This window comes from Nyctereutes procyonoides, unplaced genomic scaffold (genome assembly GCF_905146905.1).
Source record: "Nyctereutes procyonoides isolate TBG_1078 unplaced genomic scaffold, NYPRO_anot_genome, whole genome shotgun sequence".
Lineage (NCBI taxonomy): Eukaryota > Metazoa > Chordata > Mammalia > Carnivora > Canidae > Nyctereutes > Nyctereutes procyonoides.
In genome coordinates this window covers 46,999,824-47,288,181 of record NW_026575051.1, presented here as the reverse complement: position 1 = coordinate 47,288,181, position 288,358 = coordinate 46,999,824, and the positions used below count along the sequence as shown (strand labels likewise).

Genomic DNA, 288,358 nt, shown 5'->3' with positions numbered 1-288,358 from the left:
CCCCCAGAAGACCAGCTGGACGGACCAGTGATACTCCCCCGTGTTCCAATACAACTTGTTTTTGGCCACTCTGCACTGAGCAAAATGACTAGAAGGAAAACCTCACCTCAAAAGAAAGAATCAGAAACAGCCCTCTCTCCCACAGAGTTACAAAATCTGGATTACACTTCAATGTCAGAAAGCCAATTCAGAAGCACCATTATACAGCTACTGGTGGCTCTAGAAAAAAGCATTAAGGACTCACGAGACTTCATGACTGCAGAATTTAGATCCAATCAGGCAGAAATTAAAAATCAACTGAATGAGATGCAATCCAAACTAGAAGTCCTAACGACGAGGGTTAACGAGGTGGAAGAACGAGTGAGTGACATAGAAGACAAGTTAATGGCAAAGAGGGAAACTGAGGAAAAAAGAGACAATCAATTAAGGGACCATGAAGACAGATTAAGGCAAATAAATGACAGTCTAAGGAAGAAAAACCTACGTTTAATTGGGGTTCCCGAAGGCGCCGAAAGGGACAGAGGGCCAGAATATGTATTTGAACAAATCCTAGCTGAAAACTTTCCCAATCTGGGAAGGGAAACTGGCATTCAGATCCAGGAAATAGAGAGATCCCCCCCTAAAATCAATAAAAACCGTTCAACACCTCGACATTTAATAGTGAAGCTTGCAAATTCCAAAGATAAAGAGAAGATCCTTAAAGCAGCAAGAGACAAGAAGTCCCTGACTTTCATGGGGAGGAATATTAGGGTAACAGCAGACCTCTCCACAGAGACCTGGCAGGCCAGAAAGGGCTGGCAGGATATATTCAGGGTCCTAAATGAGAAGAACCTGCAACCAAGAATACTTTATCCAGCAAGGCTCTCATTCAAAATGGAAGGAGAGATAAAGAGCTTCCAAGACAGGCAGGAACTGAAAGAATATGTGACCTCCAAACCAGCTCTGCAAGAAATTTTAAGGGGGACTCTTAAAACTCCCCTTTAAGAAGAAGTTCAGTGGAACAATCCACAAAAACAAGGACTAAATAGATATCATGATGACACTAAACTCATATCTGTCAATAGTAACTCTGAACGTGAATGGCTTAATGACCCCATCAAAAGGCGCAGGGTTTCAGACTGGATAAAAAAGCAGGACCCATCTATTTGCTGTCTACAAGAGACTCATTTTAGACAGAAGGACACCTACAACCTGAAAATAAAAGGTTAGAGAACCATTTACCATTCAAATGGTTCTCAAAATATACTCTAAAAACTATAGAACACTTCTGAAAGAAATTGAGGAAGACACAAAGAGATGGAAAAATATTCCATGCTCATGGATTGGCAGAATTAATATTGTGAAAATGTCAATGTTACCCAGGGCAATTTACACGTATAATGCAATCCCTATCAAAATACCATGGACTTTCTTCAGAGACTTAGAACAAATTATTTTAAGATTTGTGTGGAATCAGAAAAAACCCCAAACAGCCAGGGGAATTTTAAAAAAGAAAACCGTATCTGGGGGCATCACAATGCCAGATTTCAGGTTGTACTACAAAGCTGTGTTCATCAAGACAGTGTGGTACTGGCACAAAAACAGACATATAGATCAATGGAACAGAACAGAGAACCCAGAAGTGGACCCTGAACTTTATGGTCAACTAATATACGATAAAGGAGGAAAGACGATCCACTGGAAGAAAGACAGTCTCTTCAATAAATGGTGCTGGGAAAATTGGACATCCACATGCAGAAGAATGAAACTGGACCACTCTCTTGCACCATACACAAAGATAAACTCAAAATAGATGAAAGATCTAAATGTGAGACAAGATTCCATCAAAATCCCAGAGGAGAACTCAGGCAACACCCTTTTTGAACTTGGCCACAGTAACCGGAGAAGGACAAACAGTGTATGTTCTCATTCATTTGGGGAATATGAATAATAGTGAAAGGGAATATAAGGGAAGGGAGAAGAAATGTGTGAGAAATATCAGAAAGGGAGACAGAACATAAAGACTTCTAACTCTGGGAAATGAACTAGGGGTGGTGGAGGGTGAGGAGGGCGGGGGGTGGGGGTGAATGGGTGACGGGCACTGAGGGGGACACTTGACGGGATGAGCACTGGGTGTTATTCTGTATGTTGGTAAATTGAACACCAATAAAAATTAATTTATAAAAAAAAAAACAAAAAAAAACAAAAAAAAATAAAAAATAAAAATAAAAATAAAAATTGGAGGCATCAGGGTGGCTCAGTGAGTTAAGCATCTGACTCTTGGTTTTGTCTTAGATCATATGATTGAGCACCGTGTTGGGCTCCATGCTCAATGGGGAGTCTGCTTGAGATGCTCTCCCTCTGCCTCTCCTCCCCTGTTTCTCAAATAAATAAATAAATTTATAAAATAAAAATTCAATTTTAAACAAAGTCTTCCTAAATTGCCAAAAATTACCAAAAAAAAAAAAAAAAGTCAATACTGAATTCCCTCTCTTGAGTTTTTGACCAGTAGAAAAAGAAAAATGCTCAGATACACTCTGGAGTCTGTTGAGACTTAGGAACAGAGCCTCACTTGCAATGGCCCCCGTGTCAGGCTCATTGCCAAGGACTTGGCAACTGTGCTTAGCTAGCTGAATGCTTTAACTCAGTGTTGAATTCCAGTTGGCTCCAAATGTTTGTTCATCTTTGAGAGACCCCAGTACATATGAAACTAAATCCACAAGGCAATCTTTTTCCTCAAACATTAGTACTTTGTTACAAGAAGATATTGAACTACCACAGTTGAACTTAATTTAGGGCGATCATCCCAACATTTTAAGAAAGGTAAACATTAATTTAACTTGATCTAGGGAGTTATTAAAGAAAAACGAACCTACAAACATAAAGCCACTGTAAGCTCTTTAAAGGCAATGTGTCTACAGATGGTCTCTGGATATTCAGCCAAAAATTTGGATCTACAACAAAGTCTTACCTTACTTTAAGGTTGGGTTGAACTGTTAGCATGCACAGAGAAAATCACATGTAAGCAAATTCCCCCTGATAATCCCTTAGGAAGGTTCCATGTTGGAGGCTACTATATTCTCTCAGTAAATTCCACAGAGACAGTTTTTTGCTCCACTGCTAGAACAGATTGTTGTCTCTTGAGTTGAACACCAGATGAAATTACTGACATGCACTGAGGTTATAAAAGTATCTTCAACAGAATCATACTTGGTTTGGTGAGATTTTCACTCCATGAGAAGCCCTGCGGTGTTGATCAGAACTAGGAAATGACTTATTCACATGTCTCAGTTCACATTCAGTCAGGGACATACAGTAACTGATTAGAATGGTGCATGGACTCTCCCACACAAATCAAAGAATATTTCTCTCTCTCTCTCTCTCTCTCTCTTACTTAATTTACACAATTAAATGCACATATGCAAAATATGTGTAATTTGAAATTAAATAAGGAGTAATCTAAATAGGTACAGTGGAAATACATTTTTACAATATAAGTCCAGAGGTGCAAGGATACATTTTTCTTTGTCTAAGTTTGAAATTAAATTTCGCTCTCCAGATCCCATCTCCTCAGCTAGCAGAACACTAAGTTGTGCCATTTCTAGAGACTTAAGTATCCTAAATCTTAAAATGTAGTCTCTTAGGTTTCTCTTCCTTTCTCTTTTCTTTCTCTTCTTTTTCCCAGAATAATCTAAGTTCCAGGGGGAATTACATATGATTCTAGCATCAGAGGAAGGACATTGGTCCCTATATCATCTCTGTTCTCACTAGCCTTCCTGATGTATAGCTTGTTTCACCAAGTCTTGGGCAGCCTGTTTCTGCTGTGATCATGGTCACAGTCAAGCTGGAGTGATCTGTCCTCTTTGCCACTTTGGTGTTTCAGGCAAGCCTGGGGGTGTGGTGGCCTCTCCCACAGTGGCTCTCAGTGACACTGCAGATCCTCCACCACTGAGCCACTTTCTTATTTCATCTCTTGCTGGATTGTTTTCTCATGACCTCTATTCTGGGTCCCCTTGTTTCACACCATGGTGACCCTCTGACAGACACACTCACTTTCAGTTATGAAACTCATTCTGGGTCCTACTAAGACATGCAAAATAATTTTCTGATCTGTTACATCCCTGTAAAGGAGACAATAAACAAGTCAACTCTTACACACCTTTCCCACCTAAACATACTGTGCTTCCTTTACTTCTCCACTGTGACCCATACATTCACTTAGGGCATACTTCCCAGAACTCCAGAAGGACTAAGGCATCCCTACATCTATCTGAGATTTCTATCCACATCCAATCAGAGTTTTTACCTTGAGAGAGAGGGTACAAAGTGCAAAGCCCCACACTAATATCTCTACTCTAATCTTCTTCTTCAAATGCTTTAGGCTCCTCCAGTTAGCCCAGAAAGAAGTCTATCTCCTCTCTGTTCAGATGGAAACATTTGACATTGATATGCATATTTCCTTATACCATGTGTAAATGGTATGCCTTAAGTTTAATGGGGCAGGAGAACTTTCCTGGCTTTTGCAAACCAAAAACTCTTTCATTCTCAGGCTATCACCTCTGTTACAGACTTTTCACTAAATTTGAAGAGTTTCCAGAGATTTCAAGTATTCTTTCTGCCTCATTCTCTCTTTCCTCCCCTTTTGAGACTCCCATTATATGTATGTATGCTTGTGGTGTTCCAAGAGCTGAGTCTCTCTTCATGTTTCCTCATTATTTTTTCTTTCTTTCCTCAAACAGGACCATTTCAATTGATAAATCTTCAAGTTCCCTGATTCTTCTTTCCATTTGCTCAAATCTGTTATTGAATCCCAGTAGTGAATTTTTCATTTCCATTATTAGACTTTTAAAGTATTTCATGTTTATACTTTCTATCTCTTGATTGATATTCTTTACTTGGTGAGAAATCATTCTCCTACTTTCTTTTAGTTCTTTTTTTTTTAAGATTTTTAAATTTATTTATTCATGGGAGACACAGAGAAAGAAGTAAGAGACATAGGCAGAGGGAGAAGCAGGATCCCACAGGGAGCCTGATGTGGGGCTCGATTCAGGACTGTGGGCTCACTACCTGGGCCAAAGACAGGCACTTAACAACTGAGCCACCCAGGTGCTCCTTTTAGTTCTCTAGACATAATTCCCAATAGATCTCTGAAGATATTTTAAATAGCTGCTTTAGTCTTTATCTAGTAAGTCCAATATCTGAGCTTACTCAGAGACAGTTTCTTTTGATATTTTGGTTCTCATATACAGGCCATACTTTCTTTTTCCTTTCAAAGTCTAGAATTTTTGGGCAACCCTGGTGGCGCAGTGGTTTAGCGCCGCCTGCAGCCTAGGGCCTGATCCTGGAGACCCTGCATCGAGTCCCACATCGGGCTCCCTGCATGGAGCCTGCTTCTCCCTCTGCCTGTGTCTCTTCCTCTCTCTCACTCTCTCTGTGTCTCTATGAATAAATAAATAAAAAATCTTTAAAAAAAAAAGTCTAGAATTGTTGTTGCAAACTAGATATTTAAAATAATATAATGTGGCAACTCTGGAAATAAAATTCTGCCTCCTGCTCAGGGTTTGTTGCTATTTGCTTTCCTGAGTTTTGAAAAGTCTGCATTATTTTCATGCTGCTAAAGTCTCTGCTCCATTTACTTAATGGTCACCTAGTAATTAAAAATCTGGAACCTTAAATATCTGGAAATTATAAGTTTGCCAGTCTTTGCTGAAGGGCTGGGTGTGTGTGTTGGGATATGCTTTCAGTATCTAGCCAGGCAGTTGACAACTTTGCTCTAGCTTTCACTTTCTGTAGAGGCCAAGGTCAGTTAGAGGTGAGAACTCAGGACTTTCTCAGATCTTTCCCAAAGATATACACAGGTCTTTTTTTTTTTTTTTTTAAGATTTATTTATTTATTTATTCATGAGAGACACAGAAAGAGAGAGAGAGGGATCCCTGGGTGGCGCAGCGGTTTAGCGCCTTCCTTTGGCCCAGGGCGCGATCCTGGAGACCCGCGACCGAATCCCACATCGGGCTCCCGGTGCATGGAGCCTGCTTCTCCCTCTGCCTGTGTCGCTGCCTCTTTCAGTCTGTGTCTCTCATGAATAAATAAATAAAATATTAAAAATAAATAAATAAATAAATAAATAAATAGATAGATAAATAAATAAATAAAAAGAGAGAGAGAGGCAGTGACACAGGCAGAGGGATAAGCAGGCTCTATGCAGGGACCACGACGTGGGACTAGATCCCAGGTCTCCAGAATCATGCCTGGGCCAAAGGCAGGCGCTAAACCGCTGAGCCACCGGGGCTGCCCTACACAGGTCTTGATATACACAGAGTCCTACATATGCACAGGGCCTTCTAAATTCAGTACCCCTGTAGACTTCCTGCCCCTTACTTTTAAGCTTTTTGGTTAGCCTGTTTGCTCCAACTGTTACGTACTACCTCAACCAGCCACAAAATTTAATAATTGTTCCTAAGTGTTTTCAACAAACACACTATCCCAGGGGAAAAGGCTCTTTGCAGTGGCATTGGGGGTGGGGGGGAGCTCCAAGTTAAATAAAAATAGTCTTGAAATGACTCTTCCAGAGAACTATCACACAAGTCAAATAATGACAATTCTCTGAGTCATTGAAGGAGCTCCAACCCCATTCTGTCCTTTCCAATGGCTACCACACTACTGGTTTTCATCATGATTGTGGACCATTGGTTTTCAAGGTAGCATAGAGCTAGAGAGTGGGGCATAGGAATAGAACAAGTTAAAATGCCACAAAGTTCACTGTTCTTATTGAGATTCAGCTATTTTCTTGAATAAATGCTTCCTGAAGCGCTGCAACCCTTTAACCAATTTCCAGAATTCAGAAAAAAGTTCATTCTGTCTTTTGCCAGTTTTCTTGCTGCGTTCATGAAATTTTCAGAGTTCCTTGCTTTGCCATTTTTGCTGATGTCCTTCTATTACAGAGTTTCAAAGCATTTTAAAATGCAAAGCTAAGCAATGATTATTTTGTTCTCAGCTGTGTATATTCTCTCTGGGTAATGATGATGATGATAATGGTGATCTAGTATTAATACTAATGTTAATACTAATATAACACTGAGAATAGTGTGCCAAGTGCCGTTCTAATAGTTTAAATGTATTATATCAATTAATCTTCAAAATAATCCTATTAGGCAGGTACTATTACTATCCCATTTCAGAGACAAAGAAAATGTGACAGAGAGTTTAAGTAACTTGCCTTAAAATCAATAAGCACTAAGTGGTAGGAACTGGATTTGAGCCCAAGCTGTCTGGCTCTAGAATCAAGGGCCGTGAGGCAACATAGAATAATAGGGATTACCAAAATGAAAAAAAATTCACTATTTAAAAAACTTTAACACACTACATAGGCTTTTGTTTTATTAAACTTTATTACTTTAGGTATAAGAAGCATTCATATCAGATTATTTTTTGATCATCACGATGTCAAGTAATTTTAATATTTTTATAAAAGCAAGTTATTAAATATACAACTAAAGATTCTTTAATTTTCAGTTTTATTAGAATTTTCATATAAATAATCTAACAGAGCAAACTCCTTTATCAAACATAATTGTTGCATTTTGTTTGAAAAAAATAGGATCACTATACCTTTCAGATCCCTGCCAGTGCTGAAATCTCTTTGAGGCACTGGTTCGATTTGTTCGTTTTCAATTCAACAAAAATCTCAAGAGTATTTACTTTCTGCCAGTTATAGACGATGTGATGGTGAACAAAACAGATTCTGCTATCATGAGGCTCATGGTGTGGTGGAAAGAGCCATGAAGCAATGACAGATGTGATTACTACTATGGAAGAAGAGACACAGATATCATGGGATCAATGCTGAGAGATTCTGAGCTACTCTAGAATATTAGAAAGGTATATTTGAGGATGTGACATTTAAAATGACACCTAAGGGACTGGATGGCATGATGGGAAGTCTAGGTAGAGGAAGCAGACAAGTGAAGTCTACAGGTCCAGAAGGAATGTGGCTTATTCAAGCACTAAGAGCAATTTAAGGTGGCCAGAAAACAGAAACTAGAAGGAGAAACAGACATGGGGTAAAAGGACTTGGCTAAAGGATCTTGTTTGTTCAAAAGCATTTGTTTAGATAGGCTAAAAGTCCCCAAAGAACAACACATTCTAATTATATGTAAATACTCTTAGCTTAACATTAAGAAGTTGCCCAATGGCAGTATCTATGGCAAGATCCTGCTTTCTGGTTGATAGTTTTAGATGAAAAATTGCCTGCATTCTCTGATAAAGCTAAAATCTATCTGGAGGTGGTAGTAAGATTGAGGAATAAAAGGTTCATGAGCAAACTGGTAAAAACAACCAGAATATAAAACTTGAAAGAGAGAAAGAACAAATCATGCCTAGAGGCAACAATACTACTGAACTCATTCCAAGGTTCTCTTTAACCAGACTATCTTCTCCTGTCAGGTTGTTGTTTTGTTTTGTTTTGTTTTGTTTTTTTAAGAATTAAATTTATTTATTTGAGAGAGAGTGCATGAGAGGGGGGTTGTCAGAGGAGGAGGGAGAGGGAAAGAATCCCACACAGACTGTGCACTGAGCACAGAGCCCTATGCAGGGCTTGATCCCACAACCTCAAGATCATGGCCTGAGCTGAAATGAAGATTTCGATCCTCAACCAAGTGAGCCACTGAGGTGCCCCAGTCAGGTATTTTATAATACATCATCCATTATCTTCATGACAATTCTCTGAGGTATTACATTTAATAAGAGGAAGTCAAGGTTCAGAAACACAACTGATGTCATTCAGTTAATAAGTACTAACTGAGTGCCTTCTACATGTTAGGTTGTCAGTGAACTCAAGCTAATGGAACTTACATTCTGGCAGGAACTTGTTTCAGTTCACACAGCTGCTAAACCCAAACCAAGATTTTTCTAACTAGAAAGACTAGAATGTCTTTCTATTGTACCACACTGAACAAGAAAGAGCTTTATCTTTTTCTTTAGCATGACATAGAAGGCCCCCGAGTGATTCACTAACAATAAATTGTATTTTAATGTCAGTTTAACTAAGCTCTCTATTATTTGATGGTAATCACAAGTACCTTGACTTGTTGAGGCTGTTTAACCCATTTGATTGGGTAGAAACATCCAGACCCATGAAGACTGAGGAAAATGAATATATCCACCCAGTGAATTGATGTTGCTTGCTTCCTCTTGGCCACACCACCCATTCTCCTCCTTCAGACTCTGATCTCCTTTACTCAGAGCTCTGAAGACAAAGATCTCAAAACCCAGGACCCTTCTGTCTTCTAGGGATATTAAAGATTCACCAGGGCCCTGTTCATCATTCTGATGTGTTCGCATTGGTGTCTAGTTCCAGATTCTTGACTCCAGTCTCAAAAGAACAAGGCAGAGATATTTGCCTTTTCTAGTTTTTTAGAATTCCTCTCACTTTCCCTCTGCTGCCAATCCAGCACTATGAATTAAGGAAGTGTGAAATGTTATCACAGATCCCATATCCAGGGAGGCTCCCACAGAACTGCTCCTCTAGCAGTTCTTTCTTTTGAGGGCACTGCTTCTCTGAGACAGTAAAATGGGGAGGCATCAGGGAGAGAAAGAGAAGGTTGGGGTTGCCCACTGCTCTTCTTTTTGAAATGTTTTCCTGGATTGTAGATGGGTGAAGGAGAGGTGACTGAAAAGGAAAAAAAGAAATGTTTTTGTTGTTGTTTCTTTGTACTTTCTCTACTAACATGTAGCCTCAAGATAACACATCTATAGCAGATGACTTCACCCAGGAGACTTCTTTGTCCATATTTATCAACTTGAAATCTTTATAGATCTCTTTCATATCCTTACTTTTAGAGCCTTTGAAATCTAAAATCATTTATATATTTGTATTATTATGCTATTAATAGCTAAATTTTCAAATAAATACCAGCAAGCTACTTTGTTAGAAAGAAAGAGATGTCTAAGGAGATGTTCTTCTCAAATACAAATGGATACCTGTAGCATCAGGTAATCCTGGAGGAGTATGGCTTCTGTCTGCCCTGTATTGTATGTATTATCTCTTTTTTTAAGTTTTTATTTTAATTCCAGTTCTTTAACATACAGTGTTATATCAGTTTCAGGTGTATAATGTGGTGATTCAACAATTCCACACATTCCCTAGTGCTCATCACAATAGGTGCACTCCTCAATCCCCATCACCTATTTCATCCATTCCTCCACCCACCTCCCTCTGGTCACCATCTGTTCCTTCTCTGTAGTTAAGAGTCTATTTCTTGACTTGTCTCTTTCCATCTCCTTTCTTTCCCTTTGGCTCATTTGTTTTGTTTCTTAAATTCCACATATGAGTGAAATCATGTGGTATTTGTCTTTCTCTGGCTTATTTTGCTTAGCATTATACTCTAGTTCCATCCATGTCATTGCAAATGGTAAGATTTCATTCTTTATGGCGGAAGTGCATATTGTCTTGATAGCAGCTTACCTAACATCCTCACTGTCCCTTGGTGACCTTTCACCAAGGAGATAGATCTAGTGCAATTCACCTACCTGTAGTCTTATATAAACAAGTATAACTAGAGCAGACAAGAGATTAATGACCACAAGTAAGAGAACATTAGTAAAGCACACAACTCCAGAGTTGACTGTTCATAATCAAATGTGCCAACTTGCTGGGACCATGGAGAGAAGACACATAATTTGCTTTCTTTTTTGGTCAGCATTGGAAAGAATATAAGCATCTTCAGCATCTTCATTGAACTTTGGCATCAAAACAAAGTTTACAGTTATAGATTCTCCATATTCCATTAATTTTGAAGAGTTGTTTCACTTTCAGAGATTATAGCATATAATGAAGTCCTTCCAAGAATTCAGATTGTTGTTCACTTTCAGAGATTATAGCATATAATGAAATCCTTCCAAGGATTCTACCTTGAAAATACTGTATATCCCACATCCACTGCCATCTCTTCATTGTCACTTTGCTACTTCTCTCTTGGATGTGATTATATCTTCTACAGTAGCTTCTGAATTGATCTTCTTACTTTCCCCATCTGATCTATTCTCCACACAGCAGTCCAAGCTAAAACACCCATTCATGAGGTCATTCCCTTTCTTAACTCTCTCTAATGGCTTCCTTTTGGATAGAAGATAAATTCTGAAATCTTTAACCTGAGCTGTGAAGCCCTGCAGAGCCAGACCCCTGCCTGCCTTCTTCTTCAGCCTCTACCTCTTTGCTCACTGAATTCCAACACCATACTGACCTTGATTTCTCTTGAAACTATAAATTCTTTCCTATCTTAAAGATTTTGCATACATTATTTTCTTGGCCAAGAATGCTTTGTCTGATTAACTTTTCCTCATGCATCAGATCTCATCTTAAATACCAGTTCCTCAGAAAGGCCTCTCCATCATCCTAATCTAAATCAGACCCTTCTATCATCTCTCTCTCATAGTGCTCACTTTTCAAATTCACACCTAAACTTGTGTGTGTATTTATTCCACATCTATCTCTTCCCCTATAGTAAGTCTCCATGCATAGAGGGACATTGATGCCTTGGGCCCCACTATTCTCAGGGTCCAGAGAAGTACCCAGCACAACATTTTGCGCTCATTAGATAACTAGTGAATGAATGAACAGATGAATTTTTGTGGAAGGAAGACAATTACAAACCCCCCAAATATCCCTCAGCCTCCATGCAGAAGCCCTCTCACAGACAATATGAGACTTTCAGAGAACCCAATATAGTTCCTTCATGATATCATGATACATTTCACTCCATAGTAACTGCAACATTTTGGGGATAGGGCATTGCACCCATATCTCTGCTGCTTCCAGGGGACCAACTCACTGATTCTGCCACCAACAGTCCTGATGTCTACCTCTACCCTCTACCCCTGACAACTTATTCTGAAGTCAGAGGGATAAGAGATCTTTTTAAAGACTCTACCCCTTAATATGACCATCTAAGGCTCTTTACTGTCTTCTCTTTCCATATCTTGTGCCTGTAAGCCACACAGGTCTTCCTTTGCCCCTTGAAGCTATTTCAAATAAGCCCCAACACACCAGCTCTACCCATCAAATGTGACTTGAACCCCAGCTCTGTTCCTATACTTACTCCTGACTCTCTGCTCCATTCAATTGTCCAGCTAGCTTCTGAAATTAGCTTTGACTCCAAGAAGCAGTCCAATTTGGCCTTCTCCACAACAAAGGGCAAAGTTTGCATTCATTCTTTAGATCTCTCACTTTGCTGTTTGGAAAAACTCTCACCCAGGCACTAAGCCTCGGACCAGCACTCAGGTCAAGTTTAGACAAATCTCTCCCACAAGACAGGAGGTCAGAGAGATGTGGCCCTTGCCACCTCAGAGGCCCCACTTCCCTGACCCTTCTATGAGCATCCCATTTGGCCTCTCATTCCTTTTGTGCCTCCAGTCTTGAACCCCCTGCCCACCCCAACCCCACCCAGCCGCCCACTGACTCTGCTAACCAATTCTAATTGGTTAGCTCATCTCCATATCTTCTAAGAAGTCCTTTCCATTCCTCCTACCTACTCATTATGACTTTTTCACATTCAGCACATGAGATTTTCTACAGAAAAATAGAAAAATGATAGACTTAAATTTAAACTTCATCTTTGTCACTTACTAGCTGTGGGGCCTTGAGCAAATAACTTAATATCATAGAGTGTCATTTTTTAAAAATCTATGAAAAGGTAGTAACATCCCCTTATAACATTTGACTGCTAGCACGGATGTGCCACATCATGGGCATGGAATAAACGTGCAATGAAGGACATAAAGGAAGAATATATTAATCACTCCCAGGGACATGGTGTTGTGGCTATAGTAAAGCAATGGAACTCTTGTTTTTGACTATATTATTCTTTTGAATGCTGAGAGAAAGCATCCTGAGTGCAGGATAGAAAGGGAAAAAAAATGTATGGAGAGGAAAGCTTGTGCTTTAGGCCTTAAGGGATGAGTAAAATATGGATAAGAGGATGAGAAAGCGAAGCTTTCCTAGAAGACCAGCATTAATATAAGCCTGAGTGCCTCGCAGCCACAGGGCCATCAAAGGCAGAGCTGAAAAAAGTGAAAAGGATATGTTAAAGAAAAGCAGAAAATTAGCTTGCATGAATAAGCAGAGAACAAGACAGAGAAGGGGCCAGCTCAGGAAAGATGAGACCAAAAGGAGAGCCAGGTTTCCCCTGACTTCTTGTCTCATCTCCGTAGCTTTGGGTTTTCCCTTCTCTGCAAGTGAACATTTTGGATGCATCATCTCTAAGCATTTGCTTATTTGTAACTCAATTCACAGCCCAGGGAGTGACATAGTGCACACCTCACCCAAGTAAATAATTGATGTTTGTAAAATCCAAATGCTACCTAAAATGATTGGTATGAGGATGTTGCTGGAGATCCTGCAAATGCCTTGGTCTAGCCCCTGACAAGGACACAGAGACAGGGGGCTCCCTCTTTGCTCCTTGTCTACGCATCATTCTGCTTGTTCCTTAAATGTTTGCTGACATCACTGGAGATAGTTGTGACATTTCTCCAGTGAATTCAAATTTGTAAAAGCTCTTGAAATCTTGGCTCTGATGTAAAGTGAATGGGTTAAAAAAAATTAAATAGACTCAAGCTAAACATCTATTTTGCTTATTACTGTATTACTTTGAACTTTAGTGTTTGGCTAAGTTATAATGATGATGATGATGATGATGATGATGATGATACAATACTAGCTCCAGATAAGTAAAATAAGGAAAATGTTAATGATGACAGATGTGCCAAGGATTTCACCTATATCATGATGTACTCCTTATAACATCCCTAAAAAGTAGGTACTATTATTATCCTCCTTTTATAGATGAAGAAACTGAGGCACAGAAGTGTGTCAAGTAACTTGCCCAAAGTCCTAAGTTTGGAAGTGGTAGAATTAAAATTCAGATAAGGCAATATGCCTCCAGAGCCCACGCTGTCAACCCTCTTGCCATACTGCCTGTGTAATGAAGGCAGCGTCCTGATTTTTACAGAGAGAGAAATTCAGTTGTAAAACAATGAAGAGGATCCCCTCAGGCCAATGAACAAGTGAATCAGTGGCAAAGTCAGAACACTCTAGAATCCTCACTTTCTCAGCCCAATTTTTCTATTATCCAATCTGTATAAAGACATTCCTTCTCTTATCATCATCCTTCCACTCTTAATGGTTCCCAAGGCAATGGGTCTTGAGCAAGAAGAAACAAAAATCCATTTCAAAAGCAAAACTGCCCTTAGGCTAAAATTCCATTTTTGAAAGCTCAGAATTCCTAATAAAAAGAGAAATCAGGCAACTTCAGCCTTCTGACACATCATAGAATGAACTTCATATGGTCCAAAGTCCAGAGCAATGGACAAGTCTCTCCTCTTGCTTAAGAGACCAGGGAAGGTGAACACCAGCGGGACACCATAGGCCTCTGGGGATTTTCCAGTGCTCGAGTTAACAACCTACGATATAAAAATACTACTTTCACATACAAGAATTACTTCTTTCTTTCTTTCTTTCTTTCTTTCTTTTCTTTCTTTCTTTCTTTTTTAAGATTTTATTTATTTATTCATGAGAGACACACAGAAAGAGAGAGGCAGAGACATAGGTAGAGGGAGAAGTAGGCTCCATGCAGGAAGCCCGATGAGGAACTTGATCCTAGGGCTCTGGGATCACGCCCTGGGCCACAGGCAAACATTCAACCCCTGAGCCACCCCAGTGTCCCAAGAATTACTACTTTCAAACACTTGATGCTTCATGGATTTTATTTAAAACCCAAGAAGGCCTTTTAAACAACCCCATCCTTCCTCCTTAACTGAAGAGGAGAAAATAGGGTTTGGGGATCAAAACCAAGCTTTCCACACGGAGGTTGCCTAGAGAACTGATAACATTCTCCCCAGTTTTCAAATGCATATTAGAAACGAGTGTAGGGGCACATGGGTGGCTCAGTGGTTGAACATCTGCCTTTGGCTCAGGTAGTGATCCCAGAGTCCTGGGATTGAGTCCTGCATCGGGGTCCCCTAGGGGAGCCTGCTTCTTACCCCTGCCTATGTCTCTGCCTCTTTCTCTGTGTCTCTCATAAATAAATTAATTAAATCTTTTAAAAAGAAAAAGAAAGAAAGAAAGAAAAGAAAAGAAAGAAAGAAAGAAAGAAAGAAAGAAAGAAAGGGATGTAAATCTTAAATGCTGCAATCCTATAAAAATGTATCCAGTTTCTGATTTAAGGGCTTGTTGGTACCTTAGATTTTGACACAGTTAGTTGTAATCCAGTTTTAGAAAAGCAATACCAGGCTGGGCTTGATTCTGACCCCCCCACCCCACCCGACCCCCTGCAACATAGCTACAGCTACAGATATCTACAATAGTGAGAAGCCCTTGCTGGGGATGGTCTCACCCCGATGGGGGTAATAACCCTGATCCAGTCCCTGGGGGAGGTTTCTGTGTATCAGAGCTACACTCAGTAACGAGACACTGCAGGACAAGGGACAGAAGGCAGCTGGTTCTGTGCGCTAGAGCCAGCCAAGATTGAAGTAATAATAGAAATTTCATGTGGCCTGTTCTGTCTGTCGAAAATAGTCCAAAAGTTTTCCTACAGCGGCCAACCAGAAGCCCAACTCAGAGCCAAAGCCAACAACTGGAAACAAAGTTGCCAAACCCTTATTTCCCACTCTGTGTTGTATTATGTGGTGTTTTTTTTTTTTTCTCTTGGCATTTTGAACTCAGATGTGAACTCTGGTTGATATAAAAGCACAGACCTCTTATATCCTGTTTCCAGGTAATGTCACTGAAGGCAAAGACCATCTGCATGGGTTGGGAGATATAATGTGGAAAGCAATTCTTTCTGGGTGGACACAAACGAGGACTTTCCAGGAGTATGAAATAATAATTTTTAGTTTAGTTTTAAGTTCATGTACAACCTGGCTTAACTTCTCTATGTTGAGGATATGCTGACAGTATCCATTTTTACTACATTCTTGCCACTGCAAAGGGGCAGGCCTAATTTGAATTACTGTTCTCTCTAGCAGGGAACAGCTACGTGGAAATTAATTGAGTGGAACAGCATGTCTTTAGGAAAACTATCCTTCTATGAGAAATTGGCTAATGGCTAACTCTTCCTTTCAAACACTAAGCTGTGCCTCTCACAAATATTCAGGAAACTGAAGCTCACCCTCAGGTAAGTTTTACGATATAAAGAGAAATCTCTGTTCACACATATCATCAGGGTAAACAGTAAAAACAGAATTATGAGTTTGCTCATAAATCGTTCTCATTTTCTGACCTTCCCATAATTCAGTTTTTACTTGGGTTTTTAATTCTCATACAGAGAGTGCCAGGCACACAGGAAGTACACAAAAAATATTGAAGAGGATGACTTCATGTGTGTCAAGCATATTATTATGTATATAATTAATAAGAGCATGAGTTGAATTAATAAGACAAACAGAGAGATGGCCAAAAAAATACCAGACCATAAGCATAACTCATTCCTGAAAGGAAAGATCACCTCTAATTTGCAGAAGTCTCTGGGCTCACGGGCTCACTTTTCTTAGCTCATTGCACATACGCAATGTTTCACCACCCTGTACGTTAATCAGCCCTTACAACATCCCTATGAGATAAGTAGATGAGGGGTATCATTAGCTCTCTATGGCAGATGGGCAGACCAAACATGTAGAAATTAAATGACTCGCCATAAGTCACTCAGAAGCCAGTGGAGGAACTGAGATGGGAACCACAAGCTTCTGCTTTCTGAGCAACCATCCCACAGAGCCACACTGTGAAGCCAAGCACAACCCCAGAATGCCACTGAGAAACTCTTCCACCCTTGTCACTGCCAGACGCTGTCCTTGCTCTGGGTGCCGGTGCAAAGGGAAAAGGCACCCAAGCCAAGAAGGGAAAAATGCAAACATCTCTAAACTTCAGAGTTTATTTTTGAAGTGCCCTTCTCAGGAGGAAGATAAACAATAAGCAATTTGAGAAAGAACTTTATTTGAAAGAAAAGTCAGGGATTAAAAGGGCAATTGCAATGGGTTTTTTCCAGATTAAAAGGATCTAAAACATTTCTGTTCAATGAGCTTGGAATGAAGTTCAAATTCAGTTCATGAGCTTATCTCCAAACTTCATTTTTTAAAGTACCTCAAACATAAACTCCCACTCAACTTGATCAAAAGCCTCTTCTGCTTCAAGAGGCAGAGCCACAATCAGCCCTCTTGTGCGTTGAGCCAAGTCAGTGTTCTTAATCAGCATAAAAAACATCAGGAGCCAAAGGGTGGTTTTTTAATAAAAAGTGATTTGATGAGGCTCCAGGCTGGTGGCAGCAATCTCAGCCCAGAAAAATATGAGTCGATTCCTCAAATATGCAAACAGACCTAAGAACGGGGGACCAAGTCCAGTAACCAGTATTTCTTCAAGTCCTCCCCTCTCCCCTCCCCCCATTCCACATTTCCCACCCTTGTTTGCACCAAAGTTTCAGTGCCCTTTCTCCTTTCTAAAAACATGTCATTTGGGCTTTTCTTTCTCTTCTTTTCCCTCTCCCAACAATTGTCTCCTAAAACCAGTAAGTGGGACAGAGCAATCGTGAGGAGGCACCATAGTGGTCAGAGCCATTTGTTAGGGCCCCCGCAGGGTAAGAAGGGTGTCCCCATCCGAGGGCTGCTTAGAGTGAGGACAGTGTTCCTGCAGGGGGCAGCCTAGCTTGTGGACGCTGAGTGTGAGTAGGGTGAGGAGGGTGTCCCTGTGAAGGGCAGCCAGGTGTAAGAGATCAGAGTCCAGGCAGAGTGGAGAACCTTCTTCAATGGGTAAGAGGATGGAAGTGGAATAGGAGACTAGGTACATAGAGCTGATAAATCAGATAAGTAACTTAATAAGGATAATGGAAGCCAGATTTGTCACTGTTGGGAAAGGAAGTTACAAATATTGAAACAGAAAGCTGGAATGAACCTTATAGTAGATGGACTGGAATAGGAGGTATCCAAGTGAACTCATGGTTTCCAATATATTTATATAGTTATAGAAATAAATGTTAATGTGCCTACATACATATCGAGGAAAGTAGAATACTGGATTCCCAGAGATGCCCACATCCTAATGCCCTATACCATGAATGTGCTACCTTTACATGGTAAAAGGGGCTCTGCAGGTGTGATTAAGTTAAGAATGGGAAGATTATCCAGAAGTATCTGGGTAGGTTCTTGTGATTATATCGGAAGGCAAGAGACAGAGTCAGAGACAGAGATGTGACAACAGAAGTAGAAATCAGAGAGAAAGAGAGAGAGAGATTTGAAGATGCTATGCTACTGACTCTAAAAATGGAAAAAGGAGCCACAAGCTAAGGCATGCAGGCAACTTCTAGAAACTGGAAAAAGGCAAAAAAAAAAAAAGGATACACCCCTATAGGAACAGCCATGCTGATACCTTAATTTTAGGACTTTTGACTTCCAGAACTGTAAGGTAATAAATTTATGTTGTTTAAAACCACTATGTTTGCGGTAATTTGGTACAGCAGCAATCAGAAAATAATACAGATATACATGAGTTAGTTCTGTCTGGTGAGAGTTTCTGGGATCTCAATAATTCCTAAGTAATACCTCAACAGCAAAGAGCATATATCTACCTTGTAAATACCATTGTTCACTGAAAGGGACCAAAGCTCCCTGGAGAAATAGCTGATTCAGGGTTGGAGCCAGGGAAGTTTAAAATAAGTCTGGAAAAATAAATAAATAAAATAAAATAAGTCTGGAATCTATTTTGTATCAGAAAGCAAGGAAGTGCTCAAAGAATAGTGGGGCCATGTTGAAAGGACACAGGAGTCAGCTTGAAGGCTTGGTCATTGGACAAATCTGGGATAATCTGAGCAACACATTATAAATCACTAAGTAAAATAGAAGCACAGCCCCCAAAGATATAAATAAACAAATAAATTAGAAGTTTGACTAGGAATAGGACATTGACATCATTTCAAAATACCTCCTCACAAAATACTAATCAATCACAAAATGGAAAAGAATAGCTTTCCATCAAAGCAGGTTGGCAGATAAGACCTTAATCAAATGATTAGAGTGAATATTATCAGTAATAGGACAAATCAAAACAGCAGGCCACCTAATAGGGTACAATGAAAACACAGCATTGATTCCATGATATTCCCACCAAAGATGCACAATCTGAATTTAATCATAAGAAAACATCCAACAAAACCAAATTCAGGGGCATTCTACAAAACAACTGGCCCAGATTCTTCAAAAATTTTAACATCTTAAAAGTCAAGTAAAGACTAAGGGATTCTTTCAGGTTGAGAAGATTAAAGAAACATGACAACTAAAGCAGCATGTGATTCCAGGCTGAGTCTTTTTTGCTATGAAGGAATTTGGCAAAATTTGAATAGGATCTGAGTGTAAGATGATAGTAATGTACCAGGGTTAATTTCCTAATTTTGATACTTGTATTGTGGTTACATAGGAGAATAAAGTATTAAGGGATTATGGGACATCATTTGGCAAATTACTCTACTGTTGTTCTGGAATAAAATTCTTTGCAATGCACCTAAAGCATTTCTATCCTTTGGTCCCCATTTTTTTTTCTTATACCATATAATTAAGTTGAAGTCTTCTCCCACTAACCCTTGCCAGAAGGGATATTTCACATGTCCTTGGGAGGCAGAGCATCTTCAGGCCACATACCTTAATGAGGATGTCTTGCGTCTGGGACATGGAGCCCAGCAGGATCCTGGGGAGTGTGAGATGCAAAAAGAAGTGTAAAGAGATGATTTAGAAAAGCAGTCAGAATGTTCTTGCTTCACTTTTCCTTATTTCCTAACATCTGATTAAGATTCCCAAGTTCACTGTGAAGTATCGGGAAGAAAAGTTGAGTGTCATCAATTAGCATTTCTGTTTTGCCATCATTTGAATCTCTCCAGGGCTTTCTGTTAGAAAAAGAGCATATCAACTATTCTGGGAGACTTGGCCTGAAGGGAGGAGGTTCTTAGAAGGTCACTGTTTCCTAAATCCCAGCTCTTTTTTTCTTTAGCTTTCCTTAACACATTTATCCCAATTCACTTGCACATCCATGTGTCCTTACACAAGCCTTCAGTGATATTTTAGGCTTCAAAGAAATCTGGCAGGGTGCAAAATACAGTTTAAAGTAGAAATTGGACTTGTCCATGTCCAAGAAGACCAAAAATCTCATGCCACCCATTAAAAATATATATGTCCTGCTTTTAAAAAGAGCTTGAGGGACACCTGAGTGGCTCAGTTGGTAAAGCATGTGACTCTTGATTTTGGGGTTATGAGTTTGAGCCCCATGTTGGGTACAGAGATTACTTAAAAATAAAATATTTTTTTTTAAAAAAGGGAGCTTTAAAAGAGAATTTGGGACAACCAGAGAAAAGCAAGCAGGGATTCAGTATCACAAATTAGAGAATTACTGTTTATTCTGTTAGATATAATACTGGTGTTTGGTTACATAGAAAAATGTCCTTTATTTAGAGTATGTGGGCGTGTGAGTATGTGCAAAGGTATTTTGGTATAAAATATGATGTTGGTAATTTGTTTATAGTAGTTTCAGAATATATATATATATATATGTATATATACACACATATGCATAGATGCATACCTGTATATGAATCAAATATGTGACATGGAAAAATGTTAACAATTGTTCAATCTAGGTGGTAGGTATTTGAATGTTCATTGTACTGATTCTGTAGGCTTATAAAACCCTTCAATTAGTTTATCTTCTGTATCATAACATCCTCTTTTCCTTAGAAGCCTGCCTCAAAAAAGACTTTTTAGAAATTGTAGATGACATCCTCTACTACATATACTTTGAGATGAATTTAGCTGCTCTGTTGGCTATACCAGGTACTTTTGGGAGACTCAAAATCCTTATACACCTGCTTTTAAGTCCAAGACTTAACATTTAATATAGAGATATTCTCTTTACTATCGGGATTATCTGACATAAATTCTCTCATCCCAGAAGGAAGATGGGATGTTGGATAACATCTGTCTCCCATCACTTAAATATATATATCTCATTTCTAAGGGGCAGAGATTGTACCTCCCAAAAGACCTCAGCCCCTTTCACAATAACTTTCCTTCTCTCTTTCCCTGCAACAACACCCAGACAAATAAACACATGCACAATCACAGAGGCTTACTTGATATTCAAGGCTCAGTTCAGTTGTCACTTCCTGGCTCCTCCAGGCAGTTAGTCAGTTCCTCAGTTCCTTGGGCTACCACAACATTTTATTCATGTCACTGCAATAGCACTTGCCATTTGGGTAATTTATACATTTGTTCACCTGTCTTCCTCATAGGCTCCAAGCTCTTCAAAATGAGGAACTGTGTATCATTCACCTTGTACATTGACTGACACATAGTAAGTGCTCAATAAAAGCTCATGAGTGAATAAATGCCTTCAAGTCAGGGTCTAGGCAAAGTCTAATGACTTGTAAAACCATGGGAGCAGCATTTCTAATACCACTCTTCAGATCCTGATATTTAATCTTCAGATCCTGGCACTTAATGCTATGTAGAGACATTAAAGAGCAGTCATTGCACACGGGATTAAAACCAAAGAACATTAGAGGTATTTAAAGCTTAAGGCTTTTTTCCCTGACAAGTTTCACTTCTTTTTCACAGCTTGAAAATTAGAGCTCTAATAGCCATGTAGAACATCCATCAAACACTTCCACAGGAGAATAAAAGGCACAAAACATTCACAGAGGACATATGGACACTCCAGACAGTTGGGGGTGGTGACCAGGCAAAAGCACTGAATTCAGGAAAATCCATCTGGAAGGGGAAACATTTTTAAAATCAGATGTCATTTAACATTTACACCAGACTCTACTGCAAGGGCTTTAGGTGTATCATCACATGTAGACCTCACAACAGCCCTATAACACAGGGCCTATTATCATCTCTATTTTACAGTTGAAGAATGAGGTAGTGAGTCACTCACCTAAGAGTCATTCTGAACCCAGATGGTCCTGCCCTGGAGCCTGTGCTCTACATCACATCGGATATCAAGGTACCTTGCCATGTACAGTACAGATGTGCGAGACTCATTAAACATTAACTACACATTATGAGTCATGTAGTCAACCCACTTAAGGTCTAGAGAAGGAAACTGAGACCATAGGGGTAAATGGCTTGTCTGGTTTTATACAGATTGTTCCCAGCAGAGCTGGGCTAGAACCAAGGGTTGCCAGCCCAGAGTACCTTCTCCCAGACAGTGCCTCTCCCCTGCCCTTGTCACAGTGCAGCATCTGGAAAGCCAAATGGCGCCAATCATAAGAATTCCTCTGGTTGGCTTAGGAATCGCTGATGAAATTAGTCAATGTTTCACAGTAAATGAATCTCACAGTGCTCATTCCACCCAGACAATTATGTTTAATATGCTCGGGCTAGGTTAATACACCAGTTATAATCACTGTAAATGAGATTTTAAAAAAACAAGGAGGAAAAAGGAAGTGTTTAGGCTGCTTCCCTCCTCAGCAAGGTTCAAGTTCACAATGTGAAACAAAATGGGAGTCTCTGCTAGAAAGGGTATTAAATATCAATTTTTTAGCAACTGAATCATTGGACACTTGTCTAAGTGAAACAATCTCCACTTTATGCTACTTTGGAGGTGCAGAGTTTTGATTAAGGCATGTGATCAAACATTTTTTCAGTTGACTTAGAAGAGAGAACCACAAGGGGAGAGAGTGTATTAACTGAAATGATTTTCTTTTTAAACACTTGATCTTTCTGTGTTTACTTTTAAATTCACTTATGATTTCATTTGTTTTCACTGAGATTCTAGATTTTCCAGATCTAACATTAAATTTGAAATGAAAGATGTTAGCATGAATTCCAGATTTGTCAAAACCTGAATATTGGATAACTAACCAACAATTTGCAGTTTTATTCTCTGCCCTCCACCCTGTTAGGCAACAGTCAGACAAGGTACTGACATGTTTCAGAAATCCCTTTAACAGAGAAAACAATAATTTGTGCTGTCAATTCCTAAGCGAAACAAACACTCTTCTGTCTTCTATTCCCTCCTAAAAGGGTGAGGTGTCTTTCTTCTTTAAGAGGCCTCCTGCTAGGCTCCCCTAGGGAGGACAGGCTTCTCAGGTTGCACCACTTTTCAAACCTTTTTCAAGCCTAGTTCCTTTTTTCAGGTTGACTGTGCTCTTTAATTGAGACATGTAAAGAGTGAATGTGTGTAGGTCAAATAAATACCACCTAATGAAATCCAGATCCTCTGATTCCTCCTGCAGAACTTACTTGCTCTCCTGCTGGAGAAGTCATCCAGGATTTGATAGCAGCTGAACAGTCACAATATCAGAGAACCCAACCAGCTTTAGCATTACAATCATCAGAGCAACCACCATTGTTTGAGAGCCTACCATGTGCCAGATACCACGCTCTGGGCTTACCATGTTGTCTGGTTTTGCATGGGTGGATCATCTTCTTGGATATAGAAGATTCAAGTAAAAGCAGGCATTTTTGTCCTCTCAAGGCACAAGAGTGGCCAATGGTTCAGTTGCTAGAAAATTGACATTTAATAACACATATTTCTCTTCCTTTTGAGAAGAGAGTGACCCTTTGATATGCTGCATTGGTTATTTGGCAGGAGGCCTTTCCATTATTTTTCTTTAATTTTAATGCATAGTACTCTTGACTCTTTAATGAAGAACCGTGAGAAAGAATTTCCTCGTCAAAATGAAGGCGAGCAGAGGTTCAGGGCATGTTCCAGCCTCTGCTCACTTTTTCCTCAACCCCCATTTTGGCCCTGTCACAGGCTCCGGGCTAGTCAAACCACTTGTCTCAAACCCAAAGAAATCTGCCCCAAACCCAAAGAAAACTTCTTGGGATGTAACAATATTTCTAGGCATCAGAACCAAGGCCATCCAGGCCTCCTACTCAATATAGCTAATACTACCTGGATTGATAATATTCCATGAACTAAGACCAAGGACAGGATGACACTTTGTAACTAATTGGACAGAAAATGGATTCTCATTTTTAGAGAGGAAATAAAAACAGGATTTCAAGTTATTTCCACTGAATACTAAGGGGAGCCTTACAGGGTTAGATCTTGACTCTCTCAAACAATAAAAAGCAAACAAAACAGAATAGAAGACCCCTTGTGTTTCAGAGGTCTTTCGCAATGCTGAATGTTTTATGCATTATGAACTGAGGTCATTTGTCTTTATTAGAGTTTATACACAGCTGAGGTAGCTAGTGATATTCCAATTGCCAAAGAAGCTGAAAAGATTTTTGAACTTTGCACAGCCTTCCCTGGTTTAATTCTTTTTATAATATATTTATTATTATAATACAGAGCAATGCCTTTGGTGCTATAAGGAATTTAAAAAAAGAGATGACTAAGATAGTCTTATTTTTGGAGTTTGTCATCTAGTTGAGAAGACATGTCTATATATAAAACAAAAAGTAAATCAAGAAAAAGAAGAGGCAAGAAAAGCACTAAGAGTGAAGGGGTCTTTTAAAAATCCTCTCTTAGGAGTAGTAGATGGTAGTGTCCTATGGTGCTCTGAGAATTTCATTAATGAGCAGACTGAGAAGGCAAATGACTAATAAAACACATCCCCCTGGCCTGAAGGAGCTTCCAGTCTAGTGAGAAAGCTGGAAGTGTAAATAAATTGACCACAACAAACAAGACAAGAGCTGTCAGAGATAGAAAAGCTGTGAAAACTGAGACAAGAGTAACCAGCTCTGTTCAGGAAAAGCAAGGAAGGTTTTACATAGAAGAGGACATTTGAGTTGAGTCATGGAATGTGGTGGTTTTTAAGAATCCACAAATTTTTGGAAACTTTTCTAAGAGGTGAAATGTAATTGCCCTCCTCTTAAGTGTGGGCTGGACTTAGTGACTTATTTTGTACTGACACTAATAGAATATGGAAGAAGTGACAGTGTGTGTTACTTCCAAGACTAGGCTATCAACTATGCTACCACTGTGGTTTCCTCCTTACTCACTCAGATCACTCACTTGAGGGAAGTCAGCTGCCATGTCATGAGGACACTCAAGTAGGTCTATGAGAGGACCACATGGTAAGAAAGTAAGCTCTCCTGCCAACAGCCATGTAAGTGAGCCATCTTGGAAGTGGCTCCTCCACTTCTCACCAAGCCTTCTGGTAACCACAGCCTCAGCAAACATCTTGATTGCAACTGCAGGAGATACCCCTGAACCAGACCACAAAGCTAAGCAGCTCCTGAATTCCTGACCCTCAGAAACTGTGAGATAGTAAGTGTTCGTGATTGGTTAAAGTCACTACATTTGGGAATAATTTGTTATCCAGCAATAGATTCCTAATGCACCAAATGAGTCTCAGTTTGCCATGTTGGGCAGGTGGAGATTTCAGGAGAACTCAACAGACTATGCTGAGTGATTGAGTGTGGCTAGTGTGGAAGACATGTAGTTAGAGTTTCTAAATTTTTGCTGTGTTAGCAATTCCCCCAAAGCTTCTTAAAACTGGAATATTTTTAAATGAGTGAGCACTGTTGCATATGGCTTTCCATGGCACTTTAGAAAAAAAGTCCGAATTCCCTGCCATAACATCAAAGTTCTTTCTCTGTCTCTTGTGCCACAGTGCCCCTTGCTCACTATGCGTACTTGATACTGATTTTCTTCAGTTCCGTTTCTCACACCAGGGCTTTTGCACAGTTTCCTCTGCATACAACACTCTTCTCTTTACCTTTCCTCTCCCTGACTCCCCCTCCTCTTAGAGGACTCAGCATGAGTGTGTCTTCAAGGAGACCCCCTTCCTGACCATCATGTCTGTTGTTCTTTTTCATAGCCCTTATCTATTTCCCCCATAAGAGGAATTGCTCCTGTTATTTATCTGCCTTCCCTTGCAGAGAATACATTCCACTGTGGCAGGGACCACATTGCACTTTGTTGTAGTATCTTCAGCACTTGGCATGATGCCTGGCATGTGGCGGGTGCTCAGTAAATATGTACTGTGATTGTCTTCTCTTTCCCCTTGTGTGGTTAAAAGCTTTGTATTGGGTATTCCCGTTGTAAGACTGATTGCCTGTGTTATTCCCATCTTGGAGAGAAGCAAATTAAATTGAATTCCACAACAAACTTTGAAAATGTACTCTATTTAATCTTGTGCAACTTTATATTATTTGATGATCTCATCTCTCATGTCTTGAATAGTAACTCATTATTATGATAATAAAAAGTAATAGAAACATTTCTTCCTGCTCCTAGTGAGAGTATCCCCCTCCCCTGCCTCCACTCCATTAATAGGAGCTATTTTTAATGATGAGATATTTGAGATATATGGAAAAGTAGAAAGGAGTACAATGAATATTTATCTGCAATAAATAAAAGCATTCTCCTGGTAACCTAACAAAATTTCAATAATTTCTACTACCATCTAATACCCACTTTTCTCCAAAATTTCTTTTATAACTGGTTTGTTTGTTTATTTATTTTTTATGATAGTCATACAGAGAGAGGCAGAGGGAGAAACAGGCTCCATGCCCCGGGAGCCCGACATGGGATTCAATCCCGAGTCTCCAGGATCGCACCCTGGGCCAAAGGCAGGCGCCAAACCGCTGCACCACCCAGGGACCCCTATAACTAGTTTGTTTAAACCAGGACGCAAACAAGAAACACACACTGCATCTTGCTGTTATGGTTCTCAGCTCTCTTTTAATCTAAAACTTTCTGTGTTTCCCATCACGGAGAATTGAGAAATGTGGGCCATTTTCCTTGTATAATGTCTCAATTTCTTGATTGTGTGATTGTTTCCTTCTGGTATCACTTAACGTATTTTCTTTTTTTAAAGATTTTATTTATATATTCATGAGAGACACACACACAGAGAGGCAGAGACATAGGGAGAGGGAAAAGCAGGCTCCATGCAGGGAGCCTGACATGGGACTCGATCCCAGGTCTCCAGAATCAGGCCCTGGGCCGAAGGCAGCGCTAAACCACTGAGCCACCCGGGCTGCCCCGCTTAACATGTTTCTTAATCCCCTACATCTCCTACAAACTGAAATGTAGGTAGAGAAGACTTGATTAGATGTAAATTAAACATTTTGGCAGCAATATTTCACAAAGACCTTATACTTCATATTGCATCATGTTAAAAGATATATAATGTCTCTCTAGTGTCTCTCTATTGGTGATGCTGAAATTAGTCACTGGGTTTGAGGGGTGACCCCCAGATTTCACCATTATAAAGTTCTATTTTCCCCCTTGTAATCAGCAAGTCATCATTAATCCTTTGGCACTATGCACATATGCAATAGACATTTTTTTCCCCATTTTGCAAAAAGGAGACCTTAAGGCTGCATGTATACTGCATGCAGGGTGGAAGGGAGATCCCAGGCTTCAGTGTACTATGGTTTACTTCTTTGTTCATTTCAGCAGTACTACACTGACCATGAGACAACCCACATGTGTTCAGCAAATGATCACCCGGGCCTCACCTAAGAGGTAGATAGTAGGCACAGGCATGGGGTAGAGGGAAGTTAAAAAATAGCTTGCCCTTCAGTAGCCCTAAAAAGATACATGCTAGGGAAATTAAGGAAGTGCAAGACTCAAGATACAATGCTAAGGAAAAACACAGGAGACCATATTGTACATATACTCTGATTAAAGTAAAATAAATAAATATAAATATAAATATATAAATATAAATATACGCCCAAACAATATAATTCAGGAAAACCAGCTAAAAGAAAATACTTCTCCTAATAATGTTTAGGGGTAGGAAAATGGGATTATGAATTTTTCAGCTTTTTAATGTTTTTATTATAGAAGTAAACTTCACTCTTTCTTTAAAAAAGTGTCCTGGTCCTTAGAAAAATGTATTCAGCAGATGTCCAGACAAATGGTCCAGGTGCCATACAATCCAGATTAAATATTTCTCAATAAGAATGAAGGTAGTTCATGTTTATTAAATATTCCAGGCAATTAGCTGGAATATTTAAGAAATATTAGAAAGAGCTAGAAAATGGGATTATGAATTTTTCAGCTTTTTTCTTTAAAGAAAGAGTGAAGTTTACTTCTATAATAAAAACATTAAATATACAAATAAATAAGAAGGCAAGATGCTTTGAGAAAAAAAATCATGAAAAAAATATCGACAGAGAGCAACAGAATTAAACAAATTTTAATTTTCTAACTCACTTTACCTTTTATCTTTAAGTTTTTAAGGCAAAATAGAGACATAGTGACATCCTATCTATAAACACTTCAGTAAATATCACTAAAAAGTAAGAACATTTTCCTCCATAGCTAGAACCAGATTGTCTCAGTGAACAAAATTGATATTAACTCCTTAATGTCACCTAAAATGCAGCCCATATTCAAATTTTCCTGCCATTATCCCCAAAATGCCTTTTATAGCTGGTTTCCAAACTGGAATCTAAACCAGAGAAACAAGTTTTTAAATGATCGTATAAAAAATTTTTAAATCATATATTACTTACAGACTTTTCTTTTTAATATCATATCTCACTCACTAATTAATAAAAAGAAGTATTTTATTGTTGTCATTGCGGTAAATGGATGTCATGTGCATCTGGGTCGGATATTTGTAAGTTCTCTTGGTTCTAAAATTTACCATCACTGGTAACATTTATGCCTTTGTGATTCTCAAGTCCTAAAATGAGCATGAGATTTTTTTTTAGGATTTTATTTACTTATTCATGAGAGACACACAGATAGAGAGGCAGAGACACAGGCAGAGGGTTCTCCATGTAGTCCGATGTGAAACTCCATCCCAGGTCTCCAGGATCACGCCCTGGGCCCAAGGGGGTGCTAAACCACTGAGCTACCTGGGCTGCCCCAGCATGAGATTTAAATATGTTTATAAGTTGGGTCCCCAAAGTAAATCTTGCCCAGTGACTCAGAAGCAGAAGGAGCTCCTCAGCAGTTAAGTACCATATCAGCGGAAGAAAGCAAAGCTGATGACCATATTCAAGCTAAAACATCAGGATGAGGGAAACAATACACTCCTATTTGTCAGTCAAAAGGATGTGGATTTAAAGGCTTACAGAATCTCCTTTCTCTCTATAATGACACTTTAAACTTTCCACGCCTTCTCTCAGGATCTGTTCATTTTCCAAAAGAACAAAGAGTACTCATTTTTCAACCACTCTCTGCCCAAGTGTGGAAATTAGCAAGTCAAAGATGATATATCCAAGACATGAAAACATGAATCTTTCATCTCTCTCTGCCCTAGAGTATTTGAGCTATTTCAAAATAATAAACCATGTCTTTGTTTTTCTGTTGAATACTTCTGATGGATAGGAGGAAAATTCATCTTAAATTAAGCTTTTTGTTAAATACTAACACCTGTGTTATTTGAAAGAAACAAGAAAACTTGTTTACTATTTTATGTTTTTGTGTTTTGGTTAGAATGTTGGTCACTTTCTTGATCAGTAACACTGAAATATGTCATAATCATAATTTCCTTTTGCATAGAATCTTTAATCCAGAGACCTTAAAGTTCTTTAAGCATTACCTATTTGCAAATAATATTGGTAACTTTGAGAATATGAATGTTGAGAGAAAAATCACCTGAGCATTCAAAATGACATGAGTCAAGAATCAAGTCAAGACTAAACCTTGGCCTGACAGTATCAGTTTGACCTAATCAAAATCTCAAGGATTGATTTAAAATCTTACAGATCCTCTGCTCTTCTTAGACCCATAGTACTGGCCTAAAACATTTTGGGTGCTCTGGCACAATCTCAATGAGTCCTCACTCAATATGTAGACATTTTTCTGTAACTATGTGAAATATCTGTTTATGAATTGGTGACATGGCTTATATGTGTGGTTTCTCCCATCTGTTTCTTTTTAGTGACTATACACACACAAGAGACAGAAGACTCTATATAACTAGGAACACAGGAAAAATAGACACTGATGGTTTATTGTTCCTTTTTTCAGATTAGAGATAATACATATTTGTTGTACAAATCTTGAAAACCCAGAAAAAGCCCAAAAAAGAAGATATAAATTACTCATTTTCCTACTTCCCTCTCCTAAATAGCTGCTTTTATCACTTTGATTTAGCTTAATAAATTTCTTGTCATGCCTTTGCGTCTCAGCTGTCATCTGGACTCTCCCTATCCCTAAAAATATAAACAAATTAGACTCAAATCTCTTTCCAAGCCTGTGGAAAGTCCAATAGCCTCCTGAATATTTCTGCAAATTCCTCCAGGCCTGGTGGCAGGGGTAGGTGAGGGGAATTTGGAGAGTGCTGTCGCAAGGCCCCACTAGCTTTGATTCCTTCCTCTGCTAATTCCTGTAATTCCTGTTCTCTACTTGGGAAGCCCCTTTGTGGTTTATACACATATTAAATATAAGGCCCTTCTATGCCAGACTTTACTGAAGGTTCAGGAAGGCTTGACAAAATTAAGAGACTGATAACGGTTTACTTCACTGCAAAATAAACAACTTACAATATTTAACATCCCTGTTCTTTAGCTTTTTGACAACTTGCACTGTAGCTTCCAACCATTTTGCTGGGCTTTTTTTTTTTTTCTTTTCTTTTAAATATAGCATCTTCAGTAACCTACCTTAAATCCACTCTACAACTCCACTACCCCCCAAAATTATTTCCATTTTATAATGCCAAACTATTCAGGTGTATCTAAACTTCTAACTTAGGTGCAAAGCACCCTGGTAAAAACCTAGGGCGGTAAACTCTAAGCCTTAGCTTTGAGTGCTTAGCTAATTGCCTGGAATATTTAATAAACATGAACCACCTTCATTCTTATTGAGAAATATTTAATCTGGATTGTATGGCACCTGGACCATTTGTCTGGACATCTGCTGAATACATTTTTCTAAGGACCAGGACACTTTTTTAAAGAAAGAGTGAAGTTTAGAGATTAAGAACACATGACTGATGCTGGAATGCCCATCCTCTGTGAGGTGCTTGGGGCCCTGGCACACATAAGGTTTTCAGAGAGCAGACACTGAGATGGAGCTTGAGGTACAAATAATTATTAGGGATCAACACAGAAGGAAAGAGAAGGAAGCAGGGTTGGGCTAGAGCAACCAACTATTCTGGTTTACCTGGGATGAAGGTTTCTTGTGACACAGAACTTTTGGTTCAAAACCAGGACAGTCCTGGAAAAAAAATGAGATGGTTGGTCAACCTAGCTAAGGCAGAAGGTGTAATGTGATACAGGCTCATCAAAGCTTCTGCCAACCACTCAGGGAGCTCTGTTGTGACAATTACTCATCAGAATTGTCCCATGTTGGGCCAAGATTGCTAGGCCTTTAACCTTGTCTGTCTGTCCCCCAATGCAGGTTTTCCTGGGAAGTCCATGACCTGGGGCCAAATAGCTGGGGCAGATTCTGAAGGCACTGACAGGTGGAGGCAGCTGGGCAGAAAGCACTTTGAAAGACAGTGCATCTTATATCTACCACAGGCAACATTTTGTGCCTCAGTTTCCTTTATTTGCAAAATGGGCATGATAGTGGTGAATACTTGGTAGTTTTGTTGTGAAAACTGAATGCGTTAATATGTGTAAAGTGATTGAAACAGTGCCTAGCACACAGTAGGCTCCTTGGTATTAGCTATTTAATCAGATCAAGTGTCTTCCTAGTGTTTATTATTAGATCCTAAAGTTTGTTTTTTTTTTAAGAGAGAGAGAGAGAGAAAGAGTGAGAGAGTATGGTGGGGGGAGGAGCAGAGGCAGAGAGAGAGAGAGAGAGAGAGAATCTTAAGCAGACTCCACATCCAGCACAGAGCCCAGTATTGGACTCCATCTCATGACCCTGAGATCATGACCTGAACTAAAATCAAGTGTCAAGTAATTTAACCAACTGAGCCACTAAGATGCCCCCAGATCCTAAAATTCTTGATCTTTCGGTATTTTATGTCAAACCACCATACTAGCTAGTATTCATCATTACCTGAGTCTGGTTGTAATGCACATGACCAGTCTACAGCTTTCTTCATTTAATCTGTTTGGATTTGGCCATATTTTGGTTTCTTGATTACAGCCAAGAAACTGGGTCTAAGGGTCTTCCACTTCTTACTCTCCTCTTTTGCATTAAGAAACCTCCTCAACTCCTTATGCTATCCTATTTCTATTATTGGATAATGGAAAGGATTAAACGAGGAGAAAAGTGACAGAAAAGTAAAGACAGAAGGAAGAATTCTTAAGTTAAAAGTGGCTTTCACAAAAAGAGAATTTAAGCATGAGAATCTGGAAGCTAGGGGAAAAGTATAAATGGCAGAATGACTAAAGACCATTTTTAGCCTGGGTAACTTTTGTGATCATGAGGCTGATGAAATAAATGATCCTCATCCTGACTTCCCTTTCCTCCAAAATAAGCTATGTTGTGTAATTCCATTGGGCAGCCACTGGCTTTCTGGTTCCTCCATTCAGAAGAAGCTAAAGCTACTAAAAGTCATGTGGATCACATTATGAGTAAGAGCAGGAAACAGCACTAGGTTAAAATTTGGAGTGTGACATGCTCAGTGTGAAAATACTTCCTTCCCCCAAGAGCTAAACACAAATTACTTTTTATAGTAGCCCTTGGCTTTTCATTTATCCAGGAAAGAGGTATGAGGTAGTAAGGTTCCACACCTCTTTTACCTGAATGACGTCCTTCTGTGTCATCTAAACAGATGCTATTTACAAGAAGGTAGATTATTTACTCTCTCATCTCATCACCTGAGCTAAAGCAAGCAAGCAAACAAATCAAGCAAAAGAGCAATCTTAGAGGCCAGTAAAAAAAAAAAAAAAAAGAAAGAAAAGAAAGAAAGAAAGAAAGAAGAAAGAAAAGAGAAAAAAGAAAAGCCCTACAAGACCTCTTTTGACTTGTTCTTCAATTGAATTCCAAGCATTATTTGAGTAGGTTCCCTTGCCTAAATTGTTGGCATGAAAGGTGCAATTTTATCCTCAAAGCAGGGTGTTCCTCAGGCACTGAGCCAATGCAGTTGGCTCTTCACTTCCTTCTGTTACACTTCTTCAGGGCTTTCTGCATGTCAGAAGCCCATTTATTATACAATGATTCAGGAGGAGATAACAGGAAGTATTGTTCCTACTCTGACATTAGCAACTCACCTCTTTCTGACCAAAACTGTCTTACTTCACCAAGGAAGCCACAGAGTCTCCTTCATTTGAGCTCTTTTCCAATTGTGTAATTATCACAGTGCAAAGTAGAAAGAAATTTGCAGCAGAAAGGACTTCCCTGCCGCCTGCAAGGGAAAGCGACTGGGACTTGTACTTCTGGTTGAGGAGCCTGGGCTGTCATGAACTGAGGTTGGCCTGTTTTCTAAAACACATGCTACTGGGTTTCTTGTGTGTAGGTGACCCAGCTGTGCTAGGTGACCCAGCTCAGGACACACAACTTCGTATCTCCCAAGTGGAAGTGTTCACCATCCCTGCAATCTTCCTCAGTTGCTCACAAGGACCAGGAACCACAGCACGTATTTCTTCTTCCAAAATGTTATGACTTGAGGTACCTGGCCAGGACTAGGGATGCCCACTTGGCATCTATTTCCAGGAATCAAACAGATGACCATGATCTTGGGGCCCAGCCAACCACATAAACCATTCCCAGAGAACCTAAAGGTCACATTTCCTTTGTGTCATAAAGTGAGGTTGAGCCAGATGTGCCTGCTTTTACATCTTCACAGAAGCTTAGGGTTCTTTTATTTATTATTTATTTATTTATTTATTTTAAATTCATGAGAGACACAGAGAGAGAAAGTCAGAGACATAGGCAGAGGGAGAAGCAGGCTCCCTTTGGGGAGCCTGATGTAGTACTGGATCCCAGGACCCCAGGAACACGACCTGAGCCAAAGGCAGACACTCAACCACTGAGCCACCCAGGTGCCCCTGGGAGCTTAGTGTTCTGATATGAATTGTAATGGGACGAGGGGAAATAGCACTGGAAATTTGCACTTAGGATCACAGTCAAGGATGATCTGTGTGCAGAAAGGCCGCCAAAAACCAATGAGAGGAGAAAGGGAAGGCTGGAGGTTCGACTCTCCCCTTTACATCACGTATCTTGGAGATCCTCTTACCAACTGGAGGGGTGCCCGGCTATGGCTTCTTATTCAACAATGCATGAGATAAAATTTCTGGGCCAGTATTTGAGCAAATGACTCCTTCACCTTTTTGTCATCATGAAGATGCAAGAAAGTTGTAATTTTTCCATACATTTTGTACTTTAGTCTTATACTTTTCTGAGAAATGTGAGAAAAATGAAAAAGAAAGCACATCTGGGAAAATTCTTCATGTGCCCTAATCTCAAATCTTATTTTGTAAACATAGACCAAAATCATACCTCAGAACTACTTGACCTTTATAATTAATACATTTTAAGGTTTCAGGCTGACCATACATGTATCATGACTCTTTTTATATTCTACAAAAATAATTACATATATTCAATATCTTTTTCTCTCATTCTATTTTTCACCCTACATTTTCAATATAACCACTGCTAAAATGATCTGAGAATTTATTGATATATATAAAAACATGCTTAGTTCACACGTAATTAGATACTTTGAAATACTTTTTGTGTACATCCCTGTGGATGTTTTGAAAAATTGGTTGTCAAAAAAAATGTAAGAGAGGGTAGGTACAGCACTACAGTGGTGAAATCAGGCACTGATGAAAAAATCCTTTCTCCCTGAAAGTCAGACTATCCTCAAATACATCCTGAGTTACATTTTTTCCTCTACATCTCCTGTTGTCCCTTCCCATGTAGCTTGCCTTCCTTCCTACCACATTCCTCAAAATATGTCTCCTTTCCCCTTTAGGATCTAACTAGACCCCTCCAACTAGGAGGAGTAAAATGAGACCCTGAGATATTTTTTCCATAGTCATATCTCCCCAGAGTTCATCTTTAGCTTGAAATCAGCCAAAGGGCTTGCGTCTTCCTTGGAATGTCTCTTCCCTTTAAATCCTTTTGGGCCACTTTGGCAGCTTGTGAACTCTGTCCCTCAAATGTGGCTGACTGTCCCTCCTCACACTCACCAGTCAGTCTTTCTTTTCTTTGCCCTCTGATAAATCTGAAAAGGGTTGTTTGGATCTCACTATATAGGAGCAAACCGTGTTTCCCAAAGGAGTCATAACATTGATCAGAAAGCCAACGGAAATCTTGTACCTACAGGATTCTGAGACATTTTTTATAACATTTTCTAGGGGAGAGATTTCTGAATGCTATTTGCAGGACTTGATCTATGGGCATAATATTGCTTTATGATCTTTTATGAACCATAAGCTGGAATTGTTCAAATAGCTATGGGTGGACAAATGCCAAATAGCAAAGCTGGGGTGGAAAGTAGTGGTAAGAAGGGACTTTTACTGCTCCATTTACTCACAGAAAAACCCCACCCAATAATTTCTGCAAAGCAAGTCTATAATACATTGAATCCTCTGTTGATCTCTAAAATCTTGAGCCTCTCCGTTAGGGTGAGTAAAATATCCTGATTGAAGTCATTAAAATAAACAGTGATACAAATGCCCAGGGAAAACTGGCAGTGGTACTGCTGAGAAATCCCCTAATTGTTTCATTTTCCTGAGACTCATTGCCTGTGCTGACATTCTGAATCTACTTGCCAAAGAAGTTGCCTGCATTCTGTTAATAGACAAATACCCGAGGGTGCAGAGGAAGAAGACATCTGTAAGAAAGTATCCTGGCAAAGGCAGGCTCTGTCAGCATAAATTTCACAGGATAAATGGACTGTTTCAGGTCATATCTCTCTACTTGTTGAAAAATAGCACTATACCAACCACTGTGAAATGTTGAAAAGTAAAAATAATGCCTCAAAAGTCTACCAGTTTGGCCCTAAACTATTCCCACTTTGAGGGCACAGATAGAATAAGGCTTGAGTGATGAACTATAACGTTACAAGCAGTGATGTTTATTTGCAGATGTCTATTTGCATAAGTTGATTTGCATGGGCAAGTAGGGAGGAGAGCATGTGTGTTGGAGAAAAAAAATAAGGAAATAGTACCCTATTTGGTCCCTGGGGTCAGTCCCAGGTACTCACATTTGAGCCCTAGAGAGAAGGGTTGTATGTAGTCACTAAAGGAAGTTTTTCTATAAGGGACACCTGTAAAACAAGTGGACATGGGGCTGTGGCACTTCTGGTCCAGGGATGACACAGAATGAAAACATCAGATGCAGCACACATTTGACATGATATCGGTCTTGCCATGCTTGGCACTGACATAGGTACTGAGCCAACACCGGCAAATGGCTTCTTAGTACATAGCCAAAAACACAGGAGGCAGTGGAGAAGAAAATGAGAGAAGTGTTTGTGAGCACATAGGAGACAACCCTGGGGACTCTGGAAAAGACTTTGGGTGAGGCCTGAAAACGACATTATGCAAGTGGAATCAAGGGCAAGTAAAGTTTAAGATTTGCCATTCATGGGATCTGATCAATTCACATCAAGTGGCTGGTGAAGCATGATGAATAAGAAAAACAAATCACTTCTAAGTCCTTCAGCCTAATATAAAGTGAAAATCGGTATATTAGTTAAGATTTTTAGTTGCAGGTGACCGAATTCACTCTTCGCTAAAACAAAAAAGAATATATCAAAGGACATTAAACAGCACATAGACTTCTGGAAGGGTCATAGAATAATGCTCTGAAGCTACTTTGCAAGAGGTCATATCCAAGTTACACAGCTGGATAGTGCAGCAGGGACTGCCACAAGCACAGGAACAGGTACCGCGGCTACTCATGCCAGTGGTGCCAATACTAGGATAGCTGCCATTTCTGCCTCTGATGCCTCCACGCCCTCTCCAGAAAACTGATTCTGCAAGACACCTTCCTTCTCATGGTTTTCTTTCTGCACTGCAGCCTTGTATGGCTGCATCTGACTGCAGACACTAGGTCATATGCAGAGAAGGCTGATGTAATGAATTCTAATGTTACCTTGAGAAGGCAGGATTCATAATGTGTAAGTTTCCTTGATCTGGGAAAGGCTTTTAGGAAACAGTACATGGCCATAAATATCTGGAGTAAGCATGATATAGGCAACCAAACTCTTGGAAAGCAGCGAGAGGCCAGAATTTATCTCTTTGTGCTTGTCAAGGACTTTTGACATGATTGGCTCAGAAAATAGCAATAGAACTTTTCTGTAACAAAAGGAAATATTTCAGGCAGTATTGGGTCTATAAATTTCTTTTTTTCCTACTAAACTCAAGAAGAGATAAAATGTCTTTCCCTCTCACCTTAGCTTTAGAGGGCATTCCCAAAACCTGTGCAGATGGTATTAGCACATGGGAGGGATGTCACATCTCCACCTTGTCCCAGATTTGAGAAATGGTAGGTAGAAAAAAACTAATGAAACCATCTAAATAAGGATGTTGAAATCAGTGTGGTGCAAAGCAAACAGTTACCACACACAACTTTAAGTAATTGTAGACAGAGAGTTTGAGAATTCTCTATAATCAGCGGGTCATGTATGTCAGTTAGGAGTGCCATGGACAGGCACAAAAGTAAATCAGCACAGGACACAGAATCAGGCTAATACAAGAAAAAAATCAGGACCTGAACCATGTCAGCAACTTTTCTCTAGCCAAAATCGTCTAAGACAGAAATGCCCAGTGGATTTTATTAGGATCAAGATCTATGGATTGGCTGTGGTTACCCCAAACACCTTGTTGAAGACTATCAAGAAAAATGTCCTTATGTGAACCTGTTTTCCCATGGTCAATACTTACAACTTTGCATTTGGAATTTTCCTTTATTCATTGAGTCATAAATATCTTTTTATGTTGTTTAATATTGGTGGTTATTCTTTTAAAAAATCTGTATTCTATGAGCCAATGAACCCTAATTTACTCAACCATTTCTCCATCATTTTATACTCATTTTAGTCCTAAGAGTTTTAGAAAGGTAAGTGTCATTTCTCAAAAGACTATCATTCCAAAAAGATCAACACAGGAATAGTATCTGAACTACTCTTCAGGAATATGACCTCACAGTTGGGTCAGTGTGGGGCCTATGGAGATTCCATAAGTACATCTAAAGAAACAGAGACTTTAAAAGAAAACAGACCCAACCTTGGAAACTTCAAATGTAAAGACTCTAGAAGTCCTGACATACACATCCCAGTAAGATCTCTATTTCTGGATAGAGTATCTCTAGCATACTTTGGGGGAAAGTCCAAAGTGGGACTAACTCCCATCTGAAGTTCTAGAAACTACTCACCTGGATAGTATGTTCTCCAGGGTCTGGATACTTACTGAGGAAAATGCAGGAAACCACTCAACTTGTCATAGGTTTTGAGATGACTTCAATTCCAATAATCTTCATAAAAAAAAGAGCAGTCTTTTCACCCAAAAATATATTCACTATAAATCTTGGAGCATCTTAGACAGGGAGAATTTAAATGCAAATAACAGAATTCCACCTAGTTCAAATAAAAAGAGGGTTGTTTGAAAGGGAGAGTTTATTATTGGCTTACAATAAGCCAGTGCAGGAGATAAAGCTGGACATTGTGGGACCAAAAAGAGGATTATGCAGGGTTTTTTCTTCTCTCTCTCTGTCTCTCTTCTATCTTTTGAAATCCATGTCTCTTAATGTGTCTCTGGGTACCTGCTCCATCCTCTGTTCCTGTTTGCAGACCTGGCTTTTCTGCTGACTCACGGTTTCTCAGGTTCCCCTCACATGTTAGCATGAGGCTTTGGCCTGCTGTGGCAAGCGAGGGGGCCATGACCTTGCAGCTTGGCTCAGCACAGCTAAATGACTCAGCCTCTTTGTCCCTATTCCAAATTCTTGGGAGAGTATCCGTTCAGCCCAGCTTAGGTCAGATGTCTATCCTTGGGTCAGTCACTGAGACTGGTAGAGTGCTGTCACATGGTATGTAGTGCTGTCCCTCCCAGCGTGATGAGTGGGGCAGAGTCTCTGAGGTGGAATGTGGGTAGAGAGGAGGGAATGTTTGGCATCTCTGAGACAGATGTGGATCCGAGAGAGACATGCTGAGGTGTAATAAAAAGAGCAGCAAATTTGGAGTAAAAAACAAAACAAAACAAAACAAAACAAACTTCTGCAACCTCTTAGTCATGACAGTAGATATTGCTCCTAATCTCTTGGAGGCTCATTTCCTTATATGTAACCTGAGGGAGCTGAACAAGATGACCTTCCAGCTCTTGCTATCTATGATTATTATTTTCATCCTCAGAATCTCATAATGTAAGGAATGATCAACTCTAATATCAACAATTTGGCAGGTTTTATATAAACAATCATTCAAAAAGCTGTCTTTGCAATAAGTCCAGTGGTGTATTATCCCCAACATTATCATTACTGTAAACATTTTTGGAAGGTCATTATATGCTGAAGTCCCTCAGTAGGCAATTCAGCAAATGTTTCTTGCTTAGAGTAGAATTCTAAAAGAAGAGGAGAAACAGACATTGTTCTGAAAGAGTTTGCCTGTCAAGGTTTTAGAGGCTTGAAAAGTCATACGGCAAAATTCATTCAATTCTGATGTTGTCGGTGAACAATGTTCTAGAATGAGCTATTGGTGAACTACCTCCTGAAAATGAAGACAAAAGACTATGTTAATGGAAACTGCTAAGATCTGTGCCAAATTAATATAGCTATCTCACAATATGTGAAATTGAGGCTTTCTTATAAAGTTGCCTACACAGTAAGATTAATTTTCCCCCATTGAAATCCACTGCAATACGGAAAGAAATTACAACTAGCTTTTTAAATATTTTCCACATTCCTAACAAGATAGGAGGATCCAAATAGAAACACTTTAAAAATAATAATAATAATAATCCCAGTGAGAATGTCAATTTCCCAAACTATTAAAAAAGCCCCAAGCACCCACATGAACCCATGATTGGTAGTAGGTAAAAGTGTCTCTGGAATTGACCCAGACCACCTCCACTTTTCCCAGCTTGGTCCCTAGTTTTTCCTCTATATCCAACCTAGGCTGCACACCTCAGCTGTCATCATTTAACTGCCTCCTCTCTTTGTGTGTAAATATATAAATATGTTCTCTTTAGATTTGAACTGAAGAGTTCAACCCAACTTAATAAAGTTCATTAGTTTGTCTCTAGCAGAAGGTGAAGACCCTTTGGGCTTTGGGTAAGTTGAACTTACTTTGGCTCCCAGCAGGATAGCCCTAATGCATTCTGTGGTACTGAGACAAGCAGACATTTCTCCTTTTGCATGCCGGAAAGGTCTCGTCCAATAATCCCAAGCCCTGGACAGGGGCAGCCTTTGTTGTCTACCTACTATGCCTGTTTGCCACCAGGAAAACATAGTTTTGTTGTCTTTCTTTAATTTTAAAATATGCAATGTTGCTCTCTCATATATAAACTCTGTACTTTCTCTTCCTCCCCAAATTAGAGTATCTCTTTTTTTATATGATTTTTTTAAAAGATTTTATTTATTCATGAGAGACACAGAGAGAGAGAGAGATAGGCAGAGACACAGGCAGAGGGAGAAGCAGGCTCCATTCCACTCAGGGAGCCCGAGGTGGGATTTGATCTCTGGCCTCCAGGATCACACCCTGGGCTGAAGGCGACGCTGAACTGCTGAGCCACCCAGGCTGCCCTTTATCTAATTATAGAAGTAATCCATGCTTGTTTTTAAAAAGTTCAACACTGTAGAAATGGATAAAGAAAGAAGTGAGAACTTTCCATACTTCTATTTATTCCCAGAGATGGCCACAATTATTAGTTTTATATCTGGCCTTACAGATGTGTATGTGCATGTCATATATGTATGACATATGCACACACACAGGCACATACATATAGATGTGTATGTATATATACTCCAAATACTCCAAAATTTGTATCATATACTATATGTGTTTAACAAAAATGAGGTCATATTATTTACTCTTTTCTGTGCTTTGGAATTTTTCCTTTTTACTCTAAATAGCTTGCTGTGTACATCTTACCTATGGATCTATCTCATCCTCTATAATGGCCTTTCAGTATTCCTTTGTACCATAATCTCTACCCTCCACTGGAGGGCATTTACAATGTTCTAAGTTTTTATTTTTTTATTAAAGATTTTATTTATTTATCTGAGAGAGAGAGAGAGCACGAGCAGGGAGAGGGGTAGAGGGAGAAGTAGGCTCCCCGCTGAGCAGAGTGCCCAATCAGTGCAGGGCTCAATCCCAGGACCCTTGGATCATGACCTGAGCAGAAGACAGACACTTAACTCACTGCACCACTCAGCTCCCCCCTAAGATTTTCTTAAATATTAAAAATACTGCTATAAACAGTATATGTATATGTAATATAAATGTAATATATGTAAAGTATATGTAAAAAACATCTATATATGTATATACTTTTTGGTTATAGAAATTTATCCTATGGAAATAATTAGAATAATTAGAAATAATTAGAATAAGCACAGGCATATATATACACACATATATGGGATGGTGGGAGTCAAGAGAGAACAGCTCTAGCCTGTGAAATTGGGAGGTCTGACTAGAGTCGGCTGCCATATATATACATGTATTCTCTCTCTCTCTCTCTCTCTCTCTCTCTATATATATATATATATATATATATATATATATATATATATATATCTGTGCCTATTCTAATTATTTCCTAAGGATAGATTACTACAACTAAAATTGCAGGGTTAAAGCCTAAGCACATTTAAAATATTACAACATAATGCCCAGTAGCACACCAGAAAAATCCTATCACCTTATCCTCTTAACAAGTTTCCTGTAGTTACCTTTATTTTTCATTCTTGCCAAAAAGGTAAAAATGAGCACATCACATTCCTGTGCTAATCTGTGTTTCTCTAAATATTAGTGAGGTTAAATATCTTTTCAGGGGTTCCTTAGCCATTTGGTTTTCTTCTCTTATCAATTGCTTGAACCTGTGTATCTATACCACTCCCATTTCCTTCCTCTCCCACCCCATATATACCCACTTTTGGTTGACAGTAGCATGTCCAGGTATGTGACAGGAGATGTCTGATAAATTTCCTCTCCTAGGAATTTGGATTTGAGGACAGGGCACCTCTAGTCTGTTGTATTTAAATGAGAAAATGATGCCAAGCTGAACTAGGCCAGCAATTTGGGGTTATGTGTGTCATAAAGAAGAGAAAGTAGATCTGTAGAGGGAAAAGAAGTAGGAAAGAAGTAGACACACCTTGGAAGAAAATATGAATCTTTGGCCTTGAATACTTCCTGCCTTCCAAGCCTGTAGGAAAACTCTGTCTCCTTAAGCTAGTTTGAATGAATTTCTGGTAAGATAAGCAATATCACAAATTCTCCACCATGGGAATATTGTGGGGGAAGAAATGATTTTCAGAAAATATTCTGATAATAATTTTCCCCTTTCATGTTTCCTAAGAAGCCCAAAGGAACCCAAAGAAATCTGATTTCCAAAGTTTGAAGGGAAGCCAAAGCAGAAATTGTGCAATGGCCCAAATGTATCTTCACTGTAGTGATCTTTTGATTTGTTTTTCCAGGATTCCCTAACCAATCAGATACCTGGACCCCTGCTGCCACTCAGTTCCCTATGAGCCCTATCTTAGTACTGCACACCTTACCATAACAATGGCCCTGCTTATTGAGCACTCACTACATGCATGTTATATCATATCTGCCCATGTTATATTACTTAACTGATAAAGTAGGTATATTTTTACTCAGTTTTACAACAGAGGAAACTATGGCTTAAGGAGTTTATTTAGTAAGTTGCTCAAAAACAAGACAGCTAGAAAGTGGTGGAGCTGAATTCCAGTTTCTGCTATACCTTCTGCTCTCTCGTACGTGTCTAGAGACCAGAACTAAGGCAGTGTTGGTCTGTAGGGCATAATTGTGGTCTCCAAGTTCATGGCTCCAGGCCCTATCTGACTGCCACATTCAGATGCTTATCTTTCTCAGAACAAGAGGCATATATATTCCAGCAGCTGGCAACCTTCCTGGCCACATACAGAGAAGCCTTGCTATTCATTTCCAACATGCTGGGGCCCTTTGCTGAACTAGTCTGCTCTGGGGACTGCGCGGGCTACAACCTGAAGATGGGCTGGGGTTACCAAATGTGCCTGCACACACCTATCTAGCCCAGGCTAGCCCCTCTGACACAGGCTTTCCATCCCTCCCAAACCTCCATGGTCTAACTCCTCTACAATGACAGCAACCAATCCTTACAAAGACTTTGCCATTCATTTACTCCTTACATCAGCTCTTAGAGTAAAATACTAACACCCACATTCACGGTTTAGGAAATGGGGACACAGACAGGTTAAGTGACATGTTCAAGGTCATGTCCTTGGACTGTGCCAATCCTGGCAGCCAGGGAGGAGCTGCCAGTGATTCCAACCCAGATGTCAGAAACACCTTTGTATAGTTTGCATATGATGAAAGCTAGGACTCTCTCCTTAGAAAAATGCACAAACTCATAATTCTGTCTAGGTTCAGGGTTTTATTTGGAGGAGTCCTCCTACTATAGGTCAAGTGCTTTTAATTACAGGGCTCAGAAATCTCAGGTGTCCTCAGGGGTAAGACAGGGAGTGTTGATGAATGAAGAAACTAAAGGGGAGAAAGGACAGTGGGCCCTGAACTCCTCCCCAAAGCATTCTAGTGAAAACAAACAAAGCTAATCCCCTCTACTGGACCAAGAACACTTAAATGTGGGCTGAACTGAACTCAGTGACAGTGCAAATCAGTTCACAAATTCTCCTAGGAGGGAACACAGTTCTTATTACCCAACAGTTATGCTGGGTACTCCTAATATTCAAGAAAAAGTGTGTTGAACTGCTCTTCCAGCTCAGAGTGGATCTGCAGCTGATTCCAGTCAGACCTTCCAATTCCAGGGTATAGAGCTATTATCTCATGACCCCCGCCTCTCCTCCAGTGGTCTAGGGCCCCAGGACCCTCTCTTGGTTTCTGATGGGACAGGGATGTTTTGAGAGCACAGCGGTCCAGATTGGGTGAATCAGATGGTGTTACTGCTGCAAAGGGTCATGGGGATGGAGAAGGGAAGCTGGCTCTCAGAAACACCAGATTTAGGTAGTGGCAGTTCCCAGCTCCCACAAGGGAAGGTGCTTCACTGTGGCGGAGTCGTGTCTAGGCTTTCTGCCCTTCAGGCCAGTCCTCTCTTTTCTCCATTTCCTTAAAGATCTTTTTAAAGTAGTCTCTATACCCAACGTGGGGCTCAAACTTGCAGTCCCCAAGATCAAGAGCCTTTTGTCCTAACAACTGAGCTGGCCAGGTGCCCCACTTTTTTGTACTCTTAATCTCTCTTCTGTCTTTGTTCTTCCCCACACCCACCCTCAAGAGGTGAGAAATAATTTTCTAGTCCTGGGAAAGCTAACCTCTCTCAATACTGCTAGTGTTTTTTCTCAGTGGCACTCGCTTTATTTTGATATTACTGCTTTAAAGCACCTAGCATAACTTCCTTAATGGGTTTCAGCTCTTTGGAAATACAAAAGCTAGACACTATGTCTACTTTCCACTTGGTAATGCTCCTCCCCTAAAGCAATGAATCACAGTGATTACTGCTTAAATAGAGGGGAGAAGCTCTTGGGGGATAAAGGGGGGCTGGTATAAGTAAAGGAAGGGCAGACATATTGGGAGAAAGTTTTCATTAATATTAAAATATATGATCCCACCACATATTCCCTTTATACTCTTGACAGACCCCCCAAAATTGTTTGTGTGGGTTTTGTTTATTGATATTTAATGTATTAGAAATTAAGATGGATAAATATGTAAAATATTTGTTCATTTAAAAATGGCAACAATAAGCCTGTTAACACAAATCACATATTTTTATCTTAAAATAACTATAGTTTCCAAAACAAGCAAAAACATTCTTCAACAAGAAAAATGGCATTGTTTACATTTTAGTAAATCTTTTTAATGTCTGGCTTAATAGAAGGCAGCTGAGTCCTTGGAACCGTTTCTGCATTCAGCATGTTGTGCTTTCCCATCACACGGCCTCTGGAAAACCTTCCCATACACACATGAGCAAACAAGAGTGAAAGAGATAAACATCTCAGTATTACGATGAAAACACCTAGGGGAGGACCATACATACTTTGAGAACGACTGCCCTAGATCCTGTAGTACAGACAGAGAGTGCTGGAGTGCCAGTCCTGGGAGGAGATACGCATGGGTGTCGCCGAAGGAGACAGTGTGGATAATGGGCAGGGTACTTATTTTGGAGGCAGGCACTTCTAGAATTGGATCCCAGCTCCTCAACTTTCTACAGAGTGGCCTCAGGAAGGTTACTAAATTTTTCTTTTTTTGTTTCTCCTTTCTTTCTTTCTTTCTTTCTTTCTTTCTTTCTTTCTTTCTTTCTTTCTTTCTTTTTTCTTTCTTTCTTTCTTTCTTTCTTTCTTTCTTTCTTTCTTTCTCTCTCTCTCTCTCTCTCTCTCTCTCTCTCTCTCTTCCTTTTTCTTTTTCTTTTTCTTTTTCTTTTTTAAAGATTTCATTTAGGGGGATTCCTGGGTGGCTCAGTGGTTAAGCATCTGCCTTCAGCCCAGGGCATGATCCTGGAGTCCTGGGATTGAGTCTCACATTGGGCTCCCTGCATGGAGCCTGCTTCTCCCTCTGCCAGTGTCTCTGCCTCTCTCTCTCTCTCTCTCTCTCTCTCTCTCTCTGTGTGTGTGTGTGTGTGTGTGTGTCTCATGAATAAATAAACATTTTCTTTATTTATTCATGAGAGACACAGAGAGAGGCAGAGACACCGGCAGAGGGAGAAGCAGGTTCCCTGCAGGGAGCCTGATTCAGGACTCAATCCCAGGACCCCAGGATCATGACCTGAGCCAAAGGCAGATGCTCAATCACTGAGCCACACAGGCACCACAGTTATGAAATTTTCTAAACCTTAACTCTCCTACCTATAAAGAGAGAACAAGAGTACTTACCTTCCCAGGTTGTTAAAAGTTAATTAAGTATTTTCCAAACTTCATTGGTCCCAATTTTTGTCAACTCCTTGTAAGACCTATATTATTATATTTAATTTTTTTCCATAGCCCACTTTTCAAACATACATTTTTTAAAAAATTGTATATACTTATTATAAATGTAAAACAATGCACCCTAAATCGAAGGTGCAGTGAAAATAAAAAAGACCTTGTTGACAGAAATGGTGTTTTTTTTTTTTTTATTGGAGTTCAATTTGCCAACATATAGCACAACACCCAGTGCTCATCCCATCAAGTGCTAGAGACAGTGTTAAGCCCAAGGCCTGCTCTCCTTTTGTAACAAAAGGAAGTAAGTCTGTGTCATTCAAGACCTGCACCGAAGAGACTCTAGAAGTGTGATTAGGCACGGAAACTTAAAGAAGAAATAGCTTTCTCATTATGTGATGCAATGTGACTTCTGTCTGGCCCATGCATCTAAGTCACCTCCTCTACTCCTGAAATCATTTCCTATGGTGCATCACGCTTAGGAAACACTGAGCTTATGCATCAAAAGCACTTTGCTCAATGCCTGGCCTGTGGCAAGGACTCTGTCTTGTAGCTTTTGATATCTTTTCTAATTCGTCTTTTTCTTTTCCCACAAGTTTATTGAGCCACATGAGCCCCTAGATATGTGGTGGAGAACTATGATGACAATGCCTGTCTTATGTCCCCAGATAAGAGTATGGACTCTGGAACTGAGTTCTGCCACTTTAGAGCTGTGTGACCTTGAGCAAGGGACTAAACCTCTCTGTGGTTCAGTTTTCTCATCAGTAATATGGTGGTACAATTGCACGTAATTCATAAAATAAAAGCCCATGAGCTAATACACATAAGTCACACAGAACATGCCTGGCAAGTAGTCAACATTACACATACAGTAGCGAGTAGTATTCTTTTTCACCAACTGATTCTGACAGTAGTACTTTGGACCAATATTTTGTAAACAGAACAAAATGTATTGCTAGAAAAAAGAATTAAAAAGTAAATATAAAATATAAGCCCACAGTTTTATTTGTATTTTTTATTATTTTTTAAAGATTTTATTTATTTATTCATGAGAGACAGAGGCAGAGACATAGGCAGAGGGAGAGGGAGAAGCAGGCTCCCCAGGGAGCCTGATGTGGGATTTGATCCCAGGACCTCTGGATCAGGACCTAAGCTGAAGGCAGACGGTCAACCACTGTGCCACCCAGGTGTCCCAAGGCCACATTTTTAATTAGGTTCCATAGACATATTTCAATAAAGACAATCAGAAAAACAAGAAAAAAGTGTGTAATGTGTACATTGTTCACTGAAAGCCTGAGGGCAGGGGGTTAATAGTTGTATTTCAGTGCTTTTTTTGTCATTCCATGTTCGTGGCACAATGAAAAGTTATTTAAAAATAGCAATTCTACATATTAAAGCTGATTTGCATACTTGAAACAAACCTTTTGTTTATTAGTAAAGTATTTCATGTTATGAGTGAGCTTGCTTTTTGCTCATTAATTTGTGAAATTTAGGTTGGATAGATGATAGTGCTATGAAGAAGGGATTATATATACCTAAACAGTTTCCATGTTTGTTTTAATAACATTCCTGGAGATAGGTGGATAAGAGAGGGGAAAAAAGAATTTAAGGCAATTTTTGCAAGTCTGATGCTCATTTTTTACTTTTATCAAGAATGAAGCATGTGATGTTGTATATTCAACATTCATCCTCAATCCGTCATCAGTTGTCAGCTCCAAAATTGATCCTTCCAAGTTAAATTATATTTGATAAACAAATGAACAAGATGAACCCTGGATTTTATACATTTGGGGGATATAGTTGACGAATTAACCTTTAAATATCACATGTGGTTCTACTGGGGATGGCTAGCATGAATCTTTTATCATATGTGACTCACTCATTCAGCTCAGCACCTGAATTGTATACCCTGTGTGTTGGCTTATTCAGGCTGCTGTAACATATTCTGGGTGGTGTAAAAACAATGAATATTTATTTTTCACAGTTCCAGAGGCTGGGAAGTCCAAGAGGACTCATTTGTGTTTCATGAAGAACACCTTCTCTCTGTGTCCTCACATAGTGGAAGGGGCAAGGGTATTCCTGGGATCTCTTTTATAAAAAGCACTAATGCCATTCATGAGGGGTCCAGCCTCATGACCTAATCACCTCCAAAGGCCCACTTCCAAATACCACTACATTGTGATACACAAAATTCATTACATATGAATTTAGGGGGACACATATATTCAATCTATAGCACTTTGTCAACAGCACTGGTCTTCTGGGGATGCCCTTGCATGTTGTGATGATGTCAAATTGCCAGAAAAGTTTCTAAACCCTCATTGCTGATTTCTACACTTAGCGTTTTGTGGCTTGGAGCAAACCCGCAGACCACACTTTGAGTAGCACAGTGCTGGAATGACGAGTTGCATAATTTTAGAAGAAATACTGTTGGGTAACAGATAATGCTTCAGGTTTTTATCAAGACCATTTCCATTTTTGAAGAAGATAGCTGTCTCCTGTTCATATACCTCATATCTCAGGGGCTGGAGAAACCCTTGAGAAGAACACCCAGGCAGGGAAAGTAATGTTACAAAGCGTGCAGAGGAAAGAAACCCCTTTCTTTCCTAATTTCCAGAATTAATCTTTTTCTCTCAAACTGCAAGCCACAGCCTTCTGTTCATACTCACAGACTTCAGTAGTAATTGTTCACATGCTCCATGAGGGCTGAGACTGAGTGGTTCTCATCTGTAAGCAGAGCACTTACCACAGAGACGGGTATAGAGCCCAATAAACATTTGTTAAGTGAGTGGGTCCCAAGAAGCTTTGCTGTCTTACATTTCTTTTGGAGTTCTGGGCGGGGGGATAATTACTAGGGAAAGAAGAAACAGTTTAGCAGTATGGAAGATGTATGCATCTTTCTTTTTCTTCTTACTACTTTCCAAGTACAACACTCAGGTGTATTATCTCCATTGAAAGCCGCTCTGAATACCACTCTTTCATGGAGCAGAAAGACATTTGGACATAGGAATTCTCATTGATCCAGGCGGGCATTTTTAGATTGCCTACACCTCTTTCTTTATTCCACTTTCTATCTCAGAGGCCATGTCTTAGTTATTTTAGTATCACTGTTAGAGTGCATGGCCCATACCTGAGGACCGTGATTTATTATTATTAGCACATCTGCCTGGAAGATGCTATGGGGGAGCAGAGCTTCTCAAATTATATCTACATATGGATCACCTGGGGGATCCTGTTAAAATGCAGATTTTGATGCAAGAGCTCCAGGTGTGCTTCCACATGCGCCCAGGTGTGCTCCTAGGTGATGCCAGGGCTTCTAGTCTGTGGGCCACATACCGAGTGGCAAGTGACCAAGAGGAATAAAAGGAACCTGAACTTCCACTTAACTGCTTGTTAGCAAATAAAGTAAAATATGTAGTTTATAGGATTTAGGAATGATTTTTAGTGATCTGTAGCTAGCTGTTTTGAAGCCATGATAAAAAACCGGTTTTTTTTGGAAAGGGAAATAAGCCATGTGGGCCACATGTGATTCCATAATACTCCCTGGGAATTCACAATTGCCTTAGAACAGAAATGTGATACTTCAACAATCATCTTTTAAAGCTTGGTACTCAAGTATCAAGTTCCATGGGGAAACAAAACACTGCGAAGTAGTCATAGGATACATTTTTTGATGTCTTCTGGAACATATGCTGACACTGTCCATAAAAAAACTTTTTTTTAAAAATCAACCACTTGTTGCTTATTTCCATTATGATACTTTGGAAATTTTTAATTAATCCATCTCTTTCTTTCCAGGTTTTTTTTGCCACCCTAGTCAACTGTGTGGAAGAACACACTTTTGGGATCTTGCAGAGTCAGGTAACAGTCCCAACCCTGACCCATTTAAGACTGTGTGACTACAGGCATGAGCCATAGGTGTAACAGTAAAATGAGATTAACACTATTAGGTTTTTATTAGGATAAGCTGAGAAAGCACCTGGGCTATGGCAGATCCCTGTAAATAATATTTCTCCTCCCTCCAAATATTGCCCACTTAGGCTCTAAGTCACCTACATAATTGTGATTAAAGTAAGGCACACCGTATAACCCAACTACACTGATTTGGAACCTAGATATGGTCTGAGTTCCCTCCTAGCAGGGGAGTACGGAAGGGAGAAGAGAGATTGGCTCAGAAACTGGACCCCAGGAGCTGTGATTGGTTCAAGAAGGTTCTGGAAACTCTTCCACTACTTCAGGTTTGAAGAGACTTTAGAATTTGCCTTAGAATGATAATGGTAGCCATGTACTCGCTTCAGCACCACATATACTAAGATAATGGTAGCCATCACTTACTAAGGGTTACTATACACTATATACATCACTTTCTATATGCTAGGTCCTATTTTGAGATGTTCTGGTTTTTAGTTTTCAGACCAATGGTAATTAAGATGACTTATTTTTTCCACAAAATTATATTTTATTTTTCAAATAATTGCAATAAATGGGATTTTTGTAAAAGAATCTTCAGTCAATCATATAAGGTAGAAAGTTAAGTTTCTTTGAGGGTTGGAACATGTCCTGTTCATCTTGTTCCCACAGACACACTCCATGTTCCACTGCTCAGAGGTAAACCCTGTCAAGAGTGCAGACTGTCTCCTTTAAGATGAGAACAATTTCTTGGACTAATCAGACCACAAAGGCAAACTGTGGGACACAAGGTCCAGATGAAATCTAGCAGTTTCTTGGTCACCCAGTGAAGCCCCAGCCATAATACAGGCCCTGGGGCTGCAAATGACCAAATGACCGATTTTTGCTCCTAGGTTGATGCTTGTTATCAGTAGATGGGGTTGGAAAAGCTGCTCCCAGGGGAAGAGTTGGGCCTGTTTCTTCATTTCCTTCACACAACACACCTGATTGACTCTTATAACAATGGGTTTGCAGAGGGAGCCCTCAGCGTTGGGGAAATGTAGGTACAATCTCATTTGCTTGAAAAGCTTCGTCAGGGAGGGTTCACAGTGGCATCATGGAAGCCCAGAACAACAGGCACAAGAGGGAACGGAAGTCGGACACCGATAGCGATACCAACTCTGAATCAGGTGTGGACTCAGGCAGGACAACAGAACAGACAACTGCTAGGGACAAACTTTAGAGGCTTGAGGTGTCTTACTGTTGGGAAGATAGTGTGTGAAGCTTTTCACTGTTCATCCCATGTTTTATTGTTTTGTTTTGTTTTTAAAGATTTTATTTGAGAGAGAGAGCAAGCAAGGGGACAGAGAGGGACAAGCAGGCTCTGCATTGAGCGTGGAGCCTGATGTGGAGCTGGATCTCAGAATCCTGAGGTCATGACCTGAGCTGCAATCAAGAGTCAGATGCTTAACCGACTGAGCCACCCAGGTCTTTCAATCAATGTTTGTTTGTTGGTTTGTTGGTTTGTTTTTAAGATTTTATTTATTCACTCATGAGAGACCTAGGCAGAGACATAGGCAGAGGGAGAAGCAGGCTCCCTGCAGGGAGCCTGATATGGTACTCAATCCCAGGACCCCAGGATCATTTCCTGGGCCAAAGGTGGATGCTGAACCACTGAGCCACCTGGGCATCCCTCATCCCAATGTTTATTAAAGGTTTATTTTATGGCTGGTACTCTATAGTGAATAGAATATATTTATTCAAAATATTTAACATAAATCAACTTTCCAGACAACTGAAAGTTTTGATTTTCTTTTTTTTTTTTAAGATTTTATTTATTTATTCATGAGAGATACAGAGAGAGTGAGAGATACAGAGAGAGAGAGAGACAGAGACACAGGCAGAGGGAGAAGCAGGCTCCTCACAGGGAGCCTGATGTGGGATTTGATCCCAGGCCCCTGGGATCATGCCCTGAGCCAAAGGCAGACTCTCAACCGCTGAGCCACACAGGCATTCTGAGTTTTGATTTTCTTAATCTTAAATGCTATCAACGGAACATTTTCCAATATCATACTAGTTACACCATTTTCTTTTTTTTTTAATTTTTTTTTAATTTATTCATGATAGTCACAGAGAGAGAGAGAGAGAGGCAGAGACACAGGCAGAGGGAGAAGCAGGCTCCATACACCGGGAGCCTGACGTGGGATTCGATCCTGGGTCTCCAGGATCGCGCCCTGGGCCAAAGGCAGGCGCTAAACCGCTGCGCCACCCAGGGATCCCAGTTACACCATTTTCAAACTGCATAGTAAACAGTTTGTGCTTTACTGATGACTTGGGGTCAACATCTTATTTAGGGTTGCCAGATAAAATACAGAATACCCAGTAAAACGTGGATTTCAGATAAAAATAAGTGGTATTTGGGACATACTTGCACTAACAAGTCATTCCTTGTTATCTTAAATTCAAATTTAACTGGGTGTCATTTTTTATATGTTAACTATGGCAACCCTCCCATAATTATATGGTCCTGTAGTAATTCAGTGATGCCTCAGGTGCAATTGGACTGATTGTCCTGACATTTCAGTGGTTCAAGGCTGTTGTGCTTGAAGTTTGTAGTCATTTTGTATAGTACCTTTCTTTGCTATACAACGTTTGGGCTGCTTATTGTAGTCGCTGTATAGCATCTTCAATTCCCTTTTCCCTCTTCTACCTGATTCTTCTAATTGGTCTGGGCTGGGAAATAAGATCCCCAAACGTGATTGAGTTTTCTCTAAAGTAAGCGCCAGTGGTTTCTGTGTAAGGATATAGGTACTTGACTGTACACACTTGAGAAAAGCATGCAAATTTTAAAATGAGGACCTCATAAAAACTTATTTTGACTACTCAGAGAATATGCTGTGGTTTCTTTGAAAGTCCCTTAGGATAAGTGAATCATGGCTTATTTCCTGGAGTGTGTTGTTCTTCATAGAGCACTATACAATTAGAAATCAGCTTCTGATGGAGAAGTGGTTAAAGCTAGATATAAGAAAATTTGCAGTTGCATTTTAACTGCAAGATTTTGAATGTTGATCCTAAAAATCTCTAGGAAGAATGAAATAGATACTGATTTAGCTTGAGTATTTTACAGTTAATCATGCCTTGGAGCAGGAGACTAGTCTAGGTGTCCTCTTGAAATCACTCACAGATATACAGTTTTGATTACTCTAGGACTATCCAATCAATTCAAAATAATGACCACATCCAAAATAATGAAACCAAAGTAATATTAGCCATATCATATCTACAATGGAAAATATGTATTCTAATATGTATTCCAAATATGGTTCTTAGAAGAGGTCCCGGCCAGCCTGAAAAACTTTATGTGGAAGAAATTATAATGTCTCTTCTTCCCTACTGCACTCATTTACACAATGATTAAACAACTTTTTTTTTTTTGCTGTAAGCAATGCTTGTTCTGAATATAGATTTGAAGTGACTCCTGAATTAGAACTGCTAGTCCTAAAGCTGAGCCTACAATTACTCAAACTCAGCAGGCAAAGTCAGCAAACACCTCTCCACACCTTACATAAATGCAAATGCATTTATCTTTGACAACAGAAAAAGTGTTTGAAAATGATTTATGGTATAAAAAAGATCTTCAGGCACAGGATGACATAAAATGATATCTCATATTATCCAGCTATGTCTACTTCCAGATCCTGGGGAATATTTTGGGAGGTGCTAGAAAAGTCTAATACCAAGCAGAGACCAGCATCTGGGTAAAAGAGTTTTTCTTCAGAGGCTTCTGAGATTGTACAAATCAAGAAATACTTTCTAGACTGTTGCAAAACCATTCTAATTATTTCAAGCCTTTGACATTTATTATAGGCCATTTAGTCACAACAAAAACAATTTTGGTCTGTGTAGGTCAGGGGAGCCATTAGCTGTACTATATATTTAGATTCATGTGACCTGATTCAGCTTATTGTGTTAAATATGGTTTTCTTTCCTCTTGATCAACAAAATACACCTTTACTTCTAAACCAAGTTAAGACTTTTTTTTTTTTAAGATTTTATTTATTTGTGCATGAGAGACACGGAGAGAGAGGCAGAGACATAGGCAGAGGAAGCCTGATGTGGGATTCAATCCCGGATCTGGGGATCACACCCTGAACCAAAGGCAGCCGCTCAACCACTGAGCCACCCAGGCATCCCTAAACCAAGTTAAGACTTATGTGCTTTCAAGTATTGTTTTTATTTTCAATTTTAGCCTAAGAATTTTTTTTAGGGTTTTTTTTTTTTTTACTTCAACAGTTTTTCTCTACCCTGAAGGGGTTGCTATATTTTAGTGGACATCTTAAGAGACAAGAATAATGTACGCTACTGGGAGAATAGGGTAATTAAAAAATGTCTGTAAGAAACATTCAATAGGTATCTGTTGAAGTATGCAAGTAACTCTACTATTGGCAAGGAACTAATACGGTGGTAGGAGAGGCAGATTCATAAGCAGAGAATTATATTGCAATGTGGTGAGAGTAATGAGGAAGATATGAAGACAGGTATCTGTCTCTATGTGAAGCTATAAAACTAATGCAGCCTTTTTTTTTTTTTTTTTTTTTTTTTTTTTTACTAATGCAGCCTTGAAGTGTCTGGGGAAGACTTACTATAGGAGTTAATGCCCAGGGTGAATCTTAAAGAATAAGTAGTCAGGCAAAAAGTATGGGGCAGAGAGCCTGAGCAAAAACACAGAAGTGAATAGGGAAGAGTTCAGCTTGTTCCTCTTAGCTTCTGAATCCTTAGTCATTGGTAGTAGAGGAGGCTGCCCTAACCCTGCCACTGTTTAATAATAACAGAGAGCCCTTTGCAGATATGCTGCGAAGCACAGATTGCATGTGCAGCCATTAGGCCTGCATTGTCAAGTTTGCCAGATATCCTCTAACCACCTTTACATAAAACTCATTTACCAGGCAGCACAGGGTAACACAAATGATAACCACACCCATACCCATCGCCTGATGAATTAGTTTTCCTAGGGCTGTCATAACAAAGTACCATAGACGGACAGCTTAAACAGCAGAAATGTATTTATCTCAGTTCAGGAGGCTAGAACTCTGAGAGCAAGGGATCTGCAGCGTTGGTTCCTTCTGTGGACTCTGGGAATCTGCTCCATGCTTCTCTCCTAACGTCTGGTAATTTGCTGGCCATCTTTGCCTTTTCTTGGTTTATAGATGCATCTTCATGTTTTCATGCTTGTCTGTTTCCAAATTTCCCCTTTCTATTAAGGTACCAGTTATAATAGATTAGGGGCCCACCCTGCTCCAGTATGGCCTCATCTTAACTAGTTATATTTGAAATAACCTTCTTCTCAAATATGGACATCTCACACTGGGAAATACTGAGGTTAGAACATAGGAATTAAAAAAAAAAAGAACATAGGAATTTTGAAATAACACAATTTAATTCCTAACAGTCCCTTCTCCAAGTAAGTTGTATAGCTTAAAGTAGAGTCTTAATTTCAGAAAATATTTATCAGGAATATAAATGCTTTGTTATTTGCTTCCCACGGCTTAATCTATCTTTTCCTACTCATTTACATAAAATATGTGTATTCTGTTAATTTCATATCATAGGTTTTATGTTTCATGGTGTTTAGAATTTAGCAAAAATTTACCTATTGGGTGTCAGAGTTAAGCCATTGTTTCATTAAATGCTGATGATTTTCAAAAAAATATTTCCCAAACAACATATTTTAAAATAAAATTAGTGCAGTTTATTCATTGACACAATGTGATCAGAACTGCTGATGTTTAAGGTGTTGAACAATTCAATAAAACAGGAATATATTAAACTAGTCACAAATGAGGAATTATCGGCAAAATGGTTAAAATGTCTTTCAGTTACTAAATTGACAATGGGAATACATAAGTACTATACTGAAACTAGTATAGTGATATCCAAGATCATTTGAGAAAATGGCATTCACATGATCATTTGAGAATATGGCAATAACTAGTTTTTGTATTGGACTGGGGATAGCTTCCATAGGCAAAAGACTGGTGACAATTTTTTACATTATTACTAACGTATTTGATTGTTATTTTAGGTACCTGAGTAGCAGTACAAAATTTCCTCTTTGCTTATAAAATGGGTTCATTATCTACTCCTTTAGACATTTCATTATGATTTTTTAATTTTTAAGAGTTCAAAAGATATACTATACTACAATATTCAACAGATAATACAATTTCTGGTATCACTCGCTTTTAATCCAAAGCAAAATAATTTGGCTTTGTACTCTTTCAAATTTATTCGTTTACAGGGTAAACCTGGTTTTGCAGAATTTAATAAATGGATGCAAGCAGCTACCTGGGAAGGGCAAAGCATCCAGTTCACTCAAGGATCATGTAATCTGATACTAATAATGTTGCTCTCCCTTTCAGTCCTAAGTATGTTCCATAATCTCAGTATTTCCTAGCCTCTCATTAGGACAGGTTTTGTTTTTGGCACTCTTATTACCGAAATTAATCGGTCTTGAACTGTTGGGTTGGCTAAGTTTTCTATTTCCCATTTGTTAAATCACTGTGGGAATGGTATCAGGGCAACTATGTCCTGAATTTTAAAGGTCTTTTAAGCCTATTTTCTGCATCAGTTGGCTTTCCTCTCTTCCAGTCTCTCCCAGCTTTTTCTTTTTTTCCCCTTTTGCTTAGCTCCTTTTACACTCAAGCCGTGTAGGGGATTTAAATTCCAACCCGGAACTCAGAATGCCGCGCCTTGAATGACGGGAATCGTAGTTTTCGTGACTCCTCCCTAATCGCTTTTCACGCCGATTCCCTTCCACAGTGAAAAACTACAACTCCCAGAATGCGCCCGCGGGGTAGCCACCCCTATGCGCACGCGCCCTGAGGCCGCAGAATTTGAATCGGCGGCGTTGTTATTGACGCCATATTGGGGCCGGCGGCGGGTGGAATAGTCGTACAGAGGAGGGGGAAGCGGCTGGACGTGTTCGGTTGAGCTCCTGCCGCTGCCTCCACCTCGCAATCCCTCCACATCGACCGCCGCTCTCAAGCTCCTGACCTTACTCGGGCTTATTCGTGGCCGCGTTCCAGCCTCATACCTGACGGGGCTGGTTTCGACTTCCGAAGGGAGCCGGTCTCAGCGCAGGAGCGCCTCAGGCGCGGCGCAAAGCTCGAACGGACGGCGGGGGCGGCCGGAGCCTCTCCCGGGGGAGCTGTGCCTGAGGAGGCGGAAGAGCCCCCCTGACGCGGCTGTCGTGAGCGGCCGCCACCGCCCCTCCCGCTCTCGCCTGGGCCGGCCCGGCCACTGCCCCTGCCGCGGAGGCAGCGGAGGCGGCGGCGGCGGCGGCGGCGGCGGCTCCTCTCGTCTCCTCGCCGGCGCTGCACCACCCCGCCTTCCTGCTCTTGAGCCCGTCGGTTAGGCTCTCCTCGGGTCCCCGCTCCCCCCCCCCCACTTCCCTCACCCTCCCCTCCCGTCACCTCTCCCCGACCCCACCCGAGTCCGGCCTCGGCTGCCCCGGCCATGGCGTGCGGCGCCACTCTGAAAAGGACTCTGGATTTCGACCCGCTGCTGAGCCCAGCGTCCCCGAAGCGGAGGCGATGTGCGCCATTGTCGGCGCCCACCTCGGCTGCTGCCTCTCCGTCGGCGGCGGCCGCCGCCACCGCCGCCTCCTTCTCGGCCGCCGCCGCCTCGCCGCAGAAGTATCTCCGAATGGAGCCGTCCCCCTTTGGCGACGTCTCCTCCCGCCTCACCACAGGTGGGACTCGGCCCCGCGGCCGCCGGGGTGGGCTGGAGAACGGGGGTCCCGGGACGCGGAACCCGGCCCCAGGGATGGGGTTGCCGGGCTGGTCGTCCTCCTTCGCAGAAGTAGCAGTGGAGCGGCCGCTTTTCTTCCAGTTGGGTCCTCTGGCCCCGGCGACACAATAGAAGTGGCCTGATGTCAAAGGGGTGGGGGAGTCGGGAGGTGGGGAGGGCAGGGGCTGTGCCTTGCCGGGTATTGTGGGGAAGAGGAAGATCCTTTTCTTTGGGCTGAATGACTGGAATTGAGTGTTTCCGTAGTCTGGAGAGCCCCAGCGGAAATGATCAGAGAGGGTGATATTATTCATAAATTTAGGCGAGAGAAGAGTATAACGTTTCGCCCGAATCTCGATATCTGTCTCCTCGAATCGATTGGTTGCAGCCCTTAACTGTGGGACTGGGTGGTTTGAGGCGAGGCAGCAGCCCCTCCTCCAGTTCAGACATGGCTGATTTTAGTACAGAGGGGGTGGGGGGTGGGGATGGATGTCACTGGGGCGAGATCTAGGCCTGTCATTAATCACCCACGAGAACGCCACTTTGGCTGAGTCAAGACCTGTTTCCCTAGCAGGGTCAACAACAAAGAAAATGCTCTTCCCGAGTACTGTAATATGATCGTACTATGCGTCTAGACCCTGAGAAACTTGAACTTTTAATGAAAAGCGAATTGTACTGAAAATTGGGCCTGAGTAGTTGCTTCTGGTTGGAGGTGCTTTATTTCTCAACAGGGTACGGTGGGGGTGGGGGATGGGGTGGAGAACAGCCTAGGCCTTGAGAGTAATAAAGAAATCAACCCAAGACTCTAAGGCACTTAAGACTGTCTTTGCTTTTCATCTTGAAACATTTCCTGAAAGTGTCTATGGGGAAATGCCTTTTGGCTGCTTTGTACTGCATGTGTGTGTGCCCAGTTTTTTCTGTACTTTGAAAATCCTTGTGTGCCCCTGGCACAGTCCTAGGATAGGCTTTTGTGGACTGATAGTGTAAATCTCTTTGTGAGTATAGTATGCAAAGGTTTCATATTTGAGCCTTTAGTGATATCATTTGCAGACAAAGCCTTTTCATAGTTTAAGTGTTTTATTATCAGCTTTTAAAAAACCCGTGGGCAGTATATACCTCTATATTTGGCAACTTCCATTTGGAATTGTTTTGTTCAAGTCAGGTTTTTAAATATCCTTCCCCAGATTTTTAGGGACACCCTCAATGCCTAGGCTACCATTTCTGCTATTAAATATTTGACTAACTTAAGGATACACTATTTTAGAGTTGTAAAGAGTTTTCAGAAGAATTCTCAGTTTTATTTAGTAACTCTACCTAAACTGCCTTGTATGTAAAGGCATTGGTTGATTTACTGTTAGGCTTTGCATTAAAAGACAATCAGTGTTATGAGCTGGTGATTAAATTATTTTTAGATTTTTGTCTTTTTAGTCAAATGATATTGAAAATTGAAATGATACCTAGGAATCTGTACTTAACAAATAAGGCCACTTAAAAATAGCCCTGGCTAACTAGCTATGAATTTCCGGGGAGCCGGTGAATTAATACAGTGTTAGGTTTGGGAGTTTATCTTTAGTGTTAGGTTTGGGATATACTTTAGTATATCTCAATGCTGCAGTAGTCTTGAGCATATATGATTAACCAGCCAGGAGCTATATTTGTCTTCACTTTAAAGGGAATTTATTCAGGATTGCGATCTTTTACAAATTTCTCATTTCATTGATGCATTTGTAGCATTGGTTAATGCAGTTGGCTCCACATTGTCTCAAATTTCAATTGAGTGGATGATAATTTAGTAAATGACTGGAGTAATTGAAATTGTTTAAATAAGCCTGATGTTTCAAATTCATGTTTTCCAAAATATTGCTGTCATCTTCGGGGTGTTTTTAACATCTATTCTGGAAGTTTGATCATATCCTGAACTCTTAAAAATCACAGCCTAATTGATCATTTTGAGCCTGCTAAAAGATTTAATTTTTTCAACCGACTTGAGTATTAACAGAAAAAGTTGACTTGAGGAAAGCGGTTGAAATTGTAAAGTTTTGAATTTGCTAAAATTAACTTTTTTTTTTTTACTGTAATTTTGAATGATATTCTACATGAAGTTTAATTTGGCTTTGTTTTTAGATGGCCAGCTTGGGTAGGCTCCTGTGTGGTTTTTGTAATGATGTCATAATGGGAGCTGCAGTGTTGTGCAGGTATCAAAGACCTTTTCAGTTTTCATGTCCCCAGTCTTGGAAATAATTTTTCCAAGCACTTAATTTTTAGATTTTTGTTTTAACAGTGGTGATTCTCAAACTTTGCAAGAGTAAATGTCTGTATATCTGTGGCTGAAATAAATAGCTAGGGTTGGAAATGGAAAGTGATTTACCAAGTTGAGATTGACTAGGACTCTGCAGAAACTTTGTTTTCCTTTCATTTCTGTCAGTTCAAGTGTAATTTAAAAATTTAGAGCTAGAGTACTGAAATTATTTTTTTTTCAGAACATGCATATAATTTATTGTTTTATCATTGTTCTTTTCTGGAAACTTACATAGTGTGTTTTGACGTGTAGTTGAAATGATGTTCTGGCTTTACTAGTTTGAGGAACTTGGGATTTCAACCCTAGTTTATTTTAGTCATCCCAGGAAGATGATTCGAAAGTTTGACTTGATGACTGTTATTTAAATTATTTAAATCTGTATTTTTCAAACTGTTGCAACTTAATGCCAGGGAAAAGGAAAGGGCTGGTAAAAAAAAAAAAAAAAAAGTTTTATTGGAACCAGCCAGGGTCATTCTCTCCCCACCGCCCTTAAAGTATGGCTCATTGCCCGCTACAACTGCAGAGCTAGTATTTGTTATAGAGACTGTATTTCCCTAAAGCTCAAGTATTTACTGTCTGATCCTTTACAGAAAAAGTGTGTCCACTCCTGCCTTTCTAGGATGTCAGCAGTAAGGTTTATAATGCCTGGGATGTGAAAAGGGAAAAGTGAATGAGGATGGGGTGGGGGTAGACTGGGAAAAATGAATACCTCTAGTAGCTGCATCAGTACTCACCCTGGTAAGTTAGTTGAAAAGATTCTGTGCATTCTGTATACTTCTCTGTTGGCTTTTGAAACATCTCACAATATTATCTCTTAGCCAAAGATTGTTATAACATTCCCAAGAACCATCTAACATTACAAGAGACTGTCGATCAAATCAAACATATTGTTTTTCATAATTGTACTGAATAAGTGGTTTGGTAAGGAGATCCTTCTGTGGATGTCAACTACTTGGGAATTTGCTAGGCACTTATACACATTGTTTAGGTCTTGTTACCACTGCTCTGGTCTGCTTTAGGAATTGAGTTGGATAAAGAGTTAAATTCCTTTGTAAGAACTTATTGTATTTGCTGGAAACTTGCCATTAAAAATGGAAATTGCAGCTTGTGAATGGGGAAGGGTTTACAGGAACTTAGATTGTTCAGTAGACATTGATGCATGCCTGCAAACGGAGACACCAGCTGGCTTAAATGAAGTATAAACGGTTCTAGGCAAACAAATGAGATGTCTGTTGGAGGAGGCAGCATTTCACTTCAGATGTCATTTATATTGAGCCAGAAGTGTTTTTAATATTTTGTGGTTATTTAGACAGCTGTTAAATTGCTTCTAGTTTCTCAGTGGATTTGGCAAATAGACTGTTTTTAATGGTCTTTGTACTTCAAATTTTAAACCTGATATTTTACTTAAGCCTGTGTATGTAACTGCAGTTATTTCATATTCCTATGGATTATGGATTTAAGAATTGTGTGAGTTTGTGGCTTTTAAAAGCAGACGCACAGTTGTATTCATTACTGAGCTATTTTGTTTTGAAGAAAAATAAAGCCTAACTTGAGCACAGAAACACATAAGGTAAACATGGCTAGGTCAGAGCAGTTAGCCCTTTAGTTATAGATGCTACTAGTTACCATGGTTGCCACAGAAATAATCTGAGTTGTAACGGAGAATAATAAATTTCTTTAGTTCTTGAATGGCTTTATAGGAAAAAAAAATACACGGTGTTAAGTACCCAGGAGATCTTTTACTAAGTATTTGATGAACCCAGGAAGACACTATGGTAGAAAAACACTTCTGTCTTGAAAGGCTGTGAATAAGAGATTCAGTGGAATTAATTGCCCAGTTTTGCGTATTTTTTCTATTTGAAAACAAACTCTTGATTTCTCCCTCCACTTGAAGGATGCAGAATGATAACATGGCTTAAGTTTGGACCTCTTGGATAGGTGGTTCATCAAACTAGGTAATAGTGCTGGAGTGTTGGTTTTTTTGAGTACCTATAACCAGCGAGTTATGGTCCCTGCAGTCTTTGCGTTAACACTGTACTAATATTGTTGACTCACAGTTGTTCTCTGTACATATGTGAAACCACAGTGAATTTCTTGCCTTTGAAAAGACTACTTTGAAATAGTGTGAATACTTGTTCAAGCCTATGTGAACCAATCTGGCTGGCATCTGCAGATGGTAAAGAGGTCTTCAACAAGTGAATATAGTTCAAGAGATTCATCTTTTATCTTATTGCTCAGTTTACCAATGTTTGTCAGCTTTCTAAACATATAGGAAATGTGATCTAAAAAAAAAAAGGGGGGAAATGTGATCTATCACTAATAACTCAGTCTTGGAGGAAAGATTCTTTACAGGAATTGCCCCTTGGATTTTGAAAGGTTACAGTGGGTTATATGGGACTTGTATAGTTTGAAAGTAACCCAAAGGTATTCTTATCTGCCATAACTTCCCTCTTAATGTCTTATTACAAGGTTTTAAGATACTTCTCAAATTTATTGAAATAATAAATATAGCAATTAGTTTTAAGACTGATCAATACTTTTTCTGAGGCACTTGAAGCACACTCCATATACTGCCCCTCATTTTTCTAGACAATGATGATAAACATAGATTACGTGCATTATAATGTTTGAGATAGTCCCAGTAATAAGAATTTTACCATTTTAGGAGATCTGCACATTTGAAGAAATAAATTTTTTAAGTTTTTAGATGATTTTTAGGAGAAAATATTTTGTAATATGAAGTTCTAGTCTCTTATTTCTAAAAGAATTGAATGATTTAAGTTATAGCAAGTTTCTAATGTGATGAGAAGATATTGAAGCTCTACTGAGCAGGGAGGGAATCCTTGCAGGTAAATTAAAATTGTATGTTACATTGTCAGCTTTGGTGTTTATTTTGGGCCTTTTGATTAGACTTTTGAAGTATGCCAGATTGTTTAATCTTCTTTGTGGTGATAGGCTTTTATTTTGGTTGGTAGTGGTTTTTTAACCTTCCAGTAAAAGAAAAACAGAATATGCTTGTAGTTTGTCTTGGGGGGGGGTGGTGGAGGAGGTTATAACTTAATTTCCTCCTCCCTTTAAGAAATTGTAAGTCATTAGTTTATGTTAAATGTCATAGGCAGATCATCCTGAAATGAACTAGTGCTTTGCAACATTTTGATTATAGTATAATAATTACTATAATCAAAATGTGATATACGTTTCTGGGATTTGACTTAATTTTTATTTCTGGGTCTATTCATGTACCTGGTTTTTCCCAACATTATTAAAAATTTAAATATTTACTTTAGTTCAAGCTTTTATGAACCTCATTTGAGTTCAGATACTGTGCTGGTTAAGCAAAGAGATAGTCTGTCAAGGGACTGATAGAGCCACCACTGTGGATACTTCATTAGCTAGGTTGAATAAAAATAACTATAATCTTTATGCTATCTCAGTATTACTTGTTTTAATTCCTTGTAGACATTTATCTATGTAAGCATTCTATCCACTTTTGGTAGCATAGGTTTTGAAATTGTTTTACTAATTAAATCACACTGTTACTACTTTTGAAACATTAAAGTGATTTTTTTTTTCCTTAAGGTGATAGTTGAAGCTTGTTCATTGTTTCTGAAATTGTCTTTATTTTATGATGTATATTCTGACTTTGGTTTAGTATCCATTTTCATTTCCATTACTGTTAATTCTTAGAAAACTACCTCCAAAAATCAAACTAAAGTTTGGAGGGGGGACCTGGAAGAGTGGATTTTGTTTCTAAAAAAAAAAAAAAAAAAAAAAGGTATTGGACTGATCTAGCAATTGAAAAATAGAATGTAGAGTGGAGGAGTACCTACCTGGGTGGCACAGTTGATTAACAGTTTGACTTGGTTTTGGCTCAGGTTGTGATCTCAGGGTCATGAGATTGAGCCCCAGAGTCTCTGTTCAGCAAGCAGTCTGCTTGAGAGATCTTCCTCTCCCCGCCCTTATCCCCCAAAAATAAATAAGTCTTTTTTAAAAAAAGAATGTAGAGTGGAATTTGAAAAATCGCAGAAAGCCAATTTTTCGACCATTACTGTTCCTAAACTTTTCCATTTGTCACAGAGAATTGCCTTGTTCCTGTTACTAAAGTATAATTCTCTGATAGAAAAACTTTTCTAAGTGGTATAATTGGTTAAAAGTACAAGAAGTTTTAGGTTGATGAGACCGAACAGGAGAACTTGATGCTCACTGCAATCAGCCTTGGTCTAAGGTGAAAAAGGGTATGTTATCAGAGGCTGGCACTATTGTAATTAGTCCCATATGTGTGGCAGTGCTGACTTAGCAATTTAGAATAATTCTTCCTTTTAAAACATCAGTAAAACATTTCTGGTTAGATATAGATGCATGTTCTAAGAAGAGGCAGTTTAGAGATGGGGAAGTATCCCTTATATAAATATCTGAGTGTAACATGAAGATTTTGAAAATAATTATTCTTGCCAGTGATCACAGTTTTAGGACTGGGTAGATGAGACTCTTGCACTGCTTTGGTTAGTTACTATTTTCTTAACAGTTTGAAGTTTCAGAGAATTGAAATATCAGTAATTAGTAGTCATCTCTCTCTCTCTGACATCCTGGTTTTTTAAAAATAAGCTTTCCTCCTTGTTATTTATTGTAACTTTAAGTACTTGTGGAATGAATACTGGCTAGGTATTGTAGTATTATAATACTGGGGAGGGCAGTAGATGTTGAGCCTAAGCCCTGACGTCATGACGACTCTACCTTGTTCCAGCTGTGTGACCTTTCAGAAGACATTGAACCAAAGTCACATTCTCTTCATCTGTAAAATAATGCACATGATGTAATATCTGCCTTTAAGGATGGTTGTGAGGATTAAGAGCATTTCTCGTCCCAAAGTGTTGGAGATAATCACAATGGGGCAACCTCAAGTGGAACATTTTATACTGTCCAGCAATCCTGACATTCCAGTGAATAACCTTGCTTCTACTTCACAAATAGGAGCCATCAAATGGCAGCTTCGTTTTTCCCAGTATCTACACTACCAATTTTTGTGCTAATCCTGTTCTCCTTTTAATATTACTGAAGAAGTTTAAACGAAATAATTAAAGCACTTTACACAGTGAGATAAGGATTCTCTTTCTCTGAAAGAATCTTCTCTTGATTATTTTCCTCTTGCAACTGAATCTTTGCTTTTGGTTTTAAGTATTGTTAAGATTATACTTAATCCATTATAATATAAGAAATAAAACATCCTCATTTTCCTTCAGCAGTCATCCAGATTCTTCAACTTCAAAAACAAATTGAGAGCGCTTTCAAATAGCTCTTGTCATGTCACCAATGATTTCCATGGTTTATAATCAATCCTCATCTTGTTTGACCTTTCTTAGAGCATTTTATGCTATTCTTCCACTCCTTTTTGAAATAACTTTTTGAACTCTTCCACTTTTGTTGCTTTCTGTTTTCATTTGGTCATTAAAGTTAGGAGTTCTTGGTTCTAATTCATCTGCACTTTTGTTTAGCTTAATAGCTCCGTAAGCAATCACATGCATGCTCCTGACTAGTTTTCACTTACAGATGAAGCTCTAATTTATATATTTAGTTCAGATCATTCCTTTCAGATCTGGTCATGGGGAATTTGGACCTTTTATTTTTATTGTTAGATCTTCCCAGAAGCCATTCCTTCCCCCAGAAGTCAGGATTTTTGTGAACTGTGTTGACTTTTAAATATTCACAGCTAATTTACAAATATATGGGATAAACAGATGTCTGTGGACTTCCTCATTGCCTTCTGGTATGAAAGGTAGTCTTAGGGATCCCTGGGTGGCGCAGCGGTTTGGCGCCTGCCTTTGGCCCAGGGCGCGATCCTGGAGACCCGGGATCGAATCCCACATCGGGCTCCCGGTGCATGGAGCCTGCTTCTCCCTCTGCCTGTGTCTCTGCCTCTCTGTCTCTCTCTGTGTGACTATCATGAATAAATAAATAAAATCTTTAAAAAAAAAAAAAAAAAAAAAAAAAAAAAAAAAAAGAAAGGTAGTCTTAATTGCTTTTTTAAAGCAGATGTAATAGAAAAGTAAATGCATTTGTTCACTGTCAATCACATAACATGAATTTCATATTTTAAGGAAGATGTTTTAGGAAAAATGAATCAATATATGTAAATGTCATGTAATGAGTCTAAGTTTAATTTGGTTTACTGATTTACAGAATATTTTACTGCTAGAGAGGAGCATGTCTAATTTTGAACTACAAAAGACATGTAGGTTAGGGTAACAGATATTTTTGTACTTGAAGTAGTCTGCTTTTACTGCTTTCCTTCTCCCCTCCATTTCCCAGAATGTCCAATAATAAATAAACCAACCACTTTTCTTTTTAATTGCCACAGTAGATGAGTTATTATTTTAAGGAGGAGACAAAAACATAAATGCCCACAATTCAGGCAAGTAATATAAATGAGTGAAGTAAACTACATGGAATTAGTGAATTTTATTTTTTTTTTTTGGCATTTTTTATTTTATTTTTAATTTTTATTTATTTTTTATAATAAATTTATTTTTTATTGGTGTTCAATTTACCAACATACAGAATAACACCCAGTGCTCATCCCGTCCAGTGCCCCCCTCAGTGCCCGTCACCCATTCACCCCCACCCCCCGCCCTCCTCCCCTTCCTTCCACCACCCCTAGTTCGTTTCCCAGAGTTAGGAGTCTTTATGTTCTGTCTCCCTTTCTGATATTTCCCACACATTTCTTCTCCCTTCCCTTATATTCCCTTTCACTATTATTTATATTCCCCAAATGAATGAGAACACGTAATGTTTGTCCTTCTCCGATTGACTTACTTCACTCAACATAATACCCTCCAGTTCCATCCACGTTGAAGCAAATGGTGGGTATTTGTCGTTTCTAATGGCTGAGTAATATTCCATTGTATACATAAACCACATGGCACTTCTTGCCATGGCATTAAATGTTTCCTGTGGCATGTATATTTTGGGTTTTGGATTTGGGATGGTTCAGTTTACTCTTTCCCTTCCCCGTTTACAGCTTTTTTGGTTTTCATAGATTGTAAGCTATTTGAGATGTTTAACAGATAATAAAGAAATAAAAAACAAAAGCAACAAAGTGAACATTCCTTTAGAAACTGATGTCATAAAATAGAGATATGAAACTTACTGGATATTAGGGAGGAATCTCCGGCTGATTGAGCATTTTTGGACTCCTTGAAGTAGTGACTCCGATTGTGCAGTTAATTTGTAAAATTTATACTTAGACCTGCAGGTTTTAGCAAATTGAGTCCTTTATTTCAAATAAGTAATCATTGGCTATTATAGTACCAGTGAAATAATAGAAGTTGACCTGTAGTGATTATGATTTTTCTTTCTGTTGTTGGAGATAATTGATAAATGAATGTGTCTTTATAGCAAAATATTATATGTTGTAAACTTAGAATCTAAGCCAGTTGTTTTTGAAGCATTGTAGGTAATACCTTAATGTTTATATAATTTTGTGCAGCAATATTATGATTAGGATTTACCTTAATCCAGATAGATGTTAAAATTCTACATGTAGGAGGTGTTCAGGTGGTTCAGTCAGTTAAGCGTCTACCTTTGGCTCAGGTCATGATCCCAGGATCCTGGGATCGAGCTGTGCATCTTGGCTCCCTGCTCAGCCAGGAGCCTACTTCTCCCTTTTCCTCTACCATCTCCCTGCTGTGTATGTGCTCTCACTCAAATAAGTAAATTAAATAATAAATAAAATCTTTAAGAAAAAAAAAACACTTCTAGATATGATTTGATAATCTTGTGTTAAAATTTGGTTCCAGGTCCCTTTGACGTAGTAATTTTAAAGTGAATTAAAAATGGCATCAACTCATTCTTTTTAGTTAGATAGCTCTTGGCTGAGTAAGAACATTGTCCTTAAGATTCCTTCAAAGAGAACATAAGAGCTGTTTTAGTTTCTAGACATATCCTGGGAAAATACTTTATTTACAAAGATGGGCTTCCATAGTGTGACTCAGTTGTGTATGTTGACAATGTCTAGTATGTAGTTCAGAGATCTAGATTTGGTTTGTTACTTTATTTGGTACAGTTCGGCAGTTCCTTATTTTTAGGTCTTATTGCCAATTGCAGGTTTTCTTTACTTGTGTACAAGTTTTTTCATTTGTGTTCTACCTAGAACTTTGAAAATTTATTTATTTTTAATCCCATTGCTTGAGTTGGTTAGATGAACTTTCACTTTATTTTTTCAAAGATACTTCATAGAGAAATGAAGGTGATACAAAAATGTCTTATATACCTAAACTTAAAACTTTTTTAATTTAAACTGTTAATGAGACTTGTTATGTTTGATTTACTAATTATGTCAATGGGAAAACAGCAAGTTTACGCAGGTCTAAAGCAAAGGTTTAGTTTCACGTCACATTTTTAGACATCTTATGGACTGTATCTAGAAGGACATTTGTAGTTGCATCTAATTCCATATTCCTCTCTGCTCTCAATTTCATCTTGCTATTTCTCTTACACATGTCGACTTATTTCTTAATCCCATCAACTGCTTTCTTCTTCTGTATTGACCTTATTGGCACAGGCTTTCTTAAGTAATCAGTGGCAACTAAAATGAATAAAACAGTTTGGGAGTAGGCTTAATACTGCCACAAGCCAGACTTTTTCTTTTCACATTTACCTGGATTTTTTACTCAGTTTATGGGTTTTAAAAAATACTCTTGAGGAATAAATGCTGGCTCATTGATAATCTCTCATTTGTTAAGGAGAAGAATTTTATTGGCAATCTTAATGGCATTTACTAGATTTGGGAATGAAAATGCCATTAGTCACAGAATTTGCTGACTTTCATGTAGACCTAGTGAGGTGGAAGAAATCTTAGTATTTTATGGTAAAAGGAGGATATAGTTTTTAGGATTCTGACAAGGGATATAACCACCATTTGTGGTGTAGTTTGATATGAAGATAACTGTATATTTTGCTCTAAGTGATTTGCTACAAATTCGTCCTGTGCACATAAGCCAAATATGAAGGCAGCATTATTAAAACTGGCATGTGCAACTGATATGTAAGTAAAGCTTCATTTGATTTGACTTTTTCTTTAATGGACCATAGATTGTGTTGGCAACACACTATTACGTATTATATGTACTTGGAATAAAATGTCACTTGGCAGTTTGATGAAAGATGGCTAGATTTAAGTAGTTTAAGACTAGGTAGACATAAGAATTTTATTGATGAATGGAAGACCTCTATCCAGCTGATACAAGAAGCAACTTCAGTCAGCCAGGTATCTAGGTTGAATTTACAATGTGAGTTGTGGAAAATTGAATCTGGGGAAATTTCTTGAGTTAATACCTTTAAAACTGTATACCTCTCCAAATTGAGATAAATGAGTTTGAGACCTGAAGTTAGCTGAGATCTTGGTCAAGTTAAGTTGGATTATTCACTGAATAACACTGTTGTTTACATGTTACCAGTATTAGAGCATTTATGCACATGAGGAGGCTTGGATGACATAGTTGCATCATATTAGATGAAAAAGCATTGAGGCAAAGCATTCAAAACTATTCAGCTCTTTGGGTGGTTCAGTCGGTTGAGGACCCTACTCTTGATCTTGGCTCAGGTCATGACCTCAGGGTCCTGGGATAGAGCCCCACTGCATGGGGCTCCTCAGCAGGGAGTCTGCTTGAGGATTCTCTCCCTCTTCCTACCCTCACACGCATGTCCACATGAGTTGTCTCTAAAATAAATACATCTTTTAAAAATTCTTCAGCTCTTTAGTTGATAGTATCAAGTTGGCAAAGGTGTAGTGCAGCTGGAACTCTCACATATATATTGCTGGTGGGGATGTAAAATGGTACAATTACTGTGGAAATGGTTTGTCAGTTTCTTACCATGCTCTTAACCACATAATCAGGCCATCCAATTCCTCTTCTAGGTATTTATTCAAGAGAAATGAAATTCATCCACCTGTAGACTTGTACTTGAATGTTCATGGTAGCCTTATTTATAATAGCCCCAAGTTGGAAGCAATTCAAATGTCCATTAAAAGGAGATTGGGGGGGGGGGAAGAAAGAAAGAAAGAAAGAAAGAAAGAAAGAAAGAAAGAAAGAAAGAAAGAAAGAAAGAAAGAGAAAGAAAGAAAAGAAAGAAAGAGGAGATTGGATAAGGGGTGTGTGCATGTGTGTGTATATATAGACACGATGGAGTACTAAATAAAAAGAAAGGACTTACTGATACATGAAACATCATGTATGAATCTCAAAAGCATTTTACTGAATCATACACAAATCTATACTTTTTATGATTCCATTTATATGATAAATTTTCAAAAAGGCAAAAATGTTTCAGATAGTGAAAGCAGATGAATATTATGGTAATGAAGGTGAGGGGTGAATAGGAGCAGGAGCATAGGAGAACTTTTTGAGGTGATAAAGTTCTTTATTATGATAGTGGTGGTTTCAAGACCTGTATGCATGCATTTGTGAGAACCTTTCAAGTTGTACAATTAAATTGGTGAATTTATTTTGTAAATTATATTTAAAGATTCCTTAGCTTGTTATAGCATCTCTTAAGTATTAGACTACCATCTAATACAAAGCTAAATTTTAAAAGGTTTTACTACATTAATCTTAGGCTAGATCTTGTTTGACCCCTCTGTGAATCTTAGGAAACCCATTTTCTTTCTTTCTTTCCTTTCCCTTTCTTTCCCTTTCCCTTTCCCTTTCCCTTTCCCTTTCCCTTTCCCTTTCTTTCTCTTTTTCTTTCTTTCTTTCTTTCTTTCTTTCTTTCTTTCTTTCTTTCTTTCTTTCTTTCTTTCTTTCTTTCTTTCTTTCTTTCTTTCTTTGAAACCCATTTCTATCAAGGTACTTAACTGTTCAGGAGACAGCCATTTTATTTCACACTTGGTATCTTCATTTTTATTTTAATTTTTTATTGAAGTTTGATTTGCCAACATATAGTATAACATCTAGTGCTCATCCCATGGTACCTTCATTTTTATTTTATTTTTTTAAGATTTTATTTATTTATTCATGAGATACAGAGAGGGGCAGAGACATAGGCAGAGGGAGAAGCAGGCTCCATGCAGGGAGCCCGATGGGGGAATCAATCCTGGGACTCCAGGATCAAGCCCTGGGCCAAAGGCAGGCACTAAACCGCCAAGCCACCCAGGGATCCCGGTACCTTCATTTTTAAATCACAGACTATTTCAAATAAATGGAAAAGACTGAAAATGACCATTTTTAATATAAACAAATGTTAAGATTCTGAAAAATGTTACAGATAAAGTACTTCTTATTCAGTCTTCCAGTGTGTAATTCTGTAGTGCTTATTAAGCCGCAGATTCTTGTATATGTAACAGGTTTGTTCACCCACAAAATTTACACAAATAGAGCTTCTTCACAGAATGTATCTTTTTGCAACTTTTTCTCAGTTAAAATAATGAAATTGGCAGGATCTAAAATGTGTAAGGGGACTGACTGTCCCCTCAGATTCTTCTTCAAAAGCCCTAAAAGTTCTTACTGGGGAAATAATACAGTTTGAGAAAAGAAATGGGAGAATTAAGTATATACCTAAAAAAAAACAAAACAAAACAAAACAAAAAAACCCACCAGTATTAAATTTTTTTAATTTAATTTTAAATTAAATTAAAAAAATTTTCATCTTCCACAAATCTTTAGCCTTCAAGTAAGCTTTCAGTTCATTTTAAAATTTTTAAAATTAACACACCATTGTAGAATTAAAGCCACCTTAATTTTTGTTTAAATTTGTTTTGGGTTGGGATTAATAAATTTAGGATGTAGTTTCACATGGATAATCTAGGAGCTATGGTGGTTGTAGGAAAGTCTGTTTCGAGGGTAGTGGAAACCTCAAGGGAGGGATTTTCTAAAGAGGCTAAATAGTAACTCTATATTGAGTTACTAATCTTTCCAGAATGAACCATACTGGCCAAAGGTACACGCTTGATAGGATTTTACCTGTTTAGATGGTTGTGGTTGAAGGTAATGGCACTGTGGTACGATGGTTCTTACTGAGTACCTGTTACATACCACTTTATGTGGGTTTTTACACCCAAGATTCAGAACAACACTTTTTGTTGTTAATGCTGTAATATTTCTGTTGGACTGATGGCCATGACCATTTAATGTATAGTAATTTTTAGTTCCCCATCAACTTTGTCATTTTGTTTGACCTGCTGTCAATACTCACTGGTTTGTGCTTATATATATACTTATAGTGCTCCCCACTTCTAATTATTGTCTTTTCAAAGACTGTTTAATAGTTCTGTGTGTGATGAATAAGTAGCCTTTGAATTTGGGATTTTTAAGACTCTGAGTTAAACTAAATTGAATTAGAAGTTCACAAGACTCCCTTTACTTTGAATGAAAAACTTAAATTTGTCTTTTGCTAATCAATGCTCAGAAAGAATGGTGTTGTAGGATATAGCTCAAATCCTGGTGGTGTGTATATGCTATTTCTGAATGAGTGCCCCCATTAATGCTGAAACAAATTCCTCAAGAATATCAGTTGTCTGGATATTATTTGAAGAAAATATTTTCAGTAGATTGATTGTACTAATTGTTGGAAACAGCCTTCTTTTTTTTAAACTTCATAGTTTTTATCTTCCCAATTTTTTCCTTCTAGAACAAATTCTGTACAACATAAAACAAGAGTATAAACGCATGCAGAAGAGAAGACATTTAGAAACTAGTTTCCAACAGACAGATCCATGTTGTACTTCTGAGGCACAACCACATGCATTTCTCCTCAGTGGACCAGCTTCACCAGGTAATAATAAACTTAGTAATAAGTGAAAGGAAATGTTACTTAGTATGGGAAAAGGTAATCTTAAATTGCCTTTAATCATTCAAGTTTCTGTTTCTCCCCCTTGGTTTAAAAATGTTTATACAAATAATTCATGATCTTGTAGAATATGGTACAAAGTAAGTATTTGCTGCCTGGATTCCCACTACTCAGAGACAACCACCTGGATATAATACCCCTAAGTGGACTTCCCCATAAGGGTTACGATTTGTAGCCTTCATTAAAACAAAAATATTAACTTTCTCTGTTAAGTGTAGATGCACCTTACCATGGTTGACTATTATGCCCTTTTATGAACTTCTCATAATTATTTAACCACTAATGAAGATAATCAGACTGAATTTCCGGTAATAAAAGTATTTACAAAAGTGTCCTCGTTCATGCACCTTCATACATTTGTCCTGTTAGGATAGATTCTTAAAGGTTTGCAAACTGGCTCTTAGTTTAGTAAAATTCTCAGCAAAATAGTTTTTCTTGTGACCAAAGTTGCCTGCCCCCTTTCATTTCCTCCTCCCAGGAAGGATAAGAAAACCTATCAGAATAAAAAACCATTCAGGGGCTGTTGGCTGGCTCTGTAGGTAGAGCATTCACCTCTTGATCTCAGGGTTTTGAGTTCGAGCCCTGCATTGGGTGGTAGAGTTTATTTAAAAAAAAAAAAAATTCAAAGGCTATAAAATAGTCATGAAATTAGATTAGGACACATAAAATTGTTCAAAACTAAATTCTGCCGTATTCCTGCCAGTTTGCGGGGGTGGGGAGATAGGTGTGTATACATGGGTGAAACATTGTTAGGGGGAGGTGAGGGTAGAGATTAGATTTATATCAGCAGGAAACTAAGTCATCATCATTCAGTCAATTTATTTAGATCAACTAACTGGCAGCCTCAACTAACAAAGCTAGGAAGATAGCCTTCATAGTTACAAAGTTGTTATACTTTATTTTGTGATAGACACAGCTCTAACAAGCATATTAATTAAGTGGTCCCAGCCATGCATGTTACAAAAAAGTGAAAAGAGGATTGGGGGTCCAGGAACAGGTACACAGAGCAGGACAATTGATAGCAAATCTATGTATTTGAGTGTGTATAAAATACTTGGAGCAGTGTTAAAATAGAACATCATGTCATAATCCTGAGTTTTCAAAAGATTAATTTCAGATGTTCTTTTCAATAAATAATGATGTAAGTTCATTAAGTAGTACTTTAAGAGGAATGCATTCTGAAGAAATCTTTTATATCAAGTATCACTATCTGATGATGCTAAGTGGCTGTTCCATTAATAATCTTAAGCACTCTGAACCATAAAATTTAATGTTGAATATTAGGATTATATTCACAGTATTTTTTACCTAGCTGTTACTCCTTAACTAAAAAAACATAAACTTTATTAAGTTTTGTTTGTATCTTGTACTTTTCTCCAATTACCTTCAGACTTTTTACTTTATAATTTGATTATATACATCTTGCTGTGTTTTTCTAGAGTTGTAAATAGCTGATAGTATTAAACCTGTTTTAAGACTCCTTGGGAAATACTGTGCTAAAAACTTACAGAAAATGCTTTCATATGAAAACTGAAAAGATCCAAATGAAACCTCTGCATTTAGAAGATCCTTTTTATGATGGCTCTAAATCGTGCTTTTTTTTTTTGGGTTCATGTTATACATAGGGACTTCATCTGCAACATCCTCACCATTAAAAAAAGAACAGCCCTTATTTACTCTACGACAGGTTGGGATGATCTGTGAACGTTTGTTGAAAGAACGTGAAGAGAAAGTTCGAGAAGAGTATGAAGAAATATTGAACACAAAACTTGCAGGTATGAAATTATTTTAGAATCTCCTAGAAGCTTACTGTTAAGAAATGCATTATTTCCCACATGTCCTTAATGTTGGTTAAATTATCCTATCTATCCACTGGTTACAGTATGTTTTCTAAGAACTGGAGAATTTCAGTTCGAGAAAGGAAGTTAACTTTCCTGTTGCTCATGGCCCTCCTTAGTGACCTCAAGAAATAGTATTACTTAACCTTATAGATCAGGAACAGTATTAATGTGAACTAGATTTTTCTTTTGATATTCCTGTGCTGAACATTTGACTTGGCTATTCACCTCAGTTTGCTTTTGGATTTTTAGACTACATCTTTCATGAGAACTTTCCCATCAGTCTAGATACATTTATTGTGTATGGTCAGTTAATGAGGACGTTTTTCTCCCCGATTTTTAAGCCAGATTCTACTCGGTATTGATAGTGTAAGCTTTTTTATTCTAAAGTCTTAAATGAAGGGGCTAATATAGGCAAGAGAATTTGCTTAGTTATGTAATGTCTTTTTCTTTTCTATTTATTTTTTTTGTAACATCTTTTTCTGTGACAGTTGATTAGGCTACATGTGGATGCTTTTGGACATATTTGTTAAACTTTTGTTTTTCTGTTTCTTTTCATTTAAGTACTTCCTGCCACTCGGGGATCCCTGGGTGGCTCAGTGGTTTAGCGCCTGCTTTCGGCCCAGGGTGTGATCCTAGAGTCCTGGGATGGAGTCCCACGTCGGGCTCCCTGCAATGGAGCCTATTTCTCCTTCTCCCTGTGTCTCTGCCTCTCTCTCTCTCCATGTGTCTTTCATGAATAAAATCTTAAAAAAAAAAAAAAAATACTGCCACTCATAGATCACTTACAGTAAACTTTCAGAGTAGAAAGATAGCCTTTTATTTTTAATAAGTTAAGAAATAAGCTCCTACCCTATACATGAGGTTGATTTGGACATTTGTAGGTTTCCTGACCAAGCTCTGTTCTTTGATTTGATAAAACTAATTACTATTACAGAGGTTATGGGTCTGATTCAAAGGGCCAATTTAGAATTGTTTCACTATACATATTAGATTTTTTTCAGAGTTTATCTGGCTCTAAAATATTAGTACATTTTGCAAATTTTATAATTGATATGTACCTTTATTTATAGAACAATATGATGCATTTGTGAAGTTTACGCATGATCAAATAATGCGACGATACGGAGAACAGCCTGCTAGTTGTAAGTATCTCCATCCTTTATGGAGAAGACAATTACTGTAATTATCTACATGCTCAAGAGAATTTAACAAAATCATGGAGAAAAAGGTTCGAGGAGGTAGGCAGCAAAACTTTACTAAAGTTTTACTTTCATTTACTTAAATATGTAGGGCAGCATTGGGGTTGAAGTTCTGGTATGTCTTTGAATTTTGACCTGGACTTTGCACTAATTTTCCTTTTCCTCCCCCTTTAGATGTTTCATGAATCACGTTTTCTGCATTTGTGGGCTGCCTTGTTCCTTGTTGAGTTGTTGCAAGAGGTCCTAATTATGACATGCAGCAATGCCAATACCCCCCTGTGAATACAGGTTATTTCAAGCTTTCGTCAGTGGCAACCACTCTTAGGCAGCAACTGGTTTTGGAAATTACCCTGATGTCAGTACCATCTGGATGTGGACCTTTGCTACCTGTATTAATGCCAGTGGCCTCATTTGCTGTATCATTACAATTTGGCTTCTTATATTAATATGTTTGAAAAGGATTAAAGCTGGTATTCTAAGAACATGCCCTTCACTGGTTGTGTAAATAAAACTGTAGAATGACATTTCAGATGAAGTTAGTGTGATTTTAATTGTGCACTCCAACCAAGCTGTAACCAGGTATTAATAATTTAGAATGTAATCCCAGGACATTATTAAGCAAATAGCCTACAGCGCTTCCTGTGAAATCGTGAAAGAGGGAGGGCATTTCTGTATTCCAGGACTTCTTGGGGTTTCAGAAAGGATTTACAGGATTTTTTTCCCTTAAATTTTTTTCTTTTTTTGGGTAGTTTTTATTTATTTTATCAGTCTTTTTAACAAATGTTTATTGCTGCATTTTTCCCCCAGTGTGTTGTCGTTTTATTGGCCTTATATATAGTACTGGTATATAGCTGGAAGAATAAAACATTTACTTCTAATTTGCTTTAATGTACAGATGGGTAATATCTGAATAAAGCCAGTGTTTTAAATGTAAGCATTTTCCAGGAATCAATGAAGTTGATTTTCCAGTAAGATTTAAAAATCTTTTCATATACCAAGTAATGTAAGATGTGAGTGCTATTTTCAAAACTGAGTTCTGATTCCAAATTGTTTATAACTGACCACATGATAGAATGTTACATAATAGATGTTTTAACAGCTGTAAATTTTTTACCTCCATGGTATCAGTAGAATCCAAGTTTTTTTTTTAAAGATGATAGATGAAAGCATGATTCAGCACCTTTAATTCCCTTTCCAAACACAGCTTTGTTACAATGAAGTGAGCAAAAAAATGCTTCAGTGATTTCTTTTGTTGAATTATTTTAGCATATTTCCACTAATTAAATCAATCATAAATGTACTGGGGCATTTATATTTATAATTGACCTAATTAGTAGAAGAAAGTATTTTTTTGCCTTTTTAATTTTGGTGATTATACCTCATCAATTCCTTGTTTAAACAAGGCCAGGGCTTGAGGGCTTTCACAAGATCCTCAGATAATTCATATGCCCATTAAGTGCTTGAGAAAGGTTGGTATAGTGCAGGGTAGCCATAAATAAGGTGGGTAATTCTACCTAGTTTTAATGGACTGATAGAGATTCTCAACCTTAGCACTACTGACAGTTTGGGCCGATCAGTCTTCATTGTGGGAGCCTACTGTGCATAGGATGTTTAGCAGCATTTCTGGCCTCTACCACTAGATGCCAATAGCACACCACACCCACCCATCCCACCCCCCACTTGTGACCACCAAAATACTGGGATTTCTAGGAAAATGCAGGCAGTAAGTTGAAACATGGAGGGGTGGGAGGTGAGTGAATATAAATACATTTTATCCCTTAACCCCAGTAAGGACAAAAATGATCAACACGTTTAAGTAAACATGTGTGAATTTTCATATATTTAAATTGATAAAAGAACTGGTTTTCAAACTTGGAGGGCAAGATACTAAAAGGAAAATCTGTACTGGCAATCTCCACGGAGCTATAAGTAATACAGTTTTAATTCTAGATTCAAGTGGATCAAGAATATTTCCTCTGCAGTCAAATTTCTGCCTATTACTTTACCAAAAGGTAAATATTGGCTACCTTAATGATTTCCAGTAATTGTGTGAAGTAATGCCAGAAAATAAGAAATGTAGGCAACCTCTTGGATTTAATTGTAATTAGATGGACCCCAGTAGTTGATTACTCTAGTCCAAATACCAACCATAGTTAATCTCAGAAAGATATTAACTACCTAGGGATTCTGAATTTCCAGAGATCCCTGAAATTACTTTTCAAAGATAAATAGCTACAGAATTACATGCGCTGTCATTCTTTTAGTAAAAGGCAATACTGGTATGGTATTATACTTAGGTTGCTATATAACGTGTTCAGTAAATCCCGGATTAACAAGGCCATATCACCAGGTATAATTCTATTTTTGAGGAAAAATAGGCATAGGCAATCTGAGAAAAATAGATATTGGAGATTTAGAATATCAAAGTTATCTTTGGCTTACAGCAAGAACTTCTCTAAAGAAAATAGTAAATAAATGAAACATTAACAAATGAGGCAAATTTTTTTTTTTTTTTTTTTTTTTTGTATCAGCAGTATTAACTGGAGAGCTTTTAGGAAAGAGTCCCAGGTTCCAACTCCTTAGACTGCTCTGGAAGGTTATGGGGAGAGAAGCACTGTTGGAATCTATTTAGGTAATCCAAGCAGCCAGGGTTGGAAATAATGGTCTTGGTCTTATTTGGGTTCTCTGTATTCCTTTAGTTAAAGTTCTACGGTAACTGGTGTTTAATAAGCAAATATTCTGGGATCCCTGGGTGGCGCAGTGGTTTGGCGCCTGCCTTTGGCCCGGGGCGCGATCCTGGAGACCCGGGATCGAATCCCACGTCGGGCTCCCGGTGCATGGAGCCTGCTTCTCCCCCTGCCTGTGTCTCTGCCTCTCTCTCTCTCTCTCTCTCTCTCTCTCTCTCTCTCTCTCTCTGTGACTATCATAAATAAATAAATAAAAATTAAAAAAAAACATTTAAAAAAAAAATAAGCAAATATTCTGGTAAAGCACTGCCACCCTTGTCTATTCCTAGAATGGTTCTAGCAATTCTGTTCCTATACTTGCCCTAGGTAAGGAGCATTAGATCTAAGTCCCTGTCTCATTCAAAGAGTCTTCTCTACACTGCATCCATTTTCTATTGGATCATTCCCAGAAGCACAGTAAGTAAATAATGCCATTAAAAAAATGTCTTGAGGGGCTCCTGGGTGGTGCAGTTGTTTAAGTGTCTGACTCTGGTTTCAGCTTAGGTCACAATCTTGGGATCTTGAGATCAAGCCCCACGTTGGGCTCTGAGCTCAGTGAGGAGTCTGCTGAAGTTTGTTTCTTCCTCTGCCCCTCCTTCATGCTTAGTCACTCATTAAGCCTTAAAACAACTTTTGATCCTGTAGTCTTCATTTCACATCACACAATGTATGGCCTTCCCAAGACTAGTGGTAAGTTTGGACATTTGTTAGGTCATCTGATATGTGTTGCCTATCAGACCTTTCTCTACTACTATGATTTCCACGTTGCTAAATCTAATCAATATTTGATCTTGAAACACTCTTAAGTTGGCTTGTAAGATACCACACTTGCCTGATTTTCCTCCTACTTTATTGGCTCCCCTTCTTGGTCTGTCTGGTTCTTCTATATAACTTGTCTTTTTTCATTTTCCCTGCTGCCCATTTTTCCAAATGTTAAAAACCAACATCTATCCCAGAGTTTGACCTTAGCCTCCTTGCCACCTCTGTTCATACTCCGTTTGGTGATCACATCTCATCCTAGAGACATAAGATTATATATTCACCTCTCTATGGAGACATTTCCACTTGGATATCTAATAGAAGTCTCAAAACTTAGGTCTAAAACCAAACTTTGCCTCTTGACTTTACCATCCTGATCATCATCCCCAGTTAATGGCATCTCTATTCTAGTTCTGCAGACAAAAAGTCCATCAAATCTTGGTTCCATTCTAAAGTCTCACCATTCTACTATATTATGTCTTGCTTAGACCATTCAGTGATTGCCTAATTGGTCATTAGTTTTGCTTCATTCATCTTTGTCTCCTCACCAACCATTCCAGTCTACTCTTCTAGCAGAGTGATCACTTAAAGCTCTAAGTCTTTTACTTAGATGGCTTCCTACCTGATTAAAAATCAAGACTTTACAGTGGTCTACAGGGCCTTAAATTACATGTACTCTATCTCCCCCTCCCTTATTTAATTCTTGTCTCCCATCTGCTCACCCTGCCTATCCCACATTGGCCAGCCCCGCTGGTCCTCCCATGTAGTTTGCATACTCCTGCCTAAAGACCTTTTGTTACTGCTATTCTCTTACTCACAGTGCACTTCCATAGAACTTCACAAGTAAATCTTTTACCAACTTTTGAGTTGTTCACAAACTCATCTCAATGAGACCTGCTGTGACCACTGTTTTAAAACCGCAGCATGATATTCTGGTTTTGTTTTCCCGTAACCTACAATATAATTCTCTGTTCTGCTCCCTCTGCAAGGAGGGCAAAGATCTTTGTTCACATAAGTATCACAGTGGCTAGAGTATGGTATGCACTCCATAAAGTTTTTCAACAAATTTCAAACTGCTCTAGCGTTTGCAGATTAGTATTTTACTGAACAAAGATTTAGTCAATCAGAATATCCCATTTGTAAGGTGTTTTGGATGAAGTTTTACTGTATTAAGTAATGGACACAGAATTGAGGTGATGCTTAAAATAGGGCTGGCTTTGAGTGGTTTGTGCTCCATAATCGCAATAAATGAGCTTTGTGAGTTTAATTTTATAGTTTTTTTGGGTATTCACTCTAAAAACAAATTTCCATCCTAATCGTAGGTAGTAAGAAAAAGTAGTTCACTCTATAATATGCATTTAGGTAGTAGCATGAATTCAATTAAATGCCCAGCAAAAGAAAAAGCAGGGCTACTCCTACTCAGAGATAAATCTGGTCTGTATGAGGCCAGTTCCTCTGTACCTTACCGTGTAAGCATATTACTATGAGTTTTGAAATTCATAGTTTCTAGTCATAATTTTCTCTGGTGCTCATTGGCACCATTTGAAAGCTGAAGAAATCACATTGTAGATATTGATGGTGTCTTCACATTAATTAGCACAGAATACTGGAAAATCTCTCCCATTTCTGACAGCCTCACTTAAATAGGTAGTAAGTGGAAAATGCTCAAAATCATCCATACATTCTTTCCTTAGATTTTACCAACTGTTATAAAAAATGAAACATGGTGAGAGCACATGTGACTGGAAGGGGGAATGACTATTTAAAATTTTAGAATATTAAAAAAAAATTTTTAGAATATTAAAAAAAAAAAAAACTAGTTGCTGTCAAGTCATGGAGACTTCACAGAATAAAGTCTGCTTTATTCATACCTACCTCTGCTCCAATCATACCCATTTGGCAGAGGCTCTCTGCCTTTCACACATGGATTCCCAAGTGTCAAAAGCCTCTATGTCTATGGCTCAGTAAGAAATCCTGGCATCTTTTAGATGAGAAGACATTTATCTCAGTAATGCAATTCTAGTAATTGTCTAAAAGTTCTATAGGGCTAGATGCTTTTTGTTCTGGCATGTAGTTCTTTATTTCCCTTTTTGAGCCTAGCAACATTTTATAATTTGGGAGGGATACAGTGCACATCTAACACTTTTTTTTGTGTGTTTTTGGGACAGGAAGAGGGAGAAGGAGGCAGTTACCCATTAATGTCATCTCAGCCCTCATGTTGTCAGAGGATAAAAATACTCCACCCTGTATGACATATCCTTTACACTCTAGAATTATTTAAGCTATCAAATTTCTTTGCAATAAATTAATTAAAACCTGCATTAAATTTGTCCTCAAAGCACACACAAGAAAGGCCTACAATTACATAACTAATATTTGTGAACCAAGATTTTACTGAATTTGGATTTTTTTCCCTTGTCATATTTGCATTGGTAATTTTGATAAGTTAGTGAATACTCTTAAAGCTATGTCCCGGAATTCTCATGGGATTTAAAACATTAAATAATGAATTTGGTGTATCTTTGTTTCATTGTCTTGATGAGTTCTTGTCATGGAAGAAATCCAGATGTCATTCCATTTGGGATTTACTTTTTCCTCATTTGGACTTTACAAGATTGAAATGTGATTGGTAAAGGTCTTAAAGGATCCATGATGGGTCATCCTAAAGTAGAATATTTACTCCCTTTACACATAAAGCCAAAGAGCTTGGGATTTTTTTTTTTTTTAAGTTTTCAGACTAAAAGAAATGGGGCAGCAGAGGCAGTTTTAGAACCTATATAGTCACTAGGAGAAATCCTGTAGGATAGTTGTCTTTCTTACTATGCAATTTACTAAAGTGAGGAATGCCAGTCCAAAAAACTAGGGGAGCAGAAATGAGTGATATGAAATCAACCGTAACAAATTTAATACTCGTGGATAAAGGCATTTATTACCTCTGTAAACTGCTCAAGAACAATTTATTATTTAGAAATGACTGAAAATTACAGTGATAATGTGGAGGAGGTTGTAGTTACAATGTAATAAGCATGTCATTTGTTGGGTTCTAAAGTACTCCAGAGGTGTTTTTGATATATTCCTGTTTGGGTTAACAGTACTTTCTGATCAAACACACACAAGGATTACACATTTCTCACCAAGAGTCTTCCGGTGGTATGTAAATATGCCTGGTCTCATTTTTCTCTTAAGCTTAATGTGATACTTCTGGCTTCATTCCATGGCTTTCTAGCAGCCTCCCCATGTTAGCCTTGCCACATGGTCAGTCTTCTGTTTGGTAGGTTTTATAAATCCTAAAAGTTCTAGTTCAGAAACAGCTCTAATAAACCGAGCACTGAAGGCTGTGGCTAAGGAAATTCACTGTTAAATTTTTTGACAAATTTTAAAATCTCAGTGTTAAACATCACCTGTTAAGTACAGTTCAAATACATATGCTAAATTAAGTTTTAATCCTTACTGGAAAAGAACAAATGTAATTAGAATCCACTTCAATAAGACATGAATGGTAAAGTACTTAATGCTTACATAATTCTAATTTTTCATACAGTATGAAAATTGCTCCCCCAGAAGTATCTACTCACCATAGAAAAACAGAATAATAGTTTTTTGACATTGTTGCTGAATTCTGGAGTATAACCTTGATAGAAGTTTTAGACCAAATATTTTACATTAGGTCTCATTTTAGGTTAAAATCAGAATAGATATGTAGAAACAAGTTATTCTGGGATGGTGTGGTTAATATTAAATAATAAAGTAGTTTGGAGCACATCTTTATAAATATTGTAGGTCTAGGGAAACTGTAAACTTCTACTCCATGTATACTTGAATGTTATAAAACTGATTTGTTAAAAGGATACTGGATAATTTCATTCCTTTCTTCTGAGGTTGCAGAATCTGCATCCGTTTTTTCAGCAGCTGTCACAACTGTTGCAAAAGCCTTTTGAGAGACAAGACAGAAGAAAATAAAAATCTCTACCACCGCCAAATATCTTTTATTGCACTTGATGACTCTGTATGAAGCAGGTCAAGCACTGCTGCTGATGATAGCTGGTACATTTTTTAAAATATTACACCAAATTCCAGATTCTCAAAACTTCTTATCTTAGAAGGTGCCAATTATGCATATTTTTAAATGGTGACATCTGTTAAATAAGACCTTCAAAAGAGTTAACTTTGTAATGCTCTTCTGAGGATGGAAAGAAATTGTTTATCTTAATTGTTGTCTTCCACTGCCTTGCCAAGTATTCCTTGTACTTCCTGATTGCTAAATCTGTTGTATAGTATAGTTATTCTAATATTTTTTCTTTTTTTGTGATAAAGGAAATGCTAGTTAATAATGCACCTTTATTTTGTGAAAAACAGAACCAACCTAAACTGTTTAGCTTTTGCTTACTGTTAACTGTGGCTTTAGATCACGTACTTATTTTGACCTAGCATGAATGTAGAATTGGCTTGGTTGAGGTGTGTCGAATCAGAGTGCAGGGGACTTGGGATGAGACTGTTAAGCAGTTAACTGCTCTTCTGGAGGAGATTTTGCAGTATGAAGTGATTTATGCTTTCCAAACAAAAGAACAGGGCGTTAAAAAAAGAAAAGAAAAGAGGAGTTTCAAAGCCCTAAAAGTTAAAAAACCCCAGGAGAACTCTTATGGATGGTTAGACAAATAGCTTACTCTGTTCCCCCTGACCTACCTCTGACCAGTCTACAAGGTTGATTAGCCTGCTACACTCTAGGTGCAGTTTATATGCTATGCAGATGTCTGGGGCGACATTTGGAATGCAGCCTTCTTCACTTTTCAGTGCTTCATTCTAAAAAAAAACCAAAAAACAAAACAGTAAACTAAGATGACTATGTTTTAGAAATGATTAGGAACAAAAGCAGACATTAATGAACCCCTAAACTAAATTTAGTAAGCCAGTAAGTGGAGTCTTTGAGTTCCTTTATTTATTGAGTTGCATTTTACTCTCCAATAGTTACCTAGTTTCTTGCTTAGGATTAAGTTGTCAGTCATAATCCCCTTAGCTCCTAGTCACTAGAATACTCAGGATCAGAAGAAAAGCATGTTTTCTTTTAATCAAATTATTTCTTTTTTTCATTTTAATCATACATTATTAATTTCTGAGATCCTAATGCATTTCTGGTTTCCATAAAAAGTTTATGGATTTCCCTGGGGATTTTCAGCCACTTCCAACACTTGTAATTATAGGAATAATTATACTTATTAATACCAACACATCACTACCAGGGCTGTAAGTTCTCTCTCAAAGACTGTTGTTAAATGCTGCAGATCCTAACTAACCCTTAGGTAAACAATTGGTTTTTTTTAAATTAAAGATTTATTAATTCATTGGGAGGCAGGCAGAGGAGAGGGGCTTGATCTTACAACCCTGAGATCACAGCCTGAGCGGAAACTAAGAGTTGGCACTTCACCAACTGAGCTACCCAGGCACCCCAAAAATCAGTGTTTTTTTTAACTTATTTGAAATCCATGGTTCTTACTGAGAAACTGTCTCACACAAACATACACAGAGATTGTGATATATCCTCCCAAAGACTCCTAAAATCATACCAGATCTCTTAAGTGACCTACCACTAAAGAAGAATCTTAATTTGTGGTTTATATAATAAAAATATTTTGTGTTTTATATATGAAATTATTCAAGCTCTTCACTACCACCATTATTGAAAACCATTGATTTATATCTTCCTACTCCATATTCTCTTGTAATGCTTATTAGCATGCTAGCTTGAGTGCAATTTTGTTTTTTTGGTTTTTTTTTAGTGCAATTTTGGAATAAGAAACCGATAGATTTGGAACATTCTTCATAGATTTTATGGAGTCATTAAGTATTTTTTGTGGCAAGATTTCTAGGTGCTTAGCTGAGTTTTTAACAAGTTAACTTATTAGCAAATTGTCTAATTACTTCCATGTATACATAAGCTTGAAATGTAGCTTACAGAAATGTTTAAATGATGACCTGGTCACGTAAGAGAGTTTTTAAAATTCTGAACTCTCTTGAACTCTGTTTAAAGAATAGCTTCTTAGAACTAGCAAATTCTGGATTTTAGGAGTTTTGTCCCTGGCAGGTTGCTGGCTATCCTTTATACTCAGCTCTTGAGATACTCAGAGTGATCTTTGGGTTTAAAAATCCATGACAAAATCCCAAAGTACTTATTTCTTTCATCAGAAACAACCATTTGGATCCTTGTAATTTCATTAGACCATATTTTTTGACCCATGATCTGTTGTTAGGTCTGTAGGAAAACATTTATTTTCACAAGAATAGGATACTCTGGAATCTTAGTGCCCGCTGTGACCTGGTTTGATCACATGGAAGACATGTACAGACCATCAAAAGTTGGCAGCATTAGTGGCCTACTGATTGGAATCTTCACTGGCTTAGAAAATGCCCTCTAAAGTCTAAAGATTTTTTTTTAAAACCTGAAAAAGATAATCCTGTGCTACCAACTCCCCACTAGTTAGGACTGCAAATTTTTGTGGTAAAGACTGTGAACTAAACTGTCAAGAGTAATGAATTTGCTTTTTACCTTGAGATAATAATAAGGATTGTTGAGTGCAGTGTGGAGAGCGATTCTTGGAGCAGCATTCAGGTGTTCACGCAGGGTGTGAGCAGCAGTAAAGTACACCACCTCATGCAGAGGCTGTGTCTCTGGAGGCAGAAGATATTCTCTGAAACAGCCAAAGTGAGGTATCAGCTTTTAGATAAGATAATGTTCATTATAACATTTTGGTCAATCTTCTGTGGAAGACTGAGCTATTAAAAGGCAAAATCAACAACGAAAAACAAATGAAACAAAAGCCAAATAGCAGAGTTCGTACAGGTTCACTCAGAATTATACCTCTTACATAAAGTATTTTTTAAAGCTTTCATATTCACCAGAATTTAAGAAACTGTATTTCAGTTCTGACTTAAGCCTTTAGGTACAAATGTACATAAGTTATATTTCTGCTCAAAACCATAAAGGTTGAACTTCTTACAGCATTAATGAATACTTTCTTAAAATAATTATTTGGAAAGCTGAGATAGCCACATTACTTACCATAGCTGACATTTAACTCTTGACAGTGTTTAAACACAGGCCTCAGGCCTAGGATTGAGTTTAGGAAATTCTTTTTGGATCACAGAAAATGTTTTAATTGGTATGTTTCATAGAAATGATACCTGAAAGGTTCTTTATATGTTAGAATTAAATTTTACTTTAGAAGGCAGAAAAGACTAAATTTTAGCTTCAAAATATTGGAAAACAAGCAAATTGTTCATCTTCAAAATTTCAATTAGAAAAACCACTGTAACTTGGGTTTTTTCTCTTACGGGTTAGAGGACAACCTGATTTTAATGAAATCTGAACGAGGGAAATAAAGCATTATAAAGTTCACTTTCAGGAGAACCTGGGTGACTCAGGTCATGATCCCAGGGTCCTGGGATGGAGCTCCGTATCGGGCTCCCCGCTCAGCAGAGAGCTTGCTTCTCCCTCTCTCTGCTTCTCCCCCTGCTTGTGCTCTGTCTCAAATAAATAATTAAAATCTTAAAAAAAAGTAAATAAATACAAAGAACAGTTCACTTTCAGTGTCTAATGAGCCTATCAGCTTGCCTGTGCCACGACAGTGACATCACTTTTGGTGTGTAGGTTAGTAGCGAATTGGAAGAGAGAAATTCTGGCAAACACAACCCAAAGGTAAGAGTAATAAGTCACTAACTTGATTAAAGTTGTTAGCTCACATGCCTTCATAAAAATTGGGGGGCTTGGGGATCCCTGGGTGGCTCAGTGGTTTAGCGCCTGCCTTTGGCCTAGGGTGCGATCCTGGGATCAAGTCCCGTGTTGGGCTCCCGGTGGAGTCTGGTTGTCTCTCTCTCTCTATCATGAATAAGTGAATAAAATCTTTAAAAAAAAAAATTGGGGGGCTTAGTGTAGTCCTGGGCTTTAAATATTTTGGCCACATGCCAGATATGTGTCCATGCAGTTTCCCACCAAGCCCAGGCAGAACAAAGCAGCGGCCTCAGGCCCAGCCACCAGGGAAATTACCCTTTTCTTCCTGTTGTCTCTTCTCTTGTCCTGGGAGAAAAATCCCACTACACTTGCTCCACCCATTGTGGTCAGCGGCTTTGAGGAAGAGAGGAAGTGAAGAGGGTATTAACCATGTACATCACTCCTCCCCATCTCAGGAGAACTCCTGCCTCCTGCTCCTTCCGTAGAGTTACTCAGAATAAAACCCGTTTTGCAAAGTGTATGATTCTGACTTGGGCCTAAGGCTCATCATTCTATACCTTACAAGATAAATTTAGCTGTAGCCTCTGGCATGGGTTTTGTAACATCAACTGCCTCCCTAGCTGGCTAGCTACCCATTTGTAATTTCTGGCCATAAACTCTTCCTACACCAACCGCAGGCTGTTTCCCCAATTGTTACAATGACTGTCATTAAAAGACCCTGTTGAGGGGGCGCCTGGGTGGCTCAGTGGTTGAGTATCTGCCTTTGGCTCAGGTCCTAGGATCGATTCCAGCATCGGGTGCCCTGCAGGGAGCCTGCTTTTCCCTCTGCCTATATCTCTGCCTTTCTCTCTGTATCTCTCATGGATAAATAAAATCTTTAAAAAAAAAAAAAAAGACCCTGTTGAAGTCCTGCTATGTAATAAGGACTGGAAATCAAGACAAGCAGAGTCAATGTCAAAAATTATCTCACATTTGTACTCCTCCCTTTTTAACATCTAACGTTTAGAAATTCAGTTAATTTCCAAGGCAAAAGGCCTTTTTGGATATCCTCAAAGAACCTCCATCAGAGGCAAAATAAAATTTTTGCCTATATTTGGTTTACACTGGCCTGCTACATTAGTTGAAGCCTAAATGATGAACAAGACGTCCAAAAAATCGGAGGACTATTTAAAACACTTCTCTTTGCCATCACCCCCACCAGTGACAAAATATCATACATTAGACTTTTTGTCTAACTGCAAATGTGGAGAGTAGCAAAGGAATCTACTTTGCAGCTTACTTGCTGTAAGAAATAAGCAGTGCGCCTAGCACTAGACTAGAGCACTGCATGGTGCTCCTTTTGGATTCAGATCAGAGTTCATTAACAGGAGAGGGGGCAGCCCCGGTGGCGCAGCGCTTTAGCCTGCAGCTCAGGGTGTGATCCTGGAGACCCGGGATCGAGTCCCACATCGGGCTCCCTGCATGGAGCCTGCTTCTCCCTTTACCTGTGATTCTGCCTCTCTCTCTCTCTCTCTCTCTCTGAATAAATAAATAAAATAAAATCTAAAAAAACAAACAGGAAAGGAGGTTTTGAGGGAATCTGGAGGGACTACTTAATATCAACAAGGGCTACAAAGTTGAAGCTTGTATTTTGATGTATAACGTAGGAAATAGCATGTACTTTTATTTGCCCTTCTCAGTTTTCTCAGGAGCTCCTCATGGTAAACCAGGAACCCTGTCTCTTGAGAGTCTATTGCTTATATCTATCTTTAACAAACATCTTTTCTCCAAGGACTCCAAGCTTGTTCAAACATCTGTGATTGAGGCCTCCTTGGAGAGAGTAGAATGGAGAGGGACTTCTGATGGACATCAGCAGACCAGGACTGTGTGACTTTGCATAAGTTTTAGCTTCTCTCTGGGTTTTAGCTTCCACATGACTCCTTAAGTCTTTTTTAGCTCTGACATGCTACAATCCTAATCTCTCCCTGCCTGGGATAGTCAATCTTGATAAAGACTGTAAATCCTGGTATGGAAAATTTTGTGATTTCACAATGCAGCACAATTCAGTCATACTCACCTTTCCTTCAGTAACTTCTCAGAAAGGAAAAAAAATCACAATTAGGTCAAAGATCAAAGAAGAATGATTGTTTGATTTCAGAGCCTACAGCATGGAATTTGTGGGAATTCAGATGAACCTGACATTTGGCCTACTAAATGTGTACTAAATTATGGTAAGATACACTTTAACCATTTTTTTTTAACCGTAACAGTCACAAGTTGGTAAAAGAAAGGAGTCAGAAACTTGGGGCAAGAAAATACCAAAACAGCAAAGCCCAGTAGGGCAAGGTTAACTGTATGCATTCTAAAAGGTCAATTCTGGTCAGTAGGTCAGTTCAGTATTATATTGCCTCACTTGTACATGACACATTTCTCACTTTAATCTTCCTTTTGTCACACTTGGTTGCTCATCTGGACCTTTTTTATGACATTAATGATTTCTCCCCAGGGATTAGGAACAATGACCCTGTTCCCACATTGTCCTGGAAAACAGAACTTTTCATGTTTAAGGACAAGTAATTTATCAGAAAACTACTCTCCGTCTTCAGGGACTGAGCTGTTCCTTTTAGTACTTGATTATATTCAGTGCCTAGCCTGCCGTTTGAACTGCTATTAAAAAAAACAGAATAAGCAATGATAAGTTTTTTCCTATTTTTAAGCTCTTAAATCATTTTATTTTTCACACTTTTTTTTTTTTCTATAGCATGTCCCAACTGCTGAAAGGCAGCTTTTAGGTGGGTAATTTCACACACCTACATAAAACTGGCTTTTGGGAAATCCTTGAATCAGAACAATCTGGGTTTCCCAAAAAGGAGTCATCTTAAAATATAGGCAGGACTAATGGACTTCTAAATTACTATGAGTACATTTCTCAACTGACAATAAGTTGCACTGGTATTCTTTAGAATTAGAAGTCCTTTACTTTGGATAAAAGAGGGCATTACGTCTGGCCTGCTCTGTCTTCTGGGCTTGGCCCAGATCCAGCGACTCCCAGCAAAGACAGAGCAAAGATAAAGTGCAATGCAAACACTGTTATTATAAAGGGGAAAAACATTCACTTTCTGTTTTCATCCCCCCACCCCAGCTTAATGAACTAGATCAAATTTGTGTTCTTGAACTCTCAGTAAAGACTGAACCCGTCATTTGATCAGACATCTATTAAGAATGGAAAATGAATCAAAATTACAATTCTAAGCTGGAAGCCTAATCTAGGAGAAAGTGCCCAGGGCTGGCTGTGGACAACTATTACCCCAGTGTTAGTAATACAGCCTGATTTTTAGCTTTTCAGAGCCATAGACTCACCTTACCAGACTGTCAATGAAGTTGACAACTTTTTCTCTGAGTACTTCAAATCTGGTCTGCTTCTTATTTGTTCTTCTTAGTTCCTTCATTTCCAGTAAGGACTATGGATGAAAGAACATATTTTTCCTGGTGATTCTGCAATAGAAAATTCCTAACAGGGGAGCGCTGGGTCCATATACAGAATGTGCACAGAAAGAACCAGATCAAAATGGGTTATTTTTTAATTTTTAAGGTCTAGAAAGAATCTCTCCTTCCAAGTATTTTGCTTCAAATGTATATCAAATGAGGGATGCCTGGGTGGCTCGGAGGTTGAGTGTCTGCCTTTGGCTCAGGGTGTGATCCTGGCATGCTGGGATCGAATCCCTCATCGGGCTCCCTGCATGGAACCCACTTGTCCCTCTGCTTCTGTCTCTCTCTGTGTCTCTCATGAATAAATAAATAAATATTAAAAAAAATATATATATATATATAATGGATTTTCAGGGAAAGAGAAAAAGGACAGTCACTTTATTGCCATCATATGGCAGAGTGCCCACAATCCACAACCCATTACTTCATTAAGAAAAGGACTTAAAAATATAAGAAAAAAAAACAAAAAACCCTTAGCCTTTGGCCATCAAAATAGAATAAATTCAATGTAGTTCTGTCTTGCTTTGATTGAACGTTTATTCCATATTTATCATAGCTTGGTATCAGGATACAAAGAAGGTTCTTTACATTTAAGAACAACCAAGATCCTAAAGTTAGAATGATCTGAAAAAGATTATGTTGCACATCTTGTGGCTCAGTTTCTGCTCTCTACTGAATATGCATTAAAAAAGTTAGGCTCTCTCTTTTGGATTTCTCTGATCAAACAAAAAAAACAAAGATCAGATAAGTAATCAGATTGCTTGTTGCAACAATGTTCAGTTTTTCCTTATTAGTAGTTGATTCTCTTTTTCTCTGAGGCTAAAGGAACAGTTTCCACCTACGTTGGCTAGTAAATTCTAGACTTTGTAAATACAGAATGAGAATGGCAATGGATCAGATAAACAGGATGTTCAATTTGTAAGTGAGTTACAAAATCTCCTTTGTTTCTGGTTGTGGATTAAAAATAAAAACAGGGGCGCCTGGGTGGTTCAGTCAGTTAAGCGTCTGCCTTCGGCTCAGGTCATGATCCCAGGGTCCTGGGATCAAGCCCTGGTTCAGGCTCCCTACTCAATGGGGACCCTGCTTCTCCCCCTCCTCTCAGCTTGTGCTCTCTCTTGCTATCTCTGTGTCTCTCTCTTTCTCTCAAATAAAAACAAAAACATTTAGGCAGAACTAATCTAGAGCACATGCTGAAAAAAACAAGTGCCAGGATGCAGTTGGAAGGAAAAGTTACCTTCTGAAGATGATAGAGGTCTGTCTTCTGAAGCCCCTTTGACAGTGACCCAGAAGTATCTTCTTCTTCTTTGGCTTCTAATTTTTAATACAAAACCAATACACAGCAACTAGGGTAAATCCATTCAAATCAAAGAGAACAAATATTTCTACTATTCCAAAAGAAAGTTTGATCTATTTTTTTTTCCAACGTGGCAAAGGATCAAGTTTCCATTAAATAAATGGTTTCTCCCAGAAGCTGAAGGTCAATAAACATTACATAAATTATGCTGCAAAGATGGCTTCCAAAAACTAACTACTGGATTTTAAAAACATAACCACAATAAAAGCAAAACAAAGTACAAACATACAAAACCCCACAACCCAAGAGCAAAAAGCTCCAAATCTTTTGTGCTTTTAAATAGCTTTTAAAAAACAAATTTAAACTTACACCCTGCCAAACTTGGCCTCAACCTTCCAATCCACTATTTTTGATGCAAGGCTATGTGATTATGAAAAAGGTAGTGTGTAAAGAGTTTGAAATAAACACAAAGTACACCTTGGTTCTTTAGCAAAGGGAACAGAAAACCGTATCTGGTAAAAGGTGTAGTTGTGCCTGTAGAGAACACGAGGCTCTAAAAAACCCTTCCCCAGTAAAGGCAGGTTTTAGGCACCTCACATTCACATGGCTTACTTGGACTAAATCTAAGACAAGAGGATGCAGCTGTAGAATCTGCACTTTCTCAAAGAATAAACTTCTTCATAGCTATGGATAATTCTTGTTCCAAGAAAAACATAATTTAAGGTTAAAATATCCAATAAATTCTTTGTCCCATATCATTAATACATAGCAGAGCCTTAAAAATAGATCTGATATGACACTCTGATCTACTTCTGTAATTTTAAACCCAGACTGTAAAATAGAAGTGTTAAAAGGAACCAGTGATAGCATATAGTCAAATATTTCTACTTGTCCATTGTGGGAGATTTAATTTTACTTTTATTGTTAACTATGTCATTTTGAGAATAGAGAAATACAGATATTTCTTCAAGACACTAGTTTTGTCCCAACTTGTAAAATTCTTTACCTTTCGAACATTAATCATCTTAATCTCCAACCTTTCCATTTCTAAAAGCTGCATTCCTCTATTATTTAACATACCAGAGAATTTGTTTCACCAGCTTGTCAATTAAAATTACAATATCTAAAGTTTTCTTTTACAAAAATCCAAGTCCAATTTTGTAAAAGACTGACATTTACTTTATATGAAGTCTTTTACCTTTTTTATGTCCTTAAGGGTGTCCCCTCACTGTCCCAGTTATCACAGTTAAGGGGTATTTAAATTGTGAATGACAGGAAGTAAAACAATGAGCTGGTTTAAGAGAGGTGGGTGCTAGCACTAGCTAGCTGTGGGATCTAGAGCAAGTTACACTCTTTCTGGGCTTTAGTTTCTGTTTATAACTGAACTCAATGATTTCTGTGATACTAATTTCTAGTCTTTTAATATTTTATGGTTTGAAAAATGGTTCAACCTCTTCTGTACTACAAAAGAGCAATGCCTACAAATACCTGAAGCAGACCCTCTTACTACTTTATTTTCTCATTTCTGGCTGCTCATGTCACTCCAGGCAAGCAAACGTTCTCTTCATCTTCCATTGACTAGGCACTCATCAGTTCCCTAGCATTCCAGCTATGGAGAGATATGGAGAGATTTCGGCAAAAGCAGTTTCCTTTAATTCAAAGGATTTTTAAGACAAAGGAACACTTGTCAAACACGGAAAGGATTGATATAGACATTCCAAATAAACTATATTCACCATGCCATGTCCAATCTATGTGCTTACTACAAGACAAGCTGCCTCATCCCCCTAACCTCTCAAATTAAAATTTCCCTAAATAGGGAGAAATAAAGGGTGCACACTTGTTTTGCTTTACCAAAATAATGCCATACTTTAGTCCTGTAACAAAAGAAAGAGAAGAGCCCATGAAAAGTTAATAATCAGTATCAATCCATGGTGCCCCGTAAGAACACAGAAGTCCTGCTGCATCAGAAAACAACATGGCTACCCATACACAATCAGGCTACCCCTGCATTCAACAAACAGAAATGATCTTGTGGCGGTCAGGCAAAATCAAAGTAACTCTAACACTAGGGTATGCCAGGCTGCCTCAGTTCATTTAGGGGTGAAAGATTCCAGCTTTTATAAATCCGATTAAAGCCAACCTCATGCATATTTTGGTAATCAGCATACCAATGAGCCTCATCGCTGTGCAAGTGGTTCACAGCTATTAATTTTTCAGGCTTACAAATGATTTATGCAGTGTTTTTGAAATCCATAAAGAATCTGACAAGTCCTTAATTATGATGCCCTGATACTCCAATCTTTTTTATTTTTTTGTTACCCCCCTCCCCCTTTAAGGTAAGTCTTCTAAACTGTCCATCTGGGAAAAGAATTCTTTTTCCTGCCCATTTGATGATTTTCACTGTTTAAACCAAATCTGGAAGAGTACCACTTGTCTTATTTATGATTGTCAAGATATGATATTCTGAGGGTTGGTATGCTGACCATGAAATACTTTATCTCTCATCTCTGAAACATTAGAAAGTGGGATTTTCTGTGTTATTTTATTTAAATGACTGTCATAGCCAGTAGAATTGGCAAGATACTATATTCTCACCATCAAGATTCTGAAACTGGGCCAGAAACTCCTCTATTCTCTTTGCTGTGCTCCCAAGCTGCTTTTCAGAAGTGGACTTAAAAATCTTGAAACATTTCTGAAGAATGGTCATCAGTTCATCTTTTGCCAACATCCTAGAAAAGAACCAGTGACAGGAGATATACTGTAACTGGAAAATCAATATACTTAAAAAACACTGCTGCATATTAAATGTTTCTGGTCAGATGAAGATGGTACAGATTCATCACCAGTAGCTACCAAATTTGAGGAAAGAGATCTTCTTCAGTGTATGTGACATTTCAGAAGTATTAGGAAACTTCTCATAATAAAGCTTAACTCAGAAAATGTAGAAAACCTGGGCTCACAGCCCGATAGTGGCACTTCCACTACATTTGGAATACAGAGCAATCTACCACACCTCTTTGACCCTTGGGTTTCCTTGTCAATGAGATGGAAATAAGAAATTCACATATCTCACAGGTTAAATGGAGGCCTAAAAATTAAACAAGAAGATGTATTTGAAGACTCTGGCACAGTGCTTACCACACAGTAGGCATTTAAGGTTAGTGTTCCTATCCTTCAGATCTAAGTAGGAGACAGCAGTATCTGCTGAGGATATAACACTTAGGGTAAATGAAGGCTTAACGGACTCCAAAAAGAAATCCCAATCATTTCTCTAACTATTACCATTTTAGCTATGCTTTATATCTTCTATGGGCTTTATAAACATCCACTAAACTTTAAAAGAGGTAAGCAATTCTCTGTGTTTTATATAGCACAGGTGGAATGGTTGAATAACTCATTCAAGGCCACAGAGGAAATCTTTGTTAGAAATGGAGGGAACACAGATCTTCTAAAATTAGGATCCTGTTCTCAGAACCATTACTTAAAGGATCTCTCCATTCAGATCATATTCAGTAACAGAACGAAATGGAATCAGGTCAATATTAGTAATTACTAAGTGCCATGACACAAGTATAAAAATTATTCTCAGCAAACGGACCTAATAATGAAAAACTACGATGACTGTAAATTCTTACATTAATAATGAAGGAACATGGAGACAAATCCAGAATGTGGACCATTCTACAAGATAACCATCGTAGGTTTGACATTTTTCATAATAAAAAACCCGAAAAAATACTAATATTACTAAGCTAACTAAAAGATATAAAGTAGACTAAGACTACTGAGAAATTAAGTAGTTACTTCAATTAAATTTTAAACTGAGACCTAAAAAATTTTTTTAGATGTCCTATAGCCAATAAATATAGAAACCAGTAAGTAGGGGTGGATAAAAGTAAACTTTTACCTAGTTTTAAGAAAAAGTATAAAATTTTCTCTTCCTCCTTCTACAGCAATAAAATAATTATCCAAAGTATTAGTAATTTTATCTGTGAATAAAAGGCAACTAGCAGGTCAAAGAAAACTAAGCTAACACATTTAATTCTTGATTATATTTGACATGATTTAAAATGTCTGGCTTTCTATTGCCCAGATGGAGTTAAACTGTTAAGAGAGTTAAAGTCAGATAGACTTGAACAATCTGTTATACCTAACCTTCAGCCCTGCTTAAATAGCCAAGATCAGCATTTCCAGGGTCCAAGGAATTACTGACACTGGCTTGCTGGGAGGGCTGAGGTGGAATTCACATCAGAAGCACCCTGAGAACTAGTATCCCAGGCTGCAGGCAGCCACACCTGGCATCTATTTGCAGCTTACAAAACTGAGTTATCGAGGAAGGCGAGGCCAGCCTATAATTCACTTTGAGGGCGCAAGAAAAAAAATGGCATTATGTCACATAATTTTAAAATCAAACTTTATAGCCATAACTTTTAACATATTTGCTTGGATGGGGTAGATCCTTCACTTCAGATGTAAACCTTTAAGTAATTCAGAGAATTACTACTCTTTTTATTATTAGCCAAAGATAATGTTTTTGTAGTTTCCAGAGTAGCAAAAGATCTTATACTATCCCAAGTACTCTCTGGTTTAATACAAAACAGGGCATCAAGTAAGGCTAAGTAGAGATAATAATGTGATCAACCCAATAAAGTCACAAAAATTTTTAAAATTAAATTATACATACATAGAATCAACATATACCTGCTATAATCACTATTATCTAATAACATCATTCTAGAGTCCAGTTGCTACAACAAATTAAGAAAAAGTGATACAAACATTAAAAAGGAAGATGAAATTTATAATTTGCATATGATGTGACTGCAAGGTTACAAAATCTAAAAGAACTGCATAAGTATTAGAGTGTGAAGGATGTAAGACATGTATACACATATATCTGTGTTAATACCTTACATGTACATGTAATCCATCTTTTATTTTTTTTTTAAGATTTTTTTTTATTATTTATTTATCCATGAGAGTCACAGAGAGAGAGAGGCAGACACACAGGCAGAGGGAGAGGCAGGCTCCATGCAGGGAGCCTGATGCGGGACTCAATCCCTGGTCTTCAGGATCATACCCTGGGCCAAAGGCGGTGCTAAACCACTGAGCCACCTGGGCTGCCCTAATCCATCTTTTATTAAATTGCATCACGGGAAAAAAGAGCATGTTCAAAATGGCAACAAAAACTATGGAAAACACAGCCATATACTTTATTTATTTAGAATTTATTTATTCATGAGAAACAGAGAGAGAGACAGAGAGGCAGAGAGACAGAGGCACAGGCAGAGGGAGAAGCAGGTTCCATGCAGGGAGCCCGACATGGGACTCGATCCCGGGTCTCCAGGATCAGGCCCTGGGCTGAAGGCAGTGCTACACCGCTGAGCCACCCAGCTACCCCAGCCATATACTTTACAACAAGTATGTGACACATATCAAAAAATGAAAGCCTTGAATAAATGGACATTTTTTAGTTCTAACCCCCAGTATTGTACAGATACAAATTTATTCCAAATTAATATATACTTCTAACACTTTTTGAAACAAAATTCTAGTAGGTATTTGTTTAAAACCCAATATAATTATTCCAAAATTTATCTGGAAAAATAATTGTTCCTAAAAGAAGAACAATGTGTATATGCTTGAGTGTGTGTAGTGGGGCTATTAATGTATCAAAAGATATAAGCTATAGCAACTAAAATCAGTATTTTATAGGAAGAGACAGGAAACAGTGAGAACAAGAGTCTATAAAGAGCTTGAAGAATATATGGGAATTTGATCATTGGGGAAGAGATGGTATGTACTGGAAATAACAAGTTTGAAAAAAAATAGATCACTACCTCAATATATTTCAGATAGAATAAAAATGTATGGCATAGGGGTTTGGGAAAGAACTAGTCCATCAATCATAAAATGCTAGAAGAAAATGAAGATATTTAGGCATCAATAAGAGTGTTTTCAAAACAGAGGATCTTATATAGCTGTGATAAATATGAAGTAATACTAGTCACGATGGCTACCATTTATATGCACACATGTGTACTTTGGTGACACTGGATCTTTACTATACTGTATGATGTAGTTAAAATTACTCCCATGTTAAGAAATGAGGAAACAGAGACACAGAAAACTTAAGTAACTTGACTAGAGTCCCGTAATTGACAAATTACCAAAGTGATGTGAACCCAGTCTGGCTTGGCATCCGTGTACTGCATCTCAAGACACAGTGTCCATGGTAGAATAGTAGATGCAAAACAAATAACTAACACAACAAAAACCAACCAAATTCCAAAACCAAAAATCCAAGTTGTGGAACATCGTATATAGTATGATTTAATACCTGTTTGTGCCTGGAAAAATGTCTGGAAGTAAAAATTACTAACAGTAAATGAAAGGCTTTCAAAGTTATGGAACACAAATGGTAATATCAGAAAAGCATTGTTATGTTTTCATTTAGATTATTTTTAGAGTGACTCCCAACAAGTACTTGGACAAACCAAACCTAACTGAACAAAACTAACTAAAAACTAAAAAGTGAAAATTTTAAATTATTCCAGAAAGTTTGCTGATACACACTAGCACCCCAAGCAGAAAATTAAGGATTGAGTCACACTAGACCAGCATTTTTCAAACTGAGTTTTCAGAGTGGGTTTCAACCATTACTAAGTCATAAAACCACTCATTCACTCATTCAGTGAACACTTATTAAATGCCTACTATATACCAGGCACTGTTCTGGGCATCTGGGATGTATCTCAGTGAAACAAAAACCCTTGTCTTTATGAAACTTACATTCTAACAGAGGCTGGGAGGTGAGGGGGTAGGGCACAGCAACAAACACTATCTGCTTCATATTGCTATATATCCTAAAAATTGGTATTATAGAAAAATACTGAGTAGGATTAAGAGTGGGGAGAGTTGGGGAGGAGCAGATGGGTTTCAATCTTAAAACCATTTTTAGACCTCATTGAGAAGATGACATTTTACCAAACACATGAAGGAGGTAAGAGAGTCGGCCATATAAATACCTAGAAGAGCTTTTCCTGGTGGAGAGAACAATACATGCAAAGGTCCTACACTGCATGTATGTAGGGCATGGTAAAGAACAAGGAGGCTAAGGTGGCTGAAGTGGAAAGAGAGATCTAGTAAAAATGAAATGAGACAGCAATGCAGGGCTAGATCATGTAGAGTCATTACAGAGACTGGCTTTTATACTTAGTGAATTGGGGGAGTTAATGGGAGAGTTTTGAGCAAAGGAATGACATTATATGACATATTTTAAAAGGACTGTGCTGACTGCTGTTTTGAGAAAAATCTGTAGGGGAACAGGTTTTCTGGGAAAACCAGGGAAGCCAGGGAAACCGATTCTGCAATTTTCCAGGTGACAGATGACAGTGACTTGGGACAGTGGTGATACCAGCGAAAGGAAGGTGGCAAAAAGGTTTGATTCTTGATGGATTTTAAAGGCAGAACCCAAGTTTTTGGCTTTCAACAATGGGAAGGATAAAAAGACCACTATTAGATTCTAAGTTTAAAGGGAAGTTCAGGCATTCAGTTTCGAGCATATGAACTTTGTGTTTTGGATATGCAAGTGGAGATGTTAAAATAGGTGCATGGAATAACTATATGGCAGTTAGAAGAAAAGTAGGCTTTTCACCTCCCCCAGCACTGCAATGTTGAGGTGTCAGGGAGAAGGGAAACCACTAAAGACCAAGAAGGCAAATGCACTGAGGTAGGAGAAAAACCAAGTCCAGGTCCTGAAAGTCATTAAAGGAAGGAGTGGCAAACTGTGTTAATGCTGGTAACAGGCTAACACAAATGAAGACAGAGAATTGACTATCAAATTTAGTAACATGAAGGTCACCAGTCATCTTAATCAAAGTAGTTTATTAATTGAGTGGAAAAACCAAATCAGTTAAAAAGGGAATGAGAAGAAAGGAATTGGAGGCATTGTGACAATGCTTTTGAATTCAGGCGGATCCCATTTAGCATTTAGATTTAAAAGAAATAGAATTGAAAATATCAGAATTTAAAAGTGTGAAAGTCACCACACTAAAGAGAAAGGAAAAAACACATTAAGATAGGTCACCTTAATGCCGGAAAAGAGGTATTTATCTTTAACCACCCTGATTAAGTGGTTTTTATTACCATCAGGTAAATGATTCAAAAAAAGGTTTGTGATACTTAATATGTTAAAAGATTTATAGATTGTCATTAAAAAAAAAGTTTCCTTAACTAGGACAGAAAGGGAATCATTTAGCAATCATTGAAAACAATCATCCTGCAGGGCAATTGAGTGTTCTGCTTCATGATGCAGAAAGCCAATAATTCCTGGTTAAGTACTGATTATATAAATGCCTGATTGAGAACAGGCAATAAGGAGAAAATGGTCAATTCATGGCTAATGCAAAAGTCCTCTAAATAATGAGTTCTCAGGCTTTAAACGGACATTTTCATTAATCACCTTTTAAAAATATCAAAAACTCAAACCGGCAAATGTATCAATGAAGACTAAAAAGGAAACAGGAAAAGCTTACAAAAAACCATATACACAGAAATCATCTTCAAAGACAATACAACAAAGCATTTATATATGGTAACAGGTGAAATGGAAACCAAAAATATGCCTGATGCCTCTAAGCCTTGATATTTCATGTTAGATGCCACTTCCTCTGAGAAACTGCTCAACCTCCTTAATGAAGGTTCACCATCCAGCCTTTTAGCTCCTTAGCCCCTGAGACCTCACCTGTCACAGCACTTACTACTCTGCATTGCAACTGCCTACTTGTCCACCTTAATCTCTCACTTGACCAAAATTCAGTGTACATAAGACCTAGGGTCATCTCTGTAGTCACATCAGTGGCTCTACCTATCAAGCATTTAAAAAACCTTTTTTGAACAAGGCAAATAAATGGCCTTGCCCCCGTCGTTTGATGACCTCAGGCCTTAGTGAACAATAGTTTCTCTACTGACAAGCTGGTTCACGTAAGGGAGCACTACTCCCAAGTAATAGTGCCCTTTGAGGAAACCATGCTCTTTCCTGTTTGTCATAACAAGTAAATTAAATTACATCATATGGTTAGAAATGACTTTAGTAAACTAAAACATATTCATATTATTGATCTATATACTTTTACATTTTTATATATCTCCTATTTTTCCAAAAGAAAAAAGTTGTCAAATTGTTTGATTAGCAATTTCTGAGTTTTTAAAGGAACATTTCTTAGCTACCTGCTCATTTTCAAGCAGAAATTAGTAGGCACTAAATATTTCACAAAGAAAAACTTAAAAAGTTTGTATCTTTTGTGTCTGTTGAGATAAAAACCCACTGCTCACTCTTAGCAGTGGAATGCCTTGTTTCAGTTTTGGAACCAATCTGAGATCACCTCCCTCAAGCCAGCCAGCTTCTCCAGCAATAAAGCCATTTCTTTTCCTTTGATGGCTTCATTTTTTTCCTCAATTTTTTGTAGTCTCTTCTTATTCCCCTTATTTTCTACAACAGTGTTTCTCAAAGTGTGGTCCTTTGGACCGATCATCTGTCCAAATGTGGTGGAGTGCTTATTAAATGCAGATTCCTTCTGCATTTAATACCCAGCTTCCCAACAGATTCAGAACCTTTAGGGAGGGCAGTCCCGGGTAGCTCAGCAGTTTAGCACCGCCCTCAGCCCAGGGCGTGATCCTGGAGATTTGGGATCCAGTCCCACGTCAGGCTCCCTGCATGGAGCCTGCTTCTCCCTCTGCCTGTGTCTCTGCTCTCTCTCTGTGTGTCTCTCAGGGATAAATAAAATCTTAAAAAAAGAAATCTTTAGGGGGAGGGTAAAAGCATACATGTTCAATACACCTCAGTTGATTCTTATGCACACTAAGGCTTGAAAATCGGTACTGTAAAAACTATGATTCTCAACATCTTTTTCCTATAAAATGAACTTCAACAATTCAGCTGTTTGGTTTTACCACAAGTGTACAGATGACTGTGGAGGACCTGGTGTGATGCAAATTCAGACTGGCAATCCTTGGTTTAAGAAAGAAATTGTATTTTAACTGTACAGTCTCATATTCCTTCTGCATGGACAAATCTAGATCACCAAAAGTTAAATTAGGCTATTTAGGAAGCATCACCTAGATTGTGGAGCTGTACTGTTTTTCTTAACAGTAAGAAATCTCATCTAAAGTTGCAAATTCAGGAAACAATGCATTATTTAGATTTCAAATCTCTAGTCTCTTTGAACTAAGCTAAACTGATCAAATGTTAATATTATTACTTGGCTCATGTTTTTTTAACTCAATGAAAGCTGAACTGACCTGCTAATATATTACTGTTTAACTCAAAAGCTTTACTCAAAAATTAGAGCAATTTCTTTTAACCTAAATTCCTGAAGCTATCAATCAACTTCAATTTACAAATCTGTTTCTAGAGCAAACTCATACGGTTACACTTGGGATAAGCAGACTAGACACTGTGGTTCCTTTCATTTATAGATCTATACCCTGGGCCAAGATGCCTTGTGCCACGGTGGGATGGGGGTTTTGAGTCCATAGACGCTTGCTTGGTTGGTTCACTTTAATATCTGTGGTGTGCTCTGAACATGGACAACTGGCCACAAACCTACAGAAATTACTTTTTATACTATCTCCCAAATAATTGAAATAAGGCTGAAAAAGAGACTTGACTTTGAAGATTGATTTAAATTCCAGCTCTGTCAGCTGCAGAAAAGTCACTCAATGTTTCTGCCTCTGGCTTATTTGGAAGAAAATGAGATAATCCTTGAGTAATTCTCAATTATTGGACAAGGGCAGAATAAATTCCCTAAGACGACAGACACACTTCTCATTACCCTCAACTCAAGAATCACCGCCACAGTAATCCATGGCAACTGATATGAGATCAGAGTATTCTTCAGGTCCAGCTGATGCATAATTCCTGTTAGTTTAAGTCTCTGACTTGTAGCAACCCTTAAAACCTTATTATGGAAGCAAGGTTTTTTGAATTTCAAAAGTCTAAAAAACTTTTGGTCACGTGTTTGATTTCTAGATGGCTATTTAGAAATTTTCTTCAATAGAAAGATAAATTTTTCCTCTTAAGGTCTTTCATAGATGACCACAAAAAGCCCAGTGTACTCACCTAGTGCAGTGCTGGGTTAGCATCATTTTTACCACTTACTGTTCCCAAATGGTATTTTAAATGAAATATATTCATATATAATGATACATGCTTGAGTGAAAAATTAACCAACTCATATCCTGTATAGGGATTTGGTCTTCATGCTTCAAGAGTTGACTGAAAAAAGAAAGTTTATGGAAGACATGCAGAACCAATGGACTCATGCCAAATTACGATCTTATTATAAAGACATACCTGCATGCTCCCTGCACGCACATCAGTGTCTGTTGCACACATTTAAAAAACAACTGTGATATAAAATCCTGTAAGTTTTTTTCTACTCGTAAGATATGATATTTTCCCCATTATAAACATCTTGTAAATACATTTTAAAATTGAGGTAATTAGGGGCATCTGGATGGTTCAGTCAGTTAAGCATCTGCCTTTGGCTCAGATCATGATCTCAGGGTCCTGGAATGGAACCCCGCATGGCATTGGGCTCCTTGCTCAGTGGGGAGTATATTTCTCCCTCTCGGTCTGCCCTTCCCCTGCTGGTGCACGCTTTCACTCTCTCAAATAAAATCTTTTAAAAAATAAAAATAAAATTGAAATAATTAACATATTAGTTTCATGTGTACATGATTTGATTATTTGTATATATCGTGGAATCATTACCATAAGAAATCTAGTTAACATCCATCACCACAGTTATAAATTTTCTTTCTTATGATGAGAACTTTTAAGACCTATTCTCTTAGCAACTTTCAAATATGCAGTAAGTGTTAGTAATTATAATCATCAGAGCACACAGTACATCTCCAGTACTTCTTTATAACTGGGAGTTTGTACTCTTGACCACCTTCACCCATTTTGCCCACCCTCCCACCTCTGACAACCACCAATCTGTTCTCAGTATCTCTGAGTTCAGTGTTATGGCAGGACTTCCTTTTTTATGGCTAAATACTTTGTGTGTATATGTGTTTCTTTATCCATTTATCCACTGATGGATACTTAGCTTATTTCCAAGTCTTGGCTATTATGAATAATGCTGCAATAAACATGGGAGTGTTGGTATCTCTTTGAGTTAGCATTTTCATTTCTTTCAGATAAATACCTAGAAGTGGAACTGCTAGTCAAAGGGTAGTTCTATTTTTAATTTTTTGAGGAATCTCCACACTGTTTTCCATAATAACTACACCAATTCACATCTCTACCCACTGGGTACAAGTTATTTCTCACCACTTGTCATTTTTTATCTTTTTGGTATTAGCCATCCTAACAGGTGTAAAGTGATATCATTGTGATTTTGATTTGCATTTCTGATGATTAGTGATGGTAACCATCTTTTCGTGTACCTGATGGCCATCTGTATGTCTTCTTTGGAAAAATGTCTGTTTAAAAAAATGGGCCGAGGATCTAATCTATTTAGTTGTATAAGTTCTTTATGTTTTGGGATATTAATCCCTTATCAGATATATGATTTGCTAATATTTTCTCCCTTTTGATAGGCTGCCTTTTTGTTTTATTATTGGTTTCTCCTTTACTGCATAGAAGCTTTTTAGTTTGATATAGTCCCACTTATTTATTTTTGCTTTTGGTGTCAAAGCCCAAATATCATTGCCAAGATCAATGTCAAGGAGCTTTGTTTATGTTTTCTTCTAGTTTTGTGGTTTCAAGTCTATGTTCAAGTCTTTAATCCATTTTGAGTTGATTTTTATGAATGGTGTAAGAAAGTAATCCACTTTTCCCACTATCATTTACTGAAGAGATTGTCCTTTCCCCATTATATATTCTTGCCTCCTCTGTTATAAATTGTCCACCTGTGAATTTTTTTGAGCTCTCTGTTTCATTCATCTATGTGTGCTTTTTTAATGTCAATACTATACTCTTTTGATTACTACAGCTTTGTAATATAGTTTGAAATCAAGAAGCATGATGTCTCCCTGTGTTCTTTCTCAAGATCGTTTTGACTATTCTTTTGTGGTTCCACACAAATACTAGGAATTAAATACTTTTTAATGGTCACAGTATATTTCATCAAGTTGATCTGTGGTTTAAAACATGTCAGTTTCCAGAAAAAAGAAATTTTTCACAAGAAATACTGCTTTTAAGGAACTTAAAAAAATCAAGCTAGAAATGTTTATTAGACTATGTTTCTATAGCACCTTAGTTTTTCTTCCCAAGTGACATTCAATGATCATTTTAATCTTATTTTCTCTCATGACTTGAACTGTTTGAAGATAGGTGATGTCTGGTTTCCTAAATTCAGATGATTCCTACTTAGAATGCTAAACCCTGACTTTTTGTCCACATCTAATCTGCACAAAAGGGAAAAAAATCCAATATAGAGATTCCCAGATTCTTGTAATGCCCAGGCTCTTACCTCTCCTTGCTCTATCTGCTATATCCTTTTATCCTTAGAGCTCATTATATTCCTGTTTCTGACAGTTTAGCATGATGGCTGAAATTTCATTTTCTATTTGTTCCTTCTGCTTTACTCAGAGCTGAAAACCCATATTTTAGATTTCAGCAAAGAATAATGGAAGGTACAACAGCTATGAAGTCAGATCTGGATTAAAATTCTGGTTCCATCAACAGCTAAGAGATCTCAGGCAAATCATCTAAGCCTTGTGTGTGCTTCACTATCCTGAGTTGTAAAGTTTGGATAATAGTATTGGCCACAAAGGTGTGCTTGTGTATTAAAAACAGGAAAAGATACTGAAAGGGCCTAACACACTGCTAGCCTTGATAAACAGTGGTTATGACTATAACCATTACTATTATTGCTCGTGTTTTCTTACCCTAGTTGGAACTGGCATTTGGCATTCTTGATCCTTGACCTGTACCCCAAGATTACCAATGCCAGAAAGATACAGAAAGAAAAAATAAGCCCTCTCTGACAAAGGAATCTATGAATTTGAGAATACTCAACCAGAAAAGGAAGACAATCACTAATCACAAAGATTAAAGAGGACACTCAGCAAGAATCAACTGAGTGTTCAAGCAGTCACATTGACTTGAATAGAAAGTAAACGAAGTCTCAGTTGACATACAGAAGTACACAGAAATCTCTTACTGGCATTAAAAAAAAATGAAATAAAACATAGCTTTTCAGTGGCAATCTAGTTTCCATGGGGAGTTATTTTTCCAGATAGCATAAAATTAGTTTCCTATCTTAAGCTGCACCTGCTAGATCACTAACATTTGAATTATTAAGTCTCTGGACTTAAAGTGCTTTCAATGTGAATTTTCCTCCTACTGTGCCCATCTGTTCTTTTCTTGTGGGCCCAGAGGAAGCCAAGACTTAATAAATATTCAGTTCTCAGACTTTTTTTTAATGATATTTTCATATACACATTTATATTCACGGAGGAAAATAAGTCTATGTGCAGAAACTTGACTCACATTTGATTTCCCTTTTCCCATTATCCAAGTGGTCATTATTTTGTTAGACTAAAAAGTCACCATATATATGAGAGGTAAAGCCAAGAAAAACAAAGGATTATAACTTTAAAAGGCAAATTTGTCAGGGTGGTAAGCAATCTCTGAAATCTGATAATAACACCAAGATAACTTATTTATTCATATAACATTAAGTAAATAAACTTATGATATCCAGTGTTCATGCAGACAGGGCTGGCCACTGCTTGCTCATCATTGCTCCTCATCAAGTTCAGCAGTGGCCTCCTTCATAGGATGCATTTCATCAAGTGATACTGCTCCTCCACCTATTCTGGTTGGGGCCATGGCAAGCTCACTTTCCATGACTACTTTCCCTGCCATGACATCAAGCTGACAAGATTAAAATCATCCATACATAGGGCACCTAGGTAGTGCAGTTGGTTAAGCGTCCTACTCTTGGTTTCGGCTCAGGTAATGACCTCCAGGTTGTGAGACAAGACCCATGTCAGGCTCCATGCTCAGTGTGGAGTCTTTGTTTAAGATTCTCTCTCTACCCCTCCTTCACCTTCATATATCACCACCTCCACCCCCCGCACACTCTCTCTCCCTCTCTAAAATAAATAATGAAAAAATAATAATAATAACCCATACCTAACCTAAATTGTTCTCCTCAGGTAGTGTCAATATTTGACTAAAAACACTTATTTTACTTTAAAAAAAAATCACAAGTTCATAAACAAGGTAAAACTAGCAAAGAAATGGATGGTTGCTATATTAAAAACACAAACATAAATTCAATATATATATACAGATATTAGACACAACATGGCTACTTCTGAAAACTCTTGCAGGCAGACTTCTGGAGGAGGGTGTTACTTATTGGCAGGCTTACAGCGGACAAAAAAGAAAACAAACCAAACTACCTCAGCAGCTGCAAGGCTGACACATACTCCTCTGAATCCCATATGTTCTTTTCTAAACAAGTGCAGTACAGCTCTCTGATCTGTAAGTAAAAAGTGTATTTGTGAGAAACCAAAAGTGATGTATTAAGTTATACACTACTTGTTTGTCAAAGTATCATCAATGGTCAAGACAAAAAAATAAATCTTATTAAAAGCAACCATTATCTTTAGAGGACTACAGACTGGGCATGCATCACACAGGCTTTATAAGAATACCATTTACATAAAAGCAAAATGAGACTATATTGGGATTGACTGATACCACTGATCACATTGCAATAAGTAATAAAATAAAAATGATATGTGATTATTAAAAAGAATGCTTAATGGTAGAAATCATCTTTAAACAAATCATTCACATGTATTTACATTTGTCTCTAAACCTCTGAGTTAAGAACCCAAAGATTTAGGAATACAGAATTACTCTACTAACATCCACTCCCCAGATGGTTCACAGGTTTCCAGTATGACACAAAGGCCAGTGGGGCATAATTTTGCAAGCACAGAAATGCTGCCTCCCTTTTAGTTTTTTGTGTAATGCAAGGTTAACCATTAAGCATTCTCAAATAGATTCTTTTTTCCATTTTGATAAGGTGAGGGATCAGCTCTCTCGGCATACGTGACAAGGAAGTGTGAAAGAAAAAAAGTTAAAATGCCTTAGGACAAATAACATTGCAGGGGAAGCAATACCACCAGGATTCATGTGGCTGCTTCTAGTTGTGGCCATCAGAACAAAAAATACGGTTTCAATTACCAGTAATGTGTACAGCTGGAATGGATTTAGACTGTGCACTCAGTGCACGATTTGGATCCATTTCAATTTTGATGCCTGAATGCTGCTGAAATCAAAGCAAGAAACTACTAATCTTCCTACTGCAGAGATTCCAAATGAGGAAGTTTTGGTTACCTGTCGACCCAATGGGTACTTGGGAAGAGAAGAAGCGAACTGATGAAGACATCTCAAAACCAGGAAGTAATTTGAATGGTAAACATGTAAGTTTTCTAGTAATGATTTCATTTCCTCCTAAAAATCAGAGAATACATTAAAAATACATAAGTTAGTAATTAAAAGAATAGAGTCTACTTCATGAACATGTTATTAATTCCTGGAAAACTGATGAGAGAAGATTCAGAATTATAAATTAACCTCCTCAAATTTTGAGAATTAGTAATGCACACACAAAATCTAGGATAAAAGCTGGGCATCTTTGATTGAGTAGCAAGTCTGGTGATATCTTACACATACCAAAGTTAATACTGTAGTTTCCTTCTACCTGTACCATTGCCATGATAACTGGGCTCCCCAAAACGCACCTTACTGGATACCTCCCTGTGCCAGTCACCTGATGTATGCCATAGCAAGGCAGGCCCACTACCTTCTACCTCGCTGGCATCAGAAAGAAAGGTGAGGAGGTCACCAGGGAGCCCACTACAAACATAATTCACAGTGACTGAGATTCCACTTATGGCCTATGCTTCTCTTAAAGTACTAGTAGAACTGTTTTTCAAAGGGAAGAAAAACTATAGAAGAAACACCACAGGTGACTGATAAATCCTTGCCTTTTGTTGAGAATCCCAATACTGGTTTTATTTAGCTTACCATTAAGAAAAAAATCTGAAGCCATCAAGCTTTATAATTTAGACTCCCAACAAGTATAATATGGGAGACAGTGTCTTAAGAAACTGATGGGATGATTAATCTCATAAATCAGTTTCAAAAGAATTGGGGGAGGGGTAGTGAATAGAGATGTTGTTTTCTAGAACCTTCTGAAATAGTTTAGAAATGACTTTAAAACACTACATCCTATCAACATCCAAGTATTTTTCAGACCTCAAATACTTTTATAACTGCTTCATCCTGTAACATTTTCTAAAGAGGATTATGATCTGTGGCATGGTCTTCACATTTTTTTCTTCTCTAAGAAGTCAAATGAAGGAAACTGCTGGGCTTGATTTTTTACCCCAGTAGTATCTTGCAGATACCCATTATTTTTAGCAGTCAAGCGTACAGAAAGTAACACCTAGATATCAATAAATTCAAGCAAACCTAACCTATACAAAACAACAAATCTGATATATTTTCCTAAACACTTAGAAATCAGTTCCTTCATTAGTGATCTACATGTTATTACCTGAAAGCACAGGGCAAATGAAGGAAAACCTTTTAGTATCAAAATGTTTTTCCTCCCAGTATTTTAGTTGGCAATTTCAAAAATCTAGGTCTCCTATCACAACAAAGGGTACTTTAACCACCACTGGGAAAGTAATTTTAATTCTAATTTTACAATAGGTTATAACACAGAAAGTGCATAAAGCCACTAATTGTTTGCCTTAATGTATGCCTAAAGCTAAAGCTTTTAAATAAAGAAAATATTCTGGAGAGAAAGGAATCCAACATTGAATAATAATCATACCTCACACTTCTTGCACCACCTATTACTTTTGCTTTGTAGAGTAACTGCATCTACAAATAATGGGTGAAACAGAACTGAATTTACTCAGATAAGGAGAAAAAAGAAGTAACACTTCGTGGGCAATGTTACATTCCAGGAACTATGCCTTGGGTAAGGGTGAGATGAGGATTATGCACATAATCTTCTCCCAGATGGTCTCAGTCCCTTTATACTTCTGTGTGATTATATCCCTGTGCCTAGTGGAATTGTATCGCTTAAAACATGTTTTGCTTTGTTCACACAGCATAGGAAACTATTTCATCTGATGCTCAACTGAGGAAATGGGAGTTCTGGTTTCAACATTGGAAATAAAACCGACTATATTGGACTTCATGAGAGGCGATGTGTTATACCCTTCTAAGGGATTTTCAAGAGTTATTTTCACCATCCCACACTTTTGTCTTATGCGCTGACTTTGGAAAGAGATTTCACTGTTGTTTATATCTGGTTCTTCTCAGCTGCAGCAGAAAACATCACAAATGATTAACTTTCTTCATGTAACCTATTCTCTAAATTCTTTCTTACTGAGATACGTATCTGCCAATGCCCCTCTACCACCTATCCAGATCAATAATTCTTGATACACTTTATGAATACGTTTATAGGTTTTGACGCAGAGAAAATTCTCTACTTGATACATTACTACAGATCACATTCTGCATATGTAAAAACAAAACCTTTTGAAATAGTAATTCTATTTTCCATTTGTTAAATTTTTCTTCTGGCATCATTGCTATACACTGGTCATAGCTGCCACTGTTTCATTTCATAATTGTGTTTAAGATGATTCTTCTCAACAGAGCTATATTTTGCCTAGTAATATTATTTCCCAAAGAGATACGCTTTCTTGTATTCTTGAAACATGAAGACCTTGTGATCTTTCCTAATCTTTGATAAAGAGACACAAACAGAAAGAGATTTCTCTATCAAATACTCAAATACCCATTGCTTCTCCTCAAACATCCACACACACTCCAACCTTAGGTCCTTTCCACTTGCCATCTCTCTCTTTGGAATTTCCTTCCTCCAGATTTCTGCATGGCAAGCTCTGTAACTTCCTTTACTCTTTATTCAAAATCCACCTGCTTATTAGTAAGGTCCTTCTTTAAAATGTCAATCCAACTCCCCATGTACACTAAACTTCATATTCCTTCTATCTCCTTCATTGTTTTCTCCTTAGCAATGATCACTAACACATATTTTATCCATCTATCTCGATAGCATGTAAGCTCCATGAAGGTAGAGGTTTTTGTCACTTTTGTTCATTCCTTATTTATTCATGAGAGACAGAGAGAGAGAGGCAGAGACCCAGGCAGAGGGAGAAGCAGGCTTCATGCAGGGAGCCCGACGTGGGACTCGATCCCAGGTTCCTGTATTCTCAGCACCTAGATTAACACCTGGCACACAGAAAACACTCAAAAACTTTGTTGAGTGAGGAAGTGCATTAATGAATGGAGGACAACCCTCAGTCTCCCTTCTAAATAAGAGCAATCACTTGTCATCTTGCTGGATGTGGGTCAGATTTACTAATTTTTCAACAAAAGATGAAAGTTTGAATTTGTAATGTAAAATGTCTCAATTAGTAAACATTGGCTTGGGTTTTTAAAAAAACACCATGGACCTAAAAAAACCCCACATTAACATCAGGCTGTGAGTTGCCAGTCAATGTATTTCTATACGTTTTACATATATATATATAAAACAATGTATTACTAAACAACCTTTTAAATCAACCCTCTCCAAACACATCAATCCTGTCTGCCATTCAATCAAAATCATTCATGTATTATTGTTTACTAATATGACAAAGCCTCTATTGTTACTGAGCTGGTTATGTTTTTTTGGAGAGGAAATCAACGGCTATGTAAACTTAAATATAAATAGGTTAAGAAAATATGATCAGATAAAATTATATTTGCCATGATGCTTAGTTTTTGCAATCCTCTTCTAATTTCCATAGTCTTTATCACTTCTGTGTCCAGGTTTTAGTTATAGGGTGAAGAATGACCCCAAGAAGACTTAAAGAAAGTATGTAAAAATGGCTGCAAATTTTTATTTGTTCCTTTCAATCAATTCAACTGCTGGCAAAATAGATACTGGATTTTAGGAATAAGACGTATCAGCTGGCCAAGAACACAGCATTTTCTCAGTTATCATCTTGCTAGAACTAAGCATTTTTTTCATTAGAGAAATTTTGGCTGACAGTGTTTGATTCTCAGTCTCATCATGTGACAGCTACCCAATAGAGTGCCAAACCACAACTGTCTCCCAGCTTTGGTGTGGCACGAGTGCTTGTCCTCTCATCTGTCTCAACCCTTTGTTCCCCCTGTTCAGTAGCACTTGATGAAGGGTTTGGATTTGAGCTGCCACTTCCCACCACACTACTGGGCTAATGTCTCACTCATCTGATTATATGAAGTAATTTGTTTTGCAGTCATTTTCTTCCTTCTCATTTACTTTTATTATTTTTTTCTAATGGATTTTTCCCTCCTCCTGCTCTTAGATCAAAAGAAGCAGAATGAAGAGGTAGAGGCAAAAGTGAAAAGCAGGTTTCTACCAAACTCGTGATCTAATTGTGCCTTTTGATCATGAATCACCATGAAAAACTTACTAAATGGTGAAAAGAATTCCTTGCTCTACCTCTAACTTGCTCTGTGACCTTAGAGATAGTTTACTTCCTCTCTTGGCTGCAGTTCTTCACTTGTAAAATAAGTATACTGAATAAGGTTATCATTCTAATAGGTATATATTACAATTCTAAGAAGTCCAAGACTTGCTTCCTACCTCAACTGATTTAAAATCTAGCTGGGTACATAGGGAATAGAGACATAAAATATTAATAAGTCAGAATAATAAAGCTTCAACTGTCACTGACAAGGGATTGAATCTAAGTTTTCTACATAGCATAAAGTTGAACTCTTTAAGGGTTGAAGTCAAGCCAAATAGCTTTAAGGAAAATTTGAATAAAAATATACTTGATTTTATGTGAAATACATGGAATTAGTCATTTATTAAATATACTGAGCATAATGTAACTTTTTGACAGAACAGGATTAACATCAATAGCAAATCATTACTAGTAATATAGAGGGTGTGGTTGGTGTTCACAGCACAGGATTAAAATGGATCTATTCCTAGCTATGGTGTGAAGACTTGCTTTTTAAAAAAAGTCTTTTGAAAATAAAGAGTATATGTGTGTGTGTGTGTGTGTGTGTGTCGATGTAAATGATATTGGTATATATATACACACTTGTATAAAATATACAACTATATATATTTGGTAGGGAGAAGGGGAATGTTTCCCTTTCTTTGAGCAGCAGAATGTACTGCTGCATGACACCTATTAAACTATAATGGGCAAAGCTGCCTCACACCAAGTGGTTTTCTAAGCCTCCTATAAATTATCCTTACTGTTAATTTGCTACAGTATTTGAAAAGCACATTTGCAATTTCTCAAACACTAATATAGAATCTTAGGCACCTTCTCACCAACTCACCAACTTATACTGATTCTTCAAGAAGTATCACAGAAAACGTGTGAGCTTTCATGTCAGGCCTGGGTATTAATGCCACATCTTCCATTTGCTATTTGTGACACTTTAGATGGGCAAGTTACTTACTCATTTTTGTGACTCTCCTCATCTATACAAAGGGATAAAAACATCTGCCGTATGCAGTGGCTGTGATTCAAAATGAAACAATGCATTAAAACTATCTACTAATTGGGAAAAGCTGTTAATATTCCATTCCCCCAAAACATTTGTTCATCGAAAGAAAAAGAATTTCTCACTATTCAAAAAATGGTTCCAGTATTTCAAGGCCTAGTGTTTTTTATTATCAGATAATAGTTATGAAAATATGATATGAAGCCACAATCTTCCTCAAAGCTTTCCTTAATACTGGACTTGAAACAAAACTTCAGGCACAAGCAATAATAAATATCATATCTTTGTAATTATGAAGAATTTGAAAGTTCTGTTTAAGGCATTCTGACAGCTTAATTTCTCATGAACTGTTGTTTGTTAAGTTAAAGGTTTAAGTTAAAAAACAGCTTGATTACTAAAGCAACACTATGAGGCACAAACATGGTAAAAATACAGTAACTTCTTCTATTTCACCTAAAACCCAGAGTTAATAATTTACCTATCTTCAATTAAACAAATGCACTAAAATTTTAATGAGGAATCTAAATATTTTAACTAGGCAGAAAAAATTACTACTAATCTCTTTAATGAACAAGTAAATAAAATCATAATATTTTAGAGCCAAAAGAAACTTAAAGACTATCTTGTTAAACTTCTACCACAGGATTCAAAAGCTAATGAGTCATCAGAAGTTTTGCATTAATAGGAGCTTGTGCAAGCCTATTCTATTCAGCTTACATGTAGGAAAACTTGTTAACTGTCAGAATATACTTTTTGGCCAGTGTACCCAGCTGCACTGCACAATCAATCATTCATGAGACAGACTACTCAGAAATGAAAGGATGCACAGAATCTTTAGTCTTCTGTCAGCTATATATGGCCTTCTAATGTTGTGCCTTAGTTGAACTTCCTGAAGAATCTTCTACAAAGGTATTATTGGTTAGTCAGCTGAATTTTTAAATTTTAAAGACACTCTAAAAAACTCATGAATTTTATGAAATATGAAGCTGCCATATCGTTTAAAAGCTACTAACTATGAAACTGAGCATCTATAATTCTAAAGGAGTCACAGGTTTTTTTGTTTTTTAAACATTTTGAGTCCAGTCAGAATAACTGAGATGAGTCATTTAAGTGAGAATTTAGGTTAGTTCTAAATTTAAGAAAAGAAGGTAGGGGAAACAATAAACATTTCCTCCAAGGAATCAATCCAGTTCAAGTGGTTCTCAAAGATGATCTTCAGGGATGCCTGGGTGGCTCAGCGGTTGGGCACCTGTCTTTGGTTCAGGTCGTGATCCCAGGATCTGGAATTCAGTCCCACATCGTGCTCCCTGCATGAAGCCTGCTTCTCCCTCTGCCTGTGTCTCTGCCTCTGTCTTTCACTCTGTGTCTTTCATGAATAAATAAATTAATTAATTAATTTAAAAAAATGATCTTCAGCCCGGGAGCATCAGCATGACCTGGGACCTTGAAGGAAACACAAATTCTTAAGCCCCACCTATGAGCTACAAAAGCTCTGGGAATGGAGGCCAGAAATCAATGTTTTAACAAGCCCTCCAAGTGATTCTGATATATGTTAAAGTTTGAGAACCACTGGTTTAGTTCAACAGGGTAGAAAGCAAAATAGATTTTCAGAGCAGAAAGAATCTGGATATAAAGAGTATAAATTTCTCTAGAGTATACTTAGAGGTCTAGGTCTTCAAACTCTGAGTATAGAAAATGGATACAAAGTGACAAATTCTACCAGTTGGCATGTATATATAAATATAACTACATAATCCATATAACTATGCAACATGAGTATTATACATAGTATGTATGATACAGAATATATAATACATAAAATTATGTATTCATATTGATCTTAACTTTCATCATTGTGAAAAATAAGAATACTTATGATTTAGATTTATAAAAGTTTTATTGTATATATAAAAGTTTTATTGTATACTCATTTGCTGAACAGACTTTATTATTAACCCTATAAGAAAATCATGCTAGGAAGTACTGTCCCATTTTATAGATAAGGAAATTGAGGTTTAAATAGGATGAATGATTTGTCTAAGGTACACCTGGTTAATGAGTAGCTGGAATTGAAATCCAAGATTCTTGACATCAAAATTAGGATCTCCCTTGTATTGTGTAGTACCATATTATCATCTGAGTTCTTTCTAATTTCTTTTACTGTGGTAAAATACATATAAAAATTGATTATGCTTTTAAAAAACTATAAAAAGAAAAAGCACTATAATAAGAATAATTTATACAAAGATATTTTCACTCTAAATAATAAAAATCAACACACATATTGACTAATTTTTCATAGATGTCTTCTGTCCTTTGAATTTAGCAGGTAACCTGTACATAACTTTTTTAGGGTAAGGATACATAACTTTTTTAGGGTAAGGATCCTTGTGCACCTTCACATTTCTCACTATGTAAAGTCTCAAGAAAATATGCCTTTAAATAACAAAGAATGCATTCCTCAAATGAATACAGCAAAGATAATAATAAATGGGGCTGATAAGTGCAACAGGAACAAGTATAGTATAAATAAATGCTCGAAAAACACATGAAAAGTTACTAAGAAGCAAAGATCAATGTCAAGCTCTTTCTGTAATAGACCAGCCTAGAGATTCTCTTTGTCATCTCACTGGTTAGAGGTACTTTTAAAAAGCTATTCCTAGCTTCTAAAAAATATACTCTAACAGGAAATGCACTTGGCAACTAGCTGCTCAGCAGAGAGCTAATCCATCTAATCTTAACTCAGTAAACATGCACACATCCCTTTCCACTGGTCCTTAAAGTTCCATTCTACCAAAACAACTTGCGTTAGGATCTGAACACTTCTTATACTGCTCTAAAAAGGTCATAGAGATTACTAAAGTAATTATTAAACCTAGTTTAGAAGTGATTTTATATTATGGCCCAGTGTAGATCCTGCATTAGAAATACCATTTAAAAAAATAATAATAAAAAATAAAAAATAAAAAATACCATTTAACAAAAGCCATTGTTCACTATCATATTGTATGTCAATTATACCTTTTTTTTTAAAATAAAAAAGCCATTCTAAATATTTTTGAGAATTTACAAAAAGGAGGCAAATTAGTATTCAGAGCTATATAGCACACATGCCCTCTAGGGACTAACACTCTTTCATTCAAAATTTGAAAATAGCATGTATCAGCAAAACCTACACATAGTACTAAGGCTATTTCAATCTCATCTTAATTTTATTATAATTTTCTAACAACTTTTTCCTTAAAAAAGGCATGAAGAGCCTGAAAACAAGTGTAACACTATGCATTTCTAGTTGTCGGTCCTTATTAAGGGACTTATTAAGTAAAATGAAGGTCCATTCATTCCATAAAGCACTGTATCACTCTCAATACTGATATGGAATGGTTTCCAAGATTGAGTGCAAAACAAAACAATATGTAGACCAGCGTATATACCTATCTTCTGTTAAGATAGGAAAATCCTACATTATGTGAAATGACTTGCATACATGAAGAATATTTCTAGAATGATGCATAAGAAACCAGTAACACTAACTGTATCTAGAAAGGGAAAGTGGGTGGAAGGTAAAGGTGTGAGAGTGTTTTCACTGTATATTATTTTTGCCTTTTGAATTACATACCATGTCCAAGTATCATTTATTTAAGAAAAAAAAAAAAACCTTCCTTTGATATTCCCTATGTTGTATTGCTAACTCTTAATTTTCTAAGCTCATTACTTCTTTCCTGGCATTGCATAATCAATATGTACTGATATTTTTTCAAATGAAATCAATACCCACTTAGCAGTCGGTCCTTAAGCTGCATGGCTTCTTTGTGCCCTTATTTATGACAGCCTTTAAAAGAACATTAAAATGAGACTGCCTGCAGATTCCAAAAATGCTGTGTGGAAATGAAGTTGAGATCCAAAGTATTTTCAAAATACACCATAGGATAAATCGTAGTTAACACTTTCTCAATAAAAAAGGTCATCTTTTGGAACTAAAGTTTTGTGTCACCTTCAAGTCACATTCCCATATGATTATTAAGACCCACTAACGGACTGTGAAAAGCATATTAGGATGGACAGATATGTTTTATAAATCCACTGAATAAACACGATGTGCATATTTTTCTCATGAAGAAAAAAGAATAAAACTGAAACAAATACATCCACATTCCTACCTTCAAAAATCTCTCATTGGTCAATAATGCAACTTGCTTTTCTGAAGCTTGCTTTTCCACGTACCTAAAATTTTCACCATCCCATACACAAAGAGAAAAAAATTAAACATTCTAAAGATTTGAATATCATATGAGGAAAAGAACTACTTAGATTGGTGCTCACATTCTTCTACTTCTTCTCAAAAATAAATTCAAGATAATAGTTATGGTTTAATGCTAATTTTTAACTCATTAAATCAGCTATACTTCATAATCTAGGGATCTAATCATAAACAAAAGCCATAAGCTCCAGAATCAGGAAATGTTATTTATAAAAGTAATTCTGGAGAATCTGCAAATTATGTCCCTTTATAAAAATATTTTTCTTTATGTTAAATTTTCAAGTCCAACAAAATCTCATGATTGAAAACGGGATTTTACTATGCTCTAAATAAAAAGGTTATTTTTCCTTTCTCCACTTCAAAAATAGCTAGGTCTGAGATCCTTTATTTTACTCCAACCTCTATTATAAGATGTGTTAAACATGCACTTCTCTTTTTACCTTCTAAAAGATGGAAGACGTCGGATGTTTTCACATTGATTATCTGATAAAAAATTTATTCTTCTCTTGGCTTCTGGGAGGTTACAGCACAGAACACTGAGGGGCTGGGAGTAGAAATGTTCTAACAGAGAAAGCTGAGAGAAATGGGAAGATTGGAAAAAAAATGTGAAGATTAAATATATTTGTTTTAGTTAGGCAGTAAATTTTCTGCCCTATGCCTAATTTTAAGGTTTCGTTTTTCTTTAAACAGTAAAAGTATGTAATAATCACAATAACACTGCAAACAATGCATAAATGGTTCTATATCTTTAATATTTTAAGAGTGATTTTGTGGACAAGGTCAGAAAATTGTAATCTGTAAAGTATAAACCAGAAGAAACATATAAATGGATAGACTAGCTCTCTGCAGAAGCAACTCACAATAACAGTAAATACTGTGGGACTGGGACGTGACCTCAGAGTCTAATAGATTCCCAAATACTAACAAGAAAGCACCCATTTAAAATCAGTGAAAAAAATATAGTTTGCTGATTAAATAAAAATGTTACAATGGTAGAAGCTTTGCCTACTGATAAAAAATAATAATGAAAAATGAGGGATTGTTAAAGAAAATATATTTTTTAACTGAGTTTTATTTCATGAGAAAAAAATGGTACAGTGTCTGGTGAATTTTAAGTGTTATAGTAACTAGAATGCTGTGGTCTCCACAGTATAAAGTGGAATGATTTTCCATATTCTACCAAAACTCATAAGATGTATCTCACAAGACTATCCAAATGTTAAAAACTAACTCAAAGCAACTTTCTCAAGACCAATTTGGTTTCTCCAGATAAGCTAATACTGGAGAGACAGCTTCCTAAATATTGGACAAATTCATTCTTGGAATGGAAAATAGAATTTCCCATCACAAATTAATAAACATGCTGACTTATACATCAGTATTAAGGTATTTGAGCTTGATTTGAGCTTCCTGGGTAAACCTATAATAAATTTCTGAGCCTATAGAACTGAGGACCAAATACCCAAGGTTAGAGGAAATCCTCCAAAATAGTTCATTCTGGAGGAAGTTTAAGGCTGTAAGGCAAAGGGCCAGCCTTAGAAACAAATACAAAATAGAAAGTAACTATTCAGACCAAGTGCTCATTTTTGCACGTATTAACAAAAATCTCATTTCTTATATTTTCCAATTATATTGTGACAATATTTACTCCAGTGTTAACATCACTTTTTAAACATGAGAAAAGTAAAAAAACAAATAGGATAAGAGACTTGCTTGGAAAGAGGAATGGGAAGAAGTCACAGGAGTTATTAGTAGAGTTGTTAAGTAATAAGTATCCAGTATTACTTTATTTGTCCAAATGTGTTCTCAAAATCTGGGTCAACTAAAAGTTGGTTAACATATTCATCTGATGAAGGAAACACTTAAACATATACAGAATGATTATATGCCCTACTGTAACTCCTATAGGAATCAGGACTTACACATATTTCCCACCCGAGATTTAAAAAACTGGCCAAAGGGGGTATTAATGGCTCTACCATTTATTAGCTGTGCGACCTTGGCCAACCTACTGTACCAAAGCCTGTTTCTTCACCTGAGGAACTGAGGATAATAGTACCAATAGGTATTTATTCATTAATAAATGAAACAATGTAAATACTTAGTAACATGCCTAGCATAGAGGAGGTGCTCCGTAAATTATGAGGAACCTATAAAATCATCTAATGTGATCTCCTATTTTACAAATGAGAAAACTGAGACCCAGAGAGAGTACATAATTTGGTTAATGTCCTTTTCTTTGCAAACTACAGTTTGTATTTTCCAAACTCTTTCTTCTCTTGACTTCAGTGTTACTCTATTGGTTTTCTTTATTTAGTCTCTTTTTGTATTGCTGTCAACAGCTTGCCATCAGGTTCTTTTTTTTTTTTATTATTTTTTTTAAATTTTTATTTATTTATGATAGTCACACAGAGAGAGAGAGAGAGAGAGAGAGAGAGGCAGAGACATAGGCAGAGGGAGAAGCAGGCTCCATGCACTGGGAGCCTGACGTGGGATTCGGTCCCGGGTCTCCAGGATCGCTCCCTGGGTCAAAGGCAGGCGCTAAACCGCTGCACCACCCAGGGTTCCCTTGCCATCAGGTTCTAATCCTAGTCCTTTCTTCATTCCTCTGGGTAATGCCAACCTCATTACGCGACTTCACCTACCACCTTTTAATTATAAATCCTAAATATTTCTATTTTTTTCCAGATCTTTCTCCTTAGTGCCAAATCTTTATATCCAACATACTTGCAATTAACCATTTACAAAGAGAAACTCATCTTTTCCTAACTGGCTCCTTTATATTAACACATTTACTTAATAAACGGTACCGCCTCCAATCCACTTGCCAAGCTAGAACCTGTGAGTGTGTCACCTATGCTCTTCTCTTACACGTCCTATCATCCACTTACTTAGTCTACCAGGTTCTGTTGATTCTATCTCATTCCCAAATCTGTTTTCTCTCTGGTTCCACTATCACTACCTTAGGTTATCTTGTCTAGAAAACTGCAGTAGTCCTCAAACAGATCTCTCTCCTTCTACTGTTGCCTTTACCTAGAATGTACCTTTCATTCTAACCTGGTGAGCCCCTATTCCGTAGGCTACACTTCTGTTCTTCTATGAAATCCCCAGGCATGTTTCTTTCACAGCATTGACTATTGAGAACTCTAATTATGAGTAATTCTGCCTCCTTCACTTAACAAATGAGCAATCTGAAGGCAGAGATTTCCTTGTCCTCTATCTCCAGGGCTCAACATAGTTCTTGGCTTATAGTAGGCTCTTGATAAATACTTTTGAGTAAATAAATGAATGAAATAAAATGTAGGAGAAAGACAAATTAGACATGTGTATCAATTATCATTTAATTTCACATGTTAAGGTAAATATCTTGCTGCTTTAAAATACTCTTTTTAAAAAGTCAGGTTGAGGGGCACCTGGAGTTAAGTGTCCAACCTTTGATTTTGGCTCAAGTCATTATCTCAGGGTCCTGGGATCAAGCCCCATGTCATCGGGCTCCCTTCTAAGCAAGGAGTCTACTTGTCTCTCTCTCCCTTTGCCCCTCCCCCTGCTTGCACACACACACTCTCTTTCATAGATAAACCTTAAAAAAAAAAAAAAAAGCCAAATTGAAAAAAAAAAAAGATACATATTAGCCATAAGAGAGCACTCCAGTTTTATATTGAGGAAAAATACATATGAGAAATAATTTATATACTCTGAGTCACTACACAAATGTGAGGTATTACACTTTTGTACGAAAGGTTACTAATATATTGGTTTTAGGGAACTTGACAATTGGTGTATATTTACAATGATTACACTTTGCTCAAGTATTTTAGGTAGCTGCCAAGAGGAGGAAATAATATTTACTTAAATAACTGGAGAATGGGGTATTTTTTTTTTAGATTAGAACAGATGTTATGAAGCTGAGTTCATGAATTTTCTTCTGGCAATTCATGAAACCTTAGTAAAAATGTATTCCCAATATATACGAATATAAATGAATAAACATACATATATGACTATTTTTATATGGCCCAGGAACTACAAATGTTTTTCATATTAACTGGTTATTTAAAAAGAAGAAAAAGATTATGCAACAGAGTTGTAGCATGCAAAGCCAAAAACATTTAATTTAATATCTGATCCTTTACAGAAAGTTTAATGATCCCTTTTATATAGCATTTCTTAGGTAGAAAGTCTGTAAGCTTTCATCAGAATTTCACAGAAAAAAAAAGTCCCTTCCTCCCTACCCACAAATAGTTAAGAATCACTGGAATGCAGGGGGCAATGGGGTGTATTTTTTCATTTTTGACATCCTAATTAACATACTCTCTACATTTTGCTGCAAGGTAACAAAGGATTGATAGAACCTAGAATAATAGAACTTGAATTTACTTATTTTAGATTTTGCCATTTAAAATGCCTTACCACATTAAATAGTTTAAATATGCTTATTATTTAAAATTAAATAAAATTAAAATTATTTAGAATTAGCTTATAAATTTTCATACCCATTACTGTCTTCTTACCTGAAGTCCTTTTATAAAGTTTTGAATTGAGAAATCATGATACAAAAATATGTTGGTCAGAATCTGTAACACTTTTTCACTTAGTTTAAATGGAAACTGAGTTGTAAGAAGTAGCTGAAAAAGATAAAAGAAGGGTAGGATACACTCCTTATTGGTCTTTACTTTTCATAAATATCAAGTATATATAATGAAACAAAGAATGATACTATGACACATAATTATGAAAGCTATAACAGTAGCTAAGGGTTTTTTTTTTTTTTGTGGGGGGGGGGTCTGATATCAACCAAGACTTTTTTTTTTTTAACCAAGACTTTAATTTATACAACAGTCACAACCCAAAACAGAAGCTATTCATACTCCTCCAGAATCAAAGATATCTATCATCTACCATTCAACTGCCAATTAAAAAAAATACAATCTATTAACTACAATCCCTTTTCTCCCATCAGAAGCCAATGAAGCTATAGGCTTTGGCAGTTCTTATTATAAGATTTCTTTTTTATCCCTACTGATACACATTACTGAAGAGTAACACATTATGTGCTGTTGAATGAAAAACCTTGTAATAACAGATGCCTATTAAAAAACATAAAGTAGGACTTAAAAAAAAAAAAACAAAGTAGGGATGCCTGGATGGCTCAATTGTTGAGCGTCTGCCTTTAGCTCAGGTCATTGATCTCGAGATCCTGGGATAGAGTCCCACATCAGGCTCCCCAAAGGGAGCCTGCTTCTCCTTCTCCCTATGCCTAAGTCTCTGCCTCTCCCTCCCTCTCTCTCTCTCTCTCTCATATGAATAAATAAAATCCTTAAAAATAAATAAATAAATATATATATATATATATATATATATATATAAAATAGCTGAATTTGAATTATTCAGCTAATTTTCAATGGCCTATAGGAAGAATTTATATCTGAAAATGAAAAGTCATACTAGGCTTTTAAAGCAGAAACATAGTTATAGAAGACCAAATGCATTTGGCCACAACAAGCAATTTCATTTCATTTTATTTTTATGTATTTATTTATTTGAGAGAGCAAGTGAGAGCATGGGAAGGAGGGGCAGAGGGGAGGGAGAGAGAATCCCAAGCAAACACCATGAGGAGTGCAGAGCCTGATGCTGCAGACAGATCCCATCACCCTGAGACCACCACCTGAGCAAAAACAAGAGCTGGATGCTTACCCAACTGTACCACCCAGGTGGCCCAACCAAGCAATTTTAAATACTGTAGCTGGAAAAATTTTCCCAAAGTATCAGTATATCAATGGATACCACCTTCATGGGAAAAAAATGAAGAAGAGGTTAGTAAAAAAATGGAAGGTTGTCATTGTTCGCCTTCACAAGTAGCATAAGGCCCATCTTAAAAAAGTTGAGTCAGGCAACAATTTGTAGAAAGTCATTACCAATTTAGGTAGAAACACAAAATACTAATTTAGGTAGAAAAATAGAGCAAAGGTTTAAGGAAATGTTAGTATGTATTTTCTGTCAAGAGCAGCAATGGCAGGAAAGAGTCTACCAAAAATTACAAATTATTTTACATAAAATATGAGTCAAAATATTATTCCTGTTATTAGAAGTCATTAAATTCTATTAAAAATGATTAAAAACCCAAAATTTTCCATTGAGTTATGACTGATCAATAGGTAGATATAGAAAGATATTATCAGGGGCACCTGGGTAGCTCAGTCTGTTAAGTGTCTGCCTTCAGCTCAGGTCATGACCCCAGAGTCCTGGGATCGAGCCCCATATTGGGCTCCCTCTCCTTCTGTCGCTGCCCCTGCTTCTGCGTTCTCTCTCACTCTCTCAAAATTTTTTTTTAAATAAAATCTTAAAAAAAAAAAAAAAACAGGAAGTTACAATCATTCTTTTTATAAAGCTTGTATTTTGGGCGCCTGGGTGGCTTAGTCAATTGAATGTCTGCCTTTAAGCCATGATCTTAGGGTCCTGGGATCAAGCCCCACATTGGGCTCTCTGCTCAGTAGTGTTTGCTTCTCTCACTCCCTTTGCCTCTGTGTGTGTATGCGAGCTCTCTCTCAGACCCTTTCATATAAATAAATCTTTAAAAAAAAAAAAAAAGCTTATATTCTGAGGAGGCAATACTGTACCTTATAAAAATCACTAAATATAAAAAAATGTGAGGAAATACGTTCAATTTCATACTCTGAGAGATGCAGAAATTTATCACTAACATTTATATTTCTAATCTATTCTTGGCAGTCTTTTCATACTATTTCACTGGTATAGTTTTTTCTTTTTACCTTATCAAGTACCGTAGTCAGGTGCTCCTTGCAGGACAGAGACTGGAATAGTTCTATGCACAACAGAGATGATACTGCATGAGGAAGCAACCGATGGATGATAATAGGAGATGTGGCAATTCCAAAAATGAGCATTAGTGGAAATTCATGTAGATGTTGACTAGTTTTCAAAGGAAAATACAAAAGTGGGATTTCTTTCGGGAATATATTTCAATATATCAAATTTCAAATTAAGGTAACCTTTATTTGAATGTATACTGTAGGACACTGCTGAGGAGTATCATTCCAAATACTCAAATTTTCTAGGTTACAGTTTCCCCTATTAAAGTAATATAGTTATTTCCCAGACATTCTAGCCCTGAAATTGCTCTATTAACAGATCCTCTCATTTTATAAAAATAAAAACGTCCAAAGAGATCAAATGCCTCCCTCTAGGTTATATAATCTCAAATGTTACAAGAATTAGGTATCATTCAATTTAACTTCTCACTCAAAGTTTGAGCCCTACCTACGGTCTTCCTAACAGACATCCAGCCTATGCTTTAAGAGTTAAGTGATATGAAACTCAAAAACTTTCAAGGTAACTTGTTCTATTTATGCACATTTCTAACAGACACTATGTCACCCAGCCGTACATAATAGCTAAGAATTAGGAAACTTTAGTTACACACACCAATTTTTAATGGATACCATTTAAAAATGTTACATCCTTTCCTTGTATTCTTAACTCAAATTTATTAGCCATAATTTATTCTTAGCATTCCCAAATAAACACAAATGAGTTCCACAGAGTAAAACAGCACTATCTTTGAGAGCTATTGTGGGTTTGAGCCCTTTGTACCAAGGCTGAGGATTTTGCCTGTTCCCTCCTATTGGCTATTGCTGTTCAGTACTCTATCAATACACAATTCTACCTTCGTAGACGTACTGTGCTTGGATTCTGTTACTGTTGTGAGATCTTTCTCACTTTAGATGGCAAAAGTGGTCACAAGCTTAAGCTCCAAAAAAGTACAGCTCTTCTGTCACTCTTTTTATTCTGCATTTTTAAAGCACGTAAAGCAGTTCAGTTTTACCATTAAGAAAAGTCTTAGGATCTAGAAACCTTTGTTTCAATACAGAAAAAAAAAAAGACACCATCACAATAGGAATTATATTAGTAAATTATAAAACAATATAGCTTTAGACAAGTGTAGCCATAACTATCAAGCAAGTTAACATATAGAAAAAAAACAAGATAAATTATATCTTAAAAAATGTACGATGGGATACACATATCACTGGATTTTAAATAGGGGGAGTTACTCCAATTCTGAATCTCACAGGACTGCCTTGAAAATCCAATGAGATCATTAAAGTAGTTTCTCACTTCAAGTATAAGATAATGTTATTTAGCAAACATACTTGCTCAGAAGAGCTATATACAAGTCAGAGCTTCTAAGGGTGGATAGGTATCAGAAAATAAGACCTGGCAAACATATATCAATCTGGAGTAGTTTATGCATTTAATGGGAAAGTAAGAGACAGATGACCTTGATGAAAGAAACTACATCTTATACTGCCCTATCATACTAATTAAAAATTGGCTAACTTTAGTCTTTTGATCTCATTCTTGGGTCAAAAAGCAAATGAAAATCTGATAGGAGGTCTTTGAACATTCAATTATAAGGAATTTGAAATCACTTTGGTTTCTATCCAGTTGGTATTAAAATGAAGATCAAATTACCATTCATTTTCTCTGGAAAAGGTTGCTCTTCAAGCTAAAAGTTGTATATTTCCTTAATAAAAAGAATTTTATGTAAAAGCCAGGTGATATATCATCTACCTGCTGATAATTATGAAGTCCTGGAGTACTTTTGTGGTGAAGCTTTCCATATCCTTTAAGATAAGTACAACAGGAGGAGATTGCCATTGGCTAGAAGAAGTCCTCTTTTTCCTGGGCATTTTTGGGTCTGTCTTCTTTTAAGCCATTGTGAAAAGAAGGAATTAAAAGTAAGCCTTACCACCCAAACAATGCTCCAATCACAGTTTATATATCTCCCTTTATTATTTTACAGTAACACTGTTTCTTTTATTTCTCCCATATAAAAAAAAAAACTCATTCCAACAGTTATTAGCAGAATCCTTCTGTGTCTGACATGGGAATAATAACCAAGAAGAAAAAAAAAATAACCAAGAAGAAAAAGATTCAGTAAAATCTATAATTCATATGAAATACTTATATTTTCTACTGAGAAAACGACAGAAAAGACAAGGGGAGAAGATTTTCTATAAATTATTTTTTCCGTAAACAGAATGTTATATATTTTGCTTTGCTTTAAGGTGAAAACTAGTATTTTTAAATAAAAAGTACAATAAACAACACTACTTGCTGCTATGCTACTGTTAAACTTTAAGTTGAAAAGCATCTTTCATATCATCTGATCCAATCTGAATCTTTTAAAGACGGCTGACATTAAACTGCATGTAGCATTTGATTTCCAGAAGATTTTAAATTGTGGATCAAATTAAGATATTATGATAAGCATTAGACCCAATTTAATCCCTATATAAAGCAAAATGAAACTTCACTTATGACTGACTTCAGCAAACACCTTTATCAGAAAATGTCACCACAGTATTTTTCCCCATACTATCTGGCTACACAGCATCATAAACTAAAGCTGTGGTTTTATGTTGCAGTTCTTCATGAATCACTAAGGTTATTCATTTTCACTAGAGACTGTCATGGTAGAATGGAACCTCTTTTTAGCTTTCTGTTTGTTGGAAATACTTTACTTACAGATAATTTATTCCCCAAGAAGTCTAAATGCAGAACAAATTAGATTTTTTTTCAAAATGACTACTTCTCATTGGACTAAGTTGACAGTGGGAACTGGCAGCATGGTTCTATTGTACAAAAGCAAATAAATATGAGGGACCTACCTAAGAGATAACACATTAAAGTTATAGCCATTGTCACAAAGATAGTATCTAGAACAGAACCAATTCCTGGCGTTGTTTTTGTCACTAGATGATATTCTCCTACAAATACAACGGCCTTTTAAGAAATTAAACACTTACCAGAAATTAGACTGCATACTGGAAAAAAAATACTTTTAAATTCTAGTAGCCTTACAAAATATAAGTAGCTACTATTAATAGCTAAAGCACATAAGCACAATCTTTAAAACAAAACAGTACTACATTTAATATAATTCTAAGCCTCTTCAATCATATGCCAATTTCCTGAGAGAAAATTGTCAGTTTACACTTACCCGTGTGACATTCGTATACCAACTGGAAAGAGAATCCATTGAACAGTGTGTCTTTTTCTGGGCAACCTGAATACTTCCCTCTTTGGTTTCCTCATCTACACAGCAGTCCATCAACTGTGAGACCAGCTTTTGCAAAAAATGTTTCATATCTGCAAAATAGATAAAAAATATAAGAAAGCTCATCTCCCTGTAAAACAAATATGAAACATCTGAGAGTTCTTGGTCAGTAGATTACATTTGGTAGAAAGTATTTTTCTATACTTAACATTAACACAATATTTAACATATTAACTGTTAACGTTTGTTAGTACCGTCTCCTTAATATTTAAATTTCACGAATTCAGACTAAGTCAAAGTTTATGTATATTGTCCATTATAAATGTGTTACCTAAACTAATGTGTAAACATGAAAATTAAAAATTATATGAGAAACAATATTAATTTATTTTTTTAAGATTTTATTTATTTATTCATAGAGATGCAGAGAGAGAGAGAGAGGCAGAGACACAGGCAGAGGGAGAAGCAGGCTCCATGCAGAGAGCGTGACGTGGGACTCGATCCAGGGTCTCCAGATCACGCCCTGGGCTGCAGGCGGCGCTAAACGCTGCGCCACCGGGGCTCCCCAAGAAACAATATATATTTAAATCACCCTAGTCAGCAAAAGGTTTTTAAGTCCTCTCAAAAAAGATCAAAAGTGTTATGTAAATTATTTTACTGATTACAAACCTTCCTTAGAGTCATTTTAAAAGATGTACTAAGGGCTTTTATTTAATCAGTTTATAAATATTAAAGTAATATAAGCACATAAAGTCCTTATGTCAGTTCAAATCTAAACCCATTTTACTCTTAGTGTCCACATTCTTTGTGATTTAATGGCTTCATATACTGAAGATTACCTCTGGTGATAGACTACTTTTTGCCATTCTAGTCTTTCAGACTAGAACAACAAGATGATTTGAGGCTGTAAATATGAACCTATATAGTCTATTCTCTGTTGGGCTAAATAAGAGCTGCCCAATCCCCAATCCTTAATTCTTAGCTTCCTGTCCCAAACTTTCCAACTTATTAAACTTCTACTGGGTTAAGGAACACATCTCATAAAAATGCCTAGACTATTACTGGCTGTGAAGCTAATATGGCAGGGGTGGAACAGGAATAAATGAAGCAAAGGGTAGCAGAGAGTCATGCAACAGTCAAGACTACTGTGATAGGTAATAAACCTCACCCTGCCAAAAATGTAGTGCCATGCTCTTCCCACAAATAAAAAGGGATAGAGATAGCTGAGGGGGGGAGGGGTTGTCAGAAGAGATTTGTAACATTCTCACCAAGATTATTATGGCATTTATTCTGTACCTGGACAATCTTTAGCTTGCAATGAGACTACATATGGAGAGACATTATTCTGAAGAGCTTCTGTTAGACTTCTGAATGTTAAATCATGATCTGTCACATTCACACCTATGGAATAATACATCAGTATTGCACCATTATTTGTATTATTAACAATATAACAACAAGGTGAACATGTCAAGTGAATTACTAAATAAAAATATTTTTAAACACGATTAATAACAGATACCAAGAAAATATACTGCATAAATGAAGAGACCTCCTTTAACAATAGCTATCTGGAGGCGCATACAATACTTAGTTGCCAGAAAGGGTATTTTATACAATGTCTCTTTATTTTTCTTTTCTTTTTTTAATTAAAGATTTATTTATTTACTCATAAGAGACAACAGAGAAAGGCAGAGACCTAGGCAGAAGGAGAAGCAGGCTTCTCCTAGGGAGCCCGATGTGGGACTCGATCCTGAATCCCAGGATCACGACCTGAACTGAAGGCAGACGCCCAACAGCTGAGAGCCACCTAAGCATCCCTACTATTTCCCTTTAAAAAAAGTTACTGAGGATGTATAGTTAACCCTTGAAAACTTACAAGTAATTTCATTGCTTTGTCAAATTCATAAAGAACTCTTTAAAATAATCATTCAAAAAATAAGGGCTATGGATTCCAGGCTTACTGTGACTCTGACATCAAGTGAGGAGAATCCAATCACTAATACTATCAATGACTGTTGTAGTAAATACAATAGGTAAAGTATACATTAAGCTAACTTCTGAGGGAAGAGCCTTAAAAATGAATAAAACTTTAGGTCCTTTAGGTATTTACTAAGCCCCCTGTTGTCATATCCACAAATCAGAGTGTAGTGCTGTGCCTATAGCTATCAGAGTTAAGCGTAACTTCCTCACTATATTGGAAAAAAATTCTACTGATACTTTCCCTGACGTCACAATCTGTGATTTCTAAAAAGTGCTTTGGCACTTAGGTGCCAACAGTAAACATCTTGAAACTAGTTAATAACTGCTACTATAAAACTTCAATTGGTTAGAAAAAAAAAAAAAAAGGTTCAGAATCCAAGCCACAAGAAGTAAAAATTTTCTTCTAGGAGAGCCAACAAATAAAAAGGTTGGCAGGCTATTTTTAAATGGACATACACTTTTTTGAAAACAGAAAATGTGTAACTGTGCTTAAGCATTCTTGGATTACAGTTTGTTTTTGTTTTTTTTTGTTGTTGTTGTTGTTTTACAGAATCAAAATGATATTCCTAGCATGCATTATGGCCTATGATTCTGATACTGCATCTTTAAACAAATTTGGGAGGTGGCAAAATACTGGTTTGTCTTTCACTGACTGACTTTATAAGCTATTTAACATTCTGTTGCTTAAAACAATGGATTGGTCTATCAGAAACAAAATTAGCAGTATCTTTAACTGGGAAAATGTTCTCCTCAGACTACTGACTTTGGAATATAACATTTCCATTAGCTTCTTTTCTCCTTTTGGCAGTAGGCAGGGAAGGGATTTAAACAGTGCTCTCAGCAATCTATCAAGCCATCACTCTTGATTAGCCATCACTCCACCTCCAATTATTATAACCTGGCAGTAGAGAAACAAAGCACCAAACAGTATAATCTAGTCATCACTGGGACTCAGTTTCTCACCCATAAATGGAAAGGGTTTTGAAATTAAGTGCAGGCTGCACTGAAAAGCTGTTCATATTATAAAAATTACATAAAATTATTACAAAAAGTGTTATAAAAATCACTCCCTGTGTCTTGTTACTCAGAGTGGTCCTAATATCAGCAGTATGGACACCAGCAGGAGGCCTGTTAAAAATGTAGAATTTCAGGCCCCACCTCAGACCTATTGACAAAAACTGCATTTACTAATATCCCTTGGAGGTTATTTGTAGATACATTAAATTTTGATAAGTAATGCCTTGAACATCAGGAATGAGATTTAGGTAATGAACAGTATTAAAGGCAGTATTAAATATTAAACAACAAAATTAAGCTCTTATCTTAGTACACACTAGTATAACAAACCTTGAATAAATAGTTTAAGTGCAATGAAGAGTACATTTGAAATCCAAATAGATCCAACTTTCTTTCCAAAAGAAAAAAGAAAATTTGCCAGTAATCCAAATAAATTTTTTTTATTACCCTACAACCAAAAGTTTGGTTAAAATGGGACATTAATAATGGGTATTTAAGTACCTAAGAAATTTGCAATCTGCAGTTTGAAAGTTTATATATAATTCATCCAAACCCCCTTCTAAACAATAATAATATAGTATTATGAAACAATCTAAGATTGAGAAACTAAGCACAGGAATATAAAATTAAAGTGATAGATAATTCCACAGAAAAGACAATTTTTTAAAAAAAGCATATAAATCTAATCTATCAACCCACTGGCTGTTTCTTTATTACCGAATTCAAATATCATATATTCTCATAAAAGAACTAAGGAGTGACACAAATATATTTCTCTTTCACTTGCCTAACAAAAAGTTGAAGAGGGTACTAGCTAATCTCTATTTAAGTTACAGATGTATGATCAGTATAAGGAACGTTTATTGGTTTTGAAAGTATGTAAAGCAAACTATAATTAGCTTAATTCTATATGAGACAAAACAGGTTTATCAAAACAAGTTATTCTCCACTCTTCTCATCAACAAAACCACTAATTAAAGAAACAAACATACACCCATACATACCTAGAATAAGAGCAGCAGTTGGAATTTCTCTGAGTTTTATTTGGCAGCCCCAGTCTCTTGAGCTCTTCTGGAATCCAGAGTAAGACTTCCGCAGAAATTCAATTAGACTATCGAACAAGTTTTTATTTAATTCCTCCTGTAGTCGCTACAAAGAAAACATAAAACTTCATGAATTATTATCAATAGTAATCTAATGCATCTTTCCAAGTTTGGGAAAGAAAACTGTCATGAATTCCAAAGATTACATGTAAAATGATTATTAGATGGAAGAAATAAAAAAATATTTTTTCCTTAAATTTCCAGTCATTAGTGCTTTGGATTCCCTCATCAAAGAATCTCATTTATTTATACAACAAACATTTACTAACCATCTTAAAAATGAAAGATAGAAAGTAGTCTTTATCCTAAAAAAGTGAAAAAAAAAAAACTGAGGAAGAACACTTACAGTTAAAATACGTATGTAGAGTCCTATGATAATATAAAGATAGGACTATCCAGGTTATGCTGAGGTGACGTAGTTGAGCCAAAGCATTAGAGCAGCTGATGGAGGAGGTAATTATAGGGACAAGAAAGTTAGAAGGAATGGTGAGTAGAGGAAGCAAGGAAGGAAGCACCAACCAGCTGGGGAACCACAAACAGAACAAGCATCAAGAACAGGAGAAGCGGTAGGGAATGAGCCTGGACAAATAAGAGGCTAGGCCTAAAAAATGATACTCGAAGTTAAAAAGGTTTGGATTTTATCTTGTGGGGAGAACCACTGCAGGAATGTTAAGGACCAACATGATTAAATCAGGGTTAAGAAGGGTTAATCTGGCAGCACTGTGAAGGGGATGGGAGAAGCTGTACTAACAGGACAGGAAAACCCTTGCAGCCTGGCACAGGGTTATACCTGCCTGAAGGGAAGACTTTAACTTGGCCAATGGTGCTGTAGGGACTACTGACAGACCTGAGGGGTTTGACATCAAAGGCAGAGACATCAGTTAGGAGGATCATCACAATCTAAGTTTAAAAATGAAGGTCTAGGGATCCCTGGGTGGCGCAGCGGTTTGGCGCCTGCCTTTGGCCCAGGGCGCGATCCTGGAGACCCGGGATCGAATCCCATGTCGGGCTCCCGGTGCATGAAGCCTGCTTCTCCCTCTGCCTGTGTCTCTGCCTCTCTGCCTCTCTCTCTCTCTCTCTCTCTGTGACTATCATAAATAAATAAAAAAAAATTTTAAAAAAAATGAAGGTCTAAACTAGAAACCATAAATTCAAATACTTTCAAGGGTCACATGGAATACATAAATGAACAAAGCCGTAGGTGGAAAGCAATAAGAGTAGTAGGAAGCAGTAACAAAGTGCATAACTCTCCCGCAGGCATTAAAAACCAAAAAAATACAACACTGTGTTGGTCAAACAAAAGAAGACCACTCAAGATGTTGGCCCTAGAGCTATGAATCTGCTACAGCAGAGAAGTTATTTCAGAGCTGGAATATGAAGAACACAGAAACTGGACATGAGGATGACAAGCTCTTTAAAGTAACTTAATTTCGGGATCCCTGGGTGGCGCAGCGGTTTGGTGCCTGCCTTTGGCCCAGGGCGTGATCCTGGAGACCCGGAATCGAATCCCGCGTCGGGCTCCCGGTGCATGGAGCCTGCTTCTCCCTCTGCCTGTGTCTCTGCCTCTCTCTCTCTCTCTCTGTGTGTGTGTGTGTGACTATCATAAATAAATAAAAATTAAAAAAAAAAGTAATTTCTTGTGTAATTAAACGGATATTTAAAGAGTGCCACCATTTAAAAGTTGTGAGGATATATAAAGAGCCCCTTGCCTTGGCAGCTATCATTATAAATGTATGTTCCAGTACCTGAAGCTGTGCTTAATACTTGGAACATGAGTGTATTTTTTAGGATATGCAGATTATATTGAACTAATATTACCTAAGTTTCATTAATAGTCTCGAAAATTGATGGTAAGGAAGATGGGAAGCAACAAATATGAGATTTATGGAATTAGAGAAATATTAAATTATTAAAAAGTATTCACCTCAGTTTCAGATTTCATTTGTTGCCATATCAACTGATAAGTTTCAAATCGGAGCTTACTGTCCTCAGACTCATTTTTCCCTTTATTAAAATAGTCCTCTAAAAACACAGAAAGAAATAGGTCAGTTTCTTTTTTATATAATAAAAGTTAGAAAATCTCTGTGCAAAGTCACACAGTAAGGGATGGGGCTGACATATGTACTAAAATATATATATGTATATTTGGAGATAGGTAACATTCAATAGCCTTTAATTTTATTTATATATCATATTTTTACTATAGTAACGGTATCTAAAAGATTAAAAATCTTTAACTTTTAGATTATATTTCTATCATGTACTTTTGATTTGCTAACAGTATTTAATGGATTCAGTTTGAGACATAAACATTTAATATTAATATATTTTCCTTTGCTCTTACTAAAAAAGCCTTGTATACTTTGCTTCATATATTTGCTCTGAATTCTCCTTTATGAATTGATTCTTACCATGATTCTTATTCTTTTATTCAACTGATATAGGTTAGTTCAGCCTTTCATTTAGTCTGTATTATTTTATATGCTTTTTCAATCTTTTCCTCCAAATGGTTAGCCATTCATCAAAACACCATTTATCAAAATACAGTGCTTTTCAAACTTTGTAAACCATGATCCACATTATGGAATACATTTTACAACATAATCCAACACACAGATATTTAACAGAAACTACAAAGGTCCACAAAAACAATACTTATCATATGACAGCAAATGTTTTCTTTTCTACTCTGTTTTTTAAAACTATTATGACTAAGTTGATTTCATGACTCACACTTGGATTTTAACTTTCAGTTTGAAAACATTCACTTATTAAATAATCCATCCTTTCTTCCACTGATTTGAAGTACCCTTGCTATCGAGATACTTACAAATGCACTTGGAACTAATTTTTAACTTCTACTAAATCCAAGTCTATTCCCACAGCTGTCCTGAACCATTTAAGATCATTAAATGGCTGTAGCTTTGCAGTGCATTTCCATATTGGAATAATTCCAGGTTTCCCTCCTACCACCACCAAACATTATCATTCTTCTTCAAAATATTTTAAGCCATTCTTTCAAATAAATTTTGCCATTACTCAAAAATAATTAAAGTGGTATTCTGACTGGGTAAAATCAAATAATGTAGATTGATTTAGGAAGAAATGATATTGGTAATACGTTAGAAAATCTACATCTAAAACACTACAAGTCTCTTCCTTTAGTCAAATATTCTACATTTCTTGTAGTTTTCTACTTTCCTTCACATTTCTTATTGTTACTGTTAGGTATTTTATTATAACAACTAGAACTTTTAAAGGATTCAATAATAGTGAAAATACATATTTTGTTCCTGATTTTATTCAGAAGCCAATACCAAGTTTTAATGTTAACTGGTAGTTTGAAATACAGATTGTCTTTTATGTTAAGGAACTTTGCTTCTGTTCATAGTTGACTCAGAGTTTTTAGCAAGTGTTTTTTAAGTTTATCAAAAGCCTTAGAATATACTGAAGTCATCATAAGGTAAAATGATATAGACAAGGTTATAGTATAAAAATGCTAACAAAAATGGGAAATACACCATTATTAATAGACAAAGCAGAGTAACAATGTAGCCTTAAATAGAATGAAAAAGTTCATTTTACTTTGATAACGAATAAAACCATATAAAATGTTAAAGTGTCAAATCAAGGCATCAATTTTTTATGTGCCGAGTAATATGGCATCAAAATATTAACAAAAAAACTGTCAGAAATTGGAAAACAGCAGGACAATTTAACTTGTTACCATGACTTCTCTCAGTCATTTATAGATCAGAAAGGTAAAAAACACATTGAGAAGACCTAAGAAATAGAAGCTCTTGCTGTTGACAGGTTCCCTCCTGCTCCTACACACAGTGTTTTACTTCAATGTGAACCTCTCCTACACAGGGCTCAGTCTGTCTCTTTCTCTCCAGTTCCTGCCCAGTCGTTTTCGTGGATGTACAGTCATCCAGAGAACGCAGAGGAGAGGGAGAGTTACCAGTCTTCTCTTAAGTACACATCCAAGTGTCTTCAAGTCAGGGGACAGATGGTGGGCAAAATGCAGGGCATCTTCCTACTTCTTCAGGCAATCTGTTTCAAGAATTGAAGCCAGTGAAGGCAAGTGCTAAAATCTGGATATGTTTTCCTTTTTCCTACACCATCTGTCTTAATCAGGGTCAATTGTCAATTCCTCTAAGATTCTCATATCGAAACCTTATCTATTGGTCTTAGGTCAGCACAGTAAAAAAAAATTAATATACTTCAAAGCAAACTTCAAATTATACAAATTAGGCTTAGTAATACTAAAACTTTAAACAAATCTTAATAAATGATAGCTGAAATTCAACAGAAAAAGTTCTAAGCAAAAACTTGCCTCATATTATGGAGACAGTACCAAGTACTGGTTAGACCAAAGGCTCTGGAATCAAACAGCCTAGGTTCAAATCCCAGCTCTGCCGCTTACTAGCACTATCATTGAGAAAGTTCTAAGTATCCTCCTCATATATTTTAATGGACATAATTATAATACATTCCTCACAGTCTGCTGAGAGGATTAAACTATGTAACACATATACAGGGTTTAGAATAATCTAGCATATAATCAAACCTCAATAAACACTAACAATTTAATTAGTTATAATGACATTGCCGATACCAGATGTCATTTCATGCTCTGTATCTTTCATACATAATGGGAAACAAAACTTGAATTTTCTCTGAAAAAGAACTACTTCAAGTTTAGCAATCTCCAACATTAAAGCAATATGTTCATAAGTCAATCACTTAAAAATAATTTATAATGTAACTATTCTTTTTTAATAAAAAATTGTATTTACTTAGAAGCATTCAGAATGTCAACAAAACAGCTGCAACATTTTTTTTTTGTGCAATTACAGAGTGGTATTCAGTTAACAGAACAACAATTATTTTGTAGAAGCTGCATCAGAGACAACTGAAGATGAAAATCTACCATCCCCATACATAACTAATTTGTGCTGTGCACCAACAAGAACCTGCTTTAAATTTCCATGCCAATTTACAACCTCCATACTGTACCAGGCAAGGTTAATGGCTATTGAAAATACCACCAGGACAGAGCTATCTAAAGACGCATTCGGTAGTGTGTTAACTACACACACACAAAAAAAAGACACTGTGCAGTTTAAAAACAAATCTTACACAGCCTTACATTTCAATTTTTTTCTTTAAAAGGAGTTGTGTACAGGGGGGTTAAATGCTTTATAGACAAGAAAAAAAAACTGCACTAGAACCAACTTATTCATCATCTTCTTCGTCTTCTTCCTTCTCATCCTCTTCATCTTCCTCCTCTTCTTTTTCTTGCTCTTTTCAGCCTTGACAACTCCCTTTTTTGCCACATCAGGCTTTCCTTTAGCTCGGTATGCAGCAATATCCTTTTCATATTTTTCCTTCAGCTTAGCAGTATTTTTTTCATAAGGCTGCTTCTCATCTGCAGCAGTGTCATTCCACATCTCTCCCAGTTTCTTCACAACATCACCAAAGGATAGGCTGGGATGCTCTCCTTTGATTTTTGGGCAATACTCAGAACAAAATGAGAAAAAGGCTGAGGGAGGTCTCCTAGGTGCATTGGGATCCTTGAACTGCCTTTTTGTTTTCCCTTTAGGGGGGATATAAGTTTTCATTTCTCTTTCATAATGGGCCTCGTACACCTTAGCCATGTTTTCAAATTTTCCTTTCTCTCTGGCAGACATGGTCTTTCACCTTTCTGAGCACTTCTCAGAAAACTCTGAGAAGTTCACTGAAGCATCTGGGTGCTTCTTCTTGTGCTCCTCTCAGCAAGTTTGCACAAAGAATGCATATGATGACATTTTGCCACTTGGCTTCTTAGGATCTCCTTTGCCCATGTTTAATTATTTTCCTCAGTGAGGCACAGAGTTGCCCAGTGCCCGTCTGGCTCTCACTTGCTCCAGCACTGTCTCTATGGAGCTCAGTGTACTGCAATATAATGTAACTATTCTTTGTTCACTATTTCCAAGTCTATCACTCACTTTTTATTGGGGGTGGGGGCAGGGAATACAGAAAGTTTCATGTCTTTAAGTCTAAGAGTATAGAACTTGAGATCACTGTTTATTCTGTTAATGAGAAACCAGATTCTTATAAATCATATATTCTACCCTCTGGTCCCTTCAGTATGACCATCATTTTATTATTTGCTCCTTGACCACAGGTTTCTTATCTAGTTGGTCTCAAACTGAAGTAGTAACACTCTAAGGTCTGAATCATGCAATGATTTAGAAAACTCCCTGTCAATAAATGCAAGTTATTTATTTCCTTCGTCAAACAGTGGTATAGTTCAGTTTTTCTTTTTTAACTCAAAACTAGTGCATAAATATGCTTAATTCCATATCACAATCTTTCCATCAGAATTAATCTTTATAGTACTGAATAATAAGTATAAATAATAAGCCTGTGAGAAGCTTTTTAAGAAGTACCAATACCTAGGTATCATTCCCAGAGATTCTGATTTTGAGATCTGGGCATTAGTATCTTTAAAACGTTCCCCAAGTTGGGGATCCCTGGGTGGCTCAACGGTTTAACACCTGTCTTTAGCTCAGGGTGTGATCCTGGAGTCCCAGGATCAAGTCCCACACTGGGCTCCCAGCATGGAGCCTGCTTCTCCCTCTGCCTGTGTCTCTGCTTCTCTCTCTGTCTCTCAGGAATAAATAAATAAAATCTTAAAAAAAAAAAAAAAAAAGTTCCCCAAGTTGAAATCTAAATAAGGTCAATAGATGGTACCAATATTGAGTTTTCTGATTGTGATACTATACCAGATACCCAAAATATTACCACTGAGATTACTAGGTAAAGGGCACAAGGGAACTCTCTACACTTTCTTGCAACTGTACGTGAACTCATGACTATGTCCTAAAAAAAAAACCAATTTTTTTTTAAAATAGTTCCCCAAGTGATTCTAATCTGCAGCTACAGAACAAAATACATTTTGACAGTATTATCATGATTTGCTTGAAAAAGTCAATTCTTCCTAACATGATCACTAAGCAGATAGCTGGAGATTTAAAAAAAAAAAAAAAAGGTTCTTTCTTAATATGCCCATTTTAATAGTTTATTATGTCCTAATAAAAATAAACACTCATATAACTGTTCCCTCAATCTAGAAAACATTTCCATTAGTCCAAAAAGTATCTTTTGCCCTTTTGCAGTCAACTTCCTCTACCACACCCCAGGAAATCACTGAGATTTTTAAAACCAGCTCTCTCTTTTTTTAAACTTCCATCTAAGTTAGCCTATTATTTATATATTTAAGTAAGCTCTACGCCTAATGTGGGGTTTGAACTCACAACCCCGAGATCAAGGGTTGCATGCTTCACCATCTGACCAGCCAAGCACTCCTAAGACAATCTCTTTTGAAGAATGGGGACATATCTTTTGAAGGAAATTTACTTTCCAATTTTCCTTTTGAAGGTATACTTGGATTCCCTTTTAGACTGAAACTCTGGGATGTAACTTAACTCTTTCACTATACATTGGAACATAATTGCTACAAGAAGATAAGTAAGTCAAACTTAGACAAAAGAATTACTGAATTCAACTAGGTTTAGTTAGGTAAGTTCAAGACTTAGGGGAAGAAAACTAACCAATTTGGTATCTCTTACCTACTGGTACAGAGATCTTTCTCTTCTTGAAGTTTGGCTTAAACACAAAGCAGCCCTAAAAAAAAGAAAGAAAGAAAAAAGTATAAAGTCAAAGTAGGCAAGGAACAGATAAATCTGATTAACCAAGTATCTTATGAATGAGATTTTCTAAAAAGGTATTTCTTTAAAGTGCTAAGAAATCACCTCTCTTCAATCAATTGTAACAGGAAAATTCTTTTTTTTAAATATTTATTTTTTAGAGAGAGAGCATGAGCACATGAGTGAGTGAGGGAGAGTGGGAGAGCGAGAGAGAATCCCAAGTAGACTCCCTGCTGAGCCCAGAACTCGACAGGGGGGCTCAATCCAGGACCCCTGAGATCATGACTTGAGTTTAATCAAGTCAAAGGCTTAAACAACTCAGCTACCCAGGCACCCCTAGAAGAAAAATTCCTTTTTTTTTTTTTTTTAAAGAAAAATTGTTAAACAAGGGGACTATCCATTTCTTTCTCCTCCTTCCCTTGGGATGCTCGTCTTTGATTTTGCTCCTAGGAACCTAATCTAAGAGACAAAAAAAAAAAAAAAAAAGCTGATGAAATGTAAATCCAGAAAGGTTCTATTTTTATAAAACTTAAAGAAAGAACATTAGTTCTATTCATCAAAATAGTGATACTCTCTCATTTTAAAGGAAATATTATTTAATTAAACTTTAAATATCCATAACCTGGTCAGGAAATAGATAATTTGTCTATTGTTTTATCCTTATACACTTTTCTTCATCTGATAAGAGTCTTATTCATCTGTTCTGGGAAACCTTCCTCAGTTCTCTAGTTAGAATTATTCCTTTCCCTAAGATCTCACAATACTTGAATGCCTTTATTTTGCTTTGTTTTAAATCACTTTCACTGTGTATCATGGTTATTTACAGGTCTCTCTCTCTCACAAGTAGTTTGTGAGTACCTTTGGGGCACATACTGCATATAATTCATAATTGTTTCCTCAGTGTTTAGGACAGTGTTAATATAAACATTAGGCAATGAGTATATGAATGAATGCTTACCGAGTAATTTTTCTGGTAATTTCCTAGCTACCTTTAGTTTCATGTTATTATTTGACTAGTGATATATAGCCCCCAAGCTACTGGTCCTACGTTTATTCTACCAATCCATGCACCATGTACAGCTTCTTAAAGACTGCCATTAATATGGAAAATGAAAGAAAAAATGAAAAAACTATACCTAGAAAAAGTCATCTCAGGACAGTGCCAAAGACAGCTCTGCAAATATAAAGTGGCCATTTGCATTACAAGACCCAAAATAAGAACTGTGCCTTATACTCTTGTATCTGCAACTACTGAACTACTGAAATACACATTTACATTTAGAAAAATCTTGTAGTATCACAACAAGCTTGTCATTGTCTCCTTTCTTTTTTTTTTTAAAGATTTATTTACTTACTTATTCATGATAGACATAGAGAGAGAGAGAGAGAGAGAGAGAGAGAGAGAGAGAGAGAGAGAGGCAGAGACACAGGAGGAGAGAGAAGCAGGCTCCATGCCGGGAGCCCGACATGGGACTCGATCCCAGGACTCCAGGATCGCGTCATGGGCCAAAGGCAGGCACTAAACCGCTGAGCCACCCAGGGATCCCCCATTGTCTTCTTTCTATAACTACCTGCAATTCAGTAAGGGAAAAGGAGCTACGAAGGAGTGAGATATGACCAGTGCTCAGAATAGGTCCTAATAAATAGCAGGTAGTAAGTAATATGGTTAACCACTTCGAACTGCTGATTAAATGATGGTGTTTGAGACAGAAGAAGCAGTCTAGCAGGAGAGCTATCAGGTAGAAAATATGACAAAGAGAAGGAAGTTTAGATAAAGAAAAAAAAAGCTAGCAGTCCCATGAATACCTAATATAGTCCTTAAAGACTCTTATTCATGCAAGGTCCCCTTCATAATCATTTCAATACAAGCATTTCTATTATAATGCCAGAAATGTTCTCCTGAAAAAAAAAAAAAAAACCACAATTCTGCAAGACACAAAAATAAGAGCCTGAAACAATGAAAAGGATTAGGGGGCAGACCACTCAAAATTTATGGATCTTTAAAACGAGGGCAAAACCCAAACAGTACCAACCCTAATAAAAAATACTAGTGTAAGAGAACTTGAACTATCTCCATTTTGATCTCAAACTTTCTAATTAAGTTCTTTTTTTTTTTTTTTTTCCAGAAAAACATTCTGTGGGCACAGCATCCTCTGAGGGGAACCAAAACTAATCCCTTAAGCAATAAGGATTGCCCAGAGCCAGGAAGAACTAGCCCAGGATTGACTCCAAGATAATGATCAACCGGACCTTTCCGGCCCTCCTTTGTCCCAAATTTTCCTCATTTAAACCTGGAAGTATTTTCAGCACTTTGGAGAGTCTTTGAGACTCTAGGCTGCTGTCTTATCAGTGTTGGCCTCACTGAATTAAATTCCTTTTTTGTTTCACTACCACTCATTTCTCTGACTTTGGATTTTGACAGCAGTGACTGGCTGAAGCTGGTTGGTTTCAGATATCTGGAGCCAGGTGCTCTTGCGCCCCCACGGCCTGGGCTACACCAGCACAGTTAAACCTCTTCCAGCATTTGCACCTAGAGCACAGCCAATCTTCTGTAAACTTAAGCTCTGTGGCTTAGTTTCCCTTTGATATAGTCTCAGAAGGCACTCTTTCCTATAATTTTAGCTTAATTTTAGTCAAAACTAAAGATCAGATCCATGAAAGAGCCTTCTAATGTACTGTTTTAACATGGGAAGAAATGACTGCAGTTTTTTCACTTACATTCTCAACTTTATCACAGTTTAATTTCAGGGGCATCTGGCTGCACCCATATTACTAATGGTCTTACTTTTACTTGGTCTGTAGCAGTGCTGTTCAATTGAACCTTTGGTAATGAAGGAGAACTATCATGTCTGCACTAATACAACAGTCACCACCATATGTGGTTATTAAGCAGTTGAAATGTGGCTAGTTAAGACTGAGAAAATGAATTTCTAATTTTATCTAATTTTACTTTATTTTTTTATTTTTATTAAAGATTTTATTTATTTATTCATGAGAGACCCGGGGGTGGGGTGGGGGGGCAGAGACACAGGCAGAGGGAAAAGCAGGCCCCATGCGGGGAGCCTCACGTGAAACTGATCCCAGGTCCCCAGGGTCACGCCCTGGGCTGAAGGCGGCGCTAAACCGCTGAGCCATCCAGGGATCCCCAAATTTTACTTTTTTAATTAAATTTGAAATAGCCACATGTGGCCTTTGGCTACTTAATTGGATAATAGAGCTCTAGGATTTATCTTCTTACCAACCACACTATCATGTCTCCCTACAATCCCTTGGCCATCTAGACAGCCCATATGAGGACTACCGGATCTCCTCTGACACATGCACACTTAGGTTATTCTTCTCATTTTTCATAAGACTTCCTCTCTGATTGTACTGATTTTTCAATTTCTTTAATACAGGTCACTTTATTTCTATCTTCTAGACCAAAGAACATGTCACTCTCTAAGCTAGAACAGTCTCCCTATACTCCCCAATCCTAACTTCTACTTATTTTTCAGGTCTCAGCTAAAATGTCGGTTTCTTCAGAGGCCTTCGCAGACCCCGGGCTGTCTAACATTTATGACAATTTGTTAACTTCGTTCATCGGTGCTGGTCTTTCTTCAGCGCAGTCTATTTTGTTTACCACGCTTATCTCGGTACCTAACGGGAGCGCTTGGCGCACAATAAATACTTATAAGAAAGAAAGAGAAAGGGAGACTGGGGCTCATCCTCGGGGAATTCGACCTCCACAAACCTGAACTTTAAAGTCTCCCAGCCAAAACAACTAAGGTAGATCGGTGTCTTTGCTCCCCCAAACAAAATTGACCTCAACTGCCCCTGGAGTACGACGCTCCAGCTCAGCCCGCCACTCGCTCCCCACCAGCCGGTTCGCCGAAGCCTACGTAACCTCTGTTACATGCCTTCTTCAAAAGAGAAGGAGACGACGTCTGAGTCTAGCGGGCGTCCGACCCTCACATACCTTGGACACCGAAGAGGTGGCCATGGCCCCAGCCGCTCGCGGGATCGCCTCTGCGCTCGGGATTTCCCGCGCTCCCTCGCGGCAGCAGGGCAGAGGTTAGTGGACGGCCACGCGGCTTCTTGATTGGCTGGCAGGACCCTTCGGGGCGGGCTTCCGGCGCGCTAGGCGGGGCGTACAGCGGAGGGCGGGGCAAAGGTCCGGGCCGGGAGGTTGGAGCGCGCTTGGTGGAGGCGGACATGGCTTGTGGCTTCCGCAGGTCCATCGCCTGTCAGGTACGGACCAGGGAACTCGCAGAAGCAGGGCCCTGGCGGAACCCCACCCTGGGCCAGCGCTCCGTTAGCGAGAGGGCGGATTCCACGGAAGCCCCGTTTCTGCCGCCTCCTCCCTCCTTTCTGGAGCTGCTCGAGTTGTTACAGCAGATTCGGGGGTGGCTCGGCCGTGCGACCCAAATCGGTTTCCCAGGGTGCAAAGTAAACCTTGAAAAGCAAACGTATGTGGCTTCCCTCCCTCCTTCGCACCCCGCACAGCTTTGTATGCTTTACCCTAGTGGAAAGTCATTGGGCCATGATTAGAAGAATCCTTTAGAAATTAGTGTTCCTTACACTTGGTGAACTCGAGAGTGGTTCTAAAATTTCATTTGAAAGGATCTAATTTAAAAACTGGTCGTTTGTCTTGCAAAGTCGTTTTGGCCTCCTGTCCTGGCATTACTTTTGGTAACTCCAAAGATAACGCGAGATGCTGTTTTACTTGATTCAGAGTCCTCTATGTGAACAGCTCTGTAGTAAGGAAAGGAATAAAACACCTTAACAGGTTAGATTTCAGCAAAAAGAATTTTTGGAGTTCATCGGCCCCTTTTGAAATTTTGCAACAAAACTTTCAATTGTCTTGACAAACCCATTTCTTTTTTATCAGTGGACGTATTTTGCCTGGCATATAATTTTCCTCAGTTCATTTTTATGATATTTCTGGACTTTTATGAGAAAATTCCTCTGCCTTTATGCTTAAAGATGTACTGCCCTGTCCAGTGGCGGCTTCTCAGGTACCACCGTGGGACCTTCTGATAGGACAAGGCTGAGTTTATGGTTTACTGGAGTAAGAAAGAACACTTCAGCAGAGTTTTTGGTGGTATCGTCTGGGAAGGCAAGGTCAGATTTTTCTTGAGAATTTGATGTATTAGTTTAAAGCTAGTCTTTCAGTGGCAGAGGGTGAGGGGCAGAGGAGTGGAGGAGATGGCTTGATTAGGATTGGATACTGATCTTAATAGTTATAAGATTGGGAGAAAGAAGTTCCTGTAATCAACAATCAAGCTATTTGGGCAGGAGTCTCCTAGAATAGTAAAGTGATGCTAATGAAGACAAGGAAACAATACAGTCATACTGATGTAGACAGTAGGCTGTATCCAGGGTGGGTAGTTTTGGACCTCAGTGTTCAAGCTGTGTTTGGGTAGGGAGAAGTTCAAGATGGTTTCCATCCTCAACCGGTAGGTCAAGATAAGGCCAACCAGAAACATTTTCTGTTTAGTTTTGCAAAGGCTGTATTCTTTCTTGTAAAGAAGGTAAGTTGGAGAAACAGGAACTAATATGTAGTGTATTTCTGCTAATTACATTCACATCTAAGCCTCGTGATGACCTTATGACAGAGAATTATTAACCTTGTCCAGTTGAGCAAACTGAGATTCAGAGAGATTAAAAACCTACCCAAGGCCGGGGTCTGCACATGGTTAATGAATTGAAGAGTTGGATTATGAACAGGGATCTAACTTCAAAGTCAGTCTTTTTCATGTATGCTGTGCTGTGTAGTTTATGAAGGCAAGAAGCACAGTCTGATCATTAAACAATCTAACAGATTTGTATAGCAACATAAACTAAGCAAATGCATATTTCTCCAAACATGGAGTCATTGAGGGATGATCGGAGATGAGGTTAAATAAAAATATGTGTGATACATATGTTTATGAATGAGGATCTTTTGCTAGTTTAGGAATGAAGGAATGTATTACATGAAATGGCACAACATTCAGCAAATTTTGATGACGAATCTACATTTTTTAAAAAATACTATCATCAGTCCCAGGGTTGTAAGTGAATAGAATTCAATTCTAGAAGCTAGGATATAGCTTCTGCCCTAACAGGGCTCTGGACTAACTTGGGGAAACGCATGTATAAACAGCTAATTGAAGTACAGTCTGTAACCAGTGTATTAGAAATGTGTGAAGTGCTAAGGGAATATGGAGGAGACAGCTTCCAGATGTCAGGGAATGTTTTGTGGAAAAGGTAACATGGGACCTCAGTCCTGAAGAGAGGATGGATAGGAGTGTACCAAGGTAAAAGGGTGAGAGCTAGGGGAGTGGTAGGGTATTCCAAGAACATCATATGTGTGGACAACAGACCCATGGGAGATCATAGTATATGTGGTATGGAACCACAATATTCGAATATGACTGAAATTTAGAGTATGCCTCTTGGGCCTCACTTCAGCAAGTTCTTTGGACTCTATCTTCAAAATAATATCTTGAATCTATCCATTCTTTTCCATCCCTGTTGCCCTTCCTGGCCCCTTATCCCAAACCACGCAACCTACGTCACTGGCTTACAACAGCATTCTAATGGATTGCCATCCTTGCCATCCCTCAAATCCATTCTCTTTAAAGCAAGTAAAGTGACTTCTCACATGTAAATCAAATCATATCACTTATCTATTTAAAACTACATTGCACAAACTTTCTACCAGAACCTTAACATCTTTCTTTCCAACCTCCATTAATACCATCCTATTCTTCCGTTCTGCAGGATCCTAGCCACACTAATTTAAATTTTGTTTTTCTAACAAAGCAAGGTCTTTCCATTCCCGTTGCATAGATTATTCCCAGTGCCTAAAGGAAATGATTTTGTATCATGACCCTTTGTGCAAGATGGAAGTTTCACAAAACAATAGTTTCCTTATAATGTGTGTCCATTCTTTTCCATACTACATTTTTCAAAAGATCCTGGTTGTGACTCACTGAATTTATTCCCAACTGACAACCTGTAGTTTGAAAAGTGTGTCCTCCAGTTGCTCCATTTCTCACACCCTTGTTTGCTTCTATCATAGCATTTATAAGAGTTAATAATTCTTTCATTAGCTAGTTATTAGGGAATTTGTTACATTGTTTTATTTCCTTGTTTTGCCATGTTTTCTCTATAAGCTTCATGAAGACAGCGTATTTTATTTACTATTTCCCTAGAACTAGCAAAGTGTCTGAAACATAGAAGGTATTGGATACATATTTAAAGAAAAAGTAAGTTGTTGCAATGTAATATAAAGCTTTCAGCTTTGCCAAATGAGTTCATAGTTTTAAAGCTGTGAGATAAAATAGTAAAAATGGAAAGGATTAAAATTGTAGTCCCTCCATTTGTGTGACTAACCTACTCTTGGCAGGTTAATTAACCTGTCAGCTATAAAATGATGGTATTGATTCCAAGTTTACAGGATTGTTGCAAGGATTAATGATGATGAAGACAATAATAATTACCATTTGTGGAATATTTCACATGTACCATGCAGTTTTGCTGAACTCTATGGGGCCATTGATAAGATCTAATGACATAATGTTAACAGAAAGTGCATAATGTCAATAACTGTGAGGGGTTTATGACTTTATCCTACCAGTCTACCACAGTTCCATGGATGGTGGCAGAAACCATGAGGTCCCTGGGTGAGAAAAAATGATTTTTTTTATTCACAGCAATTGTAATAGCCAGAGTATCAACATATTCTTGTATCAGTTCCCCAAGCCCCTCTTTTTTTTTTAATATTTTATTTATTTATTCATGAGAGAGAGAGAGAGAGAGAGAGAGAGGCAGAGACACAGACACAGGCAGAGGGAGAAGCAGGCTTCATGCAGGGAGCCTGATGTGGGACTTCTTCCCAGATCATGCCCTGAGCCAAAGGCAGATGCTCAACTGCTGAGCCACCCAGGCATCCCTCCTCTACCTTTCCTAATTTGGGTAACTTTCTCACTAAAAGCGTGTAACACATATTGTCTGTTTATTAAGCATAGCTGTACAACTTGTTTCCTATGAATTTTAATTTTCTAAGATTTATTTTTAGACAGAGCGAGAAAGAGGGGGAGCGGGGGTGCAGGGAGGACAGAGGGAGAGGAAAAGCATATCAAGCAGACTCCCCACTTAGCATGGTGGAGCCCAGGACTCTGGGATCGTGACCTGAGCTGAAACCCACTAGTCAGACACTTACCACTTAGAAGCACCGCCTATGCATTACCACCTGAGCTATGACTTAATTGACTGGGTTTCTCTATAAGCAGATTTTTCAGAAGGGCTCAAGGTGCTTTTTTTTTTTAACTGTTTTTTTTTTTTAAGAAATTTTGACTTTTCAGATAAAATACCCTAGTAGGATCAAAAGGAGGTTTGAATCATTAGAAAATTAGCATGTTTATGGGGCACTGGAGTGGCTCAGTCCATTAACTGTGAGACTCTTGGTTTCCACCCAGGTCATGGTCTCATGGGTCCTCGGATTGAGCCCCACTCAGCTGCTTGAGATTCGCTCTCTCAAATCTGTTTAGAAGTAATATCAAAAGTCTTCATTTGAGAAATAAGGCAGTAACACCAGATTATTGAGTTCTGAATTTGAATTTTCCAAACACGGATACTACGGATGCAAGTGCATACATCAGTTTTCATATGTGACAATTCACATTAAAAAACAGCTGAGCAGGTGAAACAAACATACCAGTTTACGACTTCTCCTGTGTATTAATCTAGTCCTATGTAATGTCATTGCTCAATTATTTGCTTTAACCAGATCATGATTTGTAATTAGGTAATATGGTTACAAAGTAAACTGCATTTATTTCGTCCCTGGAGTTTTCTTGATTGAGTGCTTTATTTTTGAAATTTTATAACTTAAGCAGGATGTATCTCAGTGTTGAATTTTCCAAATTATATTTTCCTGACATAGTAATTTATTTTGACTTGTAGATATAGTTTTTTAAGATTTTATTTGAGAGAGAGAGAGAGAACGCACGCGTGAGTGCCCACACAAGCAGGGGGAGAGCGAGAAGCAGGCTCTCTGCTTTGCTCAGCAGGGCTCCTAATGCAGGGCTCCTTCCCAGGACGCTGGGATCTTGACCTGGGCCAAAGGCAGATGCTTAACTGACTGAGCCACCCAGGCACCACTCATTTTTTTCTTTTTTATTTATTTTTTTAAGATTTTATTTATTCATGAGAGACACAGAGAGAGAGAGGCAGAGACAGACAGAGGGAGAAGCTTGCTCCATGCAGGGAGCCCAATGTGGGACTATATCCCGGGTCTCCAGGATCACGCCCTGAGCTGAAGGTAGACGCTTAACTGCTGAGCCACCCAGGCAGCCCTGGTTTTTCTTTTATTAATAAAATATTTAACCATGGAGAAAAATATAGTTAATATGTACCCATCACTCAGCTTAAATAAACTGTTACTATTTATTTTTTTAGATTTTATTTATTTATTTGACAGGGAGAGCACAAACAGGGGGAGCAGCAGGCAGAGGGAGAGGGAGAAGCAGGCTCCCTGCTGATCAGGGAGCCCGACATGGGACCCGATCCCAAGACCCTGGGATCACGACCCCAGTGGAAGGCAGATGCTTAACCAACTGAGCCACCCAGGTGCCCCAAGAAATAAACTGTTACTATTTAAATATCCTGGGTACCCATCCCTGTCTGCAAACTCTTTCCTCGCTTATGAGGTTTTGTGTTTATTATATCTGTGTATGTCACTTAACTACCTATGAATATATTCCTAAATAGTATTCTTTTTCAAGTTATTTTTTGTAAGAGGTAGTCAAAAAAAAAAAAAAAAGAGGTAGTCAAACTGTAATCATCCTTCTGCAACTTGGGTTTTTTATTTCTTAGCTTCAAGTTTTTAAAAAAGATATGCCCATAATGATGCACGGAAATCCAGTTCTTTCGTTTTACTGTTGTGTGTCATTGCAGCAATATACCACAATTTACATTTGGTTCCTTATCTCAGGGAAATTTTCCCTTTTATTGACTATTATGCCCTCCCATCCCATTGGTCACACCTCTGGTTCCAGCTGCCACTTGTATGACCAGTTTCACAGGTGCTTCCAATCACTTATTGCTAATAACACCTCATCTAATCTAAAAGCCTGCTGGGTCCAGCCTATACTCAGCTCAAATGTGGCAGTTAACACTGTCAAGGACAGGTCTCAATCAGTGGGTAATGGGGGTTCCTGCTTCCTATATTTGGATAAACAATTTTGGTAGACCTTATTTGTGCTTCTTAGGAGGTACCATGGAAATTAAGCCCCCATTGTTTATAGCGGTAACCTTGACAGCACAATCTTAACTTTTGCTCCTTCCTTCTCAAGCTTCTCAGTCTATCACTTATGCCCTCAGGAATCACCACCTCCCAAATAAACTACCTGCACAAAGTTGTTTCTCAGGCCTTGCTTTTGGGGGAGCCAAGATCTGTTTCTGTGAATACTTTTTATTTTTCTTGGGTTTTGTTGCTTCATCTCTATAGCTTCTGATTAAAAGAGACCAAGAAGCCCTGCTACACAAGACTGTTCCATTCTGCTTCAGAATCTTTTGCATCTTTCCTTGGGCTATCACTTTTTGAAGAGTATAGCTTTGGGTTTTGTCTCTTTATCGTTATGGTATATGCTACTAGAGAACCATTGTACTTTTCTTCCTGTCTGCTTGCTTCTTTCCTGCTCTTTTATGTTTTAGGAGCACCAATCATCGTAAGGTTGGATTATCTTGTACCCAATTTTATTTATCTTTCTCTGATTACTTCCAATTTATGTTTTTAAAAATTTGTCAGGCGCCTGGGTGGCTCAGTGGTTGAGCATCTGCCTTCAGCCCAGGGCGTGATCCCCAGGTCCTGGGATCGAGTCCCACATCAAGGTCCCTGCGGGGAGCCTGCTTCTCCCTCTGCCTGTGTCTCTGCCTCTCTCTCTGCCTCTCTCATGAATAAATAAATAAAATCTTAAAAAAAAAAAATTGGGGAATGTGTTGTGTTTCCATTGGAGAGAACTTTACTGTGCTGCCATAGAATCTTCACTTCTGAAAAATACTGGAATTCGCTTTTTTTTTTTTTTTAAGTTTATTCAACCACTGAGCCACCTAGGAATCCGGACTTCTCTGTTTTATTCTTTCTCTCTCACAGCTCTGAGGCATCTCCCTCCAGTCATATATGAAAAAATGATGGGATTCATTTTTTTCTCTCCAGATTGGGGTATTGATAAGAATTGTTAAAAAAAAAAAATGTTAGGAAGTTAGGAGCCTTACTAAACAGGGCTGCTCCCTTCCTCGTTAGAAACTGCTGTTTGTTTCCTTGGCTATCACTTTTGAAGTTTCTAACTTTGAACTATGCCTATCCTGTATATTTGTTGCTGGAGAATTAACCAATCTGCGTGTTTATTACCTATCTTCCTTTCTTTCTCCTCTCTGTTCTTTCTTCCACCTTTTTCATTTTAGTTTGATAATGGGTTGGAGGTGGGAGATTATGTAAAGAAGATTTCATTCCACTACTTCATCCCAGAGTCTTTCTAGGTTTTTAATTTGTTTTTAATTATGGGAAAATATATACAACATGAAATTTACAATTTTAACTATTTTTAAATGTGCAGTTCAATGGCATTAAGTCCATTAACATTGTTGTGCAACTATCACCACCAACCCTATCCATAACTCTTCATTTGTAAAACTGTAACTCTGTGCCCATTATAAACAGTGATTCCATTTCTCCTTTTCCCTCAGTCTCTTTATTTTGGTTTTTTAATTTATATCATATAGAAATGTTTCTGTGCCTTTGGAAAACTGCTATTGAGGATATTTTCTAATTTGGTCTTTAAATCTTTGTGAATATAACTTAGTCTTAGAATCTACTTTCGGAAAAAATTTGTTGCCAGGCAGCGCTGTGCTATGTAGTTAGCTTCCTTTTGTACTTGGTTGCCAAAAAACACAATAACTATCTTTACCTTGGGTTTTCTGGTATGATTTTATACTTCCATTTTATTTTTATGTGTTAATTCTTTTCAGAGCCTTTTTTTTTTGGAGCAAATGAGATATAATAAAAGCAATTTTTTAAAGATTTTATTTATTTGAGAAAGGGAAAGAACGAGGATGAGAGAGAGAGCACACACAGGAGTACAGGAGTTGCAGGGGTGGGGGCAGAGGGTGCAGAGGGAGAGGAAGAAGTGGACTCCCCTGCTGAGCAGGGAACCTTTGCATGGGGCTCAGTTCTCTGATCTCAGGATCATGACCTGAACTGAAGGCAGATACTTAACTGAAACACCTAGGCACCTCAGAAATAAGCAGTTTTTAAGTGGCTTTTTATATTAGAAACAGATTTTTTTTTGTGTGTGTTGTTCAGTTTAATGTAACCATAACTGAAGTTCAAAACTTCTTTGTCAGCTGGAAAGCTTTAAAATTGACCTATAGAACTAAGTTTTTGTTTGTTTTTGTTTTTTTTTTTTCCAGCAGACTTTAGTTATATTTAAGTTAGGCAGAAAATCTTAGTGGTTATGGTTTTTGAGACATTATGTTCAAAATAAAACCTTAATTTTAAAGGTAGGAAATAATATTTATTACATGCTTATTATGTAACACATTTTTCTTGATCCTTACAAGAGCCCTAGTTTCTTGTTTAATAGATACCTCCATTTTTCATATGTGAAAACTTAAGCTCATTTATATAAAATGATTTTCCTGTGGACTCCTAGCTAGAAAAAATGGAACTGGAATTTGAATCTTCCCCCCCCCCTAAATTACAATAGAACCTTTATTATTGTTGCACTTGTATTGACAAGAATACTTCATGGTATAAAAACATGAACTATTACAGCCTTTATTCTATAAATGGTTTGGAAATGTTTATCCACTCCTGTGCAAATGGCCTAAGGAAATAACCTTTTTGTAGGGGCTGTAGTAATGTAGTTTCTAAGACTATAATTTTTTTAAAAAGCAATTCCATGTGAGAAGCAGGAATTCTTTTTCTTTTTTTTTTAAGATTTATTTATTTATGATAGAGAGAGAGAGAGAGAGAGAGAGGCAGAGACACAGGAGGAGGGAGAAGCAGGCTCCATGCCGGGAGCCCGACGTGGGACTCGATCCCGGAACTCCAGGATCGCGCCCTGGGCCAAAGGCAGACGCTAAACTGCTGAGCCACCCAGAGATCCCCAAGATTTTTGTTTTAAAGATTTTATTTATTTATTCATAGAGATGAAGAGAGAGAGAGAGAGAGAAGCAGGCTCCATGCAGAGAGCCTGGCGTGGGACTGGATCCAGGGTCTCCAGGATCACGCCCTGGACTGCAGGTGGCGCTAAACTGCTGCGCCACCGGGGCTGCCCTAAGAGGAGAATTTAAAAATAACTGTAATCTGAGATTTAAATTTAAAAATCAACATATATTATGGGGTGCCTGGGTGGCTTAGTTGTTTGGGCATATGACTCTGGGTTTCGGCTTAGGTCATGATCTCAGGGTCCTGTGATAGAGCCTCCAGGGAAGCTCTGTGCCAGGCTTGGAGCCTCCTTAAGATTCTCTCTCCCTTATAGTTTTGGGTTTTCCAGAATCTCAGGTAAATAAAATCATGTACTATATAGCCTTTTGGATCAGGTTTTTGTGACTTGGAGTGCATTCAAGGTTCATTTAAGTTGTTAAGTATCTGAATGCTCTTTTTATTGATGAGTAGTATTGAATCTGGTAAAATTATTAACAATCTTGCTCTGTTTTGGTTCTTATTTAATGTTTAGCTTTCCAGAGTGTTGGATCTTCCACCAGAAAACTTGATCAAGTCAATATCTGCAGTTCCAATTTCCAGAAAAGAGTTAAGTATTTGTAACAACTTAAAATGTTGCTGACTTTGTTAATATGCAAAAAAAATCTTCAATTTACAGAATAGACCTTGAAAGCCTTGAAAGGTAAAGTACGATGTAACATATTATTCCCATTGACTCAAATAATAAAATTAGAATCTGTGTTTTACCTACTTTGACACGGCACATTAAATTAGTACTCTGATGTTGTTTGTTTGATGTTTATGCTGTTAATGATAATTATGGGAAAGTTTTTAAGAAAAATTAGGAATGAGATCAAAATTTAATTCTGTGACAGCAAATAAAAGGACTAAGAGTGCAGTTAGAATTTCAGGGGGTTTTGAGAGGATTTTAAAGATTATACACCTATCTGATGTTTGAATACTTAATATTATATTTACCTGCTAGGTTTTTTGTGGTTTGGGGTTTTTGTTTGTTTGTTTGTTTCTATTTGAGGACTCCCAGTGATAGAAAACTGTTGGTTACATACAACCCATAGTTGCTTTCTTGGCTACAGGAAGATACCTATCTCTCCATGAGTTTGGTCCTTCTAATTGATACTTCTTTACCATTTGGCTAGAAAAACATCAGTACTTGGGTAAAATGCCCTCTTGGTCAATTAATAATGACAAGAAATTAGCTGCATAGTATGCATTTAAGCCCTAAGCTTTGGAAAGATATAATTATCAGTACCATTATGTCCTAATATTTTGTCTCCTTAATTCTGTCAAGATTTTAAGATAGGGTAGGATGAATACTACTGTTCTCAGAATAGGACAAAGAGGTAAGTGGAAGAGAAAGGCTACATGTGTGGCCTTGTTGAAAGAAAGTATCTTTAAAGTGACCTACTACTTACTTTACATTGAGTTTGTAGCAAAGGCAACCACAGACCAAGGGGATCTTATCATTACACACTCTTAATGTAATATTCCAAGCCAGTTACCTATTTCATGAAATCTGTAAATGGCATTTTGAATAATGATGAAACTGATTGTTTATGTTTCAGAGGCCTTTAATAAGCTGAACAATCTAGGACCCTATTTTGAAAAAAAATTTTCTTTACCTGCCAGGAGCTCCTTTGGGCAATTCTACTTTAATGATACTATACTTCACTGTATCTTTGGTTTATAGAATATAAATATTGAGGAGGATCTCAAAACTTTTCTAGGCTACAAGTCTAAAATTCTGCTTATTAAATTGATTTAAAATAAAAAGAATCTCTAATGCCTTGGCATAATAAACTCAGACATCCTTTACAGTATAAAAATGACACCTAACTGTTCTGTATTTCTCACTTTATTCTAAAGTGCTATTAAGTGCCAGGGGAATTTTTTGTTGTCAATATGGTTAATTTAATGTCCTATGAATCACTTTAGGTTTCCTAATTCTCTCGATTATATTTTCAACTATGGTGGAATTCCTATTTAATACTGATCATAGTAGACAGGATCAATGACTTTATTAGCCAGTAATACTCAAGTCTATGGATTTCACTCTAACATCACAACAATTCCTCAAAAGTAGTGGAAAAGTAGCTATTGCTTTTTCAACTTTTTTTTTTTTTCTGAACAATAGTAGAGGGAATAGTTTATGGAACCCCTATGTGCCATAACTCACTGTCATTGGCACATAGCCAGTTGTTTTTCATCTGTACCCTTACCTACTGTCTTTCTTCACAATGGATTATTTTGACAGCTAAATTAATTTTTCTATCACAAAAGCAAAACATAATCTTAAGGAAATTCAGGAAAATATAGAAGAATAAGGAAAAAATCTCCAATATGTTAGCAAGTTGGTGTACTTTCCATATTTCTTTTTGAATGTGTCTTACAGCTTTTAAAAACATGTAACTAACACTAGGGGCACCTGAGTGTCTCAGTCGATTGAGCGTCCCACTCGATTTCAGCTCAGATTGTGATCTTGGAATGCTAAGGTCAGGCCCCATGTCGGGCTCCAGGCTGTGTGAAGCCTACTTGTGATTCTTGCTCTCTCCCTTTCCCCTCCCCCCTGCCTTTCTAAAAATATAAATGAATAAACATAGCTATAAAACTACCATATGCATGATTTTTGAACCCTTTACCCCTTGACATCATTCTTTTTTGGTAAATATCACTTTTAACAATGGCTAAATAATACTATCATGGTCCTCTCTTAACAGACATTTAGATTGATTTGTTTGACTTTTTATATAATTTACATTCAGCAATTACTTCTTTAAATAGACAAAGCAAAAGTTCTTTGTAGATATATGACTAAAGCTTCCTAAAAGGGAAAAATGGAAAGTAGGTCAAGTCTGATTGATCCACCTTCCTGAAGCATTTATTTCTCTTTTGGTCCTTTCTTGCTAACAGATAACTCTGCATTATAATTTCAGAATTCATTTTTGAAATATTCCTAATTTAATTGGTGTTAATTGTTAATAGACTAAAAGGGTGATATTTTTAAAGTTTGTCCTTCTTCCACTGAACAAATTAGAAATATTTGTGATTCTATAGAGATAAAATTTTTTAATTGAAATGCATTCGTTTATTATTCATGTCTATAATAAAATTACAGATGCCTCCTATGATATATATTTTTTAATTTTCTATAGAAAATCATGTGACTTCCTTGTGTTTCCTGGATGTTTGAGAGCCATCCTGTAGGGTTATGACCATATTATACTTTGTGTAAGGTATTCGAACTGTCAAAAATTTAATCTTTGGTATATTCAAATCCGTATAATTTCAATGAATATTGTTATTGCTCTTATTTTTAATTGAATTTAAAAAAAAATCTTTGTATGTTCATATCTTATTCCCACTTTGTTAAACTAATTTCTTCAGCTTCCAACATTATTGGCACAAATACTTGGATATACTACCAAAGTCCTTTGTTAAGAGTAATATAATAAATACATTAAAACCTTATGTAAATTTCCATAATTAAAGTTAATCTTTAAGAAATTGAATTGTCATGCCCCTGGGACTGGGGCCTATTTAACATTTTTATTTAACATCAGAACTAGGATTAGTATTATTTAACCAGGACTTAATTTCCTAGCAATACTATGAAGTGAGTGCCATTACCATCACCATTTTACTAAGGTACAAGAGAGGTTAAACAACATATCCAAGATCACACAGACACTGATTAATAGATGTACTTGGGTCAGTAGATGACTTTGAATTGGCAAATATAATCCACAGTAGGCTACTAGATAATATATTAAGGCTCAAGAAAATAATTTTTCTTTAATATTTTTTTCTGAGAGAGAGCACAAGAGCAGGGTGGCAGCGGTAAGGGAGGGCACAGAAGGAGCAGAAGATAATCTCAAGCAGGCTTCGTGCTCAGCTCAGAGACCAACTTAGCACTCAATCCCAGGACCCTGAGATCATGACCTGAGCCAAAATCAAGAGTCCAATACCCTGCCAACTGACCCACCTAGGTGCCCCAAGGCTCAAGAAAATTCTTAGTGGTCTTTGTTGACTAGGTGGATTAATGTGATATGAAACAGATATCACAGGGTATTTTAGGCATCTCCCTGAATTTCAAGAGTGATAAGAATGAGATCATTCTAAAATATATCCTTATGTGCCAGTGACAATGGAATGAAAAGACAGTGGTTTAGTCCACTTATTGTGCCTATAGAGTGTCATTCTCTAGCCCTTATAAAATGTTAGAAGATGTTCCAGTCTGGGTAATTATATAGATGTTTGACCATCAATTAAAATTTGTAGTATACTTTGAACTACCTATCTCACACAGAGATTATAAATCTACAATTAGGTAATAGAAGAGGAAGAACTTTAGAAGACAGTTCTAAATAAATACAAGGTGATATTTCTACTTTCTTTGCTTTATATTTTGCTGATAAAATTGTATCGATGTGGAGAACGCATAGTGGTGAGCCTATGTTGTTGTTGTTACACTAGTAATATTTCAAGGTACAATAGCTTTTTTCTATTTCAATATCTATCTATAGAGAAGTTGCCGATTTTCAGCTTTCTGTGGATTCTCTATTGGAAAACAACAATGACCATTCAAGACCAGATACTCACGTTCAAGCCAGGAAACTGGCAGAGAAGGTACTTCAGCACTATTATGTTTTTTTGACATTATAACAAATTCACTATTTTAAAGAAGAAAAAACTCCACAGATTATCTTAGACATAATAATGAATTTAATAGTGTTTTTTTGTTCAAGGCACCTTGGAAAATACAATTTAAATTCATTTTAGCCATGTACTATAAGGTCAAGATGATTTTTCAAATTAGTATAAAGCATTCCTCTTGAGCTGACATTGTTCAGTTTTTTGATTAACTACTCACAGGAGGACTGAAGTGTTAATTAAATTTACAGATTGAAGCTGGATGGACTTCTGAATTTAAGAGCACAAGCTTGATAAATTAGAGCACTGGGTTGCAATTTTTAAAATGAGTTTCTGAGAAGATGAGCATTAAAATATGAGGAAAAAATGATTAGATGTAAATAGAATCATGATTGCAGAGAAGTGGCTAGATGATTTAATAAACCTCTTTCATTTTTAATTTCTCTGATGGGTTTGGTATCTAAAAGAAGAGTTGAAAGGATTGTAGAGAATGACAAAATCTAAATTATTAGCATAATACCATCAAAAACTAGTTTTTTAAATAGGGTTATTACATGTGGCATGGAGGCTTCTGAGCACACTGAAGGATTAAAACAATGAAAGTCATTGTTATAGAAAAAGATGGGTGAAGAGTATCAAAGAGCTTTGGTAGCTTAGTAAATATTTATTTGATCAGAAAATCAACCCAGATTTTTATCAGGAAGTATACCAGGAGTAGAATTTTTCTAATTACAGTATTTAGTCTTTCTTCCATCTCCTGTGAGTTCTCAAAAATACAGACTAGAGGCTCTTCGGTGACAACAGGCATCTTTTCAAGTTTCATGGGTATATCAGGTGCTTAGAAATCTAGTTGGTTAAAATTTTGAGGTATATTCACTGAAGTGAAAGTATTTAAATGATTTCCATTTTATGTGTTGGTACAAGTGCTTCTGCATAGGGCCTGACAGAATGACATGTTCTGTGGCTCTTGTGCAAGGTGGATGAGAAAAAAAACAATTCACTGCATGTCAGGGCACATAAGGTGGGGGTGAAGTGATGTTGGCTTCCTTCCATGTTAGATGGAGAATTTGAAGTGAGGGAATGGGAAAGAGGAAAAGATTCTGAATATAGATTAGTGTTCTAGTCCAGAAAAGAAGGAAATCTGTCGTTTACCCAAATAGAATGATAGAATTGAAGAGATTGGCTAAGGCCCAGGTCCAGATATGATGACTAAGAGACATGATGCACCTGCTACCTTTGAACTCCAATTTGATAGTATCAAAACTACAAATTTCATTATGCTTATTTTGTAACCTACTATTTTACTTGATTTTTATCTTTTCAGCTGAAATGTGATTCAGTGGTAAGTGAAATCAGCACTGGTCAAGGGACTGTAAATTTCAAAATTAACAGAGAACTATTAACAAAGGTAAGAATGGGTTATGTTCCAACTAAGTTCCTTTACTCACTCTGATTTAGTGACAGTGATTTTCCTCTAGTTCTTAAACTTCACCTCCTCTTTCCTCAAAACCTTGCATACTCTGACCGCCCTTCCTGGAGTACCACCCCAAGTTAACTCCTCCTTACCATCAGTTCTTGATATTTCCTGAGCTGTGCCTTTCTGTCCCCTTCGTTTATGTGCTTTACTAGCAGTGGGTATCTCTACTTCAGAGAACTCACCATAGTTACTATTTTACATTCTTATTTGATTAATGCCTTTTGCCCTTTAAACTCTAACTTCCTTTATGGCTTATAGCATCTATTTTTCTCACTCTGGGATCCCCAGTTCCTAGCACTGTGCCTGGCATGCAGTAGGTGTAAGATAATTTGTTGAGTGAGTTAATGGACTCTGTATTGAATATTAGAAAGTACTGCAGGTTTCAGCTCTCTGGGAGGCTGTAATCTGTTGAAAGCATGAGATTTAATACAGAAGAAATCATCATAAGATAGCATATTCTCTTAATAAAACAATAAATATTTTTTTAAAAAAGTAGATTGATACAATAAGCATAAGAAAGATCAGAAGACTCAGGATGGCCTGAAGGAGTTGGGGAAATGACATAATTGAATTGGGTCTCATTGAAGATTGCAGAGGAAAGGTAATCCTGGGTAGGCAATGGTATGAGATCTTTTGCTGAGAGTTTCATCTCAATCGGGCTTTAAGATTTATGCTTTAGTCAGTATGTTTTTTTTTTTTTTTAAGAGTTTGTTTATTTGGGATCCCTGGGTGGCGCAGCGGTTTAGTGCCTGCCTTTGGCCCAGGGCGCGATCCTGGAGACCCGGGATCGAATCCCACGTCGGGCTCCCAGTGCATGGAGCCTGCTTCTCCCTCTGCCTGTGTCGCTGCCTCTCTCTCTCTCTGTGACTATCATAAATAAATAAATAAATAAAATTTTTTTTAATTAAAAAAAAAAAGAGTTTATTTATTCATGAGAGACCCAGAGAGAGAGGCAGAGACACAGGCAGAAGCAAGCTCCATGCAGGGAACCCAATGTGGGACTCGATCCCAGGACTCCAGGATTATGCCCTGGGCTGAAGGCAGGCGCTAAACCTCTGAGCCACCCAGGTGTGCCTGTGGTTTTGTTTTTTTTGTTTTTTTGTTTTGTTTTTTTTTTTTAAGAAATATATACCGGTATTGAGTTGGTCAGGCTTAGTAATGCTGCAGTCTTAAATTGAAAATAACTATAGAACCAAAATTTTTAATAATATAATTTCTTGCCAAGGTTATATAGTTTATAGGCATTTACCCATCAGCTCTATAATTCTTCCAAAGGAGAGTTAGTGTTACATGTTTGTCTCTCTAGATCCTTGAACTTTTATCTTTTTTCCACTCTTACTTCAAGGTAAATTAGTTAACCAGAATCAGCCACAGAACAAGAAGAATCTTTTGAGCTTGTTAAAAGGTGTCTATAATCTGTTGGGTTCTTGATAACATTTCATGCCAATTTAGTAAACCAGTGACTCTAATTTACTATTTCTAAATCAGTACTCTTCTTCCAATTACAGTCTCAATTTTTTTTTTTTTTACAGTCTCAATTTTTTAAAAAAGACTTTATTTGGGATGCCTGGGTGGCTCAGTGGTTGAGCGTCTGCCTTTGGCTCAGGCTTGATCCCTGATTCCCGGGTTTAAGTCCCCCATCAGGCTCCTTGTATGGAAACTGCTTCTCCCTCTGCCTATGTGTCTGCCTCTCTGTGTCTCTCATGAATAAAAAAATAAAATATTTTTAAAATAAAAGAAAATGGCTTTATTTATATAGGGCACCTGGGTGGTTCAGTTGGTTAAGTGTCTGCTTCAGCTCAGGTCATAATCCCAGGGTCCTGAGATTGACCCCTACATGGGGGCTCCCTGACTTAGCAGGAAGTCTGCTTCTCCCTCTCTTGCTCCCCCTGCTTGTCCTCTCTGTCTCTCTCTCAAATAAATAAAATCTTTAAATTTTTTTTTATTTGAGAGAGAGTGCATGCATGTATACAAGTGAGGGAGAGGGGCCAAGGGAGACAGAGAAGCAGACTCCTCACTGAGCAGGGGGCTTGACTCTGGGCTTGATCTCAGGATCCTGAGTACATGACCTGAGCTGAAATCAGGCACTTAGCCAATGGAGTCACCCAGGTGCCCCAATGGTCTCAATATTTATAAGCAGAAATGCAACTCACCAGAGTGAGTTGGAAACTGCTTCATAGGCAACAGTATTTTACTTCTTTTATTTTCCCTGAGATCGGAAAATGCATTGTTAGATGGAGTTTGCCTTTACAGCCAGCTTAACTGAAAGAAATGTGGTTTATGTATCAAGTAAAGTATGTGTTTACTTAATAATATAAAATTTCAATGGCCATGAATTTGCATGCTTTATTACAGTGAACAAACTATGAGATTTTCTCTGATTTAAGAATGCACACTAGCTTGCCTATTAAAAATATTCCCAAATCCTTCTCAATTGGCGATAGAGGGACAAGATTTAGGGCTTTGAGGTCCAGCTACTCTTTCTCACCTAGAAATCTTCCCTTCATTGTAGCCTTGAGGGTCAGGATGTTAGTTGATTTTAAGGTAACAAGCAGATTGCTGACAGTATCCCTGCTCAATGTCACAGTAAAGATACATCCTAATCTAGTGAACACCCATAGTCAGAAAAAGGGGTATTGAATATGCCTATGTTATAAGTTATGGTTTTTTAATGATAACTTCTAGGTCTGGCTCCATTATTTTCTGGCCTTGAACAACAGTTATTTACATGTCTATTGAATTTTTCAGATTATATCAACAAAAAAGTTCAACCCTTTGGGACCGTTATTAATCGTATTTTTACATAGTAAAGTCATCAAGATTGACACGTACCCAATGACCTGTATCCAAAACTTACTTTTCAAGCAGAGAATTATGAATTTGTCATTGCTTACACATGTACAAGCTTAGCCTTGCATAAAATGTTATCTGTTCACTCATTGCAATTGAATTATTAACATTGGCAGCACCAGGAACGATTAAATGTAAGCTTTTTTTATATATATATACAAAATAAATATAAGCTTAATTTGGATCACTAACTGTGGCAGTATAATGTCTTAATGTAAATCATCCTCAATGGTAGGAGACTAGAATGTGAAATTAAAAACAGTAGAAACTGCCAAATGCTAATTATTTTACTAACTGAGCTTAGGCCAGAAGGCACTAGATGCATTCAAGTCACATGTAATGCTAATTGGTTGAACATATGGAAGGAAGGAATGATTAAACACTTTTCAACTATTGACCAAAGAACAAATAGGTAGTAGTAGCTTCCTTAGAAGTCCTTATAAAAACATCTTACATTTTAACATACTTGTTGATGAATAGATGAGCCTCTAGCTTATTCATCTCTTGGAATATCAAGGAACTTTACTAGCTTACTGGCATTCTATAGTTTTGTGTTCTTATTAATGTGATAAACTTTCTGTTGAGTATCTGCCAAAGAATATATTACTAAAATTTAAGGATAAAGTGGCATGGATTCTGCCCTCAAGGAGCTTATGATCTAAAAGAAAAGCATAAAAAAAAACCAGTATCAGTGTAATGTGTATTCAATGTGATAATGAGATGAATGGTATAATGGAAGAATGTATAAGTTGCAATCCAGTGTAAAGAGATACACAGGGATCCCTCGGTGGCGCAGCGGTTTGGCGCCTGCCTTTGGCCCAGGGCGCGATCCTGGAGACCCAGGATCGAATCCCATGTCGGGCTCCTGGTGCATGGAGCCTGCTTCTCCCTCTGCCTGTGTCTCTGCCTCTCTCTCTCTCTCTCTCTCTCTGTGACTATCATAAATAAAATAAAAAATAAAAAATAAAGAGATACACAGGGCAGCCTGGGTGGCTCAGTGGTTTAGCGCCGCCTTCGACCCAGGACCTGATCCTGGAGACCCGGGATCGAGTTCCACATCGGGCTCCCTGCATGGAGCCTGCTTCTCCATCTGCCTGTGTTTCTGCCTTTCTCTCTCTCTCTCTTTTTTAAAGATTTTATTTATTTATTCAAGAGAGATACACAGGGAGAGAGAGGCGGAGACACAGGCAGAGGGAGAAGCAGGCTCCATCCATGTAGGGTGCCCGACGTGGGACTCGATCCCAGGTCTTCCAGGATCCAGCCCTGGGCTGAAGGCAGCGCTAAACCGCTGAGCCACTGGGGCTGCCCTCATTGAAGGATTTAAATAGAACATAGACTTCATGGGATCCCTGGGTGGCGCAGCGGTTTGGCGCCTGCCTTTGGCCCAGGGCGCGATCCTGGAGACCCGGGATCGAATCCCACGTCAGGCTCCCGGTGCATGGAGCCTGCTTCTCCCTCTGCCTGTGTCTCTGCCTGTCTCTCTCTCTCTCTCTTTCTCTGTGTGTGACTATCATAAATTAAAAAAAAAAAATTTAAAAAAAGAACATAGACTTCATGTACGTTATGGTGGCTCAGTGGTTGAGCGTTTGCCTTTGGCTCAGGTTGTGATCCTGGGATCCCAGGATCAAATTCCGCATCAGGCCTCCTACTGGGAGCCTGCTTCTCCTTCTGCCTATGTTTCTGACTCTGTCTCTCATGAATAAATAAATAAATAAATAAATACATAAATACATAAATAAATAAATAAATAAATAAATAAATAAATAAAATCTTTTTTAAAAAATCTGTACATTATATAAGGAGATGGTTATGTATTAATGTTTTGTGGTTTATATAGTGGTATGGCTGGCAGATGATGAGGGTCTATCCTTTCTGAAGCAGAAGGGATAACTTGAATGACACTTAGGAGATGGCATGTGCAGGATTTGGTGATTAATAGGTGATTGATTATATAGGTTGAAGGAAAAGGGTAAATTTTAGGAACTCTTAGGTCTTTGACCTGGTTAGTCCAGTGGTGAGGGGGTAAAGTCTATATAAATGGAGAATGCAAAAGGAAGAGAAGTATATACCACTTGAACTGAGATGTCCAGTCTTGAGTTGACATACCAGGCTATAAGCACAGGAGAAATTTTATTAGGTAAGGAGTAGTTGAAGTCTTAGGACTTTATGCCTAGGAGAAGTATCAAGTAAGGAGCTAGAAGCAAGAAAGGAGCACAGTATGGGGAGTCAGGTGGCAGGCAGTGGAAGAGGAGCCTGCAAAAGAAACGAAGAGGCAAAAATCAGTAGAATGCTATCATTACAACCAAGAAGGGAGGGTGATTGCAAGAAGAGTAGTCATTAGATAAGATAATGTTTTAAAAGTAGTCACCCCTGGGGAAGACGGGTTAGGACAGATGATCAAAAGGGACTTTAGACTTTTACCTTATCTTGTTAAAATTTTTTTTAATTTTTTAATTTTACAAAAAAACTCATAAAAATAATGTATTAAACAATTTAAGCATTCAGTGAGGTGTGGCATTTAAAATTTTGATTTTGAGAACACTTAGAGTGAAATAGAGAAAGAAGCTCTAGGTAGCAGATGGATCAGATTGTCAATGGAAGGTTTGGAAGTGAGGCATGTGAGATAGTCCTTTATTAAAGTTATTTTTTTATTTGTGCCAGAGATTTCAATGATCTGAGGGTTATTTGTTAAAGGAGAGTTTAACTTCCTGTGATTGCCTTTTGTGGAGTCTACTATCCTTTACATAAAAAGGGATAGAAGGTGAAATAGATGGATAGATGTTAACTTTAGAATAATCTGATTCTGAATTCCTCCTCAGTAATATTTACCTCCCTACCCAAAGGAGTCTTGTCAGCCATTGTCTTGGAGTAAATAATTAACATAATTAACATTTAGTGGATTCCTAGTGTATGACAGGCACTATTTTCTTTAATGGCTCTATATATTAATCCTTTCTTTCTATGTCCTACTATATAGTGTGAGTGAAAGGAGTATTACTTCCTCAGTGTCCTTGTGCAAGTACATACTGTTTCTGAACCTTAGTTTTTTACATCTATTAAATGGGAAATGTTGCCCATTTTTTAACATTGTGAGGCTTAAAGATAACATTAAAGCATCTGGACTTTAACCTAGCACTTTGTAGATGCTTGTTAAAAGTATTGTTTTGCTGCCTTCTGCTACTTTCTCTGCCTTCTCCATTAAGTGACCCTCTTAACCAACTCTTAAGATAGTAAAATTCTTCACATCATAAACTACATACTTAGGACTCAGAATCCAGTTTGTGAAGCAAAACCAATATAAGAGTAAATAGCCTATGACAGTAAATTCAAACCCCTCCACCAAAAAATAAATATATTTATAAATAAACACATCACATCTTTAGCAAAAAATGAAGGATGAATTTTGTCAACTATGTAGTAGTACTGTATGCATTTCTAAAAGTGAACCTGAAATATGTTCTGGTTGCTTCTGTTAGGTTTCCTTGTTTTTTATTTACATAGCCAGTTCGCATTTGAATTGCAGTTTTGTATTTGTTTTCTACCATTTCTTGTGATCCTTAGTATTACAAAAGTAGCAGCAGCATGCAATCATTAACACATTAGCTATGGAGTGAAAAAGGTTTTGCCACATGACTTACTAGCAGTATGACCAGACAATTTAACTTCTCTGTGCTTCTCTTTCCTCATTTGTAAAAATAATACTTGTCTCCTATGGTTTGTTGTGAGGATTAAATGAGTTAATACGTAGAAATGCTCAGAACAGTGCCCGGCATAGAGTGCATTCAGTAAATACTAGATCCTCCTTCTGGTTTTGGTGTTAACTATTTGCCATGGAACTTGCGGTGGTTACTTAACCTCTAAACTTCTGTTTCTTTATCTGGAAAATATCTATATCATTCATAAGAATGCATACATGTGATGTATAAAAAGGGCACAGAGCCCCCATTGATGTTAGTTCTTATTATTACTGTTCTGACTAGCATAGAACAGGAGAAGGTGGTGGTGCTGACAATGCTGTAAAATTCTCAGTTCTGTAAATTAGAATGAGTGAATGAAGTAATTAAGAAAATTGCAATGTTTTCTGTGTCATTAAATCCCATGCCGTTTACTTTTCAGACAGTGCTGCAACAAGTAATCAAAGATGGCTCAAAATACGGATTAAAAAGTGAGCTTTTCTCTGGTCTTCCCCAGAAGAAGATCGTGGTTGAATTCAGGTGAGTGCCTACTCATCTTATGTGTTGGTTAATCAAGGTGTCTGGGCAGGTGTTTTACCATTATCATCTGGGCCTCAGGAAATTACACATGGGAAAATAGAAAACCAGTGAACTTATATTATTTTCTTAATAATATGGTGACTTTATCACTGCACCATGAATAAAATTTTTAGACTCCAATAAACAAAAATCTGGTGATTATATATTCTCTTTAATTAAATATTTAATAGTTAACTTTTTTTGGAAGAACTAGTTCTTCTATTTTAGTAGACTCTTAAAGCCAAGGTAATGGTTACTACCATATTAAGAACTTTAAAGTAATGTGGTTACCAGAGAACAAAGCCTTATTAGTATTTGTAATGGATTTTTTTTAATTGCCAGAAAAAAATAGCTTAATACACCTCTAAATAATCCTCATAACTTTCTGATATGCTGTCAGTATATCCTTCTAATATTTGAACTGTTTTTAAATAACCAAAACAGGAAGGGAACACTTTCAGAATACAGTTGATCAGTTGACACCTCACGAAAATGATCAGAGATGTTGTATTTTATTGTATTTGCCTTCCTAAATGCAGAAGAGTCTTGATGAACTCTTTTCCCACTTGGAAAGGTAGAACTTGCTATAGCCATTTGTTTTCTTTTCTTTTTTTTTTTTTAAGATTTTATTTATTCATGAGAGACACAGAGAGAGGCAAACACATAGGCAGAGGGAGAAAAGCAGGCTGTATGCAGGGAGCCCAATGTGGGTCTCAATCCTGGAACTCCAGGTTCACGCCCTGAACAATGCAGACGCTCAACGCTGAGCCACCCAGGCATCCCTAGCCTTTTGTTTTCTTAACTATATATTTCTGTGGAGATTTTTTTTTTTAATGGATGATGAGGAAATTATTTCAGGTTTCCTGATTCTTTATTATAATTTTTTATGGTAACAAACTTGGTTATGATTAGCACCTGGATAACCAGAGGCGAGAGTGGGTTTTATGGATTCCACATTTGTACTGTCTGCTACTCTTAGAGTCAACAGACTCTAAGATTCAGTAAAATTTTATAAGGAATGATTGGTGAGTAAACATTCCCGTGGAGTAGACAGATATGAATCTTAACAAAATGTCAAATTGATATTTGAAGAGCCATTTTGTCCATGCTGAAAACCTAGGTAGATTCAATTTTTCTAGTCCTAGAGAAAAAATGCAAAAGCACTGTGAAAACTTTTTTAAAAAATAATAGAAATATAAATAACTAGCTTGAAAAAAGTCAAAGGGCATAAAAGAATATTCATTGAAAGGAATTTTCTTCCCCATTACAGTTTCTTAGCTCTCTCCTTATGTAAGGCATTCACCAATACGGGTTCCTTATTTACCCACCTAAAGATACTCTGTGTTCATAACATGCTCTACACATTGTTCTGCTCCTCTTTTTTTCACTAAACAATATAACTTGTATCCCTTTGACATTTGGAGTACATCCAAGGCTGGCTTATTATTTTATTGTTTCATTGTATTCTATTGTAATTTTTAAAAATTGACTTTATTCTGCTTACGTTGGTCCTCCTTTTCTAGTTTCTTAAGGGAGAACCTTAGATTACGTACTGGTTTGAAACCTTTCTTCTTTTCTAATACAAACATTCCATGCTGTACGTTTCTCTGCTTTAGCTCACAAATTTGCTACAGGTCAACTTATTTGCTCTCATTATCTCAGGGATCACAGTCCTTCACTGTCAGGTTTGTAAAACCAGCGTTTCATATATTTTTCTGGTTTTATGGTTGTTTAAGGCAAAATATAAATCCAGTCCTTGTTACTCTATTTTGGTGGGAAGTGGAAGATTCCTTATTTTTTAACCTATAGAAGGACCTGTACTTTTTTTCTAAATAATTAAACATTCTTCTAGTGTCATAATTTCACAATTATGTGCATATTAATGTAGAATCAAGCACTTAAGTTGTAATACTCTTTATATAAGGCTTTAGAGATGGGTCAAAATTAAGTTCTCATTTTACCATTTATCCAACTGTTCAAGTTAATTTATTATATTTTTCTAATATTGAGAAACTTGTGAAATTTTCAAATATACACAAAACACAACAGTATAATTAAGTCGTATATCCTTCTCACTCAGATTCAAGAGTCATGAAGATATTGCCAAATTTGCTTCATTATCCTTTTTCCTTGTTGCCTCAGTTCCCTCATCTGTAAAGTAAGAGATGAGAATACCTTACCACACAACTCTAATGAGTATTAAATGGATTCATGCATGTAACGTGCATGAAACTGTGCCTGTCAGGTAGTGAGTGCTCTAGAAGCATTTGCTATCATTAAATTCTTGATTACAACTTTTGATAGATAATATCCACATATAAATAGAATTTCTTTGGGGTCAGTAATTTTTAAGAGGATAAAGGTTTACAATTAGTACATGAAACTTAATCCCCCCCCCAAAAAAAAGAAACTTAATTCCCAACAACCTGCACTGTTTTTGTATTTAAACAATATCTCTGAATTTCTTCATCCTTTTTATCAATCCTTAAATGTATCTGCTTCCTAACTGTGCCATTTCTGTGTATGGTACTGCCTCAAGAGTCACAGGATCAGTTTCACTAAGGATGATTCTTTCTGAGTTCCAATTTATCTTTGCTCTAAATTTATAATTTTTCACTTATCTTTGCCCTAAATTACCAAAGGCCTTAATCCCCAATTGTGTTAAACTATGGAGGCATGACCTAGTTCATTTTAGAACAGAAGTATAACTTTTGCAATTATTTGCAGTTCACCTAACGTTGCCAAAAAATTTCACGTTGGACATTTGCGTTCTACCATCATAGGTAAGTGTCATTAGTTTTACAGAAAATACTAAACATGACTTTGGGGCAGTATTTGATAATGCATTCAAATGGTTTAATGCTTAAATAACAATAAGACGAAAAGTTCAAATTTATATGAGCTTGATGCTAATTAAATACTACATAAAATGGGAAAAATTTGTTTAGAAGTAAAAAAAAGAAATTTGTCTTAAAAGCAAAGGATTAACTCAGAAACCAATTTTAACTATTAGGTTTGTTAATAATTTTAACTTTTTAAAAATATGTATGTGTATAGAGAAGATCTAAAAGATGCAAAAATGAAAATAGTTATGTGAGAATGATAATCTCCCCAGGTTTTTTGTTCATATACTCTATTTTTTTTAAATGGTGTTATATATTAATTATATCTCAATTTTTATTTTTATTATTTTTGTTAACAATCTTTAAACTTTAATAAGTTTTTTCTTAAGATTTTATTTATTTATTCACGAGAGACACAGAGAGAGAGAGAGAGAGAGAGAGAGACAGACAGAAACACAGGCAGAGGGAGAAGCAGGCTCCATGCAGGCAGCCCGATGTGGGACTCAGTCCTGCGACTCTGCGATCATGTCCTGAGCCAAAGACAGATGCTCAACCACTGAGTCACCCAGGTGTCCCTATGTCTCAATTTAAAAAAAAAAAAGCTCAATCTCAATCATTTGAGTACTAATTCACAACTGGAAATTGAAATAATACTATTCTAAGAAAGATTGCTATTGTACTTCATAGGTGTAATGCTTCAGTGTGTATGTATATGCTAATACTTTCATTTATTTAAAACATGACATGATGTAGCCCAATTTAAAAACTGCAGTTAGAATTGGAAGAGACTCTGAAGTTTATCTCATCTAATCTGTCTTCTGGTATGCACATGTCTATTGCATGCTTAAAGGAGAGTCATTTAATCTGTCATTTTAATACTTTTAAGAATTGGAACAATCTACTTTGTGGCATAGATAATTTTTTAACTGGAGTCACCTGTCATTGTTGAAAGATCTCATGGAGCATTTTAAGAGAGGAAATGACTGAACTTGATTTAAAAAAGAATATAAAAAATATTCTGTGTATGAAAATCTACACGAGTAGGTCAAAACTGTAGGAGTGAGTAAATGATGGACGGAGCATGATAAAGTTGTTTGAAAGTTGTTAAGGAAAATTTTGGACCAGGAAGATATAATATTTATTGAGAGTTTATTTACCGTGTTCAACGTTTTCTTGTATTAATTAGCTCAATTAATTTCACAACAGCCGTATTTGGTAAATAGTGTTAACTGTAGTCTGTGGAAATTCATATACCAAAAGTAACTTTTCCAAAATAATTCCAAAAGTCTACAATTGTGTCATTTGGTTGATTTGCAAGATAATAAAGTGCTAATTAAAAATAGGAATACAGTCTGAATAGCAGTTGAAGGTTGCTGTTAGAAGCATGTAGACTGGGAAAGTCTAGAAGTAGAGAAGCTGGAAGAGGAGTAGCCACAGTAATTTAAGACATATGCGGTATTGGTGAAGGATTATTTGCAGAACAGTAAATCCATTGTTCTGAAAGCAGGCAAGGATTTATTACAGGATATTGAAGAGTTTGCAAAATTATTGGAAGTGCTAAAGAAGTTTTGGATTAAGTAACATAAGTCACTCTCAAATTTATGCCACAGAGGTTGGTCATCAAGGGATTTCTGTCTTTTCTGCAGTCCCTTCCAATAACAACCATGCTACCACTGTTGTAGGAAGCTACCACTACTCCTTCCATGCCTTCTAGAATTCATATTAGCAAAAGAGGCAGCCCCATACCCTTTCAGTTCCCTTGGAGGTCACATGACAGGACACTGCTATTGATGCCACCAAAAAAAAAAAAAAAAGCCTCCACAGCTGTGCTTGTCAGAAAAAAAATAGAAGTAGCTCCCTTTTCACCTCATTTCTACCTTCTAAGTCTCATGCAAAGTGTATCTGGATGCCAAAACATAAATAACTTCTGAAACCTTAACTGCAGGAGATTCTGAGAAATGTAATTTTTAGATTTCCAGCCTCTGCAACAGACAAGAGCACACTTAAGAGAGTGGAGTAGATGGTGACTATAAAACCAGTGTCAGCAGTAGAGGAAGATGAGGTTCTTGGACTACCATGTGCTCTTTGAGAGCAGGCATGAGGAGATGGACTTCAGTGACTGAAAGAAGGGAGAGTGGACTATTAAGAAAAAAACACCAGTGTGGCTCAGGTTCTTTAGGGGATAATCAAGTTATTTCTTGTAGATTACTAAGATTCTGTTATTTTCTATCTTTGGAATTGCAGTTATTCTAACATGTTCCCAATTCCCATTGATGTTGCTGAAAATTCTGTTCTTGTGAAAATTGTGAGATTCTTTGGAATAACTGCCCCCAAATAATCCTCTACTCCCTTTCCATAATGTAGATGAAAACACAATAATGAATATTTTAGTAAAAAATAATTGAGTTGGTAAATTTTGTGAAAAAAAAAATTTCTGTGTAATGCTTTGGTAATAGAGAAGCACATGGTTTTTATGCCAAAATGGATAACAAGAGTGAGAAACAGTTTATTTTATTGATTACTAGGAAATTTTATAGCAAATCTCAAAGAAGCTTTAGGACATCAAGTTACCAGAATAAATTACCTTGGAGATTGGGGCATGCAGTTTGGTAAGTAAGTTTGAGATTTGATCTTTCATTTCACTTTTAAGTTTAGTTTCTTTTAATATGTCATTTGATATTGCAGAATCCAGTGGATACAGTAGTGCCTCCTATCTTTTTTTCCCCCAATGGTCTTTTGCACAAATCTTGTATTCATTTGTTAGAGTAATTCTCACCACAAAATTCAGAGCAATACCTGATAAATACAGGCTTTAGTGGTTTTATTAAAGAAAAGTAGCTTATATTTGTCAAATGCAGAAGTGAGTATACGAGGGAAGAAATGAGTCTAGCTATATATACCCTTCTCAACTACAGCCCTGCTATCTTTAAAACAAGTGAAGTCCAGCCTCCCTGGGCCATAATACATGGAGGATGATTTGTTATACCCTGAGCCAGTGGCATAGAGGAAAAAGAAAGTGGAATACTTTGGCTCCCTCTAAAATTGTACGGTAGCAGGGCATCAGAAAGAAAAGAGAGGAAGAGAAGAGTAAGATTCAAACAGTTGAGTGCCATAAACTCAGAACCATAATTACTTCACAATACACCAGAAATCAAGGAAGGGCAAGATAAAATGAAGTTGCTAAGGTAGTGAAGTCCTGTTAGCTTGTGAAATGCAAGCTTTTAAAAACCTCTGGCAACTACTGTGTGTATGTTAAGATCCAGCCTAGTGTCACACAGACAGACCCTTGCCCACATCTCACATTACTATGTTCCTAGTTTCCAACTCTACTCAAATAGGCTTGTTGTAAATCTGTTCTTATTTGTTTGCTTCTCTCCCCTGCTAGGTGATATGTTCCTTAAAGTTATGGATTGTGTCTTAATTATTTTTGTGTCCATAGTGCTTGGCACCAAAGAAGCACGGGAGTGATAAATGAATCTGTCCTGGGAAGTACTTTACAGTACTAATCCAAAAGAAAGGCTAGTTAGTATTTTAAAGCTTCAATAAAGTACAGCATGCACTGCCAGTTCTAAAATTCACTGATACTATTATGTTCTATCATATCTAGTGAAATGAAATCAGTTTCCAAAAGACAGATTTATCATGACCTCTTTCATTTCATTTAATAAAAATCTCTTTTAGACTCCGAAAAGGGTAGAACTTGAACCAATTATCAGTGCCATTACCATTCACTGTGGAGGAATCAGAAAACATGCCCTGCATTTTAAAGATCCACCTGCAGTACATGACTGCTGGTAGTCAGAGATTTAGGCCATAGGCTCAACAGTCAGATTTAATAGGTGGCATCCACTTTACATTAGTTTAACCAATTTGTGCATTTCACAGGCATTAGCAAATATGGTGATTATGGTATTCTTTAATTATAGACACAGGATTTTATTATTGCAGTGTTTTCTCTAAAGGACTGCTATGGTTAATGAACTGTCACCATTTCCATTATAACCATCATTGTTGAAGAGTTTTAATTTTGGCTGTTTCCGCTATCTCCTATTGAAAGTTGGCAGATAGTTTCCAAGCATAAAATTAGTTTTTGAAAATATATTAGGTTGAATTTTAAATGGACATTCAAATAGCCTTTACTTTTCCTATTTCCATTTTTTTAGACACTTTGGGCATCTTTCCACATCCTGCTCCTGAGACCCTGAATCATAATCACATTTGCTTTTGCTTAAAATAAATAGATCTGATACATTTTTCAGTCATCCTTAGTTCTATCTAAAGCTCCAAAATATTTTACATCTTCATGTTCAGTAGCATCCCACTTTTTGCTGAGCCTCTATAGAAAAATATACCTGTGCAAGGCCCCCTGACAATAGCTCCTTTAAATCTGAAGCTTAGTAATTGATACAGTTATAGAAACAGATTGGTTTTTAAAATAGTTAAACCACCTTTTATTGCTCTTGGCCCCAGGCTGCATATATCCTTTCAAACTGAAATTGTGATCATCTTTTAGCAAAAGTATCTTAAGAATATAAATACAGTTTATTACCTCAATTATTTTTTTTTAAATTAAGGTTCAAATTAACAATATCCCCTGAATGCTGAACTTATCACCAAAGACAAAAAAAAAAAAAATCATTGACAAATAAAAAACAAATATGTGAGCCAGATAAAAGAATTTTGTTACTTGGTCACCTTGAATGGGAAAGGTAATCAGGTATTTTTGAGTTTTATCTTTTATTGTTTTCCTTCAGTTATTTGTTTAAGAACTAGTATTATAACACCAAGCTAATTTCTATCTTTGTTTTATTTTAACATCTACAAGTTTAAAAAGAAAGTTTTGAAATTACCTCCCATCAGTTTGTTTTCACAAATTTTAAGCATCCAGTGTGCAGCATTATGATTTCCTTCCCCAGGATAGCTGTTTTATTATGCTTATTATGTCTGCCAGGGAAGTGTTGGGCACTGTGAGTACCAAGACCAAGTTGGTCCTAGACCCTGCCTTTTATGAGTTCATAGTCTATTGGTGTCTGTGAAGTTAATTGTAGTGATCTATTCAATATAGTGAATTTGTGATTCAGTACATTTTTTTAAAGATTTATTTATTCATGAGAGACACAGCAAGAGAAGGGCAGAGACACAGACAGAAGGAGGAGAAGCAGGCTCCATGCTGGGAGCCTGATGTGGAACTCGATCCTGGGACTCCAGGATCATGCCCTGAGCTAAAGGCAGATGCTAAACCTCCGGGCCACCCAGGCATCCCTGTGATTCAGTACATTGAACTAACTTACTTGAGTTTATGGGATAGCAGATGATAGATAGCATGTGTTTGCAGTGATCTCAGGACACATAATTATGAGAGCTTGATCTTTGATACAACTATACCTGTTCCCTTGCCATGACTGTTCTCTGCTGTTTCATTTTATAATTTTTTCATTTATTGATTATTGTGATAGGTCTTCTGGGAACTGGCTTCCAACTGTTTGGCTATGAAGAAAAACTTCAATCCAGTCCTTTACAACATCTCTTTGAAGTAAGTTGGCAAGAAACAATAGTAGAAAATGCTTCAATTTATTTTTTTCATAGGACTATGCAGCTTGGATTAATTCTTAATCCCAGAGGTTTTAAAAAATGATCTTAAAACAAGGAACTAAAACAATTTAAAATGTTGCTTTTAGTTTACTAGGGAGTTTTTTTGGTTTTCATAACCAAGTGTTTCTTTTATTTCTGTTTTAGTTGATGTGGGACAGTATTTCTCTAGGTAGAGTTGTCTTAGAATAAACACATAAGATAACTGATTCAACACAAATTTCTCAAATTTTTTTGTCATTTGCTATGTTACTGCAGCTGTCTTCATGGCAGTAATTCATTTAGACTTGAAAAACATGAGTGTATACTTTTTTGCTCTTGTTCTAATGTGGGGGAAGGTACATGTGTTTCTGTGAATTTGTGTGTGCTTTTTTCCATTTCTGTCTTTTGGCTCCTTTTCCTGGCTTTTGCTTAGTGTGAACTCCTTCCTATTCTGCCTCATTTAGTCCTTAGGTTTTTGATTCTCTGTCCTCAGTTTTTCCTGGAATTCATTAGTAAAGGTCTTCCTGTCCAGCTAATCTCCAGGTGTGTGTTTCCTTTTCATTGTCCTAAGTTGTTATCTTTGCTGTTTCTGGGCTTCACAAGAAGAAACACCAATACGACATCAGCCCTAATGGTGACTTATCTGGGATCAACTAAAGGTATTAGATCTATGTGGGGAAGAACACTTAGCAAAATAGTGCTTTACTTCTCCAGCCAACACTACCAAGAATGCTTCATCATTTTTCTTTCTGTTAAATGATTTTTCTCCTACGGCATCGGCATCGTAGTTAAGTTTGACAAAAATCACATTGTAATTCTTAAAGACCTTTAAGGGTTTGTAATTTCCTCCTGAGTCTAGGCCTGCACTGCACTTTTAATGCCTACATTTTGATTTAGAATATTAACCAAAGGATTTTTTTTTCTCTTTTCCATCGAGTTTTATTGATAGGCAAGAGTTTCAGAATTAATAATTCTTTATAGTTGTCTATAAGTAAAGCATGCCACCTTAGTGCCTGGAATTTTTATTGTTATTATCTTTTTAAAACTTGGAATAATGGCAAGTATTTTTTACTACAAGTTTAGTGCACCTTTCTTCAGCTCCAGGCCCACAGAGACAACACATGGCACAGAAAAATACAAATACAAATACCTGCTTGGAGACCTTGTGTCATTGGGAGACCATTTTTAAGAATTTAGAGAACTAAATTTTTAGAATTTTATATGAGAGTTCCTATTCTCCCCTTTCTCCCACCCCTCCTCAAATATTTTATTTAATCCTGAAAATACTTTTTGTTGCTTGTAATATTTTAAATATTTTAATAAGGTCTGTTCTCAAACTTCATAGAAATGTAAATGTATGTTTCTTTCTATTCAATGTAATATAAATCTTCAGGCTTTTGAGACTCATAAAAAGTGGGAGATTGCATATCTATATAGAGGTTGTTAATTGATGGATGCACATAAGGAAGGAACAAGGGCTAGGGTAGTTCTATGAATAACTGAAACCTCAAGGAACAATGGCATTGCTTTCATTGAGTGTTCTTTTTGCCTAAAAGCTTCATAGAGAAGTAGCATTTATAAACAAAATAAAGCAAGTCAAATATACCCACCTTGCTGTTTGTAATAAAAGTTAGAAATCTAGTAGGGCGCTCACTGGCTCTCCTCCACAGAACTTCCTTTGCAAGACAGAAAAAAAACAAAAAAACAACCCAGAATCTAAAGTGGCAGTCTCCAGGTTTTTTTAATCTTTCTGCTAATTTTTACAGATCTAGTTTAACATTTTAAAATTATACTTTTCGGGACACCTGGATGGCTCAGCGGTTAAGCTCTGCTTTCGTCTCAGGGCGTGATCCTGGAGTTGAGTCTCACATCAGGCTCCCTGTGTGGAGCCTGCTTCTCCCTCTGCCTATGTCTCTGCCTCTTTCTCTCTCTCTCTCTCTCTCTCTCTCTCTAATGAATAAATAAAATCTTTAAAAAATAATAAAATAAAATTATAGTTGACATTGTGGATTACTTTTAACCAAAAATGTGTTGAAAGCATAAATGAGAAATGTTTTTCCTTTTTTTTTTTAACTTTAGGCACGTATTAATAAATTATTTTATCCTGTTCCTGAAAGAAAACCTGTACTTTGGTTGGACCCCTGGTTTTCCCCTTGTCAAATTGTAGTTGTAAGCTTTTTGAGAGGCAGGACCATATTTTCCTAATCTTTTATTGCCAGCCCCAAACACCATGCCTTGTCTTAAATTTTTAATGAATTTGATCTTATAGTTCTTTTTGTCCCTTTCTATATCTTCCATTTAAGTTGTGTGATATAAAACCTATCGTATAGCTCCAGGGAAGAACTTAACTATTGTAGGATACACAAGTTACCATTTCTCAGAATCAAACTTCATCATGCAGTCTACTGTTGAAGAACCCAAGGGCCAGACCCAGGATTCCAGCACAGGTAATCTGGCTGCCAAGTGTTCACTGCACTTCCCTGCCCTCCACTGGCATTGCAGAATGCCTTTCTGACCATTCATTGCCATTGGTTGTAATTACTTACATAACATTTTCCCTTTTTTTCACCCTCAAATTGCTATACCAGGAACACAATTGGTAGTTTACCTTTGTCACAGTTTCAACTTTCCAGGGTATCTGTTTTGAATTTGGCTCTGGCCATTCAGTAGCAGTTTGTGGCCTGCCTCCTTCTGAATGGCACCACAATCAGCATCCCCCATTTCAGTTTCTCAGTTTTTGTATATGGAAGATATAGGATAGTTTTAGTATTTCTTTTCTGTGATGAAAATATTTGACACTACAGTCATTTCTCTACTGCATTCCATTTTTGTGCTTTGCTTTATTACTGGTTTTTCTATGTACCTATAGTCATTCTTTTCCTATGATGTTTGGGTGTGTTGTGTGTGGACTTGGAGCTTTTGTTGGTCATCATTTAAAACCTTTTATTTAGTTGCTTTAATTTGTTTACATAAAACGGAGAACATGGTTTTATAATGAATGGTTCATCGCCCTGAATTAGCTAATGAGTTAAATAACTAATATATTTGCTGTTTAGAATTCACAGTATTGGTTCAAAGAAAACATATGTAGTAACCTTTGGAACATGTATCAGAAAGCCTTTTCACGGGATCCCTGGGTGGCGCAGCGGTTTGGCGCCTGCCTTTGGCCCAGGGCACGATCCTGAAGAGCCGGGATCGAATCCCGCGTCGGGCTCCCGGTGCATGGAGCCTGCTTCTCCCTCTGCCTGTGTCTCTGCCTCTCTCTCTCTCTCTCTCTCTCTGTGTAACTATCATAAATAAATAAAAATTAAAAAAAAAAAAGAAAGCCTTTTCACTTATATCAAAAGGAAATTTCTTATGGTAAAAACTTAAGTTTTAAATCTAAATCCCGAATATATGGGTGTCGTCATCATTTACTTTTTTACTTGTTTTAATGATAATTTTTAAAAGTAATTTGAGTTTCTCCTAGGTTTAAACTACTTAAATGGACCTCGGGGCCTGGGTAGCTCAGTTGGTTAAGCATACAACTCTTAAAAAAAAAAAAGGCATACAACTCTTGATTTCAGCTCAGGTCATGATCTCAGGGTTGTGAGTTCGAGCCCTGCATTAGGTTCTACTGGGTGTGGAGCCTGCTTAAGATTTCTCCTTCTGCTTCTCTCTCCCTCTCTCTCTTTAAAGAAAAATAAAATAAAGGTACTTGAATGGACCTTGATAACATCTAACACTGTTTTAAGAATGTATAATCCAGTCTTTTTTTTTTTTTTTTTGGAGATTTTAGAACTTGGCTCATTGCATGTTGCTTAGTGATGAATTTTGATAATCATAGAAATGCCTCTGAAATATGAGCAGTCTCTCACAGAGATAAATATTATGCCAATAAAGTATGCATTAGCATTATACCCTAACTGGCATTTATAAAGGTAATGTGATATATTAACACAAATAATATAAATTTTCTCTTAAGTTCATAATGACCTCAAAAGTATTTATTATTTTTGCCCTTTCTAAAATGATTTGAGATCATTACAGTGATAGGAATTTATAAAAAGACATAGGAAATTAGAGAATACTTTGTTACCTAGGTTAACCAACTAGGTAACAGTATATTAGAGATTTGACTCTGAGTTTCCTTAGATCAGTAGCAAAAAACAAACAAAAAAAAAGGCAAGTAGAATATAGAACAAGATCAAAGCACCAGATTCATGAGTGATAATATTTAGCTGCTCTCGTTTTTTAAAATGTTTTTAAAATCTCAAAAAATTTCTCAAACTTAAGAAAATAATTCAAAACTAAATCAATTCTAGACATATATGGGATTATTATGCAGTTAGAAATTTTTATTTTATAAAAACTTGAATTCAAGAGTTCTTTCTTGGTTAGATCACATTACTTTTCTTCAGATGAAGGGACTGTTAGCCTTAGTTTATTATTTTACTCTTTTTTTTTTACTCTTTATAATATATATGCATAATATATATGCAAGAAATAGCTGTTAAATTATAAGCCTAATTAAATCTGAACCCAGCCATATTTTCGAGAGTGGTTTTTGGTTGTTTAAGATTTCATTTATTTGAGAGATAGCTACAGAGATAGCATGAGCAGGGAGGAATAGGAGAACCAGGTTCCTCTCTGAGCCTGACGTGGTGCTCGATCCTAGAATGCTGAGATCATGACCTAAGCCGGAGGCAGATGCTTAACCTACTGAGCCACCCAGGTGCCCCTTGAGGGTGATTTTAAGGGTCATCTTAAGTCATTGTTAAAGATTTCTCATCTCCTAAATCACACAGAGTTCCCCAGACTCTTATGTGCATCTCAGGATGGGGCATGGAGGCTTCTTCTTAGCATCAGTCCACGTTGGTCTTGACTGATGTGCCCAGTATCTAAGACTACATAATGACCTGGGGGCAACCCACCTCTGCTTGTATGGATCAACTTCACCTGGGAGATCCTTGGTGTGGCCCAGTTCCATAGGCCTAGGGATCAGTCTCCCTATGTGGAGATACCGCAAACCATTTCCCTCAGAGGGCCCTCTGCCACACTAGCGACTACCCAGCTTTTGTTTTTCCTGGGAATGTTTCCATCTCCTCCTCAAATTAGGCAATTCTCCTTCCCTCTCTCCTGGCAGCTTTTCTGTTTTACCATTGTTCTTGACCATCTTCCCCAAAGCCACTAGTCTTTCTCCCTAACTCTTACTCTTGAGGGTTACTAAATATAGCTCACTTCTGCATTATGATAACTAAAAGGGACACTCCATTGTCCTCTGAGTATTCTTAGAACAAGGATGGGAATACTGATCAGGGCCAGAGTACACGTTAATAGCTCAGTGATTATCACACCCCATTAAGATGTGCAAAACCGGCACAGCAGTGCCGCGTCGCCAGCGTGCGCAGCGCAGCTCGAGCCGGACCGCGCCGGAGGACCTCAGCAGCCATGTCAAAGCCCCATAGTGATGTCGGGACCGCCTTCATTCAGACCCAGCAGCTGCACGCGGCCATGGCTGACACGTTCTTGGAACACATGTGCCGCCTGGACATCGACTCCCCGCCCATCACGGCCCGGAACACTGGCATCATCTGTACCATTGGACCAGCTTCCCGATCGGTGGAGACGTTGAAGGAGATGATTAAGTCTGGAATGAATGTGGCTCGTCTGAACTTCTCTCATGGAACTCACGAGTACCACACAGAGACCATCAAGAACGTGCGTGCAGCCACAGAAAGCTTCACTTCTGACCTCATCCTCTACCGGCCAGTGGCTGTGGCCCTGGAAACCAAAGGCCCTGAGATCCGAACTGGCCTCATCAAAGGCAGCGGGACTGCAGAGGTAGAGCTGAAGAAAGGAGCCACTCTCAAGATCACCCAGGACAATGCCTACATGGAAAAATGTGACGAGAACATCCTGTGGCTGGACTACAAGAACATCTGCAAGGTGGTGGAAGTGGGCAGCAAGATCTACGTGGACGATGGGCTTATTTCTCTGCAGGTGAAGCAGAAAGGTGCTGACTTCCTGGTGACGGAGGTGGAGAACGGTGGCTCCTTGGGGAGCAAGAAGGGTGTGAAACTCCCCGGGGCTGCTGTGGACCTGCCTGCTGTGTCAGAGAAGGACATCCAGGATCTGAAATTCGGGGTGGAGCAGGACATAGATATGGTGTTTGCGTCTTTCATCCGCAAGGCGGCTGATGTCCATGAGGTCAGGAAGGTCCTGGGAGAGAAAGGGAAGAACATCAAGATAATCAGCAAAATTGAGAATCATGAGGGAGTTCGGAGGTTTGATGAGATCCTGGAAGCCAGCGATGGCATCATGGTGGCTCGAGGTGATCTAGGCATTGAGATTCCTGCAGAGAAGGTCTTCCTTGCTCAGAAGATGATGATTGGGCGGTGCAACCGAGCGGGCAAGCCTGTCATCTGTGCGACGCAGATGCTGGAGAGCATGATCAAGAAGCCCCGTCCCACCCGGGCTGAGGGCAGTGATGTGGCCAATGCAGTGCTGGATGGAGCTGACTGCATCATGCTGTCTGGAGAGACCGCCAAAGGGGATTACCCCCTGGAGGCTGTTCGTATGCAGCACCTGATTGCCCGTGAGGCAGAGGCCGCCATCTACCACTTGCAATTATTTGAGGAACTCCGCCACCTGGCGCCCATTACCAGCGACCCCACAGAAGCCGCCGCCGTGGGCGCCGTGGAGGCCTCCTTCAAGTGTTGCAGCGGGGCCATAATCGTGCTCACCAAGTCTGGCAGGTCCGCTCACCAGGTAGCTAGATACCGCCCCCGTGCCCCGATCATCGCTGTGACCCGGAACCACCAGACTGCTCGCCAGGCCCACCTGTACCGCGGCATCTTCCCTGTGGTGTGTAAGGACCCAGTGCAGGAGGCCTGGGCTGAGGACGTGGACCTCCGGGTGAACTTGGCCATGAATGTTGGCAAGGCCCGAGGCTTCTTCAAGAAGGGAGATGTGGTCATTGTGCTGACCGGGTGGCGCCCTGGCTCCGGCTTCACCAATACCATGCGTGTGGTGCCTGTGCCGTGACGGGCCCCAGAGTCCCTCCTCCAGCCCCTGTCCCACCCCCTTCCCCAACCCATCCATTAGGCCAGCAATGCTTGTAGTGCTCACTTGGGGGTTGTCATGTGGCACTGGTGGGCTGGGATGCCAGGGAAGATGAATGCCTCTGTAAAACATGACTTTTTTAGGACCCTGTTCAGTGCAGGTGGCCCAGAGCTGGGCTGCACATCAGGTGACCTCACCCCAGCAACGGACAAGGGAAGGGTGCAGGACTGGAAGCCCCAGAGCTTTAACACGGAGGGCAGCAGCTCCTGCTTCTCCTCCTCTGTGTACTCCATTCGGTTCCTATAGAAAATGGATACGCAGAGAACTCCCAACCCTGGCCTGGCCGGGTCTAGAGACCACCGGCAAGAATCGCAGCCCAGGGCAGTGGTTCCAGTTACACTGGCTCAGGCCCTTACTCACTTCTCCACCCCTCTGTCTCCCCCACTCCCACCTGCCCTTCTGTTCCTAGGCTCAGCTGTCGCTGCAGGCAAACACTCCACCCTCCATTTCCCCCACTCCTGCAGCTGCCTCCAGGCCTGTTGCTATAGAGCCTACCTGTGTGTCAATAAACAACAGTTGAAGCACCAAAAAAAAAAAAAAAAAAAAAAAAGATGTGCAAAACCTTTTTTTCAGTATGAGAAATATGTATTACTATGTACTATTACTAATTTATTCAGGAAGTTAATCATTATCACCCTTGAATAAAGAGATAAGATATCATGGATATTATTATAAAGAATAAGAATAGGAGATTCCAATATTGAAAGAAAATGAGTAGACAGAAAAATAGTAACTATATGCTGGTAATTATATACTAATGAGAAACTTGATAATTCAAGTTATTTTTTTATCTAACAAGTTTTGATTTTATTCTTAACTGATATATTGATTTTTTAAATTATAACTATGTTAATTTGTTTAAATTTCTTTAATATTTATCATTAGAAATCCATCTCAACCAGCAGTTCTGTAAGAAATTTCTGATCAAGACTTGAAACATTAAACTAACAAGGAGTTTGTTTGTTTGAATTATAATCATGAATTCATTATGTTTTATCTAAAAAATGAGATCAAAATTAAATGCATTTTAAGATAGAAGACAAATATACAGTTAATAGTGTCTTTTAAGTTATGCTAAACATTCTTAGCAGTTATTCTCTATTTTAAGACAAAAATAACCCACTGAGGGGTAATTCTGAGATCCTGGGATTTGCACCTGGAGATGGGGGTAGGGGCTTGGGGTGGGGGAGAAGCAATGGGGCTTGGGGTTAGAGTCCTGTACCAAAGAATTAAAGTGTGTCTTCTTGCTAATGGTATTCTAGAATCAAATTTAGAGATTAAGAGAGAGTAAGAGGGCATTATATATACTGCTTTTACTTTTTGCGCTTATTTCTTTACATATAGACAGATCATCTCAAGAGCTAACTGTAATTATCCTGATTAAATTAGAAGCAATGTCATATGCTTTTTGGGAATAGCATCTAGAAATAACGAAAGGGTTAATATTCCCTTAAAGAAGTCTTAAACATTTAGTTTATTCCGTAACAAATATAGCTCACTTTTGCATTATGATAACTAAAAGAAAAATTATTTCCATCCTCAAGAATATTTTGCTTAAGACACATTCTTATTAAATCTAAATTTAAAATTTCCTTTTTATTCCTTTTGTGTCTAGATCTAGCCTCAAAAGGAAGTCTTCAAAATGCATACTTTCTAAACATAAGAAGTTTGTGATAACTAAATTTAAAATTGTCTATAATACATAGTATTACATTTATTTTGTGAAGGAAAATGCATTTCCTTCCTAAAATGGTCATAAATGTTAATAATTACAGTTTTATATTTTGTACTTACAGGCAGATTGTTAAGTACTAATTAAGGCTCTTGTATTCTGCTTGATAGTGTCAGTTGATGATTTTCAGTAATGTTTGATTTATAACTATAAATTGCAGAAATGCTGAGATTCTTCAAATATTAGGAAGTGTTTGGTTTTGTTTATTTTGTTTTAATTATTTTTATTGTAGGTTTTAAGAAAGGGAAAAAGTTCTGGTAAAATTTTTTCTAAAAATATTCTTATCAGTAGTTCACAGGCATATTAGATTTTTAAATGTTGGCTATTTGAGTTTAGAGTCCTAGATTTAAAAAAAAAAAAAGCCTTTGCTGAAAATAAGGATATTTTGTGTATGTTGGCTTATAAATGTTGTGTGAATGTGCATGTGTGGTGGGTGGGTGTGGGTGTGTGTGAGAGAGAGAGATTTTGAACCACAAAACATTTAGAGACCTATGTATGCATTTACTCCTATAGGCTGCTATAAACTGCTCTGTTGAGCAGTTGTCAATGGATAGAGAGATAGGTCATTCAAAAGTTAAGAAGTCTGTCTACTATCTTACAGTGACTGTTTTCCTACATCTTACCAAAATCATCATCTTGTTTCTGACTTATTCTGGACTTACTTCATAGGAGTACATGGAAATTAATTTTCTGTGATACGTGTGTTGGGTCTCCTGAGACCACCATCAGGTTTGGTAACTCATTAAGAGGACTCATAGGATTCCACATATAGTTGTACTCAGAGCTATGATTTATTAAAGCAAAAGGATGCAAAGCAACATTAGTAAAGGGAAAGGCACATATGGTAAAGTTTGTCAAAACCGGGTCCAAGCTTCCAAGAGTCTTTTCCTCGTGGAGTCATACAGGATACACGTAGTTCCTCCTTCAACAAACTGGGACAACATGCACGAAACATTGTCCACCAGGGAAGTTCGTCAGATGCTCATGCCCAAAGTTTCTATTAGAGTTTGATCGTGTGGGCACCCTCTGTACTAAAATGCCAAACTCCAAAAAGGAAAGCAAGTATTTAGCATAAACTGTATTGTTTCCATAGTTTAAGCACAGTGACCCATTGCTATCAGGTTGGTGGGAACATTTCCCAAATCCAAGTTCCCAGATGCCAACCAAGGGCTAATCTTGCAAACAGGACATTTTTAAGGATCAATCTCAGGCCTGCTATATTAACTCTTCTGCACAATGTGCTTTAAAAGAGGGGGAAAAATAGTTTTAACTTTGGGGGGAATATTTATTCATTAAATTCTGCCATTCCACTAATTAGCACAAGCCATTTATGACAGGTGAGACATTTTGACCATGACGTAGATGTTTAATGCCCTGTTCTTTTGCTGGTAGTATCTACTGGGTATAAGCCATATTACAGTTATTCCAGTGTACTCTCCAGCAATAAAATCACTTTATCTGCCACTGATATTTTGATATTACTTTAATAGTTTAGATACTTCATATTTCTCTGGTAATTTATTTGCCAGTTTTTATTACTTTTATGCTACTTTTATAGCTATCTGGAAAAAATTAGGGGAGAGTAAATTTATCATTCATGTTTTGTCCTATAAGTGAGTTACAACTTAGAAGTCTTTGGTGGTGGGGTGGGGAGTGAGGGTGCCGGAGGAAAAAGAGGGAGAGAGAGAATCCTGAGCAGGCTCTACCCAGGGCAGAGCCCGAGGTAGGGCTTGATTTCAAACCCTGAGACCATGAAATCAAGAATTGGACACTTTGTCCACTACTAGAAGTAAAATCTTTAAAGCCTATATGAATAACTTCAGTACTACTTGAGGTGCAAAGTTAGTGTTTTAACATCATTTATTAACCTTGCATTTTGGAGACTGGAAAACTATTAACGAAGTTATGAACTGGAAGAGTCCTTAATAAGCCATCCAACTCCATTACTGTCATTGAGTAGGGACAGAACTAAACCAGCCAAGACAGATGATGCAAAAACACTCCAGAAGTAAATGGTCCACACAGTTTTCAGGAGCCCAAGTCGGAGTGTAAGTAAGCTAACTATGCAAAGGCCTTACTGGATCACCTATTTTATTGATCTTTTGCAGATTAAAAAACAGTTTTAAAAATCTTTTTTAAAACAACTGCTTGATCAATCTTTGGCTTTTTCTTAGCCAGATTGAACCATTCTACTTTCTTTGACCTTTTCTCAGAGAAGTTGCAGCAATAATAATTTCCCTTTTTGTTTAAAAAAAGAAGGAAAGAAAGAAATGCTAGCTTAATCTAACCTAAGCATTCTTAACCTAAGAGTCTGTGAACTTGGGAAGGAAGGGAAAAAATTACACATTTTATTTTCCCTAACCTCTGTCAGAAATTTGGCATTTTCTTCCACTAACTACATCACACTTTAAAAAAAAATAATAGCTGGATAACTATTCCAATGTATTACCCCCTTTATAAGCATATGTATTTTACTTTATGCACTTGGAAACGTTTTAAGAAGGGGTCTATAGGGTTTAGTAAGGGCTCATGGCAAAAAAAGAAAAAAAAAGGTTACACTCTGATGATGAGGGCAGTTGGCTGTCCTTTAAATGAAATAAAAAATAGTGAAAGGAAATAAATGGGAAAGGAGAAAAAATGAGTGGGAAATATCAGAAAGGGAGACAGAACATGAGAAACTCCTAACTCTGGGAAACGAACTAGGGGTGGTAGAAAGGGAGGTGGTGGACGGGGCATGGGGGTGACTGGATGACGGGCACTGAGGGGGGCATTTGATGGCATGAGCACTGGGTGTTATTCCGTATGTTGGCAAATTGAACACCAATAAAAAATAAATTTATAAAAAATAAAATAAAAACAAATGTAAAAGCTTAAAAAAAAAAAGGAAAAATATTTTCAGGATTGTGGTTCATTTTTCTTCCCCTGAAGGTAACTTAAGTGACTAACATACCTCATTTAATGTACTGTTGTGCTTTTAGGTTTATGTACAAGTTAATAAAGAAGCAGCGGATGATAAAAATGTAGCAAAATCAGCACATGAGTTCTTCCAGCGATTAGAACTGGGTGATACACAAGCACTTGCACTGTGGCGGAAATTTCGGGACCTGAGCATAGAAGAATACGTGCGGGTTTACAAGGTGCCCACCTACTCTCCTGCTTTCCTGCGATGGGGTGCAGCTCTTGACTGGTACTACTGAGTAGTGAAGTTGCTTCTTCTTCTTTTTTTTTTTAAATAAGCTCTGTAGGGATCCCTGGGTGGCGCAGCGGTTTAGCGCCTGCCTTTGGCCCAGGGCACGATCCTGGAGACCCGGGATCGGATCCCACGTCGGGCTCCCGGTGCATGGAGCCTGCTTCTCCCTCTGCCTGTGTCTCTGCCCCTCTCTCTCTCTCTCTCTCTCTCTCTCTGTGACTATCATAAATAAATAAAAATCAAAAAAAATTAAAAATTAAATAAGCTCTGTACCCAACATGGGGCTTGAATTCATGACCCTGAAATCAAGAGCCATATGCTCTACTGACTTAGCCAGCCAGTTGCCCCTTGAACTTGCTTCTTAATAAGCTCATGTTTTAAAACTAGATTTGTCACTCAGTTGAAAATTAGGACTCTTGAAATACTATTCTTTGGGCTGAAAGTGGAGCTTCCAAAACATCCTGTGAACTTCACAAATACCAGGTGGCATCCTGGTACTTTGTTTCAGTCTGGTTTCTCTTTTCTCTCTACCGTTCATTCCTTCGCTTTTTCTTAATCATTTTTTTTCCTTCACTTCCTCAGGCCTGTATGTGAGGCATATAAATCTGTTCATTTGATATTTTAGAGGATAGGAGAAATACAACAGTGAATAAGTCCTTTTGTTGTGGACTTTACATTCCAGCATGGAGAAAGACAGCAAATTAACCAAATTAAAGACCATGGGAATTAAACAACATACGCAGTATGTTAGGTGGTGACAATGCTATGGAGAAAAGTGAAGCAAGCGAGGGGAGACAGAGTATGCTGCCTGTGGGTGGAATGGAAAGAGTTTCGTTAAACCCATGTGTCTGGAGTAAGGAAGCGGGAAACTTGAAGAGGATGTAGAGTGGAGCAAGGTATAGGATGTTGTCCAGGGCTATCCAGTTGAGATTCTTGCTGTGACAGAGATGTTCTGTGATATGCTGCCCAGCATGGTAGCCACTAGCCACAGGTGGCTATCGAGTACTTGAAGCATGAGTAGTGTTACTGAGAGACTAAATTTTCAATTTTATTTAATGTGAATAGCCACGTGGGCCTAGCAACTGCTGAAGGGGACAGCACCGTACTAATTTGAGGACTCCTATGTGGGAGAAGTTAGAAGGTTGAACAGGGGCAGCCCAGGTGGCTCTGTGGTTTAGCGCTGCTTTCAGTCCAGGGCAGGATTCTGGAGACCCAGGATCGAGTCCTGCGTCGAGCTCCCTGCATGGAGCCTGCTTCTCCCTCTGCCTGTATCTCTGCCTCTGTGTGTGTGTGTGTGTGTGTGTGTGTGTGTGTGTGTGTCTAGTAGATAAATAAAATCTTAAAAAAAAAAGTTGAACAGAGGAGTGACGTGATCTTGATCTAGTTTTTATCTTCCCCATCGGTGTGACAGACTGTAGAGCATCCTCTTTTGTCTGGGGGCAAGATAACAGGATATTTAAGTAACTTACTTTTATTTCTGAACCCTTTTAGCGTCTGGGAGTACACTTTGATGAATACTCCGGAGAATCATTTTATCGTGAAAAATCTCAAGAAGTCTTAAAGTTGCTGGACAGTAAAGGACTCCTACAGAAAACAATGTATGGTCAGATTACTATTCTTTTAGTAAAGTTACTTCTTTGAAAAAATTGGTATTGATTAGTCTCCCAGTAAGGATAATAGAATGTGGCGTGCAGCCTTTTCAGCATTTTTCTATAGTGTTTTTTGCTGTTCAAAGTACTTTTCTACATACAATCTTATGCTGCCATTACAAGATCCTGGTAAGGCTGGAAGAAAAGTTATCATCTGCTCTTCACATGTGCAGAAACTGAAGCACAGAAAGTACAAGTGACCAGCCTATTGTCACACAAGCTGATAATGATATAACTGGAAAAAGGAGATAGAACTTGCATCTTCTTACTCAACCCTGCCTTTTTAAAAAACTGTATCCTGTTCAGAATGGATTTAAGGCACTTTATGTAAATAGGTATAATATAAACTTTTAAAAGAGTAAAATGAGGATATCAGGAAGCCGGGGCAGAAAAACTAATATGGAATTAAGAATAAAAATGGAAGATCATATACTGGGAAACTGTTTCCTAACTTCAAGTAGGTTTCTAATTTAGCTTTGAGCTTTCTGTCGGCCAAAAAAACAGAAATAGTACCAGTCACAGGAGCCCACGCATCTGTAATATAGAAGCAAACCAGTCACTTAAAAGTGCCAGATTTCATAGTACCAAAGAGCACTTTCCTTCAGCATCTTTATGAGAAAGACATGGAGAATGTGGTTTGTAACATCCTTAGTAATGTCTGTAAGGCAAATTTTTAGATCGCTGTATATATAGATTCTAATTTTTTATAAGGCAAGAAAGATGATAAAATTATATGGTTTATTGCTCAAGAGTATTTTTTGGCATGTTAAAAATTAGCCCAATATTGAGTGCTATCATTTGAAGTAGAAAACTATGATAAACATCATATTGGTTAAACTGCAGTAGAAATCTCATTTAAACTGGGTATGTTAAAAATTTATCTAAGTACCTTTATCCAGAGGTACAGAGTTTAAAAAGGTAGGATAACCAAATATTAGTTACATTGTACCCACTCTTAGATTCATGGTTAGATTCCTTCTTGTTTTTCGTCATTGATGGTTATACTGCTTATTGCTGCTTTAATAAAAAGTAGCCTCTGGTTTGCCAAAGATAATGTTACAGACAGTATACTTTTAAAGATCTTAATTTGTTTCTTCAGAGTTAACTTTTTGCATTTTTAGAAAAGGAACAGCTATAGTGGATCTTTCTGGGAATGGTGACCCCTCCTCAATTTGTACCCTAATGCGGAGCGATGGGACTTCTCTCTATGCAACCAGGTTTGTATCTAATGTGAAGGTCAACATCAGAATGTATATGATTTCATGTTCTGTATTGTAGGACCAGTGCTAAAAGTGATCATTTTATCCTCAAAGCTGTTATCAAATCCTAGTTTCTAAATCTGCTGTTATCATCACTTTGAAATATATTTATTGGGTTTCTATTTATTGCCAATTATAGTTCCTAGAAAGGTTTAATATCATCAGGAAAGTGACTGAAAAAACTATTTATAGTTAGTTAAAAATTATAGGATTTCCACAGTGAATACATTGGTCTACAAACTGTAAAACCGAGGTACCTCATAATCAACTATAAATTTTTTCTGACTGCATATTGGCAGAAAATGTACTAGAAGGTGGTCATAGTGGCTCAGTGGTGTCCTCACTCTGTAAAGACCATCTTACGTACACATAAGTATCAGTCCTCAGTCAGACTGGTAAAATAGGCCAAGGGAGAAGTAGGCCATGTTGCCTTTTTTTTTTTTTTTCCCCATCTGTTTCCATCGCTGATCCCTGTGGAGAGGAACAGTTTCTGTTAATCAGTTAGAACTCAATTTATCAAGCACACTTATGTCTGGGACAAACCAATAGGAAGAAGATAAGACCATATAAAAGCCAGCATGGCTATAGTCAGGCACTATTGGCAAAAGGCTCTAGTGTCTTCCAGGCTAGAATTTTATACTGGATCATAAACCCACTTTATAGGATAGTTAAAGAAATGATATTTATTATTCTTGTTAACTACAGTCATTTGTTCTAAACAGCATTATACAACCATCAGATTCTCTTACTGTACCTTAGAAAATTGATCCTTTACTTTCTGTTACTTTTTGGCATTTCCCTTTATCAATTCCATACTATTGGAGTTAGGAAGTAAGAAGTACATTTCTTTACCTAGAATTTAAAAAAAATACTAGAAAAATAGTTTGTGCCAGCCAATTATTGATGGATAGATTACATAAAGAAATCCTTGAGCAGTGGCTATAAGAAATGTATCCACTCAGATCAGAGGCTCCATGTCATAATGATTATAGCTGTACTGATTTGTTTAGCTTACTTGGGTTAACATTCATTAGGTCTAGATTTTTCTACCTATACTCTGTCTTTTCTCTTTGGGAAAATAGTTGTGTTTTTGCCACTTATTGGAATGTCTGATATTTCATTTAACTTTAACTTGAGTTTCTGCCCTTTCAGTAGGTTCCTTATAGAATACATCTATATATATGGATATAAATTTTAAAAGTTGTTAGAACAGACAAAAGTGCAAGAGAATACTTAACAAGAGCACAGGGTGAAGCTGGAGACCTAGAATTTTATTCTGAGACCAGAACTACCACCTGCCCTCTCTGGTCCATGTAGTCCGTACTTTGAAATAAGAAGCCTGGGTAGCACAGTTAAGCATGCAACTCTTGGTATTGGCTCAGGTCATGATCTCAAGGGTCAGGAGATCGAGCCCTATAATGGCTCTGAGCTCAGTATGGAGTCTGCTTAAGACTCTTTCTCCCTCTCTTTCTGCCCACCCCTTCCCCTCTCTCTCTCAAAATAAATAAATCTTAAAAAAAAGAGAGATTTTATTGTTCTTCAAGAGCCAGTTTTTGCCTCCATGGCAAGTGCATGCTCTATGTTCTATCAGGATCATGAGATGGGAACTAATGACATTTTAATGCTCCCAACATTTCAAGAGATCTCAGAATTTTATTTTATTTTAAGAATTTTATTTAATTTTAAGATTTTATTTATTTATTCATGAGAGACACAGAGAGAGAGAGAGGCAGAGACACAGGCAGAGGGAGAAGCAGGCTCCATGCAGGCAGCCCCATGTGGGACTCGATACCGGGTCTCCAGGATCACACCCTGGGCTGAAGGCGGCGCTAAACCGCTGAGCTACCTGAGCTGCCCCAGACCTCAGAATTTTTTAAAAATCTTCCCAGTGTCCTATATTGTTAACCAAAATAGCTTTACTTTTAAATTTCAATATTTTCATAATTTTGTTTGAAATTTCATAGTTTATGGTTTTTCATTTTCTTACTAGATGCAAACTAAATCTTTTGTACTTAATCAGAGAAAGAAAAGTTGAGTTTTTGCCAAAGCACTGTATGATCTATTACGGTGCTTTAGGAAGTATTGCTTATGACTGATTGAAGGCTTTGAAAGTCCTTGATAGTACTAATAGAAAAGTGGCTAAAAGATACCAATGTAGTTGCCACATCACCTGTATTTTGAATATGTTGTTTAAGAAAGTGTACTGCAGAAAAGTGGCACTTAGGTGATTCTTTCCATGAAAGGCTTAATTAACAAATCATAAAGCATTTATATCTACAGACACTTTGCCTAGACTTATTTTAGTTAATACTATTACTACTTTTCCCAGAGCTTATATTTATTTATTTTGGCTTTTTTTATCTTTCACGGTACCTTTATTATTATTGCTTTTCCCAAGGCTATTTTTTTTACTTTATATCAAAGTATGATATTGGGATTATATAATCAGGGGTAGTATACCCTAGACTGTGGGATAATCAGACTTTTTAATTAGAAATGCCTCATTACTATGAAATAGGTAAAACAAATTTTTACCCAGATCTGCTTAGTAACTCTTAACTTATGGCCCTTTTTTTTTTTTTTTTTTTCAGAGACCTTGCAGCTGCTATAGATCGAATGGACAAGTATAATTTTGATACAATGATTTATGTGGTAAGTAGTCATGATAAAAAAACAAAGGCTTATGATCTCTACCTCATGAAAACTGCAAAGATAGAAATTATATGCCATGTTGAAAAACTGGAAAAATAATTTTGTCAAAATTTAAAAGGAATTCAGTGTTAAGTTTATTTAAGGTGGCAACCACTATGTTAAAAAAAAAAAAAAACTTAAAAGTGAAAACATTTATATTGCTTTATAAAAAAAAATAAACCCAAATCAGGAAAATGGTTATGTGAAATGAACATGCAGAGGTTACCATAATGTACTTTTTTAAAAAATAACTTTTTATTTTAAATAATTAAGACTCACAAGTCGTAAAATAGTACAGAGTTTCCATGGACCCTTCACCCAGCCCTCACCAAAGATAATATCTTATATAACCATAGTACTTTATCTATACCAGGAAACTGACATTGGTAAAGGTCTTAGTTAAATTCTACTAATTTGGGGCACGTGGGTGGCTCAGTTAAGTGTCTGACTCTTGATTTTGGCTCAGGTCACGATCTCAAGGTCCTGAGATTGAGCCCTGCATCACGCTCTGCCAATTCTCTCCCATACTCTCTCCCTTTGCCCTTCCCACCACTTAACAGTGTCTGTCTCTAACTCTATAAAATAAATAAATAAAATCTTTAAAAAAAAAATTCCACCAACTTTTGTGTGTGGGCCTAGATACGTTGGAGGTGCAGGTTGTGAAATTGTATCATTTCTAGATCATGTAACCATCATAACTTTCAGAATAGACAACAGTTCCATTATGAAAGAAACTCCTTCTTGGCAACCACTTAATAATTACCCCTTACCCCCTGCCCTAATCCCCTACCCAACCATTGCTCTCTTCTCCATCACTATAGTGTTATCACTTTGAAATGTTATATAAATGGAATCACAGCAGGTAATGTTTTGAGATTGGCTTTTTTCATCCAGCATGTTGAGATCTCCCTTGAGATCCACCCAAGCTGTTATGTGCATCAGTAGTTTGTTCCTTTTATTGCTGAGAGTTATTCTGGTCTCTTCTTCCCTTTCCTTCCTCTCCATGCACAATCTCCCTTTCCCCTAAGAAAAAAAGTTGTCATTAAATATCTTATTAGAACTGAGCTTTATCCTCCTTCTTGGAGATAAAGGTCATGATAGCTGAAGGAGAAAGAATTTAAATAGAATACTCAGAAGATGAAAGTTCATATTTCCTCCTGACTCGGTAGAGTGCTGCATCTCTTCTCTTGTAGAGCACTCAGCTTAGACCTTCTTCTACTGATATATTCTTTGTGTACTTATTTAAAATACATCAGTTGACTATGACTATAGTGTGTCAGAACTCAAATATTTGGATTTATGCCCCACCTATTTTTGTGGGTTAACTTATCACTGTTATTTTAATATTTTTAGGGGTACACCTGGGTGGCTTAGTTGGTTAAGTGTCTACTTTCTGTTCAGCTTATGATTCCAGGGTCCTGGGATCAAGTCCCATATTGGGCCACTTACTCGGTAGGAAGCCTGCTTCTCCCTCTCCCTCTGCCTGCCGCTCCCCCTGCTTGTGCTCTCTCTCTCTCTCTGTCAAATAAATAAAATCTTTTTAAAATAAATAATATTTTTTTCCCAAGACAGATAAAGGGCAAAAAAAGCATTTTCAGCAAGTGTTCCAAATGCTGCAGATCATGGGATACGACTGGGCAGAAAGGTAATGTCTGCACGGTTCATAATTGTCTGCTCAAGATCATTAAGGGTTTGTTAGGTCAGCCAAGTCCCAAAAATATACTAAGTTGTTAAAGGTCATCGTTCAGATTTCACTTTATTTCAAGGTATAAGGGTAGAAATAGAAAAGCAGATTTTTTTTTTACATTTATGTCCTGGTTATGTTTCTAAGTTATAAATATTTAATAAATGTGTCTTTATTAGACATCTGCCTCTCAGTGGCTTTCCAAAATTCTCAATTCCTCCTTTTTCTCACAAAGGCAACTGGTAACTTAATCCCATCTCAGAGCTCTGTAAAATGAAGCTGTGTGTTTAACATCTTTTGTGGCATATAACAAATCACATCACATTTCAGTTTATCAATTTGAAAAGCTCCTCTCTGAGAGTTGAAATTCAGACTAGTCCCTGAAAGGCTGTGATTATATACTTGGATCTCAGGTCTTTTCTCTTCCATGTCAGGTGCCAGCACGTGCCCTTTGGAGTGGTGCAGGGAATGAAGACTCGAAAAGGAGATGTTACTTTTCTGGAAGATGTTCTAAATGAGATTCGATTAAGGATGCTGCAGAACATGGCTTCTCTTAAGAGTGAATTCGCTTTATTGTTACAGTCATAACTTACATGTCACTTGTATGTTTTGTGGGACTTTTGTGCAGTGCGATTTATTTTGACCATTCCTCTGTTCATTTTCACCAACCTTGTCAAAATAGCCTGCACTAATGAGAGATGTGAGGGTTTTAGACTTAAACTGAATGACACCATTCATTCAGTTCAGTAATCTGAATTGATGACCCTAAGGCCTCTTCAAGGACAGCCTCCGCATTGTCATCCCACTGTTGGAGTGGTTACGCAGAATTCTCATGTTATATAATAGGAAACAGGTCACAAATACATATGGCTCTGTTTAACCTTAGAAAAGGAAGTGCTAGCATTATCTAATATCTCCTGAGGGATATTTGTGAGAAAAGTGAATTCATGTTTCTTTCCTTTTAATGTAGGAAGATAATGTCTTTATCCAAGGTAAATTAGTCCAAATTAGGAAAGTAAATTGCCACCATGAACCCATTTGTTCTTTTTACTGGCAGCATACATTTTTGGAAGATTTTATCAGAATCCCTGATTCTGTACAGTTTCGTGCAAGTTAAAGATAGCTGCCTTTGTCCGTTACAGCTACCAAAGTACTGGAGAACCCACAGGAAACTGCAGAGAGGGTCGGACTTGCTGCACTCATTATTCAGGTCTGTTAAGACTGCCTCCTGTGAGACCCTCTTGTTTGGCACTAGAACAAACCCCAGCACTAAAAATTTACTCTTGTCATTCTAGGACTTCAAAGGTTTACTCTTATCTGATTATCAGTTCAGCTGGGATCGTGTTTTCCAGAGTCGTGGGGACACAGGAGTCTTCCTGCAGTACACACATGCCCGCCTCCACAGGTGAAAGCCATCTGTAGGGCAACGCTGAGCCCCTCCAGTCCTCCCCAGGGTGGGGCTGGCTGGCATGCTCCTAAGATCAAAGGTCCTGTTTACTGGGCTTCTCTAGTATCTCCTACCCAAAACTAGTTAGAAGTACAGGGAACCACCTGTTAGGTTTGGTTTTTAAGATATTTCTTGAGCACCTCTGTAAGAGTTGCTTTTATGTTTATTACCTTAATAATTTAGAACTCAGAACAATGCTTCCAAAGAATATACTCCCATTTTTAGAGGAAGAAATAGTTAGGAAAAGTTGAAGCATTTTGACAAACTTGCAATTTTATGTCCTTAGGCGACTTGTTTAATCCTTTGTTGTTTTTAAATTTTTGATAACAGTTTGGAAGAGACTTTTGGATGTGGTTATCTAAATGATTTCAACACTGCTTGTTTACAAGAGCCACAGTCTGTTTCCATTCTCCAGCATCTTCTCAGGTATGATTTTTCTAGTATTATGAAGTCTGCACACACTTAGTGAAATGACTTTTGGTGGTTTGCTGACCACTGGAGTAAACAATCCAGTAACTAGGTACTGCCTCCCTGCCACCAGACAGCAGTTTCCTGAAGGTATGGCTGAAAAGTGATTGATTACCTGCCCTTGAGGGCAGACAAAAGAGGACACAGTCAAGATCAGTCCTTGGGACTTAAATACCACCGCTGAATCAGTTCAGGAGCCTGACACCCTCTATGTCATGGTATGAGAATAGAAAGCCTGGTAAAAGCATAAACTTGTAGTTTGGGAAGAGATCGTCTTCTCCTCACCCTCCTTTATAAGTGAAGGAAAACCTCTGCCTGTGTGCACTTCTGTGAAACTGTAAGTCCTTCATTTGCCTCATGGTTTCAATTCACAGTCTCAAATAAATATCTACTTGATGCCCCAACACTGAGCAAGAGACCACACCTCTGAGCTCTCACAAGCATTGTTGGTGAAGCCAGACTTGTCAAGAGATATTAGTCTCTGGAGAGGATGTAGGTAATTAATAAGGCAGTTTTCTCTGATTGCCACACAGCGGTCAGTGGCTCCTTCCTGGGATCAGAGGAGTCAGTTTTCTCACGTTTGGCTAATTTGTTAGAAAAAATTACTTGGTTTTCTTGGCATTAAAGGTAGTAGTTTTTGCTAGATTATGTTCCTAAACATGGCTGTAGGCTTTTTACATTCAATTAACAGCCATGGCTTGAGTCCTTGTTCTGGGGTAGGCCTAAGGGGTATCAAAATGATTCCTTGCCATCAAGGAATTTGTAAGAAAGAAAAATGTGCCTTTACATTCAAATGCACACAAGGTCTTTTTTCATATACCTTCTACTCTTTTTTAAGAGAGAGCAAGAGCGTACCTAGGGGCAGAGGGAGGAGAGTGAGAGAGAAATTTAAGCAGAGTCTCACATGAGGCTCAGTCTCACAACCCCAAGATCATGACCTGAGCCAAAATCAAGGGTCCACCCAGGCATCCCTATACCTTCTAGTCTTAATGACGTACATTATTACATCCCTATATTATTACAGTCCTCCCCAGCCAACTGCTCCTGTCATATTTCTTTTAGGTTCGACGAGGTACTTTATAGATCATCTCAGGACCTTCAACCCAGGCACATTGTCAGTTACCTTCTAACTCTAAGGTATTTTATAACCTTGCTGTTTTCAGTTATTAAAGACATCGGAGACCTGATCTAACAAAGGACCTTTTTCTAAAATTTTCCTATAAAAAAACCCCTTGGCCTAAAAAGTGAGATGCCTTAAATTACAGGAATTCTTGCTTCATTTTTGCAAATCAGCAGTTAATGTTCATTTATTCATTAAGTGATAAAAGGTACAATCACTACAGTCTAGTGACAGGAAACAACAGCTTCATCACAGGTAGTAATGTAAGAGTGCATATGTGTTAGGATAGAGTGGACATAAGAGACAATGTTAGGGCACTCAGCCCAGCCTTGATGGATAATAGAGAGCTTCTTGGAGGAGAGGAGTCGATATTAATTGGGAGAAGCAAGGTGGCAGAAAGGGAAGAAAAAGAACATCATACATTAAAGGAACTATAAGCATAGTCCCAGGGTGAGAAATGATTGTATAAACTCCTTTTTGCATGTATTAAGGCATTTCAGCTTATTTTCAGGGCAGTGGAGCCCATAAAAAGATTTTAAACAGACACACAGAAAAAAATCAGTCAGCTAGAGGGTAGAAAATGAATTGGAAGGCAAATCAGTGACACTTTAACAGGAATTATATGTAACTGTTTCAGAAACTCTGAATCGAGGTTGAGTATCTTCTAGAGCAACACCTATATCTTTCCTGTATCTTAAAATCTATTTAAGAAAAGAACTACTTGCTTTTACTCAAGATTTACTGAAATCAGATTTATTGGTAGTTTTCTTGATTATCCTTTTTTATCTCTTCCCCAGATTTAAATAATTTTTTTCCTTTAAATTCTACCTAGAGAAATAAAGAAGCCAGAAAGTCTTATTAAAGTTAATCATTGAAATGAATTTCATAAGCATTTCTCTGGCATATTGTTCTATTTGCTGCTATACCTAAACAGAAAAGATACTTTAGAGGAGAGTGGCCAGTGTGCATGCAGTGGATTAATTACTAGTTTTTACCTCACCTTCTCACTGTACAGAGGGGGAGAGTCCAGACGATGTTAAACTTTTCGTGCTAAAAGGTGTCTAAATGAGCAAAACTAATTTTTAGAAAGGAATCCCCTATCTCTATGAAGCAGTGAGATTGTAACTTTAAGAACTTGACATGTTACAACCGAAATCTAAAGTTTTAGTTTAATGTGTTTTACTTTCCCTGCTACAGAAAAGCAGTGAATTCAAGTCTTAACTTCTAGTACTGGACACAACCTTTAATGGTTCTATGCTTTGATTTCTTTAAGTTGAGGCTGTAAGATACCAACCTTCTATGTTACAACAGGAAATATCCACTGGTCTTCATCATGACTTCTTTCTTCCCATTTCAGTCATCTTGCAGGTATGGCACACAAGACATTGTATGTGAAAGACAGTCCTCCCGAAGTGGCTGGGGTATGTTAAGTGGTTTCTATGTAATCTCTAGCATCCTCCGATTAATAGTATTGAGTCAGTCTTGTAAATGTTTCTAACATAGCATTTTGTGGTTCAGCTACAGCAGTGTACTTTAGACTCAGGTAGTAATTAGAATTGGGCTATAACAATCAGTGTTTATATACTTTCCAACATTGAATTATGAAATGCATCTTCCTACCTCAAGTGTTCAAGTGAGGAGTTTCCCTTATCTGAAGCTGTACTTCAGATAATATAATGATACTGTTCACTCCCACTCCCCAGCTCTTGGGTACCATCATACCATAAGGAATTTGTCTTCCCTTGCAGACGGCAAACCCTAGGACTCTGAGATACTGTTCCTACTTTAAATTAGAAGGAAGAATTACTTTTTTAAATGTTCTTTATTCACTTAGAGTTAGCCTGTTGTTAAATTGAACATTCATTCTTTATTTTGTAGGCCAGACTTCATCTTTTCAGAGCTGTGCGTTCTGTCCTAGCCAATGGAATGAAACTTCTTGGAATAACACCTGTATGTAGGATGTAATTTCTAATTAAAATAGCTTCTAAATACTAAGTGAATTCTAGTTATCTATTCTTATATGCCTTGTTTAGAATTTAAACTGTTATTCTGTATCAGAATCTGTATTTTAGTAAGCCTAAGTGATTTATCAACTTATTAAATCATTATCTAAAAAAAAAAATCATTTTAGTTCCCTCCTGGTCAATAGGTACTACACAGAGTTTTGTAAAACTAACTCAGATCTAAAATTCACTGTGGTCTACTGGAGATAAAAGATTAGACTTTAAGCTCCAGGGCTACATTTTCACAGCATCATTCTTCTAGAAAGTGTTCTTATAACTGAGATTATCTCATGTTTGCATCAGATCAAATTGATAAAAGCAATTTCGATTTCTTACAATAACGGATAGTTCTGAATCAATTTAGGGAGACCAGAATTAAGCCTTTTAAAGCCTTTTTGCCAATACAGCTGACAACCACTCCCAGAGAACAGATCTCATGCTTATTCTTCATTGATCTGTACAGGTAACTCTTACTGCATGAACTTGGGAACTAAATAGAGTTGAGTAATAAAGAATTACTTGTATGCGTATTGTACTAGGATCTTTTTGTAAAAATTAGTCTATTAGTAAACCATAATTTGAAATGGAGTTTCTTAAACCATTTCTTCCATATACCTGCATATTGGTCAAGGATGTTTTGTGTAATTTGTTTAGGTAACAAAAGTGGGATGCTATCATTTATCCTAAATGTTGCTACTAGAAGTCTTCTGAATACTAGTGACAATTTACTTTTACAAACAGAGAAACAAATTAGCATGAACCAAAGCTTCTCCAGTTGAATGAACATACTTTTATATTGTCAAGTATGGTATACCTTCTTAGTCCTGGAAAAGATTCATCCATGTTAAGTAAATTATTCCAGATTACTAATTTTTACTTAAAGTATCATTAATATTTCCTTAGCACAAGCCAGCCATGGAATAAAATGTGCAATTCCTAAATCCTTCACATTTGGAGAGATGTTCCCCTTCCCAGATCTGTGGTAGCCTCCTCAGGATTTGAATCTTGAGTGAAATGATACAGGGACAGTAATGGGTAGAGTCTGGTCTTTCCAAAAGCAGCTCCCTAAAAAGAGCCCTACTACTGCCCTGACTGTAGTCCTTATAAACTTTTTTTTTTTTTGCTTAGGGCTAGCCAAGACTTGGTTTTTATGCAACCAAAGAACCCTAAAATTCTAACATAGAAAAAATGAAAAATTTGGTATTTTGAGTTTTTTACATTTTGCATTATCTTACTGGTTATAATCAATATAAAAAGTGATCATAGATTTCATATAAATAAATTAAGTTTATTGCTGAATTTTCCCATTAACATTATAGAAAAATTTTTTAAAAACACTGAAATTTCACAAATTATTGACAGCCCAATAGTTTTAAACATACTTTATAAAAAAAAGTACAAAAGTGACATTAGAAATATTTTTTGAAGAAAAGTAGATCATCTAACTGCAAAGAAACATGAATCCAGACAATGAATGGCACAAATACAGCACTTACAGGAGTACTCATTCACCACCTAGAAGTCATTGTCTGCATTATGAAATAGATTCAGTTTGAGAAGTTAGACATTCAGTTTGTTTCTGAACTAGCCTATCTTGGTTTTGCCTCTCTTTTGTAAGAAAAGAGCTAGGTCTTTACTGCTGCTGGGATGAAATACTGTACATCAACTGGAGAACAAGGAGGGGTCGTCCTTCTCCCCTGGTACCTGAACAAGAAAACAGTTCGTACAGAAATGGCTTTGGCACTTTAACCCTTAACCTAGTCCCAAACCTTGTTATTTGAATATTGTATCCTCACGTGATTTTTTTTAACACCATATCCTCTCCATTCTTTTTATATACATTATATATACAGTAATAAAATTCTTTCATTCTTAAAACAAGTTGACCCAAAACAGGTCACATTAAATATTTGTAGCAATTCACTCAGATAGCTTTCTTCTTAATTCTTATAACACAGTTAACATATTGTTTTTGTTTAAGCTACCTTCTGGGATTGACTTAAGGCTCTAGTTTAATCCAAACAGCTTAGTCTTGATAGGAATCTCTTTTGAGGCTGAAATCATACACCACCAACTCTCTCTTTTGAAGCTATTTCTCCTTGTTGGATGGATGTAGTGTCTTGTCTGGGTAATCCATACAGATATATAGAAACACATACAAGAAGAGTGCCCAGAGCAAAGGTGAGTGCTGAAAAGAAAAAAATGTTTAATTTGTATTTGTGTCCTTAAAACTATATCATAATAATTTTAAATTTTGAAATCTATTATTATGGGCTTATACCATTAGATCATATGGAAAATAAATCTAAGTGTTCTATTTTTATGATAGTAAGGTTTAGAAAGATAATCAATTCTAGCTCCCCAGCGCCTCTCCCCACCAAAAAAAAGTACAGTCAAGGGAATGACTATACACTTTCCAAGAACACAAGTATGCCTGTCCTGGGCCACTGACAAAGAATATACTAACTTCCCTATATGCTAATTTAAAGAAAAGCAGTGGAATGTGGCTTTTTCGTGGCACTAGAAACCTGCAGAAATTTAGAGTAAAAGGTAGTTGAGCAAAATTTCTGAGTTAGATGACCAATGACTCAAACCAGTGAAAATTTCTGACTAGGAAATGAAGTGGTGATTTACTGAGTACAATTCCATTTTCTGCTAGCTTTTTTTTTTCTTTAATCTTCAATCCTGAAAATTAGGATATTAATTATAGCTTGTCCAAACTTGACAAACAGGCATTTTATACATAAACACTTATGTCAAAGTCTACGTCAAAAGTGTATATTCTGTTCAAAACTGAACCATATTCTATATGAAATACAACAGCACAATCTTACTAGCTCTAAAAATGGCACACAGAGAAATGACATCAAGCTATGATTTTAGTTCACTCCTAATTAGCTTTGCCTTCAAAAAAAGGAAGTTAAATCTAAGTAGAAAACTGGAAGATTTCTAAGATGTTCTAATTCATTTCCATGACCATCAGCAAGAACACTGACCAAAAGCATTTTTCACTGTTCCCAAGTATCCCTTAGGATCAAAGGCAAAAGGATTTGTTAAGGAAGGATCAGAACTACAATTAAAATTTCACCCAAATCAGGTAAGAAATACATCTAAAACAGGACCTATATACACTGATACTAAAATGGTAAGTGGCTGGCCTCCTACAAAATACATAACTGTGTGCCAGGCATTTATTCTAAGCATTTCACCAAAACAACCCTAGCAGATAGGTGATATGGTCAGTCCCATTTTACAGATGCAGAAACTAAGACACAGGTTAAGTAACTTCCCTCCCCCACCCCAAAGCTGCACAACTAATAAATGATACAGGCAGAACTTAAAACCATACTATAAAATGGTTTTGTAAGATTTCTACAAGCTTGGTGTTCCTCTATTTGCATTTATAACAAGAGTCCATTTTAAAATCAAATGTAAATATAGGCCAGGTCTCTTACTTAATGTCAGTATTTAACAGATTGTGGTATAACTGATCAGTTAAGAAAATTATTATTACAGCACCCCGAAATGTTAAGTCAAAATCACTACTTAAATAATTCAGAAGCCAACTTAATGATGGGTGTGGGCTAAGGAAATATATATTAGAAGGACTCGCATTGTGAGGGTGCCAGAATGTCATCTATGGTAATGAATTTTGTATTAATTACATATTAAGTGAAACAAAGATATCTTTAATTTGGATTTGGATTATTGCTTCAAAACGAATTTATACCCAAGTCTAAAAATTAGGAAGGTACAAACTCGGGGAGATGAGTTTTCTGTTCTTCCTTCATCATAGAAAGCCTTATTTTAATTGTATTGCTGAAAGGAATCATCCCCTAAAGTCCTTGTATTCATTTTCTTGCATACCTAATCAACACTATGTTCACCTGGACGTAAGAAGTATTCAAATTGTTTTGTATCTCAACCCTGGGGAGCAGGGAGGTCCTGACTCCAAAAAAGGTTCCTCCATAGCCCTCTCACTCTCAGTAGACCCAGTACCCCTCAGCATAAGCTCTAGGATGACTGCAAACACCTTAGTACTGCTAACCCGTATCTCATACAACTATAAACTATAACAAAACAATCTGAGTAAGCACAATGATCAACTGCCATATTTAATAACATGAAATGAATCAAGAAGTGGGAAACTCTTCTGTGTTAAAAACCTAAAAATACAAACTAAGACATACTTATCTGTAACCCAAACAGCATCACTGAAGCGAAGGTAGAAAGGACAATGGCTGCTGCCGCAGAAAAACCCTTCATGATGTTGTCTGTGTACTTGACCACAACAGAAGTGTAGAGGCCTCCAACACTTGCAAGAACTTGTATACACAAAGAGATAAAATCTTAACACTCAAATAATGGAACATTCTATGATGGCAAAGCAATTTTCACCCCTAGAGATGCCACACTAATTTACCTAGGAAAATACTATTTTCCTTACAAGTAGCCATCTGAGAGAGTTTGTACTAAAATCGAGTAATAGTTCCTACAAAACAACATTGCTTTTCACATGCCCAGAGGGCTATGTGGTCTACTACTAAATTGTACACATTTATTGCTAACACATTAGATACTTTTGATTGTGAAGGCAAAATTGCTTTGGGATAGCTATGCCACAAAAGTCAGTCAATAAAACCAAAATTACATTTTCAAACTGGTGTTCAAAGTATCAAAGGAACAATTTCAAAATGTTATAAAGGCTTAAAACACAACTTAAAAAAAAAAAAAAAAAAAAGATCTAGCCAGAACTTTTAATTCCTGGATACTTACAGATGACAAACCAGACATAATATGTGTAACCATAGAAAAATCCTTTTTCATTAATTTCAGCTCCATCTGACAAGTAGACGCCAACTAATGTCACAACAATCCCTGAGAGATACATTTGAATGTTTCTCACCCAAAGGGAAGTATCTGAACTCTTTAAAACTTTTTCAAAATACACTCCTGGAAAAAAAATTAGATATGCAAATATGAGAGATACTATTAAAAATTAACTTAAAATGCCTTTCATTTAGAACAAGAACAGAGGTATGACAATGTAAGGTATATATTTCAGGGAACAAACACATTTTACATCAAATGCACATTTATTACGTTGGTTGTGACACGTGGCATCTTAGATATTACCAACATGTATTTTTATAAAGCATAAAGATTAATAACTAAAAAGGAACTTTATAACCCACATTTAACAGAAGACTCAAATTATTAAGAACAGTTTCTGCCTTTATTATAGCAGTCACATAGATCATAGAAGTTCTCTGTTAATGCCAATAATAGACTTGCTTTGGTCGGCTAGAAAACTATACTGTTAGAGTCAATTATCTTAATCATATCCCTGAAAAAAAAATCATATCCCTGTAATATCTGCCTAGTAATGAAAACTCCCAGCTTTGCAAAATAACCTATATAATCACCACTTGGGATTTTTTTACAGAGTAACAACCAAAATAAAATTTAAATAGAACTTGCTGAGTGAAGCCATTTTCCTTTAAAGCAAGGTTCAACAAGCCAAGTTCATACACAATGTCAGAAGGACCATGAACTCCCTCACAGATAATACATTTTGTGTATACATGTATTTTTCTTGCGGTTGAGGGTCCATAGTTTTTTCAGATATTCCGAAAGAGCAAATAACTCCTTATTACATATACCCAAAATCACATACCACTGCTAAAAGTTTTATACTTAAAAATGAATATATGTATCCATCAAAGATTTTCATTATAAACACCATGTTAATTACAGACTTAGAAACTGCCACTCAAATACTAATCAACTAAAAATTCTAATGAAAAACAAGACTGTTTTCGGTGAATGTGTGTTAGAAAGAGCCAGAGAAAGGGAACAAACATATACTGGCTATTCCTATTCCCATTTTTTAATATTCTATCTGAGAAAACCACTTAACTATTAGGTGCTCAGTGACTCTCCAAGCATAAAGGGATATTAAACCACCCACCATTTCCTAAATTGTGTATTGAAAGGTTGAACTAAATACAATGTTGGACACAAACATTTAATTGTTCAAAATGGTACTAACGTCTAATAGCGTATTATTTTTTGGGTAATTCAGTTTTTGTTTCTAATTTGCTTGTTCCTAAGAATAAAAAATTAGCATGATGCTATCATTAAATATATCCTAAATTTAGATTGTTTTCCTTTTACCAAACATCTTTTCTACAAGCAATATTTCACTTCCATATCCCACCTACTTTCTTAGTCAAAAGTAAAAAGAATCCTAACTTTTGAAAAAGCACAAATAAAGATAAATAATAACATAGCTATAACAAATACACTCTTTACTAAAAAGAACTTTCAGGTTCTCTGTTGGAACTATTTCTAAAACACATGTTGCACTAACATCCATACTTTGTCTCTTCTTGATTAAGTGGAGGATTTCTTGTCCCTACACATGAATCTAGACTTTCATGTTTTTTTGATGTTAGTGATTTTGGTTCTCCTCCCTCCCTTTTTGGCTGGTGCTTCTATGTATTAACTTTTCTGAGGTACTCTCCCCCCTGCCCTCCTTTTCTCCCTATTCCAGAATTCCTAATCTGTTAAAGCAGAGGAAGAACTTGAGGTTAAGAGGGAAAAACAGATGCCGAGCTGGTAACTGAACACCTAAAGCAGCAGAATCATACCTGAAGATAGTGCCATTTCCAGGAAAATGGAGATACTTGAGCTTTCTAACTGCTAATAACTTCCTCCATTTTCAGAAGTCTTTGTTCATTTACTTTTTGGTCCTTAGTCCAATCCTTAGCTGGACTGATGGTAAGCATGATGTAAGAACATGATGTAAGTATGTTCTCAGATAACAGCAAGTATGAATGAGGTCTGAACTGAATTCAACACTGCCACACATTTACTGAAAAAACAGCTGGCACAAAACAGTAAGTTGGAGGATAAGCCTTACTGGGAATAAAATTGTTACGATGAAATAAGATGAACTAGATCCCTGTGTAGAGTTTAATCTTTTTTTAAATTTTTAACAGAATAAAACAATGCATTTATCATTTACCTGCAAATCCTGAGCACAATACAGCAACAGCTATAGCGCCAAACCCTAACAATGGATTCTGTTCCACCTGCAATAATGTTTTAAAAGTGATTAGTGACAAAATTCATCCAAGAGAGCAAATGACTATAAAAATCTGTATTACAGTTCTCTTGAAAGTATATGCCACATGAGACCCCGCTGCTATCCTCTAGAGAAAGACAGAAACAAACAAAAGGCCATCCCAGAAATCTCTGAAAAAGCACTGAAGTTATAAAATGTATCACTCAAATTGTAGCCGTGGTGTATGTTTACCAGAACATGCGTGCCCATTTCCTAACAACAGGCAACCTAGCACAGTATTTTGCATAATCAGCTTGCCTCTTAATTTTAACTTCTGCCACCACCCTAACTCAGGCCCTGATAGTGTCAGTGATGTAAATGGTAACAGTTTAACTCATTTATTCCCTAACACCTGCAGGATGAGGTAATGACTTTTAAGCTTTCCTACTTTACTGAATCTTTATCAAATATTAATACCTTACTTACTATGTACTGGATATTTCTCATATACTAAATGAATAAAAATGAGGATGATACATAGTTCTGGTTCTTAAATAGAGGAGATAGAGGAGGATAGAGGATACTGGAGACTACAGGATAGAGGAGACTGACAGGTATATATAATCCTAATTCTGTGCTAAAAGATGCATGTAAATGTGCCCTAATCTACTGTTTCAACTTTATTTCCTTTTTCTTCCCTAAACTAATCCTCAAAGAGCTTTCATCAGTCTTTCTTCAGAGACAAATACTATCTCAATAGTAAGAGTTGAGACATATGACTATACTATGACAATAACATACCTGATTCAAAATAAAGGGCCTGATAGTATAAAAGTGATTGTAGCTGTTATTACTACTATTGATTACCTAGCAAAAGGCTAGAACACATGACTTTACTTAAAAAGTCTAATGGGAGTGCCTGGGTGGCTCAGTCAGTTAAGCATCCAACTCTTGATTTAGGCTCAGGTCATGATTTCAAGGTGGTGAGATCGAGCCCACTGTCTGGCTCCGAGCTGGGCATGGAGCCTGCTTAAGATTCTTTCTCCCTCTGGTCTCCCCACCACTCTGCCCTCCCACACATTCTGCATTTTGGTTTAGGAAAAGCTCACGCACATAACACATTTACGATAAACTGTGAAACGTTTTGTGTATAATCAGTTATGGAATGGCTATTCTCCCCCCACCTCCTCTGAAAACTCACAGACTTATAGGCTAATTTAACAAGTCTCTAGTATTCAGAACAAAGGAGGTAATTCACAAGTTACACCCCACACTGCTTGTCAACATCTAGAGATAGTGGGAAGTTTTAAGACTACTGAAGGACAAGAATCAATGAATGCATCTATAAGAGAAATATAAGGAAGTACTGTGACAAGCATCAGGGAGCAAGAAATCTTTAGAAATGTATTATGAAAGAACAAGGTTGTCTCAATGAGAAGGAAAAAGATTTGGATGGTGGTGGTGTGACTGTCCTCAAACATACAAAGGATCACCATATATAGTGAATTGGGATTTGCGTTAGTCTAACAAGAACAAAGAACAAAGAACAATGAGGGGCAGTTACCAGAAGCTGCCCTTTGCTTAAAATATGAAAGAACTTTATAGAGTGGTCCAAAAGTAGGAAAGCTGCCATATACTCTGCATTAGATTACTGAGCGTTTCACATACATTACCTATATGAGGTGGACCTAGCATGCTTTCTAATGGTGTGAAGTCTTAAAGTTCATATTTCACTTCTGTTTGCCTTACTTCCCAATAAAGTATTTCTATGAGAGTCTACAACTGAATTAAATGTGCAGTACATATTTGGTCACTGTCTTGAAATACCACCAAGAATATATTAAATATGTGAAGACAATAAATATTCATCTAAACCTCATTTTCTGGCAGGTGAGGGGGGAATCCTCCACCTAGTTTTTGGCTAGAAACTACCTAAAAAATGACTGACTTCCTACTTGGCACAAGCTCTCCATACATCCTCAGCTACATCCTCAGCCACCTTATATTTATAGGAGAACTGTGGTCTTTTATTTCCTAAGAGGTAAAGAGAGTCTTCGGTTGTTGAGGGAAATTCCTGAACTACAGTTCCACTTCCTAATTCTCTTTGTAAAAATAATCTATAAAGTATGTTACACTTTATTTTTTTTAAAAGATTTTATTTATTTATTCATGAGAAACAGAAAGAGAGAGGCAGAGACACACACAGGCAGAGGGAGAAGCAGGCTCCATGCAGGGAGCCCGATGTGGGACTCGATCCCGGGACTGGATCCCCGGACTCCAGGATCACGCCCTGCGCCGAAGGCTGGCATTAAACTGCTAAGCCACCCAGGGATCCCGTATGTTACACTTTAAAAAAAAAAAAATCAGGTATGTACCTTAACACTGAACTCTTAAACTGAAAATTATAAAGGCACTTTTGGCCCTATTTTAGTTATTGATTATCAGTAAAAACACTACTATTCTATAATCCCTATCACTGACAGTGGGAGTATGTACAAAAAGATTTTAAAAAACTGGGAGTTGAAGGAAAACATGACAATTAGATGGAGAAAACCTTGCTTAGGGTTCTTGAGAAAATGTCTAAAAGGCCTGTGAGTTCTGAACATACAAACTGGAAACTGATAAAATTGTATCACAGGTTAGCTGTTAGTGTGTAACTATGGACAAGTTACTTCAGTTGTTTGAACTTCAATTTTGTCCTCCATAAAACGAAGGGGGGTGATTACATTAATGGTATTTTCCATCTCTAATATATTTTAGTCATGTTCCCACCCAGAAAAACTAAAGGAGGGGATTCCAGTCAGTTATATTATCTGTATCCAAAGGGAGTAAAAAAAAATTAAAAATGCCTATCTGTAGGGCAAAGATTCCTTTCAGTCAAAGAAATGTAATCATACTACATTCATCAATATGACTGTCTAAAGTGTCATAAGACTTAAGGAAGTCTTCTATTTTAGGTATGGTATTTGTTTCTTACCACAACTTTTGTAGCTTGGGCTGGCTTCCACTGTACAAGTATGACTCCACCACACAGCATAAAAACTGAAATCCACTGTAATTTGCTGAGTGTCCGGTTTAACATTAAAACAGTACATAAAGCAGTGCAGGGAATCTTCAATTGATAGGTCACCTAGAAACAAAACAATGAATTAATGAACTCATAACAATAGTCTCTGACACAAATATTTGATATTAACAGAATTATGGAGAAGAAATATAACGTGATAAAGGGTTAATAAAAATCTTTTCACCCTAAAAATTTGTTTTTAAGATCCTATATTTTTTGTTGTCATTCACCTCCACTTACCTGGTATACTGCTGCATCCAGATTGCTAAGAGCTAGGAAAGCCATATTGTTCTGAACAGCATACACTAATGATGGTACACTTAACTTCATCAGTTCCTTGGGGCTCCCCAAGACATTTTCTTTTAAAGATGCCTTGAATCTACCCAGACTACCAGCTTCTCTTTGAAAACAAAAGGGAGAGAAAGGGGTGAGAAAATTAAAGAGCATCTTTTTTTTTTTTTTTTTAAGATTTTATTTCTAAATAAACTCTGCACCCAACATGCAGCTCAACTCCCAACCCCTAGATCAAGAGTCGTGTGCTTTACCAACTAAGCCAGCCAGGTGCCTCTATATAGTGTCCTTTTGATAAGATTCCTTCACACAGAATAGCTGTAAGGTATTAGGTCTATTGATGGAATTTAGCAAATTTATTTTGTTTTTATAATTTCAACTAATTTTAGATTAAAAGAAACATAACTGTGTAAAAGAAAAACAATTACAAGGTTTTTTTGGGAAAATATGACAATGAGGCTTACCATCATCAACCTCTGGTCAAAGCTCCAGGAGTTTTAAGTATATTAAAAAATGACATAATAGGAAACCAGAATTGCTGATATTACCTATAAAAATTTAATCCCTCCCATTTTAACTGCCATTATATCAAGCTCACCCTCATTATTCTAATTAGATTGCTTATCTATTTTTAAAGGTTTTGTTTTTTTTAATTACTATAGGTTTAAATTACAAACAAGAAAAAAGCTTTGATAATTATGGAAGTTACTTGGGATAGGGATTGAGCAATTCAGGTCAATATTCTTTGTAAATTAGTTCAGTGCTTATGAAATCTAGTACACGATAAATCAAAGCATACTCATAAAACTGAAGTACATATCTATAAGCTTGCAGGAAATAATTTTACTAATACCAACTGCAAAAAATTTGCAGGAAATAATAATTTACTAATACCAATACTAAACTGTATTTGTAATGTACATAAAGTTTGCTACTTGATGCATACTGATGATACATGCTCTTAACTATTCTTATTTTTTCCTCAGGAGGAACTAGTTAATTCAGTTCATATTTGCCCTCTTGAAAATTTCCTGAAAATAAAAAAGTGTGTTTTATATTAAGCATCAACACCATACAAGGGTTTATATCAAAAGGGTCCTGACTGCAGTTCACAAAATCCTTAAGAGGACAAGGCCATAATATTTCTGCAGGGAAACAGATCTGTTTCAACTCCAAGTTAATGACAGTCACACTAAGCCTCTATTATGTTTGCTTAACAGAATCAACAGTCATTAACTGAATTTTGTCATATATAAATACAGCAAAAATAATTACACATGTTGTGAAGGGGAGCAAAAAGTCAACAATGTCAAACTTATTACCTATACCTATCCACTGTAGAACTCTCCAGCCCCCAAGAAAATGCTTACGTGTGACAGGAAATTTGGCCTAGCATAGAAACAAAAGACATCCTTCTTAGTTACAGGTCTTCTTCAGGTGCCAAATTCAACATGCTCTACCCCACAATGGTAAATCTATATGCTGAAAAGTAATGCACATGGCTTGGTGGCAGGCTATAAACTCTATTCAGAAAAGGGAAAGAATATCAAAAAGATGACTACAAAGAAATTCTAGGTAGTAGAATTTTCCAGTACTACAGATTGGCCCTTTAAACATTTGAGTCTTTTTTCAATTTTAAATGCAAATCTAAGATGTCCTATATGCTTCCTCAACAACTCAAAACTCATTTTTTTTCAGAGAATGTTTTCCCTCAATTATAGAATTGAGGAACAAAACTAAAGAGAAACAATTAAAATAAGAATGAAGAACCACAGGAGTACAGCTCAAAAGAGCTATCGTAACAGGATGATGTATTAGAAAACATACCGGAACATTTTCCTTAATGTCCTATTTCCCACTAGTAAGCACAAGATAGCAGAGATATAAATCTTATAAAACTGTGAAGTACAGGACATTGCTTTCAGTGTACTGTTACTTTTAATGCCTTCTAAAATACTGACACATACTGCTCTATCTGCAGAGTGGTTCCCTAAAGAACTAAGAGATACCTGTTTGTACCCATCGCCCACATGCCACTGCCATGTTCATTGATTTCCTACATTGGATTCCCCAAGCTCGAGTATAGTGGCTATTATCCCTTCCCTAATCACTTGTTCTGGGCAATGCCAATTTACCTCTACCCCTTAGGGATACTCTAAGCCTTCAATAATATCGAATGAATTATCGCCTATCCAGAAAAGAGGTGGTCTCTTTATCACTGACCCTCTTTACCTTGTTGGAATATGAACTACATAAGTACCTCATTACTATTCCACCATGCCTGTATCAATATCAGAATTGCTGTGGTCCCTTTTCTCCCTGACACTTTTCTCCTTATCTCTTCTACTGCACTTTCAGCTTTCAACATAAAAGAAGTGCCTATGAGACATCACTCGTCAACCTGAGTACTCCTTTCCTTCATTGTGACAAACCAGTAAATATAGTGTATCAGGAATGACCTTCAGATCTTTGGCTCTCCTGGCTATATCCTTTCTGTTGAATGCTTAGGAGCTACTTATTCACTGCCAGAAAGGCTTCAGAACTTTTTTCTGGTTCCTTTTCTAATGCAGATATTAGAGAAGCCAAGCTATATCAGAATGTTAACTACTGGAGAGTTCAGGTTTCACTGTAGTGCCTTATAATTATAGCAGTATTATATAATTATAATAAAATATTTTGAACTAAGTTACAAAGGCAGAGGATGCTAAAAATAATTTAAAAAACAAAAGCTCAAGAATAGAAAAATATCAGTAAAATAAAGAGATTTAGGGGGCCTAAGAATATGTGGAAATCTTAGCACACAGTTTAAGGAAGTAAATGATTTTAGTATTAATCAAATTAAATCCTGTTTAACACATGTTAAGAATATAGCTCTTAAAGCTTATAATTAGCTTTACTCACTAAAGATAAAAAATAACAATATATCTTTAGAAAACACTAGTTGTCATCTACTGTTTTACTATTAAACAAAAATAATCAATTCTAAATATACTACAGCCTTGAATATACTATAAAAAGGAACACATAAAAGCCAAAGGTGATTTTTTCTTCCATTTTCCTGCCCTGTTGTTTTCTTAGAAATCAAATACTTTACTAAGTACCTTTTGTAATAAACAAATGTATTAAACTCCATTGTATGTGACATTGCTAGATTTAAAAAAGAGCATGTGTAATCCAAAAGCACAGATTTTTTCTTAGATATAGTCTCCCATTAAATTTCTTAATTGAACAATTTGTTTTGATTTTTATCGCTGGAATAGAATGTGCAACCTTTTGTTATCTGAAGAAATTCTGAAACTCCTCATTGATTACAGATTCCACTGGTGCCTTCCCCCCTAAAAATTTCCTATCAACAGGCTGAAACCAATTTTTTCTGACCTATATTTATATTTGGTCAAAAAGTAGGCCTTGTTCTCCCAGCTCCTGATCTGATGAGAACTACTTGGAGGCATCATGTAAGGTACATGCTTTTTACATCCTATGACCCTAAACCCGTTACAACATGGGTACAAAGAGGTGTCAAAAAATGCAAACCCAGTGTTACAGATTTTATTAGAACAGTATTTCTGGTCTTCTAGAAGAGTGACTTTTGACAAACAGTAGCTTAGGAAGTTTGAATGGTTAAGTAAATGTTTAGATCTGATGTTACGTGTAGTAATAAGTTATGAAAAAATATAAACCAAGTCTTAGCAATAAAAAATAAACAATATATATGTATATATAAACAAACCCAGCAGGAGAAACAAAACAGGACTAGATAATCTATAATGTAAGCCATTATTCTAGGAAATGCCAGAAAACAATTAAAATAATTTTTCTGGAGTAAAATAATTTTCTCCAGTCTTATATAATGTATTTGGTTTATTACTAAACACACTCAAAATATAGTACATTTACACAACCTGCTAAGTTTACTTAGTCTTTACAGACTGGTGAAGAGCAAACAATAAAAAGTGACTTTGTTCTAAGACAATGTGAAAGTTTTGTAGTTTCATTTCTTCATTCCACAAGTGACAGATTTAAATAAAAACTGTCCGTTTTAACAGCTATGATAGCATTTAATAAAGCATACAGCTAACCAGTAATTTTCCTGTGACCTGGAGTAGTAACTAGTTTGAAAAACCAAAATATTTTAGACATTATACTGTTTTAAGTTTTAGAGTATAACTCAGAAATTGGTAATTCAGAGTTCTTTAAAAATCGATTTAATCACATAGAACTTTTGCAACTTTGAACTGTAATCTGTCCCCTCCTCCTAAAAACAGGATTTAGTAATTTCCTCTTCAATTTAAAAGTGATCTGATGTAATCATACATATGCACAACAGTGTAAGAAGATGGGTTGTTATGCCTTTGTTTAGATTGCAAACAACCCAAATGCCCATCAATAGAGGTTAGTATATATAATACATCCAAATAATGGAACACCATGCAGCTCTTAAAAAGAATTAGATTTAGATTTCTATGTACGGACATGGAACAATCTCTAAAATAAAACATTTAAGCAGGAAAAACAAAGTAAAGTGGAGCATTAGCATATACCATCCATATATGCATAGTATGGGTAATTAAAACTCCACCAATCAGACCACGTAAACTTTAAATCTTACCTAAGCAGCCATCTATTAATTCTTCCCTGCATTCCTATTCTTGCAGTTCTAGCTTACTGAAATAAGTATAATTTCACATTCCAAAAATTACTATAAATTATAAGTAAAATCAACAAGAATGGGGAAACCTAAAATTACAAACAAAGCAGAAAAACTTGTCAGGTTTTTTTTAAAATGAATAACAAAATTACACTGAAGGGGAAAAAAGAACTGACCCAACTATTCTTAAAAAAGTCTTCTTACTGTATGTTCTAAAATGAAAGGCAAAAAAAAACTACATACAAATACTGTTTAGTGAGTAGGATTTTCACAGCTCTATGTTAGAAACTGAATCTACTCATGTACTCAAAGATTGAGCAAATAAGTAAATATCTTAAGGATAAAAGAACCTAGACGCATCACCATTAGAGAAGGGAGCAACTATGGGAAGGGAAGTTCTAAAGTAAACTGTGTATGAGATCAGAATTACAGATCTCAATATTACAACTCATGGTTATACACACAGACATAGACATATGTATGCCCACATACACATACAGAAACATTAAAAAAAGAAAGAGAAAGAAGAATGAGAGAAAAAAAAGAAAAAGAAAAAAAGAAAAGAAAAGAGAAACAGGAAAAAACTTGAAGATCCCACTGCCCTAATCTGGGATAATTTTAGCATCAAAATAAACAATGATAATGGATTCCAGCCCAATGAATCCATGAATCTATGCTGTGTGTATGAGAGAGACAGAAACAGAAAGGGAATGCTTCTTAGAGTAGGCCAACTAATAAATGTACAAGGAACAATGAAATTAAGAAATTACTATTTGGCAACATCAATAGGCAATAAATTTAGTGAGTGAAAATGATAGGAGAAACAGTATTTCCTTAGCCATGAAGTATCTCTCCACAAGATATTCATTAATTACAAAGATAAAATGGGTAACTCTATGTGGAGAAACTTAGCAGGCACTACCCTAATCAAATCAAAATTAAATTACCAGTGATGGGGCAAATAGATATTACATGCCTGATGATACACTGCAGTGAGGACACACCATTTCTGTGATATTTCTGGCCACAAAAACAAAAAATACAACTAAATTTAATCATAAGAAAGCTTTCAATAAACAAATTGACATTCTATGAAATAAATGGACTATGCTCTTCAACAATGTCAAAGACATGCAAAAAAGAAATTTGGAAGAACTGTCCCAAATTAAAGGAAGCTAGAGATGTGACAACTGAATGTAATTATTCTACTATTTAAGGACACTAGGGCAATTGGCAAAATTATCTAAGGTTTGTCAACTAAATAATAATATTGTGTCAATACTAGTATCTCAATTTTGGTATTTTATGATTAGGTAACAATGTCATTGTTTTTAGGAAATATGCACTAAAGAATCTAGGGACAAAGCAGCATCTTGTGTGACCTTCCTCTCAAATAGTTTATAAAAAATGCACAAGTATATACAGAAAAAGAATATAAAATGTACATGGTAAAATGCTGGCTTTCAGAAATAAAAAAGAAAAATCAGAAAATAAAACAAAATCACTGAAATGTCTAACAATGCTACTACATTCTTATCTTTGTCTTAGCTAATCAAAACCTGCTCAATTATTTCACTGTTCTGAAAGACCCATAATTTGAAAATTAGAGATCAGGGAACTTGTCTTCTAATCCTCTCACTGCCAATCACTTTCTAGGTATCTTTGGCAAATAAATCTTCCCTCAACCTAAGATTTCTCATAATAGAAGATGAAATTATAGCTACAACTAAAATAGAGGGACAAGAATGGAATGAAAATTGGCTGTATCTACCTGCATGTTTCCCTCACTGTCTGAGGGGAGACAGGAAAGAATGTTTCCTTAACATCACTCTGGCAGCCCGCCACTCTCAATAGCAATAATCCTGATATCTGAATGCAGCAAATTTAATTGCTGCAATCTTAAAAGATATTTGGCACTTTACACAACACATTTTGACAGTGATTAACAGATTGTATTTCAGAGTGTAGTTTCTTGCTTTCTAAAGAAGTTAGGTATCTGCTCATTAGGTTTTCAAAAATTCCTTTTTTACGATAGTGCCAAAAAGCAGCATTATTCTTTGGTTTTCCTAAGGTGGTTTTAACTTACAACATTATGTATTATAGAAGTAGTTTCCTCATTTAATGCCCAGTTTTCTTGGAGACCACACCAATGTGTGCATTTCTCTGCCTTTTGTTCTCTTACCACAATCTGAAAGATGTTATATACTGTACTCCTCACCAAAGCAAGTCTACATTTCCTTCAGAAAATTACCTTAAACACATCACACAGAAAAATTTCAACTGAATTTCATTTATAATTTACTTTTTTTACTATATATAAATAGGGCAAAGAAGATTTGAGATTAAAATTAAGCTATTGTCTTCCAGTGTTTCAGCAAGCCAGCTATACCCTTCAGACTACAAAGGGTTTTACCATACTAATACTACTACCTATGCTTCAGGGGATGCAACCCCACTATTCCGACCCAGGTAAGGGAAAAAGGAAGAGAAGGAACCAGAGAGAATGGAGTCTCTGCCATGTGATCTGGATTGCCAATATGAATTCTGTCCAAATAGGATTCCCTACATACAGAAACTCCCTACCACCTTAAATCCTGAGAGACTGGCCATTCATTTAAAACAAGAGTCTGGAACCAAATCCATTTGGTCAGGTCAAATTTATTAGACCAAGATTATATTAATTAGTCCCTTTCCAGTCTCAAGTTCTGACATGAGAAGAGTGACTAGACTGTAGATCTCCAAAGCTCACCAGGAACCATCCCTGGAGCTACAACTGCCTCTGCTTAAATTCTTAGGACCTAAATATTCTAATTTACCTAATTTGGGCACTTGGTTGAAGTTATGTTTACCTTAATCTGCTTAATTTAACTCCTAGAGAATTCTGAGACACTGCCTCAGACCAGACTGACTCTTGTTATTTTTTAAATAAGATGACTCCCGTTTGTCTACATACTGCACATATTACTGTGTGTTCCTCTTCATGTAGGTTCTGTGGTTTCTGGTTAAATTGTCCAGAAAATAGGAATCTTTAAGGTAAACAGAGTTAAAGGGCATTGAAAATGAGAATACTTTTATGAGACTGCTCTCTTCTGCCAATCTTTTCTAATCCCATGAGATTATATAGTTTATGTGATAAGGACATCCATATTTATTTCTCTAGCCCAGACCTCTCTTCTGTGTTCCAAACTCATCAGTGCAACTGCCTATTTTCCACAGCCCACTTGGATATCTCAGTGGCACTAAAAACTCAATGTTGTACCTACCCAAAATGAAAGTATTGATATCCCCTTCCCTCAAATCTGCTTTTCTTCCTGTCTCAGAGAAAAATAACTGTACCCAGTTTTTTATAAGAAAAATGATTCTTAAGACCCCCCCTTGCCTCATCTGCTGTAATTGATCTTCGTTATTCATGGGTTCTGTGTGTACAAATCTGCGTATTTGCTAACATGTATCTGTAACCCCAAAATCAATACTCTCAGCACTTGTACAATCATAGGCAGACATGTACAGAGATGCCAAAAATTTGAATTGCCTAATATACACATCCCCAGTCGAGGTCGAAAAAAGACAATGCTCTTCTTGTTTCAGTTCTTACACCGTAAGCAAATGTAGCCTATTTAGTGCAACGTTTTCCCCATTTGGGGGCTTTTTGGTGGTGATTTTGCTCTCTAAAATGGCCCCCAAGCATAATGTCCAAGTCCAAGACAGCTGTAATGTGCCTTAAGGAGAAAAATACAAGTTAGATAAGATTTCTTTAGGCATGAGTTATAGAGCTATTGGCTGTGAGTTCAATGCTAATCAACATATATTAAATAAGGTGTCTTTAAAAAGAAACATGCATAAAACAAGGTTATATATTGATCAGTTGATGAAAATGTTGCGACCAGAGACTCACAGGAACTTAACACTGTTTTTGCCTTAGGAGCAGAGCAATATTCACTAATTCAGTGTCCGTGGTAATTTCATAGAACATAACTACTGTGAATAATACCAATCGACTGTGTACCCAAACCCACCACCAACTCCTATAGATTCTCCTTCCAGAACGTAACTCAGATCCATTAGCTTCTATGCTGTCATAGTAGGCCATTATTTCTAGCCTAATAAGCTTCCTTATTCCCAACTCTTGGCACCCTTCTAATCCATTCTCCTCAAAGATCAAAATGACTCTTAAAGCAAAATGGATTGTCATGGTTAGTCCTTGATTTAAACCATTCAGTTGTTTCTGAGGGCACTTTAGATAAAATCCAAAATTCTTCACAGGCCCATGGACTTACCTTGATACCCTGTAGACCTCTCCTGTTTCATCTTAGCACCCCTGAGACATACTGATTTGCTGCCGTTATTCCCTAAGAGTCAAGAATTTTCCTGCTTCAGGGACTTCAAACACACTATTCTCTCTTCTTTCTCTGTGTTCTTATCCTACACAAGTTGTACTCAATGTTCAAGTCTAGGTTTAAATGTAACTTTCTCAGAAAGCCTTCCAACCCAAATGGAGACCCTCTATTATACTTATTTGTAGCATCTTCTAGTTACCCTTCTTAACAGCATATATTATTTATTTGCTTAATATCTGGTTCTCCACTAGACTATAAGCTCCATGAGGACAGAACTATACTGTGCTTTAGTTTCATTATCAAAGGTCTCATCACATATTGCTAAAGAAGCAATCACAATATCCTTTGATTTCATTTTATAAGTATCAATCTGTGACTTCCTAGGTTGAAATCATTCTCCTTTATCTTTCACTTTTTTTTTTTACCATTCTAAGAAATGACCATTCTTAACATTCTAAGTAAATTCTTTGTTCCAAGAAATAAAATATTTTCTTGTTATAACAGGTAGTTTCTATCGATGTGTTCTGAATAAGCACATGAAAATTTGCCAACATATTCTCCATGAAAATTATATTCACTTTAAAATCCAATAGTTTCCAGGGGATCCCTGGATGGCTCAGCGGTTTGGCGCCTGCCTTTGGCCCAGGACGTGGTCCTGGCATCCCGGGATCGAGTCCCACGTCGGGCTCCCTGCGTGAAGCCTGCTTCTCCCTCTGCCTGTGTCTCTGCCTCTCTCTCTCTCTGTCATAAATAAATAAAATCTTTAAAAAAATAAAATAAAATAATAAAATAAAATCCAATAGTTTCGGGACGCCTGAGTGGCTCCGTGGTTGAGTGTCTGCCTTTGGCCCAGGGTGAGATCCCAGAGTTCCAGGATGGAGTCCTACATCGGGCTCCCTGGGAGGAACCTGCTTCTCCCTCTGCCTATGTCTCTGCCTTCTCTCTGTGTCTCTCATGAATACATAAAATCTTTAAAAATAATAATAAATAAAATAATAAAATCCAATAGTTTCAAATGCATTTAATTTCATGTTTTACGAATTCATTGCCAGTGCTTTTTCCACTTAGAAACTCTTATGTGCTTTAAATGAATCTTCTTCATCAAATTCTTGTTAGCCATATGATATCAAATGCCAGCTACCAAAACTATGTATGTCATAATTCTTTACTTTTTTTTGGTTGTCCCTAGTCTTGTATACACTGCAGGTACAGGTTCATAAAAGAGCCTCTCTTGTGAGCCTTTACATTATGCTGGTGTCAGACACAGCAACTTATTATTGAGGATGATCATGTTCATCAAGTACAGTATTTGGTTTTCCATACTGTTGTTATTTCAGCACCATTATCTGACTTGTCTGGTGAATTCTCAGAAATTATTTGGGTTTTTATTTTTATGTAATTTTCAAAAAAATTTCCACAAAACAAACTACAGCTGACCATACCCATAACATTGAATAACTGAAAAATAAGAAATACTACACACCAAGCATTGCAAGGCTGGAAAAACATCAAAATAAAGTCTATCCAAGTGGTTTCGCAGAATACAGCTCAATGGCTGAGCTACACCAAAGACCTCGCTGCTTTTTTTTACACATTGGTTTTTAAACATTCCCAACAGTTACAAAACAACTGAATGATTTGACCTTACAGTTTAAAATGGCTGATGCCATGCCTGACAGTCCTATTTCATCCTTGAGTCACAATTTTTTCTCCCTGTGGAATTTGGGGAATAAAAAGAAGAGATGGGTTCCCTTTTCCCTCTTCTATCAATATCCCTATATTTGTCTTAAAAGAAGCCAAGCCTTAAGATTTTATTAAACTCTTAGGTTATATAGAAGTTGCTGTAGAGTTTTTGTAGTTGTAGTAGAGGTTTTTGCCTTTGGAACATTGCCTTTTAAAGGTACAATAAGACCTCTCATTTATCTGGCATTATCCAGAATGACGAATCCCCCAAGCAAAGCCAAATCTCCAAAAAAAATGAATCTTATTAAGAAACTGTGAAAGGTCTGAGATTTTACCCAACTTACAACCTAACAACTAAGCCCAAAAGATAAATTATTTTTTAAGATTATTTGAGAGACAGAGTACCCAAAAAGGGCACAAGCAGAGGAGACAGTTGGACAGAAAGGGGGAAGCGGACTCTGTTGAGCAGGGAGCCTTAGGAGCCTGAGATCATGACCTAAACCGAAGGCAGAAGCTTAACCAACTGAGCCACTCAGGTGCCTCTAAACTCCAATATATTAAAGCTTGCTACCACATGGCTTCAAGTTATTTTTCTGTTCTTTTCTTCCTCCCCAAGGCATTTTTATACTTTTTCACATAATATTTGTAATCATGCATGTGTTTACTGATTTTCTCTCTTCTTCTAAACCTAAGCTCCAACCAAGGAAAAACTATATATATTTCATTCATACTTGTATATTCAACACATTTTATAAAACTGTAACACAAAAATCAGTAAATATCTATTAAATGAAATTTAAAAATATTTATATGCAATGTGTTTCTACCTAAAAGCTTACGCACATGCTATTCCTCACTGGTGCTCCACTCTCACTAAATCACATCTTGAAATCTGTATGAATTCTCACCTGCCACATGACCCAAAAGGGTTCACATCTCATAAATCTCCCAATGCAATTTCCTACCGGATTTTACTTAATTCGCACAACCCTATATTATTTTCTGCAATTAAAATATAAAGAAACTAAAGCTTAGAGAGATTAAAAGATATGTGCAAACTCATCTAAGTTTAAAATTAAGTCTGTGTCACTTCAAAGTCCCTATTCCTAAACCTCTCTCATATCACATGCATCCTTAGCTAAAATGATTCTCCTACAATGTCACTGATCCAAAGCCCAGTGTTGGCAGCCCAGGTGGCTCAGCAGTTTAGTGCCACCTTTCAGCCCAGGGCGTCATCCTGGAGACCGGGGATTGAGTCCAATGTCAGGCTCCCTGCATGGAGCCTGCTTCTCCCTCTGCCTCTCCCTCTCTCTGTGTCTCTCATGAATAAATAAATAAAATCTTCAAAAAAAAAAAAAAAAAAGCCCAGTGTTGCCACATATTAATGTAAGTATAATACTGAGGAACCTCAGATGATGTACAGGCAAAATAAGGGTGTAGAACTTACCAAAAAAAAAAAAATTGTATACAGATTAGATAATGAAAAGTACTTAGCACAGTGCCCAGTACTTAACACACAAAACACTCAAGAAACATTAACTATTATTATCATTATATGCCTCTGAAACAGAAATCACTAATTTGTTTCTGTGAGGGTCAAATGGTAAAATAGTTCAGAGGCTGTAAGCCCCACAATCTGTGCTACAACAAAAAGAGGCAGCAAGCTGGGTTTGGCCCACAAGTCATAATTTGCCAACCCCTGGTTTATAGCAACATTCTTCAACCTCAGCACTATGAATATGTGGGGCTGGATGAGTCTCTGCTACAGAGGGCTGTTTTGTGCATCGCAGAAAGTTCAGCAGCATCCTTAGCCTCCACTCAGCAGATGCCAGTAGCATCACCCAAGCGGACACAACTAAAAAAAGATCTCCTGTGGAGCAAAACTGCCCCTGGTTGAGAAACACTGCTCTAGAGCAATCAAACTTAGGAAGATGCAGCCAGAATTTTCTAATAAATAAAATAACTAAGTGGAGAATTAACAATTACACACACTAAGAAGTATTTATACTCACTTAGCTAAAATTCCCACACTTAGCAATAACTTTATAACTTCTGTGATACACACGGCTGTGGTTGAAAAGTAGAGTTCTTTGTCTGATGTCCTTGTGTATCTTAAAGCTATGGTATAAGCTGCAGCCACCAGGGTCATCACTGCCAAGCAGTAGAACTTGAATAATAAACTGACATTTTCTGGAAAATATGTGCAACAAAGATATTATTTAGTAGACAGCATTATGTTTATAAAAATTAATGTTATTCCTCAAAATGCTTCCCAACTTCAAGCACAAGATACTTTTTAAAACCCAGGATATTTGACAATTTATCTCAAAACAATACTTTCCCAGTACATGAACACCAACATGCATACACAAAATACAGCTGGCTTTAAGTATCAACCAGTTAAGCAAAGATTTTGTCCCTGAAGGATGCCCCAACTGCAAGATTATGTGGCATACTGACGCTAGCCTGGGATATAATAAATTACATATTTAATATATCCTTATAATATAATGTTAGTATCACACATTTATAGTAGGCATGTAAGACTTATGGCTGAGGCAGAACAAATATTTATCGGCAATAAGCCTAAATCTGTAAATTACTGCAACTATTTCAGATAATGATTTGAATTCTGTAATTTTGAAGCTCTGCTCATCATTAATCTTGCTGTCCCCATCCTATGTTAGTTATCGAAACAATTCTATTTTTTTTTCCCCTTAATTCCTGTTTTGCTACAAAAAGACTCTTGAAGGTTGGACTTACTCGAAATGGGAGCATGCGTAAGAGCGTGATACACAACTCCAGACAATGTCCCTGGCAGGGCTTTAATGATAATCGTGAGTTCCCCAACCAGGAAAATAACTTGGCACCCATGCAGGAAGATATCCTTTAAGTGTTTGTTTGACATTTACTCAGGGGTGAAGCCAAATATAGTCCGTAGAAGGGTGGAGAAGGAATCCGGGTGTCGCCCAACCTGTCCTAGCTACAGCTCTGAGGTCCAGAAATCCAGCTCCGTTCCCAACTTACATACCCTACTCAGCGAAACAAAACTCAGCTTCGGGGTGAATCACAACCACTCTCACGAGAGGGCAATCAGTCATCAAATACCAATACCCTAACGTGCTATCCCCCGGGGGGGGGGGCCGTGGCTCTCGCCCTCCACCCAAAATATCAAGAGCTTCCTTCTAACCCACACAACATCCTCCAGGGAAGGCGCTCCGTTAACGACGGCTTTCTCCATCCCGTTACGGCGTCAGCGCGGCTGTAATGCCCCAGTGATGCTTCGTGCGGCGGCTCCGTGGACCAGCCGCGGCGTGGGCTCCGCGCCCGGAGCGCGCCCTCGAGCCTCTGAGCATCCGTAGGGCAGAAGGCGCAGAAGAGACCGCAGCCGCGGACCCCGGCCGGAACCCGGCACCGTACTGCGCGGCCGCGCCGGGACGCGGGGCCCCCTCGGGGTCCGCCGCAGCCCGGGCCTGTCGGAATTTGGTTCCCACCCGCTGCGAGCTCGTCGGGGCAGAGGCGGGGTGGAGCCGCAAGAAGCCCCGCGCGGAGTCCGCCTTGGGGAAGCCAGCCGCAGCAGGAGGCTGCCGCCCTGCGCTGCCCTGACAGGCGGCGGCGGCGGCGGCGGCGGCGGCGGCCCCGGCGGCGCGGGCTCACACCGGCGAGCGGCCCCAAACAAACTCCGGACGCCGACGCCGACGCCCACGCCGACGCCCACGCCTGGCCCCGGAGCTCCGCGGGCGCGGACAGGCGCTGACGCTCGCGCGCCCCCGCCCCCGCGGGCTCCCCCGTCCCGGCGGCCCCCGGCCTCACCTCTTGGGGCAGCCATGGTTCCCCGACAGCCCCGCGCGGAACTGACGCACGCCCCCTCCGCGCGCCCTCCTCGGGACACCCGAGGCCGCCTCCTGTGATCATAGAGACGAAAATCCCTCGGCCTAGAGCGCCCCGGCGGCCGACCGTCCGCCGACTTCCTGCCCAGTCTGACACCAAGATTAGGCTCAGCGCTCCGAGCTACCCCCGAAAATGGGAAGACCCGGATGGAGGAGAGTCCCGGCCGACAAGTGCGTAAAAGTCGAGTCCAAGGCGTCGTTCTGTCAACTAGATCTCCCGGCCGGCTAAGGAAGCCGAGTCAAGGGAGCAGAGCGTTGCCTTCTGGGAATTGTAGTCCTCACCAAGGTAACAGGGTAGCAAATGCGACCGGAGGGGAAGTCTTAGGGATTGATGCCCGCCCAAGCTGTTACAGAAACCCCCGGAATCCGTAAAGCAACAGAAACTACTTTTGACAACTTTTCCAACTCCCACCTTGTTCATTACCTTGCATTTGCACCTCGTACTTAATATGATTGATGTACTTTTCACAAGTCCTGTGTCCTTATTGTCAGCATTGTCGTTGATGATGTTGACTTGGCCAGGCATTCTAACTACGTGATCCTCTCACAACGAAGGGGCTTCAAAAAATATTAGACGTGTCAACAGGCATTTACTTCGACTGCTATAATCTTCACTCTCACTAGAGGATACTACTTAGCATAAGCGATGTTAGAAATAATTCACTGGCAGAATGAAAGCCTTTCCAGATAACGTGGATTGGTTAAAAATATAAAGGTACCTCAGCCCTTCCAGGAACAGATACAAGATACCCAGCAGCCTACGCCTCTTGTAGCACCATCTTTCCCTAAATTGATTTTTTAAAGGTTTGAGTGAGTTGTATACACCATTGTGTTACAATCAGATATACATACCCGTAGTCTATTAACATTATTGGAAAAAATTTCATGCCTTATTAGCATCATATTCCTATTAGAAGGAGCTTTGTAGAGCTGGACATTTGATTAATCTCATACTGGAATACTGTTGGGACCTTCCCAACAACAATCCTGGGTTGTATGTGTGCTCACCGGTTCTTATCTCCTCTTCCTGTAATTGGTACAGCTCCCTACTGCAAATTTTCTTATGCGTACACTTAAACTAAAAATTCACATATATACCTGAAATTAATTTTAATAATGGAAAACATTCTTTCATACATTCCTTTTGTTTTACAACTACAGCTTTGTACAGTTTATCTCTTCCCACTTTTTAAAGATTTTATTTGTTTATTCATGATAGACACAGAGAGAGGGGGGCGGTTCATGCAGGGAGCCCAACTCAGGACTTGATCCCAAGACTCCAGTATCGCACCCTGAGCCAAAGGCAGGCGCTAAACCGCTGAGCCACCCAGGGATCCCCTATCTTTTCCCATTTTGGAGTATCATTATGGTCTCAATTCAATTAACTATAATTATTCTCCTTTTGATGCTCAAATTATCCCAATATGGCCCTTGTAAGCCTACTCCTTTCTTTATATCTGCACAAGATTTTTGAAGCATTCTTTATTTCTGGCAACAAGAGGTTCCAGTCAATCTTGATATATCCTAGATCATGGAATCCAGTACACTTCAAGGAACTATGGTTCCTTCTGGTAGAGAATAGTATCTCTGTCTCCGTCTCTCTGTCTCTCTCTCTCACACACACACACACACACAAACACACACATATACATATACACAAACTGATAATAAGTAGCATGGTAGGTAAAATGCTGTTGTGCTGTTTTTGTGGCATTTTGTGTTCACATAACATCATGCTGCTGAACCCTACTTAATAAATTTTAATTGCCCAAAAGACTTCCTACCCCATTGGCATGAACCTTGACTAGATTTTTGATGCATCTTGTCATAACCTGTTCAGCCCAAGACCATGAGGGACAAATTTAACATTCAGACAGAATCAGGATTATTGACCCATTCCAATGAGGGAAATAACACACCAGAGGAATTATGTGGGATGTTGCTGGAAAGAGTTACAAAATCTAGGAGACTGATAGATGGGTGAAATTTAAAGGAAGCAATGTTTTGACAGATTCAAAGCAGGGCTACTTATAAAGAAGTGAACATCAGATCTAGACTGAAGAATAGTCTCAGGATCCTGTTTCTTAAAAACAACAAAGTTACCAGATGTAGAATGCTGTGTTCGGGAGCCCCTGAAATGAAAGCTTTCTTTGGAAATTGGTTGGAAATTGAGGCTGGTTCTTTGTGTCCAAGTGCCTTAAATCCTCCAAACAAAAGCAGGCCATTTCATTCCTACTGGTAACTTCGACAGCAAGGTTCCTAACAGTGAATGCTTTTAGAGAACAAAATTTTTCACTGAGTTAGAAAGTAGACACTCAAAAGAAGGAGTGGTTATTATATTTTACTGCGGCATACCCTTCAGGGAAGTTATTATTTCCTGTTAACTTTCCAGTTGGTGTTTCTGTTTGTTTCTCATTCTGAATTATCCTGTCTTGGAGGAAAACCAATTGACGTGATGTGCTTTTTACGTGTGTGTAGCCTTCTATACAACCATGGTTATTGCAAGAAGCAATGATCTTGAACATGTGAACTGCAGGGTCATTTGATAACGAGCTAACCTGTGTCTCAAACAGCTACTGCTGTTGCCATTTGAAACCCTAATGATATTCCTGATTGTAATTACCAAGCTGCAGTATTTGCCTTGAAATTCTGCTCACTTCTATCTCTGCACAGGCATGAGAGCTACCCTAGTCTCAATGAATTTTATAAAAGGAAGCCCGTTACTGTATCCATTGGCAATATGGTAAAAGTGTAGGCTGTGCAGTAAGCAATAGGAAAGGCTTAAGAAAGTTACAGCTAAATTCAAGTATTTAGCTATATAACAGATTATTAAAAGTGGTGAAGGTTCCAATACAGTAAACTAATAACCATAAAGAACATTTAGGCAAATGCAGATACCTAAACATAATTGTTTCCATGACAACTTAAGCATATTTTCCTTATTCTGCTATTAAGAAAATTACATTCCAATCTGCTAGGTTGTTATTTTAAAACAATTATTTCCTATGGTGTAGTATTACTAAAGACAACCTAAAAAGAATTGTTGCATTTTATAATTGAGAAAGTAAAAAAAAAAATACTAGGAGACAGTGTAAATTAAATTCAGTGTCTAGACTTGAAGAGCACAACATGAGTAACAATCATCAACAATCATCTAAACATTTCTTATTTGAGCTTAACTCTCCCTTGCCTCTGCTTCCTTTTTTAGCTACCACAATCTCATTTCTTTTCCTGCCAAGAAGTACTGATTTGCAGTCTGTACTTATTTCTACCATTTCTGCTTGCTGCAATCTTACTTCTACTCAAGCCAACTCTATTAAAACAGAGCCCAGCAGTTGCCTACTTCATTGACCTTTTCTCATCCTCTTCTGTTTATTCCTCAGACGTTGACTGAAAGCCATGATGTGCCAAGCATTATTTGAGGCATCGAGAGCTTGAAAACAGAAAGTAGGCAACATGAGGATTGGAGTGCAGTAGAATGAGACACTGGAGACTCCCTTCTCTCCTGGCTAACATTAACATAGCACTTATTGTGTAAATGCTTTGGATGGGTTAACTCCTTTAATCTCCTGACAACCCAGTGAGGTCGGAATTATTAGTATCCCAATTTTCATGAAGAAACTGCAGCAGAGAAATGTTAAGTAACACAGCCAGTAAGTAGTAGACCTTGACCTTACTTCCTTGACCAGAGAGATTCCTTTCTGTCTTCTTTTACCTCTCTGACTGCTTCTTGGTCTCATCTTGTCTCTTCCTCTTCATTCCATCCCTATTCCCTTGGGGATGACCTCCCAAATTATCTTTGTCCAGTTCAAATTCCAGTCACCTCTGCTTTATTATTTTGTCATCCCTTAAGCACGGTTTTTCTAAGTACTGGACTCATTATCTTTTTGATCAACCAGATCCTCTTCCCAATTATCCTCAGTCTCCTAGGGTAGACACCCTGAGGTCATACTGTGATTTTTCTTCCTTCTCCTGAGATGTTATATCTGATTCATTAAATCTCACATTTGCCCTTCATGTCATCCATTACCACATGCCCCAATTCTTGCAACAGCTTCCTAGCCATCTCCCAATCATAGAATCTCTCTCCTACAGTCAATCTTCAAGAATCTGCAGTGGTTTCCTAATGTCTGACTACAGAAAGGCAACATATTCCTTTCCCTGGCTTTCAATGTTCTCCAAAACCTATACCAACCTGGCTTATCCAACTTTACTTCCCACCACTTCTCAAAAAATAATCTCCTTTTTCCTCTCTCTTCCAATGATCCCTTTCCTCTCTCTTCTTTTCCAATGATTACTTTGCTGCTGAGCTCCTTAGCAATTCCCACCTTGACTATTAAAATAATCACATGACCAGTATCCTGCCTCCAGTTTGTTCTTTTGTTTATTCCCTTTTCCTTCCTTCAGTCATCCAACAACATACAAATGCCAGGGATATAAAAATGCCTAGAACACAGTTCAAATCTCAAGAAACTCACAATCTAACAGGGAAAATACAGATGACCACATGTATACCTATTTAGGTACTATGCTAAGGTTATAAATAAAAAGTTGTGAAAACCCAAAGGAAGAAGCAATGAATTCTCCCAAAGCTGATCCGGAAAACCTTCACTGAAACGGTAAAATCTGATCAGGCTGTTTGAGGACAAACATAATCTCATGAGGGTATCCTTGGACGACATTCCAGGTAACAGTGAAAATCAAGAGCAGAGAGTGGTGATATGAAAGACAATATCTTTGAAGAGTTTGATTCAACTTGCCTAATATGTATAGTATATGGAGGTAGTAAGGGAGGAACAGAAAATGAAACTAGAAGATAAATGGATATATTTTGAAAAGTCTTACATAGTATGTGAGGGAGTTTTTCCATTATCCCCTAAGTAATAGAAATGAGTCTTGGTAGGTGTTTAAGTGAGGGAGGTAAAATTTGGGGGAAGGGAGCAGTGTGACATGACTGGATTTCTGTTAGAAACATTATGCCAACGAATCAGGTAATAGGACTAAGTCCTAAATGATAGCACTGGTGGTGAAAACAGAAAGACACAGACAATTCAAACCAAATCAACAGGGCTGGATGACTTGTTAAATATAGGGGCTATAAGATAAAGGCAGTCAAGAAGTTCTTAATGTCTGCTACTGAGTAAGAGAGTGATGCCTTTAGGGCAGCCCCGGTGGCGGTGGCGCAGCGGTTTAGTGCCGCCTGCAGCCCAGGGCGTGATCCTGGAGACCTGGGATTGAGTCCGTCAGGCTCTCTGTATGGTGCCTGCTTCTCCCTCTGCCTGTGTCTCTGCCTCTCTCTCTCTCTAAAAAAAAAAGAGAGAGAGAGAGAGAGAGATGCCTTTGACCACAGAAATACAGAGGAAAAAAGAAGTCTGTCAGAGAAAAGTGAGTTTGGCCTGCAACCTGCTGAAAAGGGGATGACTGTCTGATGCAGGGTCCAGCATGTGGTTGGGAATCTTTAAAGAGCACTGGGGCTTAGGTGGATGGTCAGGATCCTAGGAGATGACCATTTGGTCTAGCTCCCTTTATTCTGATTCTATTGTACTTACCAGGCAACTTTCTGATATTAAATTTAGCTTTTCAAACTGGGTTTGGTATTTTTATTATTTGGAAATTTTACTTTCAACCTTAACTCAATAACCTCAAATTCGAACATATCAGCCATTCTTTTCTGTATTTAGAAATCTTGCAGAATCGGGATGCCTGGATGGCTCAGTGGTTGAGCGTCAGCCTTTGGCTCAGGTCACCATCCTGGGGTCCTGAGATGGAGTCCCCCATCAGGCTCCCCATGGGGAGCCTACTTCTCCCTCTACCTATGTCTCTGCCTCTCTCTGTGTCTCTCATAAATAAATAAATAAAAGCTTTGAAAAAAAAAATCTTGCAGAATCAAATGAGGGTTGACAGAACAGATAAAATCAAAGACCTGATGTTGTAAAGCTCAGTGTGCGCTAACCATCCCACCTCCTTCAAGGACAGATCCCGCCCCCACCCCCGGCCCCCACCCCAGGCCTTGCCTCAACAGCCAGTCAGCCTATCTTTAGCATCATTTCTAAACTACAGGTATGAAAGTCATGAACACTTAGAAGTAGGTCTGTTTGAAGTTAACCTTTATGATATATGTAGAAAATGGATTTTGAAACATACTATTATAAATTACATTTCACCTACATAGAAAGCAAATTATATAAACACCTTAATAAAAGTCACCAAGGCAGAAAAAAATGCATTAAATATAAATGATCCCCTCACCATTAAAGCATGTTTTAACAGTCCCTCCCTCCACCTGGGAGTCTTTATTATCCAGGAGTTGATATTAGAAGTATGTAAGACAGTACTAAAACTATTGCTCTAAAATTCAGCAATCAGTAATTCACATGGGCCCTACACACAACTACCTATGGGGTCAGGCAGAGATAAGGCAAAGCAGCAGAAATGGGGTCTGGAAGTACCTAGCCTATGAGAGAGCACAGCATCTCTCACAGGAATGCTAGCCAAGTACGTCAAATATTCTGATTTTTTGCAAGGGGGCAGAAATCCAGATTTTATGTAAAACTTCCAGGTTTTGAAAATTCATGTGGACCTCTACTCTCATTATTCCAAATTAGTGAGGTCTTATTATACATCAATTTAATCTATGTTAACATTTAATAGCTAATGAGGCTGAAAATATTGACTAGATTTTAAAATTTTAATGTTTAACATTAAATGTGATTTTAGGAACAAATAAGCTTCTATCTCAGTCACAGTCTTATAAATATATTAATATCTAAAGAGCATCATAATTTCAGCCTTTAATGCTGCCAAACTTTTTCTAACAAACAGAAAATGAGTAGACAGTTTTACTTCCCAATTTTAATAGAATGCAAAATGTGTTACAGAGAACACTTTTTAGTTTTTTGTAGCAGTTTGACAGTGAATATAAGAATCTGGAAAACATTTACACAACCAATAAATGTGCCAGACCCACAAAATTAACTAATTTTCACAGATACAAAGATACTTGTCAATATTTGCCACTGTCCATAACTTAGTGAAATCCACTTTAAAAATTCAGTCTCTAACTAGGTCTCATCAACAGCTCTGGTTAAGTTCACCTTGACCTCAGAAGTGATTTTACTCTGTCCCCCACGGAGTCCAGCTAGGTAAATCTGGGGTCTGGGCACTCGGGTGCTGCCTTCTCTCATAGACTGCGTGCTAGCATCCTTGGGTGGGTACACCTGTGAATAATTCTCTCTTCTCATGTGACTGAGATCGGTTTGTACTGAGTGAGTAACTTTCTGACGCAAATTGGCCTAAAAAGAAAGAGAATACACAGGAATTAGCCCATCTCTAAAGAACAAATAATATCAGCCTCATGTTTTTTCTCAATCCACAGAGAAATTAGCCCTACAACACAGCATTTTTCTACAAAGCATTAAAACATTAGAAAAGCTAGAACATAATAAATATCCTTTGCCAAGAGGTGGGAAAATACATAAAATGTTGAAAACAGACCCAAGGAAAGAGCATACAGATTCAAACTTCACAGTGAGTTCACAATTATTTGTTAACACAGTCTTCTAACTCCTTCATTATTATACTTTGAGATTCATACAACTTGGATTTTCCCACCATACTTGGTTTATTGTTTTAAAAGACAAAAATTTAAGATTTCCTTTGTCTTTTTTAAATGGACTTCACCCAAGACTTTTAACATAAAAAGTTCCGATGTCTTCAGGTTACATTTTACAGTATTCAACATCCTGCTTGCTCTTTTTATGGATTACTAGTAAACATGAAGTTAAACAGATGACTCAGGCTGGGAAACAAAAAGGAGTTTATGAAAGGGAGACTAGAAAAAAAAATGAAAGGGAGACTAGGATGTACTGAAGTAATAAGGAAGTCCTAGAAAAAAAGCTCAGAAGCATTAGCCTGTGAGTTCAAAAGCAGAGACCTCACATTCCAGATTTTGAGATACTATGGGTGACTAAGAACTGAAACAATTTCCCCCACGCTGAGTTTATTGTCTAATGACTATGACTTGGCTATTTCATCGTCTTCATTAGCATGATTTTACCACTCCAGGAGACCCTTGCCAAAGGGTCACTACAGGACATCCTGAAAGACGTACCTTCAGTAGTAAGCATCAATGCACAGATTAAGCCCTCACATTATTTCCACCCCTGCCCCATAAATCTTCACCTTCTATTCCCATTACTGCTGGGCTGGGTTTTTCATGATCTTTACCCAATCCAGTACAAGCCTTCATCCCATCCCCTGACCTACTCTTGGCATTGAAAGACCTGCCTTCCACCACATGTGGCATTCTCAATAAATTCTGACCTTGCTGTTTCCCCTCAGGACACTATCAAGGCTCTGCTAGGGTGGTGGTTCCCCCTACAGCTTTAAGCACTACACTCAGTTTTGTCTTATCAGTAGGTTATATTGCTAATATATGGGGAACTGGCATTCAACATAACATAATTCTAGAGCATAATTAGGTCTACAGTGGGAATCAGAATGAAGTGGAGGCTGAGGAATGGGAAGAGAGGGTTCAGTCAGTACACAGTGCAACCCCACCAAATACCCCGTTCTCTTAACATTTCCAGCCCAGACCTATGCTGGCACCTCTACCTCTCCTATCCTATCCAACCATCACTCCCCTCTTCTCTTTCGCCTATTTATACCTCAGACCAATTTAAAATGTCACTGAAGTTAATTTTTATTTCACTTCTGTTACATAACTTACCAAGAGGTACTGAAATATTTTTAATGTATCAATGTCACTTGCAAGACAATTAGCTTCTGAAGAACAAAGCAGTGTGATATCTATGTTACCTAGTATATATCCAGTGGGCTCAAGTGAGTTTAGTAGATGACAGTAGAGAACATCAGAATGAAGCTTCATGATCTACGGAAGAGTAACTGATAGGAATGCTAATGGAACAAGGATCTGGAAGGTATACCAAGAAACTGATCCTTCCTCATCTCAGGAAATCAAGGGACTGAAAAGCTGCCACCAGAAAGGACAGCAAGAAAAATGTCGAGGATGGTGAAAAGCCTATAAGACACAGAATATACAAATGGACAAAGGCTAGACCTTATATGACAATAGAACTCTGACCCACAACCTCTGTAGCCATAGCTATCAGCACAGAAGAGGCAGGATTTGACTAGCTTGCCTATTTTTTGCTGTCCCCACCATTCAACTAAGGAACAACCAGAGAAAGCCAACTATGCCCACCAAACCAATCATATAAAAGTTCACACTTTGAGTTAGCCCACGTCCAGTTTTCCCATGTCAACAACATCCAATCAGAGAATGCCTGAAGCTTTCCCCTTTTTTTTCACTATAAAGCTTCCCCACTTCCCCTGCCCACTTTGGAGCTCCCGCCAACTGCAAGTAATGGTGGCTGACTCCCTTGCTATAGCAAACTTTGAATAAATCGCCTCTGTTCTCATTTGGGTACTCTTTGTTTATTTCCATACCCCATTTTAGTTAAAGAGAGAGATAAAATATACTAAGAAAAGGTGACAGATATAAAAGGGTTTATTCCCTTCAGACTCTAAATACTTGTTTAAAATGACGAGGTACTGTAGAAAGAATGAGTGGGAGGAATTCCCGAATCAGACAGGGATGAGAGTTTCAAAACCATCATTTGAGGGCATGTACCTCTTATGATTAGTGACTGAGAATCAGAAGGATGAGAGAGATCAATGCCTGTAGAGAACATGTTAACAACAGGAGGGGACACTACCTGTGATATAACAGAGATAACCTTCTCCTCAAAAAAAAAAAAAAAAAAAAAAAAATCCAAAAGAGGACATTGAGAGTGCTTTAAATGCTAGAACCTCATAGATTTGCACAATAGATGGGTATAGAAAGAGAGAGTGGGGGATCCCTGGGTGGCTCAACGGTTTAGTGCTGCCTTCAGCCCAGCGCCTGATCCTGGGGCCCTGGGATCAAGTCCCACGTGGGGCTCCCTGCATGGAGCCTGCTTCTCCCTCTGCCTGTGTCTCTGCCTCTCTGTCTCTCTGTCTCTGTCTCTGTCTCTGTCTCTCTCTCTCTCTCTCTGTGCCTCCCATGAAAAAATAAATAAAATCTTAAAAACAAAACAAAACAAAACAAAAAAAGAGTGAGCAGCTACCATTGTTCTAGTTACTGGACTGTATAATTGGAGAATAGTTTCATGTTTCTGTATATGTTTAAAATTAGAAGACAATAAAAAAATTAGAAGACAATCTTGGGATGTAAAGCTGGCAAATTATATGTGAAGAACTCCATGTACAACTTACTGGCTTTAATAAATAATTTAAATCACTAACTCTATGAGTAACAATACATTAAAGTTCCCCAACCTATAGCTCTCAGCCTTAGTGCCATCTTCTCAGAAACTCCCGAACCAAGTGAGCCAAGTGGAGGAAGAAGCAAATATGCAGACTGAAGTGAGAAAGATGAGGCAGAGGTCCAAGCAAACAGGTAACTTGTACACCCATGGAAGCCACAGGAGCAGACACAAGGAAAGCCAGAGGCCAGGGACACTGGTACAAATTATTGGACTGCATGCTGACTTTCTAGAACTTGATTCAGTGGATCTTGAATATTCATTGCCATCTGATCACAACAATATCTTTGAGAAACCCACCTTGCTCATACCAAAACAGTCCCCTTTGGTCCTATGCCCTGGACCTGTGGCTTGAGGACTAACACTGTTTTCATTTGTGGCTGAATGTAACATATATACAATAAGTCATCACTTCTTCTGTCTTAGCTAAAGAAAAAACAATTCTCCAATCTATAAATAATTTTAGAAAATATTGTTACAAACCAATTTTATAGCTTTTCTTCTTAATTCCCATTCATTCCACTCATACGATCTCACAATGGTTGGTGGCAATATGTGTGTATCCGTCTGAGTGCTACTTTCACACTTTGTAATTGGTTTTATATAATGTTTGTCAACATCCTTCATCTAAAGAAATAAAAGTTTTGTAATTAGTACTTATTAAAAAAATAAACATTATTTAGGGATAACTAAAAATATTTATCTAAACTAACAAAAAGATTAGAAAAACAAGAATTTTTGAACATGGAATATACTCATAAAGACAGCAGAGAAAACAAGCTGGTAGTAGTGAGCTAAATGTGATAACTTTGCTGGGCATTATGACTTTCTTTGCACCTAACTTTGAGGTATATTTTGGAAGAGGAAAACCTAACATCACTCATTCCTAAGTCAAATGCCCTTCTCACAATTGGTGGCATAAGTGAATACTTGGTTGAAAACCAACAGAAGTTTAAAATAGCCATTAAATATTAAATATGAGGGGGCAGTCCAGGTGGCTCAGCGGTTTAGCGCCGCCTTCAGCCCAGGGCGTGATCCTGGGGACCTGGGATCGAGTCCCATGTTGGGCTCCCTGCATGGAGCCTGCTTCTCCCTCTGCCTATGTCTCTGCCTCTCTCTGTGTCTCTCATGAATAAATAAATGTAAAAATTAAAAAAATTAAATATGAATCACATTCGTTTAAAGTATCAAAACGTATCAAAACATCTTTAGGATATATACATATTTTAATGATAGTTGATGATGGGACTTTTATTTTTTGTTGTTTATTTTTTAATTTAAATTCAATTTGCCAACATATAGTGTAATACCCAGTGCTCATCCCATCAAGTGCTCTCCTCAGTGCCCATCACCCAGTTACCCCATCCCCCCACCTACCTCCCCTTCCACAACCCTTTGTTTTCCAGAGTTAGCAGTCTCTCGTGGTTTGTCTCCCTAATTTTTCTCACTCAGTTCTCCTCCTTTCCCTTATAATACCTTTCACTATTTCTTATATTCCACATATAAGTGAAACCATATGATGATTGTCCTTCTCTGATTGACTTATTTCACTCAGCATAATACCCTTCAACTGATGATGGGATTTTTTAAAGTTTATTTATTTACAATCTCTGTACCCAATGTGGAGTTTGAATTTATGACCCCGAGAAGAGAGTTGCATTTTGTAGCAACTAAGCCAGCCAAGAGCCTCTAGGATAAGGATATACCTTAAACTCAAACTATGCATACACAGCATATTATCCAAGGTGGCTTTGTTTTAGTTAGATATTTTGATTTTCTGCTACAGAACCCACAACATCACTATTAAAACATTAAATATTAACTCCAGGCTAAACAAGATATGATTATGCTGTATATGAAACTGTTGGAGAAGATGGTAGAGTTTAAGGAACTCAGATCATAATGAAGAGAGAAAAGATCAGCTTCTCTTTTTTTTAATTCCAGTATAACAGTGTTATATTAGTTGCAAGTGTACAACATAGTGACTCAACAATTCTAAACATCACTCAATGATCATCATGATCAGTATACTCTTATTCCCCCTTACCTATTTCACCCATCCCCCCCACCTCTCCTCTGACAACCACCAGTTAGTTCTCTATATTTGTCTCTCTCCTCTTCTCTATGTCCATTTGTTTTTGTCTCTTAAACTCCACACATGAATGAAATCACATGGTATTTGTCTTTCTCTGACTTATTTCGCTTAGCATTATGTCTTCTTCATCCAACCATGTTGTTGCAAATGGCAGGATTTCATTCATTTTTATGGCTGAGTAATATTCCATTATGAATATATATTCTGTGTGTATTTACGTATACATATTGTGTGTTTATGTATACACACACACACATACACATATATATGTCACATCTCCTTTATCTGTTCAATATTAACTCCTTACTCAAAATCAAGCAACAGATAATCACTGATTGCCCTACCACCACCTAACTTAAGATACAATTTTTTACTTTAAAATGAATTATGATATAGTTAGATAGATAAAAACATGCTGCAAGATGATTAGCAATATTATACAATTCAAGTAAATGGCTAGTAGATAATTATAAGGACCACAGCTTTGAAATATGAAGAGAGAAAACTCATTACTATAGGTACTGAAGGCCACTGAAGAAGAGCTGGGAATTAAATGTACAGAAAAAAGGGAAAAACACGACCAAATAAATGGGGGAAGGTTATTCTTTGATGGAAAACGAGGCATTACCTACATATTGCACACCTTTCTGATGATCTGATTCTAGCTTTTCACTGTCTTTTAGGTATCCCACAACTCTGTAAGTTATGTGATAGCAAGGCTAAATAATGCTTATCTATAGACACGCAAATTCATAATTCTTTCAAAGTTTTCTATGTAACTTGACAATGTAATTCTCAAATTTATATCGGAAGTAGAGTCAAGTATAGCCAAGATTCTTTAGAGAGGAAAGGGTGGGAGAACTTAGTCTACCTGATATCAAGACTTATTATAAGGCTACAGTAAGATATAGGTACAGGAATTCTTCAAAAATTGAAAAATTGAATAGAGAGCCTAAAAATTAAGCTTGTGCATATAAGACACTGTAGATGCTGGGAAAGGACAGAGTATTGAACAAATGGTCAAGGGACAATTCACTACTCAAATGGAAAAAAATTAAAATTAGATCTTCACCTCCCCCTAAACACAAAAATTAAAGCCAAGTCATAGACTCAGGTATAAAAGGCAAATCCATATTTTTTTTACAAAACAAGGTAGAAGAATATTTTTATGATCTAAGATACTTGATTTCTTTAACAAGACATAAAAGTTCAAGACATGAAAGAAAAAAGATTAATAAAATACATATTAAGTTGAATTTTTATTTGTGAAAAGACATCCCAAAAACAATGAAAAATATAAAACTGGGAGAGCATAGACTAGTGGAACACAATTGAGAGCCTAGAAACAAACCCATTACATATAAGAATTATTAATTCAATGGAGGTGTAATAATACTGAGTGTCATCATATTGAAAAGCATATGTTTTTATTATCATTACAGTCACTGCTGCGATCACAGTTTTAGAAGTAGTCAGACTAAAAAATATAATTAAAACCATTATGTTTTATTAAGACATAATTAATGAAACTACTAATTATTTTAAAAACTCAGTAAATGGTACTTCTTATGGATGAGACAACCCAATACAATAAACATAAACAAAATTCTTCATTTTATTTGATTATTTTAATGCAATTCCACTTAAAATCTCAAGAAGACTTAGGAGGAAACTTGGCAAATTTATTAAGAAAATTACATATATATATATATATATATATATATATATATAAAGATTCATGCATCACTATCTAAGACAATTTTGAGAAAGTAAAAGGGAAAAAGCTTGCTCTATCAGATAATAAAATATATCAGAAAGCAATAGTAATCATGACGCCTGGGTGGCATAGTCAGCTAAGTGTCTGCATTGGGCTCAGTCATGATCTCAGGGTCCTAGGTCAGAACAAGGAGCCTGCTTCTCCTTCTCCCTCTGCCCCTCCCCCACTGCTCCTTCTCGTTCTCTCTCTCTCTCTCTCCCACTCACTTCCTCTCAAATAAATACATACATACAATCTTAAAAAAAAGAAAGCAATAATAATCAAAGCTGTATGGTGCCAGTGTAGGGACAGACACAAGGACCTATTAAATTATCTTACAACTCTAAATTATCACCTGTGTTATCTGTGCTAAGCTCCTTTATGTTTTTTTTTTTTTTTTAAGATTTTATTTATTTATTTATTTGAGAGAAAGAGAGCAGAGTGAGACAAAGCATGAGCAGGAGAAGGGACAGAGAAGCAGGCTCCCCGCTTAGCAGGGAGCTCAACAAGGGGCTCGATCCCAGGACCCTGGGATCATGACCTAAGTTGAAGGCAGATGCTTAACCAACTGAGCTACCCAGGAACCCCTGTGCTAAGCTCCTTTAATTTTAGATAAAGAAATAGTATAGTTTCAATTATTTATCTAAATGTGGTCTTTCTCTTCCAAATTTGTCCAGTCTAATTCATCAGCTTGACTCCTTGTTTTCATTTTTCTTTATGGATTTCATTAGTTTCCCTCTTCGTGGGTGAATCTTTTCTGATAGCATTAAAGGCCCTCTTCTGATCCTGTCCCTGCTTGGACTTAGGAAACATTCTACAACAAAGTATAGCTTTTTCATTAACTACACTTTTAAAAGTCATAAATTCTTAAAATACCAACTCTGCTTACTTGAGAATATGGAATGAGGGTTTCGAACTGTTGATGAAGTTCCAGTAACTGAATTAATTCTGCATTTTTTTTTGCTTTTTCTTTAATTAAATCAATATAATGTTCAGGATTTTCTGCAAATAAGTATGCAGCATCTTTGGTATGGAAAGTGTAATACTTTTCTTTATATTTCAAAATTCCAATTGCTGGATTTCCTGAAAATTAAGAAAAGGAAATGAATTAGGTATGAAATATTAAGTGATTCCATGTTTATAATGCATCGATAAAACCATCCCCTATATACTGCATCTTTAACATATGGCTTTTGTTTTTCATTTTGCTAAAATGCTACAATTTGCAATTTTAAATTATACATTTTGTTAAATTATATTTTATTTTTATGTGAAATTCATGTTAAAGTATGATTTACATAAAAATTTACTATCCAGATATAAAGTGTTTGAAAATCTTTTATGAGAAGCCAGTCATCTGATGTTCTTTCCAAATCTCCTTTAACTACACTAACTACTGTATACATTGTTTTAAAAATAATTCTAATTCTATGGGGCACCTGGGTGGCTCAGTGGTTGAGCGTCTGTCTTCGGCCCAGGACATGATCCCGAGATCCGGGATTGAGTCCCGCATCGGGTTCCCTTCATGGAGCCTGCTTCTCCCTCTGCCTATGTCTCTGCCTCTCTCTCTATGTCTCTCATAAATAAATAAAATATTTTAAAAATAAAAATAAAAATAATTCTATAAAAACTATAAAGATGGGACTTTTCCAAAATACAGGAGGTTTTTTTTTGTTTGTTTGTTGTTTTTTGTTTTTTGAGATTTTTTAGTAATTAGTAGTCTCTACTCCCAGCATGGGGCTTGAACTCACAAGCCCAAAACCAAGAGTCACAGGCTCCACTGATCCAGCCAGCCAAGCACCTCCAATACAAGTTTCTGTAAGAAAGTATTTTCCACTGTGAACAGATACTACATAAAATATGGATTATTAAATATCCACATATTGGTGAGAAAAAGTAATATTTTTTTCCTTGTTCAACAAAATGCATTGGCTCTACTCCTGGCACTAAGGTTATTTTTTTTTAATATTTGATTTATTTATTCATGAGAGACGGGGTGGGGGGGCAGAGACACAGGCAGAGAGCAAAGCAAGCTCCATGCAAGGAGCCTGACCTGGGACTCAATCCCAGGTCTCCAGGATCATGCCCTGGGCTGAAGGCGGTGCTAAACAGCTGAGCCACCCGGGCTGCCCTATTCCTGACACTAAGGTTATAAAAGAAAACAAAGTTCCTGCTCTCAGTAAATCAACAAATATATCATGGACCAGAGAATACTGCAGAAAAAAATTAAACATAAAGCCAGTTAAACACATAGTGAAAAGAAGAGGATGAGGTTGATATTTTAAATTGGGTGATCAAGGAAGGCTGTAAAATGAAGGAGCAAGGTACATAGCTATATGGGGGACAGAGTTTTCCAAGTAGAAGGAATAGGAGGGCAAAGGCTCTGAGATAAAAAAAAAATGGGCTCAGAATGTTCAAGAATAGCAAGGCCAGTGGGACTGGAACAGTGAGCAAGGGAGATTGGTTGGCAATGAAGTTAGTGACATCATCTGAAAAGGACCCTAACTGGTAAGCCACAGTGTCATCTTGGCACTTAAGCCACGTAGTCTACAGTCCTGAAAGGAGGGAAGTCCTACAAAATTCCTCTGAAGTAATGCAGGCTGCTACTGTCCAGAAAATAATATAGTTAACAGAAATAATGTAGCAAACAAAATAATCAGGACTAGCTTATTCAGAGAGGATTATGAAACTCATAGCTCTTCAAGCCCTCCTACTTTCCTATTTCTATTAGAATCCTAGTTAGTGGAAGCTGGAAGGGGCCAAACAGTTCCAGACTAGAAACCAGGCTCTTCTGAATCTTAGCCCATAGCGTTTTCAACTACATCATGCTACCTAACATCGCCCCACAGCCATGTTTCTCTGCTTGTGTCTCTTATGACTCCCTTCCCTTCTTATTCAGAATGGTGGATGGATAGAAGGATGGATAGAAGGAAGAAAGGGAGGGGAAAGGAAAAAAGAGAAAAGAGAAAAGAAAAGGAAGAAACCATCTATATTCTGTTACTTTTTACTTCTTCATGGCTCTTGACTGTTTCTTCCCCAGTATCAGTCATCCTTACGGGGCCTCTCTCAGCTTCTTACAGTAAACCTTCTGTTACTCCCATTAAGGAAAATCTAATACCATAAAAAATGAGGCAGTATGTGTGTTCTGTTGCCTGTATATACACACAATTCCAATAATTATTTCTAATAAAAAACAAATACCCAACTATGAAATATAGTAAAAGAAATAACAAAGAAAGAAAAAAAGGAAGGAAGAGGTTAATGGTGTAAGATAAATTAGAAATAATTTTGTCAAACTGTTTTCAGTATAGCCCTAGATGACTTTTTAATTTCCAATTCATAGAGCACTTTTTGGATAATAATTTCTGGCTTACTCTTTGTTTTAGGAAAGCCCTAGTAATCTATACATCACAGAGAGATTTTTACTTGATAAAATACTGGCCATTTCCTTAGACAGATCTGACTTATCCAGAAATCCTGATCTATGTTAATGGAATGTAACCATAAAGTGACAACATATTGTTTAATAAACATAACCAGCCAGTTAGTGTTGCTCTTTCAAGTAATTACTATGGAAGATGATATATTTTAGTAATGCCATGTGAATTTCTGAAATCCTTCATTGGACATCTGAGTCATCCCTCTTTTTACAATACTGTGGCATCCATATTTCATTATATACACATTCCATCACTCATCATTCATAGCATAATTTCTTGGTTATGTCAGTCTACCAGATTATTCCATGAGTACTTCAAAGATGAAGACTTTGTTCTGGATCATCTTTGTGGCTCCTTTCCTAGTTCACCACCGATCCCATAAAATTTTAAAAATGAATAAGTTTTTTAAAAAAAGTGAATAAGTGACAATAATAGCACTTTATCCAAAGAAAAAATGGGAAAGTCAAAGTAATGTTGTTCCCAACAATATACCTGGAAGGAGAAGACCATCTGTTGTGGCAAATGTATAACCACAGAATCCTCGATACTGAATTAGCAATTTATCAAAATTTGCTGTTGTTTCTGGGAAAAGCCATTCTTGCTTTCTTAAATCCACCAGATGTACTCTATCTTCTAAAATGAAAGAGGAAGACAAGAAAAACTTTAATCAATAAGAAGAGTAAACAACAAGGAAATGAGCAGAAAAGACTGGCTGCTATGACTAGAATAGAGAGAGACAGACTTCATTCAAGGCAGTACAACTCTTTATAATATACTAAGTGGCCAAATACTTTGAATATGATGCTGACATACTAGGACTATTGCTTCTTAAAATGGCGGGGAATGTACTCAATGGAAAGATTCAAGGATTTATCTCTCAGTAACTTACTTTTGATAAGATGTACAATTTTTGTTCTTTACACTTTTAAAATTCTTCCTAATGGTCGCTGGTTTACTTATAGACATGTGATAAACACATTGTCTAAATTTTTTTTCTTCAAATAAAAATGCATATTTATAAGACACTGGTCTCCAGGGTTCTTATCTTTTGCAATCCTACTATACTTCTGGGCCTGGCTGTATATCAGAACATCAGTGGATGCCCTTTTGGTCACAACAAGAAGTAAATGCAAATGCTGGGGTAAATAAACCTTCTTTCTTTTTTCCTGCTATGCCCTGAAAGCCTCAAGAAAGGGATGAGATGTGGCAAGTGTTAATTAAATTCTTTTAGAAGAATATTGGGTCTCCCAATTCACTGGGATCAGTAACTGATGGTGTCCTATTGAATATGAAGTGGTGACATATGGTGGAAAATGACACGTTAACTCTAAGCAGTCAGTTGTCTTGCCAATATGGTTGAGTTTAACATCTACTGTTGAAGTGACTTTAACATCTTAATTTCATGTAGTATTTGTGTAGATAGGCTGTTTTAACAAAATAAAAGGGGTAGGAAAAACTTTAACTGGAAGGATACTTTGTGTCTTTCTGATTTAGTTTGCCGGGGGTTTATATTCTAATAGTTTAAGAATGGAAATTACTACTTCATTTTTATTTTCCACTTTCAACAAACCTTGAATTTGAAAAGGAAATTTAGAGAGTAAGTTATCTGATTTCATTTTCTAGAAAAACCTTTTAAGGCAACAACTTTCAGACTCTATTTTGGCATTTCTCATGAACTTCAAGTTGTCTTTAACTAAGAAGATGCCAAAACAGGAAAAAGTAGTTTGTTGATAAAGACAGCCTTTTCATAAGAATCAATGCATCTTTTAAAGGTTCTAAAATAAGCTCAAATGTGCGGGAATAAAATTCACTGATTTATACATTTCAGCCTGACTCTGAGGTGGATATATGGCAAATAGCATTCCAAAGAAATGGAGCTTTACTTGGAAAAAATATGGCAAAGAATAATAGTATTTTCTACTATGAATCAATAATAAAATCACAAAGACTACAATAGAAACACATAGGCAAGGAGCACATTATCAACTAAAATGCTTACAATACCATGAAGAATGGTTATTGCTGGATAGTAAGGTATTCAGTTTATGCATTTTCTGTTTGCAATATTTTCTATAACAAACATTACTACTCTTTTAATCAAGAGATATGTTTAATACCTTATCAGAAGGAGCCTGAACTTCTTTTTTTTTTTTTTAAGTAAAGTCTACACCCAATGTGAGGCTTGAACTCACAACCCCAAGATCCAGTAACACGGGCTCCTGGGACCAAGCCTGCCAAGTGTCCCACACATGAAATTTTTAAAACAAGAGTGGCTTTATTCTAGAGGCAATTTTAAGAGGAAGAGGAAGTCAAGGATGATTTCTATTACCCAAGTGTTCTTTCACCCTGCACACATCAGTTTTCACAGTCAGTCCATCCAGAAGATTCTGCATTACTTTCTCAGGAAAGAGTAGATCATGAGCACCCAGGAATGGCTCAAGATGAGTTGTTAAATTGCTGAGGACACTAATCAAAACAGTTTCATCCTGGAAGCTAGTCCACAGTCTGGAGAGTGCAATGAAGATGGGCTGAGCAGGAGAAAGCAATATTCAAAATATAACTGGCTCATAAAATTATAAGTCACTGTACTCTTTTAACAAATTTTTGTTTGTAAAGAAATTCATTCTTCCTGAAGATAAGTCAAAGTCTCCTGAAGTTAAACAATAACATCTACATAGCAACTGGACTCATAAGTTATGAGAAAAAAACTTGGGGATGCTTGGGTGGCTCAGTAGTTGAGTATCTGCTCTTGGCTCAGGTCATGATGCCAGGGTCTTGGGACGGAGTCCTGCATCAGGCACCCTGCAGGGAGCCTGACTCTCCCTCTGCCTATGTCTCTGCCTCTCTCTCTGTGTGTCTCTCATGAATAAATAAATAAAATCTTAAAAAAACCTTGTATTTTATTTCAAAGCATTTTATCTTAGTGTGATTGTCATAAAGTTATTTTACCCAAAAAGTCAAACACATTTGATCACCTAAGAAAGTTTCATGGATGCTTGACCTCAAAATATCAAGGGAAAAGATCTTTTTTTTTTTTAAAGAAAAAAAAAGCTAAATATGACTCATTACCATTAGATTTATCTGGCTCAATTATGATTTAAAAGAACCTGGAAAATCTAGAGATACATCTTGGGGCATATTTTGTGATCTGCAAGTTAAAGATTTTAGGTCAGTGAGATAAAATGTTTTTTATTCATATTAAAGATCACTGACTTATAGAATAAACATATAAAAAATTAATCAGGTCCTACATAGCCTTTTGTTTCTTGGTTTTAAAACCTAATATTAATATAATGAAATATTACTCAGCCATTATAAATGACAAATACATTTGCTTACAACATGGATAGAACTGAAGGGTATTATGCTGGAGGGTATTATGCTGAGTGAAGTAAGTCAACTGAAGGACAAACATATGGTCTCATTCATTCGGGGAATATAAAAAATAGTGAAAGGGATTATAATAGAAAGGAGAGAAAATGGGAAATATCAGAGAGGGTAACAGAACATGAAAGACTCCTAACTCTGGGAAACAAATGAGGAGTGGTGGAAGGGGAGGTGGGTGAGGGGTTGCGGTGACTGGGTGATGGGTTGAGGGGGGTGATAAGCACTGGGTGTTATGCTGTATGTTGGCAAATCAAACTCCAATAAAAAATGTATAAAATAAATAATAAAACCTAATATTAGAAATGGTTACAGAAAATTATCAGAGCTTCAAACTGCTCTATAAAATACTGTATATGCATCTTATACCTCCTTAGGACTACCAGATTTGCCCATAAGATGGTGCAGATAATCAGAAAGTCAGTATATAGGCCTAGTAAACACAGTAGTTATCCTCTATCTCTTCATAGAGATCACAAGTTACACCATCTCTTTGCTGAAGACAATTTCTAACCAGCCACTGTGAACATGTTTTCAATACTGCATTATGAATTCAGTAAAGGTTGCCACAACCTTTACTGACATTATGGCTACCATAACATATATCTGCATCTCCAATTTGTAGCAATTGCCTACAAAGAGAATTCCCTCATCCAACCTGCACTAGTAGTACAAAATAACCATGAAGAACAGGACCAACTTTATATAACAAATATTATATTTTTAGTAATTAAATATAATTACTTCTGATTCAATTATATAGGACTCAAAGGTATACTCACTCTTAAGCAAGGTCAAAGTTGATGGTGAATACTTACGAAGACTTGTGATGTTGGAACAGCTGTCTTTGACTTTATAGTCATTTTTAATTGTTCCAGTTGGGCTCCTAATTGCTTTGTCATCATTTCTACCTCTTGAGCACAGGTAATTACATCTGACTATGAAAACAACATAATGTACATTAACATTTTTATAATTTCACTACAAAAATCATGTATTTTAAGTCCCATATGGTCCCCAAACCTCCTGAAGGTAAGCACAATGAGAGCAGAAATTCTGTTCTCCCTGGTATCCTCAAACCAAGAATGATACTGGCACATGGATAGTGCTCCAGAAATACTTGTTGGATGGGTGAATCTTTTGAAATACAAAAGCTATAATTTTTCCCAAAGGTATTCTTTTTCTCAAGGTATTGATATGCGCTATAATTATATTCCTGAGAAATGGATCCTATGACACAGATTTGTTCAGCTGTTATTTTCCCACCCTCAATAATAATATTAATGAGGTGTTCCTCCAAAAATTATTTGGATACTAAGGTTTTTAAAAGTTACATCCAAATATAAGATGTTAAAGGTTGACTCTGAAATAATTACATTTATTCCTACTGTATGCTAAAATCATATTAAATACTTCTAAGTCCAAAAAAAGGGATGAGTATAAATAGGAAAACCAAGATGCAGAAAGGTAAGGAAATTGCCCAAGGATATAGTTAATAAAGGGTGGAATCATGGTTCTGTCCCAGACCATCAGAACCTAGAGCTCAGCTCTTATCCATTATATTGTACTGTCTGAGATGTGACTAGAAATGGAAATGGTATGGGTTTATCAGTACAGTACAAAAGAGTGACAGTCACTTGAAGAGAAAAAAAAAAGCATTTAAGTCTTCAGATACTTGTAGCCAAACCACAAGCTTTACTAGATATTTTTAAATGACAAATAATTATTTCATAAAAAATATCAAATATTACTGTATTTCAACTAACACAATCTTTATTCACAAATGTACCATTATCCTGTCTTAATTTTACCCACATTATTCTTTAAATATCTCCCTTCCCCGTCCGTCATGCTCCATGTAATTGTCTATCCCATCTAATAAGTCTCTCATCTACCCCATAGTTATTCCCCTTGTTTGTTAGGTTTTAGAAATCAAACATGAGAATGGAGTCCTAAAAAATCTCTTTAGATTTGTGCAACAGCAACAAGAAAACAAATAAATCAGCATATACTCTCCAAAGTAAAAGTTACATCCAACACATAATTTCTTTAAGCCTTTAACTGAAGATACTTTAGACTTACTCCCTGGAGCCATGTTTTCAGGGACCAATCACAGAATAGGCACACAGGACTTCTTGATTTTTCCTGATAATGATCTAAAACAATCACTCTGCTTACATGTATCTAAAAGAATTTGTTCACAATGATGTGGAAGTTTTAGTTGTAAAGTTGGTCCTCACAAATAAATAGAAAGATATTCTGTGTTCATGAACTAAAAGAATTAATATTGTTAAAATGTCCATGCTATGCAAATCAATCTACAGATTCAATGCAATATCAAAATTCCAATGGCATTTTTCAAAGAAATAGAATAACAATCCTAAAACTTACATAGAGGCATAGAAGACCTCAAGCCAAGTAATCTAGAGAAAGAAGAACAAAGCTGGAGGCATCGCACTACCTAATTTCAAACTGAATTACAAAGATATAGTAATTAAAACTATAGTAGTGGCATAAAAACAGACACATAATAGAACAGAATAGTGAGCCCAGAAACAACCCCATCATATATGGCCAACTAATTTATGACAAAGAAGGCAAGAATATGCAATGGGGAAAGGATAGTCTCTTGAATAAATGGTGTTGGGAAAACTGGACAGCAACATACAAAAAGAATGAACCTGGACCCCTATCTTAAACCATACAGAAAATCAACTCCTATTGGATTAAGGACTTGAATGTAAGACCCAAGCTATTAAATTTCTAAAGGAAAACATAGGGCAGAGTAAGCTTCTTGATAGCAATCTTGGGGGTGATTTTTTGGATTTGACACCAAAAGCAAAAGCAACAAGAGAAATGATAAACAAATAGGTCTACATCAAACTAAAAAGCTTCTACAGCAAAGGAAACCATAACAACAAAATGAAAAGGCAACCTGCTGAATGGAAGAAAATATTTGCAAATCATATATCTGATAAGAGGTTAATATATAAGATATACAAAGAACTCATACAAATAAATAGCAAGAAAAAACCTCCCAAACAATCCAATTAACAAATGGGTAGAAGATCTGAATAACATTTTTCCAAAGAAGACATACAAATAGCCAACAAATACATGAAAAAGTGTTCGATATCACTTACCATCAGGGAAAGGCAAATTAAAACCACAGTGAGATATCACCTGTTAGTATCAAGAAGACAAGTGTTGGCAAGATGTGGAGAAAAGCAAACCCTCATGCACTATTGGTGGGAAAAGTAAATTGGTATGGTCACTGTGAAAAACAGTATGAAGATTCCTCAAAAAATGAAAAATAGAACTACCCTATGATCTAGCAATTCCACTTCTGGGTATATGTCCAAAGGAAATGAAAACGGCAACCAGAAAAGATATATGTATCCCCATATTCACTCCAGCATTATTTATAATAGTCAAGACAAAGAAGCAACCTAAGTGACCATTGATGGATGAACAAAGAAAATACGGCATTCCACACAGTGGAATATTATTCAGCTATAAAAAAATAAGGAAATCTTGCCACTTGAGACAACACAGTCCCTAAGGGTGTTATGCTAGGTGAAATAGGTTACATGGAGAAAGACAAATATTGTATGATCTTACTTATATGTGGGATCTAAAAAAACCTAAAAACAAGAAAAAACCCAATCTCATAAATACAGAGAACAGACTAGTCATTTCCATTGGCAGGGAGTGGGGATGGGGGTAAAATGGGCGACAGGAGTCAAAAGATATAAACTTCCAGTTATAAGATAAATAAGTCCTGGGGATATAATGTAACAGCATGGTGACTATAGTTAATAATATTGCATCGTATATTTGAAAGTTGCTAAAAGAGTAAATCTTAAAAGTTCTCATCACAAAAAAAAATTGTAACTGTGTGGTGAAGGATGTTACTTACTGCCGTATTCATTTTGTAACATACACATATACTGAATCAATACCTTGTACAACTGAAACCAATATAATGTTATGTGTCAATTATATCTCAATAAAAAAGGCAGTTTCACTTAAGAATATCTTTGATGATACAGGAAAAAGAATTAGTTTTATTAAATCTTGATCCTTAAGTGCAAGCCTTTTAGTAATCAGTGTGATGAGATGGAAAGTACATGTCTGCTGTATATTAAAATGCATAGTTCTCCCAGGAAAATACTTACTGATTGAATTCTGAGCTGAACTAGCATTTTCCCCCCAGCAGAACATCATTTTTACTTGATAAAGCAACTGACCAATAAACTATAACTACTGAGCCTTAGCTATTTGGCAGATATTTTCTTCAAACAAGTAAATGAAATGAGTCTGTCACTTCAGAGAAACAACAGCTTTGGTTGCCAAAGATAAAATTTGCATTTTGAAAAACTTGTATCTGCCACCATGAAATTGACAGCATCCTAACACTTAAACCTATTTCTAATGAGACTGTTGGTGGGAAAAAAATTAAATCAGTCCTCTAGGAATGCTATCACTTAAAAAAATTTTTTTTTCATAATGTGGTCCAAAAAATGCTTAGGGAAAAAAGCATGTCAAGCTGGCATGCTTCTTCCCCATTCCCTTTTAATTGATAAATTCCTCATATTTTGTTCCACGGACATTTTTAACAAGTCTAAAAGAAGTACAAATTCCACCTGATTTGTTTACTTGCATTATCATGAAAAATCAAGAAGTCTGGGGTTGTCTATTCTGTGAATAGCCCCGCAAACATAGCTTAGGGAGAAAGTCTACAAAAGTCTTGACATATACATTTAAAGAAATGTTACATTACAACTGCAGCACTTATTTGCATCATGACAGTAAGTGGCTTTCTCTCTTTGGTGACTGTCTTGCACTTCAAAAGCCCATAGAGGATGGAATTCTGTTCTCTCAGCTAAGACAAGTCAACAACATTGTGATTACTCCTCCTTTTTCTCTTTCACAGTATCTAGATTTGTTTACTGCACCAGATAAAGTCCTAATTGAAGAAAAAAAAATAACTCACTACCTTACCCAGGCTATAATTAAATTTTTTAAATGTTTACATAAGCTGCATATAGCATTGGCAGAAGAAAAAAATTTAAATCAAAATCGACTCTTCAAAAAGTTATATTAATATACCTATCAAATAATGTGACCTTAAAAAAGAACATTCACAGATTTTATAGAGAGGAAAAATTCTCAGCTAAACATAAACCGACGTATTTTATATCCTAGAGATAATACTAATTAAACCAATATCCATTCTGTAATAAAACAACCCTAACTATAACTAAGGTAGATTGATGAGAGAAGATTGGATATTTAAAAACAAAACAACAACAACCAAACAGTGAGTAAGCCAAAAAGAGGTAAATGACAATTAGGAGAACTCATTCTGACCCTGACTGAAGTTAACATGAAATAGTCACAAAGAGTGGTGAGATGAGAAAATTAACTTTCTCAATAACATAAGCAGCAAAAGGCTTAAAAATGAGATACTGTCTAGAAAAGTAAGAGCTCTCCAGTTCATTCCCCTACAGAAATAAAATCAGAGCTGTTCTGCTAAAGCCCTAAAACAATGATGACGGTGGTATTAATAAACATTAACAGCATCAGCATAATCATCAATTTAATGAGACCATAACTAATAACTACATGCCAGGCACTGTTCTACCTATATATAGTGTGAGCTATCAACAACCCCATTTTACAGATCTGGAAACCAAGATACAAGAGAGGTTAGGCAATTTCCTCAAGGGCATAGATTTAATAAGTGGCAAAGTCATGATTAGGACCCATATGTTCTGGTTGCAGAGCCCACGCTCATCACTTTACCTTCTACTCACTGTCCCTCTAGTTCTGAGAATGAGAACTCCAATGAGATTTTTAGACTGGAAGTTAGCTGAACATGCCCCATGATTAAAAGCTCTGAAAAGATGCGCTATAATAAATGACATTCTCTACAACATCTTTACGTTATGAGTGACAGTTTCCAAAGGTTCTTTCTTATGATATCGCTTCCAAACACAGATAACAGAGTAAATGTGAGGTTCTTACTCTTGTGGACCTGCAAGCACTTCAAAATAAATTGATTGTAAAATCCTCTTAGTATCTGACTAGTTTTAAAAGGTTGATAACCACAACTTCATGTTAGAGGAACATCTACCCAAAAGAATCACTCAATTTAGAACAGCTGACCTAGAGTCCTCATTTCTGAAGACAATTAGATAGTAGGGCAGTGTGAACATCACCTACTAGTTTGTTGCAATGAAGTCATATCATCTGGATGTTTATTTTTCTATTCTCTACAGTAAAGAGAGAAGACAGATCAAGTGCATCCAGAAGTAGTAACAAGTCATTAAGATACAAGTTGAGAACACATCCCCGTTCTGTCTTTCAAGACATTAGTAATGTTCAGTCATATAAAAGACAGTTCAGGGATGCCTGGGTGGCTCAACAGTTGAGGATCTTCCTTTGGCTCAGGGCGTGATCCCGAGGTCCCAGAATCGAGTCTCACATCGGGTTCCCTGCATGGAACCTGCTTCTCCCTCTGCCTATGTCTCTCTCTGCCTCTTTCTCTGTGCCCTCATGAAGAAATAAATAAAAACTTAAAAAAAAAAAAAGCACAGTCCATGACTTGGAACGCATGACTTGGACGCATGACTTGGAATACAGAGGTTGTATAAAGGTAAACAGTGACCAGTGGAATGAACGTGTTAATTAATTCTATGGGAGAAGTTGCTTTCACAATGTATACATATATCAAATCATGACTTTGTATACTTTGAATATCTTAGAGTATTGTCAATTATACCTCAATAAAACTAAAAAAAAAAATCATTGACTGATAGGAACAGAGCTTGCTATAAAGATGTAGTTAACGAACTGTGTCTGCTAAAACCCTAGGGCAGGATGGAGATGTTCGTTGGTGATAAGGTCCCTCAATCCTTTCTTCTAAATTCCTGTTTTGCATTTTTAGGATTCTGAGTAAGTTTCCATCTGAAAGAAAGTGCTCTGCCACTTTAAAAACAAATTTTAAATCATCACTTTACCAACTTTTCCAACTATTTGGGGATACTGTTTGGCTTGTTCATTAAATCTAAAAATATTAGCAATAAAAATCTTTTCAACCAATTTTTACAATAACAAATGTTCACATAAAAATTATTTAGGTGCCAACCACCTGCCAAAAAGTACACTAAATATGTGCTCTGTGTGAAAACAATGCAGTATTACTTACAAGCACACACATACCACTGCTTAACTACAGCATGCTAACTACCATTCCACTGGGCACCAAAGAGAATCAACAATTAGAAATCAATCCCTACTTATATTTTCCATTAAATAAAAATCCAACTTCCCCATTTCTATTTTAGTTCCCAGCCCTACAGATGCAATATAAGTCAAGCAGTTATTAAGACTGCCTCCTTTATCAAAGACCTGATTCTGCCTTTTGTTTCACCCCATAATATATAAAGTAGTTGCATTCTATGGAAAAGGCCAAATCTTATGACATTAACTCACCAAAATGATCTGAAGGAAGACCTCATACTGCCGCACATTATACAGCACTTCTTTTAACATATATGGCTGAAGTTCTACACTCATGAGCGGGTTCTTCGCTGCTTTCTCCAGGATGGCTGTGTAGCGGTATGCCTGGTCCTGGGCAATCTGAATTTGGGAATCAATGTGCTGAGTGGTGGCTGGGATTGCTTCATGTAGAATGGCTGGCACTGTTTTTAAAAGCATATTGAGAGACACGAAACAATCTACAAAGAAGCCTAGAAAGTGGTCATAATTGTGAGCATTAAATTGAGTTTTTTTCTCAACCAAATTAATAACAAGACATGCATGTCATACATTTCTTCCCACACCATGAAGGAAATAATTGGGAGAAAGAAACCTGTCCAAACAAAAGATATTGTCAGAATGATAACCAAAAGGTAGCAGATCAGCTTTGCCACTAAAATATAGAAGAATCTAAAGAAGAGACAGGTTTTGGTATTATGTGCTACTGGCCATATGCCTCTAGAAAAGGCATATTTTGTGAAAAAGAAAAAAAGCTATGTGAATTACAAAATTCAACAGGATACAGCAATATAACAGATTAGTCTAGCAAGATAGAGAACTTTATAAAGAATAGGAATTGGACTTTCTAGAACAGTTTTTAGAATAGAAAACTTATTTCTATTGCACTAGATAAGTGATCTAGTAAAAGACACTGACACCTTATCAGTGGGCATGCATAAGGAAGTTCCTTCTATGGAGTCCCTGATCAAATACTTCATGAGTGCCTTCAAACTCAAGATGATGAATGCATTAAGTATATAACAGTACAGTTATTTGCAGTTTACAAATATCTCCTCTTGGACTTTCACATCCCATAACGGCATCAGCCACTCTTTTCAGGATGATTTTTATTATTTACGGTTATTTGACTTGGAATAAAGAACACCATCGCCTGGGGTACCTGGGTGGCTCAGTGGTTGAATGTCTGCCTTTGGCTTGGGATGTGAGCCCAGGGTCCTGGGATAGAGTCCTACACTGGGCTCCCGGCAGGAGGCCTACTTCTCCCTCTGCCTGTTTCTGCCTCTCTCTCTGTCTCTCATGAATAAATAAATAGAATCTTTAAAATAAATAAATACAATCTTAAAAAAAAAGAAAAAGATTGTATTTATTTATTCATGAGAGATAGAGAGAGAGAGAAAGAGAGAGAGGCAGAGACACAGACAGAGGGAGAAGCAAGCTCCATGCAGGGAGCCTGACATGGGACTCGATCCCCGGTCTCCAGGATCAAGCCCTGGGCCAAAGGCAGCGCTAAACCACTGAGCCACCTGGGCTACCCAAATAAATACAATCTTAAAAAAAAAAAAAAGAACACCATAGCCCAATGAACTGGGGAGGCTGGCCCACAGGCAGGCCCCTCATTCCTTCCACTGATTCACTCTCCCACACGAGCTTTAATAATAATGCTGTAAGTCTTGCCCCAGCAAAATTAAAAATTACTATCCATTATGAATACTAGCTGTATCCAAGGTAGAGTCAAAACTGCATACCTTAGGGGTGCCTGGGTGGCTGAGTTGGTTAAGTGTTTAACACTGGACTTCAGCTCAGGTCATGATCTCAGGGTCATGAGATTGAGCCATGTTCTGGCTCTGTGTGGGTGTGGAGCCTACTTAGGATTCTCTCTCTCCCCCTCTGCCCTCCCCCACCCACCCTCCCACTTGCATGTGCTCTCTCTCCCTGTCTAAAAAAACAAACATTAAAAAAAAAAAAGCCTGCACACCATAAATCTAGGAATGCCAGTGAAATACTGTGCATTATTTTCCTCAATGTGCAAGTTAGATTTTAAACCTGTATAACCTGCAGACTTAACCTAATGATATACCTACAGTCATCAATGCCTTCTCCTCCCTTTCCACAGTCTCGGTTAAACAAACGGATCCCAGTAACAATCATGGTGAGTTCATGCAGTTGGCGTTCTTTGTCCTTCTTAGAAAGCGTTAGAAATGTTCCAAGCTCAGCCTGAGGAAAAACACTCTGTAGGGCAGCTAAAACAAACCACAAGAAGGACAACAAAATGGTAGAATAAAGATATCAGAATTTAAATCACAGGTTTCTTTCAGTAGAAAGTTGAAAACTGTCTTCCTAGAGCTACTTCTGTGATTCTTTAAATTTCTAATACATGGTTACAGAACACATGGCAAAATTTATCACATATCAAAACTGGGCTACTGAAAATAATGCCGTTGCCTTTTGTCTCTTTTCAATAATTAAGTATCCATCAGTAATGTTTTGACAATGAGCATGAAAACAACCTTTCTACTTAGGATTCTGAATAGAAAAAGCGTTTTAAAATAATTGTGGAGGAAAATCATTAAAAGGCTAGAAATCTTGCCTATTCCTTACCTTAAATTATCAAAGTGGGCAAATGCTTCCTGAAGATTAAATGGTGTCCTTTTCTATCATCCACTTTAAGTGAGAGATGCAACTCCCTTTATCAATATGAAATCTCCCTTTCCAGCGATCCCCATCATCCAGTCAGCCTGGTACCCTTAAATCGTACTGCCAGTGTTTCTCTCCTAAGGACTGATGGGTCCCTGGATATGTACAGCTCTAAGAAAATTAACAATACACACTCTCCAGAAGTGCTGCTTGGGTTTTAGAGTTGAAACACAGTGTGAAAGGAGTCTGACTAAGTTTTAACCTCTTACCTGTGCTGATTTTATTTTCAGATACAAAGGGGATCTCAGGGGATCCCTGGGTGGCTCAGCGGTTTAGCCCCTGCCTTCGGCCCAGGGCATGATCCTGGAGTCCTGGGATCGAGTCCCGCCTCAGGCTCCCTGCATGGAGCCTGCTTCTTCCTCTGCCTGTGTCTCTGCCCCTCTCTCTCTCTCTCTCTGTGTCTCATAAATAAATAAAATCTTTAAAAAAGGGGGGGGGTACCTCATGGGCATCTGGGTGGCTCAGTGGTTGAGCATCTGCCTTTAGCTCAGGTGGTGATCCTGGGGTCCTGGGATCAAGTCTCGCATCGGGTGCCCTGCAGGGAGCCTGCTTCTCCCTCTGCCTATGTCTCTGCCTCTCTCTCTACGTGTCTCTCAGGAATAAATAAATAAAATATTTTTTTAAAAATGGGGGGACTTCAGTCTTCAATACTTTCAATTTAACATCTTTGGTAAGATACAACGTTCATATCTTTTCACATGTGTAATGGAAATTATATAGATTTTTTACCTGTTGCCTCTCTGACAATCTTGATATCTGTAGGCGATCCCAGCCCAGAGCACAGAAGCACATAGCTGACAATCTTTCGGTAGAGGCTTTCCAATTCTTCTCTAGCACATGCTCTATTATCTGTAATTTCTCTCATAACAGGACCTAATCTAGACTCCAAGACCCGGTGATGTTCTTCAAGAAATTCCTCTAAAATTGGCAAAGGACAATGTTCCATATATTTGATTTAGAATTCTCACATAAGAGTGTAGGACCAGAGGGAAAAAATGGCTTGGGTATGGCAATTCTATTGCACAAAAACAAGTATTTTCTTAAGGTGTAGTAATCAAAATAAAAAACACACAGTGGCCAGTAAGTAACCTAAAGGGAAAAAATCTAGTAGGAAAATTTATTATAGCACTTTAAATGGCATACTTTGTCAAAACACGTAAAACTTTCAACAGACAATCCAAACAATAACATCCAAAAGAGCCTAATTAAGCAGAAAGTATAGAAGGCAATTTATAATATATATTATAAGCACATATAGAATAAATATACATACTATATATTTACACTATATGTAAGCACAGGTAGTACAGTGTATGCAAGCACATATAGTATAAATACACATGTATGTAGCGTAAATATTCCTGTTCAATTATGTATTTTTTATTTTAATTCTAGATAAATTTCCTTTGAGTAGAATTATTGATAATATGATGCTACATCAAGAACTGTTTCTCTCTCCCCTCTTCCTGTGATATGATGGGGTCTAGGCTTAATTGTGGCAGGAGCCACAATTCACTAGTAGTACAATTATTGCAACTAACTTAGCAAGACACCCCATTTTACTATTTCAAGGGCAATAATTCACATATCAACCATCCACAGTTCACACCTATACTCTTACCACAAAAACAACTGAGAACTTTATGCAAATTTTAAAAATCTAAATTACGATTTCATCAATTCCATGATTACTTATCACTTTAACATCTCATTATTATTAAGCAAAAAAGCAAGATATATAACGTATATATGTAGCATAACTGAAAATTCAATACACAGAGGGAAAAAATGATAACAAAAATCCCCAAATGGATAGTAATGATTGCATTACAGTGGGGCAAAGGCACTCTTGTCTATAGAGAAATTTATTTTCCTTTTTCTCTTGTTGCCAGTGTGTCTTTGATGTATGTACTATGCTATTTACATAAAGAAATATGTTCTAAACTTAAATTTCCCATCATTCATTTCATTTTGGAATAGTTACCTAGGTAAGCATTATAAAATAATAATTATAAAGCAAAAACAAAAAAAATCAGCAAATTAGAATCTTTTAACTTTAATGGGCTGGTTGTTTTAATTTCTATTTATTGTATATTATTAGTGCTATAACAGTTAAAACACAATAGACTTGGAAGCATTACTATCAGAGGCATAATAATTAGAATTGAATACAATAATAATAATTAGAATTAGAACACAAAGGCCATTGGTGTTTTTCTCATTTACCATTTCCATCTATAGTATATACTTCAAAGTTGGAAAAAATTTCAAAAGATAGCTTAAAAATTTAAATTGTTCATTGTAAACCCATTAAAACCCTTACTATCTGAAAATCAATAGGAATCTTTTTAAAAAGGTATCAAAATAGGTAGATATATGTTACCTCGACTCGTATTATTCATATCAAAGTAGATATATGTTACCTCGACTCGTATAATTCATATCAAAGTAGACTTGCATCTTAATGGTGTCCAGGGATGGATTTTTACTATCCAACAGCCGAGACACACAAAGCTAGAAAAAAATACCCATGAATGAAAAAAAAAAATACCCATGAATGTTTCTAGTTACATTTTCTAAAATACTCAGAAGTATTCTTTAAAGTTATTTTCAAAAAAATCGAGACACATCAAAGCAATGGTTTCTGATACTTATCCACCAATAACTCCTTTTATTATTATATTGCTCTTTGAGGACTTCAGGCTTCATAGTTTACCCAATGGACAACAATTATTAAGTAATAAGTTCTTTCCCTGAGGTCACTGATATCACTGTACTCAAGTGGCTAACAGCCTAGTTGAAGGCAAGAAACTTGACACCTTTGCTTAGTCTATGCATCTGAATGTGGCTAAGCGCTCCATGAAGAGTATGCTCCTGGCTAGAGCTCACCTAGGGCTCTTCATTACTATTTATTTGAGCCTTGAACAACACTTCTTTGCTGATTTTGGGGGTTACTTGAATTTTATGAAAAGCGCATTCCTCTGCTCACAAAAGTTCTCTAGCTCTGCCTTCTATTTCAAAATTTCTTCCTCTGGTCTGTTTTCTCCCATTTTTCCTCCCACATACATTGCTCATTCCACTTCCTTGCTTTGCCCCTTTAGATGAACAACCTGAATTTTTCTTTTCTCTCCTCTCCTCCAACTTCTTTCTTTCCCTTCTCATCCCTTAGGCTTTATTTCTGCAGCTGCCAGGCACAGCAGCACCAACACTCAATGCACCTCCCTGAGCACCAACACTGCTTTTCTGGGAGCAGGACACAGAATGCAAGAGTGAGGCCTGGTCGCTGCATCTGAATCCATCCAGGGGTAAAATAAAAGCACTGTTTAAATGCAGACTTTACAAATCTGAAAATTAACTCATCCACATGATTTTTTTTTAATTAATTTATTTATTTATGATAGTCACAGAGAGAGAGGGAGAGGCAGAGACACAGGCAGAGGGAGAAGCAGGCTCCATGCACCGGGAGCCCGACGTGGGATTCGATCCCGGGTCTCCAGGATCGCGCCCTGGGCCAAAGGCAGGCGCCAAACCGCTGCGCCACCCAGGGATCCCTCATCCACATGATTTTTAATTAAGAAAAAAGAATACAGTACTTTCCTCCGATGCTGGATGTACACTGATAATTTATGTACCTATCATATTAAAAGCATATTGAGTTTAATTATTTCCAACTTAGTTGTATTGGGGGGGGGTGAGGGGTAGGAAACAACTCTTCTTGAGCCCTGAAAAAGAGAAAAATTTATTTTCTGACTCTCCTTGATTCTCCTTCAGAACTTTCCAATAAAATTTCTGGCTGACCATCACAGTCACTTTGCTAAGTCGGATTGCAAGAACAGGCTTCCTACCACATTTAAAATCAGCACAGAAAGATCCAGCTCCAGGCTACTCTGGAGAATCACGGTGTCTCTACTGCAGAATCATCCTAACAACATATTCCCCCAGCTCCAGGCTTCCAAGACTCTTCTTGATTCCTGTGGCATCTGCATATGGACCCGTGTGCCACTATGTGAATTGTCGGATGTGAAAGAAGATGGGGATGATGAAAGTTTTCTCTGCCATTTGTTTGAGCCCAGAAAATACCCATATACAAGCCTAGGAAAGTTTGCTTCAAGTCTTTAATGTGAAGGAGGGAATTAATATTAAAATCATTAAGCCTGGGAGAAAAAAAAGAAAGTTGAACTTTTAGGAACTACATCTAGGAATGTTCAGAAAATAAATGTAAGCACCTATATCCAGGGAGTCAAACTTAAAACATATGAGAAAATAGGAAGCCTTGGTGGCTCAGTCAGTTAAGCATCTGACTTTGGCTCAGGTCATGATCTCAGGGTCCTAGGATCGAGCCCTGTGTTGGGTGCTTGTCCCTCTGCCCCTGACCCTGCTCATGCTCTCTCTCAAATAAATAAATAAAATTTTAAAAAAGAATGTGAAAAAATTAATGATGTATAAAATTCCTGCCTTCTTTGGTTCTTAAAACTGGGGTTCAGGCACATATACTTGATTTCTAACTATGAATTATTTGCTGTGGCTTCAATTTTTCCTTTAGAATTGAAAAACACAAATTACACTGAATGAATAATTACCTGAATCTTAATTTAGTGCTAGGTCTATAGTATATGACCAGTCAGTTAATGTTCTCAGTGTAACATTAGATTAATAACAAGATATTTCTAAAATACAGTCACATTTAATGACATTGCTACCTGCCAGTATCCATATCCATCCTTCCTTACCAACAGCCCCAATCTGGATTGGGAACAAGATTTGTTCAACTGAAAACAGAAAAAGAAATCAATGTCCCTGGCTCGCCTGCAGTACCATTCTGGTCAATAAATGTAAACAGATGGGAAAAATTCTGAGAAAGCTATTACTTTCTGAATATAGTGACTGACCCAACTGGCACATGAACGATGGTGACCCAGGAAGCCAGGAAAAACAACCTATGTATCTTTAGACTTTATGAGAAACAATAAATCTCACATTTTTTTGTGCCACCAGTTGGTAGGGTTCTGTTTCATGAAGCTGAAGGCAATAATGGCTAATACATATATTGTATTCAGAATTGCAAACAAATAATTTAAAATTTGAGAACTGTCGTATAATCACCTTAACAAGTTTCTGTACATCACTTTTCATGAGGGTTCTATCCATGTTAAAGCCATTACTGGGGTCCAAGACAACAGCTTTCACCTGAGAGTGGAAAGAAACTATTAAATAATTTTATTTCATATAATTATGAAACTGGTTTGTTTCCATTTTTTAAACTGCCTCCTGATTACTGAGGGGTCGATTATTCAGCTGATTTTCTTATTATTACCCAGTTCACCAGTGCTTTCATTAGAGGTTGAAGGAAGCAAGCAATAACCATCAAATTTGAATATGGTGTTTGAAAAATTATGTGGAGAAATAAATTGACAAAAGTGAATAGATTTCAGATTGGGAAACTATTTGAATATATTATCATATTTTTATTATGTATTGTTAAATCTAAAGCAAGAATACAGAGACCAAGGCAATGAGTAATTTTTATAACAGTGAACAAAAATACATGTTACAGCTCTGACACAATATTACCGATGCTTCTAAAACAAATCAAGATCTTCTAAATCAGTGTCTATAAATCTAGAATGACATGCTTCATAGAAAAAAATATTTTTTGCTAACTTGTCCAGTGGCCTCAATATGTTTTCAGCAGAGTAACATTTAGGAAAGCTTCACAGAGTCTTAAGAGGGAAATCAGCACCACTTAAAGCTATTTTTCAATAAAGAAATAATTCAAAAAATATTCATTCTTACCATAAAAGCAGCCAGAGTTTCAGAAACAATCTCTCCATGGCCTGCACATTCTTGTCCTATTTCTCGAATGATATTCTTTATAACACTTTCTGCCTGAGTGGGAGGCATTCTGCCTAAGTAAAACAATGATTATTTTTTTAAAGAATTGTATTTATATATGATTTTTTCCTTAGATTTCTCACTTTATTTGTAAAGAGTCATTCTATTATTTATCAACTTATTAGTATTTATTAGCATCTATAAAAATTTAAAAACTTTTCTCTAATTTATAAAACCGAAGGACTTTGTTGATGACAGAGCAATCAGGACTTCAAATTGGAACTGAAGCATTTCCTATTTTGTGAAAATGACATGAATAGAGCCATTTTCAAAACAGAACTGGAGCAGCCATTTCAGGGAACTGCCCTGCATGTCCTCTTCTCTTCTCTACACCTTTGAACTAAGCCCAACTGCCAACATTCCAAGAGTCAGCAAGAACGAGAAAATCCTGTTTGAAAAGCAATAAATAAGAACTCTTGACTAGCCACCACTTCACTTACCCAATGACTGAAGTACAAATCTAGCCCTGCTTGTCAACACCAAGGAGCTCTATATCATGATATATATTTTTCCAATTTAATGACTAAACCGTATTAGGGAGGTAGATTTAATGAGAAACCCCAGTCCTATGGGTGCAGGTGGCAAAATATAGTTTTTAGGAGGAAATGCTTAGTCCACCACATTCACTAAGTGATCTCTCATAATTACATGGGACTCTAGGAAAACAATTCTTGCTCAGATCCTCTAAATTCTCTTTCCTGCGCATCCCAGCTGGAGTTTGGGCTTTTGACTAAAAATAAAAATGAAAAAAAATCAAAACATATTATGGGAAATATGGACATTTTGAAAGATAAACTCCTAAATTATTGATTCCATTTACTACAAACCAATAAAGGGTGGTACGTTTTAATGAGTTTCCCCATCTTCCCAAGCACCAGTAACTGAGCACAGGGATTCTTTGCTCGTAGAGAGTAACAAAGGCAATCCGGGTAGGTAAAGCGAACTCTCAGCATCACTAGTGTTCATTTAAGGTAGCGCTTGGCATTTTGTCCAGTACAATCAGACGGCCCGGGATCCGTGGCCACCCCATCACTTTCTAGCTGAGACCCTAGGCATTTGCTTCCCCCCTCTGAGAGCCGGTTTCCTTCTCTGAAAACTTTGGTATGACTCTCCCAGATTGTCCCAAGACCTAAGCGAGCTCTGTGCACCTACTGGTTAAAACAGTGCGAGGCATAAAGTAAGCGGTTAGAGCAGCGGCTTGCAACAGGTACTCAGTGTCAGCGGCGCCTGCGCGCGTTCGCGAGAGCGGCGGGGGCGGGGCCGCGGCGGGGGCGGGGGCGGGGCCGCGGCGGGGGCGGGGCCGCGGCGGGGGCGGGGCCGCGGCGGGGGCGGGGCCTCAGGGGTTGCTACGGACTCCCCTCCGCCCCACTTCTCCCCTCTCCCGCGGTGCCCCGCGGACCCCCGAAGGCTCTGACGCGCGCTCAGCGGGAGTGAGAGGTCTGACCTGCCGGCCTGGGCGCCTCAGACCGGACACCACCCCTGTTTCCGCTCAGTCTGGGCGCCGGGAAAGGAATTCTGACGGCAGCTGAGTCCCAACCGAGGCTGCCCCGGGCGTCCAGCCGCAGGGGCTCCACCTGCTGCGCACGCGGCCTCCTCTGGCTGTACACCTGGGGCTGCGGGGCGCAGCGCCTCGAGTCCCCTCCACGCCCCGCTCTGCCCTGCCTCCGCGTGGGCCCAGTAACCGTGGAGACAGAACGCCGGGGCCCAACCCAGGGGGCCTGTGCGGGCGGAGCCAACGTGGGGAGGCGTGGCTGCGCCCAAACGCCAGAGACTTTGCCCGAAGGGATGGGCAACAATTTTTTTTTTTAAGATTTTATTTATTTATTCATGAGAGATACAGAGAGAGATAGAGAGAGAGGCAGAGACACAGGCAGAGGGAGGAGCAGGCTCCATGCAGGGAGCCCGACGTGGGACTCCATCCCGGGACTCCTGGATCACGCCCCAGGCTGAGCCACCCGGACTGCCCTGAGCAACAATTTTTAAAAACAGAAACGAACAAAATATATAGAAGGTCCCAAACCTGGTAGAGAAAAGCAGGCTCACTACACCTTAGTGGTTAAGGGTGTCAAACACGAGGTTTCTTAAGAGTATTTACTTGGGTGAAAATTAATGAAGAGAAATCTCCTTAAAAGCAGACTTGGGAGGCTGGAAGGGGAGCCTGCAACGGGAAGCCCCTCCCACTCCACCATTAAATTATAGGAAGAATTGCCAATTAAAGACAGCAACGGAAGAATCTTCAAAAGGAAAGAATCGTCAATTACAGCCTGAACAGGGAAGGTGTACATTGTAACCTATGAGAAATTGAATACCCCTGTAACTCAGCCAATGAGAAATCCTCATCCCCCTGGACTCTTGCTTTTCTCAAACGGACTTTTTTTTTTTTTTTTTTTTTGAAGACTTTATCTATTTGACAGAGAGGCAGGCAGAGGCAGAGGGAGAAGCGGGCTCCAGGCTGAGCAGGGAGCCCGGTGTGGGGCTCCATCCCAGGACCCTGGGATCACAAGCCCAGCTGAAGGCAGGTGCTTAATGGACTGAGCCACCCAGGTGCCCCTCTCCAATGGACATTTATTGAAAAAAAAAAAAAAAAAACCCTTCTACCTTCCTCTTTCTTCTCAAGAAAATAGTGTTCCTTGTCTTTGTTGTATTTGCCTTTGGTTTTGTGTAACTCTCTTGTCCTAAATTGCAATTGTTTGTTATTCCTGAGTAAACTCGCTTTGCGGGCAAACTAATGCAGAGCTCTGTTTTCAAGGTTAACAGTTAACTAGTGTGGGAACCTATATGGCCTCTAAAAGGGAGCCAAGGCGGAGGCAGGAGCCAGTTTGGAGAGGATGAGAAAATCGAGAGGTTGTATTGTTGTATGGAGTTTATATAAAAGTGTCTAGTTTTTAAAAAGCAAAAGCAAAAAGGATTGTTGTGCCCAAGATTGCGAATCCTAGAAACCACCAAGGAGCCGACACCCATGCAAGTACATGAGGGTTTATTCACAAGCTCGAGCTTGGGTCCAAGTACACTCCATACAGCAGAGCAGGGACTTGGACCCCGAGACTAAGAAGCACAGCAGTGTTATAGGGGCCAGTGGCCAATGAGATTGTAACATACGCAGAAAGTTGCACAGTCATGTCGGTCCACACGCAGGTGGCCAGTTGAATCATGATTCACCCTATAGTGACCATTTGAACTAGCCTATTATTCTGGTTAGAATTGGAGCGCAGGTTTGGCAGGCAAAAGAGGGGTTTTCATTCCTTGGCTGGTTAAAGGTCAGAGGTCCCGCATTCCTAAGTGCTCCGGTTTCTGATAAGGGTGTGCTTAATAGCTCAACTAGGGTGAGGGAGTGCCTTAAACAATAGGCAGGTCGTGGGCGGGGGTTTACATGAGATGGCAGGTGTAGCACAAAATGGAGTTAGTCCTGCTCTGCTTGTCCAGGGGTAGGGGATTTTTGTTAGATTTCCTGGGTCCCACAGGATCACAGTTTAATTTCATGTCCTGTTCAAAAGAAGTCTGTAACACGGTGGTGTAAGATGCCAGAAGAGAAAACCACATTCAGGAAGTACATGATAAGGACCACACCCAGGACTGGAGTTGGGATGATGAGGTTTTGTTTCTTAACATTAAGGTTGATTAGGCCCGCCTACTGACCTCAAGTACAAGACAGGATTAACTCTATACCAGAAACCAGTATCAACAAAGTTTTATTTTTAAACAGGCTACTGCCAGTAATTTTTTCAAACAGTAAAGGAATACAGTTGACCCTTGAACATCCTGGGGGTTAGGTGCTCTGACACCTACCTGCCTGTCCCCCTAGCCCTCACCTCCACGTGAAAAATGGTATGTGACTCCCCCAAAAACATAATTACTCATAGCCTACTGTTGACTTGAAGCTCACCGATAATATAGAGTTGATTAGCACATATTTTGTATGTTGTATGTATTATATTCTGTATTCTAATAAATTTAGAGAAAAAAGAAAATCACAAGGAAAAGACATTTACAATGCTGTATATTTATTTTTAAAATACAAAATGTAAAAAAAATGAAAAAATAAAAAAAATAAAATACACGTAAAAGTGGACCTGCGCAGTTCAAACACATGTTGTTCAAGGGTCAACTGTACATAATATATTTTGCTTAAAGATATTCTTAGATTACTAGGAAGTGAATAAACACAGGAATGCACAAGTTATAGTAAAAAAGGATTTTATTTATTTTCCCCTTCTAGAAAATTTTTTTTTTAATTTTTTATTTTATTTATGATAGTCACAGAGAGAAAGAGAGGCAGAGACACAGGCAGAGGGAGAAGCAGGCTTCATGCACCGGAAGCCTGATGTGGGATTCGATCCCGGGTCTCCAGGATCGCGCCCTGGGCCAAAGGCAGGCGCCAAACCGCTGCGCCACCCAGGGATCCCCCCCTTCTAGAAAATTCTCCTAGAATATGGATGAAGCTTGTGCAAAAATAGATGTGCAGAGTAGCAAGTTATAATAGCAAAACGTTGGAAATCTAAACACTTGATATTTAAGGAATGTTGACAAAGTGAATATTAGGCAGATATTAAAAATAATGTGAACAGAAACCTTAAGTATTTGTCTAATGTTTTTAAAAGCTAAATGCAAAATGTATATACAGCATGACTTCGATTATATTCATATATATGCGTATATAATATATATATATAAAGTGTATAAGTCATGTACCAGTATTCTTAGCAGTGTTTGGATCTGAGTAAGGGTAAGTTATTATTCATTTTATTTTCTTTATTATTTGAGATGGCTAAGTTATTATTTTTATTTCTTTATACTTTTTTAGTATTTCTAGATTTTCTATAATGAGTATATATTGTCTATGAAACAAAATGAAGGAAAAAAATAATGGGGAGAGGGGCTAGCTATATGTAGAGAATGAGCCCAATTTGGAAACTATAAATAGACAAGGTAAAACAACCAAAAGGAAAGTGAAACAGCAAAATTTTAAGTGGTGCTATCTAGACAATAAGATCATGGCTATTTTCTTCTTTATACTTTAGGATATCTACCAAAATGTTTTTCATGAGTGTATATTACTTATAAATTAGAATATTAAATATTTTTAAATGCTAAGAATAATGTCATCATGTTAAGTATAATTTTAGATGAATAGGCAAATCCTGGCACAAACATTTCCTAAAGTGTCTGTCTGATGCTAATTGCCCATCTAATATCAATTTTCTCTTCTTTCTTACTAAACTTGATTGTGTGGTTGTGTTGTGAATGATAATGTTCTGTGCCAGAAAAAGAAAAGAAAGAAAAGAAAGAAAGAAAAAGAAAGAAAGAAAGAAAGAAAGAAAGAAAGAAAGAAAGAAAGAAAGAAAGAAAAAGATCTCACACCCTCTTTCAGCTGGAGGTGGAAACGTGATATGGTCCTGGCCAGTGAGATTTAAGTGGAACCACTGGATAGGATGTCAGAGAAAACCCTTTCATTTTATGTCTATCTTTTTCCCTTTTCATTGTGTTTGAAATGAGAATGTACTAGCTGAAATTCCAGCCTTATTGTGAACATGAAGATGAGGACTACAAAAATCTACAAAGGAGCCTGAGTCCTTGGTGATATTATAGAGCATTCATATCAGTCTTTTTGACTAGCTACCTCTGGACTTCCCATTACATCAAAGAAAATGAAACTCTACCTCATTAAACCATTGTTATTTAGGTTTTCTGCTACATTCAGCCAAATTCAATAGGTACGCCTTTAAAAATATTATTTAGCCTTTTGTGCTTACTGAATTATTGGTTCTAATTCTTCACTCTCCTGACATGTACACTCTTACCACAGACTTGTATGCTTCCTCCCCCTTTGATTTGGAGCTTAGTTCTAGGACTTGCTTTGCCCAATGGGATGTGTGGAAGTGAGAAATGTCCCAAATTCAGAGCCAAGGACTTTAAGAGACCCCATATTTCTCCTTTTCCTCTTGAATCTGTATCACTGCCATTAGAAGAACATATCCTGGGAATTTTTTGGGCCCAGGAGAAGAATGAGAGGCAAATGGAACAAAATTGCCTGAACCAATCTTTCAGTAAGATATACAGCTCTCCAATTGGGCCCAACCTATATCAGCCTAACTCCAGACAAGCTGTAGATGTGTGATAATTAAGAAGTGTTGTCTTCAATCACTAAGATTTTTAGTAGTGTGTTATACACTATTACAGTGGTACTAGTTCATTTGTAAATCTTTCAACAATTCAAATTTCTCATTTATAAAACATAGATAATAATAGCATCTACCTCACAGAGTTGAGCATAAAATGTGGTAATACTTATAAAGCATTTAGCATATGACTGATATAAATAAAAGGATCATTAAATTTTAGATATTATTACCCTTATCACTACTATTATTTAAAAAATCAAGTATGAAAATATATTTCACATTCCCATGACTTATTGGACTTCTAGTCCTTTAGAACTAATTTTTTCTAGTTTTAACATGGCAGCAATTTAAAAAGAAACATGGGAGACCTAGAGAGTGCCTCCAGAGAATCTTGTCAGAAAAAAATAATGGTAGGATTTGGATATATTTACCTTGAGAAAAAGATAGCATGAGAACTGTTAACAGTTTGTTTAACAAGAAAAGACTTTAAGTATCAGAATATCAGAGCAGAAATCTACATACAGTAGTGGATTTAATTTAACATAAATAAATAGAGCTGACCAATTGTGATGGAAGTCATACTAGAAGTGCTAAGCTCCAGTTTATTAAATGTTTTTATCTCAAAGTTAAAGGATTACCTTCAACGATGTTGTGGATTTAAAAACCCTCAGCTAATATCACACTCAATGGGGAAAAAATAAGAGTTTTCCCCTAAGATCAGAAATGAGACAAGGATGTCCACTCTCATCACTTTTATTCAAAATAGTATTGGAAGACCTAACCACAGCAATCAGACAAGAAAAAGAAATAAAAATCATCCAAATTGGTAAGGAAGAAGTAAAACTTTCACTATTTGCAGACGACATGATACTATATATAGAAAACCCTAAAGAGCACCAGAAAAATACCAGAACTTATGAGTTCAGTAAACGTGTAGGATACATAAGCAATATACAGAAATCTGTTGCATTTCTATAGACTAATAGTGAAATAGCAGAAAGAGAAATTAAGAAAACAATCCCATTTATAATTGCACCAAAAAAAAAATATCTAGGAATAAAGCTAACCGGGGAGGTGAAAGACTCATACTATGGAAATCATAAAACACCGATGGAAGAAATTGAGGATGACACAAACAAACGGAAAGACATTCCTTGCTCATAGATTAGGAGAATAAATACTGTTAAAATGTCCATACTATCCAAAACAATCTACAGATTTAATGCAATCTCTATCAAAATACCATTGGCATTTTTTCACAGAACTAAAACAGGTAATACCAAAATTTCTATGGAACCACAAAAGACCCCAAATAGACAAAGCAATCTTGAAAGAGAAGAACAAAACTGGAGCTATCACAATCCCAGATTTCAAGATATACTACAAAGGTGTAGTAATAGAGTATGGTACTAGGCACAAAAACAGACACATAGATCAATGGAACAAAATAAGAGCCCAGAAATAAACCTATGCTTGTGTGGTCAACTAATCTATGACAAAGGAGGCAAGGATATACAACAGGAAAAAGATAGTCTCTTCAACAAATGGTGTCGGGAAAACTGGACACTATATGCAAAAGAATAAAAATGGACTTTTTTATGTGCACAAAACTTAACTCAAAATGGATTAAAGACCTAAATGTGAGACCTGAAACCATAAAATTCCTAGAAGAAAATGTAGGCAGTAATTTCTTTGACATCACTATAGAAAGGTTTTTCTAGGTATGTCTCCTTTGGCAAGGGAAATAAAAGCAAAATTAAACTATTGGGGCTACACTGAAATAAAAAGCTTTTGCACAAGTGAAAGAAACCATCAGCAAAACAAAAGACCAACCACCAAATGGGAGAAAATATTTGCAAATGATATATCTGATAAGGGGTTAATATCCAAAATATATAAAGAACTCCCTCCCACAACTCAACAGCCAAAAAACAATTAGTCCAATTTAAAAATGGGCAGAAAACATGATCAGACTTTCTCCAAAAAAGACATACAGATGACCAACAGACACATGACAAGATGCTCAACAGCACAAATCATCAGGGAAATGCAAATCAAAACCACAATGAGATATTACCTTGCTACTGCTAGAATGTCTAAAATCAAAACACAAGACAAGTGCTGACTAGGATGTGGAGAAAGGGCAACCCTCATGCACTGTTGTGGAGAATACAAACTGGTGCAGCCACTGTGGAAAACAGTATGGAGGTTCCTAAAAAAATTGAATACATAATTACCCTATGATCCAGTAATTCCATAATTGGGTATTTACCCAAAGAAAACAAAAACACTAATTCAAAAAGAAAAATGCACCCCTGTGTTAGCCAAGGTATGGAAGAAACCCAAGTGTTCATCAACAGATGAATTGATAAAAATGGGGTGGTGTGTGTGTGTATGAATATTACTCAGCTATAAAAAAAAAGAATGAAATGTTGCCATTTGTAACAACATACATGGATTTAGAGGGCATAACGCTAAGTGAAATAAGTCACTCAGAGAAAGACAAGTACCATATGATTTCACTCATATGTGGAAATCTGAGAAACAAAATAGAAAGAAAAAGAACAAACAAAATAGACTCAACTATAGAGAACAAACTGGTAGTTGCCAGAGGGGAGGTGGGTGGGGATGGTGGGTGAAATAGGCAAAGGAAAGGAAGAGTACACTTATCCTGATGAGCACTGAATAATGTACAGAGTTGTTGAATCACTATGTTGTACACCTGAAACTAATATAACAATATATATTAATCATACTGGAATTTAAAAAAAAAGAATGTTGCAGACTTCATTCCTATGACTAAGTGACTTTAAGATATCAGGAACCACCATACTTTTATAGAGGCGAGTATATATTTTCTTTTTCCTAAAGTCTTTTTTTTTAAGATTTTATTTATTTATTCATGAGAGACAGAGAGAGAGAGAGAGGTAGAGACACAGGCAGAGGGAGAAGCAGGCTCCATGTGAGGAGCCTGATGTGGGACTCCATCCCGGGACTCCAGGATCAGGCCCTGGGCCAAAGGAAGGTGCTAAACTGCTGAGCCACCAGGCATCCCTCTTTTTCCTAAAGTCTTAAGAGGAAATGAGTTGAGTATTTTAGTGTTTATGAATTTTTTGAATGTTGAACAGTGTAAATGTTATCCTTGTTGAGTGTCTGAATTTTGTTGTCTCCCTTGAAGTAGTGCTGAGCTTTCTTTGTTCTTTTTCAGACTGTAAAATCATTTTTGGATCACTTTGATTTCTTTGAGGACTATTTTTAAGCTTTACTAGAATGAGTCTAGAGTAGTCTTCACTCCAAGGAGAATTTGTCCCTACTCCTAAGTTATGGCTGCTTTGAGGTTTTCACAGAAGATTCTCTGTACTCTGGCTGGCCAGAGATCCAATGTCTGCTCATCTTCTGTGAATTCTGGAAATTATTTAGCTTACAGCTCTCTAGTCATTCTTTGCTCAGACTCAGATTTATGGAGCTCTATTTTTCCCCCTTAGCTTCCACCTTTCAAATTCTTCTACCTTTCAAATTCCATTTCCCTCAGCCTCTGGGAATGCTGCACTCCATCTCTTCAACTCCACTGGGTCTCCAAACTCTATTTGAGTTTATTTTCTCATGATCTGGAAAATTCCTCCAAGCAAAAAGTTGGGGCAATCAATTTCATATGTTTCTTTTCTCTCAGGTATCACACTCTTTGTTTTCCAATGTCTGAATACAATTGCTTTACAGATTTTGTCCAGTTTTCAGGCTGTTTGTGACAGGAAGCCCAGTTATTATTTTGTCATGGTCGCAGTAGAGCCCTGAGTAATCTTGGAGAGAGGATAATAGGAAATAGTCACCTAGGAGAGTAGAAAAGTATGCTTAATAAAAATTTTCAGCTCATTATTGGGAAGTATGAATATTCATTTGAAGGTTATAATCATGAATATAAGGTGAAACCAATCTGCCATGTTAAATGACTTTATTCAGACATTGTTCAGTAGTCCAGGAGCAGCATGGGAACAGTAGATGGTGGTCTAGTCTGGATTTGGAGTGTTGCCAGACTAGCTGTTATAATGATAGTCTAGGGCTTTTCAACCAGCTTTAATCAACAAGAGCAATTATGCAGTTCTTTAGATATTGCAAAGACCTTACTAAGAAAATTTCCAGTTATTCACAGAGATATAATTAACATTTGGAAGAGTACTTTAGGGTTTACAAAGTTGTTTCACAGATAACAAATGAGCTGCTCCTTACAACAGCCTCACAAGAAAATGAACTTTTGTCATTTCAGTTTATACATTTCATATTCAGAGTGTGTAAGAGACCAGCCTAAGACTATGCAATTACTAAGTCACAGAACCATCTTAGTCCAATTGCTCTAAACAGTCCTAACAATTTGAAGGGAACTCTCAAAGATTCTGTGAGAAGTTCTACTCTTTCCTCCAGAAAAATACATAAAATCCCTAAGTTGCATATAATTTCAGAGAACTCACAAATTCCCTGAAGCTCACGAAAGTGTCAGTGGCCTCTTAATTAAAAATCTTTAATGTACCTGTGGGCCCTAGGATGGCTTCATGGTTTGAACATCAACTCTTGATTTCAGCTGGGATCATGGTTCAGGGTTGTGGGGATCAAGCCCCAGGTCACAATCTGTGTGCAGCAGGGAGTGTACTCCCAATTCTCTCTCTTCCTCTCTACACCTCCCCACACCCAAACCCACCCCCCACCACTGCTCAAATAAATAAATCTTAAAAAAAAAAAAAAGAATAATGTACCTGGACAGGGGTTAGTTGGATATTCACTTTATAATTATTTATTCAAGGGCACATATATGTTATATCAACCTTTTCTGTATAAATATTTCATTAAAAAAGTAAAGAAAAAGCACAATAATGTAGAACTTCTCTACTTTTCATTATGCTTTTTGGCTCTACCATTGAATAGAGTTTCATCCAGGTTTTCAAAAAAATCCTCAAAAGTTTAAAAAAATTCAGATCTTGTGTTTTTCACCTATTGCATTTTTGTTCTCCATTATTTATATGCTATGCAATAGTTAACCACTTTTTTTTATAGCTATCATGTTAGCCTATGTAAAACATGTAGTATATCAATTTTGAAACTGCAATCGAGTCATGGAATTAGACCCAGAGAGTCTTAAAATTAGCTGACCATTTCCTTTCCCAGTTTAACTTCCCTTCTCTATAAAGATGTTTGATAACAAGAGGGAAAATGAATTTTCCAGGGTAATGATGTGAAAGAAATTATGGAAGCAAAAACAATACAAGTTACCCTTAATTCAGTTACTTTCAGAATAAGCATGAACTATTTTAAGTCTATTTTCCTGCATCCTTTCCCTCAAGAAGATCACGAGACTATTTTTTAATCATCTTCCTTGGAGAGAATCCTTTTTAAAAGTTAGTTACCTGGGCACAGATATGAAGAGGTAGAAAAAAAACAGAGTTGAGTTTCCTGACATAGAAATAGCATAGCTTCTTAAGTTTTTTAGTCTGACACTTTAAAAAATCTACTTTTCTTGGGAAAGAATGTGCAAAGATAGTGGCATAAAAGATCCTGAACCCAACTCCTCCCACGTACACACCAAATCTACAGCCATATATGAATAATTTCCCTCTGAAAGAGATCTGAAAACTAGAGTAACTGCTTTCCATAACAAAGGGTAAAAGGACATCCAGACAGGTAGGAGAGACACAAACAAGTTCCTACAAAAAAAACCCACCCCAGCATGGTGACACACTAGAGAGGAATCTCACCAGACAAGTGCTTCTCTTGGAGGAGCAAGGGGTTGGTGCCATACACAGGACACCCTGGCTTCTTCCTGAGTCTGCACCAGAGAAAAGCTCCCAGGACATCTGGCTTAAGAAACCATTGTGCTGACATCTGGGGGTTCCAAAGTGCTATGGGATGCTGAGAGTCCCCCTCAGAGGGCTCACACATGCAGTCTTGCTGCTTGAAGAAACAGCAATTTGGAAAGTGCCTAGTGTCAATCCACAAGCAAAAAGGAGTATTATAGGCATGGAGGTTCTCCCCAACAAAGAAGGGTGTCAAGCCCCATATCAAGCAACTTCTGCCCCAAGGATTTGCACTAGGAAAACAGCTATAATGTCTGGTTTTGAATACTGGCAGGACTTAACTCTGAGAGTTTTGAGTATTAGTGAGGCTTAACTCCAAGAAAGTGAGAGAGCTATAGGAAAATGAGACTCTTCTCTTAAAGGGCCTGCACACAATCACATTCACTCTGAGAACCATCACAAAGGCAGCACTTTGAAAAGTACCTGGGCCATACACAAAGGAAATGTATTGATAATTTCAAGAAGTGTGCAGGAGGACAGGGATCTATATATACAGAATTGCTGGCAGGTGTCATTTTTCTTGTCTTCTTTCAGCCTAACTCACCCAACACTGGCAGGTCCCAGTTCTGATACTCCATCTACCTTGCAAGCATTTCTCACCCCACCATAGTGATCCTTAGTGGCCCCATACAGCCCAACACATTTCTCCAAAGCAGATCCTGTCCTGTCACACCCAGTGGGCTGTCTTGGTCAGGAACAGTGGCCTTCCAAAGCAACTGCTGCCCTGGGGAAGGGAAGTTAAGCCTACTAAGCAGGACACCTTTAATGGTTGCAGTTGGGCATTGAAGCAACAGGGTCAGGGTGTGGAGCTGAAGAATACAATAATGGAAATGAGAAATACACTAGAGGGAATCAATAGCACATTATGGGATGCAGAATAATAGAAGAGCAATCTTATAGGCATAGTAGTGGAAATCATCCAAGCTGAACAACAAAAAGAAAAATAAATTTTTTAAAAATGAGGATAGGTTAGGGGACCTCTGGTAAAACATCAAGCATACTATCATTTACATTATAGGGGTCCAAGAAGGAGAAGGGGGGCGGGCAGAAAACTTATTTCAATAAATGATAGCTGAAAACTTCCCTAAGCTGGGGTAAGACACAGACAGGTGTAGAAAGCACGGACAGCTCTAAACATGATGAACCCAAAACTAGTCCACATCAAAACACATAATAATTAAAATGTCAAAAATTAAAGACAAAGAGATAATCTTAAAAGTAGAAAGAGAAAAGCAACCAAGGAACACCCCATAAAATTATCAGTTCTTTCTTCAGCAGAAAATTTGCAGGCAAAAAGGGATTGGCATGAGATATTCCAAGTGCTAAAAGGGAAAAAATTATAGCCAAAAACACTCTACCCAGCAAGGTTATCATTCAGAATTGAAAGAGAGATAAAGATTTTTTGAGACAAAAGTTGAAGGCATTTATTATCACTAAACTAGCCTTACAAGAAACGTTAAAGGGACTAATTTAAGCAGAAAAGAAAAGGCTCTAAGTAGAAGAAAATTATGAGATAAAAAATTTCACTGCTAAAAGCAAACATGTAGTACAGGTAGTAAAGCAATCACTTATAAAGCTAATATAAAGGTTATATAAAATCAATTACATCTATAATAATTAGTTAAGGGATACACAAAATAAAAGGGGATAAAATATAGCATCAAATATATAAATTGTCAGAGGGAAGTGTAATAAAAAAAGGAGTGTTTTTAGAATGTGTTCACATTTAAGCCACCATATCTTAAAATAGACTGTATATAGTCTGTTACATGTCAACCTCATGGTAATCACAAATCAAAAACTTATAATAGATACACAAAAAATAAGAGAAAAAAATCCAAGCATAACACTAAAGAAAGTCGTCAAATCACAAGAAAAAGAGCAGGAGAAGAAAAAGGAACACAGGAGACCCACAAAACAACCAGAAAACAATGAAAAAAATAGCAATAAATTCATACCTATCAATAGTTATTTTAGATGAAAATGGAATAAATGCTTCAATCAAAATACATAGGGTGACTGAATGATTAAAAAAACAGACCCATTCTATGCTGCCTACAGAAGACTCACTTCAGACCTAAAGACATATGCAGACCAAAAGTGAAAGGATGGAAAAAGATGTTCCATGCAAATGGAAACAAAAGAAAAGCTGAGTTAACAATGCTTACCTCAGACAAAATAGACTTTAAAACAAAGGCTGTAACAAGAGACAAGGAAGGGCATTACATAATGATAAAAGGATCAATCCAACAAGAGGATATGACAAGTGTAAATGTTTATGCACCCAACATAGAAGCACGTAAATATGTAAAGCAAATATTAACAGACATAAGGGAGAAATTGACAGTAATACAATAAAGTAGCAAACTTGAAAGTTTTTATTTATTGATTGATTGATTGATGAGAGACACAGAAAGAGAGGCAGAGAGAGAAGCAGGCTCCCTCAGGGGAGCCTGATGCAGGACTTGATCCCAGGACCCCAGGATCATGACCTGAGCCAAAGGCAGACACTCAACCACTGAGCTACCCAGGCACCTGTAAGTAGGGGACTTTAACATCTCACTTAGATCAATGGATAGATTATTCAGACCGAAAATCTGTAAGGAAACAGTGGCTTTGAATGACACATTAGACCTTATGGACTTAATGAATACACAGAGCATTCCATCCCAAAACAGCAGAATATACAGACTTTCAAGTGCACATGGAGCATTCTCCAGAACAGATCACATGTTAAGCTACAAAACAAGTTTCAATAAATTTAAAAGACTGTAATCCTATCATGCATATTTTCCCAACCACAATGCTATAAAACTAGAAATCAATTACAAGAAAAAAGCTAAAGAAAAACACACGCGTATGGAGGCTAAACAACATGCTACTGAACAACTTATGGGTCAGCAAAGAATTCAAAGAGGAAATTTAAAAATACCTTGAGACAAATGAAAATGTTCAAAATTTTTGGGACACAGTAAATATGTTTAAGAGGGAAATTTATAGTGATATAGGCTTTATGTTAAGAAACAAGAAAATCTCAAATAAACAATCTAACCTTTAGCTAGAACAACTGGAAAAAGAACAAACAAAGCTCTAAAGTAGCAAATGAAAAGAAATGGTAAAGATCAGAGTGGAAATACATGAAATTGAGACTGAAAAAAACAATAGAAAATGTCAATGAAACTAAGAGTTGCTTCTTTGGAAAGATAAATGATATCAATAAATCTTTAGCTATACTCATCAAGAAAAAAAGAAAGAGGGGTGCCTGGGTACTCAGTGATTGAGCATCTGCCTTTGGCTCAGGTCGTGATCCTGGGGTCCTGGAATCGAGTCCCACATCAGGCTCCCATAGGGAGCCTGCTTCTCCCTCTGCCTATGTCTCTGCCTCTCTTTCTGTGTCTCTCATGAATAAATAAAATCTTTTTTAAAATAAAGAAAGGAAAAAAAGAAAGAATTCAAATAAATAAAATCAGAAATGAAAGAGAAGTTACAACTGACATCACAGAAATATGAAGGATTGTAAGAAACTACTATGAAAAATTACATGCAACAAATTGGACCACCTAGGAAAAAATGGATAAATCTTTTTTAAAAGATTTTGTTTGTTTGTTTGTTTGTTTGTTTATTTAAGAGAGGGAAAGTGAGCAGGAGGGAGGGGGAGAAAGGATCTGAAGCAGACTCCACACTGAGCACAGAGCCCAACGAGGGGCTTGATCCCATGACTGCAAGATCATGACCTGAACCAAAACCAAGAATAGGATGCTTAACCAATTGAGCCAGGCTCCCGCCAAAAATAGATAAACTCTTATGAACACATAGTCTTTTAAGACTGAGTTAGGAAGAAATAAAAATTTTGAACAGACCAATTTCTAGTAATGAAGTTGAACCAGTAATCAAAAAACACACACAAGTCCAGAAGCAGATGGTTTCACAGGGGAATTCTACCAAACATTTAAAGAGTCAATACTTATCCTTCCCAAATTATTCCCAAAAAAATTGAAGAGGAAGGAACAGCTCCAAATGTATTCTATGAGGCCAGCATTACCCAGATACCAAAACTAGATAAATATACTATGAAAGAAGAAAAATTACAGGCCAATATCTCCAATGAACACAGATGCAAAAGATCTCAAGAAAATATTAGCAAATCAAACTCAACAATATATTAAAAGGATGATTTACCATGATCAAGTGAGATTTTTCCAGAGATGCAAGGATGGTTTAATATCTACAAGTCAGTCAACCTGATACACCTCATTAACAAAATGAAGGACAAAAATCATATGATCAAGGGTTGGGTACCAGAAGAGATGTTGGTATCTGCAGCAAGTCAAGGGATCCAGGCCTAGCTGGGCCTGCAAGAGATTGGTGTCCACTTTGTCAGTGCTTTCCTGGCATTCAAGGTGTCAGGGAATTCACTGAGAAACCCTATACGGAGCTGAAGAAGACAAACCCAGACCTGCCCATCCTAATATACAAGTGCTCCAATGTGCAGCACAAGTTCCCAATCCACAATGAACGTGGCCAAGAGAAGAATGTCTCTTTGAACAACTTCAGTGCTGATCAGGTAACCAGAGTCCTAGAGAATGAGCTAAGTTGCAAAGCCTGAAATCTCCACTAAGGATTAATCACAACAGCATCACAGCCTGAGCTTTGCTGGACTGAGTACAATGTGGAAAATTATGTTCTTTTCTTTCTTTATGAAGCTTGTGCTGAAAAATGTGATCTCACAATATCTTTTTCTCATTCTTCTTTCCAACCTTTGTTGCACAACCACTGAGGCAAAAATAAAGTTTTACTTTGTTCATCCAAAATAAAATCATATGATCATCTCAATAAATACAGATAAAGCACTTGACAAAATTCAGCATCCATTCATGATAAACACCCTCAGTGAAGTGGGTATTTTTTTTAAGATTTTATTTATTCATGAGAGAGAGGCAGAGGGAGAAGCAGGCCCCATGCAGGGACCCCGATGTGAGACTCGATCCCAGGACTCCAGGATCATGCCCTGGGACAAAGGCAGGCGCTAAACCACTGAGCCACCCAGGGATCCCCTGAAGTGGGTATCAAGTGAACATACCTCAACATAATAAGAGCCATATGTGACAAATCCACAGCAAATGTCGTTCTCTATGGTGAAAAGCTGAAAACTTTTCCTCTAAGATTAGAAACAGGACAAGGATGCCCACTCCTACCACTAGCCACAATAAAAGGCATTCAAATTGTAAGGAAGAAGTAAAACTGTCACTTTTGCAGATGACAGGATACTTTATACAGAAAACCTTAAAGACTCCATTAAAATTTTTTAATTAAATACATTTAGTAAATGTGCAATATACAAAATTAATATTCAGAAATCTGTTACTTTTCTTTACACTAATAACAGACTAGCAGAAAGACAAATTAATAAATACTTCCAGGGACACCTGGATGGCTCAGCGCTTGAGCATCTGCCTTCAGCTCAGGACATGATCCTGGAGCTCTGGAATCAAGTTCCACATTGGGCTCCTGCATGGAGCCTGCTTCTCTTCCCTCTGCCTATGTCTCTGCCTCTCTGTGTGTCTCTCATGAATAGATAAATAAAATCTTAAAAAAATAAATAAACATTCCCATTTATAATTGCATCAAAAAGAATAAAATACCTAGAAATAAATTTAACCTAGAAGGTGAAAGACCTATACTCTGAAAACCACAGGATATTGATGAAAAAAAGTGGAAACAACACAAATAAATGAGAAGATAAATCATGCTTATGGGCTTGAAGAATTAATATTATTAAAATTTCTGTACTGTCCAAAACAATCTATGAAATCAATGTAATACTTATCAAAATATCAATATTATTTTTCATAGAACCAGAACAGATAATCCTAAAGTTTGTATAGAACTACTAAAGGCTCCAAAAAGCCAAATAAATCTTGAGAAAGAAGAACAAAGCTGGAGTTATCATACTCTCAGATTTCAAAACTATGGTAATCAAAACAGTATGATACTGGCCCAAAAATAGACACATAGATCAATGGAATAGAGGAGAAAGTCCAGAAATAAACCCAGGATTATAGAGTTAATTAATCTACAACAAAGGAAGCAAAAATATACAACAGAGAAAAGATATTCTCTTCGGTAAATGGTTTTGGGAAAATTGGACAGCAACATGCAAAAGAATGAAACTTGACCACTCTCATACCATATACAAAAAAAAACTCAATATGGATTAAAGACCTAAATGTAAGACACAAAACCATAAACTTCCTAAAAGAAAATGCAGCCAGGAAATTCTTGGCTATTAGTCTTAAAAATATTTTTGTGTCTGTCTCTTCAACAAGAGCAAAACAAACAATTGGGACTACAACAAACTAGGAAGCTTTTGCATAAGTGAAGGAAATCATCAATAAAACAAAAAGGGAAGCTACTGAGTGGGAGAAGATATTTGCAAATGATATGTCTGTTAAGGGATTAAACAACAACTCGATTAAAAAATGAACAGAGAGGGCAGCCTGGGTGGCTCAGCGGTTTGGCACCGCCTTCGGCCCGGGGTGTGATCCTGGGGACCCGGGATCAAGTCCTGTGTCGGGCTCCCTGCGTGGATCCGGCTTCTCCCTCTGCCTGTGCCTCTGCCTCTCTCTCTCTCTCCTCTCAGTGTTTCTCATGAATAAATAAATAAGTAGTTTAAAAAAAATAGAAAATGAACAGAGAACCTGAACAGATGTTTTTCCAAAGAGGACATAAAGATGGCCAATAGATACATGAAAAGCTGCTCAACATCACTAAATCATCAGAGAAATGCAAATCAAAATCACAATGAGATATCACCTCATTCCTATCAGAATGGCTAGTTTTGGGGATCCCTGGGTGTCTCAGCAGTTTGGCGCCTGCCTTTGGCCCAGGGCGCGATCCTGGAGTCCCACCTCAGGCTTCTGGCATGGAGCCTGCTTCTCCCTCCTCCTGTGTCTCTGCCTCTCTCTCTCTCTCTCTCTCTCTCTCTTTCTCTATGTCTATCATAAATAAATAAATAAATCTTTAAAAAAAAAGAATGGCTAGTATTGAAAAGAGAAGGAATAAGAAATATTGGCAAAGATTGGAAGAAAAGGAAACCCTTGTGCATTGTTGGTGGAAATATAAATTGATAGACCCACTGTGGAAAATACCATATAGGTTTCTTCAAAAATTAAAAATAGAAATACCCTATGATCAGGTAATTCCACTGGTGGATATTTACTCAAAGAAAATGAAAATATTAATTTGAAAAGATACATGTACTCCTATGCTTATTGTAGCATTATTTACGATAGCCAAGGTATGGAAGGCAACACAAGTGTCCATGGGAAAAAAAAAACAAGTGTCCATGGATAGATAAGTGGATGAATATGTTATGTATGTGGAATATTACTCAATCATAAAAAAGAATGAAATATTGCCATTTGCAACAACATAGGTTGACCTAGGTGGTATTGTGCTAAGTTAAATAAGGCCAACAGAGAAAGACAAATACTATATGATTTCACTTACATGTGGCATCTAAAAGCAATAATTGAGCAAACAAAATAAAATAGAAACAGACCATAGATATAGAGAACAAACTGGTGGTTACCAAAGAGGAGAATGGTGGGGAGATGGGTAAAGTAGGTAAAGGGAATTAAGAGGTACAAACTTCCTCCAGTTAGAAAATAAGTAAGTCACAGTATGCAGTTATGCAAAGTATAGCCTATGAAATATAGCCAATAATATTGTAATAACTATATGCTGACAAATGATGGTGACAGATGATAACTGCACTTACGATAAGCATTTCATGGGGTATATAAATATCTAATCATTATGTTGTATGCCTTAAACTAATATTGCATGTCAACCATACTTCAAACAAACAAGCATATAAATAAAATTATTTTTAAAAATCTACTATTCTTTATGATTTTCAACTATCTCCAAAGGTGACAAGTGATGAGGAAAGCATTAATTCTTTGTTTCCCCTCTTTTTTTTTCATCACAAGAATCAGCCAGTTGAGCAACAACAAATCTTAGGATTAGATTTTCACCACCTAAATCAGGGAGAAATTGAAACTTTTACTGTAGATACCCAAACATAGGATCCTGTTCTTTCATGTATTATAAAAATCAAAATTATTAAAACATAAAATGAATAAAAATTAATCAGTGAATTATATTCTAATCAAATTAAGGCCTCTATAAAAATGTGGAGGCAATAGTGATCCTTAAAATTATTTGCCCCTTAAACCAGGTAAATTTCATACACATAGTCCTAATCAGGAAAACCTGATCCAAAGCATAAAAACCTTTGCTAATATCACCTCTGTGGCGATTGAATCACCTCTGAGTGATTCTCAACTCTGGAGAGTGAAGGGTAGCATACTTTGGGAGTCCCTTGTGATGAACTCTGATATGCCCAAAGTATGCTACCCGTCACTCTCCAGAGTTGAGAATCACTGCCACAGAGGCGATATCAGCAAAGGTCTTTATGCTTTAGATCCTGTCTTTTACCCACCTACTCCCATACTCATCTCCAATCTTTAGCTAACAACCAATTCTTCATTAATGTCTTTCAAATCAGTTCAATTCTCTCCATTCCCATGTCTCCTGCATTAAAGCAACTATCTTTTCTTGTCTGGATGACTACAACAACCAAGCTTCCTGACTCCAGTGTTGTACCCTCCAAATCTTTGCCTATACTAAAATGATATTTCAAAAATATAAATCTGATTGTATCATTCCCCTGCTTAAAATCTCATGAAGGCTTCTGAGTGGCCTTGGGGTGAAGTCCAAACTCCTTGGCATGGCATAAAAGGCCTTTATGATCTGATCTTGGCTCTTCTCATCCAACCTCAGTTCAAGCAGCTGCCTCCCTCCTCCTCCCAGACCACACCCTTTCCATTCTCTGAGTATGTTGGGTTACTCACTGGCCACCTTAGCATATAGGTTATTCTATTTGAAAATCCCTTTCCCTCTTCACTTGGCTAACTTTTTTCATGTTTTCAGAAGTCATGTCTCCTGTGAAGCACTCTCTGACCCGTCAATATTGGGTTTAGTTCCAAACATTTTCACTGCCCCTCAAAGAAAGTTCCATACCCATCAAGCAATCACTCCCCATCTCCCCTCCCCACAGTACTAATATGTGACAGAGCTCTCAATACTCTAGAGAAGTCTATTTTCTTGTCTGTTTCCTCCACTAGACCACAGACTCCTTGAAGGCAGGGAGATTCTGTGGAATCTCCAGGACCTAAGAACAGAGCCTGGGATGAAACAGTCACACCAGAGTATTTGGGTTAGGAAGGTAAGTATAGTGTGGGTGAGTGAAAAAAGGAGAGAAATTTTAGAAGTCTTTAATGTCTTCACTGAAAGGTGGGAGTGATTTCAGAGGAAATAATTTTAGAGGGAAAGATAGAAGCATTTAAATTATAGGTCTTCAGAACTTCCTTTGACTCTACCTTTGGCTCTCCTGCTTTAGGATCCTCTATCTATCCCCAAACACGCTTTTATGCATCCCCAAGAAGGATTGTTCTCAGTATTCTCTTCTTCCCTACATACCTCAAACTAGAGCGGGATAGTTTCCAATGGTGCCTGGGCTTCAGAAGGTGGGTGCTGAGTTAACTGACTCCTAAGCTTGCAAGGCTTCTTGAGAGACCAGGTGCTGAAGGTGGGTATGGGGGACTGAGATTTAGTTCCAGATTGAATCTCATCTCTGTGATTTTCTCCCGCTATGGGGAGCACTATGGCATGGCTCTCAAGGATGAATGTTAATTTGGTACAGTCTAAACCCTTATTAAAGGAAGAATATGTTCTCAATTGTCAAGGAGCTTACTTTGCTTGGCTCGTAAGTCCTCATTTTTGTGAGGAGGGATTTTCTGAATCTCCCTTCCAGGTTTGCTGAAATTATAGAAGAGCTACATTCTACTTTCAGCAGCTCTCTTCTTATACCAAATAAAGGGCATGGATGCATCAGAATATTTCAGTTCATTTGTCCCTCTGATGGGGAGGGCTGGCCTGCCAGTTCCACCTGGCACACTGCAAGTAGTCATATATCACCTGGATTTCTCACTTCACTCCAAGCTCAATAACTCTAACACCAATCTCTCTAAAGCAGTCCCACTCTCTGCATTCTTTATTGGGATGAATTACCTTTGACTTAATAGCAGGCCCACTGATTTAAGCAACCCCAAACCTGCTTTGGGTAACCCTGCTTCTCTCTCCTTCTAATGCTTCACACTCAGATCTGTCCCTAAGCCTATCCATTCTACCCTTTTCAGCATGTCTCATATCCATTCCCTTCTCGAACTGCAGTATTCTAACTGAGGCCTGTTACTGGAATCTCTTAAAGTTTTCCCCTCCTTCCAGCCTGCACCACTCTCAAATGCAAAGCTGATCATATAATCCCCTATGTATATCCCTTTGAAGATTTCCCATTACCTACAGGAGAAAATTCAGTTTTGCATCCCTTGCATTGGATGCAAGTTCCTCCTTGATCTGTCTGGCCTCTTTATCACTAGACCTGCACTGTCTAATAGGATGGCCAACAGCCACGTGAGTTTATTTACATTTAAATTAGTTAACGTTACATGAAATTTAAGATTCAATTCCCCAGTTGCCCTAGCCACATGTGTCTAATGACTACTGTATTCAACTATGAAGACATAGAACCGTTTCACTGATGCATAAATTTCTACTGGACACTCATCTCACCCCTACTGCACCTGAATTCAAACTTCCAAACGACTCTTACCTAAGAGCCTTCTATGCTTTAGCTGAGGCAGCTTCGTTTACTGTGCCTTTCAAGATACAGCTCAAATGTCTCCCTATTCACTGAAGTTATTCCCAACAAGTCTCCCACTGTCATACGATTGGTCATCTCCCTCTCTGGGGCCTCTGTTGCACTCTTTGCTAACCACTGTCATTGCACCCCTAATACTCCTTGTCACCAATTGGTATTCATGTCTATTTCCTTTCACTACAGTGTGAGCTTGGGAGCAGGGGCAGGGTCCCAGTGTTATCCATCTGCATACTCCCAGCTCCTAGACTAATGTCTGACATAGAGTATATACTCAGTAACTATTTCTGTGAATAGATATTACAAATAATTATTCATAAATTCAAGATTCAATCAGCCTTTAGAAATAGAGAATACCCCAATTTAAACCCTTCATCGATGGTATAAACCTTGAAGAAGAAATATATTTTTGGTCAGGTCATCAAAATACCTCTCTTAAATCATGGTCTCCGGATGCCTGGGTGGCTCAGTGGTTGAGCGTCTGCCTTCCACCCAGGGTGTGATCCTGGAGTCCTGGGATTGGGTCCCACATCAGGCTGCCTGCAGGGAGCCTGCTTCTCCCGCTGCCTATGTCTCTGTCTCTCTCTCTCTCTGTCTCTCATGAATAAGTAAATAAATAATATTTTTTAAAAATAAAAAAATAAATCACGTCTCATGCTAGAGTTGTATTCCATTTAAAATTAATCAACAAGAGGCATGAAAGTTTGAGTGGATAATTGATATGATTTGATAGGCATGGCGAGGTGAGGCTGACTGCACATAGAAACAACTCTGGCTTCAGTAATTATTAGGTTAACACCTAAAATGTTTAAAGCTAGCATTCAAATATTTACTAAGTGCCTGGGTTTAAAAATAGCTTATCACATTTTCCATTATAAAAGTAACACATGATCTTTATGAAATTTTTTTGGGAAAATACCAATCGCCTATAGCTAAATTAACAAAGATCAATATTGTTAACATGTTTGTGTAATTATTCATTACATGCTTATTCATGCATGTCTCCTTCACATTCTTTTTTTTTAAGATTTTATTTTTAAGTAATCTCTACATCCAACATGGGACTCGAACTTACAACCCTGAGATCAAGTGTCTCATGCTTCACCGACTAAGCCAGCCAGGTGCCCCTGACCAGAGACTTCCCACCTTGCTGCAGAGGGACACCACCTAGACTTGTAAGTCCTCTCTCTGATTCCCCTCTGCCCTTGACTTCCCTTGCCTCTGTCCTCCTTTTACTCTTGGGTTTTGCTCCTCCACTTGAGCTTTAGGATCAGCTAAAGTTTTCAAGTCCTAGAAAAAAAACTATTGGGATAGATATTGGAATGGTTTTAAGCCTGTAGATCATTTTTGGGGAACACCGGCATATTTAACATCTTTTAAGTTTTCCTACCACCAAAAATAATATGTCCCATACATTTTGGTCTTCTTTATTGTCTTTCCATAAAGTTTTATTATAATTTTTTTAAAAGATTTTATTTATTTACTCATGAGAGACACAGAGACATAGGCAGAGGGAGAAATAGGCTCCCTGTGGGGAGTCCAATGCAGAACTCGATCCCAGGACCTGGGGATCACGATCTGAGACAAAGGTAGATGCTCAACCACTGAGCCACCCAGGTGCCCCTAAAGTTTCATCATTTGAATCATAGGAGGCTTGAACATCTTTTGTTACATTCTGAATGCTCGTGGCCAGTATGTAAAAATACATTGATGTTTGTGCATCAATTTTTGTATCCAACAAATGTGCTAAACTCTCTTGTTAATTCCATATCTATAACCGCCACATCTGACCTATCATTAGATTCTTTTTGATTTTCTAAGTATACAATGACATCATATGCCACTAATGACTTATTTCTTCCTTCCTTTCTTTTTTTTTTTTATTACTTCTTTTCTTATCCATTTCCTTTTTTAATTGACGGACTTCATTTTTTAATTTTTTAAAAATTTCTGCTTGAGAACTTTTCTTTTTTGCAGATTTTATTTATTTATACATGAGAGACACAGAGAGACAGAGGTAGAGACACAAGCAGAGGGAGAAGCAGGCTCCATGGAGGGAGCCTGATGTGGGACTCAGTCTTGGGACTCTGGGATCATGATCTGAGCCAAAGGCAGATGCTCAACCGGTGAGCCACCCAGGCATCACTATTTTTTAATTTTTTAAAGACTTTTTTTTTTAGCAGTTTTAAGTCAATAGCAAAATTAAGAGGAAGGCATAGAAACATAGAAGGCAAAGATCCTAAGTAGATCTTTTTATAAGAGCAGTCCTGGGTTTACAGAAAAAATTAAGCATAGTTTTCATTTATACCCTCTTCCCACCCACCCACCCCTCAAGTCCCTCTACATCTTGCATCAGTGTGGTGCATTTGATGTTACAACTGATGAGCCCTCATTGATATAATATTATTAACTAAAGTCCATGGTTTACATTAGGGATCACTGTGTTGTATATTCTGGTTTTTTTTTTAATTTAAATTCAATTAATTAACATAATATTTTATTGGTTTCAGGGGTAGAAGTCGGTGATTCATCAATCTTAGATAACACCCAGTGTTCATCATACCCCCTGCCTTCTTTAATTGTATATTCTGAAAAAAAAATTGTATATTCTGTTTTTGACAAATATATAATGATAGGTCTCCACCATTATAGTACTGTCTTCCAAGGTGCTTGTCTCATTTTGTATTCATTCTCACCAGCAAGAGTGATTTCTATGTGCTCCACATCCTCACCTTCATTTGATACTGTCAGTATTTTGGATCTTCATCATTCAAATAGGTATGTAGTAGTATCTCATTGCTTTAATTTTGCAATTCCCTAATGACATATAAAGTTATACAGCTTTTTTTTTATCTCCCCCGCCTCCCCTTTTTTACTTTTTAAACACATCTTTTCAAATGCTATTTATTATCTGTACATCTGTTCATATTTTTTGCCCATTTAAAAAATCAAGTTGTTTGTTTTCTTGCTGTTGAGTATCAAGAGTTCTTTATGTATTTTTTTTTTTTTTTTACAGGGGAAAGCGCGAACGCAGTCCCCCACTACCACAAATTATGCAGTCGAGTTTCCCACATTTGGGGAAATCGCAGGGGTCAGCACATCCGGAGTGCAATGGATAAGCCTCGCCCTGGGAAAACCACCTTCGTGATCATGGTATCTCCCCTGCCAGGTAAGTATTCTTTATGTATTTTGAAAAATAGTCCTTTATCAGATATGCATCTTGCCAAAATTCTCCAAGTCTGTGGTTTGTCTTTTCATTCTCTTAACCAGCTCTTTTGCAGAATGGAGTTTTTAATTTTAATTAAGTCCAACTTACCATTTTTTTCTTTCATAAGTCGTGCTTTTGACATTTTATTTAAAAAGCTGTTGCCAAAAAAATAAAAAATAAAAATAAAAAAAATAAAGGCATAAAAAGCTATTGCCAAACATGGGGCACCTGGCTGGCTCAGTCAGTAGGGCAAGCAACTTTTGATCTCAGGGTCATAAATTTAAGCCCCACATTGGGCATGGAGCCTATTTAAAATATTAAATTAAATTAAAAAATAAAAATTTATTGCCAAACTCAAGGACACTTACGTTTTTTCCAGTGCTGTCTTCTAGCTTTGTACAGTTAGCTTTATGATCTATTTTGTTAATTTTTGTGACAGGTTTAAGATTTCTGTTTGTTCACTTGTTTGTTTTCTACTTCTAGATGTCCAGTTATTCCAGCACATTTGTTGAAAAGATTATCCTTTCTCCTTAGAATTGCCTTTGCTTATTTGTGTGGGTCTATTTCTGGTCTCTCTATTCAATTCTACTGATCTGTTTGTTTACTCTTTGACCAGTACCACACTGTGTATTTACTGTAGCTCTGAACTAAGTCTGAAAGCCAGTATTGTCAGTTGTCCCATTTACTTTTCATGTCTTTTTATTTTTTAAAGATTTTATTCATTCATTGATGAGAGACAGAGAGAGGAGTAGAGACATAGGCAGAGGGAGAAGCAGGCAACCCACATGGAGCCAGAGGCGGGACTCCATCCCAGGACCCTGGGATCATGACCTGAGTGAGGGCAGATGCTCAACCCCTGAGCCAACCGGGCACCCCGGGACTTCCATTTTAACAAACACTCCTGGTGATTCTAGTTCAAGTGATCCAGAGACACACATTTTGAAAAAGTAATTAATATGAAAGAAATACCATGTCTGGCAAGGCTTTCCCTACCTTTCCAGAATTATATACAAATTCTGTCTTTGATTCTGATGGACAATGATATACTTATGTATTAAACATTAAAAAAATAGATTAGCTATGTTGATGACTAATAAACATGACTTAAAATGCCAAAATGTCATGATTTATTGATACTTACTATTTTTTACCAATATTAGAATTGCTGAAGACTTCTAATACAATAAACTATACATAACCATATAACCATAACCACAACTAAGATAATGAACATATCATCAGTTCCTGCCCCAAAGGTCCCTATTGTCCCAGGGTAATCTTTTCCTTTCGTTCCTCCCTTATGCCCCTATCTCAGGCAACCACTGATATGCTTTCTGTCTCAAAGACTGGTTTGCATTTTCTAGATTTTTATATAAATGAAATCACACAATATGTATTTTTTGCTTGTCTAGCTTCTTTCAGATAGTATAATTGTTTTGAGATTCATTCATGTTGTTGTGTATACCAGTAGTTCATTCTCATGTATTACTGATTAGTATTTCATTATATGGGATATACCACAATTTTCTTATCACTAGTAAATCTCAGTTTTTAATGTGGTAAAAATAAGTTATTTGTCTCAGTAGAACAGAGTAGAAACTCTGTAACATTACAGAAATTCCCCAAACAAGAATATGAAGAATAAATTATGAGAAGTAAGGAACTGTTTTGGGATGCCTGGGTGGCTCAGCGGTTGAGTGTCTGCCTTTGGCTTAGGGCATGATCCGGGAGTTCTGGGATCAAGTCCTACATTGGGCTTCCTGCATGGATCCTGCTTCTTCCTCTGCCTATGTCTCTGCCTCTCTCTCCCTGTGTCTCTCATGAATAAATAAATAAAATTTTTCTTAAAAAAGAGAGAAAGGACTGTTTTGATCAAAGGTGAGATCTTTGTGATGAGAATAAAGTCTGAAAGAGATAAATA

General features: G+C 37.4%; 6 protein-coding genes, 1 long non-coding RNA gene, 1 other non-coding gene and 2 pseudogenes across 11 annotated transcripts; 5 read left to right on the top strand and 5 right to left on the bottom strand.

Annotated features, from left to right (window-relative positions):
* Positions 1 to 56,684: 56,684 nt before the first annotated feature.
* On the top strand, positions 56,685 to 76,256 carry AKIRIN2 (akirin 2). The gene is made up of 5 exons (XM_055330583.1): positions 56,685 to 57,513; positions 72,469 to 72,612; positions 74,313 to 74,462; positions 75,599 to 75,670; positions 75,902 to 76,256. Exons 1-5 carry the CDS (start codon positions 57,279 to 57,281, stop codon positions 75,910 to 75,912), a joined length of 612 nt encoding a protein of 203 aa, XP_055186558.1. The 5' UTR covers positions 56,685 to 57,278; the 3' UTR covers positions 75,913 to 76,256.
* A 2,451-nt stretch (positions 76,257 to 78,707) lies between these two features.
* On the bottom strand, positions 78,708 to 143,495 carry ORC3 (origin recognition complex subunit 3). 4 transcript variants are annotated; one of them, XM_055330038.1, is made up of 20 exons: positions 143,381 to 143,495; positions 139,345 to 139,399; positions 133,653 to 133,750; positions 131,630 to 131,774; positions 128,922 to 129,026; positions 127,569 to 127,717; positions 126,137 to 126,270; positions 124,315 to 124,474; positions 122,056 to 122,169; positions 117,985 to 118,118; positions 117,444 to 117,507; positions 108,073 to 108,189; positions 107,127 to 107,206; positions 94,296 to 94,429; positions 91,638 to 91,714; positions 90,275 to 90,375; positions 85,754 to 85,895; positions 83,896 to 84,012; positions 83,064 to 83,143; positions 78,708 to 82,540 (listed from the first exon to the last, which is right to left on the bottom strand). In XM_055330038.1, the coding sequence occupies exons 1-20, from the start codon at positions 143,402 to 143,404 to the stop codon at positions 82,435 to 82,437; spliced, it is 2,136 nt and encodes a 711-aa protein (XP_055186013.1). In that variant the 5' UTR covers positions 143,405 to 143,495; the 3' UTR covers positions 78,708 to 82,434. The 4 variants fall into 4 exon arrangements, with proteins under 4 accessions (XP_055186013.1, XP_055186014.1, XP_055186015.1 ...); XM_055330039.1 differs by having other exon boundaries at positions 126,137 to 126,267; positions 143,381 to 143,490; XM_055330040.1 differs by lacking the exon at positions 143,381 to 143,495 and adding an exon at positions 140,559 to 140,575.
* LOC129512627 (uncharacterized) lies at positions 108,062 to 112,818 on the top strand. The gene is made up of 3 exons (XR_008665071.1): positions 108,062 to 108,158; positions 109,619 to 109,729; positions 109,863 to 112,818. It is a non-coding gene; the product is annotated as an uncharacterized LOC129512627 (long non-coding RNA).
* Positions 136,967 to 137,574, bottom strand: LOC129512625 (high mobility group protein B1-like; annotated as a pseudogene).
* Positions 143,496 to 143,563: 68 nt separating the features above from the next.
* RARS2 (arginyl-tRNA synthetase 2, mitochondrial) lies at positions 143,564 to 198,621 on the top strand. Its single transcript, XM_055330042.1, has 20 exons — positions 143,564 to 143,652; positions 153,135 to 153,208; positions 157,162 to 157,264; positions 158,613 to 158,696; positions 165,732 to 165,829; positions 168,596 to 168,651; positions 171,237 to 171,320; positions 174,168 to 174,244; positions 186,097 to 186,255; positions 187,800 to 187,906; positions 189,079 to 189,174; positions 191,808 to 191,868; positions 193,476 to 193,552; positions 194,026 to 194,150; positions 194,734 to 194,801; positions 194,887 to 194,996; positions 195,369 to 195,464; positions 196,569 to 196,643; positions 197,984 to 198,047; positions 198,505 to 198,621. The coding sequence occupies exons 1-20, from the start codon at positions 143,617 to 143,619 to the stop codon at positions 198,589 to 198,591; spliced, it is 1,737 nt and encodes a 578-aa protein (XP_055186017.1). The 5' UTR covers positions 143,564 to 143,616; the 3' UTR covers positions 198,592 to 198,621.
* On the top strand, positions 179,673 to 181,907 carry LOC129512623 (pyruvate kinase PKM-like). Its single transcript, XM_055330043.1, has one exon. The coding sequence runs from the start codon at positions 179,713 to 179,715 to the stop codon at positions 181,306 to 181,308; it is 1,596 nt and encodes a 531-aa protein (XP_055186018.1). The 5' UTR covers positions 179,673 to 179,712; the 3' UTR covers positions 181,309 to 181,907.
* A 1,347-nt stretch (positions 198,622 to 199,968) lies between the features above and the next one.
* SLC35A1 (solute carrier family 35 member A1) lies at positions 199,969 to 223,840 on the bottom strand. The gene is made up of 8 exons (XM_055330044.1): positions 223,538 to 223,840; positions 221,737 to 221,914; positions 209,006 to 209,165; positions 208,676 to 208,828; positions 205,660 to 205,726; positions 203,406 to 203,582; positions 202,820 to 202,954; positions 199,969 to 200,817 (listed from the first exon to the last, which is right to left on the bottom strand). The coding sequence occupies exons 1-8, from the start codon at positions 223,551 to 223,553 to the stop codon at positions 200,690 to 200,692; spliced, it is 1,014 nt and encodes a 337-aa protein (XP_055186019.1). The 5' UTR covers positions 223,554 to 223,840; the 3' UTR covers positions 199,969 to 200,689.
* A 6,617-nt stretch (positions 223,841 to 230,457) lies between these two features.
* CFAP206 (cilia and flagella associated protein 206) lies at positions 230,458 to 262,101 on the bottom strand. The gene is made up of 13 exons (XM_055330458.1): positions 261,932 to 262,101; positions 260,389 to 260,501; positions 259,699 to 259,782; positions 257,019 to 257,109; positions 255,325 to 255,513; positions 253,983 to 254,141; positions 252,115 to 252,323; positions 245,433 to 245,552; positions 243,560 to 243,758; positions 241,723 to 241,863; positions 238,680 to 238,873; positions 234,423 to 234,566; positions 230,458 to 230,906 (listed from the first exon to the last, which is right to left on the bottom strand). Exons 2-13 carry the CDS (start codon positions 260,494 to 260,496, stop codon positions 230,676 to 230,678), a joined length of 1,869 nt encoding a protein of 622 aa, XP_055186433.1. The 5' UTR covers positions 260,497 to 260,501; positions 261,932 to 262,101; the 3' UTR covers positions 230,458 to 230,675.
* Positions 262,102 to 276,753: 14,652 nt separating this feature from the next.
* Positions 276,754 to 277,052, top strand: LOC129512355 (NADH dehydrogenase [ubiquinone] 1 alpha subcomplex subunit 2-like; annotated as a pseudogene).
* Positions 277,053 to 286,242: 9,190 nt separating this feature from the next.
* On the bottom strand, positions 286,243 to 286,406 carry LOC129513183 (U1 spliceosomal RNA). Its single transcript, XR_008665168.1, has one exon. It is a non-coding gene; the product is annotated as a U1 spliceosomal RNA (small nuclear RNA).
* Positions 286,407 to 288,358: the final 1,952 nt, after the last annotated feature.

Excerpts from the sequence above, each read along its gene's own strand:
- AKIRIN2 (XM_055330583.1), top strand. The coding sequence starts at position 57,279 with ATGGCGTGCGGCGCCACTCTGAAAAGGACTCTGGATTTCGACCCGCTG. Across the intron at positions 72,613-74,312 it reads CAGTGGACCAGCTTCACCAG|GGACTTCATCTGCAACATCC; the intron begins GTAATAATAAAC and ends TGTTATACATAG. Across the intron at positions 74,463-75,598 it reads ATTGAACACAAAACTTGCAG|AACAATATGATGCATTTGTG; the intron begins GTATGAAATTAT and ends CTTTATTTATAG.
- ORC3 (XM_055330038.1), bottom strand. The coding sequence starts at position 143,404 with ATGGCCACCTCTTCGGTGTCCAAG. Across the intron at positions 122,170-124,314 it reads TGACTACGGTACTTGATAAG|CTACTTCTTACAACTCAGTT; the intron begins GTAAAAAGAAAA and ends TATCTTTTTCAG. Across the intron at positions 94,430-107,126 it reads TCAGCCTTGCAGCTGCTGAG|GATGTTGGCAAAAGATGAAC; the intron begins GTAGTTTGGTTT and ends GTTCTTTTCTAG.
- RARS2 (XM_055330042.1), top strand. The coding sequence starts at position 143,617 with ATGGCTTGTGGCTTCCGCAGGTCCATCGCCTGTCAG. Across the intron at positions 191,869-193,475 it reads TTGATACAATGATTTATGTG|ACAGATAAAGGGCAAAAAAA; the intron begins GTAAGTAGTCAT and ends TTTTTTCCCAAG. Across the intron at positions 193,553-194,025 it reads GGATACGACTGGGCAGAAAG|GTGCCAGCACGTGCCCTTTG; the intron begins GTAATGTCTGCA and ends CTTCCATGTCAG.
- LOC129512623 (XM_055330043.1), top strand. The coding sequence starts at position 179,713 with ATGTCAAAGCCCCATAGTGATGTCGGGACCGCCTTCATTCAGACCCAG.
- SLC35A1 (XM_055330044.1), bottom strand. Across the intron at positions 205,727-208,675 it reads CCCAAGCTACAAAAGTTGTG|GTGGAACAGAATCCATTGTT; the intron begins GTAAGAAACAAA and ends ACATTATTGCAG. Across the intron at positions 203,583-205,659 it reads ATTGTGCTCAGGATTTGCAG|GAGTGTATTTTGAAAAAGTT; the intron begins GTAAATGATAAA and ends TTTTTTTTCCAG.
- CFAP206 (XM_055330458.1), bottom strand. The coding sequence starts at position 260,496 with ATGCCTCCCACTCAGGCAGAAAGTGTTATAAAGAATATCATTCGAGAA. Across the intron at positions 245,553-252,114 it reads TCTTCCTTCAGATCATTTTG|TCAGATGTAATTACCTGTGC; the intron begins GTGAGTTAATGT and ends TTGTTTTCATAG. Across the intron at positions 238,874-241,722 it reads AGATGGTCTTCTCCTTCCAG|GAAATCCAGCAATTGGAATT; the intron begins GTATATTGTTGG and ends CTTAATTTTCAG.